Below are 274,704 nucleotides of genomic sequence, written 5' to 3'. Positions count from 1 at the left end.
TAAATTCCCTCAGGATGGGTTTCAGGATGGTCTGGTATCAGTGTTCGGTATTTCAGGAAATGCTCTGATTTGCTTTCTTGGATTAGATGAGAAGACTAATAAAACTCTCACCACTTTCCGTTTAATATGAAGCTGCAGCCAGGTGACGGTTAGCTTGGCTTAGCATAAAGACTGGAAAAAGGTGGGAACAGCTTGCCCTGGCCAAAGATTACAAAATCCACCTACAAGCACCTCTAAAGATCACTAATTAACACGTTAAGTTGTATCTTGTTTTTTTCAACTGTAAAAAAGCTAAAATGTAAAAATGACACATTATGGTTTTATTGGAGGGTTCTAAATATTTAGCTTTAGAGTATAGCTAGCTGTTTCCCCTTGTTTCCAGTCTTTATACTAAGCTGAGCTAACCTAACTTGCTGCTGCCTGCAGCTTTATATTTAACAGACAGATATGAGAGTGTCATCAAACTTCTCTAAACTCTCCTCCAGGCATAAGAAAGCCTGAGAGATCAAAAGTGAGCACAGGACTGTGTCTGATGAGCTAGCCAATATGATTTTAGTTTCCAGGGAAGCTCAACAGGTTGCCAAGGACAGAGAAAGGAGGGAGCTCATTGTGGCCTTACGTCCTATGGGGAACGAAGAAGGTTAAGTAAGAAAATTATTCAATTTCTCATCGAACACTTCCCAAATTGTCAAATGATTCCTTAAATTTTAGTTGAACCAGAGGAATTCCTCTATGTATGTGTATGTGAAACGTCTTGAAATGTGGTACTCAGTACAGTAGAGCTAAAACCTGAAAAATATTTAACAGGGTATCAGAGAAAGCGTTGCAGTCAAGTTTTACATATGAAATAGTTTGAAAAGAACATTTGCCCTGCACTCTGTTGTGAACCACAGCATAGTTAGGTTCACATATGCACATGCAGCGAGCCCACTGCAGGGTTAAACTCTTATAGCAACAGGAAGATTATTATGTTTTCAATTTGCCCACCAACACATTATTTGTTCGCTGATTCTCTTCTTATATGAGCAAACTTTGCTTTCAGGATTGTTACAAATATTTGAAATTGCCCATGATTCCCGCAGGCTTCCTTTGCTCCTGCTGTGGAAGAGTGGCTATTGATTTTGCTTTGTGCCTCTGAGCAAATCTCATACGGATCTCACAAATGACAACAAATGAAAATTGCTGAGAGTTATAGATTGCGTGTTCTGCAGGGCTTCGGAAGATTATTATGACAGAATGGGGCTGTTAAACAAGTAATGGGCATGGGTGTTACTTGGTGTCAGTGTCACAGTAAGGAAGTGTGTGTGTTAGGGGTGGTGGTGTGTGTGTGTTTGTGTAAATTCTTAAGTTTTACCTTTGTGTATCTGCATCAAACCTCTGCACAATGTTATTTCATAGTAAATATGTTCATCAAAGGAATACTTTAACATTTTGGGAAACGCATTAATTCACTTTCTTAAGGAGAGTTAGAGAAGAAGATTGATACCATACCTATTTACCTCGGTAAATATGAAACTACAGGAAACATTAGCTCAGATTAACTTAGCAAGACTGGAGGCAGTGGGGAAACAGCTAGCCTTGCTCTGTCCAAAGGCAAAAGGAATCTGCCTACCAGCACCTCTAAAACTAACTGATAAACACATTATATCCATATAAAGACAAAGCAAAAAAACAACAACAAAAGGTTACACATTTGACTGTTTATTAGAGGGGTGCAATGACGTAGACTACTCGTGACATCACTGCACCCAGCCAAAAAATGGGCTAGTTCACCTGGTAAAACCACAACCTATGGTTTTTTTTCACTTTGTTTTTTGAACAGAAAACAAGCTGTAACATGTTTATCAGTGAGCTTTAGATGTCGGTGGATTTTTGTTACCTCATGACAGAAACCGCTAGCTGTTTCCCTCTTTCCAGTCTAAATGCTTAGATAAGCTGATCGGCTTCTAAAAAGAAAATGCACGTAGCTCCCAAAATGTCAAACAATTTCTTTTAAAGGACGAATGTGTAAGATTTAGTGGCATCTAGCAGTAAGGTTGCAGATTGCAACCACCTGAATACCCCTCCCCCTCCCCTTCCAAGCACATAGGAGAACCTGCAGTGGCCGCAAAACTTGTTTGTCAGTTCTGGGATACTGTAGAAATATGGCGGTGCAACATGGTGGGCTCCATGCAAGGGGATCCGCTCCCTATGTAGATATAAAGGGCTCATTCTAAGGTACCAAAAACACAATTCTTACTTTAATGGGATTATACACTAATTGAAACATACTTATGAATATTATATTCCATTTCTGCCAAGTCCGTTCCACTAGATGCCGCTAAATCCTACACACTGGACCTTTAAAGCAAAACTTCAAGTCTTGAAGTGAAGTCTTAAACCCCAACAGAAATCAGTTTAAGTCAATACAAATGTGATTTTACACATTTTGCTGAAAATGTAAGAACCCTGTTTCTTTGAGGGAAAACAACAGCAGGAAACTTTATCAAATGTTTATTGTACATACATTGTTATCAATGTTTATTTTACAGTAATACAAAGTGAATGTAGAATTACATAAATGATCAACTCCCTGGCATTGAATGGTGTAATTCCATTAACCAGGCAACCAAACAATATCCCTCAGGGTTGATAGCATTATCGTGCAGGAGTGGCAGTAAACATGCACACTACTGACATGAGCACACACTGCAATTTTACAACATGGTACAGTATGGTATGCCACCTTTCTACACAAAGTATAGACCTTGTAGACCTTGCAGACTTGTTTTTCACTAACTTTGGGGGTTTTTCAGGTTGCTACATTCATTTACTCACTAAAAATCCATCCTAACTTTAGAAACTACACTACCACTACAGGACAAACTTTATCTTTTATTTTATCCCAGAGTTTCATGACTCACCCCTTGACCTTTTTAAAGTGATCAGCTGAAATGTCCATTCTTTTGTGCTGAACTTATACTGCACATTTGAAGCGCAGTAATGCAATTAAACTGGTCCTAGCCTGCATCCAAACCCTGCTAGAACAATGATCCTTTTTTTCTGTAATACCTCCCTTGTGAGTATGATTTCAGTTGTTCCAGCCAATTGGTATGGAGAGCAGGGTATCCAACTACTAGCCAAGACATTAAAAATATAAATGTAACTGACTATATAAGACCATGAAGTCATATTATAGTCTCCTTATTAGTGGCAGTACTATATAAAAAAGTGTGTTTGAGAGACTGTGATGAAAAAACAGATATAATCATAGCTCAGGGATACAACATGACAAAGATGACTGCATATTTAAAATGCGTAGAGATTTGAAAATTAAATTTCCCCTTGGCCTGCGATGAGCTGCCAGTTTTCTGCAGTCATGTAAACTGCTGTAAACTGTGTGTGTATTTGTATGTATGTGTGTGTGTGCACCTAATTAGCGTTTCTCTGACAGCCAGCAACAACACACACATGAATTAACATCATTGGTTGGTTAACACTCAAGTGTGCCACAAAAGGAAGATTTCCAGTCTAACTTTGAGCATTTTATTGTATTGATTTATTGGGGGGTTTTTGTAGATCACCTAACATGAACATTCCAACATTCTTTGAAAGCTGCAGGCATGTCAGGTGCGGATGTAATTGAGTGATGATAAAAAAACACAATGGGCTGTTTCTCGGCTTGTGTCAGCACCTCCTTCATAACAAACAGGACACAGATGAGTCCCTCCCTAAGCTGAGACACATAAAGCAAAGGCAGCTGAATGACTGACAGCAGTTGGTGTCAGAGCTACAGGAGTGTCAAGCAGCATACAATGTAAGTTTTAAAGCCTACATTTTGTTTCTTTATTACTGTGTATAATTGTGGCTTTTCTTGGAGAATGTATCCTGAAAAATACTGGTTTCTACTTATGTTTGTACTTTATGTTTACTGGACAACTATCAGATTGATTAGTTTGTGTATACTTTGTCTGTTTTGCCATTCTCCAGAGAACACTAGGACAATGGCTCCAGTAGGGATGGTTGGCATGTTGGGTTGGTTTTCAACCCCAGAGGTGGGCATCATCTCCCTCATCGTCTTCCTCGTCCTCAGCATCACTCTCGTCGCCCTCTGCGCCAGCTGTCACAGGTGAGGAAAACAACAGTGAGAAGGGACAATGATTTGAGAATATTTTTGTTGAATCGTGTGTGTTTTCCTTTAGTATACCGTCATATGTAAGCTGAAACAACCATTTGCACTTCTTCCTGCTGTCACTCCCAGGGAGTTAAAGGGTTTATGTACACTTAATAAGTAATCCTTTACCAACACTGCCACCCAGTATAAAACAAATCTTCTCCTGTTTGGTGTTGCTGCTCACAATAGGTCAGCGGATTCATTTTTCTGTCCCCAGACTTGTAGAGCTTTAATTGCTATTCATCATTTTCCAGCAACACACAACAGAGACTTGTTAGACTCGATAGGTGGTTTTTGATGAAGGGTGTTGCCTGTTTGAAGAGCAGGAAGCAGACAAATAGCTTTCTAAGACTGAGATAGTTGTGTCATATGGGCTGGGTTTGGATGATTAACCTTCAATACCCAGATGCTCCAGATGAGATCTTTGTATGTTTTATGTGCACACCTACTTTGGTGTTTTCACACACATCTAAGCATGTATGTATATCTTTGCACGCCCATTTCTGCGGTCGTCTCGCTAAACATACCAGTGACAGTGACACAGAGGGATTGTAGGGGTGAAACAACAGTCTTATCTTCTGCAGTCTGCCTCTGCACATTCCTGGGTATGCTTGTCACTCAGTGGAATGAAACCAGAATGGGACTGTACTGAGAGACAGGAATCATAATTCATGACTCAGAAGGTTGGTTTGTATATTTAAAGGAAGGCAGCACATTGGTGCTAACGTGTGTTGATTGAGATAAGACAAAGAATAGATGTGGTGCAATGTTGCATCAGGTAAAAAAAATTGACAGAAGTCTGATTTGTAATCTCACAAGTTCAATAGACTGATAAGGGCTGAAAACTGTGTGTATTCCTTTCTTTCAATTGCTGAGAGATCCATTACTATAAACTTATAAACCTATACATTTTTTGGAAAGTACACGCACCAGACCTGTGTTTAAATTGAGACTATGTAACTTCTGAATAAGAAATAACACTATCTTCATTTTGCAGATAGAAAGTTTAGTAAGCAATAAAACTTAACGCAACATTATAACAACAGTAAAGTGTGGGAGTTTGGCCCAAAACAGCAAGTCCAGCAGACCTTAACTTTGAGTCCAATTCTGATCTTAAGCAATGGACTAGTTGGAGCCAAAAAGTTGACTTGAGCCTGAAATTATATTGTACTGATGACAGTTTAAACTATCAGAGCCCTTCCCAAACTTCAGCAGTAAAATGAGATATTCAGCCTGACCACAACTGAGCCAGTTAGATTAAGGATATTAAGGATTTACTGTATTGTTGCACTTGATTATTGAATGTTGCAAGGAGGCTAAGAGGAGGCTAAGAGTGCTGAGGGCAGGATGATGGCCAATATAGACACAAAGACTTTTTAGACTATAACCAGAAGACCTGGTGTACCTGTCTGAGTGTGAACTGGGATGATAAGGAAAAGGACCAAACAGGAGGCAGATGGACAGAACTTTAAAAGTCCTGTTGGAGCCATAAATCAAACCTACATGTAATCAGAACTGTATGCACCTTTGTTCCCAGACACAATGAGTACACACATACCATCATAACAACTGATAACCACTAATTTCATTTGTTGTCATCCACAGAAACAGTAGCAACGCGTATGACGTGAGCGGCGGAGCAACGGTATGAACTGCCTCGCTGTTTTCTTCTTCTCTCTCTCTCTCTTATTTCCAGTTCTTTCCATCCCTCTCTCCACCTCAATTGGTCTTACACCGAAGATCTCGTTCCATTCATGCAACAGCACCTTCTATATCTAAATGTAGCCTGTAGTATCTATTGCAGTTCATTAGCTGCCAATTAGGAGCAATAAGTGGCTGATTATGAGCAGGAGGCTGTGATGATGTAGCTGATATTGGCCTCATTAGATCTAAACCAAGCAAATCCATGAGACTGATGAAAATAGATTAGATTCAATTAGAATGTCTAATTACATGAAGTTTTGCTCAAAGAGTATTAGAAAAAATAATACCCAATACCAAAATCCATTATAATAAAAAAGATACTTTATTTTAGAACACACTAAAAATGACACTTACCACTGTCATTTTACAACCATAACATATAAAGGCAAAAATTAAAGAATATGAAATCACAAAAGGAAACATAAACATTTGGTAATGATACAAAAAAGGAATTAAAGATGTATAGGAATAGGACAAATTCCACCTATAAAGAGCTACTTAAATGATAAGATGGATTTAGAGAGTCTGGTCTCATCTACGTGGACTTTCCAAAGTTTTGAGCCTCCAAAATCAAAAAACTTTGTCTCCTTTAGGGTTAATTCTAGACCACCGACTTTAGCTTGTAAGAGTTTAACAGAGGCCTTAAATATATTTAGTTAAATCCTAAAATCAGTTCTGAACTGTCAACTACTGTAAGGATGCTACAATGGGCTTCATATAAACTCCTCATTTGGTACCAATTTTTTTCACTGCATTAATATTGTGATAAAGTGTGTAAAATACTGCAATGAGATCTATATAGGAGGATAAAGATTAAACATATCCATTGTTAGGATGATATTATTGGCTACTATGTGCGGGTATGTTAATGCATGATACCTGCAAGTGTCTAATGGAATTTATATGTCAAAAAAACACAACGATATGCTGTAATGAACTTAGGATATTTTACGATGCCATACAGTGTAGTTTGTGGTTTGGGACTCATAAGCAATCAGCCACCAAATCAGTAAAAATCACCAAATCCATTTCACAGGACACCAATTTAAAACTACAAAATCTAGCTCTTCAGGCTTGAAGCAGGAAGTGTGGTCTTCCTCCCACTCAGTTGAACAAACTCCCAGCACCTGCAACTCATTTTATGTGCCGTCTACCTCGGAAGGTCGAGGTTCCAAGTATCCATGATGGCATCACAGGCAGGGAAGGGGGAAACAATCTGAAATAAGAAAAAAAAACCCAGTGTTGGATATGAAAAGTTTTTTTGTTCCAGTCAAGTGGCTGTTACTTTCCTGTGCTGGCCCTGAGTTCTTGAGAAGCGTCTGTCCCCACAGCATTTATGTAATATAATATATCTTATTTTTAGCTGCAAGCAGCAGCGTGTATAAAGGTCTCAGTATGCTTCAAACGAAGTAGGTTGTATGAGGTGTAGTGTGGCCATGTCACAGGCAAAAGTCTTTGTACTTGTTCCAAGCAAACTTTGATACTTGACAGTTCTCTGTTGTACTCACAAAAAGTGAATGAAATAGTGGACTGGGGAACTGGGGGGCGGGGGGACCAGTTCCCCAGTTTTGAAAAGGCAGATCCAGACACTGTTCTGGACAGACGATCGGACAAGCACTTCATTTGAAGCATACTGAGGTCTTCAGTCACTCTGTTGCTCTGTGTGTCCCAAAAAACATGGAAAGCCTTTCTGTGCATGAGCTACATTGACACAGAAAAACCCTAAATGCTGCTGCTTGGTAAAGCAGCTGGTTGCATCATGTCTTAAGTTAGATGTTTGTGTGACTAACATTTTAATTGTAAATAGTTACATATGCTCATTATAGCCTAAAGAATTTGAGAAATGTTGCGCCATCTTTGACTGAAATGTACAGAAAGCAGCATGCAGAGAGTGAGCATATTAACCAGTTAACCGTTATGATATAACAGCAATAAATTGTCAGCACTATTAATCTTAGTTGTTAAAAGATAGACAGTGAAACTCTAGCTGCCATGTGCATATGTGCACAGTAACTCACACCCCTTCTGTCTTTCTTTACGACAGACCGAGGGAGTAGTAGCAGCCAACGGAACCGCTGGCACGAAGACATCAGGAACCACCGGTGAGTTCTCTGCTAAGAGGAACACATTTTCAATCAAACATTTATGTTTCACTTACATTTCCTCATCTGAATTTCCAGACCCAGGGACCGTAGCCTACTCATCATGGAGGAACCATAAAGACATGCCTGCCAACACACTAGAGAGATCTACCATCCCCACCAACTAACCAGCTAGTTTTAGTCCTGAACACTACAACACAACAGCTCCGATTTTGTAAGACGAAGAAGAAAGAGGACAAATCATGCTGAATGTCCCATTGCACAGAACCCCAGTTTTCCACACTTGACATTGTCCCAAATGGACAGATGGATGGAAAAAGAGAGGAAGGGGAAAGTTGGCCCGGTCCTCTGCCAGCTCGAGCTACCATCCACACCTTGTCTTCATCACTTCAGGCCTTCAAATCTGGATACAGACTTAAAGGAGGAACCTCTTTGGGGAGTCATCTTTTTTTATGAAGTTCATCTGACAAGAACTTTTCATCTTAAGATTTTCTATTGAATAACTGTTGATTCATCTGAGTATTTTACAGTTTGCTTTTTTGAGAGTTTGAATATGGCGTGTCTTTACCAATCATTTTTGTAATTAACTACACAGGAATTATCTTTGATTTAATTCTGAGAGTGTATAAAGGCAGTTATCAACTCTGGAAAATTTGCTGCAACTTGGCCCAAACTTGAAAACAGTTGCAATGCCAAAAGCTGTAATCAGTTTTGCAAGCAGCAAACTTGCCAGCGTTACTCTGTGTTGATTTTACCCTGATAGATATTTGAGAGTTTTGAGAGGCTTATTTGTCCAGTCTTGGAGCCGATATTACTCCAGGGTGTCTGCATGCTCAGAACGGTCACATGTACCTCTGACCACTGCTTACCATTACATTGTGTTGATTTTGACTGATAGGATAGCCTGCTCTCTCCAGGATGCAGATGAATTAAGATCCAGTTAGGAAATTACTACTTCATACTGTTAAAGGAACCCAGTATAGGGAGCTGATCAAATTATGTAATTGTCATGACGCTCTCTCCTGAGTAAGACGCAGTAGAAGACTAGTTAAAGGCCAATACCAGTGTTTTTTTGACTTTAGTTTTTCTACTATAAATTGTGATACCACTCTCATCTCTGTCCATTAAATATGAAGCTAAAGCCAGGAGACAGTTAGCTTAGCTTAGCATAAAGACTGTAAGCAGGACCATCCAAAGGTAAAAGAAGAAAAAAAAGACACCTGTCAGCAAATCTAAAGCTCACTTATTAACACGTTATATGTTCTTTGTTTAATCTGTACACAAGCTGAAGTTTAAAGACAGCAACTTAGGGTTTTACGGGGGATTATGTGTATTTGCCTCCGGTCTTTGTGCTAAGCGAAGCTAAGCTACTCAACTGCTGGCTGTAGCTTCATGTTTAATGGACAGAGATGAGAGTGGTATCAATCTTCTCATGTAACTTTCATCAAAAAAGCAACACATATTTCCCAAAAGGTTTGTGCCAGCCATTTTCAAATGTATACTGAGTTTAAGATCTTTGCATGTACTATTTCTAGCAGTCACTGGTTTACAATCATTTCAAGAATGAAAATCAATCAGCAGACTCTTGAAAACGGCTGCAGTTTTGTAATCCAGCACAGTGAAAATCAGCTCATGTCTGCACTGCATTACCACACAAAAAATAATGGAACTTAGATTATATAACTTTGGCAAAACTGAATGCAGACTTGATGTTCATTGTGGTGGATTACGCCAACTCAAGCAAGTTTCAAGAGTCAGCTAACTGATTTTAATATTATATGGGAATCAGTGGAAACCATTGGCTGGCATTGTGAGAAAAACACATCCAAATTTTTTTGCAAAACGGTTGCTAAGTATATGTGATTTGTAGTATGAGGGATAAAACATGAAAAAAAAAACCTGGGATGTTCCTTTTATCATAATATTTGTCACAATGTTATCCCCCCCACTGATTGTACAGGAAGTGGCTTTTTGCTTATGTATTGCATGTGTTGATACTGGGGATTTTTCTAACCTTTGGTGCACTTTCTTTATCAACGTAGGGATCAACTATCTGTTTGCATTTGCTCTTTCGTGTTCTTTTATTTCTGCAATGCTCCAGTGTTTCTCAGTCTGCTGCAATACAGTCCCTGATCTGGCCAGCTGGCACAGATGAAGTCTATGCTTTATTGTAAACATGCACGACATTCATGATACTTCTGACTCTGTTTCTTCTGGAAACACAGAGACAGTTTAAAACCCATAGTTGGCCTTACTGGTCGATTGTGATGATGTGGGAGTGGCACTTTGCTTTACTGAGAATTCAAAGTGAATCAAAGGTCACAAGACCTCAAAGCAGGGTGGAGTTGTCATTCTTGTAATGCCAGTTGTCATGCCATGCGTTGCCATATTAATCCACTGAACTGTCCAAATAAAACACACCCAAGTGAGACAACAATCATGTCACTCTTATTCTCTTACCACTATGCATTGCTTAAGTAAAAACCAGCTTCAGACAGACGTATTATCACCATTTAAGTTGATATGGCCAACAGTTGCATCCAGTAGAAACAAAGTAACATTTAACATTCATTTTTAGTTGTGTTTCTGGCCATCTGACCATCATTCAAGTCCAATATTTACTCTCCTTTTAGCTGTGTTTCAGTCTCCATCGAACTCCTGAGGGAAATATCAGACTGTTTCACTGCTAAATGCTGCACTGTGTTCACTAGCTGGTTGCTAACATGGGTTTATCAGAGCTGCTTTGCTGGAAACAAGGCTGATGAAAGTTTTGAGAGTGAAAAGTGAGAGGAACGCCGCTGATGGATGATAATTATCTGTGGGTTCGTCACTACGGGCAACGCCTTTCACATATAAGGAGTCATGTCATCCATTGTTGATATAAGCTGATAATAGCTGCTTTAAATTCCACATTACAAAGGCAATTTCATTTTAAATAAACAATTAGCACCAAAAGTGTTTGTATGTAAATTATAGAATAAAATATGTCATTCAGTATTCTCCTCACTAACTGGCTGTGTCGGTGCCCTTAAGACACATTTTTTCTAAAGATAATTTAGGGGTTTAGTAGGTATCGTTAACAAGCATCTTCTAAGAGTGGGTGACATCACTGACAAGATATCTCATTTAGTAATGACTTGAAATTGAACTTCATCCAACTACCAGGCTTCACCCAAACTGTCATCAACAGTACCACCCATCTAAACTGGCTCCATTTGGCCACTGACCACAGCCCATAAAATCGTTAATATCTATTGTACAATAGCACCTGAGTGTCTCATTAAAATCTATTGTATTACAGATTCTTTAAAGGTTAACTCCTGCTATGTAAATTAATCATCTGCTCATATTAATCACAATCTGTCCAACCAGTAAAGTCAGTTGTCAGCGGGCCAGTTGAGGTTTCACAGCGTCATTAATGAATCAAACAGGAAGAGAAGGAATTCTGTCTGGTTTAGGAATCAGATTGGGACTAGGATTGGGTTACTCTCGTTCTCTTTGACTGTGTCGGTGCTCAGACCCTAAAATCCCTGCTGACTGGATGTCTGGTGGAGAGGGTGCAGACAGCCGACACTAATCCAGTCTCTCTAACGCACACAGAAACACACACACATACAAGCACGGGCGCTGCAACACACTAGGAACACACATGCAAGTCGTGTTTGATCTCTATGTGGGAAATTTATCATGTGATGTTGGGGGTTGATATGCTGGATGCCATTTTTACTAGTTTTGAGCTATTTGATAAAATGTGCTAATGGTGTGTAGAATACTGATCTGTGTGTCTTAACATAAAATTTAAATGACAGTTATCTCTTTATATTACATCAATAGCAAAAAGTTGCATATACTAAAAAAATTGATTTGGATTTAATAATATTTCTAAAGGAACTGACAATATAGTGAGTTTGGGCTGCAACTATCAATTGTTTTCATTATCAGTTAATCTGTCTATTATATTCTCAGTTAATCGATTACTTGCTTGGTTGATAAAATGATGAAAAATGTTGATCACTGTTTCCCAAAGCCTAAGCTAAAATGTCTTGTTTTGTCCCATTCAACAGTCCACAACCCAAAGACATTCAGTTTAGTATCATAGAGGACTAAAGACACCAGAAAATATTTACATTTAAGAAGCTGGAACAGAGAATTTTGAGATTTCTTCTTTAAAAAAATTGCTAAAAACAGTTATCAAAACAGCTGGTGATTAATTTTCTGACTAATTGTTGCAGCTCTATAGTGAATATGTCTGAGTGACTTCATGGTAGTTTGTTTTTTTTCATTCAAATGGCAAACATACATTCAAATCTTCTCTCTATTTTCAATGCAATGCATTGTAAAGTATGCTGTAAGTAAAGAAAATTCCCATTTATTGAGGACAGAATCCAAATAATCAACACCAGTTCTGATCCTCATGTGGCTCAGAGTCATTATCAGATGAACAAACCTCTTGATTTGTGTGTGTGCTTCAGATACACAGGCAGACAGACACACACACACTCACAGAGTCAGTCAGACAAACAGACAGACACACAGGCAGTCAGAAAACACAGACAGTCAGACAGAGAGTGAAGATGCTGCTGCTGCTGCTGCTGCTGCTGCTGCTGCTCTGGTAACCCCTCACCTAGATCATCCTTTTGTGCACGGCGCGCTGCAGGCTGATATCTCTGCGCTCTGCCCAGCTGTCACCGCCGGCATTGGTCCACCAAGCAGACACACGTAGGCGGCGCGTAGCCGACCGACCGACCAACCCCCTTTTCCCCCGGCAGACTGCGAGCCGGCGAGCGGCGGGACAGCCGAGCAGCAACGACCCGCTGCTGCGCTGCAACGGGACGGACAGGACAGAGGGCTCCGGCGGCCGAGTAAGTACATGAAGATATGTTGTTTATTACTAAAAGAACAGGTTTTGTGTTGCAGCAGGCACAGTGGAAACATTGTTTTCCTTCAGCAGTGTGTGTTGGGGGAGGGAGGGGGTGTTTCTCCTGATCTCAATCTGCGTTGCCGGGTGGAGATCAGTGATGTAGTTGAATGATGATAAACTGACTCTCAGACGTTTATTATTACCCTAAAACACATCATAACCACTACTATAAATAATTATAACTAGGCAACATATTTGTTTGGAAAAGTGCTTTCTTCAAAGCTTTTATCTTCGTGTACAACTTGCATTAAATTTTCAGCAGCCTACTCACAAGGACAAACAGAGATTTACTGACTTAAATTTAAATGCATATAAAGTCATTTTTTCTAATGTAAATACGAGTTTAAGTGGGTTAACCTCCACCTCCATCAGTGGGGAGGGGGGGGGGATGACGTTATTTTTTAGTTATGTTATTAAAACTGTTTATTCGTTTTCTTCCGTCTTTTCTTTGCTGTTTTATTTGTCATATATGTGAATGAAAGCGTTCCCTTCGTTTTTATTTCACTTTTATGTCACAAAGAAGGTTATTTTCAGCAGTATTCCCCCGTCCAGCTCCGTCCCTCCCGGCGAAACTCGTGTCTGCACACGTTGTCAGAAAGGGGGTGTGTTACTGGGGGATCAGGAGCCAGCCAATCAGCGGCGGCGCCCCACCCACACTGTGGCACTTGTTTACTACTGAAGCTCGGCGCTGATTGGCGGAAAGGTGGGGAAAAAATCGGGCTTTATGCTGCGTTCGGGTGCACTGAAACAGATGGGAGATTGGAGCTTCAGGGTTAAAAATACTGTTAGGAAAGTAAACAACAGCACTGTTTCCTTCCACCTCCCGTTTCTGTATGACTCTATGAATGAAGGAATAGTTTTATTTTCCTGTCTGGTCATTTACATGAACCGTCCCTCATGGAATTATCCAGACACACTAAAAACAAACCAAACATTCAGGGAAGTTAACACACCATAATCCAACAGCACAATACACAAGTATCATCCAAACATAAACGTAAACATCCAAACATTCACATAAACACAATCCAAACATAAACATAAACATCATCCAAACATAAACATCATTTAAACATAAATATCCAAACATAAACATAAACATCATCCAAATATAAACATTAACATCATCCAAACATAAACATCATCTAAACATAAATATCCAAACATAAACATAAACATCATCCAAACATAAACATAAACCTCTCACAAATAATGTTACAGGAGATATCCCACAATGGAAAAACAACAAATATACAAACATACAAACAGAGCCCCCTTAGCACAAGACATAATATACAAATCCAAACAAAACAAAATCTGCATCCATTGGTGCCAAATACTGAATATTTGATCCAGTTAATAAACCAACATTCTACAATCCATTTAAAATAGAGTGAGGAATTTATCAACCCCATGCTTTGGAAAAATAGTCAGAAAATGCAAAAATATGACCAAAAAGGTGTTCAAATAAAGCTCCATTCTTCATACTTAGCAAATCTAAATCAGGGACATGAACTCTTCAAACAATATTTGTTGTAAATCCTGATATAAACAGTATAGAATGAAATGAGTATAATAAGTAATAATGTTTAATATCCATCATAGGGGTTCATCAAAATTAACTAAGGTATTTTGTAATCTTATTCACTTTAAGATACAGCCACATTTTATACAATATAAAATAGTGGCCTATAAGTAAGTAAACTTTATTTGTTTATCATAGATATAAGTTACAAAGTGCCTTACAAGGCTTAATACACATACAAAAAGAAAGAAAACTGCAGATGAAGTGACCACCCGAGACACATGATTAAAAAGTGCAAAACTAAAACACACAATACACAATAAAAATACACAATGAAAAACATAAAATGCTGATTCGGTGCATACTGGTCACCCGAACGCCTCTCTAAACAGTTGTGTCTTTAGCTGCTTTTTAAATGAATCAGCAGACCGTAAGGGTGCGGGCAGAACATTTCATAGTTTAGGTGCCACGGCCTCAAAAGCTCGATCACCATGGGTCTTAAGGGGGGGGTGGGAGGGGGGTTTGTGCGTGGGACAGGCAGCAGTTTTAGCATATTTGACCCAAGAGAGCAAGCTGATGAGTCAGGGTCTAGTAGCTCAGCCACATATGCAGGAGCCTGACGATGCAATGCTCTGTAAGGATTTTAAAATGGATCCTTTTCACAACAGGGAGCCAGTGAAGAGATTTAAGTAGCCGACAGCTTTATATTGATATGTTTGTTTGTTTTTATGTTGTGTTTTTTATGTATGGTATTTATATATAATAATCAGAATAATAACAGAAGTGATATAGAATAAAACTAAACATTGTTATTATTAGTAGTATGTAGGGCTGCAACTAACGATTATTTTCATTCTTGATTAATCTGTCAATTATTTAAATTATTTTTATGACTCATCACTTAATCATTTAATAATTTTCAGAAAAGAGTGCAAATGCCCCCTCGCAATTTTCCAGAGCTCAAGGCGTCGTGTGAAAATGGTTTATGTCCAATTAAGAACTCTAAAACCTAAAGATATTTAATTTACAACCATATGAATCTGAGAAAAAGCAGCAAATACTCACATCTGAGAATCTGAAAACAGGAAACACTGCTATTGTTTTTCTTTTTCACAGTCAGTTAATAATCAAAAAGGCTGAGGATTCATTTTCTGTCGATCGGCTGATCAATTAATTGTTTCAGTGCTTTTATTTATTTATTTATGGCTGTAATATGAACTCAAACGTCACTCACTTTGTGCATGTGTTTGCGTATGAAGCTGATCAGGACCAACCAGATTCTTAAGTAGAGTCCATTCTACAAGTTTGACAGATTAAAACGACTTTAACACATGACACATAGCGGATGTTGGAACTTGAACACCGCAAAGTCACTGCTTTGAGACGTTCGACAATTAATCAAGATTATTCCCACATTTCTTGAACGCAGCATCGCTCCCATTTTACCTCTATGGGCGACCGGCCACAATGAATGCACCCAAAACGTCAGATTACATGGACGTTGCTGTTATCAGTCGTGTACTTTTATCAGTGTAGACAACAAAACTACAACAAGATTTTGGTCGAGCCACTATCTAAATCCACACAAGTCTGTGTTCGCTTCAGATTCCTGCAATAATTTTCAAATCCCCCCGTGGTGCGTTGCTCTGCACTGTCAGGCAGAGAGATGCAAGATGGAATGAGTGCATGAGTGTTTGCCAACTCTCACTAGTCGGCAAAATCTCAAAGCCGCCTTCTGTTAAGATCAACATGTTTGTTCATCAGACAAATCATAATATTTATCATTTGACGCCATGGTTTATTCAGAGCATATTCTCTCTAGCTGGAAATAACCTTTAACCTTCATTACTTCATGTTTTAGAGAAGGAGGCTGTGCAAGTATTTCAGCAAAAGATACCTACAGGAATTTATGGTGAATATTATATAAAAAACAAAAGTTGCACCAATTTCACACCTGAAGTTCAGTTTATTCATCACAGGAGGACAACTACGCCTGTGAAAACATGTTGTATACTTCCTCCTGTGGCTCTGGAGAGAGCTCGGAACGAAATAACCCTGATGACGTCATAGTGATGTCATCAGGGTTATCTCAGCTTGAGCTTGACTTAGATTACAAACTGAAGATGTGAATATGAAAGAAGTGGACTTTCAGGAGGGAGCAAGTGTTGACATAAAGATGCTGTTGAGTTGCATTGTGGGAATTGTAGGATCCAGTGTTTTTTGGAGCTTGACCCATATTAGAAACTAAAAGACAGGATATCTGGACGTCTGCTGCTTCCTCCTTTTTTAATCTGTTACTTGTGACTTCCCCAACTCAGTGCTAAGTTGCTGGGGTATTTTAGGAATATAACATATACCGTAGAGACGTTTAAAAAATGCACTGTGATATTTTGATCGGTTTAAATCTCACGCTCTCCCCGGTGTCTCGTCTACAGGAAGGTGCGACACTGTGCTGAGTCCCCTCACTGTGTGCAGCAGCACCATGGCAGCTATGGGACCTGAGAACAGAGCAGGAGCAGGGCCAGCAGGGACGGCAGCCTGCCCGATGGGAGTACAGGCCCGCGTCTCTACGACGACGCACAACGGGCCTGACGTGCAGCGGACTCTGGTAGGTAGACCGACAGGAATGAGACTCCCATTCCAAGTTAAATGGACATAAATGTGTTAATTTCCATGAACTTACCTGTTTATTCTGGCGTCATTCAATTCTCGATCTGTTCGTTAACTTACTGATTCATTCATTCACATCTGTCAACGTGTACAATATGAATCCAGTCAGTTGTTGAGACATTGTGGGTAAACAGCAGGCAGTATGTTGGTTTATACTTGTCCAATTCATGCTTGCATGCTGGCGTTATGGGTGTGTTTTGATCATAACAAAGTTTAAACCCTCGCTGAGGAAAAACTAAGAGCACCGACAAATGGGATTATTTCTTTCCCCTGTGTTAGACGTAATGCTCTGCCTGGTCAGGGGTTGGCAGCCGCTTCCTTTTCATACTGTTTCCCTGGCAGATCTCGTTGTCTGCAGGCAGGACGACACAGATGGACAGGAAATTTTCTCTTAACTGCTTTATTCACGGCAACAGCGAGACTCGGTCGCAGGATATCAAAGACTCGTGTAAACAGCTTAACCCAAATAACCAGAGTATGACCAATACGATGTCCGTGTAAGCTGTCATTGATTTGCTTCACTCCCGGGTAATTGGAAGTGTAGCGTTGGAAGCGAATTAAAGCCGACTGTTTCGCACTCTTAACTCATGATTTCATTACCTCCCTCTGAAGGTGTACATGCAGAGCTGCGTCCAGGCCGAGAAAGCATTCATGGAGAGCGGGAATCACAAAAACAAGACATCGGTTCACCTGCAGAGGGAGGCTGAGCGAGGCTGGAGTAACCTGGCTGCTCCTCTGCAAACCGTGGCGCCCACAATGCACCACGGCAACACGTCGGCTACCGGAGAGCCGCCGTACAGGTGAGGGATAGGTCGCAGTGTAAGAATGTGTGGAGGCGGACTTTATCGCACCAGAGTCTAAGCGTGATCTGTCTTTGTTCTGTCCAGTTTCCGCAGCCCGGAGTCAGTGGAGATGGACGAGATCATGGCAGCCATGGTCCTGACCAGTCTGTCCTGTAGCCCTGTGGTCCAGAGTCCCCCACAAACAGATACTGGACCAGGTCTGTCTCACTTCACTAACACACAGCCAGATCTGTGTCCCTGCTATTTTTCAGCACCACTTCCTGAAGGCGCCTCATATAAAGGGCTTATCAGTTGTAAGAACGGCTTTATTAATGGTTAACAAATCATTAACGAGCACTTAATAGATCCTTTCTGTTTTGTAAGAATGCAGTTATGTATGCTGGTAATCCCTTAATGAACTTTCTAATAAACCATAAAGTCAGTTATAAATGTTCATAAGTGATATCATATTTTTACAATATTTTTAATTAATATTTATTTAATTAATAAGTAAATAAAGTGGTCTAACAAGTTAAAGAGTTTTCACCATTTGGACACCCAAATGTTGTCATTAATGGCTTATAACTCACATGTAAAGCATTATTAAATGATTTATTAACCATTAATAAAGCCATTAGTTCAATCTTTTAAAACTTTTATAAAGGGTGCTTTATCAGACAGTGATACTCCATTTTTAGTCTGCAGTAATAGACCACCAGTCTTGTAAAAACCAGCTTCAGTCTAATGAGCTCTGTCAGCAAACATTTGTGGGCTGGCTTTAAAATATATTGAAATTAAAATAAGGCCTATTTTTATTTGCTAAGTGTGTTTTTAGGAATCTTATATCTTAGAGGTTAAGTTTGTTTAAATCATTTATTCTGCAAGTTCGGTCTTTGGTCTGAGAGAAACAGAATTTCATTTTAATGGTTGCAGGTTCTGAGAAATGACACTAAAAGCAGCCGTGGATCCAAAGCAAATACATAAGTTGGACGCAAAACCAAAACTTTCCCTATTAACTCTCCCAGAAAAACAATATGTTAAACAGGAGTCTAGTTTAGTACAGTATAAGTAACTGCAGTGGTCTTGTATAGATGGAGTGGTCATTTTTCATGCTCATTTCTCTACTATTTAAAGTTTTCAATAAGGTCTCTTGTGGCATTTATGGGATAATATTAAATGCATCATTTTAGTATAAGAGAAGAGTTTTAAAGCCAGCAAACCTTAGCTGACATTAGCCACCGTAAGCTACAGGTCATACCAGACTGAGTCAGGCTGCTGCAGGGTTTTACTGCTTATGAATCCAACTTTTCATTTTTTAATAGATGAATGTGTTCTTTCTTGTCTCACTTTAAGTAGAATTTGATGTGAAAATCCTGCCGTGTTTCTCGTATATCAATGAAAAACTCGGTATGTCTAAAATATTAGTATAGGTCGACTTTCCTTATTTAACTTTGATTAAAGTAAGAAAGTTTGCCTGTTTAAAAATAGATTACTTGCTATTTTAGATTTTTAGGCAAAGTGATAAACAAAATATTAATAAACAGGGAAAAAGAGCAAACAGGGAGTGAAAGAACTAAGAGAGTATTAAATGATGGTAAAACTGTCTCAGAAAATAGACGCACATCAGAACTTTGGCACCAGTGTGGGACACCTGCTGTTCTCTGTAGGATGGGCAGAGAGAAAAGCAGCAGAGAGCAGTCCCAAATGCACAGTGTCTATTTTAATCACAAAGGAGCCTGGGATATTGGAAATATAAACCATAAGGTATATTTCATGCAGGATTGAACCAGTGTCGTCAGCTCAATGATAACTTAAAACATGTTTTGTTTGAGAGGTAAATAAAAAGAAAAGAAATAATTTTCTTGAAAACTAAACTGTGAAATCTACCTTCCTGTAGCTGGCTCGTCATCGTCAGCTGACATGGAGTGCGGCGGCGGCGAGCTCTCTGACAGCGGCAGCAGTGGCTACTGGAGTTGGGACCACGGCAACGTAAGCCCGGCCCCGTCGCCGTCCGTCACAGAGATGGACAGCAGTCCCGATGAAGGTCTACACATGGAACTGGAGCAGGGAGAGGAGCTTAATGCCAAAAAGCCAAAGGTACGAAGCTGTACATGGTTTTTACTGCTCAACTCTTAGCAACATATGATGTCTCAGAATCCTTTATAAACATATCAAATATTTAGTTTGTTGCAGTTATGCTGTAGTGTATAAGATGTTTCTGTATCTCTGCTGTGTTTTGTCTCATAGAGCTCCTTCAGAGGTGTTTATAAGTGTTTGTGGCCCAATTGCGGCAAGGTGCTCACGTCTTCAGTCGGAATAAAAAGACACATCCGGGTGCTGCATCTGGGGTGAGCTGCCATCTTGAATATTTTCATTTACATGTACAATCGTTACATAGTGAAGATACAGATACCTTGATTTGATAGATATTGACATTTTCCACAAAACTATTTTTCCACTTAACAAAAGAAGCCGAAGATTTCTAAAGTTACATGATGTCTAGCTTTACAAGAGCTTTCCCTAAATAAACAATAGTCTGAAATCTATATAATGTAGATTTAAATCAAAAACTATCTAAAGAACTAGTCAACAAGACACATCTGACCAGACATTTGATGCCAGCATTTTGGTACTTGACAGTTTTTGATACTCTATGTATTGTAAAAAAGTAAAGTCAATCAGCAATATTCATATAATATTGATATATGACATTCCAGGTTTTTCAGCTGTATGTCTACATTGTGCGGCCGCTTCTCCATTGTAGACCGAGCTCCAGACAGTTTAGCCCTTTAGAATATTTCTAAGCTGGAAAACATCATTAAAAAAACAAGAGGAAATAAAATTTTCAGGTTGTGGAAGAGCTCTGACTTAGTTACGGAAAGTGATGAAACATTTTTGAGACTTTATATCTGGGCCACAGTGAGTGCTTCTTTTAGTAACAGTCCAAACAACCTCCTGTTTTTCCTCTGTGTGTCCACCGTTCTCTGTCCCTCCATCACGCATACACACACCCACTAACACACAGCAGTGGGTCAGACCAGTCCCAGAGAGAAGAAGACTTCTACTACACCAAGATCTCCTGTGAGACGATGGACGCCAGCTGCGCACCGGCTCCCTCCCAGCAGGCTCTGGGCCAGGCCTCGTCCTCTCATCTCAGCTGGGCTTCCTGTGGTTCTCCTCCGGGTTCGGGGCTTCAGATCCCGCCGGCGCACAGGCCCAGGTCCAACTCAACTTCCGGCCCGGGCCCGAACAGGCCCAGTCCGCTCAGCCAGTCAGCCCCCAGCAGCTTCTGGCAGATCCACTCAGAGCATCTCTATCAGGTGGGTGCAGCAGTGTTTTCCTGAGTCGCTAAGGAGTTTTGGCCTACTGACTGTGACAGCCGTCAAGTTTTGGCAGGAAAAGTGCTTGAATGCTGCATTAGTACCTTTGGGTTTGTCCGGTGCCAAACAAGATATTAGTTTATAGTATTTGCTTGGCTGCCAATAAATCCACTTGCTTTAATTTGATGATTTAGAAATTATATTATCTCTACAAAAGGTTAGGAAATAAAACACCAAAAGATATATTTGACAAAAGAGATAAAGAAGAAAGTTTGATATGTGATAAAGAGGTAGTGGTGTGCTCGAGGACTGTTTTTATTATATAAAAGTCAAGAAAAATGCAGGTGCTCCTGAAATAAAAGGTCATCCTTTCCTTCCAAATAGTTTGATATTTTGGGAAATACACTTATTTACTTTCTTGCCAAAAGTTTGATGAAAAAGATCAATACCACTCTCATGTCTGTACTCTTAATTATGAAACTACATCCAGGCAGGCGTGTAATCACCACGGGGGGACAGAGGGTCACGTCTTCCCTAATATTTGTTATTGACATGACATCAGTTTGCCCCAGAAGCTGAAAGAAAGCTTATTTGTTCACTCAATCTTAAGTGTAAAACCGACTCCAAAAATGAACTGGATGTGCGTCATTCACAGAAAACCTCCCGCGTCTCATTGATCACAGACCACAGAATAATGAAAACAGCAGGGAACACAAAAGCTTCAAAATATGTGTCTTTATTTAGCAGAACTTCTCCACAATCACAAACCAACTTTCATGTATTTTGCTTCTTTTATTTCTCTAGTATTTTGCATCTATAACATAATCTACTGAAATACAGCTATTAATGTGACTCAGGCAGGTCTGAAACGTGTTAAATTAATGTCTGAATCTTACAATAATGTCGTTCAGGTGTAACTGAATGTATCTGGGATTTTGCAGGAACATCAGTACTGTATGTTCTGTTTGTTGCCTGCAGCTGGCGGCTTTGTGTGTCAGATTATGTTCTCTGAGTTTATTAAATACCTGCAGCATCACACAGCAGCTGAAATGATAAGTGCATCTTTAAATTGATAGTGATGTGCACGTTTACGCACACACAGCACAGCGGTGGTAACTTCATTAACACCAGATCGGTCAGGATCTGACGGTAATTAATGTTCTGTGTTCTGCTACACATCTACACAGCTGTTACACACCGATTCCAGTTTTATATGGTGGAATTGTTTGTAATAAAAGAGCCTTTATGGATGAATCCTGAGCTACATCACAGCTGTCAGGGCTTTTTTTTAAAAAGTTTAAGTAGATAAAAGTCAAAGATAAGCCTACTACCCCATACCCACCCTTACATCCAGGAGTGTGTTAGCCTAGCTTAGCATAAAGACAGGAAACAGGGGGAAACTGCTAGCCTGGCTCTGTCCAAAGTTTTAAAAAATACACTTGAACAAACAAGATATAGTGAGTTTGTATAATGTGTACTTAGTGAACTTTAGAGGTGCTAGAAGGTGGATTTTGTCACCTTTAGACAGAGCCAGGCTAACTGTTTCACCTTGTTCCCAGTTTATGCTAAGCTAAGCTAACTGGCTGCTTCGCATTAAGTGTACAGGCATGAGAGTGGTATCTATATTTCCATTTAATCCTTAGCTGAAAAGCAAATAAACTGATTTCCCAGATGATTAATTAGTGTGGCGTGGTTGGATGTAGATATGCTTGACCAGCTGTAAAACCTGAAATGACACTAGCCCTACCAAAAATAATTTAATAACTCCCAATTTTAATGAAGACCTTTTTAATGCTCTATTAAAGGCTGATTGCTGTTTACAGGCTGTATAATTCACAGAGAACACTCCTTGTAGTTTCAGGGAATGTTCAAAGTCATATTGATTTTCATCACAGAATACCTGTTTCCGTATTGACATTTAGGATGCCTCATTTCAATAAATAGTTTCGTACTTCCCTGCATTTGAGTTCTTCTCTGAAAGAAGATACTGTTTTGGGAGATGAAATTGTTTGAGAGCGATGGAAGGAGACAGCATGGCCTTTGTTAGCATGAATTATTAAATGTCACGATTTTAGGGAATATGTGTGAAAACAGGAATTAACCTTCCAAACATCACTGTTACTTATTGCTCTTATCGTCTTTTTCCATGAGACTGTAAATAAACAAAGAAACTAATGTAGCTAGATTAATTTCTCTACTAACTTTCTCAAAGGACATTAACATTAATCTGAGTTTCTGTGCCGGAGTTTCATGTTACGTGGTCATGGCGTTGTTTCAGAGGTCCTCCTTAGCCCGCACCCCCCATGCAGATACCCCTCTAATGAGCCAATGAGCTACAACTTTGTTTATGCATCACAAAGCAGCACATTTCACTAGTGACCTGCATTTAGCCCCGTACCCCTGCGCCTGTAAATGAATGCTTTGTGACAGTGAGAGAGTAAGATGTCGGTTTGCTCGCTCCCCCAAGGAGACTAGACTCTCACCAGTCTGTAAAAGGCAGAAAAACAACACACTAACCCTTACAGTAGTAGTACTACGGCAGTTAAGACTCTGCATGCCCACTTTGGCCTGAATTGACCTACAAACTTTCTGAAAAATGTCCGCAGCACACTTAAAAATCAGCATGACAGTCAATTTTTTTGCATTTTACACATGATATAGATGTTATACAGTGTGACCGTTTTCTACCACATTTGCTAGTAATTTCCTCATGGATGCAGAAATCCTGAGGAAGAAAGAGTGCGGGTTAAATTGCAGGTCAGTGCCACTGGTGGAGCAGTGTGTGTGTGTGTATGTGTGTGTCATGGCTGCCAGCGGCTTGAGACGCCTGACCACAGCGTCACTCACACAGGCACGTTTTGTTTTTTTGTTTTTTTCTGATCAAGGCACACTCACTGTTACCACCAGGGTTAACGCAGTGGATGTGCGTCGTCGTGTTTTGTTTTCTGGATGCAATTTTAACCAATCTTCTCCACCTATTTCTGTTTCTGAGGGACGGGGTTGTTAAGAATGCAGTGGCGTGTGCTTTGTTCGGAGAGTTCAGGGTTGCACGGGGAGGAGAAATGGGGCAGAGGAAATGGGAACAACTTCACTGGAAACAATCGTTTAATGTGTGGCACTTTGGATGTTGCGATATCCAACTGAGTGGAATAAAAAGCCTTGAATTGACAGTTTAGCCCGAAAGTGGATTTTTAATGTTTAGAAATTTGTAGATTAGTGACTGTTTACTGTATTTCTATTGTCATAACTCATTTTATTCAAATGTTGTATTATGATTTCTGGTAGCCTAGTCTAGTTGGTTTGATATGACTCAGAATTAAAAACACAGCAATAATAATATAATAAACTTTTTTTTGCATGGAACCGCTCTTAAAGCAGCTACAATCAACATTTTAATGACTATGTGTTATGTGAAACACTGCATGACTGTCAAAAAATGATAATCTAAACACAAGATGAAAACATAAAATGGCAAGGATGGACCGTTAAAACCGGAAGAAACACATTAAATATTCACAAATGCTTACTCGTAAAAGGAGTTAAAGATCTTGCATGTCTAATCTCGATTGGCAGAGTGTTCCACAGAAGTCGGCTAGCATGATTTTAATATGTTTGTATCTTTTGGTGCGAGTTATAATCGGGGTTTCAGCTTCCTGAACCAGTTAAAGACATAAAACTACACAAGAATCTGAATAAATCTGAGTGGGTTTACTTCACTTTATATTAATGGCTTTTTTTTAATGATGGTGTACATTTTTCATCTAAATATCACCTACTTAATATTGTGTTACTTTGGTACTTCAGCACATCATCAAATAGGCTTATTGTGTTGAATGATTAACTAGGTGAGATCCTTAAAGCTGCTTTATTTGATATTTTTATTTAAAAAAACAGATCACATAACTACATGTCGTGTGAAAGGTGTCGCTCATAGTGACAAACTCACAGGGAATTATCACCCACCTTTGCAATCCTACAGAGACTTTTAGCATCTTTCAGCTCATTGTTCTGGTTTTTACAAACCTCATCTTTAGTGTTTTGGTTCACTCTCACAACTCTCATCAACCAGTATCGGCAGGCAACTGTTTTATTGAAAATATATATATATATATATATATCAGCAAATAAGCCGACAAGAAGCTACATGTCAAACACCAAACAGCAGATAAGCAGAGTTTAGAGCATTTAGCAGCTAAAAAGACAGATGTTTTTCCTCAGGTGTTGGTGGAGACCAAAACACAGCCAAAGGAGAGTGAATATTGGACTTATACATTTGCCAACTGGCCAGAAATAGCTCCAAATGAATGCTGATGATGCTCTGTGTCTGCTGGATGTGTACATAAGCAACTGTTAGATAAAGAGTTCACCATATCAACTTTATCAGGTGTTTACAGCTTGTTTCAGCAGTCCCTATGTGACCAAAACAGGTTGTCAACCACTTTAAGGTCCTTTAGATATGATGAATCATGTGCCGTCTCCTCTTCCCTCCTTCCAGGCCTGTAGTCCCGTCCAGGTATCGGTGGCCTCCAGAAGCCCCGGCTGCCAGGGTTCCACATCTGTCTCTGGTCACAGTAACGCTCCGGTGGGTCTTCGTCTCATTCTGTCTTTTTTTTAGATGCATTTTTTAGATACAGTAAGATTGTGTTTGTCTACCGCTGACAAATGCAATGACCAAACTGTCTCTTCCGTGACATATCATCCATTCAAGACTGCTTTTGTATTAACTCTCTTGTCGTCTGTTTGCCTCCTCAGATGGTGAAACCTCGCTGTCGGTCTGTCAGCGTCGGGGAGCAGTGGCTCCAACAGAACAGGCTTCAGACTATGAGTGCGTCGCCGTCCCGCACTCACTGCTCCTTCAGGTGAGACATCACATATCTGAATGTGTTGGTGTTCAGTGTCTGAAATTTTACATTTTTGACCTGCTGTTCACATTTTAAACAAGATTAAGAGTTTATACACCCACACTAATGGCTCTGAGAGGCTGTACTAAGGAGCAGTGGTGCTTTGAGCTAAATGCTAACTTCAGCATGCTAACGGTTAGCAGGTAATGTTTATGTCACATCTTAGTTTAGTGTGTTATCCTGCTAATATTTGCTAATTAGCACTAAACACAAATGGCATCATTAGTTTTGCAGGTATTTGGTCAGAAACCAAAGTGTTGGGATCACCAGAGTTATTACAATTCATTCTGTGATGAACATGAATATCTTTACAAATTTTTATGGTAATCCATCCAATAGTTGTCACTTGCATGGCTAATAAAAAAGATTAAACATTACGTTTAATGCAAAATCATTGAACCCAAATGCTAATATGCCACCAGTACACTTCTTATTGTTATTTTTATTTCTATATATAAATGTTACATATAACATTTTCAACATTATTTGAGGTTTTGCTGATTTACTCTGTAATGATCATGTTAAAGTTATCACACTTAAGTCCCATTAATAGATACATTTTTGCAAATGGATACATTTGCTCATTCAAATCATATAGAAAACAACTCTGGAGACGTCTAGTGCAGATGCAAATCCATCCAATCCATCATCCATCATATTTTTTTAAATAAGCATTTTTGTGTTTCTCAACTGATTGAATTGAAAAAATAGGCCTGTTTTACTTATAAACTTTTAATACCTCTAGAAAAAAGAATAACTGATTTAGTTGTCTGTGTATTATTATTTCAATTATCTTCCCAATATTTTTTCAATTATTTGGTCTATAAAATGTCAGAAGATAGTTCAAAATGCAAAAGAAGCTTAGTGATGAGGCCATGCTGTTTTTAAAATATGACAGTTGAAATGTAAATTGTAGCTCACTATCAAGATGCCTTATGAGTGTAAATGAGTCTTTACAAATAAAGAAATACTGATTTGGATCCACACAGGTGTACATTTTTCTGCAGCTTTCTGTTTTGATTCCCGTATCTGTCCACCGCATCTGTCGCCTCCTAGTTATCATTTTATCACCCACTTTACTGCCGTCAGTAAAATCACATTTCCACAGCTCGGCCAAGAGAGATAAAATTGATTCAATCATCGTCTCATTTGTTATCTATTTTCTCTCAGTCTCATATTTATAGAGACTGATGGCATCAAGCGTTTGTTTAAGCGCCCTTTCCCTGCCCTCTCACTGCGCTTCTCATCCGACACGACGTCTGTCTTTACATCTTGCAGGAAGGGTCGCGGGGAGGCCAAAAAGTGCCGCAAGGTGTACGGAGTGGAGCGCAAGGATCAGTGGTGCACCGCCTGCCGCTGGAAAAAAGCCTGCCAGCGTTTCCCCGACTAAAAAAAACAACAGCAGCGTGACGGAGAGAGAGTCAGAGACAACGAGGTAGATGGATGGATGAGCGATAAAAAAAAGAGACTTTTATCAAAAAAAAAAAAGAGGATATAGACGTATAAATCAGGGCCTGAGAGCCACTGAGCTGTTCTTTTACATGTGTTTTTTTACTTTCAACCTGTTTTGTTTCTTTCCTAAAGGAATGCAAATGGAGTTTTCTGTATCTTTGTAACTCAACCCTGAGAACTGAAGTCTGCAATGGTGCTAAACTGTTGACTGACTTTTGACCATGTGATGTGCTAAAGCCTACAATACTCTCCTACTTTATCCAAAGGTCATATTACTGCCCCTGTAGCTCCACTGTATTAGACTGCTACTTGGCTGTTTCTTTATTCCAACCCTCTCTTCCAGTGGTTACACAGTGGTTATGATGTACATTATATTGTGTGCTTTGAGTTACGTACGAGTATTTTATACCTTTTTTTTTTTTTTTTTTTTTTTTAAATCGTCTTGTTCAGCCTGTGTATTGGGCAGATAAATTTTTCTCTTTTTTTTTTTCTGAATTTTCATGTTTTTTGGCACTTTGTTGGAATATACATTCACAAGAATAAGCTACATTTGGTTTGACTCAACCAGGTTCCCTCCAAGAAATGGATTTCCTTCCTGCCCATGTATTGGTATATGACCAGTGTTAATGGTTTTATCCGTGAAGCTTTGGAATCATGGCGATGGGATTAGCGTTAGGGGAATGAGTTTGTAATAGCAATAAAAAAAGAGGAAATATATTGTCAAACACAAATTAAAAAGCACTGAGAATTTGACACGTTTTTTTTTTTTTTTGTTCTTTTTTTTCTTCTGCATGACAGTCCACAAAAGAAATAGCAAACTATTTTATTGGAGTTTTGTCTATACACATTTTTTATGAAGACCCAGAACAATGGTATAATGTTAGAAATGTGGTCTGAAATGTACACTGTATTCACAAATTCCATTTTTTGTATTTTGTGTCGGGGGGTTGACAGAGAAACACACAAGCATACACACATGCACGTGTACGGTCACACACACACACACACACACATACACACACACAAGCTCTCTGCAATCACCCAGACACTCATACATAAATTATTACATCTCTTAATCAAACACCAGTAAACACTTAAGATGCAAAAGAATTAATGTGACCTGCTAGAGGAGGAAAATATCTTGATGATAAAACAAATCAACATATTTTTTTTTCACCCAAGATAAAACATCTTTTTCTGTATACCGGTCAGTAACAATGATCATAGCTGACATGCACAGTCCATTCCTTCCCCTCTGTTCTTAAAAGGTACATTACGATGGTGTCATTTAGAGCTCCCTTCCCATCTCACGGTGCGACACACAACCAATGAACCCTGGCAGTTTCCAGCTTCATGCACTCAAGTACAGTTGGACTAAAGTGATATGAACAGCTCTGCAGAAAGCCCTGGGTGGAGTAATGTTTGAGGACCGACTAGGGATTAGTTTCTCCTTACTCCTGAGTTCCGCCTTAGCAACACTTGAAATGACTGCTCGCTCATTTCCATAATTGTTGGGTAGTTAGATGGTCGGCAAATATGATGAATTATGAGCTGTCATAGAATAACTACTAATACTGTGAGAACGAGGGATGACAGACTGGCTTTCCCTCTGTTCTTATAGGATTTAGTTGTGATTTAATTGTCTAACGATTATACTAATCATACTAAATTAGGCTATATTTGTACTGTTTCTGTCTTATGTTAATTTCTGCAACACTTTTTGACAAATGTGTAATTTCCCTCATCATTTTCTAGACAGGTTCCTGAAAACAACGATGCAATTTGGTTCTAAATATACAGAAAATGGAGACAAAGTTCTGAGAGTTAAGTTAGTTCCCTGGACGAACAACTCATTTTAAACCCAGTTAAATAATCATTCATTACTTATTCTTCAAAACTTCAAAACTTCATCTCCAATTATGTTGAATGGTATGTTTGTCTGTAAACAAATTTGACATTTTATGTCCAGCTGACCTGCTGTGCTGAAGACTCACTGAAGACTCACCTGCAGTAGGTCTATTTTCTCTATAATAAGTACCAGATTACACAGCTCTTGCACAAAACGAACAAGTAAAAAGTGCTAAATTAATTTTAATTCCACTAGTAACTATATACTGAGCACATAATGAACTGATCCCAAGTCAGTATCCAAGGGCAACACGTTTGCTCCTCAAACACTAGAGGACAGTGTTGTTCCACTGAAAGGAGCCCGAGAGAGTCTGCCAACCTGCTTCTCATTTCCTCAAGAGAAACTCATCACTTGCCCAGTTTACATTCATAGCCTCCACTCAACGGCCACAGTCAGGGTACAATGAAGAGGAAAAAGACATTTCGTCAATACTCCGAATGGTGCAATGTGTGACGAGGATTTCTTTAGGAGAGATTCTGAGTTTTTGCTGAGTTTGAAAGTTTAGAAAACCAATTTTACGTCCATTGTGTTTAATTAATTATGTCCCTTAAGCAGAAAATTGGATTCTTATACTAGTAATTAACAGTTTGTGCCTCAGCACTTCCCACTGTCCATATTTACCACTGATTGAACCATTTTGAAAGCACAGCGCTGGTCCACTTCCAACTTGCTTCTATTTGTTTCTGCTCTGAGATATGGGAAGCTGAACAGTTATGGTCCAGTTCAAGACAAATACTTGTATATTATTTTTTTAAAATCCCAAATCTACAAATTTAAAAAGGGGAAAATCTACTGTGTGTACCGACACATTCAATACATTTCATGAGAGCCGGACATCAGTGACGGCTCTCATAAACACAAACTAGAGTGCAAATGATTTAAGTCCCATCCACACATGCATGAAAGTGCATTCAACATGATTTTAAATGTCACAACCTCGCAACAATCTCATTTGGCCCCTCTCGTTATACCGACACACAAAAATATATTCAATTGCACTTCTCTAATTCTTTTATTTCACAGAACGGCATGTAAATATGCTTTAAGGAGGACATCACAGTCAAAACATTCCTTGTTACTTAGAGACACAAAGAGAGGTGCAGCGAGATGGCGGAGTCTGTTCTTCTGATGACAAGTGGTGACGTCACAGTTCAAACTGGAGTGAGCTGCTGAAAACATGATTGGTTGAGGTAACTGGGGCAGGATTCTGTGAGAGAAACAGAAACACATTACAGTTTGTTTTGCCTCCAAACCCGAGTTACAGGGATGTTGGTGAACCTGCCGCTGCGGCTGCTCCTCATGCCCAGATACTGCCTGAGCAGCTGGTTCACCCGTTTCTGACTGTTCCATTTGCGGGCAGATTTCCGGACGCCTATGAACCCACCATAGCGCTTTTGTAAGGGCCTAATGGGAGAGCCAATCAGCTTCCTGTATCCGTGGCGCCCCCTCTGAAAGCCACCAAAGCGTTTGGATAAGGTGATGGCTTCTGAGCCCTCATCATCATCCCCTTCTAGCTGGCTGTCACTCTCCACATTCCTCTCCTCTCTCGGCTTCCTCTCTTCGTCCGCCAGACTCAGATCCAGACCCTGCAGGCCCTCCCCATCCTCGGAGGAATCCAGCAGTGATGAGTCATACTGGACGTTGCGCTGCTCGAAGGGTGTCTCATCCTGGAAACGCTCTGCAGCTGCAGATTGCAGTTCACTGTCAGAGTCCAGGTCAAGAGAGGTCATCTCCAGCTCCTCTCCCGTTCTCTTGAACAGAGCGCCTCCCTCAGGAAATGTAGGATGGTGCGATAGCTTGAAGGCACGTTTACACACCTCCCATGTGAGCGAGGAGGAGACGTGGCCCTCGCACTCCAACAAACACACCTGCAGAGGGAGAAGAAAGAGTGATGTGTCAAGGCTCATTAGAATTCGTTTGATTGACTTATTAATCCAAAGATTATCCCAAAGGGTGTGTTGCCATTTCATATGTGATTTTCTACATTTCTGTAAGGATTAATGTGGTCAAAATCCCATAATTTGTGTTTAATTGGGGTGATTATAAAACAGTTTCTAGGTAGTAGAACTGAGAAGGAACAGCTATATAATTACCTGCTCAACGGCTAGACTGCTGAGCCTCCATGTCTATCTCGAAAACATTGGGTCTGCTATGTCATTATGGCAACACAATAGAAGACACTGACACATAATTTAAGGAGCTAGATCCCCACAGGCGGCTACACGTCGGCCTAAGGCGACACATGATGGGCATGGTGGCAATGACGAGTACTCAAAGTGAGTCCACATACTTCACTTTCTCAGAATATATAATTTTTCAGTCCTTAAAAGCAGATATCCCTGAAAAGAGCACCACAAAAAAGACTCATGATACGGTAGATTGGACACCCTGTATCAGACATAAAGTACACAGCAGAGAGCAGGCACTCAGCTGTGAGATTTTAAGGGTCACCCTTTGGCATATTGAAGGTCTTCAGCTCTAAGCCAAACTATAAATTTGCACTCATAACACACTCAACTTGGCTGTCTCATCGGAGCTGAATGTACATTCATATGCTGTTTTTGATGGGAAACTGAACTATCCCCATGGATATCTCTCTGATGTTGTTTTTATACATTACAATACATTTGGAGTCCTATATTCACTCTCCTTTTAGCTCTGTTTTGTCTTCGCCAGCTCTTAAGAAACATATCTGGCTCCACTAGCTTATTGCTAACTTTGTTTGCTGGAAATGAAGTTGATGAGAGTGGTGGGAGTGAACCAAACAGTAAAATTGTGGGCTATAAAAACCAAATGATGAGCTGGGAGACACTAAAATGCTTCATAAAGCTGTGAGGAACTGCAGAGTTGCATCATAACTCTCTCTGGGTTCATCACTATGAACTAACCTTTCACATTATATGTATTTTTATATATTATTATAGTATTATTAAGGTAATTTCAGCAATTTCTGATATAACAAGACAGTGTTTAGCATGTTGGCATACTAACATTAGCTAATTGGCACAAAACACAAGTATAGCCGAGGCTGATGGGAATGTCAACACCAGCAAGGCTAAAAAGTTAATACTTGACAAAAAAAGAGTGACATTGCAGTTTCAGAGGCAAAAATGCACTTATTTATAACCTTTTGTCAGCAAGGCTGTTGATGTTAATAAAAAAATATATGCGTCTAGAACTTGAGTGCCTTTTAATTCACATATTGTCCATGGTCAGCATCTCATTTGTGGTATGTGACTGCACTTCATAACCTGAAGAATGTTAATACTTCAACGTACAACCAGACCCAGGCTGTCTCCTGACCTGGGCTGTCTGCGTGTCAGTGAAGTTAATAGGCCTTGTTCCTGCTGCGTTCAGCGTATATGGAGAGTTAGGTGCCAATATAAAATGTCCATCATCTGATAAATGTGACATCTAGTTCAGCGAGATGATTGATAGTGCAAAATTGGAAGAAATTACAAATCAGTTTGAAGGACAGCGGGTAAATTATACCCTTTGCTGCCAATTTTTTTTTTTTTTTTTTAGATCAGCTCTTCAACTTCTGGTAATGATGTTTTAGCTCTTAAAGTCATATATAGTGTTTGGGAAATGAACGCTTTATATAGAATGAACTTTATCAGGGCTGACTCACTGACTCGCTGCAGTTTGAATGACCTTCCTGACTTCATGCCTGAACAGTCTCAGTGGCGCTACTATGACTTATAAGACAAATGAAGACATAACTGTTTTAATAATATAATCCTCCTTATCAATAAAAGCCCATCAATAAAGGAGAAATGTGTTTCCTCTGCTCGGTCTGAGATGTTTCTTTTAGCAGCGACATCGACATTTTTTAATGTCTTTCATCTAACACTTAAACAGCTTTTACTCTGGACTACTTGGAAAAATGTTTTCCCTAATATGTTACCTGCTGACTCACTTGAAATAAGACTGAATTTAGCATTTATATCCTTAAATATATAAAACCACAGAGCATTCGTTTTTCCTCAGACAGAGTAAATATATCAGGCTACAGCCAGTCTTTGGTACCACCATTATAGAGATTTATGCATCCACATCTCCCCTTTCCCCACTTTTTCTTAAACTCCAGAGCCCCCTGAGTTAAATTTCAGTTTGAGGTAAAAAAGCAAATCCCATTTACTCATCAAATCTCGCTCAAATGAGATAAATTGCATTGTTATCGGAAAACCTGCTCACATCAAAGGAATGAGAGAAGAGGGAGTTCCGCTGTGAATCTATCAACGGAAATTAATTATCCGTCGTAAATTAGATGAGCACACCAGGGGATTCTCCACGTCAGATCAATGGAGCAATCTAAAGGAGTTTATGAGTGAGAGGAGATGTGTGTATATATGTGTGTGTGTGTGTACACGCAGTCTTGTATTTATATACTTGTGAGGACCAAAGGATAAAAAGGTTAAAGAAATCCTCCACAGTGAGGATGCTTCAAAGGCTTTGAAGGTAGGTCAGGGTCGGTGCTTAACTATAAGGTTCAAAATTAAGAATGACTATGTACCCACTTATGTTCTGGGGACATTAGGGTTAGGGTTAATTTCCCTGATGTCTCAACGATCATCTGTTAAATGAAGGCAAAGAAAAGGTTGTTATTGGTGTCATCTCAGTATCTCTGAGAATCACGTCCATATTGGATAATTTTGCACCTGAACATTTATGTCTAATGCCAAAATTCAATGCCAATGCAGGAAGTAGTGTGCCCATTAGCAAGGTGAGGAAAAAAGGTGTGAAAGTGAAGGTGGTGGGTACAGGAATAGTGCACCTGACTTTCATGCTGGAGACCGAACCTCACTACCCATTACAAACCTGCAGTCAGTTTGCCTTGTTATAAACGTAACTACAATCGTTCCCTAATCTCTCTCACTAACCTAAGTGTCTTACTTGCCTAACCCGAACCTTAACCGTAATAGTTTATTTGCCGTATCTACAATCTTTCCTAAACTTAACCGTACTGTAGTTGGAATGCTCAGATATTGCCGAAAGCGAGAATTTTAAAAATGTTCACTTTAGATGTAAAAGAACGTCATTGTTTGCCAACCCTAACCCATAAGGGCCGGGGTATGCTTGAAAAAGAACTAGTTCACTTATGTCTGACCACGTTTAAAGGCAAAGTGTTTATAGCTATTCCAGTCACATATGACGGCGGGGAAAAATAGAGATGGGAGGGATGGGATAATTGATTAAATATGAGGATAACGGCGCACCTTTTTCTGACAGTGTCATCTGGAAGGTATTCAAAGTGTTGGACATACTTGTACACACAAAAAGATGCTGCTTACTTTCTCACTTCCACACAGCTGGCAAATCATTAAGGCATGAATGTTGAATTGTTGGTGTCTGAAATTTACCATAAAACTTGTCACACTTTCCAAAAGATCCCAACGTTGGAAAAGTAAGATGGGAGGAATTTCAGACATTTTTTAACCATCCAACAAGCACTTCTGTTGGAGTATACCAACACTTTAACCCTGGAGGGGGTCGAGTACTGCTTAGGACCCCACAAATGCTTTGGCCAGCTCTGTCATTGTGGTTGAATGTTTGCTGTCATGGATTAGCATACTTTTTGTCTCGTCTGTAAGGTGTGTTTTTTCATACCAGACAGAATTGTATGATGCCAAACGGCTCATACAGAAGGTAAGACAATGAATCCTTACTTGTATGTAATGTAAACGAAAGCTAGCATCTATCTTTAACACTAGCATTTCACAAAGAATGTAGTTAGTGGAAGATATATGATACCACAAAATACTTTATACGAGTGTGTATGTGTGTGTGCATGTATGGGCGCCTGCACGAGTGTGTAGGTGTGTGCACGAATAAATCAGTGGGTCTTGACATTATAACAAACACTGGCGGCCTCACACACACTCTTTCAGTCTGAAGTGGGAAACAATGGAATTGCTCAGCGGATTCCATCTGTGGCTCAATGGGAAGGCGGCTAACACAATGAAGAGCTGATAAAATGTGTCAGTCACCGATGTAAGCCTGGGCTGATGATACTGAGCAGCAGTCAATTACATAGTTCTATTACAACTTCCAAAAAGGTCCCAGCTGTCTTTCTCTGCATCATTATCAGCTAAATTAGCCGTCCTACAGCTATTCATGGACGCCCACGGACTATTTTTACCCGCTGACGTGTCTCGGACTGTTTGGAAATTAGATTTGTGTGCAAAGCTGAAGTTTTGGTTGAGTTCGGAGAGCAATCGCTTTCTCTCAGAGCAGAGGCTGGTATATCTCATATTGGTCACGAAGCATTGCACAAGTGCTGTACATACTTACTTATGCAAATAACCCCCCTCCAGTATGACACAGAATCAGACAAATACCAGGTTTTCAGTTTGAACTGATTGTTGAAGAACTCAGAATATGTATTGTTTTGTTTTGTCTCTACTCCTTTTAACCTTAAGGGGCTAAACACACCAGGCTTTGGAAAAAGCACATTTTCAGCATGCTAGCGCACTAGATTAAGATGGTGAACATGGTGAGCATTAAACCTGCTAAACATCAGCATTGCCCCTGTGAGCATGTTGGCATGCTGACAAACATTTAGCTGTGCCTACGTACAGCTATCACAAAACTGATAGCATGGCTGTAGACTCTTAGTGTTGTTATTATGGAACAGCTTTGCTAATCTGCGTTATCAACATGCATTATGTACCACAGTGGGGTTTTTTATATTACCACTAGGAGCCATAAAGTTGGAATTATCTGCCACATAGTGACTTTAATTAAATTGTTTATATGGATTTAATTAAAATATCTTTATTTATTTATTTTCCCTGATACAAGGTTTTCACTAGATAAAAGTAATATGTATTGTACGTGCACACAGTATTCATACTGCCCTTTGCCCCTATATTCACTCAATTTTACACAGTCAAAGTACACACATTATCAAACTATACACAGCACATCACGCAGTTGCTCTTATCGAGATTGAAAATATCAAACACAAACACACCTCTATCAGGGTGTTGAAGGCTCGTTGCAGCTGTACTGACTCAGACACACACGCTACAGTGTTGACAAGACATTTAGTGGATGCTCGTATCAACAGTGACTCATGATGACCAACAGCAATACACACACACATGCTCACCATGGTGTTGAAGGCTTGTTGCAGCTGCTGCTGTTGCAGGAGCAGCCCACAGGCCACACATTCCCCTTGGCAGTCACTGCGTCCAGGGGTGGAGAGACATGCCAGCAGCACCACCAGGCACCACAGAGGGATCTTCATCGCTCAGCACACCCAGACAGGCAGGCACAGACAGGAGCCCAACAGGTAGAAGAGAAGAGTCTAAAACAAGGGTCAACAGCTGGAGAATCTGGATGAAGCCTAAAATAAATATGGGTCCAGCCTAAAGGGAGAAAGCACACAGAGTGACAGGAATATTGCATCAGTTGCAGTTTACAGGGATCATTAGCTGGATTTGGGCGGTCAGTCAAAGCGTTGGTGGTGGGAGAGTGTTCAGCCAATACCGGGAATTGGACAATGTGAGTGGGCTTAAGAGGGAGCAGAACCGGAGGCAATAAATGAGAAAATTGGTATTTTCCAGTGTACAGGAAGCATCCAGTGCAGGCTGGAAGGCTGAATCACTGATGGAAATCATATGACACAGGTTAGAGATTTGTAAGAGTGGATTTACGGTTGTAGAGATCAGTTTTAAACCAGGACATGGGTGATGCTCTGTTAAAAAAATGGTCAAAAATCCACTTGGCAGAAGGATAAAGGTGCAACAATTTTATTCAGTCTGATGGAAAATGTACGAAGGGAAAAGGACAGAAATATGGAGCAATAGTGTCAGTAAAACCTGTTATTTTCAACTACATTTTTGACTTCACTGGAAGTGCAGTGAAGAACATTTGGTGTTTTATCGCCTATAAAGAGGTGTCAAAGGACACTTGTGTTTAAGCTGAAGGAAGATAACTTGAAGGATGGATGACCTCCTGGGCACCATAGTGTCTCTGGCTCCAGCCACAAATCTGTGAACCAGGTGCACAGTATTTGCTGCTTGACCCTCATCTATCTCTATCACACACCACTATAGCATCCAATGACACAGAGATTACAAAGAAAAAAACAACCACCCGGAGCATCATAGATTGCTTCTGCTCATACACGCTGCTGAGACATTCGATAAGGCTCCTGTTGGTCTATGAACCAAGACCATGACTAAGAAGAACCACATACTTCTGCTCTTTATGTTGTGCTTATTCAATTATGAGAGTTTGGGAAACTGATAGTTCCTTTATTTTAACCACTTGAGTTACTTAAAACTGCATTTACTTATTGTTTGACCACTTGGGAGCCTAAATTCACTCTCAACCAACTCATGATGGAAATCTCTGACTCTTTAGCTGTTAAATGATCCACTATGTTCACCCACCAGTCATTAACTTTGTCTGTCTGCTGTTTGGTGCTGGACAGGTAGTGTACAGTGGTTTTTTAATACATACTAGTCATTTGATGCATGCACACTAAAATTCCCTGGGTCCCAGTTTAGGTCAATGTAGTACCAATGCAACATTGGCTTTATCTTCACCTAAAAACTGTCACAAATGTATTGTTTCTTGTACAAAACGATGTACATATGACATTCAAAAGATACACAAGTTATTAACAATCAATTACAAACTGCGACATGTAAGTTTAAAAAGAGTACAGTAGATTATAACAAGTTTTAGTTTGGGTAAATAACCCGACAGTAAAATAAAAAATAACAGTAAAACTGGGTCAAAACAACCCCTTGTCTGGAGTGGCTTTCTGGGTAACATTAACCCAGTATCGTGTTGGTGATATATTGAGCTGAATTGGATACATTTTGACCCAGTGATTTCATGTGTATGAAAATAATGATTATAGCGGCTTTAAAGAAGGCTACCAAACAAATCAACAGTATCCTGGATCCTCCCCCAGATAATTACAGACTGACTTCCCATCCATAATTTTTTTTTTAAAAACTAACCAATTAATATACTTTTTAAATAGTACTGGTCTCTCTGCAAAGCTTCAATCTTAGTGGCACTGATGAAATAAAAGCTATAAATGACTTGCTTTCAGGAGCTGATGCAGGAAAATGTTTTAAATCTTAGGAGTCCAGGTCTACACTATGCAGCCTATTGATTATGTAATGTGCAAACATATTGACTAAAGATAGCATTACACTTTAAAAAGCCAAATAAGGCACAAGTTAATGTCCTATGACTGTCTGTTTCAATATATTACTGCTTAACACTGACTAGTTTAAAGTTATTTTTAATGTGTCTTTAAAATATAGAGAAAAAAACTGATTTCTTTTTGATTGCAGGATGCAGAAACTCTGTGTCAGCTAACCAGCTGCTTGCTATAGCTTCATGTTTACTGTACAGACATGTCATCTGCAGTTTTAATCATCTCATTTAACCCTCATCAAGAAAGTAAATAAGTGTGTTTCCCAAAATGTCGAACTATTCCTTTAAGATAGTGTGCAGCCATGTCCTCAATAAATTTGTAATATAATTAACATAAATACTTAAACAACTGCTTCAAATACTATTATTACTAGTAATAGCAGGTGCTTTTCAAAAGGACATGATGAGCACCAATTAAAATAATAGAACATTAAAAATATACATGCCACGTTTTAAAATCATGCGGATTTGCTCTGAAAAGCTCCATTTCTAAGATAACAACATAGCTGAATAATAAATATGCTGAGGATAAATGGAAAACTAAATTTAAAATGAGCCGCTGTATTCAACATTACGATATGATATAATACATTCACTGTCTTGTTGACCTACGCTGGCCCCCATCTGGTCAAATGTAATTCACACTCGATGTTTTCACAGGTTTGATGAGTTCAACTCGGCTCAACCCAGCGAGGACATACTATTGATGAGAGTGAATGACAATAAACATAGTGGGTGTCGTATTGATGGGAGCATTGGAGTGAAAATAAATAAATAAGTAAAAACTAGCTCAGCGTGACCGTTCCCACACTACCACTCGTAGTCAATATCATATGAAACGGGTCTTGTGTGACTCTGGGCCATTTAGAAATACAGTATAGTCATGGCTTTATGGGAAATCATTAGAGGAACCTGTTTATTTGCCTTGCTGAAATGTTTTGTGCAATGATCATTTGCTTGCCTGCTGACTAAGCCCATTTCATATTGTTATGTTCTCCCTTAAGTGGCCCTCGCTAAGTAAGTTGAACAAATGAGTAAACCAGCACAGCGTAAGTGATGGTGTGAGCCCTGGATGTGCTTCAGCAGTACAAAGACACCATTCAACACTATTAATAAACAAAGCTGTGCAATGTTTTCTCATTTTTTATGTTTTCATAATTCAGCAAAGGCTGTCCATTTGTTTGCCTCCACACATTCAGAGGTTCATAATAGAATATTGTGATTTAGGCTTTTAGCTAAACGATATGAGGACAGTATGAGATCATGAGGTACAAGAGTACAGAAAATACATCCCAATGAGGATTTTTAATGCTTTACTTTTATTTCTATTTTATAAAAATGTTTATTAGTATTTTTCCATATTAGTATGTTCAGTATTGTCAGTATTTGCTTCCACGATGTCTGAGCGAATAAGATGTTACCACACGTAAACCTTTTAAATGAGTTTCATCAATTTCATTACTTTTTTAAAGCTACGAGTTGATTCAATTTACTCAGGGAAATTTAAACTGATTTCAGCAAATTTCTGTAATGAGTTAAGTTGTACTTATTTATTCAGTTTAATTAGCCTGCACATTTGTCGAAAAGAAAAAAAAAAAGATTTGTTTAGCTGCATCTGGCTCTTGATGAAGTGAATGGAGTGTGATTTATATCTTTCCAAAGGCTCAGGGAATGAGTTACCAAGCCATCACCTGCTGCTATCTCCGCTTTAAATGGAAGCCATTATTCTTTGTGAGAAATAATTAACAAGGATATTAAGAGTTAATGGGCTACATTGTCACCAATCTGCAGCCTTGAGATGTTTGTAGTGGGTACAATAGTGAGCCGGCTGTAATGATTTGTATCGGTCAAATCGTTGACACAGGTTGAAGTGCCTGTACTCGCTCGCTGTTTATTTATTACGTACTCACTCACATGTGTTTGCATGCCTTTTGTCGGCACATGTAACCCTTTACTGCCCAGGAATTCCTCCCAGTAACAGGCTAACACTGCTACATTGAACATGTTTTACATAGAGTGCACACATTATGTGCTGTAAAATGTTCAGGAGTAGACTTTTTGTTGTCAGTTAGAGTCGTATTCCTCCCCCGGCCTCCTGACTTCTAGCTGTCATCAGTGATGTGGTACGACACGGTGCATATGACAGGTTTCAACTTTTGGGTCTCAATTTTTGGGGTAAAATAACTCTAGCGTGCCTCAGTTAATACTTCAGCAAATACAGATTCAGTGCAGCCAAATGGAAACACATACAAACCATCAGTCATCAGTTAAGCTGAATGTGAATTCATTTGTTTCCTTCCATGAGAATAAAATAACATGTTAGTTCAACACAGAGGTCAAATAACATGAAGGTCATACAAAAATGTGATGCATTGCAAGTCAATATGTTTTGTCTTACTGTACGACCACAATTTATTTATTCATATAATATAGTCACAATACAATTGCAATACCCCATTTAAATTAGAGAAATAACCCAGAATCATGTCATGTAATGATACTTTCAATCATTTACCTGTGTAGAGACCATTATGGCAAACTTGACCTCTTTTAATTGATTGAACTCTGCTCACTGAAGGACAGTAAAGGATAGAGGATATTATTTTTTGCCAGTGATGATATCGGGGTACGCTGGAAATATAAAAGTCAAGTGGTGAGTAGAGTTTAGTTCTTGAAAACTAGGAAATGAAGAGCTCTCGTCACTGTGAGAGTTTCTTATCTTCGGGTCAGGATGGCATGTCGGCCACTTGTTATGCAGACAGCGTCGTGCTGGTGTTTTTAATGGTTGGTCGCTTTATTTTATATTGTCAGTCTGTTGGTCAGTCCACCTCTGTGGTCCAGACTGAAATATCTCAAGAACTACTGGGTGGATTGCCTCCTACAGACATTCTTGGTCCGAAGAGGATGAAGTCTACTGACTTTTGGTGACTCCATGATTTTTCCTCTAGAACCACCAGCAGGTTCACAACTGTGGTTTTAAGTGAAATGTCTTGAACACGGTAAACGTTGTACTTGCTAAACAACAATATGTTAGCAATGTCATTGTGCATATGTGAGCATTCTGACATTAGCATTTAGCCCAGAGCTTCACATGGCTGTAGACAAAATACATTACTTGTATTTGATATATGTCTTTCTATACAGTCCATTTAGAGATCTCTCCATGATGCTCTTGGGAGCGGAGTACAAAAGTATGCTACATTCAGAATCGTATGACAACTCTCTAACTTTCTGAGATCATCAAAATTTTGAGAGAGTGTCAAGGGCCTGAAGAGTTGAAGAAACTGCATAATGCGTAATGTTATAGATTGCTAATAATTTGGTCTAATTCAGTCTTCGTGGTTATCACAATTGGCAAGCGTGAAATACCAATAGGGTCTGCCACTGTGCCCAGGAGCTGCTGACAACTAAGGGCCAGAAACAGTCACAACTTTTCCATATCTCAATAACTTCAAATTGAATTTGTGCCCATCAAATCAGTGAGACTTTGAGCCATGAACCTACACACTCTTGTCTCTGCTCTATTTCAGTAATGATTCAGTTCTGGGTCTTGATATTGCCACTGGTCCATTTTATCCACCCATGCCTATAAATTTGCATGCTATTGCAGCTGTCTTTAACATTTCATATCATTTGCATAATCTATCTGACAGAGCGGGCAGTTGACTGGGTACAGGGGCTGATATATGATGTACTGTACACGGATAAAGTGGTGATCGCTGGGGAGGGGAATGCCCTTACACACCAGGCTTTGCCCCAGGGCACCAAGACAGCACAATCAATCCAGGAGCCTGGGAATTCATTACAGGAACAGCTGCATTTAAATAGATCTTCATCATTCTCACATATAAACAGCCTTGCATTTCTAAATTAATGCTGGCATGAATGGGAAAAGTAAATGGACCACAGTGAAGAGACTAATGTCCTTCTACTTTTAGATAAGTCTCTTTATCTTACACATACAATGAATGCTTTTACCCAGTTTTCTCAAAACAACTATACTGTTCTGTGCTTCCATTAGAGTTAAATAAGACCCTAAAAATGTCACGTATTTTCAAGAGAAATTATTTTTCCCTTTAAAAACAGGAAGCAATCACAGCATTCATAAAAGGACCACTAGTCTGATGCATTTGGTTTTGTTGTCTGAGCACATTTTTTGTGAGAGCCTAAAATACACAAGAGCTGGAAAATGAGTTTAGCTTCACTTTAAAAAAAAGGAGCTTTTTGTGTTACCATCCAACATCCAACAACTGAATGCTAGAGAGTGGGATCTGAGAGGCTTGTACAAAGTTGCAAAGCGAGGTGTATTAATAAAGCTAACGGTGGGATAAATTAGCATTAGCAGCTTTAATGAAGGGTGGAGAGGGGGGGGCCAAGGTGTCATGAATGTGAGTGGGGAAGAAGAAAAGCTCCGTGCTCGTCGCTGACAAAGCTCTGACTCACTCTATCTCGTCCATTAGTGGCCTGCCTGAAGCTGAAAGCACACAGGAATCTGCTAATGCGTAGATAACCTAGGGGTCTCTGTCTGTCTCTTTCTCTCTGTTTCCTTCTTGCTCCCTCTTTCACGTCCACTTCTTGTTGCTCCGTTTTTGCCTCAACACTCTTCTTCCTCCTCCTCTCCTCCTTCTCATGTTTCTCCACCATTCCCACCTCTGTGAATTATGGCTGAGATCTTTTATCTTAAATGACATATTGCAGAGGTTTCCAGTATCTTCCAGTGGCGTGTAGATCTTAACTCCCCTTCATTAAGACCACGCTGGAGCCCGGCCATTCATAGGAGCCACCAAAGATGGATGGCATGAAGATGTGGTCACTTTGTTGGAGGGAAATGATTAAAATTCCTATTCTGCCTTTACATCTCATGGGCCATTAATAGTACTTGATTAATTCTTTATAACCTGAGAAGATTCATGAGTGTTTTATCACCGTACACTCTGTAATCACTTGTTCAAAATGCGTTGATCTGAGATAATGGGCCAATAAAGTGCGGTTTAGTGTGTAGATGGAAAGTGGAGAAAGACAAAGACAGGCCTTGTAATACCAATTCAGAACTCATAGTTCCTCCAATCTGGTTCGGATGGACGTGTGGGAATAGCGCACAAAATCAATACAGTCCAAGTCTCTTCTTTTAAAAAGTTGATCCATCATAATTACCAACAACATAAAACAAAACGTACACCTCTAGTAGATAGTTTTGGTTTTATTTGCCAAGGAGATACCCCTGTCCAATACTACTGAGGTAATTGCAGTTGTGGTGTTATAACATGGAAAACATGGAAAAATTCAACATTTTTCCAGAAGCATTATCCCAGTTTCTCTGAACAATCCACACATAACATCGGGTCAAACATTTTCAGTGGAACTATTTCTTTGAATGAAAGTGGTTCCACTGAAAACTGGCCTGTGGATTATTAGAAGTAACAAGAAAACTGTTTCTGTAGTTAAATTTTCAAAATGTAAGTTTTCAGTGTTACGAGCACCACAAATGAAATTCTATGCACCTCTGTTGTACCAGAGCAGATATCTCAGCATTAAAATGAACCCTTTCTCTTAGACATGATTTGCAAGAGCAAATACATTTTGACGGAAGCGTAATGCTGCGCAGAATATATTTTTTTTATCAACAGATCAGTAAAATGTTCACTGACAATGCATTTTATTTATTTATTTATTTATTTTTTACAGAACCTGCTCATTGCAACTAAAGTATGATTCAACTTTTCTACGGTTATGTTTACGCACTCAAAGCATTTGGTTAAGTTTGGCATTTGGTGGTCAAATACTGAAAAAGTTAACAGTGACTTAGGGCAGACTACATTTAACTGAACCCTTGATCTTTCTCTAATCTCAAACAAAGTGCATTTGTGGCCTAACCATCACCACATCCCACAACTCAGGACGCAAACCCCGATCACCAGTGTTAGTCCTGCTGTGCTTTGTACACCCACCATCCACCCCGAACACCTCTCTATAACTTCCATGGGATACGACAACATAGCACTTCCTTCGTTGAAATAAAAAACCCTTTGCCACTGAACATAATCCAAGAAGGTATTACATTTCCTGTTAAACGTGCCTGGCAAAATAAATTAGTAATAAACTTAATTATCAGGAGACAAGCTTGGCATACAAGACTGATGTGATTCTAGCTTTCAGCCACATTACTGAACTGTATCGTATCCATTATAACTGGACAGCCATTAACCATTTTCTTTATCCTTCTAACCTTCTAACGTTACAATCATGTACTTGCAACATTGAGTTTGAATTCAACTCAAAGCTACACCGTGCCTTTCCTTTCTGTCTGATATCCTCTGTCACCATCAATTATTTAGTAAGTCATACAAAGTAAAATAATAAGTTACCTTTGGTTATTGTTACCGGCGTCTTGTCCCTGCTGCTCACCCAAAAAGATTGGACGGACATCTTGATGGTTACGCTAAAAAGTAACTTTTGGTGGTAAAGCAGCACACAGGAATAAGAATATAAACCACTTCTAGTGTCACTCATTACTTGGTTACTGATATTATTACTAGTAACATCAGTGCAAAGGACTGATAACCTTGCAAGCTGAAGTGGTCGTCCTTAGGTGTCTCAGCCATTTAGTCTAAACCAGTCAACATATTAGTGCTCATCATGTGGTGACTCATCTTGACACAAGATACTGTATCTCTCATAAGTCACTGATTGCCTGCAGTTAGACTCATTTAAAATTCCAGCTCTTATTTTCAGATTGCTCTTTGGTTATTCGGCTTCCAAAACTGTACTGATTAAAACTCCAGGTTACATGCTGTCATGTTAATAATGTACCTGCCATCTGCAACCAGCATGTGTTATTACTTTGACACATAGGCATCTCAGCTGTTATATGAGGGTGGGACAAGTTCTACCTACTTTTTTAAAATTATTAGTTTAGACCCCCCACTTTTACCATGATTTTACCATGTTAAAAACCAGTGGCATCAGTCCATCCAATCGCTGCGTCAGTGCTTCATTATCAAATCCGTTCCACTTGCTTATTGAGAGAATGAATGATATTCTATGCCAGGTTTTCACTGCTACCTTGCATCATGCACACGTTCACATCAGCAGACCGCTACTTTGAGATGTTTTTTTTCCATCTACTTTTGTTTTCTTCTATCTAAGGCTGCAACTTTTTGCTTTTCATAAGCAATTGATCTTTTGATTATTTTTTCACTTGACTGCTCGTTTAGTCAACTAAAATACAGGAAATGGAGAAAAATCCACATCACAATTTAACAGTCGATAAGATGTCTTCAAATTGTTTGATTTGTCTGAACTACCATATCTTTGGCATTTTTGCTTGACAAACTATTAATTTATCTAAACTGATGTTTGCCTTCATCTCACTGCCATGGTCCAACTCCAAAATCACATAGAAGTCCAAAGAAAACCGCAAGAATCAGGCATGACCACTGAAATCACCACCAAATGTGACCACTGTTGTTCTGTCATAACACAGATAACAAGTTACTCTTCCAAAAACCTTCAGTTTGTGGAGGATTTACATACACAGCCACAGGATCATCTCTCACAGCCATGTAAATCCGGCCTGCGCGGCCACAGATAAACAGAGTGTGACTCAGTGGAGAGTTTAGAGGACTAGGAGCAGGAGAAGGTACGCTTGCAGTGCCCTTCCTCACAGGAAGGATCCTGAAATGACTAATCTGAGAGAATGTGCTTAATCGGATTTAGTCGTGTCTGCCACAGTTGCACCAGATTTCATGATTGTACTTATTATTACCTGCCCCACTGCAGCATTCAAGTCTACTTATTGTCACTTGGGAGAACTGACAGATTATGAGGATCATAAAGGGATAAAGGTCAAGAGTGAAGGGCATTGAGGACATGATAATGCGGTGAATACAAGCATATAAAGAAGACTGTGATAAGGTAAAAATGCATGAAATAGAAACACTTTTTTATCTCTTCCATTCCTTTTGTTTTAATCTCTGCATCTCCTTATCAACTGGAAGAATCACAGTTCCTGCTGCTGAATGACTATGTGCCTTTATCTTTCATTGCTTTTTATTCTCTTACAAATCTAACTTAGACTGCGGAGCACACTGCAGCTTTTTTTTTTTTTTCCTCCTCATATCCTGCATAGACTATAAAAATCTCACATAAGCACAGGCACAAAAATAAAGTGCAGATATAAAACTCTTTATATTAATATTTGGTTTCTTTCAAGGCACCATCATATCAGATCAACTGAGCGTATCATTACTATTGTTTCCATGAAATTGTACTCGCTGGGTTTCTTTTAATTGGGAACATATATTCACCATAGGGTATAGACGCTTAACTGGGTGACATCTCTTCTGCAATCATCCCCAGCATCAGATAGAGTCCTTCATAGTAGGGGTTGCATTGGAAATCATGCCAACAATCATCTCATTTAATCCCCATTAAGCGGTGTTAATACCCCAAAATAATATTCTCCCAGTGCAGTTCAGTTTGGCTGATAGCACACAGAGAGAGAACAGAGTGCGGCACAGACAAGTCGCCTTTCAGTTCGGCTGATAAACTGTCACACAGGATTACATGTGTGGGGAGATGGGTGTTTCAAAAGAAAATGGGTGGACAGTGTTTGAGATTGCAGAGAAGTACATTCACATGAAGCCTCACACTTTGTTCCCATATTATCCCCAAAAGTCACAGTTCCATATGAGGGTATTTATTTAATTATTTTTGATATTTTATATGACTAACAAAAGGAATTGACAAGCAATGACAGTGTCTTGCATGACCACTGAAATCAAGCCAAATCACTTTTGGATGTTTATTTTAAAAGTTAATAATAAGAAAAAAGTCAAAGATGAATCCTCTGTTAATTTTTGGGAAATTAAGCAACAATACAACTTGAATGATGCTCCCACATCTGCAGTGTTACTTCCCACCAGCTCTAGACTGTACAGCTGAAATTCTGCAGAGAGTTAGGCAGCTGACATGTTGTCATCATTGATTTGGTTGCTGTTAAGCTGCGTTGACACCTGCACGAATCCATTGGACATGGAGCCAGGGAAAAGCAATCTTCCACAGCCAGACAGACTCCCTACTTTTATCATTGTGAGGGCAGTGAGACTGAAAAAAAAAAAAAACGAACTGCAAAATACTTAAGGGGAGCGTAGGGGGGACAACAGATAGGAGAATTTCTGGTAACTTTGTGACTCTTATTCCTCAGTAAGTCACGAATCTCTTCTCTGATCACGATATGTATAACACGACGAGCAGTTTTGATGAATACTGACGGAGAAGCCAAAAAAAATCCTGTAAACAGTGTAATCAACTCAATCTTGGCTTAGGCAGCAGAAATCCAAAAAGCTATTTCAGTTATAATGTGCTTACGAGACAGTAGAATTAAATTGCAAATGAAATTATGACATTTTTTGGCAATAAAATGAGGTATGATGTAGGTTAGGTAGAATGAAGCTATTTCAAATTCTTAAAAAGAACCAAATTTTGAGAGGCCAGCTTTCCAGGCAGCTATATAAATATATTTTTAGTACTTTTAGTGGAAACACTCTTAAAGTCAAGGTATATAGCGCTGAAATGTGTCTAATTTTTTCATTTACATTTACAATCTTTAACAAAATAACAGGCTTTCTAATTAAATGCTATATATTTTCACACAAAATGAATACAAAGAAGCATAACTCAATGGAAATCATCAACTCCACAATTTACATTACTTCATAATAGTCTGATATACCTTCAAAAGACTGCATCAGGCATGTCCTGTAAACATATTTCATTCGTCATGAAACATTTCCACAGTGTGGAGTCACTTATCTGTGAATGGCACATTAACCACCCATTTTCTCCCCTGGCTGCGCGAGTATCATCTTTACTGATAATGGGAAATGATTATGCACATTCATTACCATTATCATTAAAATCATCATTATCGTGCACGTAACATAATAACAGCGTTCGACTGATTCCCTTCTCCGGCTTTTTTTCCCCCCCCTACGTTTGACACACTGAAGCTGCTCTGAGAAGAATAAAGTAGCTTTTGTCAGTGTTTCTTTGAAGCCTTCCTCTGATTTATTTAATCTGCATACGATATTCCACGATCAATCAGAAGAACAAATCATACATAAGCTGCTTTTGGAGTGGTATAGTGCACAATTCATTGACGTTCACTGACTTGAGCCATTATCCCATGCTGTTTTGGTAAATTCAGCTTAAATATTAGGGACAACTAAGGACTGAAGGAATGAAAAAGCATTTTCATATAATACACCATATCACTTATTCATATATTATATATCCTTTTATATATTTACTTGGGTTAGATTAAAGTCAAGTACATCTTAGCCCATTACAAACTGCAGTTAAGTGGCATCTCAGCATGATCTGAGACTCTCTCCCTCTCTCTCTCTCTCTTGTTAATTAAGTAGTAATCAGGTGCAATGTGGGTACTGCTGACAGCGACAGTGGTGCCTTTAGAGCCACAGGGACACAAACAGAGTAATGGAAAAAAAAGAGATTACACCTGGTGAGGAAGCTTATTTACAGAATCACCTCAGAGGTCAAAATCCAAAATCAAAGAGCCAGAAACAGACGAAGCAGAGAGCAACAACAGACTTGATATAAAAGGAATTACGAGGGTATAATCCTAACAGTGATTGTCCTTATATGACAATATTCCCCCAGGATCTGGTTTGTGCATACAAACGACAACAAGTCCTTTCCTCATTAACTATTTTCCCTGCTCTAAACAAGTGTCCTTTCTCTCCTCTTAATCCTTTCAGGCAAACAGTACAATCTCCACACACAGTTCGCTTATACGGGAAAAAAGTCACACTTGAGCACTTCCTTACCTGTATCTGTGACGTAAAGATATTCTCTCAGAGTCCCTCTTCTATGGCTACAGGAGAGTTTGGTGGCTCAGCTCGTATCCTTAGGCTAAGGGTTTCAACAACTGAATGCATGCCTCCTCTGAGGCTTCTTATAATGGCACACCCCTTCCCTCCTGGCTCAACCCTCCAGTCCCCCCCCCCCACCATCCTCCCCCTCTCCCTCCCTTCCCCTGTATATCACCATTCACATCACCATAGTGAGAGAGGGGTGGATTCCCCAATTCTGTTACGCACAAACCCTGGACAGACACACAAACCGTGGCCCGTGCTGACGTAGGAGGCATTGCCTACGCCACCGGTTTCGTCTTCATTGAGCCAGCTAATGGGGCTCTAAAAATACGCATCATCCACTGTGAGAGTTATCCAGAAGCCCTGTGTCTAAGGTGTCCATAAAACCCCACAACCCTCGACGCCAACCTGCTGCCAAGGTCATGGAAACAATGGCATCTCCAATCAATTGTTTGCAAATGCAAGTTGAGTACAAGTGAGCGAAGCAATGACACATAGATAATCACGGGTTGATAAGGGTGTTTGTGCTTGGACAGGTTAAAACAACAATGCTTGGTGGTGATGGCAAATCTGAATACACTACATTCTCCTTGTGAATGAAAAAATGAACACTGTAGAGCGTTGCAGTCAATGGGTAGAGCATGCAGCCCGGGTCTGCAGACAGGAGGTTAGTATGAGTCATGCAGGAGATTTGGGGATGGAAAACAAGTCCTGCCCCGAGGTCCAGAGGGCTTTCTCTGATGGCTAGGTTCTAAAACATGTGTTCGGTCTCTGTGATCATCAGCCAGAATAAGAACAATGACAATGATGATGTACAAAGGGAGGACAGAAACAAATGGGAGGTGAAAATGAGGCTGAGAGGCAAGAGAAGCTGGATGAAGATTAGAAAATGAGGCTAATAAGACTTAATGTCCCCTGCTCCTTATGTACTTTTAGTGTGTTACCTTGCTCTTATTGTGTTTTATATATACTGTAGATCTACAGCTATGTTCGCAGTTCTGTGAGGCTGTACTTGAGGACAAAGGTGCTTTGAACTAACTGCTAGTATCAGCATGCTAAGATGCTCCCAGTGACGATGCTAACATGCTGGTATATGGTATCTTAATTTAGTGTGTTAGCATGCTAACATTTGCCAATTATCACTAAAGACAAAGTACAGCTGAGGCAGATGGGAAAGTCATTAGTTTTGCATGTATCTGGACTTAAACCAAAGTATCGAACACATTAAAATTTAAACCTGATCGGGCGCCTGGTAGCCTACTGGCGAAGATGCATAGCTTTGTTGCATGTCATACCTCTCTCTATCTCTGTTTCTTGTCTCTCTGCATGTTCAGCTTTCTAATAAACAAAAAAAAAATTTGAAACAATCTAAATAAAAATAAAGAAATAAGAAGAATTTTGACCTGATAATGGTGCTAGATGAAACCAAAGTGATTTTTCTGTGGGGGACATGACTGTCTGTACCAAATTTCATGGCAATCCATCTAATTGTTGTCAAGACATTTCACTTAAAATCACAAATGTCTAACTCAAAGCGGCTCTAGAGGAAAAGTCAGAGGATCACCAAAGTCATTAGGATATATTTCCTGGGAATCATGAATGATTTTGTGTCAATCCATGTTGTAGATATTAAAATATTTCATGGATAAGTGGAAACCGACCTGCTGGAGGGGCTGGATGACAAGCGAGGGGGTTATTAAAGACGTGAGGATTCATCCTCTGGGAACCATATCTGTCACAAAATTTCATGGCAATCCTTCCAACAGTAGTCAGGATATTTCAGCTGGCCATCCTTGGAGCCAGAGCCGCTAAAAACATAGCAATTGTCATCATCATCGAGCATACTTGAGATGGAAACTTTTTTATACTTTGAGTCACATTTCAAGTTGAACTCCCTTTTTCATCTTGAGCTGCTGTTCGCCTCAGCTCCCTGTGACAGTGTGAATGCTGGCCCTGAACCTGTGTGAGGTCTGATAGTGATGGATGAATTGGGTACATAGACAGAGCCCTCGGTTAGGCTGAGATAAGGAGCAAAGAAGAAAAAGCGGCCGTTGCGAGGCCTGTCTGTCATTGATACCGCTGTTATCCACTAGCTGTCCAGTGTACATAAATGCTTCCTCTGGTGGCCAAGAGGCAGTGATTACCTTGATGACAGAACAAGTCAAGCTTAACTTGGCATGATATCACATTAAAACGTTGTAAGTCTTGTTTTGGTATTGACATTCTGTAAATTTTCCTGTAGCTGCCTCAAGCATGAAGCCAGTAAAATTTGAGGTGGTCAATCTAAAAATGTAGGTTTGCAATTGCAATTTAAAAAAAATGAGGACAATAGCTAGTATGTTTGTTTTCTGACGTACACCCTGAGATTTCATCACATGTTGCTCTTTTGTTGCTCCTGTTGAGGGTTTTGTCATTCACATCAACTACAAAATGAACTCTACTATCAATTTTCAGGGAGGATAATATTACTTCCAAGGATAATCTTCAAAAAAAAAAAAAACATATTTCTGGATTGGACTACAGCCCAACCACTTCCAGTGTTGGAGAAAAAAAAAGTGAAGCTTTCATCATTCAGTAAGGATTAGAAACACAAATAACCTTCTATAGAAATGTGTAATTGCTTTCCAAACAGCCATATCAAAACATTAAAGCTATACGGACTATCACAGTGAATACTCCAAGGAGGGTTAATTCATTCTGTTGTGATATAATGAGAATGTATTGATTTTCATCAGACAGAGACAGAGGGTAGTAGGACGTTTGCCATAAAGGCTCCACAAGTGTGGAATAACCTTCCACTGAGAATCAGACAAACTACCTCAGTATCTTAACTCTTTTAAAAACTCAGTTTTTCTTTTTGTATGTTTTCTTCTATTCATTTATTTATTCTTTTATTGTCTTTTATCTATATTTCTATATCTCGATTGCATTGAAATTATTCTAATCTGTCGCTGCACTGTGTATTGTCTGTTTTTACGTCTGTGAAGCACTTTGTAAACTTGTTTTTGAAAAGTTCTATATAAAGATTATTATTATTATAATCATCATCAATGGAAATATGCTAAATAATTATTATATATCAGCAATTTTAATCTATCATTCCTTCACCATGAACCACAGAATGTTATATAAAAGGCTTTAATAAGAAAGACAAATAATTTTACTGAATACTGCAAGAAAAATAGAAAAATGCACCATTTGAGATTGTTGAGGAAATAATAGGCTGGAATAAAAGCAGACCTTATTATGCAATCAGTATAACTGTATTATCTCTCCCGAGACAATTCGCCTATGATAAACTCTATTTCTAGTATACAGACATAACAAACAACTAGAGACAACTTGGCACTATTTCCCTAAATTTGCATATATATATAAATTTCTTACTTCCTGCACTAACAACTAGATTTAGAAGATTTTTTGTAGCCCAGAGTGGTGTTTGGGGGATGAAAAAATGCTGACTGATGGCTCATGGGCTCCCTGCCAGAAGAGTTCATCAAACTTCAAGTCCTCCTCTCCTCTGCATCTCATCCAGCTGAGGTATTTTACCATCCTGCTCCTCAATGAAACCCAATGAAGTGTAACCAGAAGAGGAGGAGGAAGAGGAAGGGCGGTGGGGGGGGGGGGGGGGGGGGGGGGGGGGGGGGGGGGGATCTCTGCAGTGGTTTACGGCTGCTCAGGGCTTTCACCTGTCAAGACACAACTGATAGTTATTAACAGCGGGGGCCAAAAATGAATTTTGCCTGGAAAAGAATTACATTTTCCATCGTGAAAAGCTGCCTTAATTTTGCATGGCGGGAAGAATTACACATCCGTCCTAAAGAAATCTGCAGCGTCAACCACCAAAAAGTCAAGGAAGGTTTTATTTCAGAGCGTAAGCATTCAGTAAGACACACAGCAGTATTTCATGTGTTTATATATATATCGATCAAATTGCATAACACCCTCAAGATATTTTGTTTTCACTACCAGCTGTATTACCAAGGGGGCATATGAAACAAGAGGCACTTTATTTCTCATAAATATTGTAGAGAATATTCACACTAAGAATCCAACCCACCCAGTGGCCACCAGTCTTTCAGCAGGGTTTACACAATAAAGACATAAGGATGGTGGTAGACTTTCCAATGCTGGCTCACCGAGGAGGAGAATCATCATTTGTAAAAGAGTGACTGCTCTGAAATTGAGTAGCAGATGCTGGGATGATGTTTACTGACGTTAACTCTTGTGTGCGGGGAGCTCGGGATAGACCTTTTCAGGATTAAATGCAAGGGTTTTGACCTCAATCAAGGAAATAATTACTGTTGCCCCTCCTGTTGAAGGACTCCATAATTAGCAAGCAAAGCCCCCACAGAAACACAATTAGTCTGAAAACAGCGGTGATTAGAACTATAATTCTTATTGGACTCATCAACATCTTTTTGGGGTGCCTGGAATGTCTTATTGAATTTGTAGGGAAATTCAATTCTGGCTGTTTTGTGCAGTTCTCACAAAATATCTCCTAATAAATTCTTCAGCCAGATGCGCTCTATATTACGCCCCAATGTCTGCATCCAGATGCTATCTGTCAAAGCAAGTGAGATATGATAATAGAATGGAAGGCATTTGCTTCAAGATAAAAACAAGTGAAGTGTGACTGGCTCCATCTTGCTCAAGTAATGAAGACTATTCATGATTGGCATCACTGATAAAAGCTATGGATCACATAAGCACACACACACACACAGACACACTTCAAAGCTGCTCTTTTCTTTCACAGTGTGCTTCAGTGCAATGAATCACCATGTTTCCTATTATATTCTCTCAGAAGAACAAACACACACACAGACACACACACACACACACACCATTGCTGTTCTCTGTCATCACCAGTGTTGCCACCCCTCCACCAAAAACAGTCGATACTGATGCAGCACCCACTCATTGTGTATAGATAGGTGTAGTTCAGAAGGCCTTTGTGATTAAAGGGGACTGCAGCATTGAGACAAGTTTTTGCTCTCTCTGTTTTTCTTCTTCTTCTTTTTTTTTTCTTTTTTTTTGTCAGATTAAATGGCTTGATTACAAAACTGTCCCGGCGTATAATAGGCTACTGATTGAAATTCATTACTTTAGTAGTCCTAAGGCATTCTCAGCTCTTCTATCATGGTTTTACAAAAAGCTTGTCAGTACTGAAAACTGAGGACCCACTGAAGCACATATTTCTAATCTAATGTGTGCTGAGGTCTGAATCTACCAAAATACTCAGAAAACACTTTGGGGCAGTTTTTTTTCGTATCATTTAGCTTTTTGAGTAATTTCAACATTTGGAAAGGCCAAATGGTAGGCTAGGTTGGCTGGAGGGACGAACTCTCGCAAGAGTTTCGCAAATCCACTCATCCACTCTTTTTTTTTTTTTAAAATTGAGAAACATTTTTCAAATAATACATTATGTAATCATAACACAAGTTTTCAAGGGATATAACACAATATAGACAACAACTTAGAACCAAAAGAAAAACAAAGGTATTTAGTTCCACGACAGAAATATGCAAAAATTATTAACATATATATGAACCCACACAAGAAGTTTACTTAATCACGTAATCATATACTGAAGAGTTTGCATAAATTGATAGTTTTGGTTAATTTTTTATTACAGGTTTTTTAAATATGACAGTGTTTGAAGATATATGCTTAGATCTGTTTGTTTAAATGTAATATAAGATGGTAACTTCTTCAATAGTTTCATTCAAATTTGGCTAAAATAATGAACAAATTAATGACTTGTTGTTCATTGCTGAGAAATTAGGATTGTTGAATATTAATAGCAAACTGTGCAAACTCTTCTTCTTCTTCTTCTTCTTTGATGGTTTATTGGCTGACAATTTTTTGGCATTTGTCAAACAACAAATTGGTGCATTTCCACAATCAACTGGTATGGAGTGTGGATCAGAATGTCTTGTTTTTTACAATATTAATTAAAAAAAAAACTCATATCTTCTCAATCAAATTAGTTCATCTAACATACTGAAATAGGATTCAATAACAGTCATTTCTTGAGATCTTTTGTAGAATATCTATTAAATCAAAGTGTACTTTTATCTCTCTGAAGTTTTGAATCTTTCTGCCTCATATTTCTGACAGTGTAGCAAAACATTTCCTACTGTTTCTTCTTGTTCACAGTTTTCACATCCGCCTGTATTTTGTTTACCTATTTTGAATGGTGTGCTGTTTATCTCATCTCTCCTTCCTGCACACCTCATTTCCCCCACTTTCCTCTGAACTCTATAAAACCATCGTCCTTTCCTCTCTTTGCTTTTGCCACCTTTCCTTCAATCTCTGCTTAGTAACGCTCTTGATTTCTGCCTAGCTGAAGAGAACTGCAAAATCAATGTGATTATTTATCCTTTGCCACCTTATCTGGCATTTCATTTCGTTTGATGCCAATATGTGCCGGCACCCGTGAAAATATCACTGCAAGACCCAATATTTGAATTCTGAATAATATTTGTTGTACTTCTAGCAAAATGTCTGGTCTGCTGTGTGGATGACTGCACTGTAAACTGACTGGTGATGAGCTTGAATCTGAGCAAATGATTGCTCTCAGTGGTCGTGTATCCTCTTACAAGCATTTCTCCTGTGTAAGCTGATGATTCCTCACTGATCCTTTTCCAAACTTTGAGATGAAACTCTGAAACAATAAATGCCACTCCTACTTTAATAACTAAACTCTTTGATGCATCTGTGTAGATCTGGATGTAACTGAGGTAACTATAAATATATGCCTGCATGGTATATGAATAATAAATAGATCCTAATAATGTAAAATCTACTGTGGTGTCCGGATGTCTCCAAGGTGGTACTGCTGGCAATGGTACTTATGGACTAAAGTTTAACTGAGCTGCCTTAAATTCTGTTGCTTTCTGTGTCAGTCCATCAAAGCTTTTTGTTTCCCTCCTCTCCTTTTCCCAACAAGGTTTTAAAGTGCAATGTAAAAAAAACAACCTAGTTAGTTATTCTACAGAGATTTATTTTAAAAATACTGATATTTACTTTGGACATTGTCTGCATTTTTACAGTCCGACCATTGTAAAATAAAAAGAAAATCCCATTATAAAACGTCGCTAGAATGTTAAACAAATGTATAAATCTGCACAAAAAATGAAAAAGATTGCAGAACTACCTTAAAATTACCTAATTTAATTGAAGACTCTTGTTTTCATATAGTAATCTTTGATAAATTCATAGGATTATCCAATCCATCCACAAGAACTCCCCATCAAAGTACAGATTTCCGGATGTAAAACAAAGAAAAATAATGTAAAATTACATTTAAATTACCCTCGTTTAACACCCATTAACAGTATCTTGAGAGCTTTAGGTTTTTATTTAATGTGATTATCCAATCTATTTACAGTAAATCCCTGGTAAATGTTGGTTTTATACTGTACAAAAAAATAAGATCATGTGATAATAGTTTACAAAAACATAATTTTTTAACATAATAACAGATTACAGCCTTTATTTTATGTTGAATATTTTTAATAAAAATAATTTACTGTGTTTTTATAGCAGTTACACAAAAAGAAGTAAAATAATACAGTAATTTTTTTACAGTGTGTCTTGTGTTGGGTGATCTTGACTATGGCCCTGTAAATTAACCCAATAATTCAGTGATAGTGATAGCAACATTTTTCATTTTTACTTGAAAAATGACTAAAACAATTATTCAATTATCAAACTAGTAATCCTCTGTCGATTAGTCAATTGAATAACTTTTGAATACAGTAATCCAAAAGAAACAAAGCAAAAAGTGGAAGAAAGTTTTACAAAAACACAATTTTGTATGTCAAAAAAAAATAAAAAATTTGTCTTTATCCTATCCTGTCCCATCATCTCTGGACCCCTTTGATTAATCCAGCGACCCCTTGTGGGGGTCCCGACCCCCAGGTAGGGAACCACTGGTTTAATGTTGTAGTTAATGTTTCCTCAGAGCTAAAATGTTGCTCACGACAATTCAAATCGTATTACACTCTATGGCTCTGCTAACAGCCAATCAGAACACGCGGCTGCATTTACGTAGCCAATCACAATGCACGCACACACAAAGCGGGACGCTCTGAATTTAGATGCGGAAGTCTGTCGCAATTCCGTTTAGTTTAGCTGTTTTGCGTTGTTGTTGTTGTTGTCGTCAACCGAAAACAAACCAGATTGAATTGAATATGATATGAAACGACGCGTCAGTCACGTAGATTAGGAGAAAGATTTAAGTTTTGTTCACGGTAGTTTAAGCTGCGGCCGTGTGGGTAAGTTTGAAATAAACGTGATGAGAGGTCATAATGTTGGTTCACTTCCCTTTTAAACGAGTTAGACATTTTAAATTCGCGCAGGAACTGAGCTATTGTTTGTAGCGTTACACCGAATTCCGTTTAGTTCTATGTCGTCGTAAAATTTACGTACTTTGGGACGAGGTCAGTTGGTTACTGAAGTCAGCTTAAACCCAAGCAAGGATAGTTTTTAAATAGCTGAGTTATGTAACGTTAGGAAGCCCAGCTGAGCTTAATCAGTTTTGGTTTTGAAGTTCCCGTTGAAAACATGAAGGACAATCCGGTGTGTTGCAGCTGAATGAAGTCAGCTATCTTACAGTTGTACACATAATTATAAAATAATTTTAACGCACTTTTCATTCGTAGTTAAACTCAAAGTGCTGCAACGTTAAAAACATACAACAAGAAAACAATAAGACCCCTATATTAGGCGCTTATGTATGTATATTACGTGTTGTGTTACCATGCTAACCTTAGCTTTGTGTTTTGTTTAGCTCTGACAGCACGTTCAGCCCCTGTGAGAGATGGAGGAGCTCTACACTTTAGAGAAGGAGGTTGGACGAGGCAGCTATGGTGTCGTCTTTGAAGGCCATGTGGCCAAAACGGGACAGAGGGTGGCTATCAAGCGTCTGCCCTGCAGCAACCCGGAGTGCATTGAACTCTACTTGCAAGAGCTGTGGGCCATGAGAGCCACAGCCAGGAACCATGTCAATGTCATCGCACTCCACAGCTGCCTCCTGCAGACAGGGCCAAGGAGTTTGAAGACCCTAAAACCAGGGAAACTGCCTCTACGTCTAGTTGAGAGCGTGCTGAAGGGCAGTGTAGTCGGACCACCACGAGGTCAGGAAAGGGATAATTCCCAGTCCAACACTCAGAGGAGGACTAACTCTGTCTCCAGACTTCAGGACAGGACCAATACTTTGCAGGCCAGGGCAAAACCCCAGGATAAGACTAAATCAACTCCATCTGATACTACAACCCCACAAAGGCCTCAAAACAGAGCCAGGAAGAGACCAGCCGAGAGGGAGGACGAGCAGCCGGGACCCCTGCGCTGTTTGGCTCTCTGGCTGGTGATGGAGTACTGTGACGGGGGCGACTTGAATCAGTACCTGCTCTCCAGGCCACCAGATGCCCAGCGTGACCACAATGTGGTGCAGCAGCTCAGCAGTGCTGTGGCCTTCCTGCATAGCCTGGGAATAACCCATAGGGACCTGAAGCCCGACAATGTGTTGGTCTCTGTTACACCAAAAGGCCCCATTGTCAAGGTAGGTAGATTGTTGTGAAGTTAAAATGCTGCTGTCAGATCAGGTGGCATTATGCTACAGTCAGTACTCAACTTGTGGGAAAATACGTTGTCAACAGTGTTTCCCCTGTAATAGTACAGGCCTGGCGGGGCCAAAAAATATTTTTTTAAACGTGAAAAATAACGTCAAATATCTGTTCATTCGCAAATCAATAGCGTTTGGGAGTCTCTGAGCAGCGCTGTCTCGAAATGTGAGTTAACGTCTGTGTCGTTGCCTGGGAAACTGGGCAGTATATGGACAGTACAGACTACAGTGTGTCATTTAATAAATGCTGCAGCTTGTCAAGACCATGAAAAGTCACGTCTGTTGTTTCCCCAACTGCTGGAGAAGTGAAGGGGTTAATATTATTGGCTTTTTTACATATTGGCAATGCAAGTCCACATGTCAGCAATCCTTGTCAATTTTTTACATTGCATCGTCAAAGGGAAGATTAAATATTGGATATCACATCATTATTTTTTTTACAGTGCTCCTTTTATCTAAGGTACAGAGCAGATCTAAAATAAAACTTCCTAAAGTCATAAATTAGTGAACTTGTACTTGAGTTTCATGCTGACGCAGCATACTGTTTATTTTTATTTGTTCAATTAATCACCTTGTCCAACCTCCAGGTGGCAGACTTTGGTCTGAGCAAGATGAGCGAGGGCTGGATGGATGGTGCTCTGACCAGGCAGCACTTTTCCTCCACCTGTGGCTCTGACTTCTACATGGCTCCAGAAGTTTGGGGTGGACTGACCTACACAGCCCAGGCAGACATCTTCTCCCTGGGTGTGATGTTCTGGGCCGTCCTGGAGAGAATCACCTTTGTGGAAGAAGGAACCACACAGGAACAACTCGGTAAGTGTGCAGTGAGGGATCAACAGGGTGCAGAAAAGATTGTGAAGGAGAGACGGAGGGTAACATCACATCTCATGATACCTTGATGCGTCTTGGCCTCAGATGAAAGAGTGTGAGCAACGAATGCAACACTCAGACTACACCAGGACAAGATGCAAGCTTAAATTACACTTCAATCTGCAAAAATGTGAAAAAACGGAGGATTTTATCAACATCTTTATATAAACGGGATAGCGTGAACACGAGGTAACACATCAGCATGTCGCGTGTTTTCCTGCTCACCAGTCAGAGCACTCAGAAAGGTTGGAAAGGTCGAGTGTGCGGTCGGGCAGGTTGATGACGCATCTCAGTGAATCGAGTTTGACTTAATTAACTAGCACATATTAAAAATGTCAGATACTATACGTCATACATTCATCAGCCATGGATGGTAAATCATAAATCTAAATGGCAGAGAGATGAAGGATGATTTATGCAATGCACATTTTGATACGGATTATATCAGCACTGTCTCTTTTAATACAAGCTGACATTATGTAGTTCTTGCTTCCCTGCATCCAAAAGTACTGTTGCATACTGACAGCATATGAGATACAGATTTCTTTAGAATAATGTGGCAACCATTTATTTCATATTTGCTTTGTTTTTATATCTTATCGCTACCCACCTTTGGTTCCTGACCCAGTGCTCTGACCCACAATAATGAATATAAATTACATTTTGACGCTAATGCAAAGATGCAGGCGAGTTGGTATTTGTCTTCGATGTAATGAACTGGACCCACAAACCTCACCCTAAAGCAATCTGAACAAGGAGAAACTGTCAGGAGAAGCACTGTGCCGAGGAACGCACTGAACCTCTGCAGAACATTGAGATTTTAATCTGGTTTTTTTTTTTAATGTCCTATTTTCCTGTCAGAACCTCATGTGGCCATAGGATGAGGAAGCAATTTAATGTATGAGAGTCTAGGGCCCTGTTCTGCTCTCTGCTTCACTGTTAGAGAGTAATGAAATGGCTGTGATACAAATGTCTCATTTTATTCACAAAAAATGGGTCTGGCCAGAGCCGCCAGCCTAGTGGCAGGGGGATGTGAACCATTATCTTCAAGTTTAGTACCTGAGACCCTCCCTGAGTCATTGGTACTCTATTAGGCTGAATGAAAATGGTTATGATTGGAGGCAGAGAGGGGTGTCAGTGGATACAAATATAAAAAATATATATATTAAAAAAAAGGCAAAATGAGATTTAGCAGCCCCGATCACAGTCCTTTTTGTCAGGGAGAAAATGGGGAGCTAGAGGCTTTTCACAGATGGATAAAATGCTCTATTATTTTACTTTATCCTTTCCCAAGACCCACACATTTATCTGACTAAGCAGGGGAGCGGAGAGAATATAGTCAAGGAGGAAGAGACGCTCCGGTGTTTGTCATCTAGTCGCAGCCCAACGCTTGTTGGCTTCTTGCTCAATGACGGTAGGCCACTGCACCTCCAGTGTTGTGGTCAGTGTTCAGAGATGAACATCATCAAGAGGAAGAAGACGTGCATGACAGATTTGTTACTAACAGAGCTCCATTAAAATTGAATTATACTACAAGAAACCTTGAAATTAACTAACAATTTATGTGCTTTTAATCACTTCCACAGATAATCTTCTTTAAATTTTTTGGGTTGCTACATTTTAGGGATGCAAGTAATGATTTTTTTTTACTCTTCATTAATCTACTAATTTCTTTCAATTAATCATTTAGTCCAGAAAATGTCAGGTAATGACAAATGACCGATTCAAGCCGTTAGAGCCCAAAGTTTTATATTAAGATTTCCTTATTAGTCTGATGTTCAGCCAAAAAAAAAATATTAATTTCATAATAGTGTGGCGGAAAGAAAAGGAAGCTCATCTTGGTAGTTAAATTTTGCTAATCAGACAGAAATATTGAAAACAACAGTTCATGTGTGTGGGGCGGTAAAAGTTTTTCCTGCTCTATAACGGTTGCAACAAAACTATCAGGAGAGTGAGGAAGATGTCAGCCAAACACAGTCTGTGTACACGCCCACTCTTACAAGAGGTCTAATCATGTAAAATCAGTGAAAACACCTTTAAGTAAATATGTATGAAACATTACAGGACATAAATACAGAGCCTGACTTATTTATTTCTGTGAGTTTAGCTTGCTTAAGTTTGTCTTTCCATCCTGACTGACCTTACCTTAGAAGCACAAAGCAGAACGCTGTCACTTATTAACAAGAGTATATGACAGGACCTTGTTTTAAGAAGCAACGTTTGGCAAATGATTCATTTGGAAAACACATCTGCTAATATTATAAAATGTTTTACTAGATTAATTTTTCCTCATGTAGCCTCTTGTTTACGTTTACGATCTTGGTTGAATGAGTCTGTTCTGCAGTGTTGGTCTTGAGCACTTAACTGCATGTTAGATAATCAGGTAAGTGTGCCTCTTCTAAAAAATGTCAACATGCAGTACTCTTAACCCACACTTGATACACACTTAACACTAAAACTGACTCAAAGCAGAATCTAGAGTCAAGTGGATCCCACAGTTTGTCAAGACCTTCTGCATAAGACCTGACAATATTTAGGGTCCGAGCCCAAAGGGCGAAGGCTCTATTGTATTTCGTGTGTTTGTTTGTTTGTTTCTTTATTATTATTCCGCCACTTAAACCCTAAATTTGACCCCCTAAACATGCTCAAAAACTCACCAAATTAGGCACGCACATCAGGTCTGGTGAAAAATTTGATAAAATGTAAAAATTAACCCTCAAAGTGCCAAAATGTGCTCTCTAGCGCCACCTATGTAACTAATATGGCCGCCACGGCCCGTAGGAATGTCGTAGAGAGATCAAACCAAAACTCAATTGCTGTTGCTATAACTTTATTGTAAATGCTCCAGTCTGCACCAAACTTCACATGTTTGATAAGAGTCCCAGCCTGAACGCGTGCACATGACAATATTCCACCAGTGATGCGAACTGGCTGAATAGCGCCCCCTACGAAATTTCAGCGAAGCAGCCCCAGCAGCAGGGCCCGTTCATTGCTGCTTGCAGCTTTAATTACATGATGTGTTTGATTCGATGTGAATATGATCAAATGACCTTACGTTGGGTTTATTCTTGCTTGTATACACATTAAAAAATCTTAATGATAAGTGTAATATATGTTATTGTTTTGACATGCCTTTGAAATAAGAGCTTTGAAAGCGCAACAATGAATAATACAGTGTAGTAATGGTAAATAAGGCTTATATTAAATGTATAAAGAAACCAGTCTATCCCAGTGCTGAACTAGAGGTGACAACATGCCTCCATATTTTTAAAGAAATCTTAATTTTTAGGTCAAACACTCTGCTCTGTTCACAGTTAAACATCTTAACTACACAGTTTTGGCAGGAACTCCAAATATGGTATCATAATTAAAAATGTCTCCATTAACTCTATTAACTATTTATATATTAAAAATAGTATATCTGATATTATTATTATATTATATTATATTATATTTATATATTATATTAAGTCCCCCTCTGCTCAAAAATATATTTTTCTTCTTGTTCCTTCAGTTCGCTGTGCAGAATGATGTACTTGTGCAGGGTTTGTTTTCACTTTCATCTGCTGAAAGTGGAAAGTTTCTCCGCGCTCACTGAAAACCAGTTTTAAGGGGCGGTTCTACCGGTATGATTTGTGACATCACAATTAGTTTGGAGCCAATCATGGTCCGATATTCAATTTACACAGCTGTGATGTGGAAACTTTAAGCCTCCAGTGCACAAACACTGAGGATGAACTTTACAGTGAAGTAGGAGACGTCTGAAATGTAGGAATATATTTGCATTTTCAGTGAGGGAGAATGATGCAATTTTAAGGATTTTACAAGATACATTTTTTGTGGAAAAACCATATAAGACACAAATTATTATTCAAAGTAGAGTATTTTACATACATCTTAAAACATTATTATTGTGTTTAGGTGAGATTTGTATAATTTTATTCAGATTATTTAGATTTGTGGTGCTGCTCATACATCACTTTCACTGAGTGTTTTATGTTGTTCATTTCTTGTTAGTTGATTATAATTGTATTGTTCCTGTTTATTAAAAAAGAGAGCTTGAGTGTGTCCCAGTGTGCTCTGAGAATCTTCCACACGCTTACTATCTTAACAGGCGCTTGTTTGTCAGCAAATAACCGGAAACACGCCACACCAGTAGGCATCGACTTCTTGCTAATACAAGTAGTCAATCACTGAGATCAAGTGGCTCCCCGCAGTCTCTGTTGCCGCTATCAGATGGGAACCTCCTGCCTGATGGACTTACCGGTGTCTTCCCTCATGTTTCCCCTTTTAGGTGCTTACGTGTGTAAGGGTCGCTCAGGCTGGTTGATGCCGCTCGGGGAAGCTTTGTGGGAGAACGCTGACCTCCAGCTGTGTATCCCTATGAAGTTTAAGAGAGCGCCCCCGCTGCCACCCCCTCCTGGTCCAGCCATGTGCGCCCTGCTTTTAGACATGCTTGCCTCAAACCCGGATTCTCGGCCCCCTGCAGACCAGCTGGAGGCCAGAGTGCGCTCTGCTCTGGAAGAGGACTCCCACTGACTCTTAAGAGACCACAGTGGCTATAACCACTATAGCCACTACATGTATATATTGAGTGTGGGACCCCCTGACTGCAGTGCTTCCTGCATGTGTAAAGAACAGCCACTTGGCTGCAGCAGAAAAGAGGGGATACGAGTGCAGAGCAACTCACAAGCCCGAAATTATTCATACCCCTGGCAAATTTTGACTTGAAGTTACTTTTATTCAACCAGCAAGTTGTTTTTTTTGACCGGAAATGACACAAGCTTCTCCCAAAAGATAATAAGACGATGTTAAAGAGGCATCATTGTTGAAAAAATGATTTCTCAGTTTTTATTTACATTTGAACAAAAAGTGGCATGTCCATACCCTTTTCAATAATCAATAGAAAAGCCTTTATTGGCCTTTTCCAATTAAGAAAAAACTTGCTGATTGAATAAAAGTAAATTTAAGTCAAAATTTGCCAGGGGTGTGAATAATTTCGGGCTTGACTGTATGTATGATAGTATGTGATTGCAGGTGTTATTTCTATCAGTGAAACAGCAGCTCGGGTTATAAACTGTACAGGAAAAAAAGGGAAATAAGGATGAACTAGTAGAGGTCCGGTTGAGCCCTTTGGGCCGCTAGTGGAAACCAGATCTTGGACCCCCGACTGCACTGTAGCCAATACAGTACACGCACCGGTATTCAAACAAGTCCATATAGAGATCCACTGGGACTTACTCCAGTTGTATTTGATGTAAGCACCATGCTGTTTGTTGTAGGTCTTGAATAACAGTCTTATTCTTATTATTAATGTGTATATGGCTAAAATGTAACGCTGCTGTAGCTCGATGTTTAGCGGGTCTGCAGTATTTACGCTACGCCTGATTATTGATGCTTCAGATTTAAATTTTACTCAAATATCACAAACCACGCCATTGATGTAGCATGTACAGTCCACTGGGCTTCCTGATGAGTGAGTGACCACTTGTCCATTATAAAGCATAGTAAAAACATCTTTGGGACACTATTAAATAATTCTTAATAGCCATCGAGACAGGTGTTATTATGTCATAAGGTGTTTCTAGTATTATTCCTCAGAATACAGTGTGTGTGAATGAGGTGGACGATATATTTTGCATTATATTATCTCCTGCAGGTGCTTGTAATTTTCTGATCTCTGTGTGTATTTAAGATTTTTGTTGCAGGAATATTTCTTAAATATTGATGTATTTCATATTAGTTTAATACATGAACTTAAAATGTTTCTTTAAAGGGTTTCTTATTTTAAAAATAAATTATTTCCTCATTACACCAGTTTGATGTTTTAAAGCTTTTGTTTTTGAAAGTTAGTTTCTGTGTGAGCATCGTTTTGTGATATCAGCACTGCAAACTAAAGTGCACACAGTGACTAACGATTACTAATATACCAACCCCCCCCCCCCCCTGTGAACAGGAAATTAAAGCCAGGCATTAGGCCTGTTGTTGATCATATCCATGCTGAGACCACAGCATTTATTACTGGTCATCAGTCTTAGTCACTGACAGTTCATATCTTAGATGACCACTTATTTTTCCGCTCACATGCTTGAAAAAAGGATATTTATTATCACTATGTATTGTCAAGAAACCCCATTTTTAATGTAATGTCATTTAAATAAACAGGAAATTTTAACCTATGACTGTTGTGTAAAATTCCTGCTTTGTTTTCTTGCCAAAACGTTAAATAAATAAAAGAAGCATCCATCCGGCTGTTTTCTCAGCCTGTCACTGTGATGAGACTCCTGAGCTCACACGGACGTCAGAGGGACAAGAGGAAGATTTAAGCCAGTGAAGTTGCTCAGCTAACCTCTCTGCTCCCAGCTCAATGAGGTCGTCTCCAACGGATCTGTGACCTTTACTGGTGTGACCAACTCCTCACGCTCTGCTGACCAGCCAATAGCTCACTCAGACGAACTTTGACCTCCCTACTTCTTTTTTTAAAAGGAATTGAAGGTCCTACTGACATTAGGGTGGAAATGTCTCTTTATTATTTGCAATCTGACGAGAGATTTCAGATAAACCTGTAAAAACGATGGTTTATGCATATACGGAGCTGTGACTGATTATTTTAATTATTGACTGATAAACCGATTATTTTCTTGAAAATCCGGAGATGAATGGTTTATTATCAGAGAGGAGTATGAAAACCAGAAAATATTCATATTTGGGAAGCTGGAACCAATGATTTACTATTTTTGCCTGGCAAAAATGGCTAAAATGATTATTCAATTGCCAAATCGTTGCAGCTCTGTGTGTATATATGAATATATGTGAACTGGACTCTTGCACTATTATACAGACCAATGAACCTTCTTTATTATTCTATAACTTAAAACAAAGTAGAACAGTGGTCATTAGAATAGATTCTTTTGGTCCATCCATCCATTTCCTGCTGCTTATCTGGGACTGGGTTGTGGTGACATCAGACTAGAGTAAGGAAACCCAGACATCCTTCTCCCCGGCAATGCCCTCCAGCTCCTCCTGGGGGATCCCAAGGCGTTCCCAGGCCAGGAGAGACATGTAGTCCTTCCGACGTGTTCTGGGTCTGCCTCAGGGTCTCCTGGACGTACCTGGAACACCTTCAGAGGGAGGCATCCAGGAGGCATCCTAACCAAGTGCCCAAACCACCTCAACCGGCTCCTTTTGATGCAAAGGAGCAGAGGCTCTACTCTGAAATCGCCCCTTGGTCTACTTTAGTCTATATAAACACCCTACCCAGTATATCTACATTTGCATAAATACTGTAAGTTGCAAATTCCAATAAATAAAAAGCAGGATAAACTACTTTTAAACAAACAAAAAAACCATTTGACCCTGTCCCCAACATAAAAACTTCCACATGACCTCCTCTACCTACCAGTGACAGCTTAAAAGGTCTTTTCTTAACATAATACAAGACTAACATGAATTTTGAAAAAAAATCACATTAAATTTCAAGACATTTAAATATAATTAATTCCCATTAAGTAGTACTTGTCCCTTGAATACGAGCCTACTGCCATGCTAGCCCCATTTTGTACCTCTCACATATTAGCATACTGTACATTTAGTTCAGAGGTTACCATCTGTTTCTCTAAAAGCAGGCGATGTTTAAAAACATCTTTGCTCTGAAGGTTTTCCAGAGTACCCAAAGACTCTCTTAACCAATTGGATGAAAACATCAGTCAGCTGAATGATAAAAAAAGATTTCAGTCAACCAACATTTTCTTTGGTTGACTACAGCCCTAGTAAAGTCAGGAGGATTCATCCTCTGGGAACCACGAATGTCTGTTCAAAACATCACTGTATCCAATGTAATCCAATGCAACTATTGGATGTAATCCATCCAATAGTTGTTGAGATATCAGTCGGACTGACGGAAAAACGATACAATTCATTCAAAGTGAATACACTTCAATCTTTGCTACATCAACTTATATTCACTGCACACTGGCTAAGTTGGACCATGTTGTGTAGTACCAACATGGATATTAAGAGGATTAATTTTAGAGTAGTTGCACTTATCTTAACTGTATGTATGTTTAATGGTGGTGAATATAAGTGATATTAGTAAGTATTCATCCCGGTCCTCTATGAATTTTAAACATAACTGCTGTGAGCTAAACAACAAACTTCAAATGTATGTATGTCTAACAATCGAAAGACCTAGGCCCCTTTTCCTACTATTGCTGGTCATTTTAGCAGACAAGTCCTCTAAACGTCACTTCAGCACAGTTTAACTGAACTTGCTAGACTTCTGTTCATGTTGCAGTGCAGATTAAAGCAAACTCTGCCTTCCTCTACAGCACAAATCTGCTCCGCACAGACTCAGCGAGTCTGAGAGGTGGGCGGGGGTGGTGGGGGGGGAGTCCTTTCAGATTTCACAGCTGATAGCAGAGTGAGCAAGCGTGGAGAGAAAGCCCGAATGTGGCTTATTCCTCAATGCGTCAGGACTGCAACACCAACACACAGCATAGCTCAGTCACGACACAGGGGCCGCATCCAGGAAATTACGCATGGCCGTTCGACTTCAGTTGCCACATGCAGTCGGAATCTATATGAGACATAGGTCACCGAATGAGTCTTTTGTGCTTTATTGCTAGCTATTTTTCAAATGACAAACCCTTTCCAGTAACAGTATGGCTGAACACAGCATTCAGTCAATGTTCAATAGACAGGTAACTGATGGAGATGTAATTGGAAAAGCTGTGTCAAATGAGCCAGTAATACACTCTCATAGGGCAATCATCAGGGGTCTCCTGGAAGGGCTGGCACCCTTGACATTGGGGAATACATTATATAGGAGGAACTGCAATGGTGTGACATTTCTTTGGAAGCTAAAACCTTTTTAGCTCTTCTGTCATTTAGGTTTAATTATTGAAATGTCTTACAAAGACCGCCGTGATATCAAGAACTCTCACACAGCAAGAGACAGAAATAACTGAAATATACTTTATTCTTTGAGAGAATGCGATGTGTGATGTTGGTTGAACATCTGGATACTAACAGAATACATGTACCGCATGACAGAAAAACAAGAAATAGGATTAACTGAGGGGCTTTAAAAAGCAATTTATGTAACACTAATATTCAATTTCCTGCCCTATAAATCAAAATTGTGCAATTACACAACGGCTGCCCAGTAAGGACATTTCTCACTGTGCATTCATCCACTGCCAACCCTTAATGAACGCCTGACTCATAATGGGTTTTCTATTTAACTGCAACATAAACATGATTAACTAAACCGCAATGCTAAACAGGTTCCTCATCCTAGACGAATTACACAAAAATTATAGAATGGATACCTTGACATTCAGATTTTTCTTCACCAGACACATGAAACATATGAGTAGAATTTAAAATGCCTTGGCAGCACCGCTCTCCTCTCGTCTTAAACAGAAGACGTACTGCCTTCCGAAGCAGTTCATGTGAAAGGCACTATTTGTTTCAGTGTGGAAAACTTAAAATACCATCATGCCCGTTGTTTGTGTGTGTCTTGTTTAGTATCTGTTAAAGAAAACAGATGAGGAGGATTAAAATTGAACTTTTTAAAATGTCACAATCTGTCGTAGCAGTATAGACTGTATGCATCTCAAACACTGTGGCCTCATCTCAAATGTCTTAACTCCTTAACACCTTCTCCATATCTAAAATAAAGCGGCGGATGGTCTTGCCGTGTTCCAGATAAAAAAAGCAGATGCAAGAACCCAACCGATATCTCTTCCTCTGAAGTTTCACTCCAAATGCCACAGGAATCATGTCCAAAGAATAATGTCTTGATAAATAAAATCATCGTCCAGGTTCAGTTCATGTCGGGTCCATACAGGTCCTTCACCATATATGGACCCTCCAACTCATAGCCCATCTTCCTGTAGTAGTTCCTGGTTCCTACACCTGCAAAACACACCAGAGAAGTCAACAAAGTGCTCGATACATGAGAACCACAGAAACGAAACAGTCACTGCTAGAAAAATGTATCACAATATATGTTATTGAACCACTTTTCTATCACAAAGTAACCAGATCAAGTCATATACATATATCTGTATTGGTGTATATGACTAATAAGTAAGAAATTGCAGTACATTGCAGTCATTTAGAAAGTTTCAGTGTCAGAAATCACTCATATTGAACTACATTTACCAACCGAATTGTCTGAGTGTGTTCATTTTTTACTATATAGTGCCCTCAAATATTCCCACAATGGAAACAAAAAGCATTTGCCACAATCATAATAACCTTTCACATCAGCCTCTGACTTGTAATTCTGAATCGGAGACATCAGGAATAGGAAGAGCTACGATATCTCCCACTTGGTGAAAAGACCAAGTGTCAACAAACCTTTGGCAACATGGCTTCAAAGCCTCAATCGATGTCAGTTAGTGTACATCTAAATAAAATCCACTATTAACAGTAATACAATCAATTTAGCCGTTTTAAAAGGAGCTATACAGAGCTTGTTATCATCTGCTTTCACTTGTTATTGATCTGTCTGGTGCGACCACAAGGCTGACAGGCTGACCATCTAGATATATTGCACGATTGCTCTCAAGTGGGCATAACAGGAGCTTTTCCTGTTTCTGTCGACATGGCGTAAATACAGCATACATCCGTCAGTGATGTCACACAATGACAACGGTTCCTCAGTGTCTGACATCTCAATTTACTGCTTACTATAAAGTAAACTACTGTATGTCTGTTATACAGAACAGAGAGGGGTGGACAGTTAGTGTCTTCATCACATAGTTTGTCCAACAGAGAGCATTACATGTTGATTTTTCAACTTTAAAATGTCTTTCTCACTACATATCTTAGTCACAATTCTGTAATACCAAATTCAAGGGATCCTTACTGAAAATTTTCAAATGAGTAGTTTTAAAAATCCAGTATCGGTCAGGCTCTAAGAGTAACTTTAGAACACGATGTAGAAATATTCTTGAATGACTTAAATACCTTTAGGTGGTGAAAACGGATGAACACATATCCAGAATCGTTCTGTACCGTCTAATATAAAGTTTTGACTTGCAGAACATTTACTTTTGCTTTCTGATGACAGCTGCACACATGTAACACTATATTTTTGTAGTCATTATATGGCCTAAATAGATGTTTGTATTTGGACGTCTGAGGAGGGGATAAATGAAGCCCTCCTGTGCTGATCCAAATCTCACCTGAGATAACGGCCAATTTGCTGGAGCCGTGTTCATCTCTGGCAATTCTCTCAGCCTCCTCCATCAGCATCATACCAAAGCCCTAATCAAGCAGGAGAGAAGGGAACAGATAAAGAGATTTACTTTTTTAAAAATCACTCATTTCAGATCAGTCGGAGGTGTTAGAGAAAAGCAATCTGATTCACAGCTGGTGGGGAAATCAAAGCATTTGTGTATATAATTTATATTTAGTGCTGGTGTGTATGTGTAAGCATAACCACCTGATGTTGGAACTTGCTGGGGTCTCGGCTGCTGACCGGGACCACGCTGCCGTACACGTGCAGCTCGCGGACGATGGACACGCTCCCTTTCAGCTCCGGACGGAAGGACTGAGGGGAGCAGCGGCGCAGACGCAGCAGGCCGATCAGGATGTCCTGCTTCGGATCTTCGTAGGAGAGGAAGGTCTCCCAGCCGCCGTTGGCCACGTAGTCCCTCCGCACCAGCTCCACCTGAACACATACAACTTTGTGAGTAAGTGTCCTGAGCTGTACAACACCACAACGTTTCACTTATTGATTTCCAACTCTGGAAAAAAGTGATTGTACTTCATTTCCAGGATGCTGCCTGTTACCTGGTAAGGTCTGACTTTATGGTGGATCTCCTGAATACCCACTTCTCTGGTTCTCACGTCTCGACACTACATACAGAGAAAGAATCAAAGACTCAAATGGGCAGTAACTGGAAACACAATGTATTTGTTACCACGGTTACAGCAGTGACAGCAAACATTCATCAAAAATGCATCTCCAAAGCAAGACAGGGGTCATTTTATGCATTTTTTTCCCCTCAGCGGTTCAGTAAACATTGCAGGGAGTAATGGGACAAGAAGGAGCAGCTACAGAGAGCTGTTAGATGAAGAGCTGCAGGCGACAAGCGGCACACCTCTAACTTCTCAGAAAGATAATAAACTTAACTGTGTCCTGCTGTTGTGTGGAAAACTACTCGCGATGTGTGCAGCATGAAGTCAGATGGCGGTTGCTCATAGCGAGATGGAAAAAAGGGCTTCTTTATTAAAAAACATAATGAGTTTGTTTGGCTGCTCTGTGAACAGATACACCAGCTGCTCTTTTGTATTTCTTATAAAGTAGTTGCTCAAGGAGTGTTTGCTGTTGTATTAAAATGCATTTGCTATCACAACCAGTAACCACAGGTGTCAACAAATCAATCAGGGACTGAAATCTTAGGGATTACAACTGCAATTTCTTAATAATAAGACGGAAAAAATGTGGTACAAAAACAGGCTAGGAAAAGAGTGATTTAATTAGAACACAGTGAAGACAGGTCTCTGCGTGTGCAATGAGATGCATTAAGCCGCAAGCCAGTTTGGAAAAGTCAGTGGGGAAACTGGGTCAAAGTTCGAATAATTTAAAATCATCACAGCATAAAAGTTTGGTGGGAATGTGGTGCAATATGTGACGTCAAACATAACACGTCTCTCACTCTCCTGTGATGTCTTTGATGATGAACAAGTGCTAATGTTGTAAAAAAGGGGATAATAACAAAGTAGAGCCAAGTGGAGGAAAAATAGCAGATGCTGACACTGATGTTTGTATGGTTCTAATTTAGCCTGACAGTAAAAATGCCTTGGTTATTTGTAATACACAGGTGGCTCTTTACCCCATATGTGTGTTTTGATGGAAGTTGGCAAGGCATCCTCTGCCTCATGTGCTGTGCTGGTGAGTCCGATAGGTGCACGCTGGCCTGGAGGAACTCAAGAGGATCTACATGCACTGAAGTCGTCCTCTACTTTCTACCTCCCCTAGAGAGATTCAATAAACCTGGGAGCGTGGGAGGGAGGGTGCTTCAATTCTATGCTCTATCAGCTCTAAACTACTTTTGGCAGGTTTTTTAATCTGTCATCTTACCCTACCATAGCAACGTATGCAAATTTATTCGGACAGTCAGCATTCATCTGTTGGCTGCTGCCACCGCCGGAGTTCTACGGTACCTGTTTGGTGTCCCAGCTGAGAAACTCTATTAGCTTCCTCACTCAAAAGAAGCTGACACGGAGTCTTTTAGTTTAATATAAGAGGCCTTTGAGTCTCACCTCAGTGCCCATGTCCTTCATCCTGGCCAGAGCCAACTCTCTCAGGTTGCCGTGCTCTACTCCGGAGCTCACCAGTGGCATGGGGATGTCCCTGATTGGCGGTACAACAGCAGGAGGAAGGAAAAGAGGGAGACAATTGAGATATGAAACATTGTAAGAATAACTTTAATGGGATATTAAAGAGACAACAACAAAAATATACACAAAATCAGTGAAGCACAAAATATCTGTGTGTATCTGGTCAATGATGCAGATGCACATCAGGCAAAACTAATGTACCTGAATTAGCTCTGAGAAATATGTCTCCGCTAACTTTGTTGCTTTTAACTGTTTTAAAATCCCCATGTGAACATTTTTGTGATTATAGCTAATTATTCTGATGGCACGACCATTTAAAAGGAGATTTCCAGAAGGAATTGATTCAGTCTCTTCTACAATCACCTAGTTATAGACCAACAGGTCTAGTGCTAAAACTTAAAGCTGCATCAAGAGATTTCTGACCACTAGGTGGCAGAAAGACTCCAAAACAAACTAACACTAGTATCTGATTTCTTATCAATGTCTTGTGGCTGCACTGTTGGCCAACAACTGCCCATTGTGTTTCTAGGTGCCTGATGATTGTTTACTCCAATGTTCGCTCTTGTTCTTGCTCTAGCTTAATTTCCCCCAACATATATGGGGTTTTAGCTGTTAGCTGCTACTTTCTGTCTCTGCCATTTTGTGGTGGGCAGGTAACATACACTCAAACTCAATTGAAAGATGAGATTTAACGTGAAATTCGCTTGGGGAAGTGCAAAATTACCCGCGGGTTGGAAATGTTTCACCGTAATTAAAAAAATCCCAGGGCTTTATACATCTGCTTCATTAACAAGCAGAGACAACAGGAAAGAGACTAGAGGGATATAACGAGACGACCACTCCCATATACACGTTTGGTGCATCCCTTGCTAGCTAGCTTACAGCTAATGTACTGCATTGGTGCCGGTTTGAAGCCCAGAGTTGCAGCTTACAGGCAGTTAAAAGCCACATAGCGCTGCAGAGTTGGTTATTAATTCTTGATACAAATGCGACGACATTTGTATCAATGTTTATATCAAATATATTGCTTAACGGAGCTTTAAACCACATACTGTTTACATCCAACCCCTCAAGTCCATTCATTTACCTCTGCACCCGGTATACTCGTGTCCAAGGAGGCACCAGTGCCAGGATTCGAGCTACCAGGTCCACCAGGGCGCTGGGTGTGTAGCTCTTGTACCGACCCGTCTTCCACAGCTCATACAGACCTGTACCCCGGATCACCAGAGTTGGGTACAGCTTCAAACCATCGGGCCTGAACGCTGGATTCTCAAAAAACTCCTGCAAAAAAAAACAACAACACAGATCTCTGTTACACTTTGAAGACGTGCAGATCTGATCATATCAAACAGCATTTATTTGCATCCAAAATAACTTGTTGCATTAGACAATCTTCTCTATTTGCATTCTGTCTGCTGCAACCAAAAATGAAAAGCTGAACAACACTGAACACTTCCATGAAAACAGACACCATTACAGTCTCTTTATTAATAGTCTACTGAAATTAAATTCATGACAAAATAGCAAGTGAATTAAGCGTATATTGTATAAGTCTCACACCAGAAAAAGACCAAACCATCACAAACGCTAAAATATGAAACTTCCCAAATCGTATTTTCAGCCAATTATGTTTGAAACTGCTTGCAAATAATCACAAAGACGGGTATAAACTTCTTCTTTTTCCAAATTTATATTCATGAGTTGTTTGAGAAAAGCAGGAGAAAAACTAAGTGATTCTTCTTTTTTCTCCTAGTCATTGCTGTAATAATCAATTTATATGCCGTTGTTTGTTTTACCACCACTTATTGTTGCATCATTTCTCTGTTTTCGCCAACGGAGCCTCTTTAAATTGAGAAAGAGGGAAAAAATAAAGAGGAAAAAAATGAGCCAAAAAAGAATGCAGATAAGGAAAAATGACAGAGGTTCTTGAAAATTCCCCCTGAGACAAATGCTTTCATCTGCCTTTTAACTCCCTGACCAGACAGCCGCAAAGAAAAGTATCTCAACGCTACATATAAAAATGGTCCATTTGCAAAGTCACTGACTCCTGCGCCCAACATTAAGAGCGCACATCCATCATATAAAGCAGATATCAAGAGGACAGCACAGCAGGGCTCGGTTATTCAATTGAAGCAAACGAATGTAGCTGTCCGGTTTAGTGCAGTGAAGGGTGACAGTGTGATTTCCAGTCATTCTCCTCCCCTCAGCACTGAGTATCATGATCGGGACCGTGAAGATCTGGAATCGAGGCACATTCTCCAAAATTGGCCACATTATCAGTATCGCATAATCTCCCTTTCTCTCTCTCTCGTCACAGCTCATAATCACATGAGGACGCATCCTGCATGGTCCTGCACTAAACCTAAAGCGAGGGAGGGGGGGGGGGGGGGGATTTAATCAGACAAATAACAATGCGGCAATACCACATTAAAAAAAAAGGGAGTCTAGAGACTATTTTGGGGATCCTGCACATGCTACCGTTTTGGAGCGTCTATCACAGCTCCTGTTGGTTGGTGAAGAGGAACCCTGTTAAGGATGCCTCCCCTGGGACAGGAAGCATCTGTAAACGAGAGATAAGTGAAAGAGGATCTCAGGCTGGGAGGAAGTTGTAATCGAATTTCATTATCAGGACCGCCATGATGGACAGAAGGAGGATGCAAAGTTCTCCTTCTGCTGCTCTCGGCCTACAGCGAGTCCGTGAACCAGGCTGACGTCGGGCACTCAACGTGTTCAGGACAACAGAAAATGGCTGAAAATGAAGCATGTTTGAATGAATGATGCAAAAAGAAAAGAAAATTTGAGATCCCTGCTCGGCTTGCCTGCTGGCAACCAGTACCGGAGAGCTCTACGCTAACGAGGCCTGAATTAAATTATTATTACCAATTTTCACGCAGGGTCTTTTATATTTAAGTAAACATCCTTCCACTGAAACCACAGCTGCTGTTTGCATCATATTTGAAAGCATTAGATGTTGAAAGCAAACGTAAAAAGTGAAAATCTATTCCAGCCCATTCATCATCTTTCCCTGGTTAATCATTTGTAGGGTCACAGGGCAGCTGGAGTCTTAATGCAAACAGGCCTGCACGATTTTGGCTGCAATGATCATCACAAATATTAGAAATTGCTCAGTACTGAGATAATAAATATTCATCCAGACTTTTCATCCATCCAACAAAACTGTTTGATTTCCCTTTAAGCCCTTATTTGTACACATTTCTTTCAAATCATTCGGATGGAGGAAGTTTTTATTTGTCAAATGACAATCTGGTGAAAACTGTTCTTCTCAGTGTCCATAGGTCGGAGTAATTTTTGATTGATCACTGGAAGTCGCCAAATTTCTAAATCCCCTGACAGAAAATTAAACATTTGTGATTGGCGATATTGGGCTTTACAAATAAAATTGACTTGAGAAATGAAAAACTCTGTCTTTTTTCTTCCATCTTTTCTGTTATTTTCCACTTCTTCCACATTTAACCACGGCCTTGAATGCCTTTCAAAGTGGAAGCTTCCTGTCTCAGAGGTGTAGCGGTGAATATTATGGATCCAAGGAAAAATCTAGGGATGCTTAGTTTGGGTTCCTGGAGTGAAGATGTTTAAAAGACCTGCATATTTTTCCCCCTCTCACTAGTGGGAAGCACGTCATGGAAGATTAGATAGGACGTGGACGAGCGAAGGGGAGCCACGCACAAGTTGTATAATCTGGAAATGTCAGTGCAATAAGATGGGGAGGGAGAGAGGCAGACGCAGCGGAGGAGATAGATGAAGTGACAGGAGAGATGAGAAGGAAGAGAGACTGTCGAGGAGAAGAGAAAGTAGAAGTGAAAAGTTTGCAATTGGAAAGGAGAGAGAGAGGAGAAAGATAAAGTGAGAGATAATGGAGAGGAGCGAGAGAGAGACAAAGACGGGACAGAGAAAATATTGAGCTTACACAAGAGGCAAATGACAGAGGGACTGTTGCAGAAAAGAGACTCCGAGAGCCAAATACACATTTAATGTGCTTCCCCTCACTGTGGCGACCTGCTGATACCCTCCATATTACCATCAAACACACACTCACACAAGGAAGCGGTTCTGTAAACACAAACACACACACACACACGTATAGAGAGAGGTAATGCAACAAATCCGCTGGAAGACACGGACTCTTTTCTACAACTTAAATCTTTTTCTGTGAAAAATGAAGCACTCAGATCTGCTGATGCTTAAAAGATTGGATGTGCCTTGAATGCCATCATCGATATATACAACAACACACAAAAATAACCTCTAAAATACTGAAATAGTGCTTTCATACCACTGTAAATAACACCAATGCAATAATATGTCAAGTACTGACAAGTAGTTTTTAGTGTGTTGTTTTTATTTTTTTTAACGATCCTTTTAACTTTCGTAAAGCGTCCTTGAAAGAGTACCTTGAAAAGCACTCTATAAATGAAATGTATTATCATTATTATAAGTTTATTTTTTGTCATATGTTTATGTAAAAAAAAAAAAACTGACAGTATATTATCAATTTTTTAAAATTCTCAAATATTGCTATTCGTATTTGCCTAAAAACCACTATTAGTCAGGCTAGTGTAAATACAGCTGAACTCACAGTTTAGTTGTTTTCATTTACATGTTTTTGTCAGACAACAGAACAAGCATAAAAGAGTCATTTGATTGCAGCTCATGAATATTACCTTTTAACCAGGAAACATTCTTATTTTATGATTATCTGACAATATAAAATACAAGTAAGTGACAAAACCTGTGTGTGATTAGCTATAGTGAATTTCCTGAATGCCCCCCGTGAAGATTAATAAACGTTTATCTTATAGTGACATTTAAAATTATTTAAAATCACATAGAAAGTAAAAGGAAACAGAAAGTGGTCTTCTTAAATTAATAGTTTTTTTTTTTGAAAAAAGGATTATTCACTTTCTTTCTGAGAGTTAGATGAGAAGACTGATACCGCTCTCATATTTATCTGTTAAATATGAAGCTAAAGCCAGCAGGCAATTAGCTTAGCTTAGCATGAAGATTGGAAGCAGAGGGGAACAGCTAGCATGGGTCCGTCCTAAGTCAAAAAACCCCAACCAGCACTTCTAAAGCTCACTAATTAATGAATATGTTAATCTTGATTGTTTAATTTGTACAAAACAAGGTGAGAAGTGGTATTTTTTTTTTAAATTGTGGACAGAGCTAAGCTAGCCGTTTCCCCCTGCTTCCCTGCCTTTAAGCTAAGCAAAGCTAAATGGCTGCTAGCTAAACTTTCGTACTTTATGCACAAACATAAGAGAGATATTGATTTTCTTATCTAACTTTTCAGCAAATAAGCATATTTTCCAAAAGGTCAAACTTAAATTTACTGCCACACAGCTCACGACCAGAGTTGCGTCATCATTTTCCAAAAAGCTCAGTTTTCCTACAGCTGCCGTTTTTCAGATTTATCCACTGAGGAGATTGTTTTCAAAAAGTTTCCAGGTGTGAAAAATGTGCTTAGCCTGGACCGAGAGCCACAAATAAGAGACAAAACCCCTATTTTTAAAATCAGCCGGCGTAACGTACTGCATTCAACGTTTCATTAAGTCAGCCTCTCTGAGCAGGACAAAGTTTCCACATTATACCCGAATGCTCCGTCTCTGTTTGTATTGTAGCTCATTACAGAGGAAAATCTAACTACTACTCCGCTGTAATGCCAAACACTGTGACTCACAACTTGTAAAGCCAGACACATCAGACACAGCAATAAAACAAACAACAACAAAAAAAAACGTTACTATTGCTGAGACATTGAGTGACACATTTTGATTAGGAGTGCGTCAGAGTATCACCTGCACCAATTAGCAAATCTGTTCTTTTCCATCATTGCTGTGTTTTTTTTAATCACTTCGCTTCTGCCTCAACGATGCGAAAATAACCCAAATGAGCTGAAACTACGCACAGTCTCAAACTGAGTCTTCATTTACATCCTACAGTCATGCTTGTTGGGAGGGAGCCCTGTTATGATACCGCGTATTCGTATTATAATAGCTGTGTTTCCAATCAGAGCTGTAAAGTGATCCTGCTGTTGAGAGACATCTGACAGGATTTTCTATTGAGTCACATCACAGTTGGGACTGTGAGTCGACTGTCGCAGCTTTTCTGTTGCTATTTTAAGATGCTACAGTACATGTAGGACTTTCTTGTTACTACACTACTGTGTAATAAGTAGAGTGATGACACACTCTGACTCAAAGCAGAAGAAGAAGAAGAAGAAGACTTGATTGCTATTGTCACAAACAATACTGATGATGTGGTGCATCACTCTACTGCTTTTATTTTTAGTCTGCAGTCATTTTGTTTCTGTTTCAGTTTAAGGAACTTTGTCAACCTGAAACTCAGAAACTATCCTAAAAATAATATCTATCCAGATTTTTTATTGTTTTGCCATATAGAGGGGAACCTCAAGCTCCAACCCAACTTACCACAGTGACCATATGGGTCCCTTTTATGCTAAAATAGATGCACATTTGCATGCTAAACTTGAGCGGAATATAATTATCTGCAGACTATGCAGTGATTGACAGTTGCCGCTAGAGGTGACAGTCCAATTAACCTCTTATATCACCTCAAAACAAAACAAATCTTTGGGTAAGAGGGGTGTCCTAGTGATCGGGTGGCTGAGCTGCATACTGGGTAAGAAGTGCAGTGTCATTGTGAACATGGACCTTTGCTGCATATCATACTACTTTCTCTCTCTCTACATCTTTCTTGTCTGTATCTACAATCTCAAAGTGCCCAAGAAAAGGCAAAAATCCCTAAAAGTACATGCTCTGACAACAGTAGCTGTCAAAAAGACATTGAGTCCTGATCCGCCTCTGTAGGACATTACACTATATTAAATATTATAATGATGGTGTCCATCCAAACTGCTTTAAGACTTGATGCAATGAAAACTGAGCATAGACGAAGCCACAAACATTTCACCCAAGATGCATAAAACTACATAATTAATCAAAATTTTGTTTATAATTGGACCTTTGACTGGCATTTTACAAGTAACTGCACTGCAGGGTGCACATTCTCACTGCACAGTCTTCTTTTATAAATACCAGTTTATTTGTGGGAGATGGCATTGTTTTTGTGCATTGTTTATACATCTTGACTCTTACATTGTTCTGTAGCCGTCATGAGAAAGTAGCGCAAACGGCACAAGATGCGCTGCAAAAGTTAACTTCCACCATAAATCAAATTACACGGCCACAGTAATAAATAATTACTATTTATGAATCCTGTACCGCTTTAGAAAAAAAAACACACATTTAATAAAAATTACATGGAGAAATGTAATTATGTATCCTGATATATGTTGTTACTATGGGAGTATAATAGAAGTGTTTGAAGTAACACTTTATTACATTGTTCTCTGGGGTAAATTTACATGAATTACCATGTATTTTTCCAAAGTCAAATCAATATATTATGATCAATCACTTATCTGGTCTTACAAATTGTAGAGCTGCCCGCTAGAATAAAATGATCAGATCAACATTTACAAGCTGCAGAAAAAAAAAACAGGCAGAAAAACATCCCAAATCTCTTGAAATGTATCACTGCATTCAGCCAAAAACAAAGTTTAAAGTAATCTTAAATGTTTAAAATAATGTGAATGCTTACAATAAACTGCTCCACATCCCTCTCCATGCCGACGTTGGGCAGGTCTGGCATCATGTGCGCCACCACTTTGAAGCCGGCGTCTTTTGCCAAGTGGAAAGACTCACACACGGCTCGCACTGTGTGGCCCCTGTAGAAAACACACACACACACACACACACACACACACACACACACACACACACACACACACACACACACACACACACACACACACACACAGGAAAACCATCAGACCTGCTGCTATCACACCGTGTCTGGTTTTCTATCTGCATGCGTGCGTCCTCGCTGACCTACTGACCTGTTGGTGTCGCGGGCCACATCTTCATACACACTCTGGACTCCTATCTCCAGTCGGGTGCAGCCGTAGCCCAGCATGTCGCTGAGGTGTCGCTTCAGGCAGTAGTCAGGCCGCGTCTCAATGGTGATTCCCACACACTTGGTGTTGCTGCGCTCAGAGTACCTGCAGGAAGAAAACGTCTCTTCTGTTGATGTTATTTTTGATCATAAAATGCTTATAGCGTAATATCTTTTTATGCTTTGATGTAATAATGTTTTTTTTTTTTAATTTCGCAATTTAATCTCACTGAGTATGTTGGAAGGCACTATATGAATGAAACATACTGCTGGGATCATTTAGCAACATCAATTTACATGCTGCGAGTTTGCATGGCTCATTATTCAGACAGTTAACACAGACCTCACATTAAGGACAAACTAGCGCAATAAAAAAAACAACACAGATGATAGCAGAAAAAAAAAATATGTTGGCAAAGCAAATTAAGTCAAATGAGATATTAATGAGTATTTACTTTGTGTCAAAAGCAAGTGAACTATTTAGTTAATTATTTAGTAATTTATAGGTCTTGATCGTAAAGGGATACGGATTAAGTCTCAAAACAATTTAAGGTTTATTTGATTGTATTTAGAGATTAGTATTAGTATCTCAGTGTTTCCACACAGGGTGCCAGTGGCTACAATCAATATTTTTATGATAACAATGGATCAAAGGACTCTGTGTGTTGAGATATCTGCAGCAACGAACCCACAGATATCTCATCAACCAGCAGCAGCAGGCAGCTGTTTTTAAGAAAAATGCTCTGAACACCTGCTGTGAGCTACCTGCCCAGCATCAAACAGCAGACACAGTTAGTGACTAGCTGGTGAAAACTGGAGCATTTAGCAGCTAAACAGCCGAATATTTCCCTCAGGAGATGACGGAGACCAAAGCAGAGCTAAAAGAAGTGTGAATACAGGACTTCAGATTCCTCAGATTCTATTTTATACTGTACATGGGTAACAATGTTATCTGTATATATATATATATGATGTAAAATTCTCTTTACTGGAACAGAAAGCAGATATACAAGAAGATTCTGTGTCATTATGACAATTACCAACCTTCACATATATGCAGCACATACCAGTGAGCACATATTATTCTTACAAAGACACATTTGTCCAATTATTGGGTCATACGCATTAATGCAGTTAGTGACTGCACAAAATGATACCTCCACCTCTCAATCCCCTCTCCTAGTTCCCTAATTACTTATTCTTCATTGAAATTTTTGAAGATCCCCTCCAAACATGTTTTCAGACATACAGTATAAAAATACTCATCGAAAAATCCAGAATCCATAAATATGCAAATGTTTTTCATTTCAAAAGTTTAACTACTAGATGCACCTTACTTGACTGAAAAGGCCTTTTGTGATGTCACAAAATCATGACTGTACATGTGCTTCTTAAAACTCAAGATTCAAGGTGATCACAGAGAAACGTTCCCTCTTCGGATGATGAATGTGAAACCGGCTTCGAATTTCAAACTGCACAGACGTCATTCTGCACAGTGAAGCTCAAACATCACAGTGAAGTAACAAGAAGCAAACCATGTTTTTGAGTGAAGGGGGGTTTTAATATTTCTAAAAATGTATCATCATCCTTAGCCCGTTGATCCTCCAGCAGTAGACGGACCTTAGACCTTTGCAACTGATCATTGATGGAGTTTTAATTACCTGCTGCGTAACCGAGGTTCATGAAAAACTATTGCGTGTCCACACAGCAGCAGGTCTTCTGATTGGAGAAGCACTAAAGCACTGGAAGACGCAGCCAGATGTAGAAAGTGTCTAGAGGTGACGCAGCACGGCACCTTGTTATTCTTTAAAATGCAATTTCGAGACAGAAGTTTTCAGAGATTCATGTAGTCTGAATCAGACTCTGCTTCCAAAATTATTTGAGTCACTGTTTGAAACCACAAAAAAAACAACACAAGTGACCGAACAGACACATCTCATCTCAGCACACCAGCCAGCTGTCCTTTTCTCCACTCCAGCTGCTCCCAATGACCATTAGCTACCCTCATGCCAGCTCATGTTCCTTCTGATTCTGTATCTGCTGGCAATAAATGTCCATCTTTTACAGTCTGCTGGCTGATTTACACCAATTACAGGAGTTTATGCTCCAGAGAGAATGATCAGATTGTATGAAATGAATCAATAAAAAGTCTATTATCTTGGGCGAGGTATCTCGCTGCTGTGATCAGATCAGGAGCAGCGTGAGCGCAGTCAGAACCGGAGACGTGAGTGTCATACGTGCACACGCTTTCTACCAACACAAACACACACACACACACACACACACACATACACTGAGGCAGAGATAAGGGTCCCAAACCAAACCAAATGCCTCCCCCCTTCTCAAACTGCGCAGCCACCACAATTACTACAATCACAGCATCTTAACGAAGGTTGCTGATAGCAGAGCAGGGCAAATCCTGCCAGACTCACACCTAAGAGCTTCCTCACACACACACACACACACACACACACACACACACTGGCCCACAAGCACACGCACAAAGACAAACACTCACACAAACTGGCCTCTTGGGTCTTATCGGACTTTAGGGAAGTAAATAGCCAAACAAAAAGCTTCAGTCCTGTGAAAATCCATTATTTGGTCCAATCGTGTGTGTATGACGTCCTCACCTCTTCACTAAATGGGTATTTCTACTTTGACTTTTAATCTTCTTCAAGTCATCTAAAAAAACTTACTATTCGTCCATACTGAGCAGACGTGCACCCAAATTGCACTCAAAGTGAGTCTAACTCAGTAAGTGAAAAATCAATGGAAGAAGACTCACTGAGACTGCTCTCACTTATTTTCCTCCCAAAGTCTGAATGGGTTCATTTGGCAGCTTAATCTGTCAGCTTAGCTTCCTATAGGATGTTTGCTGTTTAAGTTGAGGGATGTTTGGGGTAAAAAGGAGGTGGGGTCATGTAATAAACACTAATAAAAACATGGTACAATACTTCCCGTGTTGCTAATACACAAAGCAAAGCAGTTTCTGTGCAATGAGGATGGTGAGTACAGGGATAAAATGTTGAAGAAGACATAAACACAAGATATAAAAATGGTAAACACACACACACAGTAAAGCCTAATAATTCATCTTAATCCTTATTTTTTTTTTATTACAAGTTGACCTAAATGAGTATGATGATGTTATTTTTATTTCTGTCCTGGCAGAGGTAGAATATATCCAGCTGTAAATGGTAGAATAGCTCCCTCTGGTGTGATAAAGGGTTAAATATTCTCAGACGTACTATTCAACATGTAAGACGTGGAGGACAAAATATGAATATCAGAATACTGTCAAGATTATCCATTAACTTTGCATTTTTGAGCAAATAGTTCCAGTTACTTCGGATCCACAGAAATTACACACAATACTACAATAAACTAGGAACTACAAGTTCCATCTGTGCATTTCTATTTGCATTTTAACTGGCTTTAAAGAAAAGTGAACCAGTAAACCAGTAAAGGATTAAAAAACAACACAATCATCATGTTCTTCTTTGCATTTACTGTTGCGTGTTCTGATGTTTGAGTTGATGTTATGAATTAAATGAAAAGCAGACACACAAGAGGAGGAAAAGGAGACTGAAAACTTCAACGTCTGAATGAAAATGAGACACAGAGAACAGAGGCTGAGGTTTTTTAGTACCTGACGGCCTCCGCCACGTTATTGGAGGTGTGTCCAGACAAAGCGTCGTGTAGGTTCCTGATGAAGTAGTCTCTGTATTCAGCGGACAGAGCCATGAAGGTCCCGCCCATCACAATGAACTCCACCTTGTCCACGCTGTGACCGAGCTGCTTCAGCTGCAGATCACACAGAAGACAAACAAGATTTTATACAACTGGTAATGTGCAATACTGCAATATTGACACATTTTATTGGCTGTCATTGGAGGTACAGTGAAGTGCACTAACATAATGTTGTTCTCTGGAATAACAGCTGTTACGACTGATCATAATATCCTGCAAAATAAATTGGAATTATACTAGAAGCAGCAATTGCACATAAAACTGAATTTGAACATCCAAATTTCCATAAAAAAAGATTTGAACTGTGGCAAATTGAGATTCAGACGGCACAGATCTCTACATAAACTGTTTTAAGGAACGGCTTTGCTCCGCTGCATTAGAATAATGTGACTATAAATTTAAATAATGGCATAATTGGGGTCAGGTCTTCGCAGGCGGGTAAAGCCATGACACTCATTACTGTACACTAAATATCATATCAATAGTTGTGATAAAAAATGTATAAATGTATGTAGGCAGAGGCTTTCACTGCACAAAGGCTGTTTAAATGGCAGCTTTAGCAACATGTACATCTTGCACTGATGTAAAAGAAGACAATTCAGTTCTTGGTAATACCGAGCAAAGCTTTAACAAGCTGAAGAGTCGTTAAGATGATGTCAGATGGGTGTGAATGCACTGCGGGGCAACACTGACCTGCTCCACCCGATGTCTGGTCTGAAGGTAGGGGTCATATCGTGCTCGGATGGCTCTCATGGAAGTTGGCTGTTGGAAAGACAGAAAAACAGAAATGGTTAAAAACTGATATGTTAAAGGAAAGTTCAACCCAAAACACATTTGTTTGAGCTGTAAAAAGTCAAATTCTACGATAACATCGAATACAAGGTCAAAGTTTTGGATAAAGTGATGATAATCAGGGTGAATCTACAGTGAAGTAAGATCATGTAAACCAGAATACATGACAGAGACAGAATAACATTATTTTACCTCATAGCCAGTGTAAGACTGTGTGGAGTATTCAAAGTCTGAGTCTGGCCCTCCAGGACAGTATCTGCCAGGATAAAGATTGATTTAAGAGTTGCATTGAATAAAATAACAAAAAATAGCTTAACATGTAATGACAGAAAAACACAATTGTTACAATAAGCTATTAAAACTAAAACCCTCGCCACCTGTCTTGAAGTTTTTGTACCTCTGTACACACAATAAATAAATTAACATAATGATGCTCTGCTCACATCTACAATGCATAATTTTTATATAACTAGAGAACAACACAATCAAGTAAACCTAAAAAAAAAATGCAATTTCAGCAAAGAGAAGACAAGACTTGTTACTTACACACAGATGTTGCCTGTGAAGGTGATGTGTGGACATCGATGAGGTTTGCACATCACAGCCACCACTGCGATCTGCGACAAAAACACTGAATGTTTTAACTGTTCCTCTATTCTGCAGGAATCACATTTCAGCACTAAACTGGTGATAAGGGGTGTGAGAAAGACTTCTATTGGCTCCTACTTTCATACTTTCTTTAATATAATCTGTCCAAAAACAATTCATAGCACCATCACTGGAGCTGAGCTGAACATTTGACAGTAACATCCCACTGCCAACAGGACAAAGACGCTTGAAATTAAAAGCTAAAAGTAGACATACAGCAACAGACATGAACATGAGGGCTACGTACCCCGCTGGCTGTGCGGATCGGTTTGGCCTTTAGTTTAGGCACCAGAACACGACGGTACTGTGGCGGAACGGCAGCGATGATGTCCACCAAACGAGGCTGGGCTTCAAGTCCGTATTTAGCTGAAGTCTTCGTCTTCACTCTGAAAACAGATAAAAAGGTACACAATAGTAAAAGAGCAACTTTGCAGTCGTTTGAAAGCTTGGAAAAATAAAAGGTGGAGTAAAGAATGGAGATGATTTGCAAGAATTATGTTATTGTTTTTGTTGATTTATCTGAAGGCGACACCAGTATCCAATATTTTCTTATACATATGGGCACCACTGACACTACCTGCACGTGTGAAACAAGTTAGGCTTTTCTGACAGACCTACTTTTTGACATTAAGTTGTCTTTACAAAAAAAACCCACAGTGCTTCAACACTGTCACTACTTTGACAGTTATATTAAGTGACAAACTGCCAGTAAAACAATCACAAAAAGGCCCTTCCACAGCGAGCAAAATAATGTCAGTAAACACTGTAGTGGAAACATGTTTTTTAAAGCTGATGTCAGGCCTTTACTGACACAGTCTGATACATCTGTCACTGTGCTGGGACCTTTACAAAATGTATACTTTGTTTTTAGACCTACATTGAGACAGATCAACAGTCAGACCTTTCTGTATGACTTGCTGTTTAGACATCTTTAACAGTCTAACCAAAGGAAAAATATATAAATAAGTAAAATATACCATAAAATACACTATTGTATACTGTAACTACGATTAAAACAGACTACTTACTACCCTTTACATTCAGACAACTTGTTCTTAACTGTATTGTGAGGCTTGTGAGGGGCTGAATGTTTACATTGGGGAAGACTTACTTGTTGAGATTGATGTCTTTTCCCTCCTCATGAGCTTCAACCAGCTGCTTGATGACATCAGCAATGGTCATCATCATCAGCTCAGCTCGGCTGAGGTCACCTGACGAATAGCAGCAATCAATTAGGTGTTAAATATTTACTGTGATGTTATGTGACGAAAAACTGCAGTACAATTTCCAGTATTTCAATGTAGAAATATGGCATTGCAAAAGATGAATTTACAGCTAGTTAATAAACTAGAACGTTATTAACTGAAAATCTAAGGCTTTACTGGAGTCTCAAACCAGGAATATCTAGCTTTAAAGGTTCAAAAGTGTTTGCACAGAGAGTTAAATCACTGACATATTATGAGACGGAGGCAGTGTGGACTTGCGGTTAGCATTAGCAACGAGCTACAGCCAACCTGTCCAATTCAGAGAGACATTTACGACATTTTAAACACTTTGTCACACACTCACTCGTTTTCTTTGGCTTCCCCATTTCTTCCGTTGAGCAGACTGTTTAATTTCAAATGAGTGACTGTCTGTTAGAGGGTGTACATCTGTTTTTCTACCCGAGACGGGTGACAGAAAATAGTAAACAACCTCACGTTGCGACTAAACACGGCTCCTGCAGTACGGCAATCCAAACTGTCGTAAAAAGGCGTAACTTAAAATAACTGCGGAGTATTAAAGCTTCTAAACTAAATTAAACTTCATAGTTTTTTCTATAGATATCTGTCAGCTCAATATTGACGAAAGATGTTTTACTTGTTTTAGTAAACGCCGTTTTGGAAGGAAAAGCGCAGACTTGTAATGCATGTGGATCCGCGCAGTGGCGCTGAATTACCTCTCAAGGCATTTGTACAAGTGTTTGCAGAGCAGAGGCGCAACTGGGAACTTGCAGGCTCACTACTAAATCTCACAGCAAATCCCTTTAGCTGCGAGTTGACAAGGCTCGACTGATCTCTGAGGGAAGTTTCAGGAAATGTAACAGGTGGAAGAGCCGAGAGAATGAACTGTGGGCTGCCGTGAGTGTTTTTAGACTTAATAAATAGAAACCAGGGTTTCCATTGAGCCGGTTACATTAATCAGCTGTCATTATGAAAATATTTGACCCCTTGTCTGTATGTTTGCTCCTGTTTATCCAGCTCTCGTTAGCGTCCCGGGCTAGCTGCTGCTGTGCGTGCTTGAAGGTGCCTGTAGGAGTCGGACAGGGAAACAACTGCTGCGCGCTGTTTCACACGGTTAGTACTCTCCTCTCACTAATACCTATTGTATTTTGAGTTGTTATCGCTTTATATCCGCTCACACAAGCTGCCTTGAGTCGAGTTTAAGTTTGGATATTGTCATAACAAGCAGCAGTCAGTAGGTTACTGTGTTTATCTATAGAGAGACATTGTATCTCACGAAATGTAGCTGCTCAGTGGCAAAATGAATCAGATAAATCTTATATACTCAGGTGTAGTTCTGGGGGGGAAAGAAGATACAACTGTACAATCTAATAATAAGTATGTATGAAGTTGATAATGTTTGTTGACAGAGTTGGAAATGTGTAAATTTAATATGTTTATTACTGAGGTCACAGTTAGAGGTGGTGTTGTACTGAACTACATTATATATTGAGAGGTGTTTCTAATTTTTTTGTCCTTCCTTCCTAATTAAATACACGAGGGGGGCTGAATATTACAACACCACCACCGACTATTACCTCGATGCCAAAACGTATAATTCAATTAACACCTCTGAACCTGAACATTATAGGCAATATAAAAGCAAAATTTATGGCCGAGCTGATGTATTGGATTACATTAGATTGTACAGGTGTACCTAATAAAGTGGCCACACACACACACACACACACACACACACACACACACACATATATATATATATATACATATATATATATATATATATATGTAGAAAATATGACTGGGTTAATTTGTGTCCATTCATTTATTTGCCACAGGTCAGGTGGCACCATGGATGACAACAACCTGAGTGATTCCAATGTGAAGGTGGCTGTTCGTGTGCGACCGATGAACAGGAGAGGTGGGACTAATGTAACTTTCTGCAGTTATGAGTTGGACCGTACGGCTGCTCATTAGTCAGGGTTTTACGGGTCAAACAAAGGCACGTTTTTAGCAAACCCCCGTCCAGCTCCAAAAGGGGACTTATAAATTCTGATAAACACCGTATCTGCACTGTTTGTGAAGCCAGGGCTAATTTGTTGTTTTCGACAAACAATAGAGCCTTCATTCCTCAGAGTCAGTGTTTCTCTCCATGCTCTACTCTTTGGAAAAGGTTTGTCAGGGCTGCTGTGGGAGCAGGGAATGGAAAAACATGGAAAGGACAGTGACATCACATTGTGACAGGAATGAGACTATTTAATGCATGACATGTTTTACGCACAATCACTGGTCTAAATACCACTGACGACAGCTGAAGACAGAAATGTCAGCTGATGGATTTTTGTGTGGCAAAACAAACGTCCTTTAATTTCATAATATATCACCTTTCCGATTGGACTTCCTGCAGTGGTTTACAAACTTGTAGTATGTCTTTCTAAATGACGTGTAACCTTGAAAAGTCTCACCCTACACACGCGCCCTAATTCGTGCTCTGACAGGAAGTTCCAGGGCTGTCCCCGCCTTTTAAAAAAAAAACAAAAAACCTTTGAGGTAGGAATGAGGAACAAAAGGTGTGACCCTGCTTTTCCTTACTGACTGCTCAGAGGGAGTAGTGAACTGGTTGTAATGTTTGCACAGGCGAGTCCTGGATGAATCATCATCAATAAAATTTATTTCCTGCCTCACCATGTTGGGCTGTGTAAGTTATGATCACGAGGAACAGGCACACACACACACACACACACACACACACACAGAGTCTAAGCCACCTGTTATTCTGTGATGAGAGTTGTGTCAGTGACTACTGTGGAACATTACTATGAGCAGTCCTTTCATGCTTTATTTCTATTAGAGCCCTTTTACAAAAGCTATTTAACTCACTGTGCATTTCACTTCCTGTTAAAAAGCTCCTAAACTGCTACATAAGTATTTTTATTAAAAATGCAAAATGTGCCGACTTGTTTTATCTCCTTGATTTTTTTTGTTTCTGTCCAGAAAAAGACCTGAAGACAAAATGCGTGGTGGAAATGGAGGGGAACCAAACTGTTTTGCATCCAGCCATCACCAACGTAAACAAAGGAGATCCTCGGTAAGCAGAGGAGTTGCACACACGCTTAGTTTATCGCTTTGTCATCAGTTATATGCAAAACCGTTCAACGTTCGAAAAGGGGATTTAAAACACAGTACGGTCAGCCGCATTATTTGTTTGGCTTTGTCAGTATTTCATGATACATTTTAGCAGGTTGAAGTGAAATATCCTTTAAAATAATAATATTGGAGCTTTCTACAGGACGCCGTCAGCATGCAGCAGTTCTCTTTTTTCACCAGTGGCCCTTTGGCAGCTCTTTGTCATAGGTTGCATATACTGTATGAATGAATGAATGAATTTTTTATTATTGTGTCATGCATATAACTGAGCCCAGCCTGCATGAGGCTACAAGACACCAGAAATTCATACATGCCAGGAGCAGAGTGCTGTGTATACATTTCCAAAAAACAGAGAAAGTCCAAAAATACAGAAGCAACTTAAACAACTTTCACTGTCACAGCTTCAGACCATCAAAAATCATAAGTAACTGACAATAATATATACTATACAGTACTGGAGAAATGAGGATAAATACTAATTAAATAATCCACCTTGCCTTCTTTTCAAGGCTGTTGAAACAAAGTTTGCAATTTTTGATCATCATCCAGAATATTTCAGGGTTTCGTTGAGCCGTTTCATGGAAAATAAACTCCTCAATCATCATAATTTGCACAGTACAAAAGAAAATGGGACTCACTTCCTATTTCACCCGAATCACACAGATCACACAATCAGTTTTCCTCCCAAATGCTTTGGAATTTACCAACCTTAGCGGTCAGAGGAAGAATACTAGCTCTCAACTGTGCAACTGAAGGTCTTTGGCTTCTTGATAAACGTAATATAACACATGATTCGGGGTCAAACTTTTGTTTGTTGTATATGTGATTTGCGTAATGTTCCCATTTTAATTTGAGTAACTTTTAGAGGCCTGTAGCAGTTAAATCATCCATAAATGGACAGTTGAGAGCTCTGGAAAAGCTAGTTAGGGTTTTTTCTTTGGTATGCAGAACATTATTTGTTTGATTATTAGTGAAATACAGTATATCATGTGCAGAAATGAGATAGCATCCCTCCAAAGTCCCATTCAAGTGTGCACACACACACACAGTATTTACAGTAAAGTAGTTCCACTAGCTTAATAGCCTGCACACTACTGGCAGCACCTAGTGTATACAGACTCTAACCAGTCCGTCTGGTTAGCACCTAGTGTTGCATGGTGGAGATTTAGATCCCACCTTCACCCCGCCCTTCCTCTCCTTTCCTTTCTTCGTCCTTCCTCTCTGTCCTTCCTGCATCATTCCTGTCTTTACAAAGGGTGTGTCTGTTCCAGCTCAGTCCTGCTCAGGTACTCGACTGAAGGGAACAAGAGCAAAAGAGGTGGAGAGAGTCAAGATTCAGATACTTTAAAATACAATTCATGCATCCAGTCTGTGTGGAAATGTGTCTTTTGTTTAATAGCAAAAACAATAACAAAATGACAGATGTTGCGGCTGCAGAATGTGTATTGACTGTGCTAAATTGAAAACGTGCCACTGTCACTTTCTGCGGTTCTGAGTTGGACCGTGCGGCTGCTCATTAGTCTGGGTTTTATGGGTCAAACAAAGGCATTTTTTAACAACTCCGTCCAGCTCCGAAAGGACTTATAAACCCTGATAGACATCATATCGGCGCTGTTTGTGAAGCCAGGGCTAATTTGTTGTTTTCGACAAACAATAGAGCCTTCATTCCTCAGAGTTTTTTCTCTCCATGCTCTAAAAAAGGTCTATGTTACTGCTATTTGGAAAAAAGGTTTTGCCCGCACTGCTGTGGGGAGCAGAAAAACATGGAAGGGACAATGCCATCACATCCTGACAGAAATGGGACTATTAAATGCATGAACACTGACATGTTTTACACACCATCACTGGTCTAAATACCACCGACAACAGCTGAGGACTGAAATGTCAGCTGACAGATTTTTGTGAGGCTGAACAGGAGTCTGTTCCAGCTCTCAGGTAGTCAGTTTCTTTTGACAGAAGGGAACAAAAACAAAGGAGAGAGTCAAGGTTCAGATTCAGTAGTTTAAGATACGATTTATGCATCCAGCCAGTGTCTTTTTGTTTAATGCAACGATAGCAAAACAGTAACAAAATGACAGATGTCGTGCGTGCAGAACGTGCATCGACTTTGGTAAATTGAAAACGTGCCACCAAGCATGTTTTGTATGTCCTCTTATATGTTGTTACTGTTGACAAAGCAGTCCAGTCCTCCTCTCCTCCTCCTGTAGCAGTCAGCCAGGCAGAGCAGTGCAGGTAGATGCTCCCTAGAGGGTTTTGGCCCCTGCTCAGGTTACCTTGTCTGGTTAATATGCCTTGGGGCGATCCCCCTGCGGGCCTGACAGTATGAATCCCTGCCTTTGTTGAAAGAGAGAGTCTCATATTTCATAGTTATCCTATGCATTTTTTTGTGTGTGTACATTTGAGTGTGTGTCTCTTCTGCCCCGACATGCTTCAGCTGCCGTATGTTTCCCCTTTGGGGCTCGATGTGAACAGGTTTTGCCAGCTGCATGTATCACGGATTAGTATGTCCATGGTCCCAGAAGGCTCATACAGACGCAGAAGTGCAAGAAGTAAACTGATTTGACCCTGTCTGACAGCCAGAAAGCAAGCTGTTTGAACTGGAACCAGTTTTTTTGTATAAAGACGCTCTTGATTAGTTTCTCAGTAGACATTATTATGTTGTGAGCATAATCTTTCTCACACAAAAGCTTCAATTGTAGTGGGAGTCACTAACTAGCCAATTCCACTAGATTTGTGCTTAGTCATCTCGCTGCCTGACAAGTTTAACTGAACTGCTGCATGAGAGCCTCGGGGGGGGTGTTAATATGTAACGGCACCCTCGGTTGCTGCAACAGGTAATACAGCAGGTGCTGTCAGACCCTCAAGATGGTTGAGATTAATGAAGCCTTGTTGCTGCTTTAACTCCACTTATTAGCAGTTAGCGGGGTCTGTAAAACTATATTCCACACAAATTCCACTTTACTGCATGTGCTGCGAGCCGCCCTTGAAGTTATGCTGGAATACTTATCAGCTCCTGCAGAACAGTGTTTATAGAACGAAGCAGAAATTGTGAGGCTTTCTTATCTGGGTTTGGTTTTGATAACAACTGCAGTTTGAAGGGCTTTTTTTTTTTTTTTTTATCTGTTTATTGCATCAAACACATTTGCTTTCATATCCTGACTTTGAGAACCGCTATGCATCTCTAATGTGTGATCGTCCATCCAGAATGGCCCTGTAGTCTCGAGTTACAGAAATCTGGGATTGTCCGGCTGATTGTAACATAGTGTAGGCCTCTATTTTGTCGGTCATACACTTAATGACCTGCCTTCCTCCTCCCCCCCCCCCCCCCTCCTCTCTCTCCTGTAGTGACTCCTTGGTGCTGCGGGGCTCTGCCAGTTATCTCAGGAATGTCCTCGCCAGCCCAGGAGAGGACAGGACTTAATGTTGCTCTTTCATGAACCGGCCAAGTCTTACATAGGGAGGCCTTGTTTCATTACAGCCCACCATGTGTGGCCATGACTAAATTTGCAGCCTTTTTTTTAAACCCAAATTGATGTGTTTGCCTGAGTGAAGACTTTGTTAGGAGTTATGTTTGATACTGCGCTTCAAATAGGGCTTCCCTGGAGACCAGGGGGCCTATGTTTAAATATGATTTATCGTAACATGTCCGACATGCATATACAACCAAGTTTATCTTTGTTATTCTTCAAATGAGACTACTTTCAGATCTTACACTTCAACTGCTTACACACACTTGAACCGTCTTCACCGCCATTTCCACCGACGATCCACCTTCTTTCATCTTTTACTTTTTTAACAGAAAAAAATAATTTCATCTCTTACTCTTCCAATCACAGTTCAACTGCTTTCACCACTTACACGTCAACTGACTGTTCAACTGCATTTATCTGTTTCTCTTCAGTTGACATTTTAACTCCTTTCAGTGCTCACACTTTGACTGACACTTCAAACCCTTTCAGGTTTCAGGTCCTCACTTTTGAATCAACAAGCCAACACTTTCACTGACGTTGTCTTAGTTTCTTTCAGGATGTCCACTTCAACTGACATTTCCAGCTCAATTTTTCACAGTTCAACTCCTTTCAATGCTTAAACTTCACTTAAATCTTCAACTCTTTGTATCACTGTTAGCACTTCAACTACACCTTCAACCAATCCAGTATTTCAACCATTTCAAATGTTTCAACTGCTAAATTTCAGCAGCATTTTCTTCAGAAAACTTATATTTATAATTATATTTTACAATTTTCTTTTATAATGAAATATTTGTGTTTATTCTAGCTGTTTTTTCAGCTTTTAATACTACATTGTAATTAGATGTCCTTGCTCCAGAGTCTGTAGTCTGAACTGTCATCTCCTTGAATGCTTGACGGCCTCCTTAACTTTTCCTGAAAGCTGCGCTAAAGTAAAGCTTGCGAGAAAAGTTAATGTTACAAAAGTTCAAAATGAACAAAGCGGATAGAAAACAGCTCAAAATGGACGTAAACACCACTTACATGTATAACACTCTCTCTCTGTCGCTACCACTTTGACTAGTTCTGATGTGGTCTTTGATATTTTAAGAATTTATGGTTTTGTTTATTAAATCTGATGCAGGAATGTGCATCAGAACGCCCTAGATATGAAGGGTACTAAGAGATTTAACATCCATTGTAACCTTAACATCTAGCATTTGTTTCATGCATCTGATCCAACCACATAAAACCAAATTTCATGTGTTATGCTGAACCTTAAAGTGATGACTGATAACGCCATACAGCTGCACCAGAGTAGAGAACATGTTCGATAATTAAATTTGACGTCCGCTCGCTGGAATGTGGTGATTTGGTGACTGATGCACGGGATACTGTTGTTGGCTGCGCTGCTGGGATGAAGTGTTTTAATGCGCCCCGGTAAGAATGCAGAGATTTGGGCTCGGCTGGCGTCTCTGGGACACCGACAGACTCTTACTGCTGCTGAAGGTCACATTCCCCACTTTATTCGCAATGAGCCAAAAAGGATTAGTCACCATGACAGATTTTAAAGCTTTGCTACGATTAAAACACCCTTGACTCCGTATCCTTGAAATTCTCCCTTCTAACTATTTGCCAGCTCCGCTCCTTCCTGTACCGCAGTGTTTTTTTTTTTGTCGTACATTTCTGCTTTGATACTGAACATCAAGTATCTGTTGAAAGACAACATTGCCGTTATTTTTCCTGAGTCAGTACGGGAGCATAAAGGGAACAGTGTCATGTTGAAGGACATATCAACAGGCTGCATGGCTGCATTTCAACTTCTATGTTAGGAGATATACTCTTAATTAAAGGAAAAAAAACAACATTAAGTGTCTTTTTATGACACCGAGATCGTCCAGAACAGCTTCAGTTCTCAACTGAAGTGGTAAACAGCTCAACCAGTTTTTCTCTTTTCAGTTTGCTTCACTTAATTGATTATAATAGGAGGCCTGAGGGCAGAATTCATAAGAGAAAGAAGCACAAAATAAACAAACATTTGGCAAAAAATAATGCTGAAATGTCTTTTTTTCCTTTAAACCCAGAACCATCTATCAATCCTGCAAAATGAGCTCGTGACTCTAGGGTTGGGAGTGGCTTAAAAGTTAGAGAAGCAGTCTTGTGACTAAAAGGTCAATGATCTAACACTCCTCAGACTGGATGGGAAAATATTGGTGGGAAAAATGAAGGAGTAACTTTCTCCCTACATTCAGTAACTACTACCTGGACAGTTTCCAGGTGGGACTGTTTTTAACTGTGTGTGTTGCTGAATCAGGACTCAGCTTCAGCATGAACTCTGTCTCTGTCGTCCCCTGCGAAATGTTTTCTTGACACGTTTTAAGCTGGATCAGAATGTCAGATGAATGAATATCGCTAGTGATAAATATTCTCATACGTCCTTGCCTCGGCGAGGTCGCTTGCTATGTTGTGTAAATCCACAGGCCTGTGATAGAGTCACGGTAAGATTTAAAATCGTTTTTTTAGGTTCATTTAAACACCAAATGTTAACTGATTTTAATTATTTAATGTCCTCTCTCTTCTGTCCTCAGGAATCAGCCAAAAGTGAGTATTAAATTAAACTCTGAAGTAAATTATATTTTAGATTAAAGTCACACAAGGTTATCTTTCAATGCACTAATTCATTCTTTAAGTTTTTTTCATTGTAAATACAGTATATGCTGATTAACAGCTCATTCTGCCAGATGCTTTAGTTGCTTTTAGATTTAAATCCACTATCTTGTGTGTTCTCAGGTTTTTGCCTATGATCACTGTTTCTGGTCCATGGATGAATCTCAGAAAGACAAGTTTGCAGGTCGGTGCATTTTCACAGTGTCACTGTGTTTCGTACTCTTGCCAGATCTGTGTGTTCTGTTTTTAGCTCGTGTGTAACTTCACTGCCTGGTGAGTCATATCTCGAACTTATCTCCCCGCATAACGTTTCCTGATATTCTGAACTATTTATGGAGTCGAATAAAGGGACTGTTTCAGGCTCGTGATGGAGAATTACGCATTGTTTACTTCTTGATTAGTTCTGTGGTACTGAATATCTTAAATTAGCAAAACAATAATATTGCCTGGAGGGTTCTTAACATTGTGAGGGGTTTTAATAATTCAGCAGCCGCTTTTAGATGTATTGAATCTGAACAAAATGCCCACCATGTCTATTCTGGGCAGTGAGTATTTACTTGTATATAAAGAGAGAAAACAGTAAAGTTGTGCAGAATCTGTGAAGAACCTGAAGAGGTAGTTTTGTGGAGGTCTGCAGCATCTCCTGCACACTGCTTTTGTTTTTAATCTTGAATTTATAGTTTAAATTTTCAGTAGCAGACTAGCTGAAGTGTGTGTTTTTTTATGTCTGTGCAGGTCAGGAAGTAGTGTTCCAGTGTCTTGGAGAGAGTCTTCTGGACAACGCCTTCTTGGGCTACAACGCCTGCATCTTTGCTTACGGACAGACAGGTAACATTTAAACCCTGACATGCCAGAATTATATGTAATATTAACACAATAGAAGTCCTATAATATGTTAATGTTTAGTAAGGGTGAAAGTTTACTTGTTGTAAATTGTGTGTTTGGTTCATTTATAGTTGATGTTACCGCAGTTTGATTGTGGTTTTTCATACATTACTGTTCTCTTTGATTATGCTTATTCCCAGCATGCAGTGCTCAAACAAATTAAGCACTTTGATTTAAACAAATTAAAAGTGCTGAAATTTTCTCTATTAGACAATTTGCCACCATGATGGCTGCTGACTGTCTTTGCTCTAGTAAACAATCTAATAACCTTTGACACAGCTGTAATAAATAACTAATAATGGCTGAGTTCTAATCAGATGTGCCAGATCAAGACTCTGCTTTAGGCCTTTATCACAGCAGATCCTAAACCAAAAGCACAGGTGAAACTTCTCACACAAACAACGGCTATGCTCCATTTACGTGTCCCAGTAAGCGAAGCCAGCGAAGCCCAACACGCACCACACGAGGCCCCTGACACCTGCAGTGATGAGTCATGTTATTATTTACACCTGTGCGCCGTGTCTCACGTCCTAACGAGGCATGAAATAGTGCTTTTATTAAAGGCAGGTGCACTGAAGAGGTCAAGGCACGTTGACCTTTCCAGGTGTCTTGTCAGTTATGATCAATCTGTTGTTCTAGTCACATGGAATCAGCAGTTATACGTTTATCATCCTGGAGAATGTGTTAAAAAGCGTTATATTACACTTTTTATCCCTCACACACACACACACACACACACACACACACACACATCGGGAGAGATTTGGGGTTCAATGTCTCAGTCATTTGAGAACACATGCAGAAATAGCTCAATATGAGCTGTCGTCCGGACTGATCTTCGTCCTCCGTTCATGACTTTCTAAGCATAACTCCAGGCTATCTGTACCAGCATGAGATTTATTTATATATTCAAACATTTCGGGATGATTTTATGACCCCGCTTTCGATCCTCTTCACTCACGAACAAACCAAACTCGGAAGAGCTTAAAACAAGCGTTCAATTTGACGGCCTTGGGTTTGTTTGTTTGTTTTGTTTTGTTGTTGTTGTTGTTTTTGTTAGTGGGTTTATTTTTGTATGTCTCTCTCATCTGAATCTCTGCCTTGAAGAAACTTGTGTTATTCTGGAGTGTTAATTTATACTGTTTATTTATGCTTTTTTTTTTTTTCAGAATCATTAGCCGTACTCTCCAGATCTGTATTAATTAAAGATTTCGCCTTTTTTTTTTTCATTCAAATAAATAAAATCTTTCGGGTCCCAACAGAGAAACATGTGCATAAAGAGACCTGCTTTCTTAATTTCTGTTTATTTATTCATATATGTAAACTTTTTATTGTTGTTTTTTATGTTTAAAGTGACTTACAGTTCCAGTCAAAGGTTTGGACAAACTTTCTCATTCAAGTGAACAGGAAGATGTGTCCAGATGTTTGCAACTTATGACATTTTATTGATTGTAATTATTATACAGACAGAAACAGTGCTCTGCATGTCTTCAGTATACAAAACAAATCCAGACATTTGTTTTTTTTCTCCATCTACTGTGCCTGTGTGTCCTCAGGCTCCGGGAAGTCGTACACCATGATGGGCACAGCGGAGCAGCCCGGTCTGATCCCTCGACTCTGCAGCTCCCTGTTCAGCAGGATCGTGCAGGAGGCCCGGGAGGGAGAGACCTTCACCGTGGAGGTCTCCTTCATGGAGATCTACAACGAGAAGGTCCGAGACCTGCTCGACCCCAAAGGGTGAGGAACTGTTTAGTCTAGCTCACTTTAAAATTAAGTAATATTTCATTTAGTGACCCTGCATGTGATGTCTTTGGACCCTGCTGTGGCTCTGTTTTGATACCAGCTGGAGGAAGTGCGTCATTAAGGCTTCAGTGTGGGTTTTGTGCTTAAGTAAATGAATATCTCATGTTTCCAATGAGTTGAACAAGACTGTATTTAATGATAACCGTCTCCTCAGGAATCGACAAGCGCTGAGAGTGAGAGAGCACAAAGTTTTGGGGCCGTACGTCGACGGCCTGTCTCGCCTGGCTGTGGCCAGCTACAAGGTACCGCAGGGTTTTCTTTATGAGCTCTAATCTAATTACTGCTGTGTTTTTCTTTTACCTTTCATTACATCGTGCTGCCGGAGGGTGAGGGGGGGGGGGGTGAACAGTTCTTTCATAAAGGACGGGTACAGGCACGACATCTGTTTGTTTGTGTTGTCTCTGACAGGACATCGAGTCCCTGATGTCAGAGGGAAATAAATCTCGCACCGTGGCGGCGACAAACATGAACGAAGAGAGCAGCAGATCCCACGCTGTGTTCAACATCATCCTCACACACACACTCATGGACCTGCAGTCTGGGGTAAGACACACACACACACACACTTAGCAACACCAAACAGGCTCATAAACCCTTTTATTATCACCATAGATGTATAAATTATACTGTATGTTGCTATTGATTGTTTTCTCCAATTAATCACTTAACTGTTTATTCAATAAAATGGCAAAAAATGGAGAAAAACACAACTTTCCAGATATCTATGTCATTTTTTAAATTGACAGTTAATGTAATATCATAACATGTTTTGTCATTTAACTCACACTTCTACAGCAAAGGTCATCCACGAATCTGTTGAAGTCATCTATGAATCTCCAGAATTACGACTTGTCTTTAATAAAGCTGTCTCATACAACGGCTGGAAAGAAGATTGAAGAGATTTTAATATGATGGTTGTGTTTTTTTTTTTTCCTGTGTGTGTGTGTGTGCTTTTATGCATGTCGGCTCCAGACGAGCGGAGAGAAGGTGAGCAAGCTGAGTCTGGTGGATCTGGCCGGCAGCGAACGGGCAGCTAAGACCGGAGCAGCGGGGGAAAGACTGAAAGAAGGCAGCAACATCAATAAGTAAGTCAACTGAAAATAATAAAAAAATAAATAAAAAAAACATCACAATACAAGACTTATAACCCTCAGTGATCCAGTTTTTACTTCCAGGAACTAAATTAAGTGGCCAAGCAGTTTTTCCTCAAAGGGGATTACTGGCTGTTTGTTTTCTGTCTGGAAACCTTTTATATTTAGTCACAGTCACTGAAAACTAATGTGAGTCTCAACACTGTCAGTGATTTGTAATTAGCCTTTTCAAGCTGAGAATGCCTGGATGACTTGTGGTGTTTTTTTTCAGGCCTTTTTCTTTTTCACTGTTTTGTTCTTTGTCCTCCCCCTCCTCCTCCCCCCCCCATCCTCCCCTCTCTCTCTCTCTCTGTCCCTCCCTCCAGATCTCTCAGTACTCTGGGTTTAGTGATCTCGGCCTTGGCTGATCATGGAGCAGGGAAGAACAGGAGCAAGTTTGTTCCCTACAGAGACTCTGTGCTCACCTGGCTGCTCAAGGTACAAAGAAGAACAGACCGGACGTTCTCGATACAGATCCCACAGGAGAATAAAAAGGAGAATGATTTCTCTGCATCTTCAGCTTGTAATTCTACTGATGAATTTGCTTCTTTGAAGGCTCATAATGACCTTTAAACCAGATATTCTACCTTGTGTTCTCTGCATGTCTTTCACCGACGTCCTTCGAGGCAATGGATGATATTTAAATCTCCTCGAGAGACTTATTACAGGTCCTATTTTGTCAGAATACAAAATCCAGTTTCTTTTGTACTGCATTCCTGCTTTAAAACACAACAAGCTTCTGAATACAATGTGCATTTTTTTAATCTAAAGAAACTGGACCTCCCTGATTAATTAATTTCCTGATGTGCTTTTTTTTTTACCTATTAAGTTTCAAGGCTCTGTCGGTTATTTTCATTAGCTCTGCTCAGTCAGAAAAAGGCTTTTTCAGCTTAGTGTCTTTAATTTGGGGTTTTTTTTAAATTAGTCTTTAATTTGGCTGCAGATAGCATTGTGATAGTGTTAAATGTAGCTTTCTAAAAAACCTGCAGGAACCCTGATTTCCCCCCAAACACAGTACGCTCATTAATCATACCCCTTTCACTTATTCAGTAATTGTTTCTCTAAACCAAATTAGCAGCATTTCTTTATTTTGCACAGCGCAGTCTGAGGTTTTTCCATTACTTTTGTGTCGACTTCGGTTTGTCACTGAGGTAAAAGCTGTGTTTTGCACCTGCAGGACAGTCTGGGAGGGAACAGCCGCACCGCCATGGTCGCCACCATCAGCCCGGCGGCGGACAACTTCGACGAGACGCTGTCCACCTTGCGTTACGCCGACAGGGCCAAGAACATCGTCAACCACGCCGTGGTCAACGAAGACCCTAACGCCAGGATCATCAGAGAGCTCAGAGAGGAAGTGGAGAAACTGAGGGAGCAGCTCACCGTGGCCGAGGTTTAGATCACTTTAGCTTGTACAAGTAAAAAAAAAAAGATATAATCTTGTTAAAACGTGGAAATTGCATCTGGTTTAACATGTATTGCATTATTGTTTTCTTTATTACTTAACACTGTTTGTGAATAACATCATAAATAAGGAGGGAGTGTAATGCAGCTCGTGTTCCTCTCAGTCTATGAAGGCCCCCGAGCTGAAGGATCGACTGGAGGAGTCTGAGAAACTGATCCAAGAGATGACAGTTACATGGGAGGACAAACTCAGAAATACTGAGGCTATTGCACAGGTAACACACACACACTCACACACACACACACACACACACACACACACACACACACACAAACACACACAGGTACTTCCACACCAATTTCCCCTCTAGAGATTAATATTAAAAACGTTAATTGTACTTGTTATACTGAAACAGAACTTCATTACCTTTTTTTTGTCGATTTTCACACAGAAGAGACACATTTTAATCAAACCGAGGAGATAAAATCAAAAATGTGAGTCTTTTCTCCCATTCATTCAGTCACACCGAATGAACAGAACTTAATTCGACTTACGCCGACTCATTCACGGAGCATTATCAGTAAGGAGATTATTTTCACAGTAGTCTCGGCTCAGCTCCTTCTGTTTTTCTCCTTCCTCTCTCGGGGCATTTCTTTCATCGAGCAGCCAAATATTAGAATAATCAGCTCATGTGTTAAATACGGAATATGTGTTTCTTGTAAGGAGCGTCAGAGGCAGCTGGAGAGCTTGGGCATTTCCCTGCAGTCGTCTGGCATCAGAGTGGTGGATGACAAGTGTTTCCTGGTCAACCTGAACGCTGATCCTGCCCTCAATGAGCTGCTGGTTTACTACTTGAAGGTACTGGACACACACATGCATAGAGTCTAACGCTGTATACAGTACATGCACAGAGATGCACACATGTGTTTTTTCCCAAATTGTGAGTTTTATGACCATCTTTCCTCTATGTGTCCTCCGTCCAGGAGCACACACGTGTGGGCTCAGCCAACTCGCAGGACATCCAACTATGCGGGATGGCCATCCAAGCCGAGCACTGCATCATCGACATCACAGAGAACAACGGTGTGATGCTCACTCCTCACCGCAATGCTCGGTACGTACTCGCATCACAGAAGACGGACTCTGTGGATGCAACTGTAGACACGGTTTGTCTGTTGCACATTCACATCAGACATCGAACACTAGATGGTAAAAAAAGGCCTTTTTAAATAATTATGACACTTCTGGATAATCCCTAAAATTTAAAAGTTTAATATTAAGTAAGCCTTTAGACAAGTTGGGGAACATTTCAAATCAAATTTTACAACACCTGACAAGATGAGGAGGAAAATATGCAATATTAAAACTAATACCTTACTTGAGGAATATGAACATATTTCTACCTTTTGACAGAAGGGAAAAGAGTCAAAGAAGCCAAAGTAGTCAAATGTTAAATGTTGTATAAACGTCTGCAGTCAAACAAGATCTTTGCCTAAATAAAATAGTCTAAAACTTGGGAAGAAATATGATTTGAATTAGGAATTATCTGATCTAAGAATAAGTAAAAACGACTACAAATCTGAGTAGCATTCAATACGCATCGATCGGTACCAAAAATACTGAGGTTCAATACTCAGCCCTATTGGCTGGAACGCTGCACCAACCTGAGATGGAGAAATAACTATAAATATATACTGTATGTTGAATTTTACAAAAGATGAATTTGCAACTTCTTTGACACTGGCAAGGCCACAAGGAGCTGTTTTTTCAGTTTTATTAATTATGTTTTATGCGTGAATAGTGTATCATCACCTCTCACCTCTTAATAGTTTCTCTCGTTTTTTTATAAATCTGTATTTTCCCGCTCTAGAACGTGTGTGAACGGTGCCGTAGTCACCAGTCCGATCCAGCTTCATCACGGAGACCGAATCCTGTGGGGAAACAACCACTTCTTCAGGTCGGTTTCAACTAGAGAGTGCTGAGGTGTTTTTATTTCTCACACTATCGTGTCTGGATGGCTTTTATTTATTCATTATTTATTATTTACATGTGATCACAAAGTCCTCATTGTGTCTCTTCCTATTTTTCACTCGCTGTCACACTTCCTCTTTCTTCCGCTCACTCTTTCTCACATACATCCGTACACAACCGCCACCTGTTCACGCACACACACACACACAGGATCAACCTGCCCAGACATATGGCACACGCAGGGGGTGAGGATGAGGATGGTGGCGCTGTGATGAAAACCTGTTTGAGCACCGACCGCCTGGAGGTAGACTTTGACGCATCCAGCGACGTGTCGAGCGAGTTGAGCTTCGGCTACGAGCACGCCCAGGCCGAAGTCATGATGAAAGGCATGGGCAACAACGGTGAGTGAGACCGAAATGTAGAATAGTGAGGAAGGTGCTCTCCATTGATAAACAAAATGAAAGCATTCTCATTTGAATATGCTGTAATAAAATACAAGCTGATGTGTGTCAGTCAACTTCTACAAGGCCTGTTTTTTTTTTTTTGGTTTGCAGATGTGGTAAAACAGTGACAGTGCATTATTCATTATTTAACTCATTTAACTGCTGAACACTTCTCGTGTCAGGAGATCAGAAATTTTACAAAAAGGATCTTAAAATCTATAAAAATGTGTGCTTCAAATTACAATATAACAATAATGCTTAATAAATGTTTAGATTTGGACACCGTTATCTAAAAATACTTTCCAAGGAAGTAGAAATCTGTACAGGTGTAAGTAGAGTGGATCCTGTCTGTCTGTGGGAAATGTTGTTGGAAGTGATTCATGTACATGAGTGAGGGGGAACTATTTACTCACCATGTTACATATTCATTGAAGGAAGGATTAAATAAATGACCATTGTAGTTCTATAAGAATTTAAGATAACTATTTTTCTTAGTGTACACTCAGCTGTACTTTTTGTTTTGTGCTAATTAGCAAATGTTAGCATGCAAACACATTAAAATAAGATGGTAAACAGGGAAAACATTTTATCACTAATAAAACTTGAAATAAGAAAACAACACAGTAACCAGGTTACTACAGTGCATGTAAATGCATTCTCCAATTATCTGCACAACCTGGAGTAACACACCAATTCTCACTGTGAGCATGTTAGCATGCTGATGTTAGCATTTACCTCAAAGCGCTGCTGTACCAAAGTACAGCCTGTTAGCATGGTTGTAGACTTAGTGTTTTAAAAAATGGCCCAGTAATCTACTAAAACAGCTGGGCACTGTAGTTTTTAGCAAGTGTCACTCAAAAAGCAGGAAATTGTATATTTGTTGGGGACACACATGCTGCTCTAGTTAGTTTACAACAGCAGGACAGCGTTGGATTGACTCAAACTACAGTACAGTGTGTGTTGATTGTAATGAAAGAACATGTCACCCACCAAGTGCAACAGTGTGGCTCATTCAACAATTGAGCTTTATGGCACCGGGGAATATCAGGCTTACAAGGATCAGTCCATCATTGGTTTTGGTATTTTCGTGGTATTTCTTGACATTAAGGGGAAAAAAATCCTTAAAGTTAACCTGGTCAGTTCTTTATTACAGCTTCATAAAAGCATGATAGTCCATCAAGTTACTCCAAACAGCGTGTGCGGTACAATCCAAATGTTTAGACCCCCAAATGATTGGGTGTGAGTCCACAAATTCAATATTTACCCCATTATCTCCTGTATTTTCCACAATGTTCTGGTTGTGTGAAGGTTGAAGCACTCGGTCAGAAGACTCTGCTTGTCAAAACAGAGAGAACGAGGTAAATATTTGACTTTTGGACCCACACGCTCTTCCTCTGTTTGAGGTCCTTTGAAGCAGTTTCAGGTAATATGGGGGTGATTAGACAATGTCTGAATGTTCAGTTTGGGATAAACAATTCCTTTAACCTTTTGATATCAGTTACTTACCTTAACCAGCTCTTTGTCCGTCACATCTTTCACATCTCACATCTCATCATCCATTCCTCCTCCTCCTCCTCCTCCTCTTCCTCCTCTTAGACCCTTTGCAGTCAGTGTTACAGACCTTGGAAAGGCAGCATGAGGAGGAGAAGCGCTGCGCCTTGGAGCGCCAGAGGCAGATGTACGAACAGGAGCTGCAGCTGCTTCGCCGGCGGCTCACCCCCGAGAAACCCCCCCACCTCCTGGATCTCACAGGCCTGCCGCCCAGTGCCGCCGCTGCTGCAGCCGGGTCGTTACCTGGCTCCCACAAACGCATGCGGCGCTGGAGTGAGGACAGGTGAGATACAACGGGGCGATAAGCAAATTTTTACTATGTGGCTAGAGATATCCTAGATGCCCGGTTGACCTTGCGTGTTTGTGGTTCAGAGAGGCCATGATGACTCGCAGCCTGCGGCGTCTGAGGGAGCAGATAGTTCGGGCCAACCTGTTGGCTCAGGAGGCCGGCTTCATCGCAGAGGAGCTCAACAAGAGGACAGAGTACTTGGTCACCTTGCAGATACCTGCTGCCAACCTGGACGCTAACAGGAAGGTAGGGTAGAAGACTTGTGTGTGTGTCTGAGCCGAAGAGAGAGAGAGAGAGAAAACATTTAGATTTGCTGTTTTAAACATCAGTTGTCTGGTAGGTCATTTCCACACAGGAAGTAATTATGTGTTTTACATTTTCTGAAAAAAAGAAAACAAAACAGTGGAAGTGAGTAGTTAAAAATCTGCAAACGCCACCGAAAGCACAGAACAACCCAAAACAAACACATGTATTCATCCAAAAAACCTTTCAAATTCCAGAGTTGTTCAGGAATATGATTAACAGTAATACATTCATACAGTAGTAATGCATTCTGTATGTCAGGCCAGCATGAAGTTACTCATGTACTTCTCTCTCTCCTTTCATAGCGTGATGCGGTGCTGAGCGAGCCGGCCATCCAGGTTCGCCGTAAAGGTAAAGGGAAGCAGATCTGGGCTCTGGAGAAGATGGAGAACAGGCTGGTGGACATGAGGGAGCTCTACCAAGAGTGGAAGGACTTTGATGAGGACAACCCTGTGAGTAAAAAGAGGGGGAAATGAGGGCCATTTAACACACAGATCTGATATATAATGATTATATGATCTGTAAAATATGTGTTGTTTTTTCAGATTAGTATGTGGGGAGATGTGAATTGATATCTGTGGTAATTTATCTTCTTGCTTTCATTTGTCATTTTGTGTTCCTGATGGATTAAACGCTAAATAGCAGAGAAAACATGGGCGAATATCCACTTTTACTCAGTTTATTGAAGCAAACAATTTGAGATCTACACCAAAAAGTCGTGATCGGCCTCCTCCTGCTGTGGTTCTGTATTTACACAAACACTAAGCTCCACCTTGAAGTCCGACCGCTCTTCTTCCTCCCTCACCCAGGTGATGCGTTCCTATTTCAAACGTGCCGACCCGTTCTTCGACGAGCAGGAGAACCACAGTCTGATCGGCGTGGCCAACGTTTTCCTGGCCTGCCTGTTCTACGACGTCAAGCTGCAGTATGCCGTGCCCATCATCAACCAGAAGGGAGAGGTAGGAGCCTACTGGTTGGACTGGTTGTCCTTTTAATTTGGTCGGTTTGATTTTTAATTTGGTAATTTGGATGATAGCCGATAAATTTAACCAGTTCTGTAATTTATAAATCAAATACACCTGTTCTTTGACCAATCTAGTAACTGTTTTGATGATTAATTGATCCATTTAAGCATTCAAATGTTAAAAGTCATGACAAAAAAAGAGTCCAGAGTGCTGTTTTAAAATCACTTACAAATGGCAGAAAAACAAGCAAATACAGTATTTACATTTTGGGAGCTGTAAGCAAGAAATGCTTTGCGCCCCAGTAGCTGAATGGTTACTGCGCATGTCCCTGGTTCGATTCCAGCCGGGAACCTTTGTTGCACGTCATACCCATCTCTCCCTTCTCTGGTTTTCTTTCCGCCTCTTTGCTGCCCACTGACCAACAAAAAAGATAAAAATGCCAAAGAAATCATCTTAAAGCAGGAAATGTTTGGTTTATTTTGACTTGATAAATCTCTTAAGACATAATTTGATTATTTATATCAGCATTAATATGTAATTAACAAATCCTATGAGGTATACAGTGCTGCTATGTCATGAGCCTATTTCAGAGCCTCATTCAGCTCATATGGGGGGAGGAGGGGGGTAACTATTTCACCCGGAAGCTCAATTTATTGATAAAGAAGTGAAATAGAAGAATAAAAGTGAAAGCCTGCAGCCACAACCATAATTAATCACCATCTCGCTGGCTCTGTGTGTGTGTGTGTGTGTGTGTGTGTGTGTGTGTGTGTGTGTGTGTGTGTGTGTGTGTGTCAGGTGGCAGGTCGGCTGCATGTGGAACTGTGGCGAGGAACAGAAGGCTCGGAGGAGGAAAGTTCAGGACAGTTTGACACTTGGCAGAGCAACGCAGACGGAGATCTGCAGGAGCGCAAACTGGACTGTGTGGTGAGAACATGCACATCCATATTTGTTTTTTTTTCTGCTTATTTTTCATGTGATTTCAGTTATAAACGAGCCAAATACAGAAAGATATTCAGAAAAACCCCACCTTATAATCTCAAAACCCTCTCTCTCACTAATATATAAGTCAGGATGCTACATGCAGTAGCTGTTCGGTATAAGTGAGTGTAACTTCAGATGAAAGTATTGCCAGAGAGAAAATAGTTCCAGATTAATAATGGATCTGGCAGGCGTTCCAACCCACTGTACTGTGAAATGTGACAAGTTTAATTAACTCTGGGTGAGGTTTATATCTCAGTTGTCTTTTGCTTCTGATGTCTTATGATGATAAACTCTTGTCTTTAGGAGAGAGCCAAACTAAAATTAGGGCTTTACAGACTTTCTAAAGGAATGTCAGATACATTATTCAGTTGAAACATCAGCAGAAACCATAATGAAAAATATATATAATATTGTTTATTTCTACGTTGTTAACCGTGTTTCCTCTTCTCCTCTTCCTCAGGTAAAAATCCTCCAGGCCACTGGTCTCCCCCGCCACCTGTCTAACTTCGTCTTCTGCCAGTATCACTTTTGGGGGCAGGAGGAGCCCGTGTTCATCGCCCCGGAGATGGCGTCGTCCAACTCGTCATCCGCCTCCAGAGACCCTCAGTGCACGGTGGTCTTTGACAGTGCCAAGGTAACACTTTCAGTGGAATTTCAACAAGGGAATTAACTATTTTTTATCACCAACTGTAGTCTTCCATTAACTTTTTGTTTCCTATTATAAGTAAAACATTTGACCTGATCTTTCCTGTCCCTCTTTCCATTCAAGCAGTCTTATTCTCTTATCTCTTCAGGAGTTGTCTGTGTCGGTGTCGGAGGACTTTGTGGAGTTTTTGTCCGAGGGGGCGGTGGCCATTGAAGTGTACGGCCACAAACAGGCCAACCATCGCAGGAACCTGGCACTGTGGGACCTCGGAGTGATTCAGGCAAAGACCAGATCCCTCAGAGAGAGGTCCAGTTGATACAAACACACAGTCTTCAAGATTCATTTAAAAAGCAAAACGTCTGTGTTACTGGGACAAAGAGAAACATTTATACACAGCGTAGATATTATGTCTGTAAATATTTGTCCTAATTTGCAGCATGTGAAACTAATATTGAAACCATTTGAAAGTATCTCGCTGTATGCACGAAGATACACAGCTGGATTTGCTCATTGCTGTTGCTCCATGTTTTTTACTGCACAATCTAAGCAAGCAGCATTTTCTAAAAAGTGATCTTCATAGTTTACTCCTTTCAGTGTGCTGCTGAGATGCAACACTGCAGATTTCAGTTTTAAAAACTAGTATAATAGTTTTTTTTTCTAGGATTTCTTTGTTTACTTCTCATTAGGCTTGTTTTACCTCTTTTTTAAAACATTCGTCTCACCCTTCGCAGGTGGAGTGAGGTGACTCGCCGGCTGGAGCTGTGGGTGCAGCTGATGGAGCTGAACGAGGCGGGGGAGTTCACAGCTGTGGAGGTGCTTCCTGCCAAGGACGTACGCACTGGAGGAATCTTTCAGCTCAGACAGGTATAATGGATCTGTGTGTTTATAGATTTTGGTACATTCATCTGGTTGTATGTTGCTTTTTGTTATTTTATATAGTAATCTATTTGAACAGATGGAAATATTATCATCTGCTCTACCCAAAACTATTCTCTCATGTGAATCTATACCTGCAGGGTCAGTCCCGTCGGGTCCAGGTGGAGGTGCGTTCGGTGCCGGATTCGGGCACCATGCCCCTCATCACAGCCTCCATCCTGTCTGTGACCATCGGAGACGTCAAGATCCGGCAGACGCGCGTCTCAAGAGGCAGCGAATCGCAATGGGTGAGGAGAAGAAAAAAACAAATTGTTTACATTACTTGGAAATGGATGGGACAAAGGATTTTATAGAAGTTAAATTACCGTGATCTTTGTTTTACATGCCTATACTGAGACATTATGTGTGTGTATGTGTCTTAGGCCTGCCAACAACTCCTCTCTGACTTAAAAAGCACTGTATGTGTTTGTTTTTTGACTGTCAGAAAAGAACAAAAAAAAAAATCTAATCTCATTTTAAATTTCAGGATGCAGATGAAGAAATGGACAGCTACCAAGTAAGTACATGACAAGCGGTTAAATATCATGATCCATCTCAGTTTGCATGTAACAGAGAGAAGAAAATAGTGACTAAACTAAGTGTTTCTCTTATGTGTGTGTGTGTGTGTGTGTGTGTGTGTAGGAGGTAGACCTGGAGAGGATGCGGGAACAGTGGCTGGTCACGCTCACTCAGAGACAGGAGTATCTGGACCAGCAGCTACAGAAGATAGTGTCCAAACCAGGTACAGCAGTGGAACACACACACACACACACACAGCCTGACAAACAGAACACAACTCTGATACGGAAACGTAAACAACAGATAGCAAAAAAAAAAGTATTTCTGCACTTTTTTACGGTAACATGTCATTTCCTCCTGCTGCTCAGTGTAATTCACCTTTGAAAGACCAACTGGGACTTCATTTTCCCCTTCCCATATTTCTTTTATTAGTAGCAGTTATGTACAGTTCAAGTCGGCACTGATATAAAGACACAAAGAAGCAAATATAGTTGAGAATTGTTGCCTGACAGATCAATCTGCTCCCACATTGCAACCATGTGGATGAGAATGAAGCATCAGAGTTCCTGTTGTTCTAAAATATGTCTAAAAATATGAACAAATGCACATCACAGAGAATCAGGATTGTATCAAAAACACTGTAAATGTGTCACAGTGGGACCGGACAGTTTCACACATTCACTGTTTGTGTCTGTTCGCCTGCGTTTGTGCACGTAGATAAGTCAGAGGACGATGTTGAGAGGGAATCTCAGCTGCTGGAGTGTCGTCTGACCCTCACTGAAGAGCGCAACGCTGTTCTGGTGCCGTCAGCTGGCAGCGGCATCCCTGGAGCACCGGTAGAAAGGTGTGTGTATGTGTGTGTGTTAAGGAAACTATTATTATTACAGCCATCTTTCACTTATATTTCCCAAGAAAGGTTCATTTTAAGGACATGTTTTATATTCACACTGAGATTCTCTGTAAAACTTTAGCAATTCATCATTATAACTTATCTTTCCCATCAAGATTTTTTACCGTTATTACCGTTAGTGATGCAGTAGGATGAGCAGAGGGAGCTCTCAGCCTCTCTATTACATGGACCAGGTGTTCAGTCAGTGTGATGATGGTTCTGTTTCTCCACAGGGTTCCTGTCCCTGGAATGGAAACACACATTCCTGTCCTGTTCCTGGATCTCAGTGGTACGTTGTTCCTCGCTGTCTTTTGTGTTGGCTGAACCCTCTCCTCTCTTAATAACGGCTGAGCTCACTTCGCTTCTGTCTGGTTTTTTTTTTTTTCTCCAGCTGATGATTTTCAGGCCAATCTTTCAGCCCCGCTGGCCGGGGGGCTGGATGCGTTTCTCGGAGGCGAGGATGAGGATGACTTCTTTGACCTTCAAATTGTCAAACACTATGATCCAGAGGTAAGGTGACGTGTCTGAATAACTATGGAGATAGAGGATTGAGAGAAGCTCTTTAATTTTCTATGCTTTTTTAATGTGGTTCAGGTGAAAGTGGAGGCATCCTGGGACTCAACCGTCCACGAGTGCCCCCAGCTGAGCCGCGTGGCTTCGGCCGACCAGAGGGTCTACCTGACGGTCCGCGCGCTGGTACAGCTGAGCCACCCGGCCCACATGCAGCTGGTCCTCAGGAAACGCATCTGTGTTAATGTCACCGGAAGACAGGTGGGTGGTCACCCGAGGCATGGTGGCTAGAAGTGTGCAAGGAGGTTGTTACATATAAAGTTTAGCTGATTTAAGATGGTGTGGTTGTGTGTTTTACGTGGCAGGGTTTTGCCCAAAGCCTGCTGAAGAGGATGTCCCAGCGCAGCACCATCCCCGGCTGTGGAGTCACCTTCGAAATCGTCTCTAACATACCGGGCGTAAGTGCCACATTTATACTGGATCACAAAGTCATTTGTTAGAAAAAAAAATATGTACAAATGTACATTTCTGCATGCCTGCTCCCAAAGGACATCCACGGCCCAGAGGACAGGGAGATGCTGGCCCGACTGGCCGCCAGCACCGAGGAGGACCAGTCAGCTGACAACGAGGCAGCCATAGAGAAATACCTGCGCAGCGTCCTGGCTGTGGAGAACATCCTCACTCTGGACAGACTCAGACAGGTTAGAAACCTCATTCCCCAAAACCTAAATGATGGAAATATCTCACCTGTCATTTCACTGGGTGACATTTTATTGGTATTTCTGTGAAGCATGACACATTCAATTCTAATTGTCTCTTTCACTCTTTTTTTTGCAAATTGGAAAATGTCACCCAAAGTTAGAATGAAAACATTTTCCTTTCTTCCTCGCTTTCAAAAAACCCAAAACAAACAGACCTGAATAATTCACAAGTGACAGTGTCTATAAATCACACAATTAGAGATGCTCACAAAACACATTTGCGTGTGTGTGTGTGTGTGTGTGTGTGTGTGTGTGTGTGTGTAGGAGGTGGCTGTGAGAGAACAGCTGGCTGTCAGAGGGAAAGCTTCCAGACGCTGCCTCAGCACTCCAAACATCAACCGGGTAAGAGAGGGCGAGTTTGATTCCTACTGTGCTGACCCTAAACATGAAAGGGATAGTTCATATTTTTAAAAGGTGATAATGAACTAATCACAAGTAGTGATATTAATGCACTGACACTAATGCTAACTAAAAAAATAGAGTAATTTACCTGTGGCTTGTTTGTATTCTAGGGTTCAAGTTTTGTTTCTTAACATGGTTCCTTCTTCCCCTGCTACTAACCTGTCTCACTGCTACTAACCTGTCTCACTAACATCCCGCCTCCATGCTGCTTCTTAACTCTCTAACCAGTTGTCATCCAGCAGTCTGGATCTCTACTCCTCCATTCATAAGCTCAATGACTTCAAGGTGAGAAACATATATCATCTCTACTAATCTTCTCATTTGTATTCATTTATCATGTCTTATGGTTATTAAACTCTTTTTCTGTTTATGCCATTTCCTATTTCCTATTTGCAAGATTGTCGGCTTCAGAAAAGGAGTTTAAATGATGCGTTAAGTATGTCTGGCATTAATGTAGATTGCGTTTGATTCCCACTGCCTCCACAGTGAAGCAAGACTCGATTTGTTGATGATGAGTTTTGAAGCTGCATTGAAAAAAAAAAATTCCTGCAGCATATAAATATTAATTTCTATTGTTATGTTTCAGAACTGTTGTTCCCAACCTGGGTGGGAGGGGTACGAGATGTGTTGCAATATATTCATATGAAATAAGAAAAAAAACAAGACAAGTCTACAGATATTCTACAGTAGCTTCTCTGTGAGGCTGCACTTAGGAACAGTAGTGCTTTTAGCTAACATGCTAACATGCTGATGCTAAGTGGGCACGTTTACCATGATCACCATCTTAGGTTTGCCTGTTACTTGCTAACATTTCACTTATTACTACTAAACACAAGTACAGCTGAGGCTGATGGGAATGTTATTAGTTTAGCAGGTATTTGGTCATAAATGAATAATAATAATTTTATTTGTATAGCACCTTTCATACAAGAAATGCAGCTCAAAGTGTTCTACAACAAAGAAATTACAGGCACCAAGTGCTTCACATGAAAAAAATGTTAAAAAACATTAATGTAACATGAGATGGAAAATAAAACCCACTTGATAACAATAATAATAAAAAGATAAAATAAAGTGAAAATAGAATACATAGATTGCATAACATACGATGGAAGATAAAACCCACTGAATAATAATAATAACAATAATATAATAAAATTAAAATAAAGTTAAAAAATAGAATACATAGAATGCATAAAATCAAGTGAAATACAACATTTTAAAGGAAGTGCAGCTTCAAGGAATTGGACATTTGGACCTGATGATGGCGCTAGATGAAAAGTTAAGGTGTCACTACAGTTATTACAGTTCATCCTGCAGGAGACATTAATGTATTTACCACATTTCATGACAATCCATCCAATAGTTGTTGACACATTTTATTAGCATTCATCTTCAGGGGACCATGAATGTCTGTAGAACATCATGGTAATCCATCCTATAGTTGTAGAGATATTTCAGTTTGGATTAAAGTGGTGGACAGACTGACATAGCCGTACCCTAACCCCAGAGCCGCACTGCTAAAGATATAATACACAGATTTCTCTGACTTTTCGTTACTCTTTGCTTTTCATGTTAAAATAAAGTTTCACCTTTTCAGGCCCCTAAAAACTCTATAAACAGTCTAAGAAAAGAAAATTACTCTTTGGTTTGAACTGCTCATAGCCATATAAAAATATCTATATATTTTTGTATATTTAAGTTATTTTGTATCACAATACTCGGAGGCTTGAGGGTGATCGCAAAAATAGAGGAGGAAAACAGTGTGTACTGTGTAATTGAAATGGGAAAGATAACTGAAACCCACGGGTCTGTATATGACATTCAAAAGCCTTAATAAACAACTGAAAAGTGTGTTTGACATCTGTCATTGTTGTTGCAGTTCTATCTGATCACCAATAGAGGCTACTAAAGGTCACAGATAACTGAAATCCTCCTTTAAGCCGTGTGTGTGTGTGTGTGTGTGTGTGTGTGTGTGTGTGTGTGTGTGTGTGTCATCCTGTGTGTGTGTTTCCCTCCTGTGTTTGCAGGGCTGGGATAGTCACCAGGATCTGTCTGCGGCGCCTCCTCCATCCAGACGCACACTGCCCAGCTCCATATCCCAGAACCTGAACCCAGAGACCGGTACGCCTGATAAAACCTTAATTGTCCTTGAGAGCTTTATTTATTCTTCTTCCCTACGTTTTTCGATCGCTGACTGCTTCTGCATATTTTCAGCTACAACTGCAAATATCAAAATGTTCAACTCTTTCAGGACATTTATGCAATGACTTTTCTTCTCTCTAGCTTATTCCAGTGATTCTATATAATTTTTTAAAGTATTACGTTCATAATTGAAAGTCTATGGGAGGAATATTTGAAAGTTGATATCTCAAAAACTAAAAATGCTGAAGTATTCATACATCTTGGACAAGTGTCCCATGTGGAAATGCTTAGCATATTAAAACATGGGACCAATAGCGCCACCATGAGGTCATTTATTACATGTTTTACATTTTGGCTAATAACTCATGAACTGTGAGGCGCAGCAAAACAATATTTGCACAGTGTATTCCTCGAACGATGCACGTTAGACTGATATAGGCTACGCCCATTTACGCCTGGAAAATCTTGCGTTTTTTGCTTCGGGTTGGCACACATTTCATCCAATCGTCACCAAACTTGATATATAACATATTCAGTTGACCCTGGTTAAAACTTATGAGCTTGTTTTTGAGTATCACTTACCGCATATCTGTAATTGGTAAGCAAAATTTTGAAGGTGTGGCCTGATGCACTTAACAAGCCATAACTCTTCAATACTACATTTGATTGCAACCAAATTTGGGAATGTTTTACATACGGCTACACTGCACAAGTGTGTAACATTTGATACAATTCTACCCACAGGGGGCGCTACTGTAATATTATATATATATATATTTGATATTTCTACAATTTTGTTGTCTTAAGATTAAACTTTGTACACAAGTTCTCCATGAGACAGTACACGGCTTATTGAAGTATGGCACCAATAGCCCCACCTACTGGCCATGAGTGAAACACCACTATACTGCTTATTAACTGCTATATCTCTTAAATGTAATATTCTGTGGTAACCAAATTCAGTAGAGTTGTACAGATGGAGATGCTGAACAAGTCTGTGGCATTTGATAAAAAAAATTTCACCTGTAGGTGCAGATTTCTGCATTTTCAGCAATAATTGCAATTCATTTCAGCTGTCAGCATTCACAGGCATTTTCTGCAAGAAATGCATTATCTAGTCTTCTAATGGACTCTTTCTCTGCCTTTGAATTATCTTTCCCTGTTTGCTGCCTTTGATGTCATCAGCTCTATTTTTGATGCTTTAGCCCGGGGCCAACTATGTCTGTCCGTTAGCTGTGAGTCTTAATTTGGCACTTGTTTTCTTCTTTGCTAACGCGTCTCTCAATTTCCTTCCTCCCTGCTGCAAAAACTTTATCTATCATGCTTCCCTACTTCTATCTGCCCCTCTTCTCCATCTCTGCTTCTGCAAACTCCTCTTGTTCTCCCCTTTTCTTCCATCCTCCCCATCAGTGCATTCAGGCTTTGCTGCGTCTTATCTCTCTACAGTGAAGGCCGTCCCCAAGCTGCTGAAGTCGCTGCTTCCTGGTGGGAAAGAAGATAGTAGAGACCAGACAGCTGTCCATCAGCAGGTACACTCAGTCAGTCAAACACCGTGCTCTGGATTTAAGCTTTTATTCTGCTCGCTGTCTTATCAGGGATTTAAAGTTTATATGCATCACCGCAGCCTGAATGTAAATATCCTCTCTACTCATCAGCAGCTATTTCTGTTTCTCCTGTTGCCATGGAAACAGAGCTTATGTAGATGGGAACACAAATAATAAATAACATGTATTAATTCCCTAAGTGCCCAAGATCAGTGGTTATCAGAAGTTTACAAAAGTGGTAACTGTGGTGCAGAAACTTTATCATAAACAAGCACAGTTTTGTGCAGATTATACTGTGTGTATATATATACATATATATATAGTGTTCATCAAGATTATCTCAGCTTGGGCTCAGAGACAAATTTTTAAGTGGCTTTGTTCAGGTCATATGGGATGGATGGTAGAGGTTACTACAATGTAGAAACAACATTCTGTTCACTTGCTTATACACAGATAATTTTGAATCTAGACAGATCATTACAGATCAAATATTTAACTTTTTTCTTATGTTTGAAGAATAGTCCGACTTTAAGTAACAGCCCCATTGACAGTATAACACTACATCCATCAAACTGGGCTTAATTACTTTGAATGACAGACTTTGGCTGATGTGAGTCATTCATACTTGTTTTGTTTTTATTAAATGCCAAATCAGATATATCGGAGCTTTCAGAAAATTCAGAGTTATTGAGTTTTGAATACTGTTCACGTTAACATCCAAGTCATTGGATGTCGGGAATATTTCTAATTACAATAATTTGACATTGACAGATTTCCCGTTGGACATGAACACAGCATAATGACTGTATTGAGTTGCATTATGGGAAGTGTAGGAATTTTTTGAGCTTGACCCAATGTCTCTTGGCCTCTGCTGCATCGATTTTGATCCTTCTTTTCTTTTGGATCTGTTAAGTCCCCAGTTGTACTTTATCAGAGTGTGAATCTAAATTTCTGGATTGTCCATTTAAGGCCTCATTTGGGTCAAGCAGTGATAATAAAACTTTCAAAGCACCTTTGCTTGATCCATCACCAAATAAATGATATCATATTGAGGTTATTACTAATAAAGAAATTACAGTCCCCACAGTAACTGATAACACTTACTACTGTGTACAGAAAACAGAATTTAGATGCAACAGTAATGAGCTTAATATCAAAGTACTCCTGGATTAGTAACTGTAATTGTAAAGTGAACTAATGTGTGTTGTCATGACATTTACATTTGTACAATTGAAACAGTGTTACTTGAGTAACCGCGTTAAGAATGAAACTGATCAACACTTACAGTATAAACATAGGTGGTATCTCCCAAGTGATTGACGTGCTGTATAATGTTTGTGATGACAGCGGAGACTCTACAAACAGCCCCCGCTGAGACAGGAGTGCACTGTGTGTAGAGGAGGGTTAATTAGGAGCAGGTGAACCTCGCCACCCCCGCTCCTTTTTACACCTCCTCATCCACTGATCTCCAATCATGCGCCATTGAGACGCAGGAGTCCGCAGCTCTTCACTCCTGCTAAACACTGCAGCGACTGATTTGACTGATTAGCCGCAGAGGGAAGCTAATCAGGGAAATCATGTGCTGTGGTGTTCGGTTGGAATGGAAACCCGTCGGGCATTGTTGCCGCATTGTTTTAGGCCATTGCCCTAATTAGCGTTTGACTCAATCCCGCCTGCTACAGATGTTTACAAAAGGTCAACACAAAAACAAAATCCTTGAGTATTTCAAATATTAGCAGGCTGTTGGGGGGTTTCACGTAAATTGGATGAGTGATTGATTGTAGGTCTGATCTCAACACCTGCGTGAACAACAATCAGCACAGTGGAACAATTTACTTTACAAATCCCTCTTAAAAAGTTCTGGACATGCCTGGTACCGTCGATGAACTGCAGGTTACAGTAAATGTTCAGGACTGTATTAAGGCTAGATACCCCTCTGTATTAACTGCTGCTAATTAAAAACGTCATGATTACAAATTTGTACCGTTAACAAATGTTGTGTACAGCAGAGGTGTAGACTCAAGCCAGACTTCGCTGAGAATTTATTATTCGACTATATTTCAAATTAAAGACCAAAACCAACAATTCTTGAGTTTGTCTCTCAGCACTTTCCAACTTACCTACACTGTCTGTGGCGCTAACCCTCAATCCCATCGTTTCCTACTGAAGACAATGTAAAAACAGGTCACAGATATAAAGTTTCAGTAATCTCTAAAGGCTCAGTAATCTCCTAAAACAGCTGGACAGGAGTATTTGTTGGGGACTTGCACACCTGCACTTTGATACAGTTTTGATGCTCTAGTGTGTATTTACGGTGTATTTACAGCACCAGGTTGGTGTATGTGCCCATAAATAGAGTCCATGTTTATGCTTAATGAAGGAACATGTCACCCAGAGCAACGGTGTTGTCAACAATGGAGCTATGGTACAGAGGAATAAGATATATCAGGCTTTGGATACACACATGATACTTGTTAGTGGGTTAAATTCATTGTTGGTTTTGATCTATACCAAAGCTTTGAAAGGAAAATGTGGGACCTGAAAGACTTGCATGTTGATGAACAATTTACTTATAAAAACTTGACTTGGACTTGAGATTTGAGACCTGTTTTGTCAAGACTAACCCTAACCTTCACTTAGACTTGCCCTAAAAAGGGTCCCCATGTGTCAACTACAGTTTTTTGATTCTGCAACCCCCCCAAAAATATCATCTTTTTTAAAATAAAAAACAAATCTGCATCTAATTTGGAACAGGCAGCCATCCATGTGCAGCTTACATGTTGTGTCGACTTACAGGTGTACTGTCCTGAGCCACAGACGGACAGGATAGATGTGTTTGACCTGCTCTCTGTCTGTAGACCTACTGTCCATGTAGGTTGTGGTGCCTCTCAGAGCTTAAGTACAACATGACCCGAATCAAACCATTTGCATTTGATCTGCAGAGTGTGGAGAATGAAGTGTCGGATCCCTCAGAACGTGATGTCAGGGACGCACGAGAGTCAAACAATCATCCTGATTATCGCAATGCTGCATCTGCTGAGCACACAGTCAAACAATCGTCCTAATTAATTAAACATCTTAAAAACTCGAAGATGAGGTTTATTATTTTTTCGATTACCCTCTTCAAAAAGTGAAGAAAAAAGATAGTTAGGAAGCAAATCGTACAATATTTAATCAGCTGACAGATCACTTTGATTGTTGAAAAGGTAACTAGAATACTGAGTAGGAATAAATGATTATGGGTACAATTATAATTATGGGTGCAATTATCCTGATTGCTCTACCCGTTTATCATTTGTCTGTCTGAGTGATCTGATGAACAAATATTTTTATTGCACTTTCTGCTTCTCATATCAACATCTTGACTGCTAATCGCCACAATAAATAAGATATTTTTCCTCCTTGTAATATATTAATAAACTAAACTCATTGTATGCAATTATAAAAAATGTCTGGGCAGTCAAAACATACTGAAACAGATGGTTAACTGGCCTAGTTAGTTATCCTAGTTTAGTGTTCTGTGAGATTATGACATTCAGCCTACAGTATCTGTCTTTTAGAGTCGTACATTTCTCTTACTGTCATACCAAAGCCTGAGCTTTCTAGTTCCCTCACAGCAGCTAATCACCACTTGATTTCTAATCTCAAGGTTGAACTTGACTGAAATGACACTGACTGGCTAGTGATCCCATCTTGAAATCTGCCTGGCAACAGACCTGTAACATTTTTTTAATTGCCCTTCCTGTTGCAGAGTTTGCCTCGTATCATGGTGCAGTCGGCCAGTGTTGAAGAGGGAATGAGCAAACAACAGCAGCCGGTAAGTTCTCCAAACTGTACTTAGTGCCCAGATGGTGTTATGCTGTAGGTATCTAAATGTCTATATGAGCTAAGTATCTTTTATATATTTATCTGACACCATGCTCTCCCGCTATGTTGCTCTTAAATGATATATGAGCACATAAGTTATCTTTTTGGAAAAGGCTTCTTTTTCCCATCAGGAGCTACTGCACTCAAATGATGCAAACTGTTCTAGCCTGGTAATTTATTCTACATAGAGTTGAAGAATTGTTATAATTGTCTCTGATACACTTTTATCATTTTTATTGCATTCAGGTTAATTATGTCCTTCAGATTTCAATGAGATCCTAGATGGAGGATTTGATTTATTGTACCTCTATTTTACTGTAAAAAAATGTTCTCTTGTTTCTTTTTTTGTTGTTATATTTATGCAAATAACAAAGAAAAACAGTTTGTCTCAAAAGGACAGCAACCAGTAAATTTCTTTAATTAGAATCACAGATTTGTGTAGCATTATGTTGCCTTTACAGGTTGTAGAAAGCTGCTCTAATTGATAGTTTTATATTAATGAATCAAAAGACATTGTGTAATGTGAAAGATATAACTTCTACTCTGCAGTTCCCCTCAGCTTTATGGAACTCTTTAGCATCTTTCAACTTTCAGCATCAACTATTTTTTAACGTTTCTCACTGCACTGTAATTAACCAAGATTTATTTTTTGTCCAACTGAGAACAATCTGACTTAGAGGCAACATTTCATACATGGACTTTTGCCTTTTGTTGTATTATGAGTCACTAATACCTTTGTTGCCATGGATTCCCCGCAGGTTCCCATTGAGGAAATCATCCCTCCCGAGATCCAAATGGAGAGCCCCAGATCCATGCCCCTCCCTCCGCCAATTATCCCAGAGACTGAAGACTTCACCCCCAGCCCAGTGAGCGAAGCGTCCAGTGGCTACATGTCAACCAGTATATCCACGGCAACGCTGTCAGACGTCTACACGCTGAGCTGGGACCTGCCTTCATCATCCGGCTGCAGGGCTGACAGTTTTGAGGCTGTGCCAAATAAAGAGGAAGAGGAAAATAAAATGACGCAGGAATCCTCACCTCTGTCTGTTACCTCACAATCCGACGCTGACCTTGAATCTCCTCTTGCGGACCAATCAGAACCTCTGGAGTCATCGCAGGTTTTGAACGGCAAGGCACCCGCAGAGGTAACTGACTTGCCACAGTCCAAACCAAACGATACTCTGTGTGATGCTAATCTCAGTCCACAAGAACCAAATCAGTCTGCGTCGGTCCAGTTGAAGGAGCTAGAAGAGCCTGATCTAGTTGCAGAATCAGACTTGCCAGGCCAGACCAAACAAAAGCAAGACTCAACAACTGACCATGTTGGATCAGAGCAATTAGACAGTTCAGAGCCACTCAAAGATTCATTGTTGGTACAAGAGAATGAAACCAAGCAGATAGAATTACAACAAACAGACAACTTAAAACCAGAGACCTCTATGACAGAAGATTTTAAGCTGGATAACGACACAGATGACACCGCTGACAAGACAGAATCTGAACTCCCAGTCCATAATGAAACACAACCATCTGCACAAGAAGGTCAAAGTCAGTTGGAAATGATCGTCCCACTGCCACAACAGCCTGAACAAGACCAGAAAGCCTTGGACAATTCTCAAGATACAGCTCCAAACCTGATCCCAGTTTTGTCTGAAGTCTCGGCAACTACTCCTGTGCCATCTGGGAACTCAGTTCTTCAAACTGCAACCCAGGAACAATCCCTTTCCGAGGCCTCAGACCCAGATGGTGCCTCTATGCCGACTTCATCTTTATCCACAGATGAGGTGCAACATGAAGCAACTGTTGGCGCATCTACCAGAGCTGCTGAAACTCCAGCTTCTTCTTTGTCCAATGTTCAGCCTTCTAAACCCACTGCATCAGCGGTCAACCCTTTCAAGATCCAGAAAGTGAAGTCATCTGATCTTAAGTCCTTTCACCGTATCCTGGGCGAGGAGGAGGAGATTCCTGGGCAGGTGGAGCGGGCCGCCAGCGTTGGAGCAGGACTCAACCTCTCTGTGCCAATGGAAAGCCTGGAAATCATCTCAGACTCTGAAGGAGATGCAGCTGCTACCACCGTTCTTCCTGACTGGTTGAAAGAAGGGGAGTTTGTGACTGTTGGGACCAATAAAAGCGGCACCGTCCGTTACGTTGGACCCACAGATTTTGCAGAGGGCACCTGGGTGGGAGTGGAACTGGAGGTACCAGCAGGTGAGTAGAATAGGTCTAGAACTTCCGCATTTTAGCTGATCTTACCTCTTTCTTCATGAACACTGTACTTGGTTCTATCACCAATCAAAACACCAAACAAACCTTTCTCGGTCTTTCTCTAGGAAAGAATGATGGCTCGGTAGGCGGAAAGCACTACTTCCACTGTAACCCTGGTTACGGTGTACTGGTGAAGCCAGACAGGGTGAGCCGAGGTGGCAGCAAACGCCGTCGCCACCAGCAACAACAGAAGCGCCGCAGTGCTAATTTATCTGGATCCAGCCCAAACCTGGCAGCCCTTACCGCTCTGGCTAAAGGCGAAGGTGGAGGGGCATCACCCGGCCGCAGCAGAGGAGAGAACCGCAAGTCCTGGAACACTTGAGAAGAGGGGTCTCCGCTTAATGGGTAATTGCTGGACTCCCAGTTAGCTGTCACCTCCACACCCAGCGTCTGGTTGATGTGATCATCTTTCAGAAAGAGTGACAATTCACCGAATCTGGTACAGTTTTCACTCCACACTCCTCTGGTGGGAGAGGGAACCTTCTCATCACATCTTTATCACTCATCATCTGCTATAGGCTGTATTCCCACCTGGGAATACTTAGTATTTGAAAACTACAGAGAAATATTGAATGTTTTATCAGAAAATGTGAATGTTTTTAGGCATGTAGATGCAAATAACAACCATTTCTCTTTAATGAATTTCATTTACGCCAAGATTTCATGTTTTTAAATGGTGGATATCTCCTTGTGGAAAGGGTTTTTTTCCTGTGACAACAGTATATTACAATCAAAACACTGCCTCAAAATCAGCACATTTTGTCTCCATCAATGTGCTCTGCTACTTGCCAAGCAGAAGTACATTGGGGTCAAATATTAATAATAAAAAAATCACTGGATTATGTTGTCAGACTTCAAAGGTGGCACATCACTTGTAAGTGCTCATACTGTACATCTACTGTTCAAAATATATTATGCAGCTGCATGTTGGAGTCTCATAAATTACTTCAAAACCTTTTGTAATGTTGATTGGATGCTGTTATTTTATTGTTGTGCCTTGAAATATCATGACTACTACTCAAACAAATGTGCCTTAGTGAGAAATTAGCATGTTTTTCCTGTGTTGTGCGGTTGAAAACTGTTCATGAACTGTTTTAAGGAGCTTATTGTAGCTCTTGAATGTGTATTTCTACTGTTTTAGAAACAAACTTGCACTCTTTTTCCTGACAAATTCCACTGAAATTTTGCAATATTTTTTTAAATCAGCTTTGTCTTCAAGTGTGTCAGCATTGATTGGAAGAAAGTTTATTCTGGAGAGGTGAAGATGTGCGTCAGTTTTTGTTTTGTTCTTTTTCACGAGTGCGCTATTGGATTACACTGCATGTATGGGGGAAACTATTGATTTTTGTATGTGATCAGGATACTTGAGGGATTTTGTTTGTTGTAACACAGTTAGTATTAATTTGTTTGGTAAGATTTTATACTTATGCATTCAAGATCATTTTTGACTGCCTGAATGCTTATTTATTTAAAGACAGGATATTGTTGACAATGAAAAGCTAAATCAACTTTTATATTGTTGTTAAATAAATTTTAATTCAGCTCTTTGTCAACCAATGTGTGATAAATCTGTGTATAGATTTGCATACCAATAAGATCGTAAACCAAGAAAAAGTTTCATTGATATAGCTTTATTCTCTTGTACATTATATATATCATACTAAAATAAACACAAGTTAAAAAATGAACAAAGAAACTGTACAAAAAAATGTATATATACTACATCTTAATTACAGAACAGTCTACTGTCCAAAAAAGGCACTAAATTCTGAAATGGGCAATACAGTAATTTTGAACATAACTAGATTTGAGATTGATACAACAGCATTCAGTCCTCTTTTTCTGAGCTATATTGGGATGAAGTGGATGGTGTTTCACTGGGGACACAGAAGGACATGTAGACATGTTGACCCTGACACACCACGAGAGGACACCCCTTCAGAGTAAGCACTACCACTGGAGTACACACAACATTGGGCAGGGGGAAAGCCTGTCTCAGGTTTCAGTCTGTATTTTGGATTAATCAAATTTCCTCCTGGAAAAGCAACAAATCTTATTCACTTCTTGAGCACCTGACAGCTCTTTCTTCCACCCCATAAACATTGCTTTCAAGCTTGAACACTCACATAAAATACTGGTGGATTAAAACTTGTATTTGCTAATTGGGCTTCACACAACATGAAGGCAATTCATTTAAAAGTGTCTTAAAGTGAGAGAATAATCTCAAAATGCACTCTTTTCCTTCCACGCACGACTAATTTTACTATTTCTAAACAGACAATATTCTTTGTGTGGGGAAAGAACGTCACACCAAACTCCACAGTAAAATTCTTCCAAATTAAACAAAAAAGACATTTTTTAAAATCAGTTTTAAGCGCAAGTAGCCATAAACACAGTAAGTTAGCACCTTGTTCCATCTCTTCTACTTTTTTAAGTACTTAAGTTCCTATAAAGCTTCAGATATGCAACACATTTTACCAAATGGCATAATCCAAACACAATTTTATTGTGTTTCCATTAACTTCAATAGTATGGACGAGATGGGAGTTCTGCACTGAGTTTTTATATAAACCTAAATGAATTAACTCTCTAATCAGTTATGTGTCTGCAAGAAGGCCAACATTAAAATGCTAGATTTCACTATGGAGTTAGGTGTGGCGTTATTTTAAGGAGAGAACAGCACATACTGGGGATCTGATTTAATATGATATGGTGTGTGAAGCAGCTGTACTGAAATGTTTTTTTTCACACCAGCCCCATTTATACTACATTGGACGTCTGACGTTTCAAGGAAGGCTCGGGGGGAGAGAAGGTTATATTTCAAGCTTAGTCAACAGCGATACTTAGATTTTTATAAGGTGCATCATCGTTTGTCTTTCACAAAATAGCTTACTAACTCAGACACACACAGGGGAGACTGTTGTTCAGTCAAATAAGGGATGACAAAAAAGAAAAAAAAAAACAAAAGTGTAAATGATAATAGAAAAATAAGTCAGGAGAAATTAAAAAGCATGATTAATTTAACAATAAAAGCATGTTTCATTTCAAAACATATGTCATTATTTTATACATTACCATAAAAAATGAGTATAAATACATATTGTTTTTATCTTTCAACCCTTTCTTTTTGAAACACAGGTCCCAGTACTGAGTCACTGTATTGCAGCTTCATACACATTGAAGCAGTATATTTAAATAGAGCTTTACTAGACTAGAGCCCAGAGCCTGGAGAGTTTCTACAAGAGTGTTCAACAAGTTAACCAGGAAGCCTTAAACAAGAAACACTGTCAATATTATCAACAATAACAGATTACTTGATACACCACCAATGTCCAAATCTTAAAACATGAGGAATTTCATTACATTTCTGTCTCAGAGTTCCTGCTTATGTTTAATCCTGCTTTGTAGAGTATGTTTCCAGTTCTCCAAAACCATCACTAAGGCAGGGGCTCCTTTAAAGGAATAGTTTGACATTTAGAGAGTTAGATGAGAAGATCAATACTACGTTCAAAATGCTAAATATGAAGCTAGAGCCAAGAGTCAGTTGAATTAGCTTAGGTTAGCTTACTTTAGCACAAAGACAGGAAACAGCTAGCCTAGCTCTGCCCAAATGTAACAAAATATGCCTACCAGCACCTCTAAAGTTTACTATTTGAAAGTTATATCTCATTTATTTGTTTTTATTTGTACAAAAACAAACCATAAAAACAACAAATTGATTCCACAGTGGTTATGTGCTGTAAGCTAAATGTGAAGCTAGAGCCAGGAGATAGTTAGCTTAGCTTAGCTTAGTTAAGCTTGGCTAACAGACTGGAAGCAGAGGGAAATAGCTAGTCTGGCTCTATTCAAGAGGTTAAAAAAACAACTAGCCCCTCCTAAGATCACTATTTAACATATATCTAATGTATAAAAAGTAAATTATAAAGTATAAACATAACAAGAAGACAGGAAGTCACTCTGCACGGCTAAATAAAATAGTTCCAGTACGTAATCACCCGTAAAACCAACATGAGAGGTTTTAACACGTTTTTTTAATTAACAAAAAAGATAAAATGTGTTAATTAGTGAGCTTTAGAGATGCTGGTGGGCATTTTATTTATTTATGTACTAATACATACTTTGGACAAAACCAGGCTGTTTCTCCCTGTTTCCAGTCTTCAAGCTAAGGTAAGCTAACTGTCTCCTGGTTCAAGCACTGATACCAATGTCATATTAGACTTCTCATCTTAACTCTGGACAAGAAAATCAATCCTTTCCCAAAATGTCAAACTATTCCTTTACCCCAGAGCCAAATATGAAGCCATCAGTCTTAGTCTGAAACTGTGCTTATATTTGATAATTAGTGAGCCACCAGAAACAGGCCTTATACCTTTAAGAAACACAGCACTTTGTCTCCGCTTGTGATGTTTCGATGATCTTCAGATCAAAAGATGGTTTTGGAGAAGTTCCACCCTGGGCTTAAAAAAAAAAAAAGAAGAAGAAAAAAAAACAGTGGAAAATGATTTCCAATATTACCACTTTAAGTGTCTTTGATTCTGATTCCCTTCAAAGTGGTGCTTTTACCTTTGAGGCTATATAGATAAAATAAAAAAAAACCCTCAGAAGTTCCTCTGATATTCTAATTTCATACCAATGACATTTTTAAAAAATCTTCTGAAAGCACATTCTTTAGGCTATTATAAAGAGGCAGCGTCACAGAACAAGTAGTAAATAGCTGAGGGGTATTTTATCATTAAATGTCTGGCTACTATATCTATCTTTACCGACACAGGCCTGCTGTAGTGTCAAGCCCACATACGACGCACACAGTGGCTCAAGAGGCTTCACCGAGCGCGAGAAAAAAGAAATGTTTTGTTCGCCAAAGGAGTTAGTAGAAATCACTTTGGATGAACCTGAACACCATTCTCAGATCAGTCTCTGGTGCTCAAGACTGTTACATCTCAACTAAACATTAAAAATGGACCTAGAGTCAGCATCGTAAGAGCCTTTTTAGTATCTTTTCCTTTGGCATGGATGACATTTAAAACAAAAGCACAAATCCCCGTTATTAGATATCATAAGTTTGCTTGATTATCACATTGACCCTTAATTTGATTCTCATAGCCTCAAGTACTTAACAATACAATAGTGTCACTGGGAAGCTAAATATCAAGGCAAAATGATTGTATATCCAGTCGGCATTTAAGCTTAAAAAATAAAAATAAAAATAGAAACGCAATTGAAAGAACTAAAACCATTGCTGCTGTTGGATGGAAACCTTAAAACTAACATTTTTCTTTTTGATGTGGACTAAAATAATTCATGATCATCTTATATATGTGCAGAGTAGTTTTTCTGATCCGTTTTCTGTCAGAGAAAAATAATTAAAAACCTGCTGTATACTGAGAATAAAAAAAAAAAGGCATGGTCGTATGAAATTAAGGCTACTTTTCTTTTCAGGAGGTTTTCATCCAGCAGCGGCTTAACTGTAGGAGAACAAACAGCCATTCCACTGAGGAATGATAGCTATAGAAGGTAAATGACAGTGACTGGACACTTCGGTCTGCCGATATGATCCTTTCTGACCACCTCAGTGCCGGAGAGGGAGAGAAGGAAACTCTCTCCGTCTGTCTTTCCCAAGACAATGGCTGGAGGCTGCTCTTCCAACAAATTGCACAATGAAGAAGGTGAATTTTGAGGGTACGTAGGTAGGTAGGTAGGTAGGTAGGTAGGTAGGTAGGTAGCACACCATGAGGTGAGTGTGACTGAGAACCATAAGAACCATATATATTATATATACAGTATACGTTATTTTTCTGAGGTTGACGTTGAGGTGAGATAGACTGAGGATCGGCTCAGACAACCAGGCTGGAGAGGGAAGAAGGGGGGATAAGGAGGAGAGTGTGGATGAGGAAGAGGAAAGAGAAGAGGTATCCTGTGAGGAGGGAGAAGCAATCCCAGACAAGGGCCACCGTTTTTGGGGACTGAAGGCCTGTATTGCTCCCTTTTTCTTCTTTCCGTAGGGGACTTGGAGATAAGAGGATGTATTAGTGACCCATTTCCGTCAGCTGTGTCAATACATTGGGCAGGGTGGGGTGAGGGGAGGGGAGGGGAGGTAGGGAGAGAGGGGGGTAATTACTGTTTACATGGACTCTCTGGGAGGAGGGGAGGGGGAAGCCGAGAGAGGAGGAACAGTTGGCAGGGGGCTGGCTGAGGGACAGATTCAGAAGGTTTACTAAGTAGCGTTATTTTGTTCTCTTTATTAAGCCCCCCTGTCTCCCACCTTTTCTACTCCTCCTTCCCTTTCCCCTCCCGACTCTTTTCATTTCTCTCGTCGCCTCCTCCATCCCAGTTCCTGTGCGGGTTCATTCGTCCTCCAGGGACTCCGTCTTGATGTCGCTGGGGACCCCTCCGGTTCTGGACAGGGCCAGGATGGTGTGGTTGACGGCGGCCATCTCCACAGCCAGAGAGATGGGGTCCTGGTGCTCGCTGTGTGCTGCGCTGTCGTCCTGAGACAGGGAGGGGCGGTGGGAAGACCAAGGACCAAGGTCAAGGGATGAAATAGCCAGAGGTGTTCAGAATGAGTTCAGCTCAGGAGGAAAAAAAAGAAAAGAAATAGGAATTCTACCTGTAGTAGATGGATTAATGTTGCTTTCTTGTTTTTGCCATCATGCTGACAGATTCTAATCAGACTTTACTGTAGAGCTTAAAGGTTCTCTGGAGTTTTTCAGCACTAGTAGCGCTATGGAGCATTTTTACAAGTGGGTCCAAAGTGAGTATCTTCCACAGTTCCACTTTTTCAGTACAAAACTCAAAAAACTTCTTTGTTTTACAATCCCTCCGCTGCAGCTCAGCAAAGAAACTGTCTAGAGAAGCAAAGTTTGCAATAAAAAGATTGTAACTTTGGAAAATTACTTGACTACTACTTTGGCTAACTGACTACTGAAGCCTTACATTAACTGTGGCTGAACTTACCTGAATATATTTTTTAGCACAAAAAGAGGAATGCGGATTTTGTCCCTCCATCACTTCCATTGGAAACACATTAGTAACAGACCTCTTCATCTTGCAGCATCTAATAACCCTTTCAGTGTACATATGGGCATGTGAATACTGTCTTTAGATTTTCAATTTGAAGTCACAGATGAAAGATAAGTATCAAATCAACATTTATATGATTACTCTACACTGACGGCTACTGAAAGACCTGCAATCAGTCTCGTATTATGATGAAAGGACCTGTAATTTCGCTTTGCCTCTTTTCAGAGTGGACTGTATGTCAGTGCTCCCAGCAACACAAAGATCAAAGTTGTATTTGATAACTGTTGACAGTAATCGATTGGCATGATGGCAAAAACAGAGAAAACATGGTTGAAGAGGATTTTTTTTTTCCCCCTCTTAAACATGGGTGTGCATGGTTAGCATGTTCCTGCAGGAGGAGGTACCTGTGTTGGCGAGGTGGGCTCCAGTCGGTAAAGGCCAAATGGTCGGCTGAGAGGTCTCTTGTCAAAATAGGGCAGGTCACATGGCTGGAGAAAGTAGAATTACCCTTTTAGTTAGGTAGGATTCAAAAGCATCGACTCAAGTTTTAATTTGAGAAATAGTTCAAAATATCTAGACTGACTTCTTCTCCTTCACAATGACCTCAATTAATCTATCTTGACACATTCACTATGTGATCATCACATATTAGCTGCACTTTAACTGACTGTTCTTACTTGCGGCCTTCACTTGACCTGAGGGTAAAGATTTTGCATGTTGTGCAACTGAGAGTAAAGCTGGAGGGTTTAAATTGAAAGACAATCTTCATCTGTAGGTTTCTAGAATAATACAGAGCATTGCTGCTTTGTTTCCATTGGTAACAGGAAAAAAAAAGAAGAAGAGAGTGGGCTTTTGTTGATGTGCCTTGAGCAACAGTTTCAAAAAAAAAAAAAAAAAACATTCCTCACAATGATCGGGAACTTTATGTACTTTCTATATCTGGGGAAAAATATATTCAGTTCATCTGAAGGACAGATGTTCAGTCTTTCAGCGTTTTTGCAATTCGTCTTTTTGTGTGAATCTGTGAGAACACATTAACCAAAGAGAGGGAATCTAATTAATAAAGTCAGCTGATGTATTGTTTGGTAAGAACAAAAAGACATGTAAAATGCATAATTACATTTGACTAATGACTGGAATACTGACTGTTGTCCAAGAACAGAGTGAGCCTTTTGCCAAGGGATGAATGTGGATGGCTGACAAGAGGCTATTCCATAAAAACAAATGGGAACAATGCTTGTTGAAGAAATATATAAAGAAATTAATAAAAATCTGACACAGTACAATAAAAAATGAAAACATGAAGCTGTAACATAAGGAGAAGTGACATCTTTCTCTTTCCTCAGGCCGGTCGTATACAGCACTGTTTGGAACATAATCTGGTTTTATGTGTCTTTGGAGATCATTAATCATTCTCTACCTGCTCTGAGAAGTCGTTCCCATCAATGTCGTCGCTGTTGGAGTGTCCCCCTGGACTCTGGACGTCTATTCCATGACTCTCCAGGATTGTGGCTTCTTGGAGGAAGAGGATGGATTGTTAGATTTACGATATATCAATGATAATATCCCTAATAATATCCAAACCAGGGTTACTTATACCCCAGGGCGTACTTCTGCAGTTGCCAGTGGCTATGTGGAGAGATTGTGGAGCAGCTGAACTAATTTGAAAAAATTGAAATTACGATTTTATTTAGAAAATATATATCACCATATCGAGTTAGCTGTAACACCTGAACGCTAACTGTTGTGCATGACAACTAGTTAGCAAGCAGAAAGAGAAGTCTAAACAGTTAGAAAAGTAATGAATAAACTGTTTAGATGGCTTGAAGTAGAGGATAAATGGTTAAAATAGATAGCTAAAAGTAAACAGTTGAAATAGTAAGCTATCTTAAAAGGTAATAAATTAGTTAAATGCTAATGAATAAATGGTTTAAATAGATAGCTAAAATGAAACAGCTGAAATAGCAAGCTAGCTTAAAAGGTAATAAATTAGTTAAATGCTAATGGATAAATGGTTTAAATAGACAGCTAAAATGAAACAGCTGAAATAGCAAGCTAGCTTAAGGGTAATAAATTAGTTAAATGCTACTGGTTTAAATAGTCAAAAGAAATTGTTAAATTGTTGAAATAGGTAAAAGTAATAGATAAATGGTTTAAATAGTTAGCTAAAAGTAATAAACAGTTGAAATAGTAAGCTAGCTTAAACTAATATATTTAACTAATACATTAGTTAAATGCAAACATTAATGGATAATTGGTGGAAATACTGTAAAAAAAATAGTTAAATTGCTGAAATAGCTAAAAGTAATGAGTAAATGTATGAAATATTTAGCAAAGAGTAGTGAATAATTGATTGAAATAGCTACAAGTAATGGATAACTAGTTCAAACAGGTGATGGATAAATGTTTGAAATAGCTAAAAGTAATGGGGAAATGGTTAAAATGTCTCATTTTTGGCACTCTAATGGCATTAGTATGAAAGCAAATTTGACTTAATCAACCTAGACAATTCAATTGAATGAAAACAATATTATAACAGTATTCCCTTTCGTGTAATAGACATGTAATTTTAAATTAATCAAATGAATTTGGAGCATGGTGGGTGGTGTGGTGAAGGAGTAATTGAGTTCATCTGACCAGGTTGTGGGGGTACATCAGGTTTGCAAATTACCACATATTAGCACAGACTTTGGCCAAATTATATTGCCACTTTTCAGTGGCTGTCTTCTCTACTGATCCATTTAGCAAGCAAGTAATGGAGTTTCTGTTCTACAAATGTAATTGGCATATAGGTTAATGCAAGTGGCAAGAGTTTTTTTTTTTTTACTTCATAGCAATTAAGACAATACTTTGCTAGAGGTAATCACAGGCGACTCATAGGTGACTGATCAACAATCAACCTAATTATAGTGATGTAATGAATTAATGATGGACCATTTAATGTATCAAAAATATTGTGGATGTAATTAAAACATGCAGTGTGCTGTAATCACAAGTCTTTCAAGGACATCTGTGGTCCCTCCCTAAAGCCACATTACCAATGTTAGCCCGTCTCTTGATCTCTTTGCGACGGTTGGCGAACCAGTTGTAAACTTTGAGGGAAGTGACCCTCTCCAGATCAGACAGCTTCTTCCCTGAAACAAATGACATGACAGTTTGATTAAACTCAACGCATCTTCTATCACTTTCTAAAATTCTACCTGACACTTTTTCTATCATCACAATGATAACTTGTTTTGTCTCAGGTCTGTTCTAATATTTTTTATTTTACTTCTCCCCTGCCCTCTGCCCCCTCACATTGTCAGTTCCTCTCTTATCTGTGCTTAGATTGTTTCATAACCGATGGTGGTTAAATGACTGTTGAAAGGAAATAACTTTACACCACTGCACGAGGAGGAACAGATGCCTCACAGATGTTTGGTTGTAAAATTCAGATCACAGTCACAGAGACATTAGATCCAAAAATGCCCTGAACACAAAGCTCTCTGAAAGGACACATTTTAATAAGACATAACATAGATATACAGTATATGCATGTTGGCTGTGGGTTGCTGTTGGACAAATCCACCATTTCTTGGTAAGTAAGCCTGGCAGTGGGTAACATGCATTATTACAGGCAAACACCTACTTGCCCTGAGCAATTCTGTCTATTATTTTCGACTACCACCTACTCAGTTATCCCAGCCACAAAACATGTTCATATGGTGCTATACTGCATTAGTGAGTTAAAGGTATGAAGAGATTTACAAAAAGCAGATTATTTACCAGCTCACACTGGTCGACAATGCAGATTTACTTATTATGTTTAGTAATATAAGTTACATAATTGCTATCATGTTACTATGTTGGTCTGTGACATCTGGAAAGTTACAGATTCCAGCTTTAATATAAAAAAATGTAACCTCCTCTTGGGCTGCAGCGAACAGTTATTTTCATTATTCATTTCATTATTATCTATCGATTAATTTCTTGATTTATCAATTCATTGTTTGCTCTATAAAATACCAGAAATAAACATGCATGACAATTTTCCAAAGCCCAAGTTGACTTACTCATATTCCTTTCTTTGTGTGACATTAAAAAAAACCCAAAGATATTCCATTTACAATCAAACAGGATTGAGAAAACCAGAAAATATTCCCATTTAAGAAGCTGGAACCAGTGAAATTGGGGCATTTTCTTTCCAAATTTAAATCAATCAGCTACTCATGTCAGCTCAGTAACCTATCAAATGAATAAATGTCAAAGATGCATTACTGACATTGTGTAGATAGGGATAATTTCCATAATAATATTCAGAATACTCTTGTTTATTATTTGCATGTTACACATAAACACTCCTGGTCTCTGTGGTTTACCTGGTTTCTGAATAACAGCATTGCAGGCGTTTGCTATCTCCTCCCTTTTGGCCTCATCTGGATACTGGTTGTCGTTGAAGTAGCTATAAATAGCAGAAGGGTCACACTGATTAAATTAATTTCACTACACAAGGACGATGTCAACAAGCCGGCGTTACTGCTGTTTGTTGTGACGCAGTACAACCAAGCCAATATTGAGAGTGTATGACAACAGTCAGGGGCTTTGTTTCCTCACTGTCCGGCAGTTTTATAGAACAGGCTGCAATATTTCCTTGATTCCTTGTGGAAATCATCGAGAAGTTATGAAACAAAACTCCCATCTATCATCTTTTATCTACTGTTCTTAAAAATCCGTATTTTCCTTCCCTCCTCACCTCTCCATCACAGCCAGGCACTCTTTCCTCCAAGTGAAGCGGCTTCCCCGACGCAGCCGGAAGGTTCCCGGGGCAGTAGTGAGGGGCGGCGGGGTTTGCCTCCACTCCATGTCCTCCAGAGGCAACGGAGCCGGCCGCATGTTCAGAGTGGCACCTGGAGCAGGAAGTGGCACAATCACTGGTAAAGTTAAAACTGAAGATACTACATCTGTCATCAAGAGTCAACAGCCACAATCGGCCACACAATACACAGATGTGTTTGTGGTTTGGATGCACAAAACTGCCTGTAAAAGTTCTAAAAATGTAGCGATAATGTGTAGAGGCTGTTTTGACAAATGAACTGAGCACAGCACAGCTGCCAGCGAGCCTACTCCTTCATGAAAATGTATGCGAGGATGCACGTTGCCTTTTGCAAATCTAACAATATATTCTTATTATAAACTCGTCTGAATAGTGCTGACAAGGACTCTGCTGCCTCATCTGAAGTCGTGACCGCAGCAAAAAAGAAATCCACACAATGAGATTTGATTTGCACTCTTTTGCAACTCTTAAAACTGGCCACATAACAGTTCAGAGCTCAGAGATATTACGGGGTCAGAAGCTTATTTGCAGTGTCAAAACCTAATCTGACACGGACATTGTGAACGAGCCCTAAATGGGTCACCCTGCAACAGTCCAGGTTAACAGGACGGCATGAATGGGGCATCAGTTTTCTCTGCAGCAGTGATGGAGGCGTGTGTGTGTGTGTGCAGGGCAGGGCTGAGCTGAACTGAGCTGAGCTGGGCCGGGCTCAGTCTGGCCATAAATAGCATAGAGCAGTTTCCAGTGCTGACGGTGCTGGCAGGGCTCCACCGAGGAACATGCCGCAGAGGACGAGGCGTGGGATGTCTGCTGCCTGGCTATAGGTTGATACAGCAGGCGTGCGCATATGCATATGAACAGCGGGGATCCGAAGCCAGCATGAGGCCTGTTGTTTTTGCTGTTAACCATCTACAGTGCAGTCTGGATTTAAGGTTGAAAAAAAAACAAAACAAAAAAAAAAAACGTGTGCAAGACAACTGATTTTCAGCTTTTGCAGAGACAACGGCAACCTAATCCTACCAAGACAAAACTTAAGGCTACTTTTAATCCTTCTACTTATGTGAACTCTGCTTTTTTTAATGAAAGAGTTTAAAAACGCTGACTTAGACTTGACTTACTTGTGACTCGCAGGCAAAAATATTTCAACTCTTAAGTTCTTTATTGTTCTGGAACAATAAAAAGTAAGACGACAGGCCTCGCATATTTTACTGGGAGCGTTTTTTTTGTTGTGTATTTGATGATCGAACGTGACAATCCACACCGACTTGTGTGTGTGACTACGAGACCCACGATGTCACACCGTCTATATGTTGTGAACTTATTAACTCTATCCATAATGATTCATCAAGGCCACCAGTTTCAGTATCAATTGTCTGGTGTCACTGTAGACACACAGAGGAAGTGAAATACAGTGAAATACTGAATCACTAACTAAAAAGAATGCTGTTTTGTTTTTGTATACTTCTCACTTGAAAACTACAGTTTATTATCTCAGGAGCTGTGCTGCCACAACAGAGGTTAGAGTCCGTGTAGTTTGAATGGATGCTTACATGCCGCTGATGTTGCGTGTGTGTATATATTTTCCAGTTTGGCCGTTGTGGTGAAAGAACTGATTTAAACCTGAACTTCAATCTCGACTAGCGATGTGCGTGCGAAGATGTGTGAAACTGAGTAAGCACTTTGCCTCTTCATTTTATTTCAAACTTGACTTTCGACTTCATCTGACACACCTTGACATAAACTTGGAATTTCCCCAAAACACTTAAAAATGTTTTTTTGGCTATTTTGCATTTGGCAGGAATTTTCACAGTAGTGTATGTCCCAGAAGGATCTTAATTTGTTGGACTGTTTGCTTATAAAAGTTTATACAACCAACCAGAGCAACAATCACAGGACAATGGGTGGTAAACATTCAGTCATACCCTCTTAAACCACAATAACACTGAAGACATTGTTGTTGTTGGCTAAAAGGAGCGTCCTATCCTCTTATCTCAACAGTCGTTTCACGAGGCTGGATGCTTCTGCTAACATCTTAAGATATTCAACAGAATGGAATTGAGGCATCATATCAATCACATCTCACTGCACCACATTTACCACAAGATGCTGACTACCCCTACTTATCTCATTAACAGTCTAACAGGAAACTGCAGGCAGCAGAGTGTTTTCCTACTGTGCTTCCCTTCTTTGGAGCGGCCTCCCCGCTGCGATTACTGAGGCGGGCTCTTGTGCCATCTTTACATCCAAACTCATCAACTTTTCTTTACTTGGTCAACCGCAGCTTTGCACAAGTATTCAGAGTGACGACATGCGGGGAATAGATGGTTTCATTTCATGGTATGAGGGGATGCCTTTCCAAGTTTTGGTTTCTTTTTTTTTTTTTTTTTTCTTTTAAACACAGTCCTTCAGTGGGCTATAATAATAATAATAAAAAACCTAACCAATACACATGCACTAAGCAGCAGTGAGCAGATTGAAAAAGCTCAGATGTACCTGGAGTGGTTTTCTCCAGCGTGTACCAGCGGTAGAAGGCCCGTTTCTTCTGCTCGCTCAGGTCGGAGCCGTGCTGCAGCAGCCAATGGGAGATCCTGCTCTGGCTGATGCCTGGAAAGCAGCCAGACATCGAATTACAACAGAGGTGTTTTTTTTCTTTTTTTTTCTTGCATCAGGCCCCAGCGCAATTTGTAGACAACCTTTAGAAGAATTCAAGAGACACAAGGGTATACAAGAGGGAAAGGTGTTTTCTCTCTCCTTAGCTCTGAATTTATTTCTTCTCCGATAACTTGTCTCTTACACGACCTGCAGTCACTGAGATACTGCTGGGCCCTTCAACTGGTTTCTACTGGTTGCCAATCATTTGTTAAACTGCAAATCAGAGTTTGACTGATATGATTTTATAAATGTACAATCTTTGCATTGTAAAATAGTCACCGATTTAAGTGGAAACAGACAACTTTCCACCCCTAGCATCACAAAGTGCTGGATCGCTTTCCCTTTTCCTCAGAGCGTAGCTCAGAAAAGAAACGATCAACACCACTTTGGAAATAAAAAAGGAGAAAGAAGCATGTTCACTGAAGAGATGCATTCAAATTGTCACAATTTTATATTGAATTTGGGAACAGGCAAAAGCTTTGAGTAATATTATTGCTTTGTGCAAACAAGTAACTACAGCAGGGGTTGGCGTAACGTTAGAAGAAAACAGGAGAAAAAGGGGAACCAATCTAAACAACAACGGTGTCTTTATTTATAGCTGTTACATTGTGCAATCAACATTTACTTCATAATGATGAGTGAAAGTAAAAAAAAGTTTGTCTATTTCCACTTCAACCGATTCATTTATGACAGAAAAACATGAAATACATTACCACCTATTGTACATTTACAAAAACATTATCAAACAGTTTGAGCTAATTCATATTCAAAATACAATGTGCAATAAAATTTAAATTTGTTGTCAAGTTTTGCAGACATTTTGTGACTGTTGTCAAGGAGAAGCCTCTATAATATTTGTAATAAATAAGTGCCCAATATTTCTTTTATGGCTGATGTTGCTCTTATTTACCTGAGAATTAGTATACCTAACAGCTATTACAGGGTTACAGAGGTTACAAATTCATGTGAAAGTGGAAAATTCAGCTTCCAACTGGATCCTACTGAGAGTCCAAACCAGTAGTAACACAAAGAAAATATGAGGAGAGCTGTTTGTTTGTTTGTTAAGTGTTGGCATTTGTGCACACATCCTTTGTATAAAAGCCTCCTCTTTGACATTCCTTGAATTGCTGAAGTAGTTTCAGTTTAAACTGAGGAGCTGAACATTGAAATTATAAGTCTGGTGAAGGTCTATATTTTTCCTCATTTCCAAGGAATTCCATGAAAAGGCCAAAACAAACAATGAATTGATTCAACTAACTGTGTGAAAGTGTATCCAAAGTCTCCATTTATGACCCGTTTTTAAACATTTACATCTTCAGTAGGAACCAACGGGCTTGTGGCTGAGAGTCTCAGACTATTAAGAGACAGACTAATGCATTGTTGGTTTTAGCTCTTTTCATGGATTTGTTGACAGTAAGAGTATTACCAGCCTTATAATAAACATGGGTGATAGATAAAGTGATAGTCTGGGTGCAACAAAGTGTCATTAAAGAGAGCAAGTTACTAACCAGTGACTTGTGCCACAACTGCCTGAGAGATCCTTCTGTTCCCCAGGAACGCTTTGATCTCCTCTTTCACCATACTGCTGTCCCTCCTGCAAACACACACAGAAACACCACTTCATAAACTGTCAGCGACAAAACCCTGAAGTACCAATGTTCAGCTCTGGTGAAAAGCTGTCGTACCATCATTTACCCCAACAACAACAACAAGTAAAGCTTAAATGTTGTTTGTTCTGTCATGGATTTTATGCTCCTTTACATCAGAGTCAGACTATTCATTTGGTACACTGTACAATAACTGACTCCCTCTTTTCAAGCGACATAATCAAATCTGTTTTTCTGTTGTACATATTCATGGGAAAACCGTAAAACAAAGGCTACATTTTAATCTGGGCTGAGTTTGGATGGCAGTTATTGGTGTATTGTTCTTTTTTTTATGGCTCTCATATAATCAACGTTGCATTTCAGAGAAACACAAAGGCAATGAACTATGAATTAGAATGAGCCGAGCCACAATCGAGTAATCTATATTTTCAAAATGTATTTGGCAGATAAGTTTCTACTATCTCAGTTCTCAGCAGGGGGAGGGAGAGAAAAAAAAAAAAAACATGTACAGACTTGCAGGAATGGAGGGTGGTGAGTGAACATGTGCAGTCACACAGTGTACCCACCCTGTTTTCTGGCATCAAGCCCAATCCCCTCCCCTATACATACACAATAAAACACACACACACACACACCCCAACAGGCTTATTACTGTCTTGGCTTAATTCCTCACCCTGGTACAGATAGCTGGCAGATTGTGAACACCTGTCAAATGTAAACTGGTTGGTGTATTTTTTACTAATAGTGCAAAACAAAACTAGTACTTTTTTTTTCCAGAAGGTGTTTCCAGTGGGCGCCTACCCCCCCACCCGCCTTAAACAACCCCGGTGCTCAAAACATACAATCACAGCATCCTTTGAACCAGTCACTATCCCAGACTCAATACAGTCAAAATGGAGAACTCTGTTAGCATATTTCTGAAATGAAAATGCGTCACGACTCTTGACACCCGGCATCAGTATTCCTCCACACCAGTCTCTTGCGGCAGCTAAAATTAGAGTTCAAAAACGCTGCTTGTATCGACACCAGTGAATCAATGTAGCACAAGCTGCTGTACAAGACTGAGGAAGAGTGGGAAGTGGAGGAGAGAGGAAAGGAGGAGGAGGAGGGGGAGGAGGAGGAGGGGGGAGAGATGTGTTGCCAACTCAAAGGCCGAACCCCCTGCAGAGATGGAAATGTGCACTTAAAAGTGAGAAAACTCAGAAGGGCACCGTGGGATTGTTGACAAGCTGAAACGGTGTGCCCCTGCCCCCGCAGCCCCTGCCGAGCAAAAACGCTGGAGAGTCCTACAGGCGAAGAGGACGAGGGCTTTTGAACGCTACTTAACTTCTTGGGCTGTCTAAAGAGGACATGTAATTTAATGCAGAGGCAGCGTGAATGAGCGACGGGACAGCTAGCGCGGTGCCGAGGATAGAGCCTGAGCTCTAAATGCCTATTCTTATTCTGACTGTTCATACAGGGCAGCAGGAAGGCAGCAGAGGCCCACAGCAGTAAGAGGAGGAGGAGGAGGAGGAGGGGGGGGGAGGAAGAGGAGGAGGGGACTAATGTGTAAAGTTCTTAAGAGGAAGAGAGGAACATGTGGATTGTGATGGATTGTGAACAATGAAACTGTCAGAGTAATGGCGCTAAGTAACTATTTTGAGCATGTGATTTCAAACCTTATGTTATTTAGTGTTATGTGATTTCATGTTATATTGCCAGGTGGAGACATTAGGTGCAAGACTGAAAGGCTCCAGGCCCCCCCAACCCCCCCACCACCACCACACACACACACACACACACACACACACACTCTAACGTCTGCCATAGAATACTTCCCTTTTTCTGTAATAAAGTCTTTGTTGACAGTGTACATACTCTCAAGAAGAACGCCTTAATGCCCATCTCTGCTCTTTTGATAAATCACAGGATGTGCTTCTTTACATGGAACATAATGTACAAAAAAAAAAAAAAAAAAAAAAATTACTTATCACAGCTGTCATGTGGTAGCCAGCACTCTGGAACAGACAACGCCTGTGTGCACACACACTCCACCTTTTTCTGTTCCTTCTTTATTTGTTCAGCTTTGCATCTTTACTTCTCTTTATCTAGTTAATTAAATGCACCGATTCAAAAGTATAAAAAAAAAAAAAAAAAAAAAACACACACACACTCGCTATTCACTAATGTAGAGCTACAATTGCTCGATCAGCCAATCGGCAGAGAGCCAGTCGGCAGCTATTTCATCAAATGTCACTGGTTCCAGCTTTTCCACTGTGAGGGTTTGCAGCCTTTATTTGCCTTATGTGATAGTAAATTTAATACCTTTGGACGGTTGGTTGGACAAAATAAGATGTGAATGTGTCACCTTGAGCTTTAAGAAATTGTAATGTGCGTTTTTCACTAATTTTTTTTGACATTTTATAGACCGGAAAAAACAAAAATAAAAATCAGCAGATTTTTGTGATAGAGAGAAACGTGGAGGGGCTGGCTCTGTTGTTATCAGCTGTAGCTGTTACATGTCAAGACTATATGGCCTACATAAAGTGCACGAGAGTTGTGATTGGTTTGTTTCCACATCCTGCTGATAGTGAAGACAACGAGGAGCAGGTTGAAGACAACATTTGTTCAAACCGCTAGATGAAATGTGGCTTTTCTGATCTAGCAGACATTGCCAGTTGAAATGTCCTTTTTGCTGTGTCTGTCACAGAGATAAACATACATGAACAACATTGCCTGATAACATGCGACGTACCGATCGAGGGTTGCAGTAGCTCTACAACAATCAAATGTTTAAGAGGGATGCGAGCCAGATTTTTCATATATTACTGCAACACATCGGAGCAAATGACAAGAAAATCTCAACCGGTTCAAGCTGCATCAGTTGCATCCGTGCAAGCGAACGTGGCATGCAACTAATCAATCAGCAGTTTATTTCTATAAATCACCTTGATTATAGACTGGATAAGAAGCTTTTCAGAGCAAAAAAAATATGGAAAAATATGTTTATACTACATTAATGGGTTAACCATCTTTGGATTAGCTACTGTGCTACTGATTTAGCACCACATTCCTATCAAAACCGATGCATCAGAACCACAGATATCGTTGTTTCTAATCCATGAATTCATCTTGCGTGTCAAAACCTGATGTCTGCATTACCCACAATGCAACTTGACCACCGACAGTTTGGTTGGAGATTCAGTTATGATACACAAAACCTGTAAATAGACTATGATGTGTAAAAGTTCCCCTTTTAAACATGAGCTTTTTTTTAAGCTTATGTCGTGTTAAACATAGAACTTTATATTTAAATTGAAGCGTTCAATTACAGCCACTAAACTGAAGTGACAAAGTTTACTCTACTGCTGTTTTCCATGATCAAGAATGAACACTGAATCTCAGATTTTTAGCCAGCCAACACTAACAGGAAAAAGTGCTCCGAAAAAAAGAGAGAAAATCTGCAAATCTACAATTCCAAACTTTATCTGCAGATGAACATCATGTGATATGATCAAAAGCTCCCAAACAACTATTAACTGGACCTTTGGGTAAGACTTTTAACTCAACTGTGCTGTTTCCGAGGTCAAGAATGAACTTTGAAACTCAATTTTGTTAAGCGTGTTCCAACAGCAGATGCACACAATGCAGCTTCAGAGGAGTTTCCAGTTGGCGCCATTTAATTAACCCTGACATATACAGTACTGTGCTTTCTTGCCTCCTTGTTATGGGCATTACTGCCAAGTAGGGGTGCAACGTCGGTACACAAAATTCACAGTTAGGCATGTACCTCTGTTTTGGGGTCACAGTTCAGTACGATTTTGGTAAAGCAGGAAAGAAAGAAAGGTAGAAAATAATAATAATTTTGGTAAACATCCAACAATGGCTCATTGGCCATAACTATTTTACTTTAACAGTTTATTTGTGCTGCAGTGGAAACGGAAAACAACCTTTCTGTTTCTGCAGGGAGTCAGGACACCTGCTGACAGCTGTTTTATGCTGACTTATGGTCTAACTGTATATAAAGTATTTCAAACTAGCTCCACCTCCAGCAGCGACAACAGTAACATGCTGCTCTAACACTGATGCTTCAGTATTAATAATTTATTGGTGTCATATATAATAATGTATGGAAACATTTAAAGCCATGTTAAAAGACCATGTAACTAAGAATTGCAACAGCCTTATTTGAGCTGGATTGAGTCTCTTCCTTGTGTATCTCATGTATGTATCTGTTGTGTGTTTTAACTGTAACTGGTGTGCTTTCTTAGACAGGTCTCCCTCGGAAATGAGATTTTTATCTCAAGAGACTTCCTGGTTAAAAAAAACAAAAAACATAATCAGTCAGAGGAACCAAACCACTACTTTTACTTTCATACTTTTTAACTTTTTGGTTCTTCAACATCCTGTCTGATCACGTGAGAAATCAAATGTGTTTATAGTTGTTCTGAACGTCTTCACTCAAGCGGCTGAGTGTTGCACTCGATCAGTGTTATGGGTCTCTCATGTGTCATTCTGAAGGCAGCGTCACTACAGGGTAACCAGGGTTACCAGGGTAACCAGGGTAACCAGGCCACCTTGGCTAAGCCAGCTAGCATACATCTATACTACAGCTACGTGGTGCGCTGCCAAAACGTTCCGGGTGGAACTCGCGCTCTAGAATTATTGTTTCGCACGTCAGAGTAAGTGGATTATTAAACTATTTTGACAGTAATTGTTTGGGTCACAGAGAGGATTCTTCATACAACTGCATGTACCGAACCATAACGTCCGTACCGTGGCGGTTCAGAACGAATACACGTACCATTACACCCCTACCGCCAATACAGACAAACCCCCAACTCCAACCAAGCGGCTACAGTAACATTAAAACCATTCACAATGAAATTGCAACAGCATTTCACAGCATGGAATGACTTGAGTGAATGAAGCCTTTAAAAACACTCTAAACGCTCTAATAAGACAACCACAATCTCACATCAACATACTGAATCTACTAGAAATCTATTGTCCAGTTCTGCAAGCAACAAACTAAAGTTGGACAAATTCTTATAAAAGTTTCCAACACAAAGTTTAAACGCTTGCTTCACCCCCCCCCCCGTTACCACTGACCTCATCAGCTCCTCCACCTTATCGTCAACGTCTAGGTCTTCTTCTGTAGTTTCAAACCCGAAGGCTCGTGCTGCTGCTGAACTGTTCACTGGGTAACGAGGCGGAGACAGCTTCCCGTTAGGTGTGGCGGCTAGGCTGTCGCGCCCGTTCTGTGACAGCGCCACCAGCGAGACCGGTGAGGGCAGGATGGCAGAAGGCGGCGGCGGCCCCGGAGGCGAGGAGGTGTCATAGCTGTTGCTAGGAGACGGCGAGAGCCCCCCGCCGCTGCCGTACTGCGTCTGAGTGGCGGTGGAGATTTTGGAGGTCGTGGAGGAGGCGGAGGCTGCGGAGTGATCGCCGGTGCTGCCCTCGCCGCTGTTGATGGCGCCGTTGTTGCCGTTGCATGACACGGAAGAGGTGGTGGTTGCAGAGGCAGTGTTGTTATTGTTGAATGATGTGGTTGTATTAGAGGCAGAGTTGTTGGTGCAGCTGTTTGCCCCGCCTACTCCGTAGGAGGACGAGGAGGAGGAGGAGGAAGAGGTGCGGCGGCCGAACTTGTCGCCGTGCTCCCGGTCCAGCCGGTCCAGAGTTTCAAGCGCGTGCAGGATCTCCTGCTTGGTCATGCCGGAGCGACGCAGCCGCTGCAGCAGATCTATCTGCTCAATAGTGAAGCGCGGCTCCTCGCTGAACTCAGACATCCTGCTGCTGGATGAGAGAAAAGACAGACAGGTTGTGAGACAGAAGAGAAACAAGAGGAGGGGAGAGGAAACAGGAAATGCAGGGGGAAGTTAAAGAAAGGTAAGTAAGTGGATGTTCAAGATCTAGAAAGGGGAAACAGGAAGGGAAAGTGAGATAGAGAAAAGGAGGAGCAAGGAGGAAAGAGGGAGTCAGGCAGAAATGAGACAGATGAAGGGATGGTGGAGGCAAGGATGAAATGAGAGGATTAAGTGGGAAAGAGTGAAAAGGAACGCAGTTGCAGATGGGGAGGAAAAATGAGAATGATGGTGGAGGAGGAGTGAGGCAGAGGGAGGTAGAGGGGGGGAGAGTTAGAGGGGTAAAGTAGAAAGAGAAGAGTGGGAAAAGAGGAAGAAACCTGCAAGAAGAAAATAAAAGAGGCAGCAGATAAGAAAAGGAAGACAAGAGCGGGAGATAGAAGTGTGAAAGAAAAAGGGGAGGGAGGGGCAGGGCATAAAAATCTGCTATTTTTGGGAACCAGCAGGCAACACACGCAGAGTGCCAGAGTCACCTTGACAGCTGATGCTATCTTAACATTCTGACTGCCGTTCTTTAAGAGCTACAATATATCCCCGGCTCTGCACACCACCCACGCTGTATGTTTTTCATAAGCAATTTGCTGTGCTCAAAATCAATGCAACTGGAATCAGACTGCGGCAGATTTTCCATCTTCTGTGCCAGCCCGACCTATGCTGATATGATAAATGGTTTAAAAGGGGTCACTGGCATTTTTTTCCCCCCCTACATCTGTGTTAGACGAAACCGTGCAGAGGACAGAAAAGACATTAAATGACTTGAGACTGTAAGCGGTGTTTTGAGGTTATCGTGGAGGAAACTAATACGACAGGGATGAATATCAGTCTTTAGAGGTCTGTAACATCGAGCTTTTAAAAAGGAGAAGTACAATAAGCAGCATGTCAGACAGTCACAGTGAACACTTTGGGTCAGAAATACTTTACTACTGAACATTAACTAGTCTCTTAAGTTATCACTACGCATTTATAAAGAAGTCTGCTGAAGCTGTAAATCATTATCAAGCACGGTTACACTGGAAACCTGTCACATCCCAGCAAGATCAGCAACACAGAATTAAAAACTGCAACCGTCACTGGTTACTTTCACCAAAATACCACAGTTTTAAACATGCAAGCGGATACACTTGCACTAAGTAACTCAGTAAGTTCCTCTGATTTCAAACTAATCTATGCATTCACTTTGTACTTTGCAGCCAAAACTGTGTTTGAGAAATCATTACCCATCCTGTCCAAGTATTTAGAGTTACCTATTCACTTGGGATAAAGCTGGTTGAACTGGTTAAAACACACTCAGCAGGTTAAACACCGCAGGAAAGCAAAAATTTAATAATATAAATGCATGTCCTACACTGGATTACTGTAGGTCAGACTGGACATGTGTGCAACCCAGAAGGAGACAGAGAAAAAAAAGTTTATGACTGATGTTGCTGCTTCTATCAAAATACGAGAGGCTTTGGATCACTTTGATAACAGTCACAACAAAGTACAGGAACTCTTTAAAAGCTTACAGAAGATTCATAGAGATCAGAGCAGACTAAGGGAAAAAAAAAAACCCTTCCTTACCCTTCAAGACAGTTTGCATGCATCAAATATTTCCAGTGTAAACCAAACTCCAGTTTTCATGGCGGTTTTTTCTTAATTGTCCCAGTCCTAAAACTGGCCACAGTCTGGTCAGTATTCAGTATCTATTCCTCCTCCATGTGTTTTTGTTTTGCTGACAGTGGGGCTGTGCAGTGCGAGCACAAATCTGTCGCTCGTTTCCACACTGCAGGCGAACCGCCGGTGATGCCAGCTTTTCACGCCCAAAAGCTAACGTTAGCAAATGTTTCTGTGGCAGACGGACAATGCCCAATGTGACGTTCAATTAGCCAGCTTGCAACCCTCTAACCCCGTCTGATTTGAGTCATTTTCGTTCATGCTGCCGCTGAATTTATACTGACAACAGCCCACGGGCTTCACACAGGACGACTGGAAACTTAACATCGGCTATTTTGGTAGCATTTAGCATTGTGGAGCGATTAGCATAACAGGCTAGCCATGCCAACGCTGATACTAGCTGACGTTAGCCGCCGCCGCCGCCGCCGCTGCTGGCTAGCGAAGGTTTGATATTAATAACATCACTCTCAGTGTTGTGGATGGCTAAGTACATGACTTACCTCGGTTCAAATCGTCCACTTCACCATTTAACTTTACAACTTGTGCAAACACCCGCTGTGTGTTTTACTGCAACCGAACAATAAAGCAATTTGAGTACAGTGCCCTGTCCGACCCCTTTCCAAGGATTTCTAATCAGAGGCGAATTATTTGCCTCTCTGCTTTGTCTGTCTGACAACAGCCATATTGACAACTAACACCTCCGAGTAGCTCCGAGGGAACTGTAGTTTCACTCTCACAAAGGCCTCTACCACGCGGCGGCGTTCTTTGCACTAAAAACTACAAATCCCTACAACGAGAAGGCGCCGATGGCTCGCTGATCTACAGTTGTCACAAAAGGCGATGCAGTTTTTAATGTGGCCACAGCGGCTGCTCCTCTCAAATCTGCTGCTGGTGCTGCTGGTCAGAGCAGTGTGAAGAATTCAATCAGGCCACCTGTACCATCACACCGACCAGCCAGCCAAGTGTAATAGATTACTTTTATTTTTTATTTTTTAATTTATTTTTATTTATTCACACATACGACTGCATAAAATCCAGATAATATAAAATAAGAGATGTGTCAGGGCAGGTCATGAAGCCACAGGCTTATACAAGGGAACTAAAGGAGAAAAACAAACAATAACAAAAATAAAAGAAACACCTAAACTAACATAATTTAGGAAAATACAACAAAAAATAAATGACAACAAGAGGCACACAAAGTGAGTAGAAAAACTAACCAATCAGTAGACAACAATCCAAGAAAAACAAAGAAAAACATGAAAAACAATAAGGGGAAAAAGAAGAATATATATGTAAATATACTTAATGAAATAATTAGACATCATGAATTAAATGTGATGACAATTTCCTTTTAAAACTTTCTAAAAAAAATAACATACTGGCCATGTTTCTTTTTTTAAAAAGGGAAGTGAAGATGATCAAGCGGTCTAATATTATATGAATGAATTCGAGAATTAAATTTGCAGAAGTTGCTAAACGATGATGGTAGAGAAAAAGGCATAAACATATATTTATAAATAAACACACATATCTGATGAATATTTATGTCATATACTGAAAGAATGTTCAGTTTTCTGAATCGGGAGACAGTGGCCTCATTAGAGTCTGAGAAAGTTGCCAATCTTTTAAATACAGTTTATGAAGATTGGAGGGGTATGTATTAACGTACAGAAGATTTTTTCCCTTATAGCCTGCAGGAAATGCAGTATTTTATCGTTTAAATGGGTGCCAAAGTATTGAAAGTGATGTGGGTAAGATGATAAATTAAATTGGTGGTGCAGTAATTATCTAAGCAGAGGCATTATGATAATATCCATTTCTCTTTAAAGTTTAAACTTTGAATATCCCCTCCAGACATGTTTTTAGATATATACAAATACTCAGCTTGGAATAATAATTTGCATCTGATATGATTTTTCCACAAGTAAAGTTCAATTACCTTGTTAACATCCTTAAAATTTGACAAATCTCATCAAAAAATCCAAAATCCATAAATATGCAAATATTATAAGTTTAACTGCTGGACAGTAGTGAACTTCAGTGTAAAGTCCATTTTCAGTGTACGTGCACCGGAGACTTCAAGTTTCCACGTCACAGCCAACATACGTAAGTTGCATACCGGACCACGATTGGCTCAGAACTAGTTGTGATGTCACAATATCATACTTGTATGTACAGTATACGCCTTTAAACTCAGATTTCAGGTTAGTGCGGACAAACTTTCCACTTTCAGCAGACAATTGTGAAAAACAGACTTCTAGTGTCAGACACATCTATCAGTCTGCACAGTGAAGGCTAAACATCCAACTGAACAATAAGTGAAATACGTTTTTGAGTTGAGGGGGACTTCAAGGAGACATACAGACTCTCAGAGACGGGAGAAATTATTCCCAGCAATCACAACGATATAAATCATGGCTGGATTAACCAACTCAGGGGGCCCATTTTGCCCAGCCAGTATTTCTACACTGGAATAGATTTGTTGTGTGTTGGCTGTTTTATGATAATATGATTAAACACAGTTTTATTAAGCCAGTATAATATCAGCTGACATATTAAATGTATTGAAACTACATTTTGACAAATGCAGGAGCCATTTCTATTTCCATTTCTATTGCAGAGTTCAAAGGTTTAATTAAGAAACATTTCAGTTTTTTAATTGTGCTTTAGTGGGGAATATTAGAAAACTATTTTGTAATTAATCAAATTACCACAAAGTCAGGAAGTAACTGCTATACACACAACTTGCAAATCTAGTTTTAAAGCTGTAATTATTTTTGATTTGTTTTGTACTTACATGGAACAAATACTTGAATAAATGTGTGCTTCATCAAATTACCACAAACTAATGACTAATTCATAAATAATGCACAGTGAGTGGTAGAAATGGGAGTGTTATGGGGAACCATAACTCTGTTTCGCTCCGGGGCCCCTTAGACAGTTAATCTGGTCCTGCTGGATATTATTAATCTGTTCCTTGTGAGCTATCATATGTTGAGTCATCTCTAAAAGCTGACCCATCTAACTTTATTCTCATGACAAGGCTAAGATTAAGTTACAAATCTTGAAAACATAAAGGTTTATTTGCATATTTTGAGTTCTCAATGTTTCAGATGTGCGGAGGGGCGAGCTGTTTACTCAGCTGGTTCAAGAGGAGGAAGGTCAGCAATAAGGAGAAATTAAAAGAGGCTTAATTCTGGAGGGGAAATGGATCCAGGTGGCTAACTTAGCATGCGCATCAATTAGACATTTCGACTGAAAAACACAGCCCATTTAAGTTAACCATTAATATTTTTTGCTGTGCTGTTCCTGCTTAATTTCAGCTTGCACCTGCTTTGCCTCTGCAGAGTTGTTGCAATTATACTCCTAATATCATTCTCTGTATACTAAAAAGCAAATTTAGTGACGCTATGTTTGCACATTTTGTTTCCAATCTATACTCCTTTATTCTTCGACTCACTGTTACAAGTTTCAACTGGAGACGCAGATCAAATAAATGCGTACTTTGAAACTAAATTGTTTAAGCTCATAGGCAGGAGAACACATTTAGTGTGAGGTAAAATCCTATGAATCATAATCGTCTCATGCATCATTTGATCCAGAGGTCATGCGGGGAAAATCTGAGCAGAGCAAAGTGAATGACAAGTGCTCTGCTCTCCCTTAACAACAGTCAAAGTGCCTTTGAACAAGACAGTTAGACCTAATCTGCCTCTGTGGAGGTGTTGAGTAGACGGACACGCTTCGAAACATTTGTGTTGCACAACAGAATATGATGAATATTAATGCTGTTAAAGGAGTTGTCTATGACCCAGCAGTCATGAATAATGCATATAGACTCACAGATCTCATATAAAGTGCTTATGATGCCATAATTGCAGTCAGCTATATGACATACACTATAGCTTTCAGTTAAAATGGAAAACCACAGATTTTGTGCTTGAGGCGTGAATGCTGTTATACAGAATCTTTGCAGTTTATAGTCTTGGTAGTCATACTGCCCCCATGTGACAACTACTGTCCAAAAATAATCCTAAAGGAATAAATGAGTTAGTTTGTACTCGTTATTGTGTGTTGTTTGGTCTCTCTACTGTGACAAGAGGGACATTTAAGTCAATTTCTATGGATTTTAAGTGTTGAATCCATGTAATTTGGTGTAGATAAAGGGCAGGAAAGATGTTGACTACACTGTTTAGTTAAAAAAAAAAGATATATGTGTGTGTTTGATGCAGCATCATAACATCTTTTCCGACATTCTTTCAATGAACAAAGAATTACTAATTCCTATTGCAGATGCTTTCATCCCTTCAGTTAAACTTTCGGTGATGCTCCATGACACTGAACACGCCATCAATCGTTGGAGCAAATCTAATCATGTTTAAGCCAATGAATCATACAGTCAGTAAAAAGTACAGGTATTTATGGAATTACCTCAATGTACTGTCATGTAATGCACTTTTGAGCAGCAGAGGGAAACTACAACCGTTTTAATGGCTTGTAATTTCTGAAAGTACTCATCCGTAAATATTTTACTGCCATAACTGTGGTTATAGAAACTATATCTGTCAGTCTTTTGGCACCTAGCCTACAACATTAAATGTAAAAAATCTGCCGTTTAAACTGTTTTTCATTCACTATTATAAATGTCAAGATGGAATATTGACATTTCAGTTATTTTTCTTTTAAATAGCCTTCATGAATGTGTCATAATTGATATATACATGTTGTATAAAGTGGATAGCCACATATTTAGCTACTCCCTTGTCCAATTTTTTATTCTTTTATATGAGTCCCTGTACATAGGCTAAAGGGTGAAAGAAGGACAGTTATACAGTTACGACAAAAATATGCCCCCATTATAATTTTAAAAAGCTTTACCACTACTAGACTACATACAGGTGCTGACTGGGGCTCAGAAGATTGCCAAAGACTCCTCTCACCCCAGTAACGGCCTGTTTACACTGCTGAAGTCTGGCAGATGCTTCAGCAGCCTTAAAGCTCGGACAGAGAGGCTGAGGAGGAGTTTTTATCATCAGGCCGTCAAAACTATAAGGAAATGCAGCCTTTTGCACATTTACCTGCTCACCTGCTTCTAACTATACAATACATTAAGTGTTTATTTATTTTAATGCATTTTTGTACATTTAATATGTCTTTAAATCTTCCCTTCTTATATTTCTTTAAAGTCCCCTAAGTCCCCCCTTCCTTCTAATTCTTCTTTTTTCCTCCTCTATAATATTTCACAATCTAGCTACCAGCAAAACCACAAATCACTGTACAACCCTGTATGTGACCATAATGGACTGTATGTGATAAATAAAACTTTTGAACCTTTGAGCCTAGACAACTGGGACATAGGATTCTAGGGCACATTGTTCCCTCCTAGTGTCCTTCGAAGTTCCCTACACGATTCCAGAAACCTCCCAATGGCTTTCGAGCGCAAACAAGAACTCAGTGCACGGCTGCCAAAAAGCCGCAGTCGAGTCGGACAGTTTCCAGCAGCCTTCAGAGAATATACAGGAAGTCACAGAAATAGTTACATCCTGTTAGAGCTGATCCCGATTTAATAAAATGTTATCAGATAATCAGATATCACTGTATGACGGGGTATAACCTATTAAAATGACCTTGTGATCATCAAAGCAGCATTTATTATGAATCTCCAATATTGTTAAATTATTTTACATAGACATTCAACTGATAGCAGGCGGACCATGACCTGCTGGTCAACACGCCGACCATAAACCAGCACTGCAGCTGTTAAAAAGCCCCCAAGACAAAACCTGGAACCACTACCTCAGCCAAGACTACCAACAAGGCCACAAATCACTAATAAGGTTTTGTCTTGGTTCTTAAGACTCAAACTAATTCACACTCATTCACCAAATAAAATGAAATTATTGTTTTTTTCTATGTAATTTATCTTGACTTGAGTTTTTGAAATAAACAGTTGTGCAGGAGAGGCAGGAAATTTAAAGCTTCTATCTCCTGGCTCCTAACTTCCTGCCTCTCCTGCACAACTGTTTATTTACTTTAAATGAATGAATAGCTGAGTATATGCAGGTAAAAGTTTATTTGTTACCTATATGTGAATGTCTCTGTGTACATATCGATTTTTAAAATATTGTATAAAAAATAATATTTTGTAATGCGCAAACAAATAAATAAATAAAGTAAAACACTACTCAAAATGCGAGAGGAGAGGAAAAGCAGAAATAGACATATCCTTTAGCCTATATGTGAAATATTTAGGCTGTTCGAGCTTCACATCTGTACAGAGAAGAAGAATCTTCATGTCACACTTGTTATAAACACAGAGCATTGTCAGGTTTTGAAACAATGTAATCAGATAATATAATACATCAAATGATAACCTCTATTTAAATCTCTCTCACATTACCAAAAGCTTTTTGTTATTTCAGTTCATAATGCTTTTTGAGCCTGTGTTCCCAAGAAAAACAACAGTATAGGTCATAAATTCCGTCTCCAAAAACGACCTATAGCTACGTTTAGGTGACAGACGCCATCTAGTGGTCAGAGTAATTATGGCGGCAAAAAGTGGACTTAGCTGCAGGAGACTGCTGTTCGTCTCCTGTTTCCAACCGCATGTCGTGACATTTAAAAAAAAAAAAAAACAGTTAAATGCTGTTTACTGTTGCCATGACGATGAAGGTTGCCTAACTTTAAGGAAGTCTTAACCACATTTCAAGTGAACATTTTAATGCAAACCATGATCTTTCCCTAATCCTAACTAAGTGGTTTTTGTGCCTAAACCTTACCCGACCTTAACAACAGCGTTGTCACAACATAAAACACCTTTATTTTGTAACAGTGATTTGTAACAGTTTTGGACCATAACGGTAGCCTATAAGCTGAAAACGCTCCATTGGGTCGTTCAGGTAAAAACGACCTATGTGGTCATGTTAATTTAGAGGACTTGTAACAAGAATTAAATTCATATTATTGCTATCTGTAACATTTGGTTACTGAATATTTTCTGCCTCTTTGGCTGATGAAAGTTGTCATCAACCACACATCTGAATTCTTAGCACAGAATCAGACTACTGAAATCCAAATATTTACAATTAAACAATTAAATGAAGATAAAACGTCATGTTGTTGGACCAAACACCTGAGCCAATCAGCTGTTTGATCAGGTGACAGCCAGGCTTTTCCCATCATGCCCTGATGCTTGCAGTTTGGTGGAAGTGGAGAGAGAGAGAGAGAGAGAGAGAGAGAGAGAGAGAGAGAGAGAGAGAGAGAGAGAGAGAGAGCAAGTGCGGCCGCCTTGATGATCTCGTGATGATATCGTTGCTCACGTGTGCATGACGTCAGAGCAAGTCGCGATCAACAACCATACCATGGGATCAAGTCGGACGCAAATCTAACCGGCATGATCGCCGGTGATCGATTGTGCGCAGGCCTGGCTCATCTGGAAAGAGCCTACGGTTTGATGCCTGGATAGTGGACTCATCAGCATCCGGCAACAAACTAAAGCAGAGGACCAGGACTACTACTTCTTCTTCTTCTTCTCCTTCTTCTTCTTCTTCTTCTTCTTCTCATCATCGCCTGTTAGAGCTCAGCGTGTGATTTGCTCTTCCTACCCGGTGGGTGCTGTCGTGAGTATGCTGCCCGGCTGTAGAAGAAGCCACAGAGCTGCTGTTTAGCCAGCTGTTTTGGTCAGCGAGGTTTAGCTGGCTAGCAGCGTCAGCCAGCTAACATGGACGTAGCTTAGCTTGGTGAGAGCAAACACCAGCTCTGGGTTGTTTTGGTAGTAAAAAATGAAGCTAATATCCAGAGTTTGGAGCACTTATAGCTCATCTGATAGCAAGGTGTTTCAGTTTATCGTATGAAGCTTTGTTATTAAAGGTTCATGGCTAAGCTTGGTAGAATGGGTCAGCTGTGATTTAACATAAGGCCGAAGCTATAATGATAACGTCATCTTTGGCTGTTAATGGGCACAATAACAGCTCCAGCCTGAAAGTATATTAAAACTGTCACCCTTTTAAAGTTGATATATTTGTCTGTGGGAGGTTAGTTTTAGCCCCCTTCCACTCAAATATGTGTTTTTCTTCTTGTTCTTACAGTTGGATGTTTGAGCTTCACTGTGCAGACTGATGTATGAGCAGAGTTTCACATTCATCTGCTCAAAGTGGAAAGTTTCTCTGTGCTCATTGATTGTAAAGGGTGTGGGCCTCTGAGCGTGATTTGTGACATCACAACTAGTCTGGAGCTAATCGTGGTCCAAATTACACATGTGTGAAACTTTACAGTGAAGTAGGAGACATCTCGTGTCCATCAGTTCAACTTTTGAAATGAATGAAATATATTTACATATTCATAGATGCTGGATTTTTTTAAAGGAGGGAGAAAGAGTAGATGCCATTTTAATGATTTTAATGATTGAATTGAACTGGAAAAAGCATATTAGACACAAATTATTATTCAAAGTAGAGTGTTTTATAGCCTATACATCTTAAACATGTCTGGAGGGGATCTTTAACTAATAAAAGAATAAAAGTTTAACATTTTACATTACATGTAGGGTTGTGCTAGCCTGGCAACTGCCTGAGCAAATAAAACATGAGCTCTCAGATTCGTCTGGTTCCCAGGTTTTAGGGCCGGGCAATATATCGATATTGTGATACAAGACTAGATATCGTCTTAGTTTTTGGATATCATAATGTCATGATAGACATAAATGTTACCTTTTCCTGGTTTTAAAGGCTGCATTACACTGAAGTGATGTCATTTCCTGAACTTACCAGACTGTTCTAGCCGTACTATTATTTGCCTTTACCTACTGAGTCATTATGTCCACATTACTAATGATTATTTATCAAAAGTCTCATTGTGTAAATATTTTGTGAAAGCACCAGCAGTCATCCCTACAATATCTTTGCAATATTAATATCAAAGTATGTGGTCAAAAATATTGCGATATTTGATTTTGTCCATATTGCCAAGCTCTACTTACATGTAGAACAGTACAAGTTTGATAAAAACATGTTTTGAAAAAAAAAGCATCTTATGGAAAAGCAGTTGCATTCCACTTTCCACTCGGAAATGTCAAATCTATTATCATGCAAAACATTTCTGGGCTCTGCTCTCCTACTGTGTTTGGCTGTATTGTTCCAGAAAATGTACCAGCTGACTGAAAATAGAGCTTGGTCCAATGAAGAGATGTTGCTCAACTCATTTATTTGAATACCTGCCTGTGGGAGTGTGTATTTGCAGGGAAGTGAAGTCCAATTTCAGTGTCAATCAGCACCGTCTGCAACCCAAAACTAACTGTATCCCATATGCTGCTTTCTTATAGTCTATCCCAGCAGCATAAAGATGTCCCTCTTTTGTCAAACACCTCCTCTAAATCACCCCGCTCTACAGAAATCAGTTTTTTTTTTCCCCCATTCAACATTTCTCTCTGGAGCCTTTTTATTGATTTTTCGCCAGCAGTTCATTGACCATCAGGTGAAAATTTCTCGCTTCCGTCCTCGGCACCATCAAACAAATTCCCACCCCGCTAAAGCTTAACAGTAATAAATAAACAAGTTAGCTTCAGATTTTAGCCTTTTTAATGGAAAAACACTTTTTAAAACCTGAAGGTGCCCCAAAAGGTTACTTGTAGCTTCTCTTAACATGTCTTCCTGTATACAGTATGGACAGGCTACTAAGCTCTGTGTCATTAGTTTGTTGTGGAAGTGTTTCTCTCACGAGCATTAGCGCACTAATCCTCTTCTTATAGCTTCATATGAACGTGACCAGCAGCTCTCGAGCCACATAACTGTTTGGAAAATGCAAAGCAAAGAGCACTGGGTCAGTGGGTTGAACTGGGAGAAAACGTCTAACTTCGACAACACAGCGTTGGCGCTAAAACTATTACACTGTTGGTAACTGTCTTTATGCTAAGTGGAGCTTCAGAGTTGTTGTTTTTTTAAATAGTTTGTCAATTAGACTATCAGCAGCTTTTTAGTTCACTTACATTTAAGTAAATCTCTCTCCTGGCTGGAATTACAGTATATTTGGCAGATAGCATTATCTTATTAAACAGGATTTTAAAATTAAATTGAGTTATTTGTCTGGAAACATGTGGCTCAGTATGAGAGTGAAGATAAAGATGCTAACATGACAACATCCAGCACATGTCTGGACACATCTGATCATTACAAGTGAACCCATATGCTTGTTCCTTCAGATCAATGATTCTTTAGACTTGATTCAAAAACAGCAATCAGACTAATCAATATACTGTAGACTCAGCAATTATGTTTTGTTTAGAAATTATTTGTCGTGTCAGCTCTGCAAACATTTTGCTTCCTTGTTTAACATGAGCCCAAGATAAAAAATCAAATGAGCTGAATGCCACTTTCTGTTGAGTCACAGTCTTGTGGGAGAAATATGGAGCCTGCTGGGAAATTTTGCTCAGTGTTGTTTTTTTTTTTTTTTTTGTAATTTTTTAAAATGCTTTTCTCTTATCACAGTTTCTTGGAGGCCGGCCGATGACATCATCGCATTGCTGTCAAATACCAGGGAGCTAATACAGAGAGTTAATCTCCGAGAATTTACAGTAAGTGTCTAGTACATGGTTCGATATCCATCAAACTCACGCTCCAATTTAATATGTCTCACACACACAAACACACATACACACACATCATACCCCTATGACCAGCAAGGATTCCTCACAGTTAATGTTCCATAATGAGTGTATATGTTGGCAAAAAACACTTTTTCAAATATTTTTTAGTCTACGCACAGTCTAGGTTTGGCCACATGCTAAAATTGAAGAAAGCATTTAATCTGTAATTTACTGCTGGTTTTCAGAAATTTCTAGTGACAAAACATCACATGCATTTGTGGCACCAAGCCTGAAACTGTGCTTTCCTCTGTGATACCTCTGAATCCTCCTGTTGCTATATGTGCGACTCAGAAAAAGCCACTAGGGGGCAGTCTTATGTTTGCCATCCCCCAACATCAGCCCAGTATCCCAGGCTGTGCAGAGGCTTTCCTGTGGGGCGTCCTGTTGAGATTTTCTGTTTGATGTTGAGGAAAAGAAAATCAGCAGGTAAACAAAAGTGGGAAGTTCATTGCTGACTCTTAATTTCACTCATGAACACAAGTCAAGGCAAACAAGCATGTGAATATCTATGATGCATTTTATTTAATCCCCAAATGATGAAACTTTTCTCTCTGAGATAGTTGCATGAGAGCTAAAGAAGCTCCTTTGTTACCACATGAGATGCGTAGCAGCCCATTGTGTGTTGACTTCATTTACACAGACATACATACAGTAGTGTGACTGAAATTTCCCATTGATTGCAGGTGTTACAGATTTGGACACATCTTCCCATTCACTTGAATGAGAAATTGTGTCCAAACTTTTGACTGTTACTGTACATTGATGGTTTGTTTAACATGCTGCTATTGCTGCCATTTTACAATATTGTTTTGATTTGTGACTATTTTATACAGATAATTGGACCTCGCTACAGTAGTCCACTTCTGTTCACTTTCTGCACTTTAAAGAGAAACTTCAATCTAGAAGAAAGTCAAGTTTTGTACAAATAAGCGTCTAAAATCTGTTGCTTTGATTGAGCCCCAGTGGAAAAAATCCATTCACTTTTAATTCATTTCTCTCAACTCTTCACTTTCCTAACCCTCACCATCTCTGCCTCTCTGTTATATCAATACCCCCCCCCCCCATTCCCCCCACCTCCCTTTCCGAATTTCTCTGAATCCCTCCATCCTGACTTCCCGGCCCTTATGAACAACTGGCCAGGACAGCTGGACTTAACAGCTGCTTGCCATCTCATTTTTGGCGTATCTTCATCTGGGCAAGTTTTTTTCCATAGCGTTGTCCTTTTTGTAAGCCTCTCTGTTTCTAAATCAGTCTTTAATGCTATCTTTGTGCCACCATTCAGCAAACTCTACACCGAGTCGTTTTTTGGTTTTTATCTTTTACTGATACCCCCATTTGCTCTTGTAGCCTTAACGTGTTGGCAAAAATCTGCTACTGTCTACTTAAAGCATCCCCTTTGGATAAAGCAGACATTCATAGAGATGACTTACTTGAGATCTTTGGGTTTCGCCTGGAACGAATAACAAAACTGTTATTTTCCGCATAAACATCTGTGTCATCTGTAGCTTCTTTGTTTTCTTTTGCTCTATTTACCGCCATTACCTTCTGCTGACGACACCAGTATTAAATGAATCCCATGTGCCATCTGCACTATAACAGCCCGGTCCGAATGTGCATCTGCTTGATGATATGCTGTAATCTTTCCCGATTGTGACCGCTGGCATGAAGCTGAGGGGAAATATTCCCTGAGCAGTGACAGTAAAGGAAAATGAGGTGATGGACAAAAGGTACTAAGAGTCTGAGAAGTTGTTTTTTTTATTAGTCGGAGTTGGAAAAATTGTATACTGTCTGAAAAGTTTGACCTATTTCCACCTAAATGAATAAATGAAAAGGTTGTGAGTCTATTTAAATGTGCCATTACTATTGCATATATTCATATAGTGGAAAGGAAGATAGAGACAGGGGAGACAGGAGGTAAAATAATTGTATTTGGTTCTATTTAATGGAAAATAATAGAAAAGACAAATGATTGGCAGAGTTTAAACCTTCTGTAACTTGCACTGCAAAAGGCCTGAAACTGGAATTATAGTTGAAGGATTGAGCCATCAAATGACCTGAGTGACCTTTTGTCCTGTTGCTGATCTCTGCAGTTGTTGGTATAGTAATTTATCTATCCTACTACGAGCCGTGTCTTTCCCTTTTCCTCCTCGGGGTGGCACAGGGGTTAATCGGACCGGGAGCTGGGTGCCACTGGAGGCATGGCTGCACACTTGCTGCCTATAATTCAAACTGTTGCACTGGATTCTTTGATGTGGAGCTGACGGATGGAGACGCTGGTGGATCTCGCGGACCCCGTGGCACCAGTGCGCTTAATCTCCGTCCCTCTTTGTAGAGACTTCAAACTGCTACACTGTATGAATTTGTGTCTTCTGGTGCTGACAGGGTGGCTGGCCAGAGCTACTGAACATTTTTTTAGTAGGAGATGTGCTCACCCAGCTCTGAAGCCTTTTCACTATCAGGCCTGTCAGGGGGGACATGGATTTAGATTAGTCTGAGATAAATATTATGCTTTCAGCGGGGATGAAATCTAACCCGCGACTCAGATTTCAAAGTTGTAGTCTTGTCCTGGGAGACCAGTCTAACTCCTAGTCTGTTAGAGGATCCAGTGTCTGAGTCAGTATTTTAAGCAACAGAAACATATGACTGATTGAGACTATCACACTATGTTATGTTTTGAATTTCTTAAGATTGCGTACAGGCTTGGGATGCATGATAAATCTAAATTTATACTGTATCTGTGTAGAATTTAGTGGCATCTAGTGGAATGGACTTCGCAGAATATTCATAAGTATGTTTTAATTAGTGTATAATCCCATGAAAATAAGAATTGTTGTGTTTTTGTCACCTTAGAATGAGCCCTTTATATCTACGTAGGGAGAGGTTCCTCTTCCATGGAGCCCACCATGTTGTACTGCCATGTTTCTAAAGTAGCCCAGAATGGACAAACCAAACACTGGCTCTACATGCCACCATAGGTTCTCTTACACACTTGGTAGGGGAGATTCAGGGGAGGAGTATCCAGTCGGTTGCAAACTGCACCCTCACCGCTAGATGCCACTAAATTCTACACACTGGTCCTTTAAACAGTCATTAATCAAAGGCTAGAGAGGTCATACTAGCCGACAAGAGGATTTGATCAATTTATTATAGTAACTGACAGAAATGCAACCAGCCCGTTGCAACATCCCAGATAGCATGCATGTAGTTTATTTAACAATCTCACCATAAAAATCCATTTAGTAGCTGTTCTGGAGCTTTCGGTTGCATCTGGAACACTTTCATTCTCAACCCCATGTAGGATTAAATGAAGAATGCACTGTGACTTACTGTAGTACCAAGAAACTTCATCCTAAACTCACACTGTAATTTAAGATGTTCAGGAAACTCACAAATTCAGTTGACTTTAGATAAAAATGTGACCTCTTATTGATTGAAGTTATCATAACACATTTAGTGTAATGACCACTGCACTGACATTAAGTTTAATTAGAATAAAGATATAATAACTCAGTTTTTTTTATGGTATTGCAATTCAGTTCAGCTTGTCCTGTTTTGAATTCAATCTCCCGGGATAATGAAGTGAAGAATAAACAGCCACATGTTTATATGGAGAAGCCAAAAAACATGACAGCAAAAAAAGAATGTTACATTGGTCTTTAAACACAGAAAGTGGAGAGGAAATGCTGACTAAATGACTAATAGAAAAAGTATGGCGAAATAGAGTCTCACTTTGTCTGTGAATTAAGAATAGATTAAATATCTGAGTCACAGGATGACTTCCCAAAATTGTTTTGACTCCTGACAACTTCTTCCATCACATACTCACTCACGCATGCATGCTGTGTAATTTAGAGGTTGTTCAGCACGTAGGCTTCAGCTGCCATACCGTCCATTTTGATCTCTTCTTGTAGAATAATAAATCCTCTGATCAGATGAACTGTTCTTCCTGTTTTTTTCCAGTCCTCATTTATCCCTTTAAATAACCAGACATGATATTTTTATGCCACCTTTGTACAGAGGCAAATGCTTCAATGCTCCAGCCTGATCCTTGTAATTGTTTCTTGATTACACCCTTCCTTTGATTGTAACTGGACTTAAGCTTTGGGTGTGTCTCTGGCATGTGGATGAGCCCGCCAAGCCAACTTTAAGCCTGAGCAGACACAGGCATGGATCCTATCATGGCATCTCGCAGACCATCCATCACATCAGCTCCTATCACAGTGTCTTTATGGACCTCATAATTGAAAGCAGGCTACTCGATAGGCCCTTTTCCTTTTGGTTCCTTGACTTTAGATGAGAGAAATCGATAGCGCCTGGTGCTCCTCAAAAAAAGCATATGTGAAATATTATAGGCTCTGGCCACTGCACTCTGCTTTCAGCGATTTGACCTGGAGAGGGCCCTGTGTGGGAAGAAGTGCTCGTTGAAAGAACCCCTGTCTCTGTCTTTTGCATCACCCGGGCCCAGAGCTTTGCCATATCGCTGCTTGCACCACAGCTGTCACTGTTTGTATATTTGATATACTGACGGATGCCGAAAAGGAACAGGTGTTGCGTATTAGTGCCACTATTTTATCCTCACCCCTGCAGAAGGAAAAAAAAAAGCGGACTGTGGTCAATAGAGTTGTCAGAGTGTATCATTGTAATATATGGCAATCTGACTTTTAAATTGAGCTTTGCTACAAAGCATTACCTTTGCAGTTTTCCTGAGGAAAAGGAAGAGGCACAGAGAGGGAAAAATGAATTAATGTGCTTCAGATGGACTGACTCCAAAGACAGATCAGAAACAAGGGAATGTCTTTGAACATCGACCTTTTCCGTCCTACCGTCTCTTCTCAGTAAGTGCTATTAGTCTGTATTGAGTTTGTAGGGATATTAACTGCAGATGGAAATTTTTGCATATTGGGTTTTGACGTTTATGTCCATCTTTTTTTTTTGTAATAGATGGATTCCACAACCTTATCTGATTATTTATTTGAATAACCCCCAAACTTGTACTGTTTTTTCTACACTGCAATGCTTAGCCTATTTGTTTTCACAGCAATAAAGTTCAATAGTTATTTGAACTAAATGTAAATCTTAATACCAGATTTGAAGCTGCTCAGACCGCAGCCCGACAGTGTGAACGACCTGACTTTGGGGTGTTTGAGTCCACTTGTGCTTACCTAACCTACTCCCAGTAGCTTAACCAAATAGATATTTTGTCATGAGCCATTACTTGCATATCAGCCTGGACTTGCTGGTTAATATTTCATGCCTTGATTCTTCAAGTGAACACATTTTTAAGCCCTTGCCTCTGCCTGGAGAACACTGTTTGTCTCCCTTCACTTCATCAGTCTTGTATGTGTGTGTGTGTGAGAGAGAGAGTGAGCGTTTTACCGAGTGGGTTGCTTCACTGCATCTTTCCTTGGTTGTTTAGCTCTTCAGACAAATCCCCAAAGACAGGGCCCTCGTTCCCCCCACAGAGAGCAGCCTCATTAGGATTTGTTGCACAAACTGGGGAATGTTGACTGGCTGAGGGAGCAACAAGGCCTTCCCTCCCAGGGACACATGTTCCTTGCCGCGGCCTGACCCTGGAGCTCTGGGCCTTGTCGAATCATATTTGGCTCATACGCCTCCCAGTTCAGGGGCTCAGTTACCCCTGGACCAACCTAATGCTCCCTCACTGAGGCCTGTAAACGGAGCTTAAGGTTTTAATAAATGGAAAGCTTGTTGAGGCAACATAGAGGGCTGATGTTGCCATCACGAGGTACAGAGTGTAGTGAATATCGCACCCTGACTGCTACCCTTGGGGTGCTCATTTAGTAAACCAAGGTGTAGGGAGCAAACTGCAGTCAAGCACTCTATGAGTAGTGTGTAGCGAGTGCACTGTGCATCCAGAATGCACATTGAACCAAGGATCAGAAAGAACTATACTGTTTTATCATATATCATTGGTACAAATGTTAGAAGGAGCTAAGAATCTTGTCTCATCTTCTTTAAAAGTATTGCTCTATCCATACAGTACTCCAAATATGTTGCCAAAAGCATCATTTTTCTTCTGTAAATTTAAAGAAACCAAAGAATCCTGCAAACTGTTATTGACTTACACTTAAAGGTGCAGAGTGTAGAATTTCATGGCATCTAGTGGAACGGACTTGGCAGAAATGGAATATTCATAAGTATGTTTTAATTAGTGTATAATCACCTGAAACTAAGAATCGTTGTGTGTTCGTTACCTTAGAATGAGCCCTTTATATCTACATAGGGAGCGGGTCCTTTTCCATGGAGCCCGCCAAGTTGCAATGCCATGTTTCTACAGTAGCCCAGAATGGACAAACCAAACACTGGCTCTAGAGAGGGCCTTTAGCATTTTTCACGAGTTTCGCAGCCACCCTAGGTTCTCCTACATGCTTGGAGGGGGAAGGGTAGTTGTATTCATTTGATTGCAATCTGCAACCTCACAGCTAGATGCCACTATGGTGGTCGTTTAATTTATTAACATTTGATCCTCAGGTAACTTTCATCTGTTAAAATTCAATGTAACTCTACATGATGAAGGTCTAAGGACCGAAACTTTGGCTGGTCACTAGAGCTGCAACGATTAGTCAATTAATTGATTAGCTGATGGACAGAAAATTAGTTAGCAACTATTTTGTTTGAGTAATCATATCAGTCTTTTTTGAAATAAAAATGCCAAGAGCAGCAGCATCTCAAATGTGATGATTTACTGTCTTAGCTTGTCATATATCACAGGAAATTTAATTTCTTAACACTTTTGGCTCTTAGTCAGACAAAACAAGAAATTGTGAATGCCATTTTTTCACTATTTTTCAATATTTCATGGATTAAACAATTAATTCAGTGAAGTCACTCGTTGCAGCCCTACTAGTCACTGCATTTTTCTGTTCTTATTAATGATGCAGAAGTTTATTTGGAATCAATGCTTCATTCAGTAACCACATTTGCAGTAGTATTTAACACTGTAATACAATTAAAATCAAATTAAAAAGTTGCTTCATGTTTTGTGTAAAGTATCATTAATGTTAAAGTCAAAACTGCTAAACTGCGAGTGAAAGAATAGTCTGTTAAAACCTAAACATGGCTGCATGAACTGATGAAATAAATCTAGGTATCATCTATAAGTATAAACGCTATAAACCAGTAATGATTCTATCCTGTTCTACAGACACGTACGTCTAAAGGACGTCACTGTGTCCAAACTTGTAAGTCATGTCATGTCACGTACCATTGTAAGGCAGAGGTAAAGCTATTCAATTACTCAGATAAGCCACCTCAATCTACTTTACAAGGGGCGTTCTGTTTATCGCTCCCTCTGTCAACTCCTGCCATCTCATCTTCAAGTAATATCATTGCCATTCATGTTTGGCATTGGCAGTCAGGGGTGGATAGTTAATGGATTGGCAGACTTTGGCTCTTCCGGGCAATAGAGATGGAAATGTCACCTTCACCTTGAATGGAGAGAAAAAAAAAACCCCAATGTGTCACCATAAACAACAATATCATGGACAAATTCCAGTTGTGAGTGTGTCATGCATAATTAGCAGACAAAGGAACAGAGATCTTGATTGTCTGCTTTTCATCACTGTTGAATCATCCCCACCTCTGCCAGCACTGTTTTTCCATCTCCTCACCCTTTTCTATGTCTCTCTTGTGGTCTTGTTGACCGCCACCTTCCTGTTTCTCACACTACAAAGATGATATAATAAAGATGCTTGCTTTCTGTTAGCCCATTAGTGTTGAATGGTTGAAAGGGCTCACCCCCATAGGAACTGGTGCGAGCCAATGTTGAGTAATGCCGGACATATGGAATATGTAATTCGCCGAGAGTCCCGCGACTCTCAACACTTAGCCTCTGATTTCCAGCACACGTTGTCTCACTCACTTTAGGGCTTGTGTCCATAAAGGGTTTTTTTTTCTGAGTGCCGGCATCTTTTTTCACTTGGTTTTTTATAGCACTTCTAGTTGAAAATCTCTAAACTTTTCAGAAAGGAGCTGGTGTCGTCATTGTTGCTCCTCAACCAATCATATATTAGATGGGGACGGACTCCTCACCCTGGTTACCAAGAAAATGGAAGAGATTCAAGCCCTCAGGAACAAAGCCAGGCTTTGAAGCCAATTTGACATAGTGGCCGAACCGTGTAATTACAAAGTCATGTGATGCTATTGAGCCCAAAAAGACTTTTCCCTATACTTACATTGTGAAAGAGACGTCTGTAAATCAGCAGATACATTTTTTTTGAGCATCACAACCCCTGCGAAACGACTTGTATCACTATCAGAATTTGATCAAAAGAAAAGCCGCAAAATTGAATCGTTTCATCCCCAGTCAAGTTAGCTGGAGGGCTAAACCGGACGTTAGCTGTCCCGACCGGCGGAAGTCTCTAGTGAGCATGCTCCATAGGCACATTGGGCCCATAGAGCGTGCGCAGTATGTTTTCAGGAAGTGGCTTTTTTGAATGAATGCAATACTGTGCAACTTTCATAGGAATGAACGGGGCCCCGCCAACCCTCTGTTAACATAGCGTTAAGTTAGCTACCTAGCTAATGTCAATCTGCTTCCTTTTACATATTGTCACTTATCCAATTATAGGGGAATGTTGCCAATAAAAATATAAATACCGGAGGGACAAGAACAGGAAAGAAAGAAAGGCTGAGAAAGAGAAGAAGAGTGGATTTTATAGAAACAAAACCCACGTGCAGCGAACAAGTGCTTAATCCCAGCACTTTTCTGCCAGAGAAAAACACTATATGGACACACGCCTTTACTTAGCCCTGGTTTACTCTAAAAAAAGGATGAAGTGAGCTTTTATTCTTTTATTCTGTTGTCTCTTTTCATTTTATTGATGATGGAAGTAATTTCCTGTTGGATTTTATACAGTTTTACATCACATAGAACGAAGTAGAGCCAGTTCAAATGATATAAAGAGAGGCAGAAAAAGAGGAAACAGAGTAAGAGAAAGATGTGACAGAATTCATATCTTCTCTGCTTCTCTGAACACTGGCATCAATCAAGTGATGACATGTTTTACTGGTTGCTTTGATACTTTTTAAGTTGAAGATGGCATGTACAGTTGGATTTATGTCCTGTCTGTCAGACTGTGATCGTATTGATGAATCAATCCTGCCAGCGGACCCAAAAATAGGTACAGAGAAGATCCGTGTAATGCTTATCAGTTCAATTTTCCATATAAAAAATAGAAAATTGGAAAATTGAATTCAGTTCTCTAAAACTTTATTTTTCATTCGTCAGATTGTTTTTCAGATTTTCTATTTGTGGAATGTTGGATAGAAAAGTGGAAAAAAGAAAAATAGAAAATCGGGAAGTTTTTATTTTTTATTAATTCTATTTGTGTCTTGGGCTGCCTGAGAAGGCGTCTGACTCAACTTACATCTGATTGGCTGGTGGGGGCTGCTTGTTTCGCCTGTCGTCACACCTGCGTTCAAGGATTACATCCAGTCATGGCTGCGCACAGATCTCATTGTTGTAGGTGAGTGTCACATCTAGATGCCACCAAATCTTACACATGGGTCCTTTAAGTTGTTGAGTAAGAACAGTTCAACTAAATGAGGCTTCTTTGCCAATTCTTTATTCTTGGTATGACCATGCGGGCCAGACCTTGCCTAAGCATCTGTTAATCTGCTTCTGCATGAGAAAGCACTATAGGAGATGGTTCATGTTTTAGAGGGCATGTTTAATGTCTGTCAAGGAACAAAATATAAGGCTTTCGTATCAATATATCTTGTGGGCAATAATGCCTTTTCCTGGGCTCCTTCATCCTCCAGTCTGAGGAAAAAGGAATCTGAATTCCGGTGTTGTATTCTTGCATTAACAGCTATTAATAGTTAACTGATTTTTTTTTTTTTTTAAATAATACTGTGTCCAGAAGCATGCACCACACATGTGGAGCAGTTGGCAGTTGTATGGCATTACGCAAGCATATCATTAAATCTGCTAGGGGCTGGTATTATTATTAGTCACTCAAAACATTTCACATTTATTTCCCTTTAAAATGCATTATGCTCCACACTACGGTGCTCTGTGAACTTGTTCTGCCACAAAAAATGTATAAGAAATCACACTAGACTTAATTAGCCCAAGGAAGACATAATATATCTCTGTTTTTCTCTTGTACTGGGATATCTGCTACCCACTGTGTGAATGGTTCAATGATATTAGGAACCAGAGTTGATGCAGATGCAAAGGGACAGTCAAACCACTGATCAGTCACTCCGTAACAAGTACAGTATATAGGATGTCCTTTCTCCAGAACTCCCACTGTCATGGACCAGACTGACACTACTGTTGAGTGACAACTGGACCCACACTTTTTCATATGTCAAATTAGTCAACATCATCCATAAAAAGGATTATAACTTGCAAAAAAAAAATGTGCTGAAGTGTGCATTGCTTGGCAAAACCACAAAAAATGGCAAAGCACGCAGCTGCTCCTCACACCGTGCACCGTTGACCTTCTCTAAGCTGATGGAAAAGACAAGTTTAAATTCCCCTAATATTTTACACCCAATTACACCACACTGCCTAATCATTACTGACACGCACCTGACTGTGCAGTTAACCTCATGGCAAGTCACCAAAATATGAAACCCAAGCAGTTAAAGGAAAAAACTTGAGTGTGTGACTCATCTGTATCATGTGTTACCACCCATATTGGTAAATACTAGAGGGAAGACATGTTTGTTGGATTAAAACACTGTCGCCAAGAGACCATTAGGAATTTGAGAGGTCAAATAGACATGAATGTGTGCACTTTTCAGCTCATTGGGCCTGGAGGCACTATGACATAGTGTTTTGGAAAACTGCAGAAATGATATTTTGACATTTACTCTGTGAAAGTCTCTCTATCCTAAAAATGTCAGTTCCCTGCTGACCTTCTCTATGAAACTGGTGTGATTACTCAGTCTCCTTGCACAATGTCTGCATTATTTGACTAAAACCCTTTACTCTGAGTTCCTCGGTTCAATTTGGCTACTCGAGGACACCGTAGAGACCCGTAATACCTGAGAATGTGCCCCTGCGACAGAGCTGAGAGGCAGCACGGATGAAAACCGGACTTTAATGATCACAGATGGAGAACTGGCTTATCCAAACCCCTACAGAGCACAAACCCCTTTTCCTCCTCTGGCTTCTTTCATCACCGCCGGAACATTGGTACATTCGACAAGTGGTTGGCCATGAACTGTCTCGATGGTTGTTCCATGGCGATACTTCCACAGGAAAGCTGTTGAAATTCATGACACTTAATAAGGAGACCTTGTGCTTGATATAATACTTCTCCAGGAACAAGAACGCATCACTTAGCGAAGCCCTCCGTCTAGGGCTCTATGCATCAGCTGCTACACTTAGGCCGGATCTTAATTATATACATACATTTTAACCTTGCGTGATAATTACCTCATAGAAACAAAATGTAACTTTTGTACAATATGAGTAAAACATTTCCTATTGAATGGAGTTTATCACTTTGTTAGGTAGTCAGGTATGTAATCATGAAGCGTGAAGATTTAATGGGGTCTCTGAGCAATTGGATCTTCAGAGTAGAATATGCGCGCAACCTATCATCCTCACAATGAAGCAATTTCAAGAGAAATCCGTCTTCCTCTGACATGCGTATCTCTCGCTCGCTGTCTCTCTCTCTCTTCTTCTGTTATATTCTCCTGAAAGGCGTCCAGGAGTCTGAAGCCTTAATTCAATAAGAGATAAATTGGAAAAATGTGCAAATGTAAGGCATATTTTGGGCTCGCCGGCCAGAAGAACATTTCGAGAGTGCATTTCGTACTCCCTTTTGCAACTCCACTGCCCTATTCCCTCCCTTTATTTTCTGTCTGTGTGTGTGCTGTAAATCGTCCCAGAGTTCCATCTGCCTTCTCGCCGTAAGAACGGTTAAGAGAACGTTCATTAGACTGACACAAACCAGAGAGGGCTTGCGAGGGTGGGAAGGTGCTCCCAAGGAGGGATGAAGGAAAGGGTGGGGGGGGGAGAAGAGAGCAATCTTGGCCTGGGCCCAAGCCACTGACCCTGGAGGGCCTGTTGTTTGGGTCACAATACAGAGGTGGATGGATAGATAGAGAAAAAAGAGGAGGAGGGCTGTGCCAGAGGGTCAGTCTAATCTATTTCTTTTGTTTCACTTGACCAAGACCTTTGTGTAGCATGAGTCAATCCATAAATTGCACCAAAAGGCTGACTGTAGAGCTGCTGCCAAGCCTCCCTCCCTCTTTGTCTCTTCATCTCTCTCTCTCTGCCTCACTCTTTCTCCTCCCTCCTTTTTCCCAGTATTCTCTCTATCACTCTCTGCCTTATACGTCCTCCTCATCCACCCTCTTGATAAGATCACCTTATGTCTCTCTTTTGCCCTGTTCTCTATTCCTCACCCCATTTCTATCTTTCTCCTTTTACCTCTCCTCCCTCTTCTAACCCTTTCTTTGTCTTTCTTCCTTCCCTTTCTGCCTCTCTGTCCCTCTTTCTCTTTTTTTTCGGTCTCTTTCTCTGCATCCTCAGAAAAGTGCTGCTGTTTTCGTTCAATTTACTTCATTGTTTAAGTAGAGATTTAACAGCGTGTTTAATTTTGTTAAGATTAAGTTTCGTGTCTGTTTTTGTTTTACCATTTGCTTTTTTAGCCTACTATTGAGAAGTAGATATTTTTCTTTTTCAGCCAGAGAGTTTCCTGTCTTCCATGCGGATTAAAATTGACAAAAAGCATGTTCGCTCCACCGCATGCCAGTTTGATAAAGCTGTACAGACACACCTGCATGCAAACAATCACATATGGTACATGAACGCATACACACTCAGGCATGCATGTACACACACAAATGCACACCCTTACATGTCAACATAAGTGAACGGCAACATTTGGCTTGCATTTTCTTTGGCAGCGTCTTTTGAAGCGCGGGAGGAGGGGTGTGTGTATGCGTGCGTGTGTGTGTGGAGTAGGTTGAATAGGAACCCATGAGGGGAACAGTACTTCAAAGCTCTCTGTTTTTAGTACAGTGTTTCACTAATGCTCATTTTGTTTTGGATTCCTGGTGGACGCAGCAGCTCTATGAGCCGAGCAGAGCTCTGAGTGGCTGCATGTGACCCTGGCCAATCTCAGGCTAGCGGCTGTGGGAGCTGAGGGTTCTGGCAAAGCTGCGTGCCTGGCTTCTGTGTTCCAGTATATTTACTAATGGCACTCGCTGGGGTGTTGGCAACCCCTCAATCCCCACTATATGGTCTCTGTGGTCCGTACTGCATGATTACGCTGGGTAGAGGCAGGATGTTGGGAGCTGCTTTTAACACAGGCTTGAACTCCAAGCACAACTGAGCACCACTTTTCTGACAATTAAGGCACTCTTTTCTATTTCTTGTAGCATTCATGCTTTCTTTTTTATTGCAGTTTCCATATTTTTTCACATTCTCTTCCTCCCCATTCATTATTTAAACATTTTTCCTAACATTTTCAACTGTAAGGGTTTTTTTGTTTTTTTTTCCTGGCCTTTATTCTGGACATAGTTCAGATACTGTCAGTTCAAGTCCAGATACAGTTTGTTGCCTTCGTCAGCTGCCTGTTTGCTTCATTGGTTGGAAATGTGCAGTACATTTTTCTCATGGCATGGCAAAACAAGTCTTACAATCATACTTTCAGGGTATAAATGAATAACAAAGCAAATTCTACCAGTACAGTAAGTTCTGCTTTACATGTACATACTGAATCTATGATGCTTTAGCTCATGCAGGTAAAACATATAACATGTACCAGCTATTTTACTGTGGAAAATGAGCGCAAGACTCACTTTGTGTTTTAATTAATGTGCTAAAATGTGTTTTTTAAAGCATGCCTAGACAAGCTGCAAGAGCAACTACAGAGAAAGAAAATGCTACAGAGTTTTGAAGTGAGAGGAGCGCTCGTTCCGCAAGTAAGGTCCCATTCATTCTTGAATGGCTTGAATGGGCATGAAACTCTCACCGGGTGAATCATAAGTACAAAGGATGAACAACTGCATTGGAAAATTACTATGGCGATAAAGTGACACGAAATATTACTTAGTAGATTTACAGTAAGAAAACTTTGATTAAAATACTTTATAAAACACTTTATATAAATATTTAGGTTATTTGATTCATAACTGAATTCCTGTCAAAAATTATATAGATTAACTAAATATCTGGCAAAAATGTATTTAGATCTACTTAAGTAATGTAATTGAAGTCATGTGAGACGGTAATGAGGACGCTCAAGGGGCATTTCTTTAAGTCACATCCAATCACAGCTTTAGATTCTAGTGAAAGCTTGAAATTACACTGTAGAGAAAACCGATTTTACAATTTTCAGCTTAAATGAATTCAACAAAGTGACACGAAATATTACTCAGTAGATTTAAAGTAAGAAAACTTTGATTAAAAATACTTTACATTGCATAAACTACTCAAATGTGCACAAAATGTGTGTTAATATAACCTAAATATTTAGGTTATTTGATTCATGATAACTGAATTCCTGCCAAAGATGATATAAATTAACTAAATACCTGGCAAAAATGTATTTATATCTACTTAAGTAATGTAATTTAAGTCATGTGAGACGGTAATGAGGACGCCCGATTGTGCTAATTGTGAGCGAAAGCTTAAAATTACACTGTAGAGAAAACATATTTTTACAATTTTCAGCTTAAATGAATTCGGTTTCTGATTCTTGGTTAGTTTTGGATGAATTTGTCAACTATGGTGTTGTGTTTTTTTTTCCCTACTGGAACAAATTTGAATTAACTACAGCTTTGATTCACTGGTGAAGAAGCTAGTCAGAAGCATAGGAAGCTGTACTACTGTAGATACCAGTTTTTGGGTTGAAGTCGTGGCAGACAGAGGCGATGTATGTTATCAACATGGATTTTATTACATTTTTTCCAGACATGGCAATGTTTGGCAGTAAGAGCCGCTGTGTAATTTTTGCACTTCGTTTCCCAGAGATCACTTTGGAGTCAAACAGTGTGTCCATTAGTGTGTTTTTTTGTAGGTGGTACTTATCTTTCATGGTGATTTCTCTGCTAGTTATATTTATTCCAAACAAACTACTTTTACTGGAAACATAAAATGTGTAATTTCCTGTGTGCTAGAGTTTTTATTATGTACAGACCTACCAGACATAAGATGGTTGGAACACAGTGGGATTTTAGAGTAGCGAAACTGGCTGTTTTATGTAAAGACATCACAAATTATCACTTATTATATTAGTGTTTAATGTGTCTTACTCAGTGGAATATGTAGCATAATTGCACATTGCCAATTTTAAGTAAATTAGACCAATCTTACTCCATATAATAAGGGCTTTGTGTGTTTCCAGTGGACTTAGTCATTTGTTTCCAGTCTTATTTAGACACAAAAGCCTTGTAGAACACAGGGCTTGAAGCCAGATACCCCCCCCTCTCTGAAGATATGAGAGCCTATACACACACAAATGAATGAACACAACTAGAGCTGCAATGATTAGTCAATTAATCAATTAGCTGTGAAACTGTTTAATTTATCACCAACTTTTTTAATAATCGATTTATCATTTGAAGTCATTTTTTAAGAAAAAAAAGTCCAAATTCTTTGACTCCAGCTTCTTGAATGTGAATATTTTCTGTTTTTTTTAGTCCGCTGGGACAGTAAACTGAATATCTTTGGTTTGAGGACATTTGAGGACGTCATCTTGGGCTTTGGGAAACAGTGATCAAGAGTTTTTTACCCTTTTCTGACATTTTATAGACTTAACTATGAAAATATGATCGTTAGTCGCAGCCCTACACGCTACTCTTGGCAAGGATTTCCAAGTCTTACGTCACCCTGTAGGACTTTTATGGAGAGAAATTAGTCTCAGTACTGGGGGACAAATGTGTGTTTTATGATCCTCCAATAAAAAGATTTACAAATGTATTGATGATTTGTGAGTAATTCATGGTGTTCGCAAATGCATTTTCCACCCCACAAACGTATACCAACCAATTTGAACAAATGTAAAACAATTTTACAAATACGACCCAACTGGAATAACTGTCAGCATCATACAAATATATTTCCAAACTTCAAGTTCATAAATCATCCTGTGCATATATATGTCTAAAAATGAAGTGTTTTTGCACATATTTAGATTGTTGAATGTGTGGATTAAGTTACATTTGTGTTTGGAGTTTTCAGACTCTTTTCACAGCCTCCGATCCACAAACACATGTTGCGTTTAAGTGCCGGTGGAAAACTCGGATGTCTGGCTTTTCAGTGCGTTCACATATTGAGACTACTTTCTCTCTCTAGACTTTACTCTTGATGGTCTGTAACTGCCAGCGCAGGATATCCTCAGCAGTCAAGGCCAACCCAAGAGTAAAGTGTTCGACTGTAGGTGTGTGTGTGTGAATGAATGCATGATTGTATGTATCTGTCCTTGGGTGCCTCTCCTTTTTTTTGTGTGTGTGATCACACGGTTTCTGTTCTTTCAGCTGTGTCTTTTGGTATATTTGAGATGAAGGGTTGAAGCTTGATGATGTCAGACTTTTTTTTTTGTGTGCTCTTTGTGATGATTTCATTTAACTGTTGGTCTTGGTGTTTCTTTCTGGCATATGCACAGTAGGTATGTGTTTCTGAACAACTTGTCCACAGCTGACAACGTACAATATGCTAGAACTTCACCTTTTCATTTTCCCCCCAAGACTTTCCCAAGAAAATAAAAAAGAAAACAGATGACAGCATACATGTAAAATGGACTCATATGAATGTGAATCAATGGCTGCCCACCATGTCACCAAGAGCGGTCCAATTCCTTACTATAAACTAATACATAGAAGTATACACTATGTAGTAATGTTAGCAGTGCATTTAGTTGGCTAAAATATGTAAATCACAGTTTCCCACATTCCAAAATGATGCCTTCAGATATCTTGTTTTGTTTAAGGAACAGTCCAAACTCCAAGGTTATTCAGTTTACACTTATATTAACTTATAAGGAGATATAATCAGGGGAGTTTTTCCTTGCTGATGTCGCCAAGTGCTTGCACATGGGGGAATCCTGGGTCTCTGTAAATTAAAGAGTACGGCCTAGACCTGCTCACTGAGATAACTTCTGTTGGGTGTTGGCGCTATATAAATAAAATTGACTTGACTTGATATAAGATAAGAGAAAAGAAGCAAATCCTCAGTTGCAACCAGAGAATGGTTGGGGATTTTGCATGTTAGATGGATTAAACAATTAAATATTGTTGCAGATTGAATTTCTGTTGAACAATTAATCAATTAATTCACTTGTTTTAGATCTAATGTGTCAGATTTAAATGCTAATTCCAATTTCAGATTTGAAATCTGAACTAAAAGCTAGTAAAAAAGTGAGTTTTCAAGGATTTTATACTGTATTTCTGTCTCTTAGCTCTGAAAACATCTCTTCAATTACTATGTTGTAACTGGGATACAAGGTAAGAGTCTAAAAGCTCTGATAGCAGCTCAGTGGCCCCAAAGAAGTCTTCTTGACTAGTCATGAAAATGTAGACAGACATGAGAAATGTGCTGCTTCATAACTATCATATGGTTTCTATGTATTGTCAGGACACAGGATAAGAAATACACATTTTCACAATATTGGATTAATGTTTCTTTATACTTTTTGTTTAATCTTACCAAATCCCAGTCATTATTTACAAGAGTCTAGTAGTAGTAGTAGTATTTGGTTATTGATGTTGGAGTATAATCCCACTGACAGATTGTATGTAGAAATACTGGTTGCGCTCTTACAAGTTCCAGAGTGCAGTCGGGTCTGGTCTGTATCAGCTGTCAGCAATTCTCTGGCAGGTCTGACCTGAGCTGTGCCATCCCCTCTGTTACCGTAAGCACAGCAGGTTTATAGACCTCTGGAGACGCTGTGCTGTAGTCAGGCCTGTTGCTTCATTTAGGTGGACTTTATTGTGATTTGTGGATTTTTTTTGTTTTTGGGTTTTGGGGGTCAATCACATTCTCATTTATTGACTAACTGTGGTTCAGATTAATGTTGTGATTACCCCGGCATGGATCAGTGAATTCCTCAGTGACATAGCTTTGAGTCTGATTTAAACTTATGACCCGCTTTCCCATCTTTGCTGTCACTTTTGGGAAATGCTGTCCAGTTGGAGAAGCTTTGAAAACATGATAAATGGACAGGTGCTGATTTTGATTTTGGAGATAAAGTAGACTACAAGCTATACATTTTTAACATTAACTGTATGAAAACATTGGCTTAGCTCCTATATGCACATCTGTGTCTTGTTTTGGTGTGTAGTCTTCCCAGAATACTATGTACTAGAAACATAATAGACTCACTATTAGTTGAAAGTTACTTAATACACTTAATACTTAATAAACAGGGAATTATTTCTCTTGATTCTCATAAATCCTTCAAATAACTTATTATTGCAAACCTGCTGTCACACTTACTTCTCCTTCTCATACACTTCCATCACACCCTTCCTCCTTCCATCCTCTCTTTAGGAAGGAAACAGGACTAGCTTTGTTTTTGTAATGATCACTTGGGCCTAAATCACATTTCCAAAGCTTGGAGGTCACAACAACTTCCCCTTTGGGGTTTGATTTAAGTGGCACTTAGGCCCGCTACTGTAGCTAATCACAAGGATTTATAGAGTGCATCACCAAGGGGCCGGAGGACCAAGGAATGTTTGCTGGCACCCTGCTGCAGGTGTTACAAACCTCTTTTCTTTCGTCCCGTCTTTCTTTTCCCTCCTCTATTATAGTGGCTGATGGAAGGCAGCTGGAAGACCTTGCTTGTTCTCCACTTGTTGGGTTAAATGGGGGTTCTGTTGGTGGAATATAATGCTGGCAGCACCCTCCACCTCCTCCTCCTGTCACTGGTCACTGCCCAGTCCGGAAAGTCCTCCGCGTAAAGCTTTCATAATTACATTGATCTTGAGGGGGCCTTTTTACGACCTGCTGACGCATTCAATCACATTTCAGCATGGCCCTTGTTAAGGGCTCCTGTGTTTTGCATATTCCAAGTTCATGTCCAACAGTTAGCACTTCTCATGTTTCTGGTAATTGGGAGTTTTCACATGGCCCTGAAGGAGAGGGGAAAAGGATGGAGGATGGAGGGAAGGAGGAAGAAGCAAACAAGAGAGGGGGGAGGGGGGCAGCGTGGATACACCAAGAGAGGGTTCTTGCTCAATTGAGTCAGAGGGAGACAGAAACTCCAGAGGCATGTACTACAAGATCCAGATGTTGTAACCTCCCAAAAAACACCCAACCCCATCATCCGCATGTCTACTGTACATAACCTTAGAGATGGATTACATTGTATCGAAGGAATTCACTCGTGTTCTCACCATCGTCCACGGTGCCTCTCAGTTTTGTTTTCCAGGCTAAATACAGGAAGTCATTATTAGGCTCTGCCTTATCCAAGGAAACATATCTGTTCCCTCTCCCCTCTTCCTCCCCCTACCCTCTTTGAATTTCCCCCCTATCACATCTTTGGTCTGGTTTGAGTGAACGCAACAGCGGGCCAGAGCTAATGAGCTTGCTGTGATCTAAGAGCAATGCCATCTATAGGCATTCACCCTGTCCTGTGCCAAATGCCAAACACTTAACCTGGAAATAGGAGGCAACAACAGAAGAAAACCCTCACATGAGAGCCTTAAATGTAACCTAGTGGCCTTATTTGGAGAATTTTAGTCTGATTATTTGCAGGTTTTGCCCTTAAGAAGTGCCTCAAGGAGGGAAGACATTCAAGATTATTTATGTGACACAACAGTTTGAGTCCAAGAAGTCTCGAGATGGATGATGAGGTTAAATAAAAGTGAGGAATGAGAATCAAGGAGTGTTCGGAGTCTTATCTCTCACTCACCTTCCCCACCACTCCCCTCTTTCCTCCTAATCCTGCCCCCCCCCCCCCCTCCCTCCTTGTCCCCATCCTCCTCTTCTCTCCAAGTAACCTTTGGCATGAGAGGTCAGCCTTGTGTTCAGCAGGATGACCTTTGGTAATGAGAAGGCAGGTTAGTGGGCGACCTGGAAGTGCTTTGTCCGCCTCTCCTGGGAACACAAACAGTGACGGCACTAAGGCACACAGGAACAGCTGCAAGGCTGCCTGTCTTGTGTGCTCCGTCCTGCTCTGACGCCCATTTGTCATTTCACTGGAAAAACAGAAATACGAACCAAAGGCAAATCTCCTTGACTGATCCTCCTCAGGTGTCAGGGCGCTGCGTTTCTTCGAACTTCACAGATTCTATGTCGTCTTTGAGAACACGCTGCTGTCTTAAACTTGATTTAGGTTTAGGTGATTTCAGGTAAGCTTTGCAAATAGTTTTAATGTTAATAATTAATTCATGGATAATTACAATGACACATTTCCTTGTGGTTAACTCTTCAGACAAGTGGTCCTAGTAGACTCCTCTTTGAAGCTTACCTTGTGCCCAATTTCCAAAGACCCAGCTCTTTTGTGATCTTTGCTTTCTTTATCTGGGAAAGATAAAAACTTGTTTTAGTAGCACTGGAGTGAGTGATCCACCCACACAAAAATGAGGAGACAGGTGTGTGCTGGTGGATGTACACTTGCCTGCGCATGTGGGTATTCATCTCTTTTTTTTTTCTTTTTTTTTTTTTTACCGCAAGCACTTTGGTCAAAGTATTCCAAAAGTCTGTAAAGGTAGATGCAGTCAGGCGGCTTGTATAGTTTGTAATGGGATTAACTCTGAGGGCTGACTTTACTCAGAATTTCATTTATCCCATTTAACCCTCAGCCCCCTATCCTGCGATCCTTTAATTTCTTTAGTCCACACTACCATAGCCTGTTTTGGTCTTGCTGTTGTCTTTTGCAGCGCTCTCTCACTACATCACTGCTTTCATCACTGGAGATCTCCCATGTCGATATCCCTATGTTATCTGATACTTGCTTCATTTTTTTTTTTTTGTTGTTGCCTTTAAAACACCGATCCGTCCCGTATGAGCTCCTGTGCGACTTTCAGAAGCAATTTACATATCTGGCATGAAATCGAACAGCTGAAATAAGACACAAGTGGAAAGAGGAGTGGGTAGATATTTCTTGGCCGGTATCCATAAAGTGCAAAGATTGCTAATCTGCTTGCGTAGCCCATTCCATTTCTTCCTTGAGAAAAAGGGGCATCCATCAATGCTTTTTAAACCACACATAGAATTTTACTGGCATTTAAATTCATGACTTAAAGTTGACCCACCAGCGGAAAATATCAGGGTGAGTGAGAGAAAGAGAAGAAAATAAGGCAAAGTGCCACAATAATTCTTGGCATTGATCCTCTATTGAACAAGCAAAGTTTTCTCAAGGCAGCTTGAGTCTGAGTTGATCCCATCGCAGAGAGAGCGTGCTCTGGCTTTTCACGCTTTTCATTTTCTACTTGAAAGAGGTGCAGTTATGAGGCTACTTTGATCCCTTACAATTGGAAGAGACTTCCATTTGTACAGAATCAGACAGTAAGCCCTCTGGAATCCTATAGGCTGGTAGTCATTTCTTCGAAGCACAACACAAAATAATCTTTGAAAACAATCAAAGAACGGGGATTAGGGTGCGCTTAAAGATGATCAATGTCTTCGTACAGAACAACTTCAGATGATTGTATCGTCCTGATAGCCAATGATTGGGTGCCACTCTTGACTCACACAAACCAAACAAGTGATGAGAGATGGGCCTAATCCCTTGTTGAGTCTGATGAGGTCATTGGAAAATATAGTTTCATGACTGATTGAAAGTGTTCCCGTGTATGAATGCTTCATGCTGTTACATGTTTGCTACTTGTTCTAAGAATAAATGGTTAGAAAATGTTAATAGTTGCGCAGAGTTTGGTTGCTCCTATGTAAACCCTGCAAGTACGTGTACAGTCTTTAAATGTGAATGTATGTCTATGTATGACAGTGAGCCCCTTGACATAGGAAGAGCAGCGTGTAACCTGTCTGCAGGACACTGGCTGACCTGCAGCCAGAGGCACAGGACTAAACCAGACTTCAGTGCTGTCTTGTCTGTCTGGAGATGGCTCTCACTTGGAGGAAATGAGTCTCTGATACACAGGCATTGCTCAAATTCCTCCCCTTGTGTCATTGCCGCAAAAGCAAATAGTGGCTTAGGGGAAAGGATTCTGCCACTGAGTCAACAGATTGTTTGTGTCTTCACAGGCTCAAAGGGAAGGTTTTTAGTATTTTGGAAAAGGTAGGAATTTGAGGAGTAGTTCCATTTAGCTTAACCCTCTTATCGTCAAACCGATGACTTGAATTTTCGATGATCTCTCTCGCTGGAACGGTGCTGTTTCCAAAGTCCCTGGCTTACTGCTTAAACTTTTGAAGGGTGTGTTGTATTTGGAGGTAGATTGTCTGGATTTGTATTCCCAGAATTTGAGTGACTTTTTTTTGGAAATGAGAGCAGACTGTTACTCAAGCCATTGGATTAATTGGTGCATGCATGCTTGGCCTGGGCCCTACCAGTGACCTGGGGTAGATGGGAATTGTCCGTGAGATGGTTGTATGCGAATTAATAAGGGTCAACCCTGGTCTTCCTGGAACTCAGCATGGAGGCCTGGGGGTTTTCACTCCAACACACTATTGTCACATGTTCACAGTAGAGCTGCCTGCAACAATCGATTTAATAATAATTGAGTAATCCAGAGTAGCACTCTTAGTATGTACTTGCAGAATTCCTCCTTGTTTTCAAACCTTAACCTTAAGTTCCTGCTTTGTCTATTCTCCACTGCAAGCAGCACTTTATCCCATGTACTCTACCCAACATACTGATATTTTTTTCTGTAAGAAACCATTCAAATGGAACACCCTGGTAGCCAAATGGTTATTGAGCACGCCACATATCCGCAACATCCCTGATTTGAGTGCGAAAAGGGACCTTTGTTGCACGGCATATCCATCTTTCTCTCTCTTTGTTTCTTGTCAGCCTCTTCCCAGTAACTGTCCAATAAAGACAAAAAGTTCCTTAAAGAATTATCTTAAAAAAAAAAAACAACATTCAGATTTTAAATCAAACCCACACATCAACTGTCTTGGAAGACAAGTATGTTTGCCTAGCTGTTGATTAGGCAAGGCTAATCAATATTGTTTTCTTGTATCTTAGATGTAAAACCTAATTTATTTCTTCATCAAAAATTAATAACATTCCTTTCCTTTTCTTGTAATGCAGACCACATGGGACACATAGTAGACAATTAATATGTGTAGAACAAAAAGCCGTATCTCAAAAAAACAAAACAAAACTGGGAACATGTTATTGATTTTAAAAAGTCATTTTGGTACAAGCTTGCATTACATTCTTGCATTCTTGCCTTGTACATGCCAAGAAGCAAAAATTGGGAAGATTTGAGCAGTTTTTTTCTCCCAAGGCAGGTCTCAATATCATGTTGCCTGAGTGAGAATGCTTTTATTTTTTTGGTTTGAATAATTTAGTTGTCTGCACTTCCACTGTTTCAGACAGGGAGGCTAGGGAGGAACTTTAAGCCATTATGCTGGGTTAAATAGGTCCCTTTGACCTGAGGTCGTTACTCTAAATTGGCTAAAAGTCCCTCGTCTCCTCATCTGTCCATATTTAAACTCCCTCCGTGGCTACCACTCTCTTCATCTTCTCCCTATCGACGCACACCTTGGTAATTGGTGATGTGGACCATATGTTGGTTTTGAATGGCCTTCTGTTCTGCAGAGCCGTCCGACATACTCAAGGACATATCATAACTTTGTTATTATGCTACCTGTCCCTTCCTGTGCTGGCGTCACAGGCAAGGGGATACGGTCTCCTAGTTCTTTCACTTCCTATCAAACCTTCTCATCTCCTCTTCTCTTTACCTGTCAAATCATCACCTCTTCTATCCCCTCCCCTATCCTAGACTCGACTCAATCATGTGGCTGTAATTTGGGTATAATCAGCTTTAGCTAGTGAAAATACGATTTACAGTCTGCAAAGGAATGTCTTCACAGGTGTAAAAAGTGTATGACTGGGTGTAGTTCTGTCAGTGTGTGTAATCTTCACCATTAAGTGACCTCCTCAGACCTTATTAACGGACTGAGGGGACCTGGCAGTGGCGTGACCTTTCAGCTGCAGGGTCAGCGTGTTTAAATAGAGGGGGTAGAGGAAAAGACTTGCAGGTTTAGTGAATATGTGTGTGTGTGTGTGTGTGTTGGTCTGGGTTTTGGTGGTGTTGTTTTGTATATGTGCATTGCAGCCACAAAGCACTGTGGTCTGTCTCCAGGAACTCCTTGTGAACGCATTCTCTGTCTGTTTCTTGTCCTCTCTGCCAATTAAAACATTTTTTTCCTCCATCACTTCTTTTGCAGGCCAGTCTCTGTAGCTGGCAAGCAGTGAATTGCTTGTTTCCAAAAGATTTTCATGGAAAGTTAGCTCTAAGTTTTTTCCTAGGTACAGATGCAGCCATTGTAGAAGTCTTGTTTTCCACATTCTTGTGGCAGCGCTGCTGGTCTGTTGCTCCAGTTGAAGTCTTTGTTAAACAAAGGAGAGACATTGACATTTAATGGTTTCTGATGACATTGTGCATGAAGTGGTGAGCAGGTTTGAGCCTGGTATCAGAATTGAAAAATGCTATAGTATCTTAGTGTTTTCACCTATATTTTGTAGTGTTGTAAGTCATTTTAGACTTCCACATTCATCCATTTTTTGGTCCTAAATGTGATTGTAATGATGCTTAATAAAAGCACCTGTGTCTGATAAATATTATTGTGTCTCTCTGCAGATTTATCTGTTCCTGTGAGGAGTTTAAGAGTCTGAACGCATGAATAGATGCAAAGCATGGTCCATTGTCATCCCAAAGGTAAGACTTGCAACACTTGATTCAAACATGAGTATGGTTTCCACCAAATAGTTGACTTTCCCACCTAACTTGCACCTCTTCAATACTACAATAATGCCCTGTTTTGCAGCAGCATGGTGCTTTATGAAAACAGGCATAAAGAGAAAGGAAATAATAATCAGGTAGAGAAACATGTTTTTGTAAAGACAATTTTAAAGGCAAAATGCAGAAAAATAATCACATTTATAGACCTACGCCTGCAAAACAGTTGGGCAAGAATAATAAAAGACCTGCACCACCTGCAAGGCTGTCATCATCATGCATATTAAAAAATCTGGTTTATCGCATACGGCTATGGACTGTCACTACCAGATGCTTCAACGAAGCACAGACATCCAGTTTAATAATACCTTTCAGCACAGACAGGGGAAAAAGTGGAGTCCGATCACTAATTAATCTGCTCCTGCTGTTTGTGTTTTTTTTGACATTAGCCCGATGACTGCAGACAGCTGACTAGTTAGCGTTAGCTAGCTGTCTACATAGCAGGAACAGACTAAACATAGTAGAATCCACACACTGTTCAGTCGACTCCCATGACTTCACCTCTCAACAAACATATTATTTGTGAATGTTGTAATACCGCAGTTTTCATGACCTTTTTATATGTCATGTAAAAATAAAAATTTGACTGAATGGAATTATTTCAGTAAATGGTGCAACCCTAGTCTGAGTTATTTTGTTACTTGTTGCTTTATGAGTGCAGCTAAGAGAAGGCCACTTTCTGTACTAATACATAGTGAAAGAGAATTTGTTATCATCTTGATGGCTGTTGACTTTGAATGGCCGACTTGATGGATGATGGATTATCTATGCACAGCGTGTGACTTCGCAGGCGTTGCATTGAAAACAGCTTTTACGTCTTTTGTAACCCATATTTGGACCTTAGCCTTGGATATCATTATCCACAACTAAGCTGTAACCCAAGGCTAAACTAAGGCTTCTAATTTGTTTAATTTTTAATTCACTGTAATTACTCATTATGTCTTGATTTTTGATGTTTGTCTGATGTAATGTTATGAAAAAGCCTTTGAAGAAACCTACTGTTGTAAACCCAATGTAAAATCCTCCTTCCTTTTGGTTCAGTGATGTATGGACTAACTTACAATCAGGGTGGCTGACGGAAAAGACAGTATCCCTTAATCACTGTCTCTTAATCACAAACAGCCTAATAATGAAAGCATGTAAGAGAGTAAGGAACTACGGAGCGGTAAAACTCCCGTTCCTGGGCTGGTCTTTTCTTTTTTTTTTTCCACCGTGCCTCTGTCTGGCGAGTCCAGACAAGCCTCTGGTAAAAGGTGAGGATGTTTGTTCTTCACCTCGCTACAACTGGGTCAGTGAATAAGCTAAAGGTGTTTACCTACAGCTCGCAGCTCACAGCGCCCTCACAGACCTTTTGAGATGGATTCATATTACAGGAAGAAGTAGAAAAACATACATATGTCTCTTAACCACTTTTTAACGCCGACGTGTTTTGGATTTAAATCATTTAATTCTACCCCTTTCACAAAAACATGCTTGTCGGATGATTTGTGGTTACTGCAATGTGTGATGGTGTATGACTGTTCACAAATTATCCCCACCAAGAAAAATATTATCAACAGTTCAGGGTGAACTCTGTTCCTTTTGCCTCTTCCAACACATGACTTCATGCTGAAGTATAAATTTAAGCTCAGTGCAGTCTTGCATGTACAGGTAGTCACGAGCGCACCCACACACACACTCACACACACACACACACACACACACACACACACACACACACACACACATCTCTCTCTCACACTCACTCAATCTGTCTTTCTGGTTCGCTTTGCCCTGACCTGCTGAAAGGCTTTCAGGGCCGTGTCAGTCAGCCAACAGCTCTCTCTGTTCAGAATCTTGGCAGGTTCAAGTTGGACGCCAGTCTGTCCTCTCTCCTCATTCCTTCACATTGGCTGCCTTGTCATGTTCAAATGTAGCAAAGACAAACAGTTATGTGTGTGTTTGTGTTTGCGCCTATGCATAAAATTGGTGCATTTACTGTATTTCTTCAGCAACATGTGTATATGTTTGCGAGCGTACATGTGCAAAGGCTTCACTCCGTCATGTGTGCGTGCATGGATTCATTTATTATTGTGTGTGTGTGTGTGTGTGTGTGTGTGTGTGTGTGTGTGTGTGTGTGTGTGTGTGTAATCATGGGTGAATTTGGAGCACAGCTAAAAGAGCAGCTGTGGCTGCTTTGTAACATGGACTGCGTCTGTTGTTGATTGTGCTGGACTGGAGGCTTCAGCGCTGCCCAGCCCAGCTTCTCCTGCCTGCAGCTGCTTGGACTCTCCCTCTAATAGCTAGACTTCAGAGGCTTTGAAAAGCTTTTTAGAGCCCTGGAGGAAGTAAACACTGACCTTAGTCCAGGGCTAACTCCATTCAAGCCAGGCCACAGAGTGGAAATCTGCAAATAATAATGGTTAATTATTTAATTTTTTGGATGACATGCGGTGCTCTGCAGGTTTTGCTGAAATATTGGCTGTATTTAGACTTAACTTGAATCATTTTTCCTCTGCATGTGTTCTACTGTTCGAGTGTCATCATTTCCTAGAGGAAATTGTGGTCATAATCAAGTAGACCAAAATTATAGTGGTGGTTACACGAGGGAAGTAATTTGAGGTACTTGGTAAAAACTAAAAATAAAGGTTTTCAACAAATTCTACTAGCGTTAGTGGGGATTAGTAGAAGTCAACTCGTAGGGACGTGACGCTGTATCGGCACCGATACTGACCTTTTATCGGTGCTTGATGGGACCGATCCACATTGAAAACAGTGTCTTTGGCGATGTCAGTTTGAAATTCAGTGTTTCTGTCATTGATTATACATTCATTCAGTCACGGTGGGCCGCCCGCTCGTAGTGCCACGCCGTCCTGTGGTCTCATGTTACTTTACATAAAGATGATTCCAAAAAGTTCAATGCAGTGAGACAGATTTTTAAATTTAGGAAAAGTGGATGCTGGTATCACTGGTATCGATATTCGGTATCGGCAGAAAACCTGAATTGAGGTATGGGAATCTGTAGTGGGAGCAAAAAGTTGGATTTGTGCATCCTGTCTTGTATGTATAAGCATCTCCTTGAGGGGTCACCAGGGAATAAAAAGTCTACAAATATCTTCTAGAAATGCTCCTCATGCTGGTTAAACGCTAACTGCAACCAGAGCCCAACCAATAAGTCAATCAATATATCAGAATAGTATTATCTTATTGCAAATGTGTCAGTATCAGCATACAAACTGGCTGATTAGTAACAAATAATTGCAGTACAGAAAGGATAAAGACATGTTTGAAGCTGTTTAGAAACAGTGACACCATTACATCATTTGTCAACCAAGGTTACTTTTCAGATATAAAATGTGCTCAGTATATATCTCAGTCACAATTCCTTAATAACCATATGAAGGGGTTCCTTATCAAAAATGTTTATATTACATGTTTATAATTTTAAAAATGGCCGATATATTGTTGTTTAAAAACTCAAATATTGTTAATATCGGCCTCAAAAATCCAATATCAGTCAGGCTGTACCTTCAGGGGTGGACTGGAGATAAAAATCAGACCAGCTGTCACAAGTGTCACAACACCAGCTGAGGTGTTGAATGTGCAAATGCAAAGGAAGGTGAAGAGAGAGAGAGGACATGGGCCAGCTTTTATAGGTGAACCATATAAGCTGATGACCCTCCACTGTCCACAATGTCTTGCCTGCTGAGCTTGACAAGGGCAGCCTCTTAGAAAGAAGGGGGGGCAAATATATCACACTTTACTCACATAAAATACTTACTTATACAAAATACTTACAAAAGCATTTGGTTGCTTCTATTTCTCACGGGTTCAACTTCTTTTCTCTGAGCTTTTCAGCTTTCCATCTTCTACCTTTTTAAGTTTTATTCATGCTCACTGCTCACTTAGTGTGTTAAAACAATGTTTAAAGATACTTCCAAAGAAACAGTAAAGGGGAGGGCAGAGTTGGTGGTCTCAGCAGGTAACCAATCATGATTGGCTTTTGGAGGGAGACAAACATAGAGAAGATGAGAGGCACCCAGATTGATTGATCGACAAACCCACAGGAAGGCGGCTAGACAGAAAGTGAAAAGCATTTAGGACGGATTTCATGATTTATACTAATGGTTCTGAGCTCGCTGACTCAAACAAGTATAGCAATAACGAGCGACTGATCCACCCTCCCTATTCTCCGCCAGCAGCTGTGTTGACTGTCTCATGCATGGGAACCCATGATTACTAGGCTGACTGTACATTTGGGCTGAGCCTGGCTGCCAGCTCATTGTGCCTCCCTCTCCAACGCACACACACACAAAACATAGCCTCCTTAACTTTGATCGTGGAGAGTTGTAAACGACTGCTGCTCCACCATCCAAGGCCTCAGGTTATCCACCAGGCTTTATTAGCCTAATGAACGGTTTGAGGATGTTTATCTATACCACAGTACGTCTGTCTGAAGACGCCTCTGGCAGCCGTTTCATGTCCAAAAACCTCATGTTGACAGACAATCGCATGCCGTTTGCTTCATTAGAAGCTTCAACTGCAATGGCTCGGGATGATGTTTTCATTAAAGTTTACGATATGTTTATTCTAATAATCTGTTGTGTTTCTTGATGTGATTGTTAGGGAGGCGTTGGGAAAACACCACTCAGCCTCAGACTCTCATTATTGTCAACCCATGCATATACAAGTAGGCATTTGGGATGAAATATCGTTTCCCAGGAGCCTATGGTGCAACAGTTAAAGAGGTAGACAGTACAAGACATAAAATACACAACATAAAACATAGAGGCATAAACTGAACAAAGTGGAGGGGGGGGGGTTCAGCACTGGGGGGCGGAGAAGAGGCAGCAGGAAGTTAAGGAGCCTGACTGCCTGAGGGAAGAAGCTGTTGCTTGAGTCTTGAAGTTGCACGGCGGGTACACTGTCTTTGGTAGGGTTCTGTGACTGGTGTTAGGGAGGTTTCAATGATCCTCTCAGCTGTCCTCACTATCCGCTGTAGGGATTTCTGGTCACCAATGCTGAAGTTCCCAAACCAGACAATGATACAGTTGGAGAGGATGCTCTCTATGGTCCCTCTGTTGAAGGTCATGAGGATGGGAGGGGAGGAGGCTGGCCTTTTTTAGTTTCCGAAGGAAGTGGAGACCTTGCTGGGCTTTCTCGGTGATGGTGGTGGTGTTTTGTGTCCAGGTGAGGTCTTGCATGATCTGCACTCCTAGGAACTTGATGCTTTTTGACTGTCTCTACAGCAGAGCCATCAATGTTCAATAGAGTGTGAGTGGTGCAGTTCATCCTGAAGTCGACAATCATCTCTTTTGTTTTGTCAACATTTTGAGACAGATTGTTGTTGTGGCACCAGTCTACCAGCCGTTCGACCTCAGTTCTGTATGCGGACTCATGATTGTTGCTGATAAACCCCACCACTGTTGTGTCAACTGCAAACTTGATGATACAGTTTGAGCCATGCTGTGCAGTCTTGGGTCATCAGGGTGAACGGCAGTGGACTGAGCACGCAGCCTTGGGGAGTGCCAGTGCTCAGTTTGGTGACCCTGGAGGTGTTGTTTCCTAAGCTAACAGACTGAGGCCTGTCAGTCAGGATCCAGTTGCAGAGTAAGGTCTTCATGACTAGCTGTGAGATGATTGTGTTAAAGTTTATGAACAGCATTCTGGGTTAATTGTCCTTTCTGTCCAGGTGGGAGAGAATCAGGTGGCGGGCAGTTGAGATTGCACCACCAGTTGTCCGGTAGATGAATTTCAGTGGGTTGAGTTGTTCCGGGAGTTGGGACTTCAGTCTCTCAGCACCAGCCTCTCAAAGCACTTTGCGATGATCTGCGTGAGTGCTACAGGCCGGTAGTCATTGAGACAGGACACAGTTGATTTCTTTGGCACTGGGGTGATCTTGGTTCAGCTTTGAGGCAGACGGGAACAACGGCTGTGCTCAGGGATCTGCCAGCTGGTCAGCACACGCTCTGAGTGCTCGACCAGGTATGGTGTCTGGTCCAGCAGCGTTGCTTGGGTTGACTCTGCATAGAGTCCTCCTGACGTCAGCTGCAGATAGACAGAGGCTCTGGTCATTTGGCAGAGGTGTTCTTCGCAGGTTTGTTGTTCTGTGCCTCAAAGCTTATATAGAAGTCATTCAGCGCATCAGGCCGGAGAAGGAGGCTTAGCTGCTACTAATCTGGGGTGTTTGTTTGTAGTCAGTGATGGCTTAAATTCCCTACAACTCCTTGATATAACAAGACACAGGTGTATTGAAATGACATCAGTGCATAAACTCAGTTGGAGGTGGCTCTCCTGCCAAAATATGATTTTACTTGAAATGTTTCCATGATGTGATTTATGATCAACCTTGCTTGGAATAATGGAACCAAATATTAACATCGGGGGACAATAAATGTGATGAAAAACTGCTAATGTCAAAACATTTTGGAGGACTGAGTTAGTGGTTGGTGATCAGTAACAGATGCTTTTAAAAATCTCAGACTCGGTTTTCCAAAGATTTGAAACTTGTTGAAATGGAGTTATGGCTGTTAAGCTTTGATTTAACCCATTTAAATGAGCAAAATAACTATATTTCTGCCTTGTCAGCATTCAAGATAAAAAACATTCTGTAATTAATCTCTCAAAGCTCAATTTGTTGCAATGGATGTGTGACATGTCCAAAGAGAAAATAACCAAAACCCTACAATAATTACCGGTACTGTATTACAAGCATATCAGAGCATTTCCTGCATGTTATATAATAGAATAAAATATGTGAACCATAATCCATCTGGCTTGATAGTCATGAGGTTATTAGAGGGAAAAAAGTACAGTATGCTCATTGAATGGAGGTTTAATAAAGCGGATGGAATCATCAGCGTCTCAACTACAGATGCCTACATATTCATTCTGTTATTGGATATTAGACTCATACCAGATGCTGTATTCAGCCAAGTTGTTGCAGAGAGTTATTATGCACATTAATGGTTATATAATACATATTGTAATGCAAGCCTCCTTTCTTGTATGTCCCTCTGGGACATAAGACCATTTCACCAGTGGGCTCAGGTATAAAGTAAAGAGTGACGACATCTCCAAACGTCTCTTCACTAAAATCCTCCATCGCTGCTGTCCTCCATCTTTCCTGTAGCACTGAAGTGACCTTTAAATTAGGATGGTATCATTTTTTGAAAGATTCAATGCAAATGAGGAGAAAAACATGAAATGCCTCAGAAACAGATGTGGTTTTGAAACTAGATAAGTGATATTTGTATCAAAATAAGATATACTTTATTGTCTCTTTATGGAATTTTTTCTTGGGTTCAGCAGTACTGCATCACAAAACATTTAGCCCCCAACAAGACCAGTGACATGGATAAAACCGCTACAGCTTATAAAACCAGGAAAATAATATTGCACCAGCACCAACAACTTAAGTATTGCACATACTAGTGATGCTAGTTTACACCATCTGTAAAGTGCTCTGTGACTATATAACGCTCACCAACACAGCGTTTAATTGCTGCTGTTTAAAGTCTTAATGGATAATGGGACAAATTAGTTTTTATAACGGTTCAGCCTGCATTTTGGAACCTCTGAACTGTCGGCCAGAAGGTAAATGCTCGTGTGCAGAATGGAGAATGTGGGAGGAATCATTAATTATTTTCTGTGCCTCTCTAAGTGCAGACTGCTCATACATAACCTGGAGAAAATACTGTTCTTTCCTCCCTATAACCTTCATAGCGGTCTGCACAAGAAGAGTGAGCTCGGATTGTAGTTGAGTTGACAGGTTACCATACCGTGCTTGAATACCAAACCTGATTAAACACTCTTAAGATTGACTGATACAACAGAAACACAGCACAGCTCAGCCTTCTTAAAAAGCACAGCCTCTGCTGTAGCTGGAGAACAAAGACTTTCGACGTGGGCATGCCAGGTAAGAGAGTTATCAATGTGGACACCAAAGTATTTATAAGAACCTGACCTGATTAATGGGAGTGTTATAATAAGGTGATGTCCAATGTCAAAGTGGTACAATGATGTATCCTTGTCTTTGTGTAGTAGCCCCAGGTCAGAGAATTTCAGAGGTAGTTGGACGAGTTTCTCATTTCTATACAATGTGAAGAGAACTGGGGATCAGGGCTACTTCTAAACTCAGTGTCCACCAAAGTAACACCAACTCACTTTGCACTGCTTCATTTGAATAAACCTCCCACCTGTGCCTTACATATGAAAGAGGGCCTTATCAGATTTTAAAAAGCCTTAATCAATGTAACCATTCGCCTACCTGGATGCTGAATCTGAGTCATAAACGGGGAGGAAAAAATAGATTTGAACTCCTCACCTGCAGTTATGAACAAAGCCTTGGCTTGAAGGTTGAATACATTGACTCCCACATTACTGTCTTTATAAAAGCCCTTTGATACAGTAGCTCACAGACAGAAACACTCCCTCCATTGGATCAACCAAAGTCTGAAAACTATAGTCTTCCCTCATAGATCGGCAGTATTCAGTTTCACCGGTCTCATGTATAATTCAGCTCATAGTCTGAGAAACGTTTGCTTTGAGTTCACCAACTCTCTGTTCATTTCCAAGCCTCTCCCTGACAGGAAACAGATCTTATAACCGGGGGAACGGGAGAGGAAATGATAAATGAAGGAAAGGCACGGACACACAGCTTCAGATCAATGCAAATCTGAGATCTGTTTATTGTTATAGGTGCTGAGGTTTTGTTAGAGAAAGACCGGCCTTGATCGCAGTAGTAGGAAGCCCGACCCCTGTGCATCTGTGTTTGACACCTGGATGACCGTCCCGATGTGTCAGTGTGTAAATGAAAGATAGTTTTTATTGTAACAGATATCCAAACACGCCTAGTTTTTTTTTCTGTGATTAAAGCTTCCTTTTCCTCCTCATTGGCTTGTAATAGGGAGCTTGTTTCTTTGCTCTGCTGGGGATAGTGGGGACACCTCGGGGGAGGTTAGGAGGTCCGGTTGAGGTCTAGAGCTTTGACCTTAAAGCCCAGGATAGTGAGGATTTACTCATGTTCTTTCTAACTGGATTTCCCACAGACCACTACCAGCAGCGCTTCTTTTTTTTTTTTTTCATTTCGTAAAGAACTGTAACTAAACAAATATTGCTTCTTTGACATAGACAATTTGAATTTGGCTGCCCCTGGAAAGCTCTTTTTTGTTCTGCCTTGAAAAAAAATGACTATTGGATTTCTTTTGTTGAGAAGTGGTTAAGTGGCGAGATAAAGCCTGGAGGGACATGTGTATTCATAACACCAGTGCCTCTTTTCTTTTAGTCCGCATTGTCTGGTGTTGTGGATCCTCTTTGCTCTATTGTCTTGTGAGTTCCACTGGTGGTCTGTCATGTAAACAGCTCTCAAAGGGGAACCTCTTCCACTCTCCTTTTCAAAAGCGCTCTCTTCTTTTTTTTTTTTTTTTTTTCTGGGCCTGTGTCTTTTTCTGTGGTCGTCTTCTTGACTGTCTGCTTGTCTCTTCTCCCCATCCCCTGTCTTTCTGTTTCTCCATCTCCATCAAACACCCACACACACACAAACATCTCCGTTCTGACCAGTACTGACAGTGGATGTGTCCCAGTGCAAAGCTAGTAGTGTATTGGGGTTTTAGGTGCCAGTGGGGAAGGAAGGACCCTGCTGACTTGTCAGCGTCTCTGACCCCTCCGTCACAATGGGTTCCCTCTCCCCTCCCACTCATTTCCCTGCCAAGCTGGGAAGAGTAAATATTTATCAGCCCCCACAACAATGGCCAGCTCGGAGGAGAAAGAGACTTTGACCAGAGCTCATGCAAGGCCTGTAGGCAAGGCTGGTGTCAGTCGGGGCCTAAAGATGGGTTGCAGGAAGATTAAGATGAAGCCTGAAGAATTATTTTGGAGACGTACATTCCAGTTAGTGGTTCTGTTACACTGCCACTTTGAATTTGGCTGAATGCAAGACTGGGTTAAAAGACAAGTTTGTTTACACAGAAGACTGCAAATTTGGTTTTTGGTTGAATGTCAGTGCAAACCTGAATCTTAAGAAACAATGTTGAAACTAAGAATTACACTATAATTCAAATGACTTCAAATTATATTTGGTATCTGAAGCATTTATCATTTTTACTCTTTAGGATGAATGCCTCATTACTGAATGTACTGTTTAGACATAAATGAAGTGTTTGCTATTCTGCACATTTACAATCACATTGCTAATAAGCATTAGTTAGTTAATGTAGTGGAGTGTGTACAAACATCCACTCTGTTTGGTTACTAATGAGAGGAAAACTGAGCCGAAGTGAAGTCATTGTAATGCATTGCTTTATTAACAAGACTAAAAGTCTACAGCCATGCTAGCAGCTCAGTGAGGCTGTACTTATGCACCGTGGTAGCAAAATGCTAATATCGACATGCTAACATGCTCACAATGACAATGCTGGCATGCTGATGTTTGGCAGGTATACTGTTTACCACGTTCACCATCTCACCTCGGCGTGTTAGCATGCTAACATTCGCTACTTAGCTCTAAACACAAAGCACAGCTGAGGCTGACGGGAATGTCAGTAGTCTTGCAGGTAAACTAAAGTCTTGAACAAAGTAAGATTTCAACCACATGATGGTTCTGGCTGAAGTCTTTAGGATTCATTGTCTGGCATGTCTGTATAAAATGATATGCCCGTCAATGTCATACAGTAGATGTTGAGATATTTCACTGGATAAGAGAAAACATTGCCCTGCTGGTGGCACAAGAGGAAAAGTCAGTCAATCACCAGTGTCAGCAGGATACATCCCCCGGAGACGATGAATGCCTTTGTAAAATTTCATGGCAATCCATCCAACAGTTGTTGAAATATTTAAGAACAGAGTAGACAACTCTCTCTACTCCCTGCCCTTCAGACACATTCCTTTTCTTTCTCTCCCCTGCTCTCCTTCGCTCAGGGAGATTCATGTGTATCAAGCCTCACCACAGTGCATCACAATTAATAGCCACGTGTCAAGGAGATGGGCCTGGCTGTAGCTGTATGGAAACAGACGGTGATGAAGAGCGTCTTTGTTATCCTGTGTCCACGTGCCAACGCCGTCCGAATGACATTAACGGCCCGAAGGTCAGGCGACCGCAGCGGATAGATGTCAGATAGCCGGACGATAGATTGTTGAACAGTACATGTGTAAGTAGAAAAAACAATTATAAGAGGACAAAGGCTATACTAAAAGATGGTTAAAAAAATGGTAATGTGCAGCATTTAACATGTGTTTAGGCAGCAATAATAGTTACATCTGTAAAAAGATGAAGCAGAAATATTTCAAATCTATTCAGCACATGTCATGTAATATACAATCAGGGAAACACCTGCTTAAATGACTAACGCAGAGTGTATTACAAGCAGGTGCTTCCGCATATGTTCACTTTCTGGGATAATTAGGCAGTTAAACATTCCTTATGGTCATGTACTGTATAGAAATGTTGGATGGACTCAGTTGCTAAATATTTCAGCTGTTGTGGCTCAAAGAAGACTTTGCTTAACCTTCTGATCTTGCAGTAGGAACGAAAGACTGACGTCATGTAGCCGAGTCTGAAAGAAACAGAAACTTGGAAGTCGATGGGAGTTGGGATGTCTGTATTTTTTTTTTTTTTTTTAGAATACTAAGGACACTAGTCAGTCTATTTTATGAGCAGGAAGTTTCATCCAGAGCAAACTGCGGTCACGCTGCAGTTCAAAATCCCCCATAGTATAACAGTCTTTCGCAAGGGAAGTGTTGCAGGAAAAAACTGACACTTTTCAGTACTGATGTAATGCTGCACCACAAAATCATTAAACATGTGCACTTTCTACTCCTCGGAATGAGATGTGTGCCCATAATTTTTGTGTTATCTTAACTCTTACCTGTGATGAAGCAATTTCACACACTTCCTTATGTTCTTAGCTAATGAGAATACTCCACACAGTCTGCAAATCAACAGGTTTTTTTTTTTTTTTTTACAAAGCCGGCAACCAAATCAAATCGAGCACATTAGCTTGCTGGCACGCTCTGCCTCTCTGTAGGCCTGAATAATTGGTCCAATAAGATTAGTTTTGGCCGTGATCCATAATGAGATACTAACATGTCAGATATGGTGTGAAATGGCGGGGGGGCAGGGGGGAGGGGTTGGCGGAGACGAGGCTGGTGCCTGCCAGAGAGCTGTATGTTTATGAGACACTTGACTTCAACTCTGTGGTTTTAAGGCTCTGTGTGTTGGAGAGCACGTTAATTGGATGTGGTTAGATGTTTGTGTACGTTTTTATGCTTCTATGCGTACAAATTTCTGGCTTCGATGGGGTGACTCCTGTACATGCGAAGTTACACGTTTTATGGAAAACCTATAACTGTAACAATAGAGATGTGCTGATACCAGTTTTACACCATCGGGAGTGTTGAGTAATTCTGACAAGGGATTATTTATGATGTAGGAAGTATATTTTTTTCTTAATTTTTTGCTACACTGATTATAGCAGCCTAATAGACATATTAGACATATTTAAAAGGACACCAAGTGCACTCAACATTTCATCCAGGGAAGCCAAGGCCCAGTTGTTAAGATAGAGATTTCTATTTAAAGCACATGTAATTCAAACACTGATACAAAAAAAAAAAAAAAAATCCACATTGACTAATAAAAGTAAGAGCTCCAGCATAGTCACTCTGAACTTGTATTTGGCGTGTTTCCAAAGGCAACGGGTACAATGACTCCCAATGGGCCGGACAGAAATGATTCAGACAATGGAAACCGAACACAACCGTTGGCACGCTAAAACTTAAAGCCTAATAAAACACAAGCACAATGTCTCAAGTTAAAAGATGAATGGAGAGATTACACTTTTCTAATATCGATGAGGTTCTTTCTTTCTCTTTTCAAAAAAAAAAGCGACTCAAACTAAAAATCTTCACCATATTAAAATAGATTACCAGTACTCCCTTTGTAATCAGTGCTACCTCAAAAGATGCTACAGGTGCCAATCAGGTGCTTTCTAATGAGTCAACACAGACACGATGAATCAGACCAATAAATAAGATAATCATTCATGCCCGTTTGTTAAGGATGCACGTACCTGTGACAATTATACGCAATTTAGCATGAACGGGAAAAGCGCAATTACCATATGCATTAGTATAATGGTTTTGGCACGTTGTGAATGAAATCGAAGCTGTACAATGTGGAAAACATCATCAACAAACAGTCTTGGCAGACGCTTGTGCATTCAGAGATCAGATTCAGGAGGATATATTTCTTTCCAAGGCTCCTGGAAGTGATTCATGCTGCAATCGGTCTATCTACCCCATTGTAGAAATAGTATACAGCAGGTAATTCGGAAATATGCACTCGAAGCGATGATGTAAGAGAAACACCGACGGTCATGTGATGTTAACTGAAGTGCAGGCGATGCTATATTGAGTGCATTGTTCTGACCGGAGGCCTGACCAACAATTTCCGTTTCAGTCGTGCTGTCCAGTCAGCTTAAGACTTTACAGAGCTGGATCAGCATCATCAAAACTACAGATAGCACCGGTGTACCTCTGGTCCTCCTATTATTATGCCTTTTAGGCTCTCCCAAAAGGCATAATGACCTGAAGCATGATGTAATTCCATAAGCCTGTCACTAATAATTTCCCCTTCATATTTAATGACTGTGAGATTAATGCCAGACCAGGACTGGGCCTCCGTCATTTGCAGGGCGTGGAGTGTTTTTTTCCCCCTCGTCTGCTTTTATAGCAATTTTACACTGTTTATAAATATTTATGGACATATACAGACAGCTAATAAAGTCAGCATTGGCGAAAGGAAACCGGACAACTTTCCACTTATTTTCATTTTTTGAGCATTACAGTTCCCCTCTGCCGCCCCGCTCCCTCGTGCCAAAAAGCTGTACCCACCATTTGACTCATGATAATAACAACTTGTTTTCTCACACAAGAAAGAAAAGAAAAATTGCACGCGGGTCTTTAGTCCAATAAGTCTGCGTGAACATGCCCCGGCTGAGACAAACATACCCTCATGTGTGTCCGCGGCTCATGTCTGTCTCTGCAGGTGGTGGCACGGACGGACGAGGTTGGGTGGAGGGACGTCGTGCTGACAAATACACACCTGTACACGCCCGCACATATTCACACAGTCATCTTGCACACACACACACACACACACATACATGCCGCTGTGTCACAAACACCTGTACACACACAGACACCTGCAGGCTCTTTCTTCCCTTGTGGTACTGTATCAGTTTTCCGTTTGATGTGGAGTTTGTTTTTGCTTGTCGGGCCTCAGTGGCCACGAAGCATTCAGATGTTGTGTGAAGTGGACGAGCTGTCACGAGGAGAAAGGGGGCACCGTTATTGTTTCGGTAGAAGGGTTTGTTTACCCTTATAGATGGCATCTTTGATGATTTGAGAGGGATTTCATACAGTAGAGTTAGAAAAACTACCACGACTCTCGCTTTCTGTCATATCGTCTCTCGCCAAGTTTGCACAGATTTTCCAGAAAATCATCAAAAGAAAATGCAAATTAATGCTAGTTTTCTCACACTATTGCTACTCAAATATTAGGAGTCGGGCTCATCATGTTAAACTCTTGGTGGCACTAATTCTTCCGTCTGGTGCCATTAAATCACTGCAGAAGAAAAGGGCGGAAACAGACGGTGTGATTAAGGGCGTTGTCGAACCTATAATTTGTTTGCTCTGGTCCGAATCAGTGGATGAGTTGGTAAAATTGGTGCGTTTTCCCTTTGGCTCGGTTTCTTTTCACACAGCGGAAAATCCAAGCGAACCAAATTGCATCACTGCAAGCTACTCTGTTCATTGGTTAGTTTCGTCTTGAACACAGGAAGAAGGTCCTGGAGTAGCTCCTCTGGCCAAAAACCAACGTTCTTCATTGCACTAGTCCAGGTTTGACCACAATTAATTCTCCGGCTAGCTGCTAGCAACTGTTAAATTCACTCATCTGCGTCCCAGCGTGCAAAGCACACCTGGCTACGGGAGCTGTTCAGCTCAAACTTGCAAAGTACACCTTGTGGTGGGGTCAGATCGAGGTCGGATCACGTTTCCCACCACGAACAAACCGCTCCAGAGTTCATTTTGGATCGGACCAAGACCACATCCTCTAAATGGTCTTGGTATGGTTGTTTTAGTCCTCACTCGAGTACGATTAAGTATGAGTAGGAAAGTACGAATCACACTAAGAGGGGAAAACGAACCAGAGTCCAATTCAGCCGGATAAAAAAAGCACAGGTCTGAAAATGCCGTAAGAGCTCCAGTCAAATCTCAAACAATATAAAACATGATGGAAATATGCCGTTTATGTTTGCTTTATATATATCAGTTTGGAGAACGTTACTGTCTCCTCATTGATCCACACAGATCTGATGTTCGGCTGCCATTATCCATCTATCCAGAGTAGCAAAATCTTGATGTTAATGTCACGTACATCATGTATGTCATGATTCATTTGCTTGTTTCCATTGCACATTTTTATTTTTAACAGCACACCAACTTTTCCACCTTTCACCATACTTTTTTTCCTGCAATATTTCGGCTATTTTTGAATTTCCGGCATTTCCACTCCACTCTTCCTTTTAACTGCTAAATGAAAATGCACAAAAAAACAGGTGGGTGGAAACAACTGTCTGTCTCCACCTTCTCTCTTTCATATTTATTCCTACACACTTCCTACGCACTCCGTCCGCAGCATAGGAGTCATCTGTGTGTGTGTGTGTGTGTGTGTGTGTGTGTGTGTGTGTGTGTGCACATATGTGTGTAAAAGACAGGAGTACATTTATGGGATTATTTCTAGGGTCCATTTGTCAAAACGCACATCCATCATGGAGCCCACTAGTGTCAGACCTGCTGCTTTCCCACCACATCTCTATTACGCTCTGCTGGTACTCCCTTAGACACTCAACACCTGACCCGACACATACACTCACAGAAAAATGCAAGCACACACACACACATTCACACACACGTTTACACACAACAGACTCTCCGGTACACAGACCCAGACGTGAAAGATAAATGAATTCACAAAGATGACCCTGAGTGAGAGACAGTTCACAGCCCTACTCTCAGGAGGAATTCTCCACATTCTTTTTTTTTTTTTTTAAAGTCATTTTCTCATTTTCCATTTACTTCTTTCCCATGCTTTCCTTTTTCACTGATTCACTAAACTGCGTCAGGATCCTAAATGCTTTGCAGGCTTGTTTGTATTCAGTTCCTGCAGTGTGTTTCAGTAATGAGACTGGATTCCACTCTGCTTATTTTTTAGCATTCAACTTTGTCCTTAAATTATCATGAACCAGAACCATGAACTCAGACCGCATCTTTCAGCCGCTCCTCAACTAGAAGGGCTGGGGGTTTTGAGCTGCCTGGACAGCAAGCATCCGCTCTGCTTAAGTGTCCTTGAGCAACACTATGTCCCAGCAGACCTGTAAAAAGGATCATGTCTCCCAGCTGCCCCTGAAGGTTTTCCATAGTGTTTTCCTGTCTCTTATAACCTTGTATCGTCCTGAGATTTTCAGTAGCAGGAGTTTTACTCATCTGGATGATATGGATTATTGCCTTTACTCCTCAGAGCACTGATTATCTTACAGAAATTAAAAGATGGTGCAAGTTCAACTCCTCTAAAACTGTAATAAGATCTGCCTTTACCACTGGATGCCAGTCTTAGCTGTATGTATGCATGCTATTTTCAGTGTATGCGTCCTTTTATTTAATGTGGTTTACTCCTGCCACTTGTGTTTTCAGTGTTTTGTGTCATTTATAATGTCTCTGGAAGCTTTTTTTTTTTGTTTTTTGTCTTGTTAGTCCAGAGCATAAATAAGAAAAAAAAAAAAAAAAAAGGAAAGGGAAAAGAACAAGGCACAAATTATGTGACAGAGGGAGAGATGGAGAGAGGAGGCAACGAGTGAGAGGTGAAACGATCATTGTGTTAGAATGTCAAGTTCGTGTGTGTGTGTGGAGAGGAGAGCAGCTGCAGAGGCCCTGGTTCCCGTCTCGCTGGCGCACACCTCTCCGCAGGGAGCGGGAAGGGCTCCAAGTGCCCCGAGCTGGGCTCTAACTGCCCCCAGAACCAGAGACACCCCTTTCCTAACATACACATGCACACACATATGCGTACATAGCCTACGTTACATGCATGCCTGATACGCTTCAGGGCCTTGTCGCTAGCTCGTTCTCTACCTTATTTCCTCTCCCTTCTGGTATTCTTGGCCCACTGTATCATTTCAGTTCAATTCAGTTCAACAATCTTTATTGGCATGAACATTATGAAAACATTATTATAACAGCATCCAGGAAGAATAGGCTAAAGGGGCACAATTTAGCCTAACAATAGAGTAGTTGCTGGATAAATTATATCTCTCTATTTCTTACATGCACACAGCCCAGCTATCTGGAGCCAGAAAGCCCTTTTAGTGAGTCTATTCAGCTCCCCAGCACTGCACCCCCCGTCCCCCCCCCCCCCCCCCCCCCCCCCCCCCAAACCCTCAGAGGACCCTCCAAGAGCCCACTTGTCCTTCAGTGAGATGACACAGGATGAAGTCACTCCATTTGCCTTGGCACCAGCATGTTTGTTTCAGGCACTGTGGTGATGTGCCAAGGGCTATGTTCTCACAGCAGAGTGTTCTGCCCAGTGCTCCATGAGAGGGACAAGGCCATAAAAACTAAAGTGTCCTCTGTGTAGCACAACAAATTACAGTATAGGACAGATCGTGCCAAACTCAAGCCAGGCAGGAAACTTCTTTTCTTTTGTCTGTCATCCCATGAGGCTAGTACATTGCACAATTGAACTAGATTGCTATTTTACCAGGCAACAATATTACTGCTACTTCTACTACTACAACAGGTACGGTATGGCTTGCAACTGATGGCTGATTAAATGAAATGATTAGATCTTCCAGCATTTGATTGTGGTGCTTTTTAAGGTTTAGTTCTGATGGCTGGTTCCACTTTTTGATCCAGTTCCATGTTGGTAAAAGCCCAGTTCCATGTTGTGAAACTCTTAACAATTTTTTAATCAAATCATTCCCCTGTTTTTCTTTTAGTAGGCTAAGAATCTAGTGGAAAACATCCAGGTAGCTATTTAGCTAAAAGACAAATATGTCTCGAGTCTTATATAGTAGGGTTTCCTGCAGTATTTTATAGTGAAGCTAGTGGCATTGCTCCAGCAATAGTAATATAGTTCTGTTGGTTTGTCCACCACTTTGAAATATTTCAACAACTATGAGATGGATTGTCATAAAATTTTATACGTATATACATGGAGCCCTGAGGATAAATCTTAATGACTTTGGTTCTCCCCTGACCTTTTCTTTTGCACCACCACAACATTCACATTTGGGAAAAAAGGTCTTAACAACTATTGGATGGACTAATGGATTTCCATTTGTACAGATATCCAGAGTGGCCAGATGATAAATCCTCTAACCTTTCCTCTAGTGCCACCAGCAGGTCAGTTTTTTCACATATTCTTTGTTATATCTCAACATCTACAATGGGTGGATCACCATTCATTTTGGTACACACATTCACGGCCCCTTTGGGATGAATTTCAATCGCTTTGGTGATTTCCCAACTTTTCATCTAGCACCACCATCTGGTCTAAATTTCAATTTGTCTGATACTTAGATTTATGAACAGACATTCTCACCAGCCTTAGCCGTACTTGTTTTTAGTGCTTATTAGCGTATGGTAGCATGCTAACCCTCTAAACTATGTAAACACGGTAAACACATCAGCATGTTAGCATCGTCATTGTGAGCATGTTAGCATTTAGCTCAAAGCATCCTGGTACCCACATACAACTACACAGAGCTTCTAGCGTAGCCTCTTAGTCATCCTATGAAATATATAATTAAGCTAATTAAGCTTGAGGGAAAACTAGCATGTACATCACACATCAAAGGCCGCATATTAGTGAGTTAATGTGGGTGCTAAGTGGTGCCCTCTTGGATTCAGATTAAGTAAAATGCTATTGGACCACAGGTGGTAGGTAAAGACAATCAGATGCAGACAATCCCTGAGATCTTGCTAAGTAATTCATGCCAACATGCAACATATACGGCATGTTGGCCTTTTTCTAATGTTTGTTTTTATACTAGCAAGCCTCATTTACTGGAAACAATGGCCTTAACATTGTTAGAGAAAGTGTTTTGGAACATACAGTACTGTAGAAGTAAAAAGTTTGGAACTGACACTTTGAGACAGACTTGCGTAACAGAGTGGGCTCTTGCATTGACACTTCTCAGAATTGTAATAATAACTATAAACTGTGTCTTATTTGTGGTGGTTGCATCTGGGGCGAATAAGATACCAACAGCAACAAAACAGAGAGTCAGTTGTAGAAATGTGTTTTGTGGCGACCCTGTGTGATATTCCTGTGGTCAGACACAAATAACACTATGTATTGTTCGAAAAACACTGCAGTGGATAAGATCTGGCCACTTGATGGAAAACAGTCCCACACAAAACAGTGGAAACAAGCATGTGATGAACATCCTGTGAAGTCAAGTTGAAGCCCGTATATTAAGCTCCCCTGTCTGCGATAAGGTCAGTCGATGTGGAGATCCTCGGAGAGCTGATGATGACTGAGATGGAGAAAGTCCTTTGAAGTGGCCTGGAAGTCAAGGAGAAGTTTTCTAGACTGGCCTTGTCTGCATTCCAGCTGCTGACTGTGGTGACACTTCAGCGACACTTCAGCCTCAGTATTTCTAGTATGTCTGGATATTGTATTAGCAGGATGACAGAGAGAGTGTTTTCTCCCCTCTTCCCCCCTATCTCCTCTCCACCGCTCCCTCCTTCTCACCCCGACGCCCTTTCCATCCTTCTTTCTCACAGCTTGTTCCCTTTATTTCCTCCCTCTCACATCTCCAGCTCTATCTCAGTGTTTCTGACTGCCAAAAGGTTTCTGACAGCAGGATGTGATCTCACACCTCCTCCAACATTTTCAACCACACAAAAAAATGTCATGATATTACCCCCCCTCCCTCTCTTTTTCCTCCCCGAGGCCGTCTAGTCCCCCCACCCTCAGAGGCCCTCAGAGGCCCCCGGAGAAATTTGACACACGGATGCGATCTTTCAAGTTTTATCACGGTTTTTTTTTTTCTCCAGAGCAATGTCGGCCCATTTCTGTGTTAGATTCCTACTGTCAGACATTATTATGCGTTCAGGTATTCAGGCAATTGTTGCTGTTGGCTTAAAATGCCTCAAGCGTTGTTTCAATCGAATTGCTTATGAATATTTTAATATTTTATATGTTTTCCTCCTTTGTCCTGCTCTTAATAGTGTAGACTTCCTGTTCATCCCTGAACGCGAGCACTTTAAGTTTCATAAGTGAGGGGAGTTTTTCAACTAAAATGCAATTTATTTACATACTGTACATTTATATTCACCTACCAAATAACACATTATAAGTACAGCTGAAACTTGGATTGACAGGAAATCAGTTGGAAACCATTTTGACAATTGATTTTAATTGTTCAAGTCAAGTTCCAGCTCTTAAAATGTGCAGTTTTATTCTTTCATGCATAATTTGAAATTAAATATCTTTGGGTTTTAGACCATTGGTCCCATAAAACAAGCTGTTAAATTGTGACAGGTATTTGGATATTATTATTATTTTGTGATGTTTTATAGACTAAAAGATTGATTGAATAAGCGCAAAAATAATCATTTAACAGGTAATAAAATAATTACTAGTTGCAGCCCTAAATATAATGACGCTGATCATTGAGCTATCAATAAGTTTAATGAAAAAAATGATTTTAATTTCATTGATAGACACTTGAGACTAAGATAAAGCTGTTTTTAAGGCGTTTTCAGAGCTTCCTGTCAGGCTGCATGGCCGCAATGAGCTCCGCAATCAGACGCTTAGTACGGCCGTCGTATAGCCTGATAGGCAAAACCCAGGGTAAAAAAGTTCACAAATCACACAGTGCTGCTCACAAAGCTTAGAGGGCTGTTTAGAGAGATTTTAGGAAATGACTGTGACAGAGGAAGTGTGCATTTGCTTCTTGTTGCCAAAAGAAACGATTTTTCATCTAGGCCTAAACACACACACACTGACAATTGCACAGAAAATACTCTTGCTCCCTTCCATGAGGTTGGGAGACGCATGCACAGACACACAAGTGTTTGATGAGAAGGGACAGTGGGTGGGTGGGTGGGTGGGGGGGTTGCTTAGTGTTTGGGCAGTTCCTCAAAGGCTGTACTCATCCTGATGAGCAAACGCTAACTCAAAGAAGAACTCTTTCCCATTAATTCACACACACAAACATCTGTCCACCAAATTCCTCCTAAACAGCCCTTTTGTGTGAATTGTCTGTCTCCTCTCTGTATCATGTCTGTCCATCTGCCTCTCAACCTTCTCGCTTATCTGCTTAAACCCTCTCTCCATTCTGCTAAACTTCCCTGTCGCCCTGTTTGTGTCAAACCAGAGATCAAACCAGGACTCTGTTCAAACAAATTAAGATCTCTTTTCCTTCTCCAACATCTTTTCTCCTCTCTGCTCTTTGCTTTGCAGACACTTTTCGTTTTGCTGTCTTCTTCTTCTGCTGCTACTTGCTAAGGACTTTGCATTTGCATGCCACCTCTCTTCCCTTCTTTATTTTCTCATCTCTTGGTCCATCCCTCCCCTCCCCACTAGTCTCCCACTGAAAGACAACAGACAGAGGAGTTTTGATTGAACTGTGTCTTTTCCCAGACTAGGAAGTTGCTCAGGCACTTAAAAAAAAAAAAAGGGAAGAGTGGGAAGAAAGAGAGGGGTGATGTGTGTTGAGGAACGACAAAGGCTTAGTCGGCCTGCTCCAAAGCCCCTGACACCATGTGAAATCCTTAGGAAAAACAGCCGTAATTAGAAGACTGAGCCTACTTTTTGTGCCAAAAGTGTGCATATTTTAATGTGTTAAAGCAACAGCAGTGAAACAGACCTCTGTTTCTAATTCCCAAACATTGTCTTGTTCCTCTGCCAAATAATAGCAGCTGGCCAGTATTGATTCTTGCGATTCAAAAAAACTTGATGGTACTGTTTTGGTTTGGCTAATGAGAGAGAGGTCTGTAACTTTCCCTTTTACTTTATGCCATGAGTCATAAGAGAACTCTCTTGGTTTTGGATTAATGATTGTGGCAAAGAGTCTGGTACGCATCTGAAAGGCACACTTAACACAGAATCTGTCCTCATCTATTCTTAAAACTCAAGTACTGCTCTGTGAGACCACTTTCCAGAACTAAAACATTTTCCTCCTCAGACACAGTTTACATAAAGTGCTCTCTTTCCCTGATTTCACATCAAATTTAATGTGCAGCATGTATAACACCGGGGGCCAGATGTATAAAACTCTGTGTAGATTCATGACTTAAACTGCGTGTACACACAAAGCCAGAAACATGCATACGATTTCCTTTCATCGGATTTATAAAGCCGTGCGTGCACAACCTCACAAGCCTCACAATTATCCATAAATGGATGAAGACCCACCCTTAACCTGCTGTTTTCATATCAACATGCTGCCTGTACACCTGTCAATGAAACAAACGAGAAAGAAAACTTGCGGTTTCACAGATTGTGTTGCACCGGCGAGGTTCTCCAACAGAAGAACAGCTGTCATTAGGTGCGACCATACGGCTCCTCATGGCGTCCATATCATTAATTCATCACATGCACCTGTAAACCATCGTCGGCAGTGATATCTCAGAAATGTAACCAGTGATTAGTTCGCAGCGCTCATATCTGAACCGACTTTACAAGGTGTGACACGACTAAGGATAAAATTAAAAGAATACTAACAGAAAAATACAATTTTGCAAATTAAAAGAATGATAAAAATGAATCACACAAAAATAATTGATCAACATTCCGTCTGTAAATGCGTCTTTGATTAACATTTTACAGACCTATGTATAAATGCAAAAATCAGTGCAGCTGTTTATCAACCTAAACAAACAGTGTTTTACTAAAAGATTCCATCTCTCGTCTTATATTTCATCTCCACTTCATCACATCAACCTCAGATCGCTTTAGAAAAACATGTGTACGCCCGGTCTGAAGAATGCGAGGGTGCGCGCGTTCTCACCGCACATTCTGTGTTTATAAATACCAGTTTATGTGCAGGAAATGGCGTATGCATGTTTTTTGTGTGTATGAATCGTTTGTGCATCTGGCCCCAGGGCTTGTAGGGTTCCCGCTCTTTTTTTGGCTTGCGGTCCCTTTAAAATAAACCGACTGTACGTCTACTGAGGATCCCTCATCAAAAATAAGTGATTCTTTCTTCCCAGTGTTATTTGAATTATTCTCAGAAGCCTGAAGAGACAAACTGAATCAGAAATATACAAAAAAAAGCAAAGATTGGATAAAAAAATGAAACAGTAGCAGTGTAGTGTAGCAGAAATGTTTGTCCTGTTTTCCTATCCTTGTAATCGACTCGCGACCCCTCAGAGAGGATCTGACCTCCTGTTGGGACCTGCTCCTGTAGGGTAATTGAAAATAAAAACACTTGAGTACTGAGTTACACAATTTTTTTTTTTACTGTGGAAACATAAACCGCATATGTGCATGTCTTCAATTAATTATGCAGTCCTTTGTATGTTACTGCTGGATACGCTCTTGCTGCTCCGTTAGCAAAAATGTAGAAGCTAATTACTCACACAACAGTTATTCTTTTAGGTTAGCTGCGGTCACACGGTATGTTTGTGGCTTAATTAGCAGAAAATAAGGAGATCAATCTAAAGTTTTTCTAAAGTTTTTTTTTTCTATGGCTTGTGAGTGTTGCTGCCTTTTCTATCAGCTCACTTCTTCTTCACTTTTGGCTGCCCTTTTGTAGTTTAGTTCAACTTTGTCAGTTCTAAGCTGAGTGACAGCTTTTGGCTGTGTTTTTGGTTTATTTGCTGAAACAATTTTGAAATCATAGCACATTAAATTGATTTAATCATTCACAAATCACCCAGTATCCCTGCCTTTTGGCTTTTGCACCTGCCAACCAATATGAGTGAACATGTGCATGTGATGTCATTCACATCTTTGAGCTGCCAGTCAACACCTCATGGAAGAATGTTGACCAGAAGTGCGGCTAAACCGCTCTGCCAATCTCTTATAGTTCGAGCCAACCGCTTTTACTTTTTTTTTTCTCACTTTTGTGTCTGTCATTTTCTTTTATCTGTGTGTTGTTTATGAAAAGAAATGATAAGAAACAGACGGATGGGTCATCTGGAGACAGCATGTGTGCACGCAAACCACAACAACAACATGGCCGCTCCGCTCAGTTGTTCTGCACCTGCCCTCCAAAACTGCAGAGAGGATAATATCAGACATAATCAAGTGCACATGCCTTGTTTGTTGTGGTCTTATGTCAACCCACAAACAGCATAGTACGTGTCACTTCTGTGACATGAAACTCTTATGTTATTCTATCATCGCAACCGTTTAGTGTGATCACAGCTGTATCGTAAAGCCAAACGCTATTTCGTTTTTAACCCAAATGGAACTGCAGTAATCAGTGGATGTTCTTGTAACTTAAACACGCAAATTAGTGCTGTTGACCAATTGCAAAGTGACTTTGAAGTGCTGACCATGCAGAGAACAGAGAAAGTGGCAAACCAAAATGCAGTTGGTTGATTTTATTTTTTAGGATTTATAAAAAAAAACACACCAATTCAAGAGGATAACATGTTTAAGTGAGAACACCAATTCTAAAAATAATACATAAAACATGTGAATTGCACAATAGAATATTAAAACCAAACTCTGCAAAATAAACCAATAAATACTCTAAACAGAATACAACAAAAACAGATTTATAACACAAGCAAAGTGTCAGACAGCATTTTCCTGAATTGACTTCCACTCAGTTTTCATTGTTATTGATGCTGATTTTAAAGGGTTACTTCCAGCTGTTTAGTTTTGCACCTTTATAAAGTCAGGGCACTTACTTGCAAGAGTTGGAACAGCAGATGCTGATATATCCTGACTTTTAAGCCTTTAGTATGAGTCAAGCTTCAAAAACGCTGTATCCTACAATTCCCAAAATGCAACCAATAGAATCTTTTATTAGAACTTCCCCGCCTGTTAAACTCTCTGCCCGCCTTTTGTAACATAGTCTCAAGCCCCAACCCGACCTAACCCCAATGACATCATCATGGTAAGCTCCTCAAGAACCACAAAAGATATTACACAACTATATTTACTGGCTGAGTAAAACTAACCACGACAAGCAAACTTACATTAACGTGTAAGGTCAGCGAAGTGTCCATTTTAAAGGAAATAAAGCATTTACCCAACACATGTGTAAGGACTTAAATCAATATAGTAATGCCCAAAATTTGAACAGATGTCATAACAATAGGCCCCTAAACCAGTTATAGCCATCTTTATCTCAAGTATCAGACATTATACAGTGTATATGCATATACACAATACCCCAGATAGGCTCAGAGTAGATGCTTTACTTGGAAACATATCAAAGAAAATAGTTTAACAAAGAAAAATCAATCGCTATCTCCTTAAAACAAACCAGTGCACATGTGTGAGAGTATCTCATGGGCGCTACATCAAACTTTCCTCAAGCATTTGTTGTATATTAAATTGATTAGAGGCAGAAATTAAATCAAACCATACTTAAGTCCTCCTAAATTTGAACACTGAGGGCTTAACTGGAGCAGGGTAACGTAGCCACTGGCTCTAATTCGGGGGTTTCAGCTTTTCCTCAGCACCCTTGGGTCCTTCTCAGCAGACGTCGGGGGGTGGGGGGGGGCCAGTGCTAATCGGGTGGGAGATGTCCGTTCTCACTCGCACCGAGGTGTCGGAGGGATAGAGTTTCTTTGGTTTCCGAATGTCAGACCTACAGAAGCCAGGGAGCGATGTGAGCGATGCTGCCTGAGAGAGAGCGCTGCCTGTGTGTTTTTTATTTTCCTATTCCTCAATCCCATCTCACTCTCTAATTCAGGCAGTCACTTGCAGTCACATATTTTTGTTTTTCTCTTTACTCATCCAGTTATCCACATATACACACACACACACAACCGGCATGGATTCCACTGTTTTCACGCACTCTCGCTTTCTTTCATCGTCTCCCCCTCTTTCCTCCTCTTTCTCGTGCATGCGTATCACATGTAAAAGTAGCTGCAACGCTCCGAGGGGGCTTCTAGGATTACCTGCTGCCTTCCTGCATATATATACGTCCGAGCACGTTACGATCCAGCATCTGAACGCTCTGCTGTTAGATCGCCGTCGTTAACGTGCTTTCGATTCACACGACCGGTTAGATCGTTTTCAGTTTGCGGCACGAAGCCTTTTAGAGAGTGGAGAGTTTTTTTTTTCCCCCCCTTTTCCCTGTTTTGTTCTTTTTTATGCAGCTGTTTGAGGTTTTATGCCCTTCTCTCTATGTCGAGCATAGAGAGAAAACAACAATTTGCTGTTTGGGTTGCTCGTCTGCTCTACATTTGCTTCACTTAAACACACAATGAGAGGGAATGATAGTTATTCTAACCCCGAAATTTGGAATTTGCCTCGGAAAAAATGATTTTAAAAGCAAGTTTGAAATGGCATTAAACATTATTTTTTGACATGCCATGCCAAAGCTTTCAACAGTTTCGAAACGTCTTGACCTCTTCTATCCTCATCCCCCCCCCCTCCTCTCCTTTAACCGTTCCCTCCCCTTCCCGTTTTTGTTGTCCGCTAAACCTGTCACTTTGATGAGTTGTGTGCAATCATCCCAGGGGCCGTTGGGCTTTCACCAGGGCCTCTGTCCTTCCTGGTACAGTGCGGCCTTTGATGTGGTTCCTTCTTTAGCTCCGTGCAGGCAGACGTCAGACCTGGATGGCTAAACCCAAACCCAGTACCGCATTTTAACGCTACATATCAACTTGATGTTGATCCTGGTGGAGGTGAGAAGCGTTGCGGTGCTGTAGTGCAGTACTGAAATGCCTTTCTGGTGTTGTTTTTAAAGCGAGGCGTCTTTGTCCTGAGCTGACCGGCTGTGTAAAACTTCACAGGCAGCTCCCTCACCGCTGCACCCACAGGGCAGCAGCGGAGCATGTTATAAAGTATGTTTGGGACCTGAAAACAACAGTGCAGAGATGTTTGTTAGAGCCTGTGGTCTGGTGTATTTTTTTTTTTTAATAAAAAAAATGGTGCCTCATTAGTGTAGAGACAAATCACACCATATCAAAGACAAAAGGAGAACTAAACCTAATTTTTTGTCAGGCTAAAGAGACGCACAATGCAACAAACTCGACACAACTTATTAGTACCAGGCTATTATTATTAGAGACAACTACAAAGCACTAAATGGCTTAGGCTTCGACCGGCCTGGGGGCCTGCTGTGAACGAGTTCCTCACTACTGCAGATGATTACAGCTTGCTATATGAACTATGTCCTAATCCTGGTGGACAGCTGAAATTAAAGCCAGGTACAGCCCCTCTTGCCTTCCCAGCATTCCCTGTGATAAACCTTCTCCCCTGTTGAGAAGAATCAGTTGTTTGCGAGCGAAATCCATTCCCAGAAGAGTCTCCGGTCCGTAAAGATGAGGTATTTCTCTCAGCAAAGCAGGCACCACTCTCTGATGATACTGAAAGATAAAGACGACATACACTTATTAATTTTAATGTGATGTCTGCAAGTTGTACTCAACTAGTGCCCAGCATGAGCTTACGATTTGTGTAGACTAAACTTAGTCCTAAATAAAATCAGGCATTGTGTAGCTGTTTTTCCTGGCTACACAATACCATAAATGAGCTCTTTCATAATTGTTTTATGAAAAGAAAGATGTATTTTTTTGCTGTAATCTACACATCTGATGATATAAAGGGAAATAGAACATACCACACTTTTCTGGCCACATGTATCAGATCACATGACCTGTATGGCTACCTTGACGTTCCAGATGGTTTGTTACACAGAACCATTGGAGTCGACCATGGAAGCCGTTTGGAAAAAGGCAGGCACTTCCAAAAAAATACTTGGCAGGTGATTGGATGAACCATCTGTCAATCACCGTCTATCATCGCCTTACCTTGTGTTGAAGGACTTGAGTGATTTTCTTCAACACTTGCGAGGCAGCTGGATTCCTGACACTGATTGGTCCAAAACCATCGATGGTTCAGACACGAGCGCATAACTTGAAGCCTGACAAGATGGATTCTCGCGTGAGCTTGTAATGTCGTGATCTTGCAAATCCAGCTGTCTCCCAACGTAAATGTATGGAGGCAACAAGATCTTCAGATACTTTACATAAGAAAACACAAAAATGGGTTCATAATATTTGATTGATGCTCTTATCTGTGTTCCTCCATTTAGACAGCAGGTTGGGCATCATTTCTGAAATCTTGCTCTCATGTTAGAGGATCCTGGACTACGGAGGCAGTCGTTTAATCTAAAACGAGAACATAAACTTCAGGGTGTATTGACTTGGACCGCTCCACCACCGTTGAGGTTTGAACGAAACCACTCAAGTCACTCAGGGCTTTTGTTGCCTTGGGTGGGGAGGTAGAGAGGAAAGACATTATTTTAAAGTAGTTATTAAACTAAACCCAGAAGAACAGCTGACACATTCGAACAGTAATCTATAATTTAAGTAAACTGATGTGTTGAGAACGGCGCGGCCCTATCGAGGAATTATGTGATCAAATGTCAGATAATTAAAGGCTGTTCACTGTCTCTGTAGGTAGGTTTGTTGAAGGCGTCCTTTGGTTATTCATTTATAAAACTTACCTCATGTAATTAATGTTGCGGTTAAATTCTCTTTACTATTGTTTAATATTTCCTACTTTAGTTTTCTTGATAACTGTCTCAGATTATTCTTCATTGGTTCATTTGAAGTGAACAAACAGGTTTTGTCCAAATTATTCAGGTAAACTAAAATGTTAAACTTGTTGTTGTATTAACCTTAATTTCTAGTGAACATTTCAACTTTTTAATGTAAGTTAAGCTAGTAGGGGATTAAATTTGTGTCATAATAAATGAACAAAATCCCCCAAGAATCAAACCAGAAAGGTTCAAGTAAAAGTGAAAAAAAATGACCTCAAATGCAAAACTTGTGATAAAACTATACAAGAGTGAAACATTTGATTACAATGTTCTCCTTGTTCCTTTCACTGATCTGGATTTCTCTCCTTTGTGGTCACTTTTTCACAGCTGTTCTGCTGCTCAGTGTTTCAATTTCACTGTTGAACTTTTCAGTTTCAGTGGTCTGGAAGTTACCATCGACCTGTCCCTCCAAAAGTAATTGGCTAGTGAGCAGATTTAGAGGAACCATGGATGGTGAACTCTGCTTTAAGGATCATATCAGCAGCATCACTCAAACATTTCCCAGAATCAGAGGCTTTCTTTCCCAATCTGACTTGTCATGAGAAGGCTGGATTATTGCAGTTCTCTGTTTATGGGTCTTATAAACAATAACAACCATTACAACTTATCCAGGACTCAGTCGCACGAGTTCTAACCAGGACAAAAAGATCAGACCATAAAACACCAGTCCTCTGGAAACTTTACTGGTTACCTGTTGTTCTCAAATCACAAAAAGTTAAGTTTACAAAGTACTCGCTGGTCTGGCTCCACAGTACATCTCAGACATGCTGTCAGTTTATAACCCCGGCAGATCTCTGCGGTCTCAAGGTGGAAACCTCCTCCATGTGCCTATAGAGCACTTTCAAAGTCTGGTGAGATGGCTTTCAGTATTATGGAACAGTTTGCCTGCTGGACTTAGACTTGCTCCGACACTTTTCTTTCAAAACCAAACTAAATTTTGTTTAATGAACATACGTTTGTTTGTATGTGTGTGTATACAATCACATTTTTGCTGTTTTAATTAATTAATTATTTATTTTATTTTTTATGTAAAGCACTTTGAACTGCTTTTGCATGAGATGGTGCTATAGAAATTTTAATTATTAATTTATTTAATTATTATTGAATTAATGGGGATGTAGCTCTGTGTCATAACTGAAACTGAAAAATTCAACAGCTAAACTGAAAAAAGTTTTGCTTTTGAGGTCTTTTTTTTGCTTTATATTTTTTTTATATTCACTTTCAACATATTCATTTTTTGTTTGATGCTCGCGAGAGTTTGTTCAATTATAATAACCCAAATTTAACCCCATAGACTAGCAGCAGGCTACATTTATAAAATAACCTGTTGTTGTAACATGTTAGCAACCATGCAGGTGAAATGAATCAAATAAACCAACTTGCAGGGCGACATTTGTAAAGAAAATAGTCTCCACTTGTAAATTTGCTGATATCAACCCACATATATTAATAACATAAATACTCCAGTATATATCTCTGAGCATCTTGTTGAGGACGCTGCACTGATACCTTGGTGGTGGCAGTGAGCGGGTTAAAGCGAGACAGTGTTACCGTCCTATCAGTGCTCTACGGTGCAGTCCCTGCCCACCGCCTCCTCCTGCCTCCTCCACACACACAGCAGAGAGCCGGGGCTTGTGTGTGTGTGGCTGTTTGTCATTCTGGCAGGACGCACTCCCATGAGGAACAGCCCGCTCTCTCTCTCTACGACTTGTTGCTGCCCCTTTTTTTTTGTCGGGTTGTATTGTTTGTTTACCTAAAAGCGCTTACGGATATTTGAACTAAAAACCGAGGAGTTTTGTTTTTTTCTTCTTTCCTCGGTGGTTTACGAAGCGCCGCGTGTTGCTGTTCCCTACCGGCGATAACAAGCGCAAAGCACCGGGAGAAACAAAACACGGTAGGTAGGATACTACTACTCACTCTGTTGTTGTTTTAGTACAAATCCTCCGGCGGCAGTTTCGAGGCGAGGAAGTCGGTAAGTTTGAGTCGTTGTGTAGCGTTAATGTGTTCAGAAGTAGAAAGAAAATCAAGATTTTGGAAGTTTATGTGTGCAGTTTGGGTCCATGCGTCTCCGTTGTTGAGCTTCAATGAGTTTCGCTGGAAGCAGACGGATGTCAAAATGACTTCCAGTTTCTTTTACACCCCCTCTGATGTACTTACACTCAAACGTAGCGGAATTTTAACTAGGAGAAAAAAAAAGAGGCTACAACTTCTACAAATAATCTCAATGCAGTCACAAAGCCTGTTGACTATAAGCAAAGATTAGCCTATTAATCATATGACTATAAGCTTATCATCCATGTCTTCTACAATAACCCAGTTTGACATTTATGATGCATAGCTTACTATCATCAAGGTTTACGTCAGTCCTTAAAAGTCAGCCAAACTAAATTTAAGTGATGTCACCATCCAGTACATCTCTGAATCTGATTGAGGATTAAATTCCTTATCTGTTGTCTTATTTTTTCCATTGTTTTGTCTGCAGCTTGCATGACACGGATCTAAATATTGAGTGAGAAAGATTTTACTTTACTTTTACTGGGGAAAAAATGTCTATTTATACTGTTTAACAGTCCTATAATGTGTCAAATAGGCTGCTTTTGTGTGTCACATACATACTGTTAAGAAAAATGCAGGTAAAAGACGACATTTCTTAACTAATTCTTACTTTTCTGATTTAAATGTCATCCTAATGTTGGACATCTGGGTTGATGGAATGATACAAACTGCAGGTCGTTCACCTAATTTACCTCGAGACTCAGCGCTGTAGCCTTGAGCCAGCACCGCCAAAATTGGTATGTTAAACAGTCCAGCTGTGAAAAAAAAGCAGCCCGAGGGGGTCAAATATGTCTAAAATCTCTCCTGACAACCAGAAACATGTCAGAAGAGTGTGTGTCGAAAAGCCTCGTCAAGCATATGTGTGTGTGTGTGTGTGTGTGTACCTAGCCGGGACGACCCCTGCCTGGTGTTGTTGATGTTATTATTATTAGAAGCAATGTGGTTATTAACCGTCTCATGACTGATTCCTGGTAATTACTGCCTATTAGCTTTAATTAAAGGGATGCAGGAGGCTTTGCCTTGTGTTGCGTCGCTGCCTGTCGCCCAAGGTCTCTCTATCTCTCTCACACCCCATAATCATAAACTTCACATGAAAGACGGCAGAAGAAGCGCTTCGTCATCACCTGCTATATTCCAAACCACCCGCCCTGGGAATGGTTACATATGTCGGGGTTTTTGGTCGACTTTCTCGGTTATTTTAAGGGTGAACGCGCTGAATAATCCTTCTGACCGAGGGCTCGTGTGGTTTTTGTGGAGGACTGAGTGTAGCTTCATCGCTGCTGGCACAAATGAGCCCTTAACGCTGTAGAGTTTACATATGAAATTAGGGGGAAATGACACTTCATTCGTTTGGAAGTCTAGACAGAGTTTGACCTGTTGGATCCTGCTGGGACTGATAGTTTAGGATTCAAGGTCACTTCATTTCACGCTTCTTTTTCATAAAAATTCAAAGCCAATCAGTACGACAGCACTTAAAGTTAAACGTCGGGATGATTTTTGAACCTGATGTTCTTCCTTAAAGTTGTTCAAACTTAATGAAAGTTAATTTCTGCCTTATTTAAAGCACAACAATCAAAATCATCTCAGACAAATCAGATAATGAAGCAAAGAAATTAGAAAGTAGGAGGAAATCTTCCTCTACTTTCTCTTACAGCTAACTACTACCAGACGACACTTGATGCTACTAATGCATCTTAATTCAGATATTCCGGCGCCTCTCTCCGATCGACATCACCGGCTCGGCTTCCTTCATAAAAGGATGGAATGGCGGAAGCGTTTTTTTTTTTTGAGCCTCGGTTCCAGTTGTTCGTGGTGCAGTTTAGTCCAGCTGTCAGCTTTTATTTAGAAGAGAGACACAAGACCCTGCTTGTGTCCGCACAGACTGCCCTAGATGTCTCACCTGCCTGTCAACGCTCGGCATCGGTACACACACACACACACACACACAAACACACACACACATGCAGAGCTGAGGATAAATTCCTTTAGTCCCAAACAGCAGAAAACACACTTTGTTTGCATATTTACACTATAAAGTAGCACAAATGTTCTTCATATACTCACAATTTCTTTTTTTTTTCATATTTTATTCAAGTTCTCCTGTCTCCATCCAACCTTTTTAAGTTCTTACAGGCTCTTGACAGCTGTGGGAGCCAGACTAATGACTTAATCTGGGTTTCCCTCAGCACTCTGCTATTCTGAGCTCTTCGGGGGCTCAGGAGTTATGCTTCCTTCCCCCCCCACCCACTCCTCACCACCCCCCCTTCTTCTCTCAACCGCGTCCTCTCAGCCACCCCTGACCCGACAGGGCTGTCACGCTCATGTTTCACCGCTCACTCATGTCGAGGTGTCACAGAGCGCATTGGTCACATACGCCGCGCGCCTTCTGCTCGGAGAGTCGGATGATGGGGGGGGAAAGCAGGCTAGTGTGATGTATCGCTCGGCGCTCAAGTGCAAGCACATCCATTTTGCGGAGAAATATTTTTCAGGGGTCATGTGGTCGGGAAAAGGAAAACCTGTGTGTGTGTGTCGGTTTCCTGAAAGGTTATAAAATAAGTAGTTAAAAGGTAAAACTGAAGGTGCCTGTATTACATTCAGTATTTTTAGATGATTTATCCTTCCAGGCTTCTTCAGTTTAGGTATGAAGCATGTGAAACATTTCCCACGTCACCACCCTCCAGTTGAGGCTTTATCTTTCGATGGCATCGCAGATAAGTAGAGTCTTGGCTGTCTTCAAACATCTTGAGGGACCAGTTCACAATCGTCCAGATGGAAACTCAAATATGTGACGTTGAAAAGTTCAACATGTCGAAAAGAGAAACGCAGTCGTAGTTTATTACTTATTTAGAACATTAATGGTCTCCCAATGGATTTATATATATATGGGAATCTGAGTTTTGGGAAATCATTTGATAAAACATACATAGAAAATTAAATATTGGATCGAACCAAAGATGATTGGACTCACCTGTGTCCTTAATTGGACGAATAAACACAATAAAAATGAATATTTTTCCTGAATTCATACCTTTTTTCCACTGCATTCCTTTTAAAGTGTCCGTAAAATTTTTTAAAGACCTAAACAAGGCAATGACATCCTTTTTTGTGGCGTAAGAAACCTTCCAGAATCAAATTTACCAGTCTACAGAGCCCATGTGGAAAAGGTGGTTTAAATCTCCCCCCAATTTCCGAAAATATTATCTTGCATCACAGTTTAGACCCATATGGATGTGGTTACATTCAGAAGACAATGAAAGCAGATGGATATCAATGGAAAAACAAGAATTGCAAACAACTCCGCTGAATGTAGTTCCCTTTTTGGGTAATAAAAACAAACTGAGTACAATTACCAAGAACCCAATTATACAAAACACTTTTGTTTCATGCCAGGAGGCCCTATTTCAGTCTTGAATCTAAAGGGGGTCACTCTTTTTTTTAAAAACACTCCACTATATTCCAAATCCCATACCAGACAGCACTCTCAAAGGCTGGGGTGGATAAAGGCATTAAAATAGTTGGGGACTTAAACACAGGAGGTATATCCTCTAGTTTCCAGCAACTGTCCGGAAAATGCAACCTGCCTCAACACAACCTGTTTTAAATACTTGCAAATCAGACACTTGGTCAATGCAAACTCACCTGATAGACGTCCTGGCGTACTAGAGGAGAACACCTTACGTACATCAACCAGAGGTCTAACGTTAGCTATTTACAATGTTCTCAACAATAATTGTCCTGAATATGAAAGACCTCTTGGAAAACTCAAATGGGATCTAAATTGCTCATGTAATGACGCTGACTGGCACACACTTTTGGAGCAAGCTCAAACGTTTTTAATCTCCACTAAGCACAGACTAATTCAATTCAACATCTTGCACAGAACATGCTATACACCTGTTAAGCTAGGTTAGGGTTAGCGGTTAGGGGTAGGGTGATCTGTTTTTGCTCAAATGATTGCAGAGTTTTGGGAAATATATCACTAAAACTACCTCAGACATATAAAAAAAAAAGATTATTCCACAGGATCTTAAAGTGTGGATCCTGGGAGACTTGAACCCACTGAAAACAAATAACTCTGTCAAGCACTTCATTTGACTTGCCAGTACAGCTGGAAAAAAATGCATTTTTAGAAAACTGGAAATCTGACCCTCCCCTTCCTCACAAAGATACCGGTTCAATGAATTAACATCCTACTGTACTCCAGAGAAGAAGGACTGGGGGAGCCTTCGTAGATGTCTTAACTGGACTCGAATGTGATGGCTGATACTCGGTTTTGTTTTATTTTCATCTGGACCTGATTTTATTTTACATCCTAACATGCTTCCAAACTGATTTTTTAATACTTTTTTATGATTTTTGTGGTTTAATACTAAGTGCAAAGAACCAAACCAAATACATGGGTTTTGGTGGAGTTGGAGGGGGGATTTAGGGTTTCTGCCAAGGTATTGCAAGCCTGGCAGCCTGCCTGGCCCCAAGCATCAGGGTTTTTTTTTGTTTTTTTTAAATTGCATTTTTAAGTGCGTAGGTTGTGTGTTAGCAGTATAGCTGTGAACAGTGCAGTGTGTGTACAGTTTAAGCTATTTGTCAGTGAATAAATGCTACAACTTCCTCAAGACCCAAAACCAAATTCCTGTGTCTTGCTTGTCATCCAGCTCTAATGGGTTAGCCCCCTATTTGAGCCCCCTCCCCCCCAAAACAACTTCTCTGGCAGAAACCCTGTGGCTTGCTTGTCTTTTTATGCTGTCGTTGCCTTTTATGCTATTTTGTTTTAATCAGTGTTGAATGTCACAGAATATCATAAACCATTTTTACCATCAGTGACCCCTCAAACAGTTGTATAGTTGTTTTAGTTATATGCTTTCATCATGTTACATATTAGTCTATTAGTAATGGTAATAATGATTAGTATCTGCAATTGTAATTATTATCAGAGTAGTTTTTAAAGCTGAAATGTGATCCCAAGTCTTGTGCGTAGTGATTGACACTGTTGAATCCTGCTTCTGCTTTTAGAGGCAGAGAGCTGCTGCTTCACTGCTGTATTTGGCCAGAAACTTTGAGGCATGTTAGACACTTTAGGCCACATGTCAGTATTTTTTACACACACACACACACACACACACATGCCTTGTAGTATGATTATTTCATCCTGGCTCATGTCAGGGTTTTCTTTCCACCATAGGGCTGTAGTTTGGGCTCCGTTCCAACAACACGGCCCACTTCGACCCCGCGTTACCTGCGAAACACAACTCAGCTCCTTTTGAAGTGTGTCAAGCATATCATGGCACAAAGCCACAGACACACTTTTTTTTTTCTCTCTCTCCCTGCTATGCTAAAATAGCCCACAGAATCACATTTTCACGTCGCGGTCTCCTGTGAGTATTTTTGTAATTGAAGCCGAAGCATAGGGGCTGAAACTGTAGCATAACGTGAACCTTCTGTTTTTTCTCACTCTGTTGGAACTTGTTTTTTTTTTTTTTCAGCCTCCTAATGCAGGAGTATCTCTCGCTTTGTAATCCATACAAACACTGCCAATTCATTCATGCCGGTCTTGTTCATGCTCTGTAAATCGTATTGATCTGAAACGGCCCCTCTATTTAATACGACTGTTGTGACTCCAGAGAGAAGACAGAAAGATTTGTATGCCCCGAATATTTCAGCGGTGATTCAGTTTTAACCGTCAAATAAAACCTCCTCCCTCTTTCTGACTTCATTTTTCTGTATTTCTTTATTCTGCAAGAGTGTCTGCATTGGTTTGCATGTATGTTACAACTTTAAAGTACAGTAAATGTTAGCATAACAAGTTAAAGATTGCAATAAGCTGACAAGAAAAGGGATCAGAAAGGGTTTTAGCTGCAGCTAGCCTCTGCTGAAAGTCACACAGCTGCACAGACTGTTGATGCAGCCTCATTAAAGCTCACATAAAGTGTCACATTAGTGCCAAGCTGGACACTGCTCATCAAATATTAAATTCAAATTCATGTGTTGACAAATCAAAAGTTGAAAACGCTACTTCTGAGAGGTTAAAAAGGCCACTGTTTTTGCCTCCTCTAATGTCATTAGTGTGTTTCCTACGTTATTTTCGCTGAGTAGTAACAGTTTTCAGCCCTCCTCCGACAGTCTGCGTCCTCCTTTGCCCTCACTTGGCGCCGCTCATTGTGAATGGAAAAAAGCTCTTCTGCTCAATTTCTGAGGAGTAGTTGTTTTGGGTTTCCAAGAGAGTGAACCCTGTTGTATTAGATTGAATCTCAGTTGTTTATTTTTACTAAGATACCAGATGAAACACACACACTCAGCATTCCTTCCATTATTTTCTTTTTTGTCTCAAGCACATCCATTAAGGCACATCCATTAAGATCCTCTGATAAACAAAAGTTCTGTGTCAGTATTCGGTATTGAGGAGCTGTTTGTCCGATCGCTGAATGAATGCTCATTTATTCCCATCAATGCTTCCCTTCCTGAAGACTAACAGACACTAATCTGAAACAATAGCTCATGTGATATCAAAATTGCAATGATGCATTTTGGGAAATATGCTTATATGCAGTTTTTGTTGAGATTTAGATGAGTACAGTAGGTAGCTGTTTCCTTCTGTTTTCAGTCTTTAAGCTAAGAGAAGCTAACTGCCTCTTGGCTGTAGCGTCATATTTAACAAACAGGCAGTTGATATCGATCTTCTCATCTAACTTCCCCTCAAATTTTGAACTATTCTTTAATATGAAAGTCAGAAAGGTGATGAGTTTGTGCTTTATGGTTCAAAAACTGATTTGTAACAAGTCAAATGTTCATTATTGATGGAACCTAATGAAGAAATCCTTCAAAAAAGAGTTCTGACAAGATAAATTAAAGTGGAGAAGGAACGGTATCACATTGATTAATAGTAGCATTTAAGCTTTTGTGCTCTTAAAGCCTCCCTCCTTGAGATGTTATTTTAAGTTAAACAAAGCTTAATCTTCCTCCTTCCCTCTGTTCTCTTCTTTCCTCCCAGCGGAGTGACAGTGTCCCTGCCAGGCCCACTGGGAGAGGACCATGGCCCTGAGCGACGCAAGCGGCGACCCTCTGGCCCTCAGCAATGGAGGGCACCATCCTCTCAGCGCCAGCGGGAACGCCCCTTCGAACACCAGTACGCCGGTCAGCAATGGCCAGGACCCTCTCACAGCTGCCTCTAGCGGCGACTGCCCCCCAGCAGACGGAGACCAAGAGCTCATAGCTAAGGACGCGGCGTCTAAAGCACAGCAGAGATCGCATGTCGTCCAGAGAGCGAACAGACCCAGCCAAAACGGCGGAGTGGTCAAACAGAACGGCTCCCTGAGGAACCTTCCCCCGTCCTCCTCCTCCTCCGCCGCCGCCTCCCCCTCCTCCTCCTCCTCCCCCGCCGTCACAGACTCCCAAAGGCTGGCCAAACGCCACCTTGCCTCCACCCTCTCCCCGTCATCACCGTCGTCCTCCTCCTCTCCTCTCCAGCCCCCGCTGCTCTGCTGCCAGAACTGTCACTTCCACTCTACCCTCTGCTGCCCCTGCGGACAACAGGAGTGCCCGTTCTTCCGGAATCCGGGCACAGGCCCCGGGCCCGGCTCCGTCCCCCATCCCGGGACCCCTCCGTCCTGCCCTTGCTGCCTCTCCGCCTGCACATACTCTAACCCTTATCCCCACGCTCCTCACCCTTCCTCCCCTCTCTGTCTCCATCACCACCCTCACCAGCGCTGGCAGGAGCGCCTCCAGAGTCAGCCGCATGCACCTGTCATCAGGTATGTCTTGGTTTTCCTTAATAGATTAGATATCGGTTTATTCAAAAGCATTAGACAGTAACCGTTTGCCAAATATGGTGTTCTGTGGTTTAGCATTGTGGTATTTCATTGATCATTAATGTTCAAGTAAAGTCCTGCTGAGTGACGGTTGGCGTTATAAAACTTGAGGCATATTTATAAGTATTTGAGTTTTGCATTTGTGTGAACCAAGCATACAAATCTGTTGCATGACTGCATGTTTATTGACCGCAAGCATATCCTTTAGTTTAGGCAACAGAGGGTCTCTCATAGTCCTCCGGTCCCCCCCTATAAGCCTCCTCTTTGTGCCCCCATGCTTAATAACATGTCACATCCATGTTTAGGGATCACGTTAGGCCTGGAATGCAGTCAGAGGCGGGTTACGGCTGTTAGGGTCCATGATTCATGGGTAATATTTCGGGAGGCTTATTTTACCAGCAGTTTTCCCAAATAGAGGCTTGTCACACAACGTCACCACCGACGGGATACAAAGGGTCACACCAGCATGTCGGAAGAACAACAAATGAAAGTTTGCAGCTGACATTGACTAACGTAACACAGTGATGACCCTTTAGCGCTTTGAGGCAAATTTGTGATTTTGGCGTATAAATTAGTAACATGACTTGACTTAATGATTTCACTTAAAGCTATTTGAGGAAGGCTTTTGTATAAATAGGCTTTCCTAGTAAAAATAAAAAAAGAAGGGATGGGTTTTGTGCTTAAAGGCTTAAAGGTAACAATACAAGTTTCCAAAACTGGTCCTAATATGAGACCTGAGTTTCTGCTCAGACACTATTACAATATTGTTTCCATACCTATCTTTGAGGACCATATGTTTTCCTACCAAATCTTCACCATATGTTTTCCTACCAAAATTCACTGTCTCACTCTAAAAACACCATTCAGTTTGAATGGAAAGTCATCTACGGCAGATGTGGTGCAAAAAGAGCACACAGAAAACTGTTTATCACCAGAGATATTGCCACAAACAAGGAAACAAATTACTGTAGTACGGCCGTTTGATAGTCTATAACTACAGTGAGCCATTAGGTCGTGAAAAGAGCGAAGCTAACGCTCTAAACTTTGTTTTTATTCACACCATAAAAATGTTGGCGTATCCCTTGTATCAGTTGGAAACCACATGTTGTGAAAGGACTGAAATGTCCCCTCAAGCCCAATCATTTTTTTTGTCCACTTTAGCATGTGTGGTGTCTCTACAGTGCAAAGATTAGTGGATCTGTTCCCCCTTAACCCTTTATAGTCCTCAAATGAAGTCGAATGGATCTCTCACTTTGACCTGCAAACATGTTAAGCTTGTGTGTACTGTACGTGGAGATCTGAAGCAGATCCATGACATACGGTAGCTCAGGGTTTGACCTATAGTTGACATCGTGGGCAGACGCTGGTGTTTAAGCATCAGTTCAAATAGAAATGTTGGCGCTGTTTGTAGAGTTTAGTGCAATTTTTTAAAAATTATTTATGGCTTGTGTTCGGTTAGACCCTCCTGGCTGTTGGGATTAAAACAGCCAAAACAAAGTTTATCCTCCAGATGAGAGAGAACTGCTGCAAGTTTTTCCTCAAATTAAGTGAAAACCTGCATGCGAGCTCACATATATATATATACACACACACACACACACACACACACACACGTGGCGACCATGCCTCCTCCAGTCCCGGCAGAATGTTAGCATTGAACTCATTTGTTGGCAAACTCCTCTCTCTTCCCTCAAGTGATCCATATTTAGTGAGTTGGTTATTTCCCTTTTACTCCAAAAACCACAGACCTTCCACCGCTTTTGAAACTGGAACCATTTAATGCCTTGCATAATCATTTGCATAATCCTATATTTACCATCTCCACAGAGGCGGGGGGGGGGTGAAAACCTTGCAGATGTAATTATTTACTCATGTCAGCTCCTTTTTTATGGTAGCAGCTCGACGAGGGGAATCTGATTTGCATGAGACTTTATTTCTTCTTACCTCTCAACATGGAATTTTCCTTACTCGAATTAAGTTTGATCCCCCCCCCCCCCCTTCCTCCCTCCTCCTCTCATAACTTTCATTTTGAAAGAGGGACGTTGTGGGTGGCGTTGAAAGATGAGGTTTGCGTAGCCGCAGCGGGTACATGCACCAGGCCTGGTGCGCACACATTAAACTCTGGGTGGGCAGAAAGAGGCACAACAGGATTGTGTTGCACAGGCATTTAGATGCATTCGACAGCATCTGTGGTTTTTCCTCCTCCCTGCTCTCCATTACTTTCATTTTTTTTTCTTCTCTCACTCTATTAACACTCTCTTTCTTTCTTCATTTCCCTCCCTCCCTCCCTCTCTCTCTCTCTCTCTCTCTCGCTGTCCCCTCCCTCCTCCGTCTCTAGTTCCACATCAGAATGGAGAGCAGATGTGGCGTGGGACGTACACGTCTCTAATGTTGAACCACTCTCTTATTTACCAAACAGGTCCCTCTTGTTCAGCGATGACAGGTTTGAATTACAGGGGCTGGGTTCACTCCAAGACTGGATGACTGGATCCTCAACCCCCCCCCCCCCCCGCCCCCTTTTCCTGTACAGTGGTGTGTTCAGTGTGTGTGTGTGTGTGATGGTGAGATTAGAGGTAGGAAACAATATACCTGTCTCAGTTGTGTAGTTTTGCCCTGAACCAAGATGTTAACAAAAAACCCTTCAGACCTCGTCTACCTTTTCACCCCCATTGAGGTCTGCTAGAGTTTGGCTGCAGTTAAATAGTTAAACACACACACACACACACACACACACACACACACACACACACACACACACACACACACACACACACACACACTCGCACACACGGATGTAAAGTTATATTCCTAATACCTCCATAATTTGAGGGTACAGAGTCAGACAAGATGGTGTCAGATATCAGTTTGATCTGCCTCGAGGCTGTGATCTGCCAGATTAGCCGAGGGATTACACGTATGATCACAGCACACTTTACGTCTCACACTCTCTCTCTCTCTCTCTCTCTCTCACACACACACACACACACCCCGATAAGTCGTAACATTAGCTCTTTGGGGAGACCTTTTTTTTTTTTATGTGCGTTTCACAACAGGGGGGATTTTTTATGCCCCCTGTTCTCAGCTTCACAAAACATTAATCCATTTACCAAGATTAGTCCATACTTTTGTTTCCTAATACTTCTATTTCGAGCATGATCAAAAAGCCTTTGGGGTCTTTATCCCTCATATGAAACAAACCAAAACGTCAGAACGGGGGGGGGGCAACAAAGTGCAACTCAGCAGTTCTGTAGCACGGCTAAAAAAAAAACCCAGCAGATTCAGCCATCCGTCGTTTATCTGTCTCGGCGAGTCTGTTAAAAACATCAGGAGCACGTCTGCGATCGTGCTGTAAGATTATCTCTCACAGCCGTTTTTATGTGTATTATTTAAGATCGGACGGAAACGGCGTGTCCTTGGGATGTCAGCTGTTTGGCCCGGGTCAGCGCCGTGTGTGCCAGCAGGTTTTTAAAGGCTTCAGGTGAAAGCCTTTAAGCCACAGCACCGGGAGGAAACGGCTGGACCCCGTTTCTCTACTACTGTGGCTGTTGGTTTACCAGTGAATATCTGTAAAATTTGATCGTATGACCTACATCTGGGCAGGTGTGTTAAAAAGCCGGGGGTGGTTGGTGAGATAACAGAAGTTATTGTTAAATTCTGGTACCCAACACCGGCCTATAAACATGAAAATAAGTTGTTTTTTTTTTAGTCTATGCTTGGAAGTTTCAACTTTTTTTGGAAGACAGCCAGTCACAGCCAAATCCCCGAGCATGCAATCCAGAAGTGTTAATCTGGAGTTAAGTATGCACACTTAGACCACGGCTACAGTTTCAAGACTTTACTCCGTGGCTTCAAGTGGACACTTATGGCGGACGCGGTCCAGAATGTGAACCGTGTAAGGAGAGAGAATAAACTAAAGGCAGATTATGTGTAGCTTCAGGGCACAACAAGAGTTACAGCTAACCTGCTTCTACCTGCACCTACGACCCCCCCCACCCACCCCCCCCCCCCCCCCCCCCCCCCCCACCCCCCACCCCTCCCCAACCAAAAGAGATCACTGACACCGAACCATCCGGGGGTCACGTTGAGTATTTAACCCTAACCCCACCCCTCCCTCCCCCTCCCCAGCTCACACTCTGCTCTCCTGGAGCTACACGTTTCTATCCTCTTCACCAATACCTCTCGCAAGAGCTCCTGTTGTTTATGGCAACCGCGAGTTAGGTTTAGATTCATGCCTTGTCAGATAGCAAGAATTCCTGTCTCTCTCTCACACTCCTTTCTGAGGAAAGGTCAGCTTTTATTATCTCCAGCAAGTTTGAATTTTGTAGTATTTGTAGGAGGCAGGTGGTTCGGTTGCTATGACACACGGGGAAAACTGTATGAAAACATGACAGCTCCGAAGCACGGAGCAGTTTATCTTGTGTAATTTAGCAACTTTTTATCAGTTGGATGGGTTTCGGCGGACCGTATGTGTTTGCAGTGACCTTCATGAGCAACACAAGGCCTTCGCTGTTATTTCTTTGCAGGTTTTGCCAAAAAAAAAAACCTTTTGCTTTATGTCTTCTATTCTTTCTTTTTGTCCTTACCCTTTTTTTTTCTCCTCCGTCTCTCTTTCGCTCTCTCCGTCAAGACAGCTGCAAGCCTCGACCGGCAAGTGTTTGTCTGAAAATGATCTGTGCGCTCTGTATTTCAGGGTGTCAGCTTGACAAGGCTTTGCGCATTATCAGAATAACAACTGTTTGCAAGGGCTTTGCGGCGGGGCGTTACTGGCTGCTCTCTCAATCGTCTGGTTCAAATAAGGCCTTCTGGTGCTTTTTTGATGATCTATGTCGCCTCTCTTCTCTCTTTCCACAACAGACCTGTGAGGATGTGGTTCTGCCTTTTTTTTTTTTATATGTACTGGGCTCGCTGAAAAATCTGCATTTTTCTTTTTAAGTTAGTACATTTGAGTCATCAAGTCTTATTTAAGGTTTGGCTAGTGATACAGAGACATTTTCACTTCTTTTAAGTGCAAGTTGAATGATTTTGCAAACGTTTTATACATTTGAAGTGTTTTTTTGGAATAAAGTAAGCAGCAATCTGCCTTATTCTGTTGCGTTTGAAGCTAGAAATTTAAATAAAAGCTTAAAAAATAAGCACTGAATATAGGACTTAATAAATATAAGACAAAATACATCAACATGGGTCGGTTCCTGACACACTCTCCTCTTAACGGCGAAGCAGTAAAGGGCTCAAGCGCTGCATGTTCTCTAAGACCACAACAAGCCACATGAGACACACTTTGTTTCACCACTAGAAAGAGTCGTCTAAGCGTGTGTGTTTGTATCTGTGTGTGTGCACATGTGAGATCTTTAGGGGCACACAAATTACAGATGCTTCTTATGAACCGATAAACACACAAACATGCAGGCACGGTTAAGGAGGACACTGCGAGTGAAGCTCCCTATCTTTTAAGAAATGCAGTGCACATAAACAAACTCTCACACTATTTTAAAGCCCCTCAAGCGCTGAAAGTTTGCAGCGTTGAACGGTGTGTTTTCATCTCGTGCATACCTCTCTACGCAGGACAAACAGAAGCAGCTTTTCTTCCCTCTGGGAGGAAGTGTTCATCACCGGCTTTGACAATTAAAAATACTTTCACTCCAACATTTTAGGCAGAGTTTATCCTCAAGAACAAATTGCAATGAGTGACGCAGTAGAATGAAAGAAGAGAGAATTGCAATAAAAACATGAGCTAAGGGTAGTTTTTTTTATTCTGTTAAAGTGAAATTAAGATCCTATTAAAGTACAAAAGAAGGATATGGAGGAGCTGGTGGTGTTGGTCTTCTTTTTGTCAAAGAGACACCTCTGCCGGTTGTAAAACGGTGATGATATGTGACCCTGCGGGCCTCTTTTACCTTCACAGTTAATTTGCAAGGAGACAAACTAGCAATCTGGGTCTTTTTAAAAGCCTTGAAGGCTTCTTTTCTTCTGTTGTTTCTAGCTTTTTATACACAGAAAAATATCCACTTAATAGCCCGAGTTACATGTTGTTAACCTCAACTACAATGAGACGATGGCATCTGAAAAGAGTGTCCGTGTATGTACGTGTATGTTTTGTAGCTCCGGGGGGCATGTGTGTGAAGGCTCAGTGATGGATGGGGGAGATTTACTGACATCCTGCATGCCTGATCCTCTGTACTGCAAGAGAACACATGGAGCTACGAGGTTAGCCCGGGATAAACGTGTGACGCAAGCGCACTACAAAACCAAGATATACATGTATGATTTTGCCGGGTTTGTTTTTAAGGAACAGAACGATCATGTGTGATTATAAGTGGTTGCTTTCCCTTCATATATTAAAACTCTTATTTGAGATTTATTTCTTCTGGAGAAGGTCAACAAAGACTATCTTTGAGTTTTTGTGCACAAAGGGCCGTTTCCTGTTATTGAGTAATATCAGCTCAACTCACAGTATGAGTTTGGTCTGAGGGACAATGGCAAAAAAAAGCCGTTATGACAGCAAGACACAGCAGTCTCATCAATCTCATGGGCTGCTGTAATGTCATCTACAGGTGCTTTCTTTCCTGGCTGGTCTGCCTTGTTAAACTGATTCTTTATGTATTGGGCTATGTGCCTTTTACTGCATGAGCATATGAATATGCATTTGGAAAAAGTTGTTTGGGTAGTTTGCAAATTTCTAAGTAATTTATGTTAAATACATCAAATAATTAAATAATTAAACATTCAACCTGAGGGAAACGGTTTGTGTCATGATTGTTTTTAATCTCCACCAGTAGTGTACATTTTACAACAAACATTAAAGGTACCCTGTCGAGTTTTTACATTTTTTTTTATCATTCAGTTTTTCACACCAAAACTCATTGTGTGTATCTTTGAGGCCCAATAAACATATTAAATGTGTTTACTTCCTTTATAAAACATTTGCAAAGCTGCTTTAAAGATATTTTAAATCCTGCATGGTTTACATTCATGTTTGCTAGCTAGCGGTCGTCAATCAGAGGAATAGTGTGTAACTGACAGCAGGGATGTGTAATGCGGTTGATGCATGCTTGAGCTTGTGGTTAAAAACAAAACAATGACACACTCATACAAACATTGCTTCATAGTGCTGTTAGTGGTCAAAAAACCCTACAGGATACCGTTAACTTTGAAGGTTTTTGTATGATGAGGAGAGGGGGCCGGCTGTAGCAGCAAACTATTCTTGAGGATGATAACTCTGTGACTGCTACACTTTTTTTTAGCCTGTTACAAATATTAGCTGATGAAGGTCATGAGATAGAAGCAGAAAACTGAAGGAGGGAGAGTGGAAATAAAGCAGATGACTCAGTGTGTGACACTTCTGTTTTTTTTTGTCTATGAAGCTTTCCTTCTTTAGATTTTAAATGCCGTTCCCCCTTCCTTTTCCCTTTACTTTGTATTCTCAACTGTGTTTTCCTCTTTCACACCTAACTCTCCATTTTCATCTCTCTCTCTGTAACCCCTCAGTCTTACGGTATAGTTCCTGAGTATGAAGCAAAGCCCATAAAGATAGCTATCCCAGATCAAAGGCCCATTCTGTCCCATAAAGCTTGATCAAAGCCTGATGTAAGCACGACGTTGTCATAACTTCTCATAAGCCGGCTGAGCAGCTAGTCTGGCCTCAGCTGGATAATGATGGCTTGCTGCTGCTGGCTGGCTGGCTGGCTAAGATTATCATCGCACTTTTGGAGGGGGATAAACTACTACATGTGTCCAAGTTGCGGCAAAATGTGTTTTGGTTCGTAGCGCTTTATTATCTCTGATCTGTTTGAGGTTTAACGACTAGTGAAATAAACGGTTTATTTACTGGTTGAACCTTCTTGACAGTGATAGTAATTGTTTACCGTTGATGTAATCTTGAAGCTTTATATACAAAACACACTGTATGTCAAAGTGCCGCTCAGCAGACTAAAATAACCCGACCAGCCCCGCCACATTAAAATCAATTAGCGAGTGCAACAGTCAGTCAGTGAATGACTGGTTTTTAAAGCCCGGGTGTGGGAATCACCAGATGTTTGAGTGTCCAGGTAGTTCAATAAAAGATTTATTTTGCTGTACAAAGACTTTTGCCTTTTATCACCTAAGAAATATTGAGTTAGACACTGCTTTTACACTGGAGGATGCCAAAAAGATGAGTCATGCTTTTTTTTTTTTCTCGCCTGGATTTTGTAACGCACTTTATTCAGGATTACTGAAGAAAAAAAAAACATTGATAGGCTGTAGCTCATAGAGATCTCATAGAGAGAACCAGGACCAAAAAAGATCACATCACTCCAGTTTTAGCATCATTACACCGTCTGTGTCGCTGAGGGTTGATTTTTTAAAAACTCCCTTACTTGTTTATAAGCCTCTCGATGGTTCAGCACCTTCGTACATTTCTGATTGTTTATCCGAGTACGTTCCAAACCGTCCACTTAGGTCATGTTAGTGCAGCCTCGCTAAATGTTTCCAAAAATGAACTATAAAAAGTGCGGTGAGGCAGCTTTCTGTTTTTATCCACTAAAGGTTTGGAACAAACTCCCACCACAAACTTCTGCAGCAACTTCTGTTGATAGTTTTAAGAAACAGCCCAAGACCTATTTTTATGATCTTACTTTTCTTTTCTTTTTTTTTAACATCACTGTTTTTAATTTGATACTTCTTTTATACCTGTTTTATGCTTTTTTTTATTGTTTTATTTTTATTGCTCTTTTCTATTTATAGAATTGCCTCTCATGACTTCTTTTTAATACCTGCGGCTTTGATTTTTTTCTCCTGTAAAGCATTTTGAGCTGCATTTTATATATGAAAAGTGCTTTATAAATAAAGTTTATTATTATTATATTTCACTAGAATGCAGGTATAGTATATGCAACAGGTTTAATATTTGTCATGACATGATTTTAGATAGTAGAACTTCACATTTTGTTTGCAAAGTATCTAAATGACTGATGTTTGTTCCTAATGGAATATATATAGTATATGCATGTACTGTATGTAATGCATCTGTGTAGATTTTCCCACTTCAAGTTGATGTTTGCTTGAAACTAACAGAACCAGGAAACGACTCCTGTTGAGGAAAAACAGCAAGTTTCTTGTGTACCACTTTTTTTTCTGTGCTTTTATTTCCTCTCCTGCACTTTGTGAACCTTGACTTGGAATTTTCCAGATCCCCCCTCCACCCCCAGCACTCTCCCTTCCCAATAGACACACACACATACACACACATACAGTCTCTCTTTGAGAGAGTGGGGAGGACAGGTTTTGACTCAGCCATCATCATTAAGGCTCCTGGCCTAAGGGCCTCAACTGGAGCCAGGTTTCCCAAAATCATCTTGGTCATAGTACCAACTAATATCGTCTTTGTTCCATTTCCTTTGCAGGAGATACAGTTGATCTTTGTTTAAAATTACAATTGATAAATGAGGCTGGAGGAACTGTTAGCTACACCAGGTGTCTGTATATCACAAAGCTGCTCCAAAACCCCAAAACTCTGTGGAAAAAAAATTATACCGAACATCAAAAGCAGGCCTTGAGAAGAAGAAGAAGACCAAATGGTGGCCCAGAACCAGACTCGCTTATTCGATCATATGTCAGCAGAGGATGGAGGACGGGTTGGAGTTTAGTGTTAGAACAGAGACGTGTTTATCATTATTTTAGCTCCGATACGCTGGATTTCAAATGAAACCATGACGTCAAAGTACTGACATTTAATTTAGATGTAGTTTGTATTGGCAGCACAGTTTTACATTCTCTACATAGTGTTTATCACATGTAGACGTCTTCTGCTATTATGTATTAATATACATACCGTCAGTCAGCAGAAACATCAGTAGGTAAATCGTCTCTTTCGTGAGAAGTGACGCCTTTGCCGAGACATGCATTCTTGCTTTTTAATGCAGGGTGAAACTCTTAGTTTACACAAACCTTTTTTTTTTTTTTTTGTAAAACGATAGCTAAGTGACTCATCTTGTTTTAATAAGGTGTCTCGGCTTGAAAGAGGGGAATTCACTGCGGATGAGACACTTCCAAGTCGCTCTATTGTTGTTGCGGTGCAGGTCTTTGCGTCTGTCACGCTCGTTTTTTAGAAAGCAGTGCTCTATGGAGGGAACGCTGAAGGATCTTTTGGGGCAGCAGGTCTTCTAGAAAAGGCCGCTGCTCTCTCAGACCACACAAACCCACTTCAAGTTGTCTCGCTTATAGTCGTGCTCAACCATGCAGTGTAAGGTTGGCAGGTTAAGAAGGTTTTCTGGCATATTCATTCGTCTGGAACGTAGATTACTGCTGGCATTCCCCACCACTTACGGACTGTCTTTTTCTTTTTGATATAAAGTACTAATCATATAAATGGCTATAGCTAGCACAGGATCCAAAATAATCTAGTTATTTGCACATCTATCAGAAGGTTTCTGCACCAGCTGCTCCACACACTTGCCTGTGCACGGTTTGGGTCTTTGAGCTCAAACTCATAAAGATGAGGTGAGGAACAGCCGTAATAAAGACGTCACACTGACTGACAGCTTGTAACTATTGGCTACGGAGCTGAAATCCAGCCTGTATGTCTGGAATTTGTGCGCGCCTGTATTTCACCTCCCGAGAATTTCGGGGAATGGCAGGTGCAGCCAAAGAAGGCCACATTCGCCAGTGGATGCAGTCATCCAAAAAAAAAAAAAAAAAACCATAGACACACATTGATTTCCACCGCAGCAGAACAAAGATAATAATAATAATATACTATACACTGTAAAATAATTGGTAAAATAGTTGTAGTTGAATAGCTAAAGGTGTCGTTAAAGGTGATTCATTTGCTTTGATTTCAATATACCACTATAGACATACATATACATTTTGATATGAAAACATATCTAGCCAGTCCTTCCAGGATTTTGCAGTTTTTTTTTGTTATTGCATTTGAAAATGATTGATTTTTGCAGCGATTTTTCTGAAAAATTGTGACACAGTTTGCAACGCTTGTGCTCTTTTTTCAGTAAAATTGCAAACAAAGGAAAATAACGTCATTTTTAAAAAAACTACCACCAATGAAGAGTCATATGAAATCACTTCCTTCAATAAAAAGCATACTGAATGTCAAAGAAACTATATTTCAGTTTTAATTTTTAAATTTATTTTCTGAACATCAGTTATATAAAAAAGAAAATACTGTGCTTGAGTTCCATTTATGAGCCTTTATTAAATAAACTTTCACCTGAACAAATAACATCAATTAATAACACCATTAAAATGAATCTATTTTATTCAAAAAATCCATAAAAATGTTTCATTTCCAAAGTGCCCGTTTTTATGCTTGAGGTCCATCTCTGCTGTCTGAACAACATCAACTTGAATTCTTCTGACTAACTGAATGAAAACCTCATCTGGGAACATTTGTGAATTGTTTTGCTCGGTCTATGACATCATTATTGTCGGCAGGTGAGATCCGTCTTCCACCTGAACGCGCTGCGATGACACAAGTTACCACAACAAAATGCGTCAACTGGTCCAAATCACAAGCGGTCTGTTGATTTGACCGTTTCATGCAGAAAAGTTGCATTTAGCCACAAATATTGCAGAGATTTCTTGAATTTGTATTAATTAATGCAATCGCAAAATCGCAGTTTCCTTGAGGGATTGTATAGTAGCTTGTGGTTTATGACTTCACATTATGGACATGACATGGCTCAAATTAAATAAAACATTTAAAAAACACATGTGGATACAAGCACAAGTGTAAGAAAACTTCCAGAAAGCAGCAGTTATTACACTTTACTACACTTTCTTGCGGTTGACATGTCCCACGTCTCTGGATCTGTTTCACTCATGTGATAATGAGAAGAGAGTGTCCTCAGCTGACCTCAATTTAAACTTTGTGTTTAAAAAGCACAGGCCTGTTCCAGTGTTTATTGGAGGCCTGTTAGAAACACGATGCCCTGTGAATCACACCGTGTGAGCGCTGAAGCTAACGTACCTCCGAGCACGCAGGGTTTCCTGTAACTTATTATCAACACTGATTGCTGCTTTTTCATGCAACGTCGCCCTTTAGATTTGGTTTTCTCTGAAATATGATGTTTTATATTTCTTTTGCCAGTCAGAGAAAGCATATTTGAGAACATTTTGGAAACATTTCCATACACAGTGTTTTCTTTATAGCACTTCTCCTGACAGTCTTGTTTGGTATTTCTCTTATTTCTATTGAGTTAAAGCTGTGAAGCTATTTGCTGTGCTGGATTTTATGACTTGTTTGCACAAACACTGCTCTGCTAATTCATTTTCAGGCCTTTTTGTTTGACAAAACTCACTTATCTTTTACTTCTTAAAAGGCCTTTATTGTCTGTATACAAATATAGGCTACTTAACAGTTCTCATTCAAACATTACAATTATTTATTGAACTGTTTCTACTTCACAAAGCATTGACACTGATGTAGTTTTATTTCCTTCCCCCCTATAGGCCCATTTAATGTTTACAGTCTCATTAATGTCATCCTAGCGTATACACATAAGCTCACTTTAAGGACTGTTAATACCCCTCTCAGCTTTATGCTTTTATTTATAATAGTCTTTGTATAAATATACTCACTACTTATTAGGCACAGTGCACTAGCCTAAGTCTCATGATGTCATTCAGATGGGAGCGCTGGTAGCCTCGGCCTATTTCATGGCTAGGTCCAGCCTCTAATTGTGTGCAGCGTTCCAGCGAGGCACTAATCAGGGCGAGGCGGACCGAGCAGTCTGACGGCTGACACTAATTGCTCTTGCTCCGACTTGAAGTCCTTGTTCATGAAATATTTACCCGCCCGTCTGTTGACAGTTAACCCCCCCCCCCCCCCCACCCCCCCTCCCTGCCTCCGAACCCTCACCTTCAACCCCGCGGCACACATACACACTCATACGCAGGTATGTACAGTCACATTTACTCGCATCACAAACTTTGAGTTTTGTGAATTAAATTCAGAGATTCCACAATATTGAACTTGGAAAATGTATAAAACTTTACAGAATTTTTCATATGTACAGTAAAAATCTGAATATAAACCCAATGAGATGGACATTTTCTACATACAAATAATGCATGTAGCTTAGTTTACTATATAAACACAGATACCCGTATGCAGTTTTATTGCATATCACTGCTTCAACTTTTTGATTTTTTTTTTCTTTTTGTGTTTTTTTTCTTTGGCAGAATTACAAACTTACAATAAACCCATTTCTAACACTGTCAGAATACAGTTGATACAGTTTGTTTTAAGTTGCTAAAGGGCTCAATATGCTTCAAACAAAACGCTTGTCAGATAGTTTAACAGCATGCAAGAACACCTTTCCAAGAATTGGTGGACTTCGTCAACAACTTTTGTAACTTTCCGAAACTGAAAATCATCCGACAGGTGAAAAGGTTTGCAGGATATGAGCTTGAACTGAATGCAACACCATCAATGCCTTAAAGGAGAGACCATTTGTGCGTTTATTCAAAATATCGCCTCATGCCACTCGTTTTTCACCCCGCCTTCAAACGTAGCCAATCGGAATCGATATAAACACTTCAGACAAGACGACACCTTAGTTTCAAGCGCTACGTCGACCGCTGTCGTGCGTCTCTAACGGTGCAGTTTAGGTCCACGGTTTTGGGTCGTCGCCCCAAAGACATTTCTCTCTCTCAGTTGTCGACTTTCATCTCGGACAGCCCAAAATCACAAAACAGACACACACCCGCTCACCCTCACACACACACACACACTCAGCACCCAACTGCTTCTCTGTTTCTCTCCTCTGTCAGCACAGTGCTGAGTGAGCGGCTGGCGGTCTGTGTTTACCTTATTAATTAGCCCAGTGATCCAGAAACACTCTCCCTCTGGTAAATAGAATAACACTGAAAGGTTACTCAGGGCCGGGGGGAGAGGGAAAGAAAATAAAAGAGGTGGCAGAAGCCAGAGGAAGAAAGAGAGGAGGTAGAAAGTTGGATGGAGACGGAGAGAGAGAGTTTTAAGTTTGCTTTACAGCCGTCATGAGTTGAAGTGATCAGAGAGTCAGGGAGGAAACCCAACGGGGGCCGGTTGTCATCCTGCAGAATTTAGAGCCTCTGTTACTAATCGTCGGCCGTCCCACCTCCCCTCCCAGCTGTTTCTTCGCCTCCTTCCTTTATTTTCATGCGCGTAAGGTGTGACGGTGCTTTGTTTCATAAGCTACAGAAAATGTCACTTGAATTTTCTGTGAACGGTATAAATTATTGCTCCTGATGGATTTTCGATCTATCTCGCTTTTGTCATTTGAAGTCCGGTGCCAAACGGCCGGCTCAGGTATGCTGCACGTCGTCTTTCCAATCTGCTGAAACGGATTCGTATTGGAGTGCTGCGGACCAAAAAATTCAAAACAGACCTTTAGCAGACAAATAGATATGCCTTAAAGCGCTTTTATGAATCCATTCCAACTATTTCCAATAACGCGGCTCCTCTGTTTCGGGGCCATATCTCTGTCCTGAGGTCTGCAGTTCGAGGCCATACATGGAAAGCCAAGAGAGAGAGAGACAGAGACACAGTGAAAAGAATTACATTTGCAATACAGAGTTTTCCCTTGGCTTGTAGTTCAAAGAAGGGCAGGGGAAATGTGGTTTTCATTAGGCATTGTTAGTTTAAACCAGGTTAAAGGTCACTTTGTAAGTTGAAAGGAAAGTCCACCTTAGGAAGAACTCAGGTTATTTGCATTACTATGAATAATTTAATGTATGAGAGAATGGGCAAGACTCCCAAAGTTAAAATACCAAAAACTGATTCTGATGTTTTAATTTTTATTGAGGAAATATATCATTTGCATATCAAAAGCAAAAAAAAAACAATGCCCTGTTTGTTTCCGTGCTTTAAAGCTGTGCCACTTGACATCTGGCTGTCATATTAATGTGTCCAGTTAACTCAAAAAAGGGATTTACTGCCTTCCTACAACCCGCCCCCGTGGAGTAAAATCCCTCACCAATAGCTCCAGTTCATTTGTGCTTCTCATTACCACTAATTATAACATTCCGCAGATTTTACTTTGACGTCAAAATAGGCAAAAATACGACGGCTACCTCTCTGGCTCCTGTGGCCAGATTGCTTCAATCACAGCGTAAACGTCCTGCGTGCTAATGACCCGATTGGCTGCAGCAGAAGACGACCTCGGTAGCTCACTTCCTGTTCCTCGGTGTGCCATTCAGGGGGGGTAAATGAAGGCCACATTCTTTGCAGTAGTGATGTGAATAGTCAGCAATGCAATGAAATGTATTTAAAATGCTTTTAGCTTTTAGTTAAGGCTTTTAAAGCGGATCATTTGTCTTTACAAAAGTCTTTTTTGACTTGGTTTGTCTGAAAATTTAATCCAAGGAGGTGCCCATCTGCTCCCTCTATCTTCTGTCAGAAGGGGGGAGTCATCCGGGTTTTTATTAATGAAGACGTCACAGTCCTGAGCCTCCTTTACTCAACCCTCTCCTCTGCCTTATCAACATTAAAACCCCCAGCTATTAAAAACCACCTTCAATTAGCTTCAGTGTGCGTAATAAGACACTTTATTAGGCCAAATCTCAATAAATTAACATGTCTTGAGAAGGACACCAAACCCCTTCCAGGTCCAGATTTAACATCGCATCACAAGATGTGATGTTAACTCTTGTCTTCCCTCTGCATTCCTTCCACATATGCTAGTTCCCATCTCTTCCAAACCCCTTTAGTCCATTTCACTTATCTCCTGCAGCCCTGCTGTGATCAGGTGGCCATATCTGATTCTCCCACTTCCTCCTCTTCCCCTCCACCCGGGGCGTTTGCTTCTCCCAGCATACCGGACGCTCCCCAACCGCTCCCAGGAGGAGCTGACGAGAAGTCCAGATAGATCCTGAGCAGCTGAAGTCTTCAAATGCTTCTGTATTTTCGTGTGTGTGTGTGTGTGTGTGTGTGTGTGTGTTGGAGTTAAATCCCTCAGTATCAAGACGCCTGATTACAGGATAGGATACGTAAGAAAATAATGTGTGATTGTACAGCCGTAATCCAAGAGGTTTATGTCAGCTTGTAGTGTAATTTCTCAAGTATCTTCATGGGATCAGATTCAAAAATGTTGTTTTACAGTTATTACTGAACATTTGAAGTTTTATTTGGGTTCAAGCCGACTGTCAGCTTTATTCCCTTCAGGTTCGGTTTGAGTCGAATCCTTCAGGATCAGGTTGAGCCAGGCAGGAATTTTCAGTTTCATGTCAATCTGTAGAATAAACGTTTATTTCTGATGTCCTACGTTGCCTGTGTGTGGCACATTGTATATTAGAAACACTGGTGAAGTTGTCAGACACATCTGAAAGGGATTTGAAAACGGAGCAAAGAGTATTATGCTAAGATCACTGGAAAGTGATTCTGACAGCCATGTCAGTTTTAATGTTTTCAGTGGTCCAGTACCGAAGGTGTGTGCTCCCGCTGGAAAAAGAAAAGACAGCGGATCATGAAGAAAAGATGTCCGCTCTCGCTCCGAAGTCTCGGCAAATCTGTTTTCGATTGGATGTTGCTTTGACTTCAAAATGTAAACATGATTTATCTCCCTCTTTTTGTTTTTCAGCCCTGCACGGCCCTTTCGATTCCCTAAAAGGTAAGACCTGCCAAAAACCGTTTCTCCTCTGTTGATGTTCTGGATTGCAAAGCTCTCCTCCTACTCCTCCTCCTCCTCCTCCTCCTCCTCCTTCTCTACCTCCTCCCTTTATATCTGTCATCCATCCATCACTGCTCCCGTGGAGCCGTCATTCCTCAGTAGTGAGTCATCAGAGTTATCGATGGGAGTTGTGTGTCTCTCTCTCTCTCTGTACCCGGCCTCTGTTAACTAGCGGTTTGAAATCTCCACATCTCCCAGTTACACTGCACTAAACTGCCGTCTCAAACCCAATCCAAGCTTTTTCATGGCTTTCAGAGAGGTTTGAGGGGCAAAATCATGAGTGCAAAACCTGAGATGCCTACTAACATCGATGCTAATTAAGCAAATGTCATATTCCAAAACAAGATAAAGTAGACTAGATTGTAGTAGACCATTGTGTCTTGAGTGACTCAACATATATTTTTGACAGCATATAGTACACAATGTGTATTTTACTTACCTTATGAGAGAGGTTGATACAGGACTGAAGCTCTGAGTAAGCTGTGGTCACAGATCTCGTTGTATAGTTCACTAATTTAAGTCTCCTTTGTTTGCAGCTATGCCGAGCTGATAGCTGATTGGCCAGTGGTGGTGCTGGGCGTGTGCACAGTGCTCATCGTCGTGTGTGCCCTGGTTGGCATCCTGGTACCTGACCTGCCTGATTTCTCTGATCCACTGTTGGTGAGTAATGCTCAGCTCAATGCTCATAGATTATTATATCAACCCTCCTTCAACACAAAGTATCCAAATAACCAGGCTAATCCCACATCTGAATCACTGAGGATCTGTGGAGTCAACAAGGAGAACTAAATGGCTTCAGCCCAGAAGCTTTTTAAAAACATTAGTGTCCTTGTGCATGATGTTTTATGAGAAGAGTAGCAAACGTCTCACAGGGTCAACTAGTATTAAGGAACAGCATCTGTTCCATTTGGATTTCCTGGAATACAGTGTAGGTGTGGTTCTTTTTATGTGAACGGAGTAATGTTGAAAACCCAGCACACTTTGAAAGCGATCCAGTTGCACATATGTTTGACTGCCTCCCCGCTACGCTTTGATTAGCTCACATTGGGTGGAACAAGCAAACTCGAGCAGCGCAGTGTTTCAATGTAATTTATGACGTTTTCTCCCGTGAGTAAGCATGTTACTTTCAAGTCGAACGGACAGCTACGGTATGACGACTAAAATTGTCCATTTGCGTCATTTTAAATCATAACTTTGTATCCTGAAAGCAGTAAATTTCATAACTTTCACTTTCCGTTGCTTTCTTTCTCTTCAAAAGGGTTTCGAGCCCCGGGGAACAGCCATCGGCCAACGGCTGGTCACATGGAACAACATGGTGAAGAACACAGGCTACAAAGCCACACTGGCCAACTACCCCTTCAAATATGCTGACGAGCAGGCCAAAAAGTAACTTCACACACACACACACACCTGTCTCACACTGTCTGCACATTCTACTTTCTTAACATTGTTTTTGAAAGCGTTAAAGACGTTTTACCAGGCAGTTGTTGAGTCCTGGAGCCAGTTCTGAATGTGTACTGTGATGTACAGTTGCTTAACAAAAAAACAAATCACAGACAATGAGCTTAAAGTACTGCAGCATCTCAGGAGAAGGTGCGTGGGAAAGCTTCCCGTCATGATCCGGAGAGAAGATTCTACAGAAGTTTCATTTTAAGTCTCTGAAAGATAATTATAACATTATTTCTCCAATAAAAACAGAAAAACGCAACCTTCAGGAACAATAGTTTAGAATTTAGACAGCAGAATTGGGGTTTGTCTGTCTAGTTTTTGAAGTGAGGCCACAAATAACAAATGAGATTTCACAATAACTCTGCACCTTCATTGATTATTTTGAATTCAAATACTTGATGGAACTACTCATAGTACAAAAAAGCTTGTTAATTTGTTGTTAAGCTATTTACACATTAACAGGGCTACTAACAAAAACCACAACTTTGGCAGATTTTCTTGTATGGTTGTTAAAATGTAGCCTCTCTCTATGCCAGCACAAATTTAGCTTCTCTCACTGAAGGGTTGAAGGGGGGGGTGGGAGCCAGAGGTGGGTATTGAGGTAGTGATGAGAGGGAGGGAGGGGGGAGGGGTATGGAGGGGAAACAGAGGAGTTGAAGGATACTGCTAACAGACGTGCTGAAAAGTCTGAATCCTCTCCTGAAAGAAAAGGGGAGCCAAGTAGAGATTTGTCCATCCACAAGGTCATCTTCTGTCTCCTGTCAGCGGGAGTCTGTTCTCTAATCAAGAGCAGGCCTTTGCATGTTTGTCTGACTGCTTTCACTCCGCATGCCTTTCTGCTCACTTTCAAATGTTATTTTTTTTTCTACTTGTATCAATAGATGCAGTACTCTTGATGAATGACACTGACATTGCAGTGAGCTGACACCCCTCTTAGTCAGATTTCTAAAAATTGCATCTCCACTCCGCCGATTAGAAAATAGATCCTTTCAGCTGCAGCCCGTATCTTCCCGTCTGCGTTCGTCTCTTGTCTTTCTTTCACAGCAGCGTCTGTGGCCGTCTTTGTCTTCCTCTCTCTCTTGTCTCGTTCCACGTGTCTGTCTGCAGATGTAATTGTGTGCTTATGCGCGCACGGAGTACGAGAGGCCTCTGCTGCTGTCAGCAAGCTTCCCTGCCTCATCCCCTCCGTCTGTCAACCCCTCAGTCTCTCCCTGACAGCCACCTGATTACGCTGCCTTCCTCTTCCTACAGAGGATGTGGCGACTAAAAAAAGAAAACAAACCATACACAGAGAAAGAAGGCCTGTCTGAACCGTAATCGCACACAATACATGCACACACTCCAAAGACTTGTCTGCACGTCGCCCCCCTCAGCCCTTTGCTCAATCAGAACCACTATTATGATTATTATAATAATGGCACCAGTATCCCACAGCAAGGGAGCCCTTCACTTGATTTTGCAGGCTTGAGCAGCAATTACTGCAGCTTATTTCATCACTGAGCTTCAGATCTGCGTCCTTCATTTTGATTCAAGCTGACTTTGTCGTCTCAAACACAGCAACATGTCTGTTCACCATTTAGTGATTTATGAAATCACGCAACTGACTGTCTTTGTCTTGGTTCTTTCTGGGTTTGGATCCCTTTTTCCTCTTCCAGGGGGTATTTTCTTCTCAAGCTTTTAAAAAAAAAATATTTTACCAATTATAATGATTTGTCTAAAATTTGTTCCAACATTCTTCTAAAGATTTGCTGCCAACTTTACATTAGTCGCTCATTAAGGGTCCATTAAGTAGCAGTATCCAACTCTCAGGAAACAATTCGGTACAATTATTTATTTTAATTGGCCAGTCAACTAAAGACTATTGATATGGTTTGTTCATTTCTGTTCCCATCATTTTTTCCCTTTTTTTATAACCGTTCTTTTGTGGCTGATGTAATAAAATATTCGACATGTAGACAGTTATTTATTGTTTTCTATTGTTTTGTAGTCACCAAGAGCCCAGATGGCCCGAGGACCACTTTGACAGAGAGAAACGACAAGCAGAGTGGGACTTCAGTAAAGAATTCTTCTGTGATGTGCCAGGTAAGATTTTGAAAACAGATTGGAGAGAACTGAGGAATTACACCAGTTTAACTTTAGACCTGATTATGGATAAAGAGGACACGAAAAGTCCTGCACAACCGAACAAAATGAGTCTTGGAATTAAAGTGAAAAGTAACTGAAAAAATATTGGTTTGTTAAAAACACACATTTCACCCATATAAGGACAAGGGTTAGCTGCATATGTTGTGCATTTATATTAGTAAAGGCTTGTTTCAGTTTCCATGAGGTTTGTGTCAGCCAGATGCTTTAATTGTCTTTATTTCTGTCTCATATTTTCCCAACTTTTATTAATGCAGAAAAGATTGTTTTCCCCCTAAGTAAACCTCTTTTCTTGCAGGTGACAGTTACTCTAGACTGGTGTTCACATCAGCTGAGGGGAAGAACTTGTGGAATATTCAGGCCATCAAATCCATGTGCAATCTGGACAACACAAGGGTAAGAATGTGGAACAGTACAAGCTGTAGCCATCATTACTTCAGTCAAGTTTTATAATGGTTTTATATATCTTTCTGTCTATCTTTCTACTCGTTCTCTTTATCTGTATATTTGTTATTTGTTTCTGTCCTCAGGTGCGTTCCCATCGCGACTACTGGAGCCTCTGCCAGCGCACCAACGACGCCTCCTGTTGCCCCAGCTGGACACTTGGTAACTACATTGCCGTCCTCACCAACAGGTCGTCCTGCCAGAAGATCACGGAGCGTGATGTATCGCACACGCTCAAGATCCTACGCTCGTGTGCCAAGTACTACCACAATGGCACACTGGCACCCGACTGCTGGGATATGGCCCTGAAACGGAAAGACCAGCTGAAGTGTGCCAGCGTGCCCCGGAAGTGCACCAAGTACAACGCTGTCTATCAGATCCTTCACTTCCTGGTGGACAAGGACTTCCTCAGTCCCAAGAGCCTGGACTTCCCTCCACCTGTGCTCAAGTACAGCATGCTCTTCTCCCCCACAGAGAAAGGAGAGTCTATGATGAACATTTATTTAGACAATTTTGAGAACTGGAACTCATCAGACGGCATCACCACAGTCACAGGGATCGAGTTTGGCATTAAACACGACCTCTTTCAGGACTACCTCCTCACGGACACAGTGTACCCTGCCATAGCCATAGTAATTGTCCTGCTGGTCATGTGTGTGTACACACGATCAGTTTTCATCACCCTGATGACAATAATAGCCATCATCAGCTCACTCATTGTGTCGTATTTTCTGTACCGTATGGTCTTCAACTTTGAGTTCTTCCCCTTCATGAACCTCACAGCCCTCATCATCCTGGTAGGCATTGGTGCAGACGACGCCTTCGTACTTTGCGATGTATGGAACTACACCAAGTTTGATAAACCCCATGCTGAGCTGGCAGAGACGGTCGGTGTGACCTTGCAGCATGCCGCCTTGTCTATGTTTGTCACCAGCTTCACCACTGCTGCAGCTTTTTATGCCAACTATGTAAGCAACATCACTGCTATTCGGTGTTTTGGCATCTATGCAGGTACTGCCATTTTGGTCAACTATATTCTCATGGTGACATGGCTCCCAGCTGTGGTGGTGCTACATGAACGCTACCTGCCAAACGTGTTCCCCTGCTCCAAGCCCCCACAACAGCAAAGGGGTTTCTGCACCCGGACGTTCTGGGCAGGCTTGTGCCAGAAGGCTAACAAATGCCTGTTTACTGTCTCCGAGGCATCTAGGATCTTCTTCGAGAAGGTTCTGCCCTGCATCGTCATCAAGCTACGTTACCTCTGGCTATTCTGGTTTCTTGCCATCACAGTCGGTGGGGCGTATGTGGTTTGTGTCAACCCGAAGATGAAGCTCCCGTCTCTGGAGCTGGCAGAGTTTCAGGTGTTCCGTTCCTCGCACCCTTTTGAGCGCTACGACGCAGAGTACAAGAAGCTTTTCATGTTCGAGAGGGTTCATCACGGCGAGGACCTCCACATGCCAATCACCATCATCTGGGGCGTGACCCCTGTGGATAACGGGGACCCCCTTAATCCCAAAAATAAGGGAAAGCTGATGGTGGATAGCAGCTTCAACATTGCCAGTCCAGCATCTCAGCTGTGGATCCTCAACTTCTGTCAAAAGCTGAGAAACCAGAGCTTTGTCTTTCAGTCAGACGAGCAGGACTTCACCAGCTGCTTCATTGAGACATTCAAGCAGGTCAGTACTGCAGGCAATCAAATGTATACATATAATCTGTACATACATACTGTACATGTATGTATTAAATTGATGATGCATTTTATAGTAGAAATGTAGAAAAGGAAGGTCAGAAATTGAATGTGGCTTAAAGGAAACATGATATTTACACCCTTGTCTATTATCTAGAGTTATTGAAAAGCATTTATGTGTCACTGGCTTGAATCAACTTTAACTTACCTGATTTTAACAGTGGATGGAGAACCAGGACTGTGAAGAGGCGTCCGTCTACCCCTGCTGCAGTCAATCCACCTTCCCCTACAAGCAGGATGTGTTTGAATTGTGCATCAAGAGAGCCATCATGGAGCTGGATCGGAGCACTAACTATCATCTGGACAGCAAGACCCCCGGACCTCGATTCGACATCAATGACACCATCAGGGCCATAGTTTTAGAGTTCCAGAGTACCTACCTCTTCACGCTGGCCTATGAGAAGATGCACCAGTTCTACCGTGAGGTAGGGCCAGTAGTATTAAGCACTTTGGCATCTTCCTGTTTGACATTAGTAGTGGCTTTGTGCTTCATATTATAACATATAATCTCTTTGTGAAATAAGGGTAGCATTACTGATTGTGATTGTATTTCTGTTCTAGGTGGACATGTGGATCACGGAAGAGCTGCGCAATGCCCCAGTAGGCCTCAGCCACGGCTGGTTCGTCAGCAACTTGGAGTTCTACGACCTCCAAGACAGTCTGTCAGACGGTACGCTGGTTGCCATGGCGCTGTCAGTGGCTGTGGCTTTCAGCGTCATGCTCCTAACTACCTGGAATGTGATCATCAGTCTGTACGCCATTCTGTCGATTGCCGGCACCATATTTGTCACCGTCGGCTCCCTGGTGCTTCTGGGCTGGGAGCTGAATGTCTTGGAGTCCGTTACCATTTCTGTTGCAGTGGGGCTTTCAGTGGACTTCGCCGTCCACTACGGAGTGGCATACCGGCTCGCTCCAGAGCCCGACCGCGAGGGAAAGGTGATTTTCTCCCTCAGCCGCATGGGCTCTGCAATTGCCATGGCAGCACTGACCACCTTTGTTGCCGGGGCCATGATGATGCCCTCGACCGTATTAGCCTACACTCAGCTGGGCACTTTCATGATGCTGATCATGTGCATCAGCTGGGCCTTTGCCACCTTCTTCTTTCAGTGCATGTGCCGCTGCCTGGGACCCCAGGGGACCTGTGGCCAGATCCCGCTGCCCAAAAAGCTGCAGTGTCAGGCCTTCTCTGAGGTCACATCCACAAGCGCCTCACCACAAGGGAAGAGCTCTGGTCTGGGGAAGTACCAGCTGGACAGCAGGGGTGGGGAGGTGGAGCGTTATGAGTTAGAGCCACTGGCATCCAGTCAGAAAAGTGAAGATAAACCTCGAGATGATCATGAGGTTTGTGCTCAGCTTTACAATGGAGTCCATTCTCACCACCACACCGCCCCTTACTCACACATCCATTATAAAAGCAAATCTGAGGCTGGCAGAGGTGGCCCTGAGAATGGGCTCGTAGCCACACTCAGCACACCATCCAGGTGTCAGTACTCTCAAAACACCAACTGCACATGTGGAGACCCTACTCCTCAACTGCCACAGCAGTGGACCCCCCACTCCTGTTCTCAGCCTCCCCAGGACTCACCTTCCTGCCCCCCGACCCCTCAGCTCTTCCCCCTCTCAGGAAACAACCCGAGCAAACAAAATGCAGGCCTGTTGCCTTCAAACCTGGACCCCGTCTACACACACATGGAATGCCGCATGCACTACGTCCACTGCCCCCCCGCCCATTTCCACCACTGCTCCCAGGGAAGAGTAATGGCCCCCAGGCAAGGACCCACCCATAGCTGCCATCTCAGGAAGTACTGTGTCCACACTGCAAGCCTGCAGGCAGGTTCAGCCAGAGAACTGAGATGCACAGCCCCAACTTCAAACCAGGACACAAGTCCAGCTCCTGGTCCAGTCACTGGCTCTGTATCTGCTGGACAAGAAGATAATCCTAGCCCAGAAATGAGTCCTTCAAACCCCGACAGTAGCCAAAATATCAGCACCCCAGCCCTGACACAACCTCACACTCAATGCCCCTCCCCCACCTCCTCCTCACTTGGCTCGCCACACACAACCAGTCATGAAAGACAGAAGGCGAGGGACAGTGACCATTGTTGTGGTGATAACCATGTGTCCACCTCAACCACAGAAACAACAACGCAAATGGATGCTTGTTGTAAAATCCCTGGCAACCAGGAGAAGCTTGAAAGTATTCCCGTCACACGGGAGGAAAATGTCAAAAAGTGCAAGCGGAACTCCAGAAGAGAGCGGGCATCCTCCGCTTCTCCAAAGAAACTCTACTGTTTTAACAGGACATTGAAAGTGAAGTGCAATTCAGCTTCAGAGTTTAACGTGCCAAAAACTGAAACCAGCGTGCCTCCTATTGCAATAAACACTAATCCCTCTTCTGAAAGCTTATGTTGACAACATATTTTAGTTTAAACAGAAACTCAATCCTGAACAAATTGCAAATGTCCAAAAAAAAAAAAAGGAATGACAATATAACATCTCTGTGCAATCATACAAGGTTTGGGATGTGTTTGTTGACCAAGTGCCTCAATGTGTCTCATAAAACAGCACGCACCCACTAAATATGTTCTGTTTACATGTTTCTGTTTTGTACTCACCACTTCTTCACGTGCCAGATTAGGTGTTTGATCGTACAGTGAAACACACTATTGTTAAAGCTATCATTATGGGAAACTCACAAAAAACACCCTAAACTGTTGCTAACTAAATGTTAAATGTACTCATACAGCAGCCATTTGCACAGGCAGGAAATCGTACAGTATCTATAATGTGATATTGTGTGTAATTATCAATATATGTCGTCAGATACGATCACATGAACCATAACAAAAATGTGCCACATTTTACAAGCTGTTAAAAATCATTGCCTGACACTTTTTGTATTTGTGGGAGCTCATGTTAAATTCTCAGTGTGCTTTTCTGTTCAAGTCGCCACACGCCTCAGATAAAAGATGTACTGTATGATTAAAATGTCTTTTATATCACTATTGTGTTGCTGTCTAATTCCTGCTCTCCTCATTTTGGATATACGCACACATGCTCCCACCATAAAATGAGGTGGGGCTCCATTCAACAAAGGGTATATCTTTAATCATAACAGCGTACACCTGTTTCATTGTCTCAAACTGCTGGCGCCTTCACTGCTATCTGTTACATCTGGCCTGCAGTCATTGCCTGGATTTGAACTGGGCTGGGCTGACTGGTGTTCACACAAGATTAATAACCAGATTTTATTATGATCTGTGATACAGAGTTCATCTTCACAAATCCATTAACAGCATTTCTACTCAGAAACTGGGAAGTTTGGATATGGATTTGGAAATTACATAAAAAGATAAAACTTAAATCATAAAATCATTTTAGGAACCAGGTAAATTAATCTGTAAAGAAAGCTTAAGTGTTGTTGGGCTCATTACATGCATTACATCAACTACTGAGAGAAGCACTCTAAACTCTTAGACCTGCTGAGGCAGACAGCTTTAATTATAGGGAGACAACACTTTGGCACAAAGACTAAGAAAGCAACCCAGTTGCCATCAGTAGTGGTTTTGCTTGTCTAACAAATATATATTTTGAATAACTCTTTTGTAATATTTCCAGGGCAACACTGGAACAAAACCTGCTGACTGCTCTGTCTGTCTCCACCTATTTATTGCTGCGGTTTAGCTTTCTCCAAATTATCGTCAGAATATTAAAGGGGCACAGAAGCTTTTTGAACTCAAAGTTAAAGCAGCTATAATCAATATTTTTACAATAACAATGAATCAAATGACTACATGTACTGTATGTAGGGGTCTCTTGTAAAGACAAGCCCACAAAGAATTATCACCGGACTGTGCAGTTCCTCTCAGCTTTATGGAGGTTTATATTGTCTTTCAGCTCATTGGTTTGGTTTTCTGGCCCGCAACTTTACTGTTTTGGTGCATCGTTTTGGCAGCTGTTTTCAGCAAAAAAGCTATAAAACCCCCCCAAAACAAAACCACATTGTACATTATGTGCCCAGCCCCAAACTGCAGACAGACAAAGTTCGCAACTAGCTAGAGAAGAAAGTGGAATATTTTGTAGCTAAAGAGCCACATATTACTGTCAGGAGTTAGTGGAGACCAAAAAATGGTAAAAGAAGAGTGAATATGGGACTTACATTCATCAGGTGACCAGAAACACTACTCCATTGTTGTTCCATATGTGTAAAAGGTTAAAAGAGCACTTGACCCTCCCTGTTTAAATGTAAGTAATAGATAGGCAACTGTCTGCTAACATGGTTAAATGTCCATTGTGTAGAATCTAGTGGCATCTAGCAGAATGAACTTGGCAGAAATGGAATATAATATTCATTAGTATGTTTTAATTATTACCACCTTAAAATAAAAATTCTTGTGTTTTTGTTACCTTAGAATGAGCCCTTTGTATCTACATAGGGAGCGGGTCCCCTTCCATGGAGCCCACCATGTTGCACTGTCATGTTTCTACAGTAGCCCAGAACAGACAAACCAAACACTGGCTCTAAAGAGGGCCTTTCGCAAGAGTTTCATGGCCACCTTAGTTTCTCCTGCATGCTTAGGAGGGGGGAGGGGTATTCTGTTGGTTGCAATCTGCAACCTCACCACTAGATGCCACTAAATCCTACAGTCCTTTAAAAGGCAATATGTCAGTTTGCATTCACAGCTCGGGTTCTGCTGCCCCCAAGTGGCCAAAAGGCAGTTATTGCAGGTTTAATCAATTCAAACTTAGTAGTTGTCCAGTTAGACCAGTCTTCAAGCTGAGATGAAGTAAGTTTCTCTGTAACTGGTTGCTGAGGACTGTTTTTTTCCCCCTGCTTTTTCACACAAACACAACTGAGAAGGCTGGCTAAAGTAAGTGCTCATTTCAGAGCTGTAATTTAAACAGGACCTGATTGAGTTGTCTGTCTAAACAGGTGATGGACATAGACATAATATCCCTCCTTTTCTATCTTCCTTCTCCCCTGACCCCTTTATCCTCTCTCCCTTTCTCGTTGCCTCTAAAGCCATTCCTACCAAGTGCAGAAAACACCTGTTTCCTCGGAGATCAGTTGGGAAAACAAGATGTCATCCTCTCTGATCGTTTTTGCGCACCCCATATTCCCTCCAGTGTGGAATGTGAAGGCTGATCTGCTCTCAGTAGTTTCACAGTGGGTTACGGGGCTGTGTTTGGAGAGAGGGGAATTCACAGTGGAGCACTGAGCTGTAGTTTAGTCGTCTGTGTAAGTTGCGTTCATGCTTTAGTTTAAAATCAAGCAGGCAGTTACTTCAGAGCTCCCAAATTTCAGTAGCTTTTCTTTTGATGTGGAATTTCAGAGCCAATCCTCTTTACACTATCTTCAAGGGCTGCTTTGACATTTCAAATTTAGTGTTTTATTTTGCTTCCCAGACACTTTTCACATTGTGGTTGCAGAAGGAGTGCCTCTGTGGAAACATGATTAACTCATCACAAGGCATTAGTTTCGATGCAAAATACTAGTTTCTACCACAACCCTGCCTCAGAAAAGCAGCCGGAACATGAATGGATGATTCAGAAATGCCCCTCTAGCTTGAAAACACTTTTACTTTAGTTCAGGGATGCATTCAAATGTCAGAGGGACCTTAGGGAGGAAAAGTACCACCATGCATTAGCTGTGTAATTCTGGTTCTTTCCTCTCATCCCCGTCACGCCCCTTAACCCCAAAACAAACTTCCGCAAACAAACATGCCCTATAAAATACATTACATAAGCAAACCACCCACACCGGACTCGCTTGATGCTTCTGTGTTGAAGGAAAGATCTTATTTTGGCTCATACAGATCAGTTTGTGTTCCCCTCGGCCTCAGATTCCCCATGGCTGCCTTTATTCTCTTCCTCTGCTCAATCACTGCAGTGAAGATGAGCCCACTTGCCTCAGAGGATCCCTCCTCAGGCTTGCGTGAGCATCCCTGTAATTATATTTGCTTAAACAGAGGTCAAATATTAGCTATGGCCATGGGGCAGGGTTTATTACATTTCCCTGCGAGGGAGAATCTCAGAAGCATGTGTGTCTGTTCTAAGTATATTCCACAAGCCTTAAATAACTGTGAGGAGGCCGCAGAGCTGGAGAGCTTGTTTACAAGGTAAACATTTGCTTCCACTTTTCAAATTAGATTTCGGTGGAGACGCTGGACTGGGCCAGATTAATAGAAATGAAATAGGTTTCCCTACTTGTTTGATCAGTGGAAGAACTGAATGTTTTTTTCCAACATTAATCCTTTTATCTATGGAGCCCCGAAAATGACAAAATGTGGTAAACGGTTACCAGACAAGGTCAAAAATATAAATGAACACATCAATAAACAATACTGTTAAGTTATTTAGTTGTAAAATCAAATGTAAAGCCTTATACATTTCCCTCAACCTACTATCAGTTGATAAAAAAAGAGCAAAACATTTATTCCTTTACTAGGTATAAATTGATCAAATAAATTGTTCTCTTCTATCAATCTTTCACTTGACCATTGTTCTACTCCTTTTTTAGGGGCGTTCCCCAAGCAACATTTCCAATTTACTCACCACATTTCCCATTTTATGCTTGTTCAGACTGTTGTGTCCAGTTCCACTATTTGTGCAAGGTGTGTGTATTTAAAGGTGCAGTGTTTAGTATTTAGCGGCATTTAGTGGAACAGACTTGGCAGACATGGAATATAATATTCATGAGTATGTTTTATTTAGTGTATAATCACCTGAAAATAAGAATTGTTGTATTTCTGTTACCTTAGAATGAGCCCTTTATTTCTATATAAGGAGTGAGTCCTCTTCCAGGGAGGCCGCCATGTTTTTACAGTAGCTGAGAACAGACAAACCAAACACTGGCTCTAGAGAGGGCCTTTCCCGTTTTTTGCCAGTTTCGTGACCACCGTAGGTTCTCCTACACACTTGGAAGGGGAGGAGGAGGTGGAGGGGGAGGGGTATAAATAATTAAATGTGTGATAAGACAAAAGAATATAAAAAAGGTTTGAAAAATAAAATGAGGGGCCCCCTGGTGGTGCTCTAATGGTTAGGGCCAATGTTGCCAGATCTCAGCAAGCTACTAGGTCTTTGGAGACAAGCTTAAAAGCTCTCAAAAAACCCCCCACAATGTGTGAGAGAGAGGCCACTTGATCAATTGAATTCACCCTGAGGTGCCAAACTCAACATTGTACAAAACACAACAACACATAAAACACATTTCAGAAAACATGCTGTTGAGTTTTGTGAAATGTTGTATTTTCTGTTTTGTTCATGTTTGTTCATTGTTCATGTTCTTAAATGTTGTGCCTTCAGTTTTGTTGTTGTGTTCTCTGTGTTGTGTGTTTTATCCAGTGTTCTTGTGTTTTGCACGTCAGGGCCACCATATTTCACGCACACACCCTCACACACCAATGGTGGTGGAGCCACCATGCAAGACGCTGGCCTGACCATCAGAACTAAGTTTGGGTTCAGTCTTGATGGAAGCCAGGGATTGAAAAACCAACCCTGTAATCAATGGACAACTCGCTCTGCCTCCTGATCAACAGGCACCTCTAAAAATTGATTGAGGGATTGGTGGTTAAAGGAAAACTAAAAAGATTTATATTTCTTTTTACTTAAAAAAAAAGTAATTGCTTGTCTAATTTTCTCAGTCTTGGGTCTCCATATATTTCAACCATCGCTGTCAGCCAAAAGCAGAAAAACAAAAAAACAGAGCTATACACTTAAGAACCACAAAAGGCTTTCTCTGCCTTCAGATATGCTTCTATGCCCCCAAATAATACCCTCTACATTTAAAGGGAATTAATCGCATTTTCAACTCACACTGGTAAAAATGTCAGAAAATATAATTGAATGCATAATAAGAGGCAGCCGGACAGATGTCGATGAAGCAATGTGTTCAGATTAATGGACTGTCCACAGTGTATAAGCAGCAGGACTCTGCAGGCTGTAATGTTCAGAGCAGCTGGCTCATAAAGGCTGGGAGGATGCAGGCAGCCGGGGCCAACAGGACGGAAGCTTTCCTCTGCCCAGTAGCTTCCTGTTTTCAGACACACAGCTCAAATTAAAGGAAACTGAGTGACCTCAGATTCACTCTCATTTTACAGTCCAACAAACCCATGTGGTTAGAGAGATGATTTCATTTGCAGTTGTTAATTTAAAATAGTGTCATTATGTGACACACCCAGTGCAATTATAATGATGTGGTGATCACTAAAATCACACTAATTAATACTCTGGGTTTTCACTGATTACTATAGACAAACATGAAGATACGGTGAAGAAACAGCTCGCCATCTAGTGGCTAAAAACAGTAAACAAAGATCCAAAGAAACAAGAAATAATTAAAAATGTTCTTTCATATTTTTATATACAGATTACCTGCTAAAAATATAATATCTTAGAGTTTCTGACTGTGTATCTGACAGTTTTGGGGTGAAAATTCTTCAATTTTGTTGAAATTCTACCTACAAATAGATTATTAAAAGACAAGATTATTAGCAAGATTAACAAATGATTACCAAACATTAGTTATTACACTTGATTTATTTGACAGATTGTGCTGATTTTATTCAACATTATAGTTTATTTATTGAATTAAACTAAACAATCATTTGTTTGTACATATCATTGATTCATGTTGAGCTGTAAACGATGAAACTGACAAAACAAAACAGAAAAAGATTTAAAACTGTGCCACAACTCACCTAAACACACTGAAACAAGCCCAGAATTGTTCAGCAGTGCAGACTAACAGCAGGTTTTACTCGCTGAAATCATACAGTACGTCATCTGATTCTATAGCTGTCAAGTATCAAAGATGTTTTTTTTCTGCCTTTACGTTTTTTTTTGAAGATTAGAACAGTAACACTTATTTTGCCTTTTCTCCTTGAAGAAAAGCTGATAAATCAGAAAGGTGTTTTTTTAAAAGGGAGAACTTGCTGTGACCGTAGCTCGTAACACTTCAGTGGGTTGGATGTTTGGTATCAGCAGGTTATCTTTGTTAAAGTCATGTTTCTTTAAAATACAGTCAGAGTTTACATTGCAATTGCTCTGATGTTCTCAAGCTGGACACTGTCCTGATTGTGAGGCTGGATGTCAGGCTCGGGTTTGTCCTCTGAAAGCTTTTTCACCTTGGTCTTTTTAAGTATCTGTGAGACAAGCTCCTCATAAAACCACTCCAGGTCCTGGGGGTCCTCGGGCCAGACGAGGTACTTTCTCCTTTGGATGCAAGCTCTGACTGTGTTGTATTTCATCAGCTGGTAGTGAGCCACCTTAAGTTGGATTTCATAATGGAGATTTAGGTCAGCAGTGAAAGTCACAAGAACTTACATCATTTCAGTGTTTTATGTTTGAATTCTGTACAAATGGATATTAGACAGCGGAAAACTATGGGTTGAAACTTCATGCAGGTTGAGTTTATGACCACACCAGAGCAGCAAAATGCCTGCTGTGATGTTACTAACTGGGCCATGGCCAGATGTTTAACCATACTTAGAGTCTCAGTCTATTGAGGGCAGTGCAGCAGCAGCAGCAGCAGCAGCAATGTTTTATCCTCTGTAACAAAATGTTAATTTAAATCTGCATAAAATCTGACATCTACTGGTGAAAAGAAGGTACAGAAGTGTGCTGGTTTATGGTGCCAGTTGTTCTCTACAGAGAGGGAGTCGCCTGGCACCAAAGACCAGCCAACAGCAGATGGAATATTTGGTACCCGTTTTAATATGCAGTTGTCAGGGTTAATAAACATTTGGCTTTGGGAGTTGGTTACTCTTTGAAGTGTCTATAATCAATATTTTTATATTAAGAATGTATCACATGACTACTTGTTTGAGTTGTGGTGATGAGCCCACAGATCATCCGATTCTCTAGTTTCTTTCAGCTCATTGTCTTGGTTTTCCAGCCAAAATCAAAACTTTTTGAAACTGTTTTGATTTTCCTCAACCTGCCTCATTGCCTTATTTTTCAGATAAAGATACAGTCCCCACATGTATTAAGACATACAAAAATGCTCTGTTTGGAACAATAATGTGTGTCTGACATGGTTTTTGCAGAAAAAAAGTATAATTTCCACATTAAAATAATTAAAATGACATCTATTCCTTCTCCCTCATTAAAAATTCCAGAATCTATGAATATGCAAATATTTTTCATTTCAGAAGTTTAACTGCTGGACACAAGATGTCTCCTTCTTCACTGTCAAACTGCACATACATCATTCTACACAGTGAAGCTAAAACATTCAGGAACAAGAAGAAAAACATATTTTTGACTGGAGGCGGACTTTAATGAATGAGTGTAAAGAAAGACAACTCTGCTGACAAATCAGCAGCCTGATACACACCTTCCCTACCACCAGCATAATCAAGACGTTTGTCAGCTTTTCCAGCATCCACCCCTGGGCCAATGATAGCGCTTCCAGGCACCAGCCGTCTAAAAAGAGGGACAACCCAATTAGTTTACTCTTTAATTTCTAACTTCATGATTCACTTTGTAATCCAGGGGTGTCAAAAAACAATGAGAAAAAGGGAGTCTTTCTATGACCATGGTGATAACTAGCATGCTAGCTTGCTAGATTCTCAGGAACACACTGAGTATTTTGTTTTTTAAAGACCCCTGCACACTCACACTCTGATTACCCCTCCAGTCAGGCTGAAGTTGGGTGGAGCTATGCTGGGAGTTATGTGATGTCACCTAACTCTATGAGCTATTAAGAATGATAATGGTGTAAATTATCCACTCTAACAGGTGCAACAAATCTATTAGGAGACTTAGGGAGTCAAACATGGTCTTTTGAAAACAGTCTAATCAGGAAACATAAGTAAAAATCCTGTGTAGGAGTTAAAGAAAGAGGCCCAACATTAAGGAGACATCGTGTAAGCTCCCAACTGTATCTAAAAATTTTAGTCAGAAAAATCGTACCTTTAAGAAACTCCTTGGAGACGATGCACACAGTCTTCCTGCTGCCACAGATGGCATCTCTGATGTTGGAAAGGTGATCCTCACCTGGCAAGAAATCTCTGGCCTCGAAACAACAGCGCAGGATGTTCTTATCTGAAAACTGGTTATCAAGCTTCTTCAGCAATGCAGCCTCCACCCACCTGTAGTCACTGTTGCTAAAGCAGAGGTAGGCATCGTACTGCACCTCCTCCTGAGGAGGCGGGGGTTTTGGACCCCCGAGAACTCTGCTGACGATCTTTTTGTAGATGATGAATATGTGCCCACGCAGATGGGTGTAAACAATCCCACTGAGGATGACGGTGATTATGAGGATGGCAGAGAAGATGAACAGAGCAAACTTAAGATTTTGGACGGCTCTCTCGTCATCCTCCTGACATGGCTTGACAATCCTGGAGTAATGCAGCAAAGTAAGGTTGTTGAGAGAGGCTGGAAACTTACATCTGAACTCCTCAACTGGGGTCAGGAAGGTTACATTAGTCATGTTCAGCCACGTCAGGAAACTCTCGAGATTGCAATCGCAGTGGAACTGATTTTCCACAAGGTTGAGAAAGAGAAGAGACTGAAAAGTTGTAGGGTCTGGAGACGCCAATAAGTTTTTTGAGAGGTCGACTTTTCTCAGGCTGGCGGGAAAGACATCCTGCTGCAGATAGGTCAATTTATTAGACGAGAGGTCGATCTCTATGATTGAGCTGAGGCCACTGAAAATCCCTTCAGGGAGAGTCTTGAGTAAGTTGAAGCTTAAATCCAGAACAAGCACATTGTCGAGATGATCAAACAGATCAAGGCACTTCCCCTCTTCCCAGATTATGTTCAGGGAACTACCATGAAGATCCAGAACTTGCAAACTGTTATTACGAGGTATTGAAACGTTCGGACTTAGAGTGCACCACATGATGAAGTTGCCGCCATAGAAAAGATTTTGGAGACGCTTGAAATGAGAAAAAATGACATAAACATCCTCCAAGTTTGTTAATCTGTTGTCTGTAATGTCCACACGAATACTGTTCATGCCCAAGTCGACAATATTGTTCAGTGATTTCAACCTATTGTCACCCAAAAGGAGAAAATCTAAGTTTGGCAATGATGCAGGGAAACCCAGGTCTCGCAGTGAGTTTCCTGTCAGATATAATGCTCGTAATTTGGGAAGACCACTGAATGCTTTGTATCCCAATACACCAATGTGGTTATAAGACAAATCCAACACCCTAAGGTCTGTCAGACTGGTAAATGTGTAAGAATTTATTTCTCCAAGAAGGTTGAATGACAGGTTCAGCATTCGTAAATGTCCCTGAAGACCATTGAAAGCATTTTTGTTAATCTTATTGATTTTGTTTTGGGAAATATCAATTATTATTGCATTTTTTAGAGGGCTGAAAACAGCCACGTGCAGAGCAAATATACGGCTTTTAGACAGATCTAAAATTTCAACTGCACTGTTCATGAGGCCTTCGAATGTGCTTTTGTCTGGATCGGGTAAATTGTCATGTGAAAAATCTTTACCGATGTGTCCAGATAATATAAGATGAGCAATCTGAGTCCCATTTATTGCTTTGAAAAACTGTCTTAATCTGCTTACACTGAACCCACTGAGGGATAAATCAAGGGTATTAAAGGCCATCCCTCTAAAAGGGTTTCCGCATCTTTCCCAGTTAAGATCTCCATCAAACATGTGGCTTAAGTGGTTGGAGTGCATGTTCAGGAGTGTGAAGTACTTCCCCTTAAAATTAACAAGATCTTCTTCACATAATCTGTCAATCTGATTCAATTTGAGGTTTAGCTGTGTGAACTTTTTGAGACTTAAAAAGAACAGTCCAGGTTTGAGTCTCACTATTTTGTTACCAGAGAGATCAAGCGTTTCTAGGGACGAAAGCGGCTGCAGATAGCTTTCTGCCAGTATGGAGTTGTTCAAATTGCAATGATCCAAATAGAGGTGTTGTAAATTGAACAGTCCTGCAAATGCCCTTGGCTCCAGCTGAAGGCCAATATTGTTGCCTAGGACCAACCGAGTCAACTTTTTCTGCCTGAGGAAAGCGTTGTTCCTTATTACGAGTTGCACATGCTGGTTTCCAAGATCTAATTGTAGCAGCTGCTCGAAGTCTCGGACCGAGGTGCTGTTGATCTCACTGATGTAGTTCAACTCCAGGTAAAGGTGGGTGATGTTGGGAGGCAGAGCAGGAACCGAATAGTGGCGCTGTGAGCTGCAATCAGCCAAGAGCCTGTAGAGAGTACATGATGGGTAGCATGTGGGTACCTGCAGGTAGGAAGTTAACATTATTTCTGTGAATTGGAAAGTAACCGAAATCAACAATTAAAAATAGAATTAGACATTTTGGGAAATACAGAGAGTTAGATTAGCAGATCGATGTCACTTTATAAAATGTCAGTTTGTCAGCTTTGGATTTGCTGATAGGCAGGTTTTGTTACTTACTTTGTTACTAGACCCAGGCTTTCAAGTGTTTGTGCTAAGCTAAGCTAACCGGCCTCTAGCTCCAGGTTCATGTTTACTGCCCAGACATCAGAGTGGCACGCTTATATGTTGAACTATTCCTTTAATTTACACAAAGGGAACGCCATTTTCATCATCTAATTGTTTAGTTTTGGGAAAAAGACAAATTGATCAGTTTTCAGCTCTGTTTTATACACCTACCTGTATGTATACACCAATGAAAACCAACTGAAGAGCCAGCATCTTCATATTGTCCTTGCTTTAACAAGACGTCCTATGAGAAAGTCAAAAATGAACAAAGCTTAAAAATACAATGTTGTTGCAATGACCACATTTAAACAAGGTACATGTTTTCTTTGGCAGGTTCATGGTTCAGTGGAGCAGCTTCATTGTCACACACTGCTCTGTATACAGCTATAAATACCTGATATGAGCCTTGATAATAAAGCTAAATTTAAACAGTTGAAATGTTTGCCTTGAGCTAATAACTGGAATGCTGTCAGCTGCCATACAGAAAACTAATATATTATGTTAGTGTTTGTGCCTGTAAAATGTTTGATGCTTTAGATTCATGAGCATAAGGTTTACTTCACCTTCTCATAACAATTAATCCTAAATAAATTAAGTAAATGGACCTCAGATGCATTATTTTCCATGCAACATATTAAAGGGAAACTTCACTGATTTTACACATGAAGTTCAGTTTACTCGTCATGAGCAGTACTACTCAGCCTGAGAAAACAGTTGTATAATATCTTCTGTGGGTTTGGAAGGCGCTTTCTGAGGTCTGAGAGAAAAAGCCCTAGATAGATGCTATCAAATTGCACTGTGGGAAATTTAGGATCCAGGGTTGTTGGAGCATGACTCATACTGGGGACTAAAAGTCAGGATATCTTAACCTTTTTTGCCTCAGTTTTGACCAGAATTACAAAACTAAGACCCCTGAATAACTATTGGTATTGCACATTTAATGTCCTTAAATGCATATTTCACCAATTTAACAACATATATGACTATCCCACATTTTCTAAAGCGGGACAATGAAAAATTAGATGAAATAAATAATATAAAACATGTTTTCACCATATTATAGCATATTTTGAGGCATGAATATATAATAAACACAATCTGATAACAATTGGAGACATTGCTTAATTTATGACAGATTTATATCCTTAACATTAAATTACTCAAAGTCCTTTGTCATTGACCTTTGACTGGGCTTCACAGCAAGTACTTCTGTGGGAAGATTGCATCTCCCCAATCTATGTCACATGTGTGAAGTCATGTGATTTCGATTGCATAACACCCTAGGTTTAATTTGTCAGCAGTCCTAATCATTAGCATTTGGTAGAACAAGAGATAGATGATCTCCCACATTACACTAGTTCAACCTATTTGTCAACAATTATAACTCTTTTAATGACATATTTTATATTATCATAACTGTGTCTTACTATATTGTCATTTATTATCTGGTTATATACCAGCATCCAGGAGCAGCTATAGTGGACAAATACATGAATAAACACTTATATCTGCTTAGTGTCTTATAAAGCATTTATTAACTGTTTCTATGCTGCTTATAAATACTAAATATGAGGTTTAAAGTAAAGTGTTACCAAAAACATGAATTCCTTGTGAAATTCAATTTTACAACTATGAAGATTTGTTTTATAGTCTTTCTCCTTATTGTCTTACCTGTTTGTTCCTCAAACAAGTTTATAACTTACATCAAAAACTGTATTGTATTGTATGCGTATTGCTCTGATAGCCTAATCCTATAATATTGCCTGAGGCATTAGTAAGTAGTAAAGTAAATTATCATCGACACCTTTCCAGTATTGTGTTACTCAACAGACTGGCTGGCTAACTTGACGTATTTCACAATACCATCTGTTTTTGCAGCGTTTTATTTCGAGTGCTTCCTGTGTTTCAAGATTTCAGAACCCACATAAATCCCGGTAGGGGAGAATGGCGTAACATGAGCCACTTTTTACATATGATGATTTTACTGCAAGATGAAAGTGTATTTGTTTCAAATAATAGTTACTATATATACCTCAGGTTGTTGTGTACCCATGGAAATTAAAACAAGTTGTCTAATTATTATGGTTTAAGAACAATGAGCCATGAAAAAAAGTCCAATGGCACAACTTACCCCAATGTAGAGGTAAAATGAGCATGGGGATGGGGTAAATAGTGCTACCATTATATACTGATATAAAAATAACACAAAATCAAACCAATTAATTATAAAATTAAAAATAATTTTGACTTTAGTAACATGATGAATTCACTTGGCATGACAAAAATCTTTTTTTTTGCTCTGTTTTGCTGACCACTCTCTTCATGTGTTTGAGTCCAAGGTGGACTGAGTAATGTGAACTATCCTTTCTTCATTTGTGGTCACATGATTGCTTTTGCTTATGGTTACCTAGATAAAGGGGGTGGCTCATTTTATCCACTGGCTCTATTTACCCTGTTCTCCCCTACCGTCTTTCACAAAGTGACTATTTATGCGACTCAGTCTTACATGGTCTTGGTCGCAGCCTTTTTAGTTTACAATCAAGCTTAATTCTTACCTGGGTTGCAGTTGCAAAGCTTCCCAGTTTTTCTTCTGTGGGAAGAGTCGATTGCCACCCCTCCTCTGTATTGACGTGCTTCACCACACTGACTCTCTGAGTCCCGTAAACATGCTTCCCATCTATCTTCCGTAGTCTGATGAAACTGGTCTGTGGAAAGAGGAAGTTTCTCAATGTCAATCTGTCATTTTTGGCACTTAAAAGTCAGATTGGTCTTTAGAAATGTATTCTTTATTATCAAGTTTCACTAAATATTCACATAGTTGAAATGACAATGCCTTATTTTTTCTCTGAAATACAGTTTGCTTTGCTGCTGTGCCAAGCTCCAGTCCTGACCAAGTCCCCCAAAAAGGTCCCATGTAACACCAAGCCTAATGTCTTTACACTGGCTTCCCATCAAATTCAGGATCCAGTTCAAGATCCTTGTAAACACGTTGAGAGCCTTACATGGTCAGACACCTGCCTACGCAGCCATATAATGCCAGCTGGAATCTGAGGTACTTGGGTCAGGGTTGGTTGGTTGTTCCTTGCTCCAGGCTCAAGACAAGAGGACACTTTGAGTTTGGACAAACCAAATGGAGTGCTTTCCTAAACTCTGAAAACACTCTCATATTGGACTCAACATCTGTGAACACTTTTAGAAAGCAGCTCAAAATTTGTTTAGACTTGCTTTAGTTTAATTTGTTTAGTTTATTTCTATTGTTGCCTCGTGTTTTTAGCTGGATGATCTGTTGCATTGTTTTTGTTTTTCCTGTGAGCACTTTGTGACGTCTGCTCTTGAAAGGCGCCATATAAATAAACTTATTATTAGTGGTTATATTCAGTTTATTTATTATTTAATATTTATTCGTTTTGTTGTAATGTATTCATTATTGGCAGACTGATTTAATGAATGAATGTGGAATCACGTTCACCTGAACGCGGCTTATGGTTTGATTGTTTACCGTAATGTCTAGTACATACACGCAATGCAAAACCACGTGAGGGCCAGTTTGACCACACATGTTTATCGTAGCGGAGGCTGGCATGACTGCAGGAAAAGGAGGAGTGTCGCGGTTTGTCAAACGCCCAAATATGTTCTTCTTCTTTTTAAGACAGCTTTGCTGCAGCGGAACCTCACAGCATGCATGTCATGCAAATCTATGAGGTACTTAAAATTAGGCTGTTGCTTCACCTCCACCAGCTACATTACTGCTTAGATTAATAATAATGCACAATGGGTACTTTTACTTCTTATAGTTAAAGTATGTTTTGTTGCTAAAACTTTTACTTTACATTTTGAATGCAAGATTTGACTTGTAATAGAGTATTTTATAGCGTGTGTAGCCTATTACTACTTTTATGTAAGTAAATGATTGGAATATTTCTTCCACCACTGACTGCTACTACTTTTGTTACTATTACTACCACTACTTCTACTGCTACTGCTGCTACTGTACTATTACTGCCACTAGGCCAACTTCTACTAATACTACCCTATTTCTACTGCTACTTCTACTACTGCCGTACCACATGGGATTACGTGACACAATAATACCACAATACAGTTTAATCTATTATTATATATCATATCATTTATGTTTTTTATGAACAATCTTAATCTACCAAGTGATAACAATAGCTGTCCAATAAATGTACTAGTGAAGAACAAAGTCCAATATTTGCCTCTAAATTGTAGTGGAGCAGAAGTATAAAGTAGCATAAAATATAAATACTCAATAAAGTCAAAGTACCTGAAAACTGAAAACCTATTTCAGGTCTGTACTTGGTTGCTTTCCATCCTAAAAATGTATACTTTGGTAACTCTTGGTCAATTTAAATTATGATCACAAACCTCAACTTCTGTTAATATCTGTTTTGATTGATTTGTTTTTGTATCTTGTGCCTTTTACTATATGTACTTATATATTTGTTTTAATGAATTGTTTTCTTTTATCTTGTATCTTTTATTACATTTTAATTCATTTTAAACTATTGTAATGGTTTCTGCCTACAGATAACCGATACCCCCTGCCTGCCGGTGTGGATAAGGCACCGACAGATGGCTGTCCTCTACCTCTGACCTTGGTATTGAACGTAGTCCCCAAAATCTACACGCAAGACCATCCGAACCTTGCTTAGGGAACCAGATTCAGCCTGGCCTCTATAATCACCAGCTGTCGTTGAACCACTACCGACGGGCCTATGTAGTCAGGAATTCCTAACAGCCTGGGTCACAACAAAGTTTATTGGTGCAAATAGGTATTGGAGGTTTGAGAGTACTCCAAGACAGCCTTCTAACAGGTCATCTTTAGAGGAGGCCCACTCTGACAGTTAGACTTAGACTTAGAAGTTCATGGGCCTGGAGGGATAGCTCAGGGCTTCTGCCCTTTTCTATCCATAGTAGGTGGATCTTGTGTCCTTTTGGTCTTGGTCGGCGGAGGAGAGGCAGAAGGATGTGGGGGGACTCATGAGGTTTCAGGACACATGTGGGCCAAGGCACAAACAAGAACAGAAACAAAACAAAACAAAACAAAGAAAAAAAAAAAAAAACCCTTGTGTTTGGTGTGTTTTATCTACATTTATGTATGTGTGTGCATGTGGGTGATATTAAGCAGCAGAGGTGGAATCTGACAGTTGAGGGCATTTGCCTGGTTTTATAGGGGAGCTTCAGAGCCCTGGCCCTAACAGTTTAGCCAATTAAACCCCTAATAATAAATCTCTCAACCTAATTCTATTCTGAAATCATACATCTATCACATGTACAGCAGCATGTTGACCTCAGTCATTAAATCGGAACCATTACCACTCTGTTATTCAATAAACAGTACTAATTGACCTTTGCAAAATTCAATATAATTTATAATCTAAATAATTTCAAAACTAATGTCAGCCTATCCCAAAGGAGGCGTCTTTGCTTACCTGAGAGAAACCAGAAGATCTCAAGATGAGCACAAGTCAGGAGCTTTGGTTGGAGTGTATAAAAATACAAACTAGTTTTATTTGGTTTTACAAAGTAAGTAATCTAAGAATGCAAAAAGTAAAATACAAAAAACTTCAGCAAAAAGTTAAAAAGCTAAAAGACTAAAGAAGAGTCTCAAAGAGATCTCAAAAAGCCTTATGGAAAAAGGAGGTCCTGCAAAAAGAAAAGGAACCTCGAGTCTCTCTTGGTCTTTCTTTTTTATAACTCTACAACTTCCTCTTATTCATATTACCACATATCGTTTATCTGCATCTATCTCCATTTAGCTATCTATCGGTTCTATCAGACTATCAGTTTCATGCTGATATTACTTTACTCAAAATAGTGACCTTTTCTTTATATGTCACTTACATCAGACTACGTGGAACTTTTGAACTTCTTCTTTTTTACATTTAAGATTAAATTTTAGGGATGTCTGCTAGGTGCAGAAAACCACAGCTTCTCCTTTGCCTCAGGTTATCTGATGGTTGTCTCTGTTTTTGATGTTTGTTTGTGTTTGTTTAAGTCATTCTTGACGGTTCAGATCTAGTTCAGTAGAAACTGCACAAATTGTTTAAATCCCCCACAAATGGTGCAAGACATTTAACTATGTTTAATTTGTCACCAATTAAAATGAAGTAAAATAGTCAGAAGTAGGCTTGAGTAGAGTTTGTCTCGGCCACATACAGTGGAACTTCCCACACTAGCCTACTACTACTGCCTGCTGTACTATGATAATGTATTAACAGCCAGCTTTAAATACAGGCCATGTATATAAATACTATTAAAACATTACAGACAGGCCTGGTTTTTCAGTAACATTTCTGTAGCCTCCTCAAACGCATACCATGATTTGAGGAATCGAGAATGAAATGTGATGCAATTAAGAAAATCTTTTCATTATACTTCACGCAATATTCCTAATAACTTGTCGACATCACCATACTGTACATCAATCTTTGCGTACGTTTGCTGGATGAGTAATGTGTGAGCAAGACTTAAGTTACGTGGGGTTTATTATGGAGACTGTGTACTTGTTTCTCCCAGTGTCCTTCCAAAAAAATATGGTCTGTGTATGTAATGTAATTCAGCCTTTTTCTCCACACGGTGGGGCAGTCAGCATGTGTGTGAGCAGAAGTCTGAGACACCCATGAAAAAGAAAACATCTCCATTCACAATTTCTTTTTTTACAATTTATTACTTTTACAGCACAAACTTTTGAGAAAACAAAGTTCTTTGTCATTTTTGTGTTACATTGCATTTGTTGTATGTGAATTGAATGGCAGATAAAACTTCATTCTTCAGTCTTCATTTCCAAAGCAAGTATGTGTATACTATTTCTGTTATCTTGTGAGTTTATAGTGACCTTATCTAATACGCCATCATCACATTCCCGTCGAATTCATCCTTGTTGTGAAATCTGCATCCTTCAAAACCTTTACAAAACTGTCACTGTAGTTGTGTTTTCGAGGCTTGACCTGTACATTCACATGTCGTGCTTTAAATGTCTCTTGGAGGCTTTTATTTATTTATTTATTTATTTATTTATTCATTTTAACTCATGTCACTCGTCACATGATGTAAACCGTGAGCCTCACCCTCCGAAGCTTTGAGCGCACCGGCGCTCTCCATCTTTCCTCTACTGCGGAGGAAGTGATGAGCCAGAAAGACCACCAGTACAATAAAAAAGACAGTGCACACTATTATCCCAACGAGACCCCCCACTGTCACGCCAGAGGGTCGACGTGTTGGCTCTGGATTTGGCACAAATGGTGTTGGTGCGAAGGTACCTGGAGCTGTGGAGCTGAATTCATAATCCTCGACTTCTTTGCAGTTTACCTGGTCAACTAGAGTGTATCCTGGTTTGCAAGAGCACACGAAGCTGCCAAATGTGTTTTCACAGCCTTGTTCACACTGATAAGAGGAGCATTCATCTATGTCTATGCAAAACGTATGGTCAGCTCTTTCCTCTGATATGTAGCCGTCAGGGCAGTAGCATTGGTACTTATTATTATGGTCGCATACCGCGGGGCATTCCACATCAGGGCAGTGGAGTTTACACTTATCAGGTGACTCTGGATCCACTTTATATCCTTCACTACAAGAGCAGTTGTAAGTACCAGGCCAGTTGTGGCACTCGTGCTCGCACGGAGCGGATTCGCACTCGTTCACGTCGACGCACAGTCCACCGCGCGGCTTGAATCCATCCTCGCAGACGCACTGAAACCCGCCAAGGGTGTTGATGCACTTGAAGTTCTCCCCAGGACACTGACGCTCGTCCTTGCAGTCGTTGAAGTCCACGCACGACTTGCCGTCCGGCGCCAGCTTATAGCCTTCGTTACACGTGCACGAGTGGGAGCCACCGATCTGGTAGCATACATGCTGGCAGTTCAGTTGCAGGCACGGGTCGTCTGTCGCAACCTCGCAGGTGACTTTATTCGCAGGGTTGACAGTTAGTCCCTGCTCGCAGTAACAGGTGGGATCGTTGTTGGAGTCCAATGCGCATTTGTGTTCACAGCCACCTTCTAGGATCTCGCAGGTCCATGGCGCCTTGAGCCACTGTTCGGAGAAGCACACGTATTTGGTCTCGGATGGCATCTTTATAGCGGTGCTTCCTTGGGGCAGAGACAGCAAATCCTCACCCTCAAACCCCATGGGAGTCCTGTAGGTCACAGACTCGCCCGGTGCAAGCACTAGACTTTTGCACGGATTAGTCAAGCTGTGCTCACAGAGAAACCCGTTCGTTTGTTCGCCGCAGGGTACTTGGGTCCATTTGAAACCGTCCTCTTCGGAAACTGAGACGCAGCGTGGAGAAGAGCAGCTGCTGTTAAAATTCTCCCAATTGAAGAAGTCACTTTCACTGTCATTGGTCACCCACTTATAGCCTCTCAGCGCAGCACCATTTTTTGGACAGCCGGTCGGTCGATGCAAACCGATCCAGTAGCGTCCCGTAAGGTTCCCCAACAAGAGAGGAAGAATATCATTGGATACAGACGAGCGCACTGTCATTAAGTGGCCATTTTTCTCTCTGCACTGATGCTGAGCGGTTGTGAAATCGCTGGGATCTTCAAACACCGTGAAACATTGGTTCCCAATGCAGTACCCGTTATTCGGCTGTATCCCACCGACTCTCCCCATCAGAACAGTCAACACGACGACAAACAGTCCCGTAGCATCCTTCATATTTGAACCTCGGTTGTGTCCGTTTAAGTTCTTGTACGTTCCAGCAGCTTACACGCTTGTTTGTATGAGTCAGTGTTTAGCTCGCCTTTATAACCCCCCAACTCCATGTTAGTGTCCCGGCGGAGGAAGGAAGTCGTTCTCAGCGAGCCGCGCTGCTTACTGTCTCACCACAAACTTTCTCTTCACCAGTTACAGCACGGCGGACCACATCCCCAAATTACGCACGGCTTTTACGCACATACGCACAAGGCCACGCGCACGTACGGGGGCATCTACCCAACGCCCCCCATTTGCAGTAGCCCCTCCCTGTGTGTGCAGCCAACCAGCTCCACTCTACACAAAATGTCAGTCTCAACTTGTCGTTTAGTTTCATGGTCAGTCTTTAAAACCCCCCTTTTCTTGAGGCGAGGTTAAAATGTACAGCTGAAACATAATTACACTCTTTCTAACGCATTTTCTGAGCATGAACGTCATTATATCTCAAAACAAGCAGAATAAGGAAGAAGTTAACACAATGAAAATCTTAAAACATATTGAAAACATTTTTTTTTTCATCATTTGAGACAACAGGTGTAGAAATACAGTAAGTGTAGCTATTTTTCCAAGATTAAATACATCACTCTCTAATGTGCGTATGTGTGTACTATAGGGGCTGCAGCCAACCCATGTACAGTGTGTGATGTGACATATGGAAAAGGGAGGAAACAGATAACAATGGAAGGGGGAGGGAAAGAAAGGGTTGGATGGGTGTTCGCAAGTTTTGCCTTCCATTTTTTTTTAAGAAACATTGTAAGTGTTCAGCTTCAACATCCAATTCATGTATATTTATCTACATAGTTCATTGTAGCCGGTCTCTGATGCTTCTCTGGTAACTACAAAGCATGAAAGCATGAAAACAAAGAGCAAAAAAACAACTTTTATGCTCCAATTTTTTATTGTTTTATCATTCAATAGTGATACATTCATCAACAAAAAAGCAAACATTGCAACAAGTGTAAGCTTGCAATAAGCCTGTCATACAGACATACAGTATAATGACCGAGCACAAATGAATGAGGCACAATTGTGTTTTCATACAGTGATGGCCTCCATTATATAAGTAGATCATAGCAGCACAGTTTTACATTCATGTTTAATTGATCTATTAAAGCCTGCAGCACAGCATCTGTGGCTCTAAGACCAGTTTGTTTATTATACAGTAAAATTAAGAACCTTCAACCCCATGCAAATGTCAGTGGAAGCAACTTACAGCCGTTATAACACCTCAGAATAATAAGTGAATACGGTAGCATTGCATCTCTAATGTTCTGACGCATAAAAAACAACTAAACTGTAATTCCTTTCAGTTTTAAATGACCCCCGTTTTATTCGCTATCAGCAATACACCTTTAATGGAGTGTGGGGGCTCCATGTTAACTGTTTTCCCCCAGAAAATCAAGCCCTGAAGAATCATGGGTTAAAGTTCAGATATATGAGAATATGGATCATTCAGAAAAATGAAACCGCTTCACTCTGTCAGTGTTGTTGGCATTTAGAAATACTGACTGACTTGTCTGTTTCAAAACTAGATATAGTCTACTGTATATCTAGCTGAAACGTCATAAATCCAAACCCATGAAATACAGATGTGTTTCATGAGCAAATCAGTCATTACGAGTCATTGTGTCCATGAAACCCACAAAGACACTAACAATGTGCATTTGACCTTAAAGAGAACTCTTCTTCTGGCTCCTTTTATCAACTCTAAAGACTTATAGTGTTATTTTATCAAAGAATAAAAACCATAAAGACCTTACTGAAGTAGTTCATAAATATGTCAATAAGAAATATGTGGAATATGACATTATTTGTACTACATGAAAATGCAGTCAAGCAAAGACCAAGGCACTCTGTTACATTAAATGACTAAAACCGAGGGCCGTATTTTTGAGATTAGTGTTCTTTAAATTTAAAGTTTACACTGATGGATTTGTCGCATGTTTGAGAAAAGTACACCATCACTGGAAAAAAAAGTGTACATACCAACTTTTAGTACCATTACTATTAGACTTTTTCTGTGTAACAGCATCTCATTTGTCACATCTTACTCTAAGGATAGATCCAATTGAGAAAAAAAGCCACCAATTTTCCTATTTTGGTAACAAAAAGGTAAACTAAGAACTCTTGTAGGTTATAATCATAAAGCAAACAAACCCCAATATAAAAGAGAAAAAACCCCATTAAGAAAACATTAAACTGTTAAAATCCTCATATCTTTATGGGCATTCACTGCTATGATGTATACAGTATGTGGTTTATTGAGTGTCCCATTAACCCTGCCTATGGATAACTGTGAAGAAGTCCTATACAGTAAATGTGCCGATTCTGAGGAACCAAAACAGTGCAATGTGACAAAAGAGGAAGGTCGAAAAGCAGCATATATGTCTTCATCAGTGTGGTTAAAGTCTTTGTGAGTCGTTTTTAAACTGTTTGTCGAAGGATAATCTCTTATACGTCTCCGTGGTAACCTGCTGCAGATAGAAAATATCCATATCTGGCCTTTTGAGGGAGGAAAGCTCAAGTTTGCCGCAACGTTTGACCACGTATCGGACCGCGCAACACAGTAGCACTGCGCTCATCGCGAAGAACAAGGTTATACCCAGGATGCTGCCGGTCTTGACGTAAGACGGTAGTGCGGCTGGTTGTGCACTGGCTGGTATGACTGGTGGGGCTGGTGAGGATAGTGGAGCTGAGCCCGATCCATCATCATTGTCCTCCGTGTCTACACACCTGAAACTACCAAATAAATTTTCACACCTCTGACCAGGACAATGTTCCTGACTGTCACATTCGTTGATGTCGGTGCAATAGATGGTGTTGTTTTGAAGGTCCTGAACGTAGCCTTCAGGGCAGAAGCAACTCGGCTCCCCCTCGGCCTGAGGGATGCATCTGGCCAGGCAGTCTCTCTCGGTGCAGACCATCTCACACTTGGTGGGGTCCTTCGGTGATACCCTGTACCCCTTGCGACACTGACACCCATAAACCCCGTTGGATTTTTCACAGTTGAGGTGCTCACACCGCTCACAGATTCTCATATCCACACACTTTCCATCCTCTTCGTTGTAGCCATGTTTGCACTTGCACTCATAACTTCCCTTGGTATTCTCACACTCCTCACCCTCACCTGTGCAGGGGCTATTCTCCTCGCACTCATTAACGTCCACACAGTTCTTCCTATCCTTCGCCAGCCTGTAGCCTTTCTCGCACCTGCACACGTGAGTGTTGCCCTCCTTATGGCACTGCTGCGCACAGTCGGCGCACGGACCTTTGATGCAGGTGATGCCGTTGGGATGGAGAGTTTGCCGTGCGGGACAGATGCAGGATTTTGATGTAGAATTGCAGCCGTACTCACAACCGCCACCCAACACCTCGCAATTCCAGGGAGCCCGCAACCATTTCATTTCGAAACATAGATGCTTCGTGTCCGGATATCTGTCACCAACCTTTACCACTACGGCGGTGGTTCCTTGTGGAAACACCTCCGAATCCCTCACCTCGAAGTTCGTATGCGTGGTGTACTTCACCTGTGCGCCCCCGCCTGCCTGCACGGTACTGCAAGGCTTCTCAAATGTAAATTGGCACAGAAACCCGTTCAGTTTCTTCTGGCACGGCTCCTGCTGAACTGTGACGTTAAGTCCCATCGGCGCGGAGACTGAGGTACAGTTCTGGCGACCTGTTGCTGCTTCATCCGCGGTCGATCTGTTGCCAAACGGTTCCAGCCAGTAAGAACCGCGGAGCCCGCTGACTAAACTCTCCGATACATGTGTCGACATTCCCTTGATCAACTCTCCGCCAAAGTTTTTGCAGCTTCTCTGCGCGCCTGAAAAGTCCATGGGATCCAGGAAAATTGCAAAGCACTGATTCCCTGCGCAAAGTCCATGCTGCGAGAGGACCGTTTCCTCCAGTCCGCAGAGGAAAATCACACAAACAAGTAGTGCGTTTGTTGTAGGAGTCATGATGTCGATGTTTGAAAAAATGACGATGGTGATAAACCTCTGTGTTCGACGATCCGAAGCTGGTATAGTGACTGAAAGCTCCACATAGTCCTTATTTATACTGTACAACCGTATTTTTTTTGTCGACCTACAAGGAAGGAAGTTCCGTCCTTTCCAATGGTTTAGGCCCCGGTCTGCTTACTCAACCCCTACGCTGCCCAAACTCCTTATCTCAAAGGGACGAGGCCATCAAAACACACACACACACACACACACACACACACACACACACACACACACACACACACACACACACACAGTGCGCGCACGTGCACTTTTAATAAGAAGAGGATGAACAAAATCCCTCCCAATCCAACCCTTTCCCATGGGTGACACTTTCATTTCTTTCCCTTTTTCCCCTCTCCTATGATACTCCTGCCGAAATCTCGTTGGATGAGAGATCTGTCAAAAAGAAATGAGTAAATAAATAAATAAAATGAAATAAAAAAAGGACATGTAGGTCATAATCTTTACTCGTATTTCTTGTCACGATATGACGTATGTCGTATTGTTTGTTGAAGCAAATTGTTTATTGTAAAAACGATCTCCTGTATAGCTTTCTCCGTTTGAAATGAAATATTAACAAGTTAGGGAGCTCCTGCTTTGGTGCACCTACAGTTTAAAGAGTGTCAAGAGAAATATATGCTGACACTAATTTCATGTTTCAGTTGAAAAAATATTATCATCCTGGCAGGATAACTGAATAAGAAAAGTATGGAGACAGTTGAAATAAGTTGGTATATTGCGGGCAGGAGGGTATTTTCAAGTGACCACATAATATAAATCATTGGATTTCACCTAATTACTCAACATCCTGTTGAATATACATTTTAAGGAAATGAAGATCAGAGCAGCTTTGATGTGCTCCAATACATGTTCCTCTTACTTCATACATTTTTATTAACAAATTAAGATTTTTACATATAAAATATATGATCAAATCACAAAATATAAGATGTTGTCATATTTTAAGCTACATTATTACATAAAGTTGTCAGATTTTGCACCACCTGGACCAGATACAGACTTAAAAATGCTGCTTACATCTAACAATCAATAATTTAACACAATGTAGGGGAACACTGCTGCAAATTTAAACTTTGTCTTTATTAGTGGCCTTTATTGCTTACACTTTCATACTTCCAGTTAAAGTTGCACTGATCAATATTTTTGTATTAACAGCTCATCACTTAACTACGTGTAATGTGAAAGGTGTTGCTTGAAGTGACGAACCCACAGAGAATTATCACCAAACTTGCAATTCACCTCTGCTCTATGAAGCATTTTAACATCTTTCAGCTCATTTTTTTTTGGTTTTATTGCCCGCAACTTTACTGTTTTGGTTCAGTCTCACTGCTCTCATCAATCTCATTTCCTCAGACTAGCTGGTGAACACAGAGTGCAACATTTAAAGAACCAGATATTTCCCTCGGTAGTTGTTAGAGAGCAAAATAGAACTAGAAGAGAGACAGACTGGAATCAATCAAAAGGCCAAAACATGAGTCCAAATGAACACTAATGTTGTTCCATGTTTGCTGGATGTATAAATAGGGGAACTGTTTGAGAACATATTACATGTTACATATTACATATTACATGTTCATCATTATAACAAAATGATGATATGACAATACTGTATTTTCTGCTGTTTCTGCTGCCCCCAAGTGGACAGAATGACACATTGGAGCGTTTTCTAATCAGGTACCTCTTAAAGCAGTAAACATAGTTTGTCAAATCACTGTTAAAAAATAATTAGGTTTTATGATGTGACAACGCTGTGGTTAGGTTAGTTGCAAAAACCATTTGGTCAGGGTTAGGGCAAGATTGTGGTTTGGGTTAAGATGATCACTTGAAATGGGATGTGGATTAAAGTTACTACTTCCTTAAAGTTATGCAAGTTTCATCATCATGGCAAGAATCATAGTTACGTTTTTTTTAAAAACTGTCTCGATTTGCGGTTGCAATCAGCGGTCTCTTGCAGCAAGGTCCACCAAGTCCACTTTTTGCAGGTTAGGCTCTAACTATCCACCCAACCTGTCACCTCTGAATATGGAAATTTGTCACCTCATGTAGGTGTCATCCGAACGGCGTCGCTCAAGTATAACTATAGGTCGTTTTTGGCGACTGATATTACAACCTATTGTATTGTTTTTCTTAGGAGGACAGGCTCCTTCCAGGAAAGACACTGATTCATGGTTTTGGTAGGTGGACGAATTTCCTTTAGGTATAATAATAACCACGATGGTCGCCACACTATTGTCCAACTTATTGTCGATCTAAATCAATCATCATTGTTAAACCGTTCAATCACCTCTGTGGGGCTGGAAGAGGAGGAATGGAGCTGCCTTCTACTTTCCTCAGGGGGGGAAAATGACTGGACTGTGAAGAGGAAGTAAGAACAAGAGGCCACATGCCTCCCACAGACACAGGGGCAGAAACAAAACGTGATGAAAACCACATTACGTAAATCAGTTCTGCACACTTTAATTACTCAAGCTACTGTGGAGTTTTGGTTGGAGTGGAAGTGCAGGAATGTGATCACGTCCGATTGATACCCTCCCAAAGTGACAAATAGTGAGTCAGTGGATGTAACGTCAGATGAACCATATGTTTCAGTGTAGTAGAGTAAGGAAATTAGTTTCTAAATGAGTACTAGCCATAACCAGAGCAGAGTCTAGATTTGTATTCTGATACCCGAAAATGGACAAATCACTTTCATAACAAACATTTTAGCACTGTGCACGTTTTATTGTGGTGATTGCTATTTCTGTGCCTCCTTGATGAGAGTGGGTGTGGTGGGATTGAACGGGGTGGAGGGGATGTGACCGAGGTATGCAGGGAAGGGAATTCTTTGTATATGCAGTGGAAACAAAATAATCAGTTCATTGGTTGGTTTTTTTTTCAATTTTAACATTCTGACTGTTGCCAGGATCCATGGCAGTGGGTGGCACGGGTTCAGTCCAATACCTTTCGCTGTGTGTCACATCTTAACATGAGGTCTTGGTGACACAACCCAGTGCGGTCAGTCTCCATAAATATTATTTATCTGATATCGTATCTATCTGTACTGCCCACAGTTTACCCAGTTTACCCAGGGGAGTTTTCAAGATGTGCCTTAAGATTGTTTGTTTCTCGGAAACAAAAGCCTGTTCTTTCCAGGCGTCACTTTCACTCTGTTTTCACAAAGAAACTATGCAACATGGTCACTTTGACAAGGTTCGGTGTCAGTGCCACTAACAACATCCTGAGTACAGCCTTGTTTTCTGTTCAGTTTTTGTGACATTGCTTCATACATGTGGACCTTCTTGTTAAAGCAGCTCCCCTTTGCCTGCTCATTTCCTGCCGCCTGATATATGACCAAATGTTAAGGTCAGCTGTATTATCTTGTTGGTACAGCGCAGTGAAAACAAGGCACATGCAGTTATAATACCTGTCTGTGTGAATCTGCCAGACCCCCCCTCATCAATAACATCAATCAACTGGCATCAATGCAGAGTTTTCCAACTCTTTTTTCAACCTATAGTCTTTTTCACAGCAGTTGCCAATGGTGTTAAGACTACAGAGAGTGTGTGAGAGCAGTCACCCTGCCAGAGGAGGAAAAGGAAGGCGTTTCCATGTCCTTGATGAGGATCAAAGGAAGGAGACGTGATGTTAATTTAGCCGCACACACACACACACACACACACACACACACACGCACACACACACACACACACACACACTCAGACGCCTGCGTATACAGATAGAGGCACAAAAAAAGTAGAAGCTGATATAGAAATGTGACTAACCTCTGTTACAAAAATACACACACACATAGGCGTTAGACTTTGATTTATTCCTCGCCCTTTGTCACCCTCACCCTGAGGAATTGACTAAGCTCTGTCAATATTTCATAGGGTGGCACCGGTGGAAACACACACGCACACACACACAGTATGGAGGGTGAGAGGAGTCATGAAAATACTAATACTATACTAATACTAATAGTGCTCATGAATCAACCCTACTACATGCACATGTATATTCATCTGCATCTTAATCTTTTTTTTTTCATTAATACACATAAATGTCCACATGCGTGTGAGCCTTCAAACGTAACAGCAGAATATCTCCTGTTTCCTGCAGGAAGGGTTTTTATTACATGACGCATTAAACATAAAAAAATCTGGGTCATATTTACTAAGTTTATCACTTTGTGATTTGACATGTGTAATATTCTATCATATATCCAGACAGAGACTTGGAACATACAGACTTCAGTCACTGAACATCAGTAATGTTTCTAAAGTTTCTTATATATGGTTTATTGTACCTACTCAACAGTGAGTTAATTATATTTTTCTCAGTATAATGTTTCTGGATTATTGGATTGGAGACTATAAAGGCAGGTGTGCCTAACAATGCAGAGTGAAGGTCTCTGGCACAACTTCACCTGCTTCCAAGGTGCACAGAGAAGGGAAATAAGTCTAGAAAGATGAGAACTCTTGCAACACTTATAGTATGAGGAACAACTTTATAAGTTGACCGACGCGTTTCGGCTTGTGGCCTTCACCAGGGATGACGCATCTGTCAACTAATAAAGTTATTCCTCAAACTACAAGTGTTGAGGGAGTTCTCATCTTTCTAGGTGTGCCTAACAACCCATGGTGAAATATCAAAACACTCTAATCTTACCATCAGTAAATGATTAAGGAGAGGGAGACAGCTGTGCGCACCACATTCTCAGGGTGAACTCTGGTTATGTGCGCAGTCGATTTTTGTTTTACGCACACGGTTTAAAGCTATAAACGTGCTGGAGATAGTTAGATAACTGTGGAAGAACAGACTCATATCGAACGTGTGCATTAATGAATTGATTTTTTTAACAACATCCCAAACTGTGAATCTGTGTTAATGTGTGTTTCATTTAAATTCACAGATTTAGTATAAAAGTTGGCAGCGTGTGATGCTGAACTTGAGTTCTATCAAAAGTTAACTTTATTATCACACTTTACATTTGAGTGTAGTAGTTCTGCTTTCTGTTGAGATACAGAATAAAATGAAGGTGAAGCCACTCCGGGTGAGTGAAAATGAAGCGATAACGTTCAATCATAATGAACCATTTCTGTTCTAGTTTTCAACCAACAGCCAATTGATTCTACCAATTTATTCTGATGAGAAAA

At 40.5% G+C, this 274,704-nt stretch overlaps 10 protein-coding genes across 24 annotated transcripts; 4 read left to right on the top strand and 6 right to left on the bottom strand.

Annotated features, from left to right (window-relative positions):
- Positions 1-12,720: 12,720 nt before the first annotated feature.
- On the top strand, positions 12,721-28,283 carry znf395b (zinc finger protein 395b). Of its 2 annotated transcripts, none has more exons than XM_042391284.1 (10): positions 12,721-12,821; positions 16,841-17,013; positions 17,688-17,875; positions 17,963-18,075; positions 19,755-19,954; positions 20,105-20,205; positions 20,886-21,177; positions 25,673-25,759; positions 25,930-26,036; positions 27,357-28,283. In XM_042391284.1, the coding sequence occupies exons 2-10, from the start codon at positions 16,888-16,890 to the stop codon at positions 27,466-27,468; spliced, it is 1,326 nt and encodes a 441-aa protein (XP_042247218.1). In that variant the 5' UTR covers positions 12,721-12,821; positions 16,841-16,887; the 3' UTR covers positions 27,469-28,283. The 2 variants fall into 2 exon arrangements, with proteins under 2 accessions (XP_042247218.1, XP_042247217.1); XM_042391283.1 differs by having other exon boundaries at positions 20,883-21,177.
- Positions 28,284-30,449: 2,166 nt separating this feature from the next.
- On the bottom strand, positions 30,450-36,691 carry pnocb (prepronociceptin b). The gene is made up of 2 exons (XM_042391106.1): positions 36,554-36,691; positions 30,450-31,307 (listed from the first exon to the last, which is right to left on the bottom strand). Exons 1-2 carry the CDS (start codon positions 36,689-36,691, stop codon positions 30,669-30,671), a joined length of 777 nt encoding a protein of 258 aa, XP_042247040.1. The 3' UTR covers positions 30,450-30,668.
- A 20,931-nt stretch (positions 36,692-57,622) lies between these two features.
- Positions 57,623-66,203, top strand: si:ch211-63o20.7 (Serine/threonine-protein kinase pdik1l-B-like). 2 transcript variants are annotated; one of them, XM_042391452.1, is made up of 4 exons: positions 57,623-57,805; positions 58,321-59,091; positions 59,742-59,967; positions 64,319-66,203. In XM_042391452.1, exons 2-4 carry the CDS (start codon positions 58,351-58,353, stop codon positions 64,561-64,563), a joined length of 1,212 nt encoding a protein of 403 aa, XP_042247386.1. In that variant the 5' UTR covers positions 57,623-57,805; positions 58,321-58,350; the 3' UTR covers positions 64,564-66,203. The 2 variants fall into 2 exon arrangements, with proteins under 2 accessions (XP_042247386.1, XP_042247387.1); XM_042391453.1 differs by lacking the exon at positions 57,623-57,805 and adding an exon at positions 57,875-58,109.
- A 2,780-nt stretch (positions 66,204-68,983) lies between these two features.
- Positions 68,984-88,291, bottom strand: elp3 (elongator acetyltransferase complex subunit 3). Its single transcript, XM_042391027.1, has 15 exons — positions 88,141-88,291; positions 87,683-87,782; positions 86,819-86,957; positions 86,470-86,540; positions 86,116-86,179; positions 85,825-85,893; positions 85,031-85,185; positions 81,323-81,484; positions 81,025-81,151; positions 74,471-74,664; positions 73,306-73,396; positions 71,830-71,895; positions 71,480-71,707; positions 71,220-71,301; positions 68,984-69,942 (listed from the first exon to the last, which is right to left on the bottom strand). The coding sequence occupies exons 1-15, from the start codon at positions 88,160-88,162 to the stop codon at positions 69,851-69,853; spliced, it is 1,662 nt and encodes a 553-aa protein (XP_042246961.1). The 5' UTR covers positions 88,163-88,291; the 3' UTR covers positions 68,984-69,850.
- Positions 88,292-88,438: 147 nt separating this feature from the next.
- Positions 88,439-124,429, top strand: LOC121882644 (kinesin-like protein KIF13B). 4 transcript variants are annotated; one of them, XM_042391026.1, is made up of 42 exons: positions 88,439-88,691; positions 88,812-88,907; positions 89,633-89,715; positions 90,789-90,882; positions 96,979-96,991; positions 97,181-97,241; positions 97,793-97,885; positions 99,499-99,679; positions 99,900-99,987; positions 100,154-100,288; positions 100,718-100,830; positions 101,202-101,313; positions 102,053-102,265; positions 102,441-102,551; positions 103,001-103,135; positions 103,261-103,391; positions 104,148-104,234; positions 104,459-104,649; positions 106,288-106,525; positions 106,615-106,777; positions 107,140-107,286; positions 107,644-107,793; positions 108,595-108,723; positions 109,241-109,414; positions 109,575-109,732; positions 110,158-110,290; positions 110,443-110,589; positions 110,829-110,858; positions 110,984-111,083; positions 111,578-111,704; positions 111,983-112,038; positions 112,141-112,259; positions 112,344-112,520; positions 112,625-112,717; positions 112,808-112,960; positions 113,285-113,362; positions 113,651-113,707; positions 115,453-115,546; positions 116,978-117,105; positions 120,863-120,928; positions 121,737-123,186; positions 123,309-124,429. In XM_042391026.1, the coding sequence occupies exons 3-42, from the start codon at positions 89,646-89,648 to the stop codon at positions 123,563-123,565; spliced, it is 6,252 nt and encodes a 2,083-aa protein (XP_042246960.1). In that variant the 5' UTR covers positions 88,439-88,691; positions 88,812-88,907; positions 89,633-89,645; the 3' UTR covers positions 123,566-124,429. The 4 variants fall into 4 exon arrangements, with proteins under 4 accessions (XP_042246960.1, XP_042246956.1, XP_042246955.1 ...); XM_042391022.1 differs by lacking the exons at positions 121,737-123,186; positions 123,309-124,429 and having other exon boundaries at positions 117,014-117,096; positions 120,863-120,967; XM_042391021.1 differs by lacking the exons at positions 121,737-123,186; positions 123,309-124,429 and having other exon boundaries at positions 116,978-117,096; positions 120,863-120,967.
- A 103-nt stretch (positions 124,430-124,532) lies between these two features.
- Positions 124,533-147,661, bottom strand: hmbox1b (homeobox containing 1 b). Of its 6 annotated transcripts, none has more exons than XM_042391032.1 (10): positions 147,332-147,661; positions 144,427-145,107; positions 139,237-139,322; positions 137,570-137,680; positions 134,996-135,149; positions 134,622-134,704; positions 133,302-133,397; positions 131,684-131,778; positions 130,668-130,751; positions 124,533-129,731 (listed from the first exon to the last, which is right to left on the bottom strand). In XM_042391032.1, exons 2-10 carry the CDS (start codon positions 145,101-145,103, stop codon positions 129,588-129,590), a joined length of 1,530 nt encoding a protein of 509 aa, XP_042246966.1. In that variant the 5' UTR covers positions 145,104-145,107; positions 147,332-147,661; the 3' UTR covers positions 124,533-129,587. The 6 variants fall into 6 exon arrangements, with proteins under 6 accessions (XP_042246966.1, XP_042246965.1, XP_042246962.1 ...); XM_042391031.1 differs by having other exon boundaries at positions 144,427-145,110; positions 147,332-147,660; XM_042391028.1 differs by lacking the exon at positions 147,332-147,661 and adding an exon at positions 146,739-147,225 and having other exon boundaries at positions 144,427-145,110.
- A 6,450-nt stretch (positions 147,662-154,111) lies between these two features.
- Positions 154,112-246,403, top strand: disp1 (dispatched homolog 1 (Drosophila)). 4 transcript variants are annotated; one of them, XM_042390231.1, is made up of 12 exons: positions 154,112-154,438; positions 157,313-157,398; positions 182,176-182,253; positions 220,156-220,915; positions 237,529-237,558; positions 238,155-238,278; positions 238,877-239,004; positions 241,055-241,149; positions 241,508-241,605; positions 241,740-243,329; positions 243,562-243,825; positions 243,962-246,403. In XM_042390231.1, the coding sequence occupies exons 4-12, from the start codon at positions 220,197-220,199 to the stop codon at positions 245,810-245,812; spliced, it is 4,899 nt and encodes a 1,632-aa protein (XP_042246165.1). In that variant the 5' UTR covers positions 154,112-154,438; positions 157,313-157,398; positions 182,176-182,253; positions 220,156-220,196; the 3' UTR covers positions 245,813-246,403. The 4 variants fall into 4 exon arrangements, with proteins under 4 accessions (XP_042246165.1, XP_042246166.1, XP_042246167.1 ...); XM_042390232.1 differs by having other exon boundaries at positions 154,112-154,450; XM_042390233.1 differs by lacking the exon at positions 154,112-154,438 and adding an exon at positions 154,466-154,570.
- A 5,558-nt stretch (positions 246,404-251,961) lies between these two features.
- On the bottom strand, positions 251,962-259,465 carry tlr5a (toll-like receptor 5a). Of its 2 annotated transcripts, none has more exons than XM_042390692.1 (5): positions 259,385-259,465; positions 257,001-257,073; positions 254,315-256,604; positions 253,737-253,825; positions 251,962-252,666 (listed from the first exon to the last, which is right to left on the bottom strand). In XM_042390692.1, the coding sequence occupies exons 2-5, from the start codon at positions 257,046-257,048 to the stop codon at positions 252,430-252,432; spliced, it is 2,664 nt and encodes an 887-aa protein (XP_042246626.1). In that variant the 5' UTR covers positions 257,049-257,073; positions 259,385-259,465; the 3' UTR covers positions 251,962-252,429. The 2 variants fall into 2 exon arrangements, with proteins under 2 accessions (XP_042246626.1, XP_042246627.1); XM_042390693.1 differs by lacking the exon at positions 259,385-259,465 and adding an exon at positions 258,501-258,556.
- A 4,044-nt stretch (positions 259,466-263,509) lies between these two features.
- Positions 263,510-265,712, bottom strand: LOC121882468 (thrombomodulin-like). The gene has a single exon (XM_042390748.1). It carries the CDS (start codon positions 265,506-265,508, stop codon positions 263,880-263,882), a length of 1,629 nt encoding a protein of 542 aa, XP_042246682.1. The 5' UTR covers positions 265,509-265,712; the 3' UTR covers positions 263,510-263,879.
- Positions 265,713-266,304: 592 nt separating this feature from the next.
- LOC121882415 (thrombomodulin-like) lies at positions 266,305-269,700 on the bottom strand. Its single transcript, XM_042390671.1, has one exon. The coding sequence runs from the start codon at positions 269,501-269,503 to the stop codon at positions 267,947-267,949; it is 1,557 nt and encodes a 518-aa protein (XP_042246605.1). The 5' UTR covers positions 269,504-269,700; the 3' UTR covers positions 266,305-267,946.
- Between the last annotated feature and the right edge of the window lie 5,004 nt (positions 269,701-274,704).

Source organism: Thunnus maccoyii, chromosome 17, assembly GCF_910596095.1.
Source record: "Thunnus maccoyii chromosome 17, fThuMac1.1, whole genome shotgun sequence".
Taxonomy (NCBI): domain Eukaryota; kingdom Metazoa; phylum Chordata; class Actinopteri; order Scombriformes; family Scombridae; genus Thunnus; species Thunnus maccoyii.
Note: the sequence above shows the minus strand (reverse complement) of the source record. Positions and strands in the feature narration are given on the sequence as shown.

Bases quoted from the DNA above. Each gene is read 5' to 3' on its own strand.
- tlr5a (XM_042390692.1), bottom strand. From the start codon at position 257,048: ATGAAGATGCTGGCTCTTCAGTTGGTTTTCATTGGTGTATACATACAG. The intron at 256,605-257,000 runs GTAGGTGTATAA...TCCTACCTGCAG, and splicing joins TCATTGGTGTATACATACAG to GTACCCACATGCTACCCATC. The intron at 253,826-254,314 runs GTACGATTTTTC...CCCTCTTTTTAG, and splicing joins CTCCAAGGAGTTTCTTAAAG to ACGGCTGGTGCCTGGAAGCG.
- si:ch211-63o20.7 (XM_042391452.1), top strand. From the start codon at position 58,351: ATGGAGGAGCTCTACACTTTAGAGAAGGAGGTTGGACGAGGCAGCTAT. The intron at 59,092-59,741 runs GTAGGTAGATTG...TCCAACCTCCAG, and splicing joins CAAAAGGCCCCATTGTCAAG to GTGGCAGACTTTGGTCTGAG. The intron at 59,968-64,318 runs GTAAGTGTGCAG...TTCCCCTTTTAG, and splicing joins AACCACACAGGAACAACTCG to GTGCTTACGTGTGTAAGGGT.
- elp3 (XM_042391027.1), bottom strand. From the start codon at position 88,162: ATGGGGAAGCCAAAGAAAACGA. The intron at 74,665-81,024 runs GTAAGCATTCAC...TTTTTTTTGCAG, and splicing joins GGGATGTGGAGCAGTTTATT to GAGTTTTTTGAGAATCCAGC. The intron at 69,943-71,219 runs GTGAGATTTGGA...TGTGTTTTGCAG, and splicing joins CAAATTGGCCGTTATCTCAG to GTGTAGGAACCAGGAACTAC.
- pnocb (XM_042391106.1), bottom strand. From the start codon at position 36,691: ATGAAGATCCCTCTGTGGTGCCTGGTGGTGCTGCTGGCATGTCTCTCC. The intron at 31,308-36,553 runs GTGAGCATGTGT...CTCCCTCTGCAG, and splicing joins AACAAGCCTTCAACACCATG to GTGTGTTTGTTGGAGTGCGA.
- LOC121882644 (XM_042391026.1), top strand. From the start codon at position 89,646: ATGGATGACAACAACCTGAGTGATTCCAATGTGAAGGTGGCTGTTCGT. The intron at 112,039-112,140 runs GTACGTTGTTCC...TTTTTTCTCCAG, and splicing joins CCTGTTCCTGGATCTCAGTG to CTGATGATTTTCAGGCCAAT. The intron at 112,260-112,343 runs GTAAGGTGACGT...AATGTGGTTCAG, and splicing joins TCAAACACTATGATCCAGAG to GTGAAAGTGGAGGCATCCTG.
- znf395b (XM_042391283.1), top strand. From the start codon at position 16,888: ATGGCAGCTATGGGACCTGAGAACAGAGCAGGAGCAGGGCCAGCAGGG. The intron at 21,178-25,672 runs GTGGGTGCAGCA...CCCTCCTTCCAG, and splicing joins ACTCAGAGCATCTCTATCAG to GCCTGTAGTCCCGTCCAGGT. The intron at 26,037-27,356 runs GTGAGACATCAC...TACATCTTGCAG, and splicing joins CGCACTCACTGCTCCTTCAG to GAAGGGTCGCGGGGAGGCCA.
- hmbox1b (XM_042391028.1), bottom strand. From the start codon at position 146,761: ATGCATGCAAACTGTCTTGAAGG. The intron at 145,111-146,738 runs GTAAGGAAGGGT...TCTCTCATCCAG, and splicing joins CATGCAAACTGTCTTGAAGG to CAGCAGGATGTCTGAGTTCA. The intron at 134,705-134,995 runs GTGAGGAGGGAA...TGCTATTTATAG, and splicing joins TGCCTGGCTGTGATGGAGAG to CTACTTCAACGACAACCAGT.
- disp1 (XM_042390231.1), top strand. From the start codon at position 220,197: ATGGCCCTGAGCGACGCAAGCGGCGACCCTCTGGCCCTCAGCAATGGA. The intron at 220,916-237,528 runs GTATGTCTTGGT...TTTGTTTTTCAG, and splicing joins CCGCATGCACCTGTCATCAG to CCCTGCACGGCCCTTTCGAT. The intron at 237,559-238,154 runs GTAAGACCTGCC...CTTTGTTTGCAG, and splicing joins CCCTTTCGATTCCCTAAAAG to CTATGCCGAGCTGATAGCTG.
- LOC121882468 (XM_042390748.1), bottom strand. From the start codon at position 265,508: ATGAAGGATGCTACGGGACTGTTTGTCGTCGTGTTGACTGTTCTGATG.
- LOC121882415 (XM_042390671.1), bottom strand. From the start codon at position 269,503: ATGACTCCTACAACAAACGCACTACTTGTTTGTGTGATTTTCCTCTGC.